Source organism: Oncorhynchus mykiss, chromosome 17 (assembly GCF_057628025.1).
Source record: "Oncorhynchus mykiss isolate SJ-2025 chromosome 17, ASM5762802v1, whole genome shotgun sequence".
Lineage (NCBI taxonomy): Eukaryota > Metazoa > Chordata > Actinopteri > Salmoniformes > Salmonidae > Oncorhynchus > Oncorhynchus mykiss.
In genome coordinates, this window is record NC_143038.1 from 50,461,631 (window position 1) to 50,749,988 (window position 288,358).

Genomic DNA, 288,358 nt, shown 5'->3' on the forward strand with positions numbered 1-288,358 from the left:
GCTTACTCTAACCCTAGCCTTGCCCCAAACTGCCGCTCTTATGGGTCAGAATATAATTATGTAATTACGTGGGGAAGGCTGGACCATTCAGTCTGCTCAATGACGCACTTCTCCGGCGCACCTCTCTGGTCGTCCTCATGATGTCAGTGTCCTTTTGGCTTAGGAGTCTGTTCCCTCGCCCTTGTTCTGGAAGGGCTCTTCTGAGGACAGACAGCTATGTAGCTCAGAGCTCACAGTGTAGGAATGAAACAGTGTAGATACCACGATTCGATGGGAAGTAGAAGCTAGGTGGTTCGACTTGAATTCACCCGCTTAGCCACAGCTACTCATCCGTAGCTTGGGTAGAAAAATATTTATTTGTCTTCAAACTTGTGTTGCGTTTTGGGTTCGTTGACTTTTTAGACCTCGGCTGCAGCTTGGATCACGTAGTCTTATTTGTAAATTCTTTACTCACAGGTTTTATACCCTTTTGTCAGAAGTGGGCGTAGCCGCCTTTAGGGCAATTCTCTGGGCGTACCTAGTTAAGAGGCAAGGTCTAGATTTTACTCAAATCCAATTTTAGACAACTAACTTCACATTTCATCTTTACCAAAACATTCTCTTTGATTTGGACATTTTCCATACAACGTACAATGTATAAACATCAAACATATACTAGGTAAACTGTTGACGTTACAATGTTTTCTTAAAAACATAATCTATTAACCTTTCATAACAAACAAAAATGACATACATTTTCATATTCCGTCTATCGTCATGACCACCATTGTGGCTGACGGAAACCATTGTTCCAAAGTCCCTTTATTTCATGTTTAATGTTCTGAGGCTGGTTCTCTATAGTAACAGGACAAAAGGAATTTGTCTGTGGCCTAAGATTTACCAGGGGCGTGAGGGGTCATGAAACCCCCACATCTTCAGACCCCTAGATCTCTCCTCCTCTGTTGGGGTTGAGAGATAATCTGTAGGGTTGTGGTCTCCTGTAACCTGACCTGATCAGGACAGTCATGAGACCTTCCTCCTGGAACAGAATATGAACTTTCTGCTCTTCCCATTTTCTCAATCAGTAGCTTCCATACACCAAGTCCCTTTTTACCATTCATTGACCCCAACATATAGAGATTCCTTATACGTGTAAAGTAATCAATAAATTCTAGTCTGGTAACATGAATAAGTATATTTCAAGCTAGAATCTAACAATATTAAACACCAATGTTATTCACTAAGTTGATTGTTTATATTTAGGATCATTTGTTACAGCTTTGTCATTTTATTTTGTATTTATCTTATTTAATTATTTCATATATTTTACTTGTGATAAGGCCACACAAGAGGGCCAGAGATAATTACAGGTACCTGTAATAATCTGAAGTACCCAAAAGTGCCATGACACCTGTTTAAGACCTTCAAACAGGTCAACATTCAAATCCTCAAAAAGTTCTACAGCTGCACCATCGAGAGCATTCTGACTGGTTCCATCACTGCCTGGTATGGCAACTGCTTGGCATCTGACCGCAAGACGCTACAGAGGGTAGACCGGTCGGCCCAGTATATCACTGGGGCCAAGCTTCCTGCCATCCAGAACCTCTATACCAGGTGGTGTCAGAGGAAGGCCGTAAAAATGGTCAATGACTCCAGCCACCCTAATCATAGACTGTTCTTTCTGCTACCGCACAGCAAGCGGTACTGGCGCGTCAAGTCGAGTTCCAAAAGGCTCTTTAACAGCTTCTACCCTCAAGCCATAAGACTGCTGAACAGTTAATCAAATGGCTACCCGGACTATTTGTTTATTATCTATGCATAGTCACTTTACCCCTACCTACATGTACATATTACCTCAATTACTGTCACGCCCTGACCTGATTATTCTTTGTTTTCTCTATATATTTTGGTTAGGTCAGCGTGTGACGAGGGTGGTATGTATGTTTTTGTCTCATCTAGGGTTTTTTGTATGTCTAGGTGTGTGTGTCTAAGCTAGACATATTGTAGGTCTATCGTGGCCTGGATTGGTTCCCAATCAGAGGCAGCTGTTTACCGTTGTCTCTGATTGGGGATCCTATTGTCTATGTGATGTTGCATGTTAGCACTCAGTTTCGATAGCGGTCACGGTCGTTTTGTTATTTTGTTTGTTTAGTGTACTTCGTGTTTTTTCATTTCATTAAAAGTATGTTTTCGCACCACGCTGCGCTTTGGTCTCCTCACTACGACGATCGTGACAATTACCTGGACTAACCTGTACCCCTGCACATTGAGTTGGTACCGGTACACTCTGTATATAGCCTCGTTATTGTTATTTTGTTGTTTTACTTTCTTTCTTACTTTTGTTTATTTAGTAAATATTTTCTTATCTCTTATTTTTCTTAAAATTGCATTGTTGGTTAAAGGGCTTGTAAGTAAGCATTTCGCGGTAAGGTTGTTGTATTTGGCGCAAGTGACAAATAAAATATGATTTGAATTGATTTGAGATGTGCTAGATTGTGATAGATTACATAAAATCCTTGAACAATGCCAAAATTCTGGTAGTTTTCTGATAAACTTTGAAAGTAATATACCCTCCCTTTGCAACCCTAGTTGTGAGTGCCTTTCTTCTTCTTCCTCCTTCCTCCTTTTCTCTTCCTTTCTTTCTTTTCTCTCTCCCCTCTGTGAGAGCATCTGGGAGAGGTCTTAATTAACGAGTAACCGATCTGTTAATGATTCATTCCTGCTGAGCTCCTAACGAGAACGGAGGCTGATGTCTGGGAGGAGGAGGAGGAGGAGAATGGGGAAGAGAAGGAGGAGGAGAGCAGGGGGCTGGCAGCCCCAACGAGCTGTTGATTAATACAGGGGCTGCTGGGCTGTGTCTCCTGAGTCCTGCATGGCGCCCTGCTGGGTTGACACATCCTCAGGCACACACACCTGTGATTCCTCCCAGTCAAGGACACGGTGACTGCCTTTGTTGTTCTGAGCATTAAAAAGAGCTCTCATTGCATTAGAAATAATCCTCCAGAGAGGCTTTCTGTGAGTGAATTCCAAAGCCATAAAACTATGGATTTTCAGCATTGTAGAAAATGCCTCATCAGTATTGGATCAAACATACTGTATGTATGCTACTGTGTAAAAGAAGAAGGAATGACAATGAGGCTGTTCCCTAAAGAAGATAACTAAACATGCACACCGTGTCAGCCTCACATACAGGGCATACAGTATTTATCACTACACGTGGTTATTGTTAGGAGGGGTCAATAGGTCCCTCTTTTCTCCTCCTACTTCCTTCCATACTGTGATACTCAGAGGCAGATAGAAGGGAATCAAGAGAAGGCCAAGGTTCCAGTGTATTATCTTGAGCTGTAACACACTATATTATGATGTATTTATCTGTTCTCCACAAGAGTGTGACAATACAGACAGCTGGAGAAAGGCCTTCCATCACTCCTCTGTGTGTGAGTGACCCAAACGGTGTGTGTGTTCCTGCCCTGGTATCTAGATCCACTGTGTGGGCTGGGCACTGTGTTCTTGTCACTCTGTTCCATCAGAATCTCAGCTCCTAGTCGGAGCCCTGGCGACAGAGGACAGTATGACCTTCACAGAGACAGGGGTCAGATTAGAAACCCTATGCCGAAAGACAACCTTCAATTATGCAGCTAAGAGACAGGGACTAGTAAAGGAAATTGACTTGCATTAACATGCATTGACATTGTCAGTGAGTTTGTGTGCGTGCACCTGTCTGTGCGTGTATGTTCATGTTGAGTGGCGATGTGTGTCTGTGAGTGTGTACGTGAAGAGGTTGGTTGGGTGCTAGTGAGATATGTTTTTTTCCTTAAAGATCAACACTCCCATGGGACTACTCTCTCTCCCTCTGACCTTTTGACATGGCTGTCCCTGCACCTGTCACCGTGGTGATCAGGGCATCAACATGGATTCCAATTACTGTCCAACACTGGCCATCAGGCTGGGATCAGTCACAGCTCATCAAAATCATCCTCTATAGTGGACAGGGGATGAAATAAGGTTTGGTTTAGTGGCCTATATCCCAGAAAAATATATGGGTTCTGAGGATCATTTTGGTCCTTTAACCTCTGTCGACTTTTCCAATGGATTTGTGCAATATTATAGGATCATTCTGTCATGCATGTACACAACTGTAAAGCTTAAAGCTTAAACTGTGTTTAAGGCTGTTGCAAGAATGATCTGAAGCACAATAACCAAGGCTCTTCTCCCCTGATTGAACCCGATGGTCACTCTGACACAATAACCACACTACCAAGTGTGTAGAGAGAGGAAGAGGAGCCAGTGGTTCAATGAGGGGAGATGATATACGACCACGGGGAGGCAGTGGAGGCCCAGAGCAGGGGCACAGTCATTTTTTACTCTGCTGTCACAAATGTATGTTTAATGAGTGTGCACCCCTGACTCATCTGCACAGGAAAGGCTCTGTTCTTTTCTGTAGGGCCAGCCTGATCCTAATATTTTCTGAGAAGCAGCAGGGATGAACAGACCCAGACCCACATACTGTAATGGAAATAACCTTCAGCCTCCGCTCTATAGAAACATCCATCTGCCTGTGTCCTGGTTTTACTGCATAATTATTATACTTTTTGTTGTTGTTGTGAAGGGGAAAAAAAACTGTATTTTAGAATTCTTTCCAGAAATACCTTATTTACATAAAGTACCAATCAAAGGTTTGCACACACCTACTCATTCAAGTTTTTTTTGTTATGTTTACTATTTTCTACATTGTAGAATAAAAAAAATATATATTTTCTATTTGATATTCTTCAAAGTAGCCACCCTTTTCCTTGATGACAGCTTTGTAGAGCTCTGAGACAGTATTGTGTCGAGGCACAGATCTGGGGAAAGGTACCAAAAAATGTCTGCAGCATTGAAGGTCCCCAAGAACACAGTGGCCTCCATCATTCTTTAATGGAAGAAGTTTGGAAACACCAAGACTCTTCCTAGAGCTGGCCGCCTGACCAAACTGAGCAATCAGGGGAGAAGAGCCTTGATCAGGTTGGTGACCAAGAACCCGATGGTCACTCTGACAGAGCTCCAGTTTTCCTCTGTGGAGATGGCAGAAACTTCCAGAAGGACAACCATCTCTGCAGCACTATACCAATCAGGCCTCTATGGTAGAGTGGCCAGATGGAAGCCACTCCTTAGTAAAAGGCACATGACAGCCCACTTGGAGTTTGACAAAAGGCACCTAAAAGACTAAAACCATGAGAAACAAGATTCTGTGGTTTGATGAAACCAAGATTTAATTATTTGGCCTGAATGCCAAGTGTCACGTCATGAGGAAACCTGGGAACATCTCTACGGTGAAGCATGGTGGTGGCAACATCATGCTGTGGAGATGTTTTTCAGTGACAGGGACTGGAAGACTAGTCAGGATTGAGGGAAAGATGAATGGAGCAAAGTACAGAGAGATCTTTGATGAAAACCTCATCCATAGCGCTCAGAACCTCAGACTGGGGCAAAGGTTCACCTTCCAACATGACAACAACCCTAAGCACACAGCCAATACAACAAAGGAATAGCTTTGGGACAAGTCTCTGAATTCTGCAGGATCCGCAGAGAAGAATGGGAGAAAGTCCCCAAATAGAGGTGTGCCAAGCTTATAGTGTCATACTCAAACAGACTCGAGGCTGTAATCGCTGCCAAAGGTGCTCCAACAAAGTACTGACTAAAGGGCCTGAATACTTATGCCCTATCTTTGGCTATGCCAGATTAAGTGATATGACATGTTATTCTATAAAATCCTTTCTCTGTAATTAATATCACCTGATGGAGCTAATCATGTAAATGTAATTAACTAGAAGGTCGGGGCACTACGAAATAATATTTATAGAGCAGTTATCTTCTAAATAAACTCTTAAAGACCTAGTAATATTTTACATCAATAGCAGTCAATATTAATCGTCACCTTATTTCAGTCTCATCTGAAAGTTGTAAATTCTTGCTTATCTTCACGAACCCTGGCTAACAAGTTGAATCAGCAATACAAAATTGGGATTAATTATATATTTACTAAATACCTAAATAATCACACAGAATTACATAAACACAGAATGAATCATACCTTGGTTACAAATTATGTCATAAAGGAAAATGTCCCTAGCGGACGGAACAGATATGACAGCTGGTTACACAAAAGAAAAGGGGCTGGGTTTGAGTGAAAGAGCGAGAAGACTGAAGAACAAAGGGAGAAGCGATGTCTCTATCGGGCCGCAGGCAGCTACTCTATCGTAAATACAGAATCTTATGCATTCTAAATTACCACTCATTTGGAAAAGGAAAATGCAATAAATATTTACTCTGAGCTGCGCTTCGGTAGGTTGGTCGTAGATGCTGGTCGTGTTGGCCAACAGAGATCTTTCTGTCCTCAGAAGAATGTCTCTGGTGGTAAATTGGATATGTTGTAGTAACGTCGTTGTGTAAATGGGATACTCTGTCTGTACTTTCCTAGCCCACGTTTGCAGCTGCTGTTGCTAACTCAATGGCTAGGAGGTATCACTTCTGTAGTGAATAAGAGTTCAAAGTTCATACCATTCGCAACCAAAGCTCACGCTGAGGTTGGATTCGTTCCATAGTTATTATCTGAACCCTTCTGACATAGGATCGTGGAAGTTTTTATTTATTTATTTTTTAAATTTTTTTTTACCCCTTTTTCTCCCCAATTTCGTGGTATCCAATTGTTGTAGTAGCTACTATCTTGTCTCATCGCTACAACTCCCGTACGGGCTCGGGAGAGACGAAGGTTGAATGTCATGCGTCCTCCGATACACAACCCAATCAGCCGCACTGCTTCTTAACACAGCGCGCGTCCAACCCGGAAGCCAGCCGCACCAATGTGTCGGAGGCTACACCGTGCACCCGGCAACCTTGGTTAGCGCGCACTGCGCCCGGCCCGCCACAGGAGTCGCTGGTGCGCGATGAGATAAGGACATCCCTACCGACCAAGCCCTCCCTAACCCGGACGACGCTAGGCCAATTGTGCGACGCCCCACGGACCTCCCGGTCGCGGCCAGTTACGACAGAGCCTGGGCGCGAACCCAGGGACTCTGATAGTACAGCGCCCTTAACCACTGCGCCACCCGGGAGGCCCGGGACAGGAAGTTATATTGTCGTCAAGGCTTTATATAGGAAGGGAGAGTAGGGCGTGTTTCATAGTTTATAACCAATCTTCACGTGGGCCACTGAGTCGGGCCTAATTCACTCATGAAAACACAATTCTCACATTTTAGAAGCTAAAATCACATTTCATACCCTCACAAATAATTTAATATTCAAACAATTCCATGTGAATCTGTCGTTCTGCCCCTGAACAGGCACTTAACCCAATGTTTCTAGGCCGTCATTGAAAATAAGAATTTATTCTTAACTGACTTGCCTAGTAAAATAAAGGTAAAATTAAAATCTGATAACTATAATGTGTAGACTTTCCACTGTACTGTTTATGTCATCCTATCATTGATGAGAATGTCTCAGATGACAACCAAACTGACATCATATTCATTAAGTACCAACGCATATATTCAAGTGGTTGGATTACCAAAATATGGTTCATTTCCCCCCCAGCTTCTGATGTTCTCAGAATCTCTATATTAACCAAGAGATTTTCAATAGTCTATTGTTTTTCGTTTCTTTGCACACAGTGCATTCGGAAAGTATTCAGACACCTTTAATTCCTCACAGTCATAAATCCCCCCCCCCCTTTTTTTCCTCTCTACCCTACTGATGTGAGGGTAGAGAGGGAAAAAAGGGGGGGGTGGAATTTATGACTGTCATAAACCCCCAGGCCAACGTCATGACACTTATGTACATTTGATATTTCCATGTATTTATTTTTATACGTTTGCAAAAATGTCTAAAAACATTATGGGGTATTGTGTGTAGATTGAATAGGGAACAAAATGATTGAATCAATGTGGTTTAAATTAAAGGTGTCTGAATACTTTCCGAATGCACTGTGTGTAAAGAAACAAAAAACAATAGAGAAAAAATATTATAAGCATTATTTGTCCTGTCTGTCCCATTTTCCCTCTCCCTCCCCCTTCTTAGTAAGTGTGACCAATCGCTATTCCCCCCTCGCTCCTTTCCGCCCTCAGGTCATTCCTGTTTCTATCCACAATATAAGAGATATTATACTGAACAGAAATATTAACACAACATGCAACAATTTAAAATATTTTACTGAGTTACAGTTCATATAACGATATCAGTCAATTGAAATACAGTAATTAGGCCCTGATATATGGATTTCACATGACTTGGAATACATGCATCTGTTGGTCACAAATACCTTAAACAAAAAAACGTAGGGGCGTGGATCAGAAAACCATTTAGTATCTGGTGTGACCACCATGTGCCTCATGCAGCACAACACATCTCCTTCGCATAGAGTTGATCAGGCTGTTAATTATGGCCTGTGGGATGTGGTCCGACTCCTATTCAATGAAGACACACACACAGGTACAGCCACACATACACACACACACACACACTCTAAACACACGTACGTTGTAATATTGTTGTATGGTGGTATTATACATTATACATTTTGTAATGTGGATATTTAGTGGTGTAATATTGTTATATTATGTACTGTTTTATGTGTGATGGAAGTGCCTTAATGTGTTTGGACCCCAGGACCAACTTGGCAGCAGCTAATGTGGACCCTAATAAATACAAATACAAATAAATACAAATGGCTGTGCGAAGTTGCTGGATATTGGCGGGAACTGGAACACGCTGTTGTACACATTGATCCAGAGCTTTCCTAAACATGCTCAATGGGTGACAAGGCTGGTGAGTATGCAGGCCCTAAAAGAAATGGGACATTTTCAGCTTCCAGGAATTGTGCACAGATCCTTGCGACACGGGGCCGTGCATTATCATGCTGATGAATGGCACGACAAGGGGCCTCTGGATCTCGTCATGATATCTCTGTGCATTCAAATTGCCAACGATCAAATGTAATTGTGTTTGTTGTCTGTTGCTTATGCCTGCCCATACCATAACCCCACTGCCACCTTGGGGCACTCTGTTCACAACCTAGACATCAGCAAACCGCTCGTCCACACAACATCATACACATGGTCTGCGGCTGTGAGGCCGGTTGGATGTACTGCCAAATTTTCTGAAACAATTTTGGAGGCGGCTTATTGTAGAGAAATTAACACAAAATTCTCTGGCAACAGCTCTGGTGGACATGTTGCATTTATATTTTAGTTCAGTGTACTTACTGGTGAAGCAATTACTTTCAAAGGAATATTTTGCACCTAGTAGCCTATGTTGTGGACCTTATTATACAAATAAATATTCAAAAGACAAGTAACAAAAAACAAAATACACCAGATAGAAATGTACAGTTATATCTTTATTGAATTAAAAATGTAATTGTGTGCAATCTATGTTTAGCTGGTACAAAAAGGGACAAAGAGGATTCAGGGGGAATGGAGAATAAGAAAGAAGGATGGAAAGAGGGTGGTACAGAGAGAGAGAGAGAAAGATGCAGAGAGTAGCCTGCTGATTTCCTGGTGGTGGAAAACCCTGGAGCATGCTGCTGACACTTTACTAATGTGCTGGAGGAGAGGACAGGGAGGAAAGGAAGGAATACATTTACTAGGCTGTGCCTGTGCCTCGGAGGGATGGAGAGAGAAGGAGAGAGGTGGGGCCGGGGGAGAGAAGAGGTGGCAGGAGAAAGGGGGAAGGGATGCCTGCCTGTGCCTTACATACATTTCACCAATTTGCCACTTATTCTTGGGTAAATTAAGGAAACCATACTGTCAATCCTCACCTCATTTCACCATGATTAATGCACAGGTTACATGCACATTAATGCATTATACAGATGACTGCACTTTACATTTGGACTGTTCTATTTGTTGGTGTCAACCAGAACTATCTATGACCTCCTGAGGATGAAGACCAGCATCACCAGATAGGTGCATTCCCTTATGTGATGTATATGACAACTAGTGATCATATGATACAAATACAACAATTGGTTTTAGAACCATACAATCAGGCAGACTTGCCCATTCAGGATAACTCACAGCATAACAGCATATTACAATTTCAGTCATGTAGACTGAGGAAGCACTCTTCCTCTGTATGCCATTGTATGTCTGAACCATGCATTGATGATTGAGAAATGGTAGTCAGTCACTTCCTCAGCATAAAACTCCAGATCCTTCATCCATTCAGTCCATAATGAGAGGTGAGTCCTTCAGATTGATCTTTTCATGTTGAGGAGTGAGATCGGAGGGGATTCACCCCCTTCTCAGTTTGTCCATTTACTCTAGTTAGTGAGTCATTGAGTACAGTTAGTGACTGAGTCCAGTGCGTGTCAGTGTTACTGCAGTCCTCTGAGACCTGTTTGTCTAAGGGATGACAACTCCTCTATGCCAGGAAATGTCACCATTAGATGTCAGGAGCGGCTATATGAACAGAAGAAGAGGTCACATGCTGTCTCTGCCCTGTTGTGTGTGGGGGCCAGGGGCCTATTTAGGCACAGAGCTGGGGACCACACAGGAGGGGGGGCAGTCTAATATGCTGGCATCTCGTTGTGACTGGTTGTCTGCCTTCCTGGCCAATGGTAGTCGATGGTCTTGATGGATGCTGTTGTAGAAAACTAAATCCAAAGATTACGCAGAGACTAATTTATGATTATAATAGCGAATATTTAATACATATGGGCAGCTGTAAGGCAGATCTGTCTCTGATCGCAGTCAGGGAGCTCGAAGAGTAAGTGGTTACATGTCCCTTATATCTATCATATTTTTATATATACAATCGTATTGTTTACACAACAGTTATTTTATACAAGCAACAGTTCCAGAACACAATGGCCTTCTGTTAGGGTGCAGTGATAACATGAGTCTATGAAATGCATAACATCACAGTCTAACACAGAACAGAGAACAAAGACAGAACAAAGACATAACCCCAGCTCACTCCACTTCTGCCACAGCAATTACCCCTTTGATGCCATGGATATGTGATATATCTGAGCTGTTGTCAAACAGAACTTAAAACCTTCTGGTTTCTGGGAAATTGCCATTTTACACAGAAAGGGGTGGTCTGAATGGAACTTCTGAAAGGTAACTTTATAATAACAATCTGGCGAAAAGGAAGGTTCATAGGGATCTGTTTTGTAGGGCCGGCTACAATGGTCCTCCTACACAAGTGGGAGAAATTGTGATTTGTGGGTACTGGGGTAGCACGCACAGCAGGAACAACATAGGCAGCATAGCATGATCCTGACCAGTTTGTAGGCAGATAAGAGTAGGCTTTCTCCCACACACATACATAGTTCCACTTACTGAGGAAGTAGGTTTAGCATACACACTGACATTCTGGAGTCTATAATGTATTCTCAATGACATGTTAGGGTGGAATGTTCCATTTCTCAACAGTAAGGGTAGGGTAAGGTTATTGTATACAGAAAGGTTATACTTACAATTACTTTCCCCCAACTGGGGACCAGTTCCATTTTCTATATAACCCAAATAACCTGGGGGAGAGTATGCCAGGGTGATGGGTTGCTTGGGCAGAGAGGTGTGATTATTAAAATCAAATCTTCTCATATAAAAACACCTCATCCTCCACCCAATCAAGCTCTCAATCTGAAAGGTTACCTGCTTTGGTCCACATCAATATTACATAAGCATTAAGGGATATAGCTAGCAATGGCATAGTCTCAGCACTGTCTGTCAACAGTCCACAAACCCAACAATCTGATACATTCTGTAGCACAGAAACATTATTAGTTACTTGTAAGAAAGTGTTTGACCCGGGGAAACCCCATAATGTTTATGTCCTCTTTTTCTTCTCTTCAGCTCAGCGGGGTCACCAGGGTCCAGGTTCAGGTCAGCAGGGTCATCTACTTCTCGGCTTCCACAGTCTCGTTGGACTGAAGAGGTCGGGGAGAGGTTACTAGCACGTTCTCCCGCCTCTGGCTCGAAGTCTGCTACCACCCAGAGGATGCCCACAGCCACAATATCTGCGAGTCCCAGGGTAAGCAGAGTGCTCCTACTGGATTGTAGGAGTAACAGGAGTAGCATCTTCTTCTGGCTCTGCTACTTGCTTACAGTGGGATACGTGGATCCAGGTGTCTTTGCCTAAGCACTTTGCTGTCGTTGGGGTGGTGAGCGTGGTCCCTTCAACCTGGGTTTTAAAGCTTATTTTTTTTAACATTTGATTGATCTGTCTGTCGATATGCAGGTGAGCAGTCCAGTATCTCCCCCATGGTGTCTGTGTTGATGAGGGAGTGGCGCTTGGTCAGGTCCCTGTGTAGCTCCTGTACCTGGTCCTTCATGTTCTAGATCTCAGTCTGGAGGATCTGGGACAATAATAAACACTCACGAGCGTGCACACACACACACACCACAACACTGTCACCCTATGGCCGAGCCCCGGGGCATGTCACTGAGGGACGGGGAGTGGCAGGACATGGAGAGGGGAGGCCCAACCACAGGGCATTAGGGTACCTTCACTCTGTCTCATATTTATTACGGTATTTCCTTGCTGCAATAGTTAAGGTGTTGAAGGGTCAAGTGCCACCCTCAAGGGTTATACACAAATACTTCAGATGAGGATGAGGTAAAGATACTATGTTTCATTTTAAGGCTCTAATTATGTACTTGTGTATCTTTCCCAGCCTATCTATCCTTTTTTTTATATCCCTTATGTTCAATATTTAATTTTGTTCACAACCTCTCCTCACTGCTAATGTTCCAGAGAGAGTGATTCCTAATTGAAGAGTGTACATTAAAACCTTAACTCAACACTCTGAAGAATGCCATGTTTACAACTAACAATGCAAAACATTTGCTTGTCGAGTTCCAGTTCAGAAAATAATTGCTATAAAAATGGAGGACAGTAAAACCACAGTACTTTGCTTAATATATTTGCAACAAATGGAAACGATCAACTACTGTAGACTGTACTTGAGTCCCTTAAGTGCACTGTTGAGGCTGAACTGTTGAACTGAAGACTGCTAATTCTCGCTGTCTCCAGTGAGCTTTAAGCCCGAGACACCAGGACATGCAGACAGAGGGCCCTGACCTGGCTTTCCTCACTCCTTACCACCACCACCACTACTACTACTACTACTGCCACCACCACCACTACTACTACTACTACTGCCACCACCACCACCACCACCATCACTACTACTACTACTACCACTGCCACCACCACCACCACCACTACTACTGCCACTAACACCACCACCACTACTACTACTACTACTACTGCCACCACCACCACCACCACTACTACTGCCACTAACACCACCACCACTACTACTACTACTACTACTGCCACCACCACCACCACCACTACTACTACTATTACTGCCACCAACACCACCACCACTACCACTACTACTACTGCCACCAATACCACCACCACTACTACTGCCACTAACCCCACCACCACTACTACTACTACTGCCACCAACCCCACCACCACCACTACTACTACTGCCACCAACACCACCACCACTACTACTACTACTACTGCCACCATCACCACCACTACTACTGCCACCAACACCACCACCACTACTACTGCCACCAACCCCACCACCACTACTACAACTACTGCCACCAACACCACCACCACTATTACTGCCACCATCAACACCACTACTACTGCCACCAACACCACCACCACTACTACTGCCACCAACCCCACCACCACTACTACAACTACTGCCACCAACACCACCACCACTACTACTGCCACCAACACCACCACCACTACTACTGCCACCAACACCACCACCACTACTACTGCCACCAACACCACCACCACTACTACTGCCACCAACAACACCACCACTACTACTGCCACCAACCCCACCATTACTACCACTACTACTGCCACCAACCCCACCACTACTACCACTACTACTGCCACCAACCCCACCACTACTACTGGAGTAATAGTTACAGTGCCTTCAGAAAGTATGCATACCCATTCATTTATTCCACATTTTGTTATGTTACAGCCTGAATTAAAAAATAATTTAATATTATTTTTCTTCTGAATCATCTACTCAAAATACCCAATATTGACAAAATTAAAACATGAAAATGAAAAGAAAATAATAATAATTTACATAAGTACCAACACCACCACCACTACTACTGCCACCAACCCCACCACCACTACTACTACTACTACTGCCACCAACACCACCACCACTACTAATATTACTACTGCCACAATCACCACCACTACTACTGCCACCAACACCACCATCACTACTACTGCCACCAACCCCACCACCACTACTACTACTACTACTGCCACCAACACCACCACCACTACTAATATTCCTACTGCCACCATCACCACCACTACTACTGCCACCAACACCACCACCACTACTACTGCCACCAAACCCACCACCACTACTACAACTACTGCCACCAACACCACCACTACTACTGCCACCAACACCACCACCACTACTACTGCCACCAACACCACCACCACTACTACTGCCACCAACACCACCACCACTACTACTGCCACCAACCCCACCACTACTACCACTACTACTGCCACCAACACCACCACCACTACTACTGCCACCAACACCACCACCACTACTACTGCCACCAACACAACCACCACTACTACTGCCACCAACACCACCACCACTACTACTGCCACCAACAACACCACCACTACTACTGCCACCAACCCCACCATTACTACCACTACTACTGCCACCAACCCCACCATTACTACCACTACTACTGCCACCAACCCCACCATTACTACCACTACTACTGCCACCAACCCCACCATTACTACCACTACTACTGCCACCAACCCCACCACCACCACCACTACTACTGCCACCAACAACACCACCACTACTACTGCCACCAACCCCACCATTACTACCACTACTACTGCCACCAACCCCACCATTACTACCACTACTACTGCCACCAACCCCACCACTACTACCACTACTACTGCCACCAACCCCACCATTACTACCACTACTACTGCCACCAACCCCACCACTACTACCACTACTACTGCCACCAACCCCACCACTACTACCACTACTACTGCCACCAACCCCACCACTACTACTGGAGTAATAGTTACAGTGCCTTCAGAAAGTATGCATACCCATTCATTTATTCCACATTTTGTTATGTTACAGCCTGAATTAAAAAATAATTTAATATTATTTTTCTTCTGAATCATCTACTCAAAATACCCAATATTGACAAAATTAAAACATGAAAATGAGAAGGAAAAAAAACAAATTTACATAAGTACACCCCTGAGTCAATGCATGTTAGAATCACCTTTGGCAGCGATTACAGCTGTGTCCTTCTGGGTATGTCTCTAAGAGCTTTGCACACCTGGATTGTACAATATTTGCACATTATCCTTTTAAAAATTCTTCAAGCTCTATCAAGTTGGTTGTTGATCATTGCTAGACAGCCATTTTCGAGTCTTTCCATAGATATTCAAGCCAATTTAAGTCAAAACTGCTACTAGGCCACTCAGGAACATTCAATGTCGTCTTCATAAGCAACTCCAGTGTATATTTGGCCTTGTTTAGGTTATTGTCCTGCTGAAAGGTGAATTTGTCTCCCAGTGTCTGTTAGAAAGCAGACTGAACCAGGTTTTCCTCAGGGATTTTGTTTGTGCTTAGCTCTATTCCATTTACTTTTATCCCCAAAAAACTTCATAGTCCTTGCCGATGAGAAGCATACCCGTAACATGATGCAGCCACCACCACACTTGAAAATATGAAGTGTGGTACTCACTTGTTGTGTTGTGTTGAATTTGCCCCAACTTAACGCTTTGTATTCAGGACACAAAGTACATTTCCTGACTGGTTTCCTTCCTTTCCGGCAACTGAGTCAGGAGGGACGCCTGTATCTTTGTAGTGACTGGGTGTATTGTAATTAATAATTTCACCATGCTCAAAGTGATATTCAGTGTCCGCGTTTTTGTATTTTTACCCATCTACCAATAGATGTCCTTCTTTGCGAGGCATTGGAAAACCTCCCTGGTCTTTGTGGCTGAATCTGGGTTTGAAATTCACTGCTCGACTGAGGGACCTTACAGATAATTATATGTGTGGGGTACAGAGACGAGGTAGTCATTCAAAAATCATGTTAAACACTATTATTTCACATAGAGTGAGTCAATGCAACTTATATGATTTGTTAAGAGAATTGTTAGTCCTGAAATTATTTAGGCTTGCCATAAAAAATGGTTTGAATATTTATTGACTCAAGGCATTTCAGCTTTGAATTTTTTATGAATTAGCCAACCATTTCTACAACACAATTCCACTTTGACATTATGGGGTATTGTGTGTAGGCCAGAGACACAACATTTCAATTTAATCCATTTTAAATTCAGGCTGTAACACAACAAAATGTGTAAAAAGTCAAGGGGTGTGAATACTTTCTGAAGGCACTTTAGCTATTCCATTATATTGTACACCACTTTAACAGCCCTTCCTAACAGCTAATATCACAATTGTTACCAAATGTTTTCCATAGTTTACCATTGTACTGTAAAACATGAATGAGAGAGGGCTACTTTATGTATGTTGCAAATAAAACATAGAATGAACTGAAATATATGAAAGTTGGAAATACTGTATCATTAGCCAATAGGTAAAGACAGATATTCTATAATTACGGAAAAAGTTTATCGGCACACAACTAGAGAAGCCATGCAGCTTACCTGGGCTCTGGGATGCTTTTAGTCCAGATTTTCTTGCCTGGCACATGCCCTGATACAGCAGTAGAACTATCCCTAGAGTAAGTCTGTGATTGTTTGCTGTGAGCATCGCTCTCTCACCCTGCCATACACATTTAGTCCTGTGAGCATCGCTCTCTCACCCTGCCATACACATTTAGTCCTGTGAGCATCGCTCTCTCACCCTGCCATACACATTTAGTCCTGTGAGCATCGCTCTCTCACCCTGCCATACACATTTAGTCCTGTGAGCATCCACCTGCTGCCCCCACCACTGATACCAATTTAAGACATTGGCAAAGTCAGTGATAACAGTGGCATAGAACAAAATGGCCCCACCACTTCTGTGTGTGCCTAGCTATCAGATGAATCCTGGAGATTTCTGTGAAATTCTGGTAAAAAATAGTGCCATTCTGCTCAGTGCCATCCCCGCCCACTCCGCATCTTACATGGAGTGGCACTGGTTGGGAGGGAGGACAGTCAGTATGGTGGGGGTTTGGGAAGCTGTGAACGGTTGGGAGTAATTGATGTGGAAAATTGGTCAGGGAGCATGTGTCACTTGTGTCCACATGGCCAGAGACAGAGTTTGCATCTGAATGAGTTTGTGATAACAAATGGCTCCATTCTGACAACCAATGACCCTCTCTGTCTGTGTCAAAAACCTACAACTATAGCTTACGCCAACTAAGAATCAAGGCTCTTGAGGGAGACATTTAGTTTCTGTTAAAACTCTGGTAACAGCTAAGCCCAATGCTTGAATTTGGGTCCAGGCGTCCTCACTGGATCTTCTACTTCAGCCAAATACATTCATACCCAGTTTGTGTGTGTATAGAGAGGCACACTGTCATATGTGTGTCAAGGTTGGCTAGGGATCCAAAGTGTGCTGTGATATCCAGATGGACAAGACTGTAAAACAGAGCACTGCAGGAAAAAATTAATTTCCTGGAACCCTGGCTTTGCGCTGGTTGAGCTATTATCAGCAGTCTCTCTGGCACAGACAGAACGGGACTAGTGCCTGCTATAACAACAAGACCGCCACCAAAAAGGTCAGTTACGTAGCCTTTTATTTAACCTTTAGTTACATAGCCTAAGCATGTCTGTGGCCTGCGCTTACAGACAGACAGAATAACTGACCTAGGTGGGGTTCATGGCATCTCCTTCCCTCTCTCTGTGGTTATCGCCGTCTGCTAGTTGTGCTTCCAAGCATTTTTCATATTATATCTCATCTTTTAATCTTAAGTTTGGTTCCAGAGTTTCATAAAAATGCCCCACCATATCATCATGATATTGAAATGTTACATTCAACCTTGTACACTGAAAGATAGAGATTAAGGGAGATTTCAAAGCCTTTCAAGCCAACGATTATATTTTAAGCCCAAAAAGACTCACAGGGCTGCGATACTAGTTTCCCCGGTGACGGAGGCTGGGTGGCGCTGTCCCAGCAGCAGTAAGGGCTCCAGACAGTGAGCAAATTCACCCCTGTAGTATGTGCTAGTCTGAGGGGAGAGCGAGATCATCTAGGTCAGAGCTTGGCTAGCACCTTTCTTTGAGGGAAGGGACAAGACATTTACTGTAGTTCTAGTAAACTGTATACAAATCTAATTCTAAATGACAATGTTGAGTAAAATCACATTGTTTTGTAAGATCAGAGTAGACGGGTCACACTCACTTTGCTGCTTTGCACTGGTCACATTCAATGAGGGAGCTTCACAATCCTCATCAGCCTCAGTTTCTGTGGAAGAGAGAGAAACCATGTGTGATGCAAACCTCTGGGGAATTTACCCATTCTATCTTTGATTCTCCCCAGAATATGAAGTGCCAGTACTCACATATCCCATGTCCAGACACTCAAACTTGTTGGCTGAGCTGAGGAAGGCTGAATGAACCTTGGAGAGGGCATCAGTGAGGGTCAGCGGTCAACCACACTGGAGGGCTGGTGAATAATTAACTGTTCAGGTAATAACTAACAATCTATCCCCACTGTCAATTTTATTTATGGGTATAATTTAGTTCCATGTGAGTTCAGCAATTAGTTGGAGATATGGAGATATGAGTTAGGGGTGTCTGATGACCTAACCTGCAGGGTTGGCAGGAGGACAGCAAGGTGTGACATCTGCGCTCCTTTAGTGCCTTTTCCTTTTCTTCATGTTGGCTGCAAACACACACACAACATTACCACTACACAACTATCCCCTCGATGCAGAGGGTTAAGAAATACCCACACAACAACACAGAAACTCATGCTCTATATATCCAGGTCCTTATCTATAGTCTGCTTCCCATTACAAACACATACACACAGACAGACACACAGACACAGAGACGGAAACACACAGCCTGCCATAAATAGCCTTTAACTTCATACAGTCACTGGTCTGCTTCCAGGCAGCGGGGCAAGAAAGATGGAGGACTAAGGGCACAAAAATCTAATTAAAAATCTCTACACAATGCAATCTGATACACTTTCTCCCTCACACACTCCAGAGACAGTAATGCTGCCGTCCAGTGGCCCCCAGGCTGTAGCTTCCTGCTCCACTAGCTGTGATGGACTGCTCCCAGCTCTCAGAGGTTATCTACACACATTTTTCATGTAGCCACGAACTGCAGCCGTGGAACGATGAGTATTGTTTGAAGCAGTCTTCACTCTGTTTGCCTTGCCATTCTTGTTTTAACTGTGTACTGTAAAGTCTCTCTCATGGGGCCAAATGGAAACTAGCCTACACCAGGGTTCTGGCATAAAATGGCTGCAATACTTTCTTAGTGGTAAATTAGGTTTGTTAACCCTGTACAATGTAAGGCACCTTGAGACCTTGGGGAAATTGCTAACTTCAATCCTTGCCTAACAGATTGCCTATCCATTGTCTTTGTGGCATCAAAGCAACCGTTTCAAAGCAAAGTAATGCAGTACCTGTGAGCCGCTCGCAACAGAGAAACAGTTAACCACAAGAAAAATGTGGCTCAGTTGGTAGAGCAGGCATTTGCAACGCCAGGGTGTGGGCTTGATTCCCACAGGGGACCAGTGCGAACAAATATGAAAATGTATACACTCCCTACTGTAAGTCGTCGGGATAACAGTGTCTGCAAAATGACTCAAGTGTAAAATGGCTGTGGGCTATGACGTTGTCTGCTAGTAGTAGGCCTACCGTGAAAAAGACTGTGGTCCTTGTGCAACCCTCCATTTGAGCAAATAACTGTCTGGGAATTTAACTTGTAGTGATTTTTCTCTAAAATGTAGTTTTGTGGTAAACATTGTCTTGTAATTGTACCAGTAAGTGTTTGGTTTAACTCCATTGATAAAGTGTTTGTTGAGTGCAGAAGACCTTTAAATCTTTTCACAAAGAGAGCAAGAGAGACACTCAGTGGTCAGGCACCATCATCACATATTCAAATATGGAATTATATTTATTGTCTTGCACTTAGATAGTTACATTTCACAATGTTTATTTAATACATTCCTATCTCAATAACAACATTATCAATAGCATCTGTTTTTCTTTCAGGTGACCTGAAAAGAGTTCTTTAGTGAAGTTTTACCTGTATACTGTTGCAGAGGTCACAGATTGCGTTCTCCTCTTCCTCGATATTGGAGCATACCTCCCCTATCATGGCCCTCAGCATGAGAATAGCTTCATGGGCCAATGTCTGCAGCTCTTTCACTGCCTACAGAGGAAGCAAGGCTCACGCATGGACATGGTAGATATGCTCATTCACCTGGAACTAACCTGTAGCTAAACCAAACACACATGATCATATGCTTTATCTCAAACCCAAGACCCAGCCTGTAGCTTTTCAAAAACAACATAAGGATCCTATACTATGGCATGTAAAATACAGCATGGAAACAATTCAGAGTTACTACATAGGCCATGGAGTTGAGGACTAAACACATAAAACATGGATTTTCAGAGGGGGTGACTGCGAACCATCGATGTTATAACACACAATGTATGAAGAGAATAAAAGTAAATCCACTCACCAGCACTGCCTGCTCTAGTATCTCACATCCTTCCCAGCTAGAACATTTGGTTCCTTGGAAGTTGTGGGAACATACATTTTTGGTTTCCCATTGTTTCTGGGAACAAAGTCATAAGTTTCCTGACCGGTAAAATTGAATGTTTTTTAAACATTCTGAGAACGGAAGTGAACATTTCGACTGTTCTATTTTTAGGTTGCATAGAAGTTCTGAGAACGTTTTACTCAGGTTCCTTCTGGGATTTTTAATTTACTCTGGTTCCTTCTGGGAGGTTTAATTAATGCTCTGAGAATGGAAATGATAGGTTATTGAGTTTTTTTTATAACGTCCTTAAAACTTTCACTGAATGTTTCAATAAGACTTATTTTGGGTCAACTTTTTTTTTTTACTCCAAGCACAGATAGGACACATGGAAATTAATTTCCTTAGGCATTAATCATGCAAACACATTTATTTTTTATTGTGACACGTTAATGAGATTCAAACCTGGTTTTTCTTCTATTCTCTATACATGGAATTAGTCTATACCAAGATGGAGCCATGTTTGTTTGGAGCCATGTTTGTTTTTACACATAGAGAACATAATGTAGTGCTCCTTATGAAGAGCTGTGGAGACAAACACTAAGTTAAACCATCACTATCACATCACTATTCCTTTAATATATATTTCAACGCAATGAATAGTGTTTTTTAAGTATTCAATAAATAAATCATTGTTCTTATGTAAGGGATTTCCCCTGGGAAATAATGCACAACGTGGAAGGTGTGTTCTGTCGATATACACTTCTGATGACGTCTGACGAGTATACACGTGCAGGTCAAGGGGCGAGGGGGGAAGGAATGATTTTAAAATGGACCTCCCTTGCCCAGAAATTCATCACTCGTTCATCCCGTGATGATTGTGTTTTCAGCCACCTGTAGCTTCTGGGCAGTGTTGCCAACTTAGCGACTTTGTATATTTAGCGAGTATTCAGACCCCTCTAGGGACACATTTTCAAAATATCGACTAGCGACAAATCTAGTGACTTTTTCTGGTGTTATTGGAGACTTTTGGGGACTCTGGCGTGAAAGCATGTATTGTTCTTACTCTTCTCAATGAGTAGCGGGTGCTGCCGTGGGCCCCACCCCATGCCAAAGCACTCACAGGCGGTCCAGTCATCGCGCAGCTGTCCTTCCCAGCTGCAGTCAGAGCAGGAGATGTTCACCCCTCCGGTCCAGACTGTAAATTAATCGCGCATGCGGGAAGCCACCTCTTACTGATCCTGCCGTGGCTTACATTCAGGGAGGGATGTAAATTTAAAATGTTCTTTGTCTAAAATAAATCACTGCATTTGACTCACACATCTTCAGTCACTTACTCACCTTGTCCACTGTGTGTGTGCCTCTCTGTGACATGAGCTAAACATCTAGCTGGCTAGCTCATCATGTCTCAGTCTAAACTGTACACTCAAAAATACAGAAAGGAGTGGGAATCAAACCCTGAATTCAAAGGCTGGTTGAAGCCGTTTATTGGAGATGATACACGAGCATACTGCCTGTATTGTAAGGCTGATTTCTACGCCAAACTGAGTGATGTAAAAAAAACACATGACAACTCAAAAACATACTCAAAAGGAAAAGCCAGTTCCACCCAAAACAAGCTGCCATTTCTGGTTAAAAAAGGCTGAGGCCACCATGCATGGCATTAGCTATCGCTGAACACTGTTCCATGCTGGCATGTGATCACATTGGAGAAGCATGTAGAGCTGCTTTCTCAGACTCCACTGCTTGTACCCACTTCAAAATGCACAGGACAAAGTGCACAGAAATTATTAATGGTGTCCTAGCACCATACTTTCTGAAAACTTTGGTCGCAGATGTGGGTGACCAGCGTTTCAGCCTCCTTACTCCTCGATGAGTCCATGGATGTAAGTGTTTCTAAGTATCTGGGAGTTGTGATAAGGTACTTTAGTTACACCAAGCAGACAAGTGTATCAACATTTCTGGGGCTTGTTGAGTTGGAGGGAGGAGACGCCAAATCTATAGCCCATGTTGTTGTGGCTTTCCTCGAGAAGTGTTGTCTTAAAAAAGAGAAACTCCTCGGGGTAGGGACTGACAATGCCTCTGTTATGGCGGTGATTAACAATTGGGTCCATAAAGTGTTGGAGGAGTATGGCCTCAAATATCTGGTTCTTATTTGTTGTGTGTGCCACTCTCTGCAGCTTGCTGTAAGTCATGCCTCCAATGACACCATCCCCCATAAGGTGGAGTACTTGGTACGAGAGACTCAAAACTGGTTTTCAGTGTCTCCAAAGCACAGGGAGGCCTACAAGATCATATATGAGACCATCAACTGTGGGGAGAAACCTTTACAGATAACCAAGGTGTGTGCCACATGTTGGCGCTCCATTGAACCCGTGGTTTCACACATTTTGGACCAGTGGGAGGATCTTAGGCTGCTTTTCGCAGTCACCGAGTCCAGTGAACACTGCTACATGGCTGAGGTTTTATACTCCATGTACAGTGATCCTCAAAACATATTGTATATTACTTTTTTGAAGTCAGTGCTGGGTGAGGTACAGTTGGCCATCAAGGCTTTTGAGCGAGAGCAAGTAGATCCTCTTAAACTTCTTGACAGCTTGGTTAGCCTGATCAAGTCTGTCACGCCCTGACCTTAGTTATTTTAGTTTTCTTTATTATTTGGTTTGGTCAGGGTGTGACAAGGGTGGTGTGTTTGGTTTTTTGAATTGTCTAGGGGTTTTTGTATATCTAGCGTGAAAGGAAGGAACAGCGCTTGTTGGAAAAATGGACCCGGGAGAAGGATGAGTGGGTGACAACCTGGGAAGAGATAGAGAGGTGGTCGATCGATCCAGGGAGAGTGCCAGAGCCTGCCTGGGATTCAATGGAACAGTGCGAGGAGGGATACAGGAGAATGGAGGAACGGCGACGATATAAGGGTACATGGCTAGCACGGAAGTCTGAGAGGTAGCCCCAAGATTATTTTGGGGTGGCACACGAGGAGATTGGCTGAGTCAGGTAGGAGACCTGAGCCAACTCCTTGTGCTTACCGTGGGGAGTGTGTAACTGCTCAGGCACCGTGTTATGCAGAGATGCGCATGCTGTCTCCAGTGCGCTATTCTAGCCCGGTGCGCTCTATTCCAGCTCTTCGCATTGGCCGGGCTAGAATGGGCATCCAGCCAGGAAGGAGGGTGCCGGCTCAGCGCTCCTGGTCTCCAGTATACCTCCTTGGACCAGGATATCCTGCGCCGGCTCGGCGTACTCTGTCTCCGGTGAGTGTGCACAGTCCAGTGCGTCCTGTGCCAGTGCCCTGCCAGTCCAGAACCTCCGGCAACGGGCCATAGACCGGAACCTCCTACGACGGGCCACAGTCCAGAACCTCCCACAACGGGCCACAGACCCGAACCTCCCACGGCGGGCCACAGACCAGAAACTCCCACGACGGGCCACAGTCCGGAACCTCCAGCGACGGTCACCAGCCCTCAGTGTAAAGAAGGGGGGCGGAGTCCAGAACCAAAGCCCCCACCAAGGTTAGATGCCCACCCAGGCCCTCCCATATAGGTTTAGGTTTGCGGCCGGGAGTCCGCACCTTTGGGGGGGGGGTACTGTCACGCCCTGACCTTAGTTATCTTTGTTTTCTTTATTATTTGGTTTGGTCAGGGTGTGACAAGGGTGGTGTGTTTTTTTGTTGTTGTATTGTCTAGGGGGTTTTGTATGTCTAGGGGTTTATATGTCTATGGTTGCCTAGATTGGTTTTCAGTCAGCTGTTTATCGTTAGCGCGATAGCGCGCTGGACTAGAAGGTCGAGGGTTCGAGACCTGCTCCCTACCTCTTTCATAACACTATATAATTATTAATATTCGCCTACTGTAGCCTGCCTAGCTACTTCTGAAGAAGGAAAATGTTTTATTTCTACAATTTCCAAAAGCTAACCAAACAAAAATATCATTACTTTTATGAGATGTTTGTGCATTTGTAGCACAATTTCTAACTTATTTACATTCGTTCTTACTTACACTTGTATGTTGACTCTAATATTGATGTTGAGGTTAATATTTGTTTTCTTTTTTAAAGTAAGTATTATTTTTATTTTTTGTATATATAAGTATATATATATATATATATAATATATATATATATATATATATAAATAATATACAAAGGACAATTAGGCTAGGGGGTACAATATCACATTACACAAGGACCTTACATACACTTATAATTCTAACAGCTTTTATGTTAGTAGAGTATTTAATTGTCTTTAAAATATAGTTAAATTTATTTTTGTAAGGCAAGAAAATGTGGTGTTTTGTTTGTAAATGTACATTTGTGAATATGAAATTTGTCCGAAGTTGTTTCAATTGTTTTCATAGGTAAAGTATCAAAGCAGAATATTTCTCCACAATAATGTAAAATCTTCATTAATGTGTTCAATTATACATCTACTGATGTCTTGCTACAGTTTCCTTACATGAATACAATGCCAAAAAAGATGCAACACCATTTCTGGGTGGTCACTTGTCACGTCCGTTGTAAGAAAGAGACCAAGGTGCAGCGTTGTAAGCGTACATTCTTAATTTATTAAACGAATGAACACTGAAACAAAATAACAAACAACCAAACGAACCGTGAAGCTATACATATGAGTGCTAACAGGCAACTACACATAGACAAGAACCCACAAATACCCAAGGGAAAATGGCTACCTAAATATGGTCCCCAATCAGAGACAACGATAAACAACTGCCTCTGATTGGGAACCAATTCAGGCCACCACAGACATACATATACCTACTTACTAAACCCCTAGACTTACAAAAACTTTTCTATGGTTCCCTGGGAGGTTTTATTAATGAATGAGAACGTAAATTGTCGTTTTTTGGATAATTAATTTTTTCACTGAATGTTTTAACAGCATTGGTTTGTTTTGTTTCAAACACATATAGGACACATGGAAATTAATTTGCTTAGGCATTAAATCATACAAACACATTCCATTTTTATTATGGCACGGCATCAGTCAGATTCAAAGCCATGATCTTGCGCCATGGAGGATGCCATGCTTTTTTCACTCATTCAATTTTTTGTCTATTCAAACAGACCCAATTTCAAGGAAACAAACACTCATTAAGATCAGGTGTGGTCAATTAGTGGGCGCGGCCAAATCTGGCCCGCCAACAATATTATTTGGCCCCCAAAAGACTGCCAAATTAATTATAAATATTTTTTTCAGAAAAAATCTAAGAAAAATAAGAAAAATCTCAGACCTGAGATGCAGAAACTCCCAAATGCAGTGTCCCAAGAAGGAAGTTACCCTACCTAAATAATTCAAAAGTTACAATTTAACTTCATTAATGAGGAGAGAGAATGCAGGAGACAGTCAACTAATAAAGCAGGCAGCGGACCATTTTTTGGTGCTGAAACGTAAAGCTGCAACCACAGCGCAAACAACAGGAGGTGAACAGCGCCTGGTGCTGAAAATATAGCTAACTTGTTACACAAGTGTTGCACAGCGACAGATTTAGAAAACCTACACCAGTCGAGAAATGTATTTTAACAATAATCTTAATTTTAATTTGTTTTTACGAACCACAAGAGGGCTTAATTGGAGTCTTATTTATTCCAAGCCTAGGCCTATATTAAATAACAACTGGCTGAGGTAGGCTATAAAACGTAACAGTATCTTTCACAATAAAAAAATATATGGCCTAATAGAAGTGGGATTTTTTTTATTAGGCCAATTAACAATTGCAACTGGACAAAAATGTAGCATCCTGCATAAAACAATAATTGAAAGAAAAAAAGTCGATGTCTGTGTCTGAATGTCTATCGGGATAGCCTGCTCCTCTAACGACAGAACAAACAGAAAACAATGTCAGCTTGAGACCTAAATATTCCTGGAATTAGCACTCACAATAATGTATTTATTTACTAAATGAGGGAATACTTTAGCTCCCAAAACTTAACATGTAGGCTGCTCTACTGCACATACCCCCGACTCCTTTTAGAAGTAAGAGTTATTTTGTACCTCCAGCCAATCACAATCACTCTATTACAGTTGTGGAAAAGGTACTCAATTGTCATACTTGAGTAAAAGTTAAGACACCTTAATAGAAAATGACTCAAGTAAAAGTGAGTCACCCAGTAAAATACTACTTGAGTAAAAGTCTAAAAGTATTTGGTTTTAAATATACTTAAGTATCAAAAGTAAATGTAATTGCTAAAATATACTTACGTATCAAAAGTAAAAGTATGAATAATAAAAAAAATCCTTATATTAAGCAAACCAGACGGCACAATGTTCTTGTTTTTTATTTATTTACGCATAGCAATGGGCACACTTCAACACTCAGACATCATCTAGAAACAAAGCATTTGTGTTTAGTGAGTCCGCCAGATCAGAGGCAGTAGGGATGACCAGGGATGTTCTCTTGATAAGTGTGTGAATTGGACAATTTTCTGTCCTGCTTAGCATTTAAAATGTAACAAGTACCTTTTGATGTAAGGGAAAATGTATGGAGGAAAAAGTACATTATTTTCTTTAGGAATGTAGTGAAGTAAAAGTAAAAGTTGTCAAAAATATAAATAGTAAAGTACATATACCGAAAAAAACGACTTAAGTAGTAGTTTAAAGTATTTATATCCAAGTACTTTACACTACTGCTCTATTGAGACAATTTTCAACGAGTGCAGACTCGTTGAAAAACATGTTGGTAATCTTTTTAAGAACAAACATGAGTACATATCTTTCCATAATTCATCTAAGGATGAAAAACAAGCTTTGCTTGATTTACAATCCGTTATGTCAATCCTTACCCCCCTGCTGATAAGGGTGGGTCGGTTGTACTCATGGATAGGACAGTTTATGTAAATTAGTGTCATAGACAACTGCTTAACACCTTTTACAAGAATCTCAGAAGTGACCCTACTTCCCAATTTCAGAACACTATCTTAACTGTCCTAGATAGGTATTTAAGTTCTGGTCAAATCACCAACAAAAGAACACAACTTTTTGGCTTTTCAACACTGTAAGTGGTGCGTACTGGCGGCAGAGAAGTCAGACGCAGGAGAGCAAAAACAGTGTTTACAACGGAGCAGTTTAATAATAAAACCACGAGAATCAGAACAAACAATCAATGGGTACAAAACCCGTCGCACACCAGATAAACGTGCACATGCACTTACAATAAACAATTCCGAACAAGGACATGGGGGGGAACAGAGGGTTAAATACACAACACGTAATGATGGAACTGAAACCAGGTGTGTGGGAAGACAAGACATACAAATGGAAAATGAAAAGTGGATCGATGATGGCTAGAAGACCAGCGACGCCGACCGCCGCCCGAACAAGGAGAGGAACCAACTTCAGTGGAAGTCGTTGATAAAATAATGTATATGTTGAAAGATAATGATAAAATAATTCCACTCTGAAACCTTAACTGTATGAAAATGATTACAATCATAAAATTATAAATCTGATGATGTGTGTAGTTTTAGTCATAATTCTAATCTTTCCACTGTATAGTGGAAAACACAGACTGTCTGAGCAAGGCGTAGCTTATGATTTGAACTTGTATGTGTGTGCTGAAGAAAAAAAACGAGAACAGTTAAACTGTGTTTGGACCGACCTGGCTAGGCCTCTGAGGAACCTATGATAGCATAGGTAGTGCTTCTCAAGGTTTCCCTAATCTCGGGGAATGGAACTGTTGGCTGGGCAGTGATACACAGTGGTGAGAACTATAGAGAAGGATAAAACTCACCTACTGTTTGTGTGGAAGTATGTGCGTAGGATACCTACTGTTTGTGTGGAAGTATGTGCGTAGGATACCTACTGTTTGTGTGGAAGTATATGCGTAGGATACCTACTGTTTGTGTGGAAGTATGTGCGTAGGATACCTACTGTTTGTGTGGAAGTATATGCGTAGGATACCTACTGTTTGTGTGGAAGTATGTGCGTAGGATACCTACTGTTTGTGTGGAAGTATGTGCGTAGGATACCTACTGTTTGTGTGGAAGTATGTGCGTAGGATACCTACTGTTTGTGTGGAAGTATGTGCGTAGGATACCTACTGTTTGTATGGAAGTATGTGCGTAGGATACCTACTGTTTGTGTGGAAGTATATGCGTAGGATACCTACTGTTTGTGTGGAAGTATATGCGTAGGATACCTACTGTTTGTGTGGAAGTATGTGTGTAGGATACCTACTGTTTGTGTGGAAGTATGTGCTTAGAATACCTACTGTTTGTGCGGAAGTATGTGTGTAGGATACCTACTGTTTGTGTGGATGTATGTGTGTAGGATACCTACTGTTTGTGTGGAAGTATGTGCGTAGCTATAAAATGGATGTCTTTGTATAATGGACTTTAGAACGTTCTCTGAATAAACTTTATATTTTTGCATAAGCTGAGTCTGACTAATTATTATTAAACCCATGGTCTTACAGATCTCGGGGATTGGTCAGAGCTATTGATTGTCAGTTATTATCATTGGGATTGAAAATTCTCGTGACAAACACCCTAAAATTGCCACTTTCTATACTTTGCCAAAATTACACAAGAATGTTACAAAACCTCCAAGACACCCTATTATTCAAATCAAATCAAAGTTTATTTGTCACGTGTGCCGAATACAACAGGTGTAGACCTTACAGTGAAATGCTTACTTACAGGCTCTAACCAATAGTGCAAAAAAGGTATTAGGTGAGCAATAGGTAAGTAAAGAAATAAAACAACAGTAAAAAGACAGTGAAAGATAACAGTAGCGAGGCTATATACAGACACCGGTTAGTCAGGCTGATTGAGGTAGTATGAATATATGATGAACAGAGAGTAGCAGTAGCATAAAAGAGGGGTTGGCGGGTGGGGGGTGGGACACAATGCAGATAGCCCGGTTAGCCAATGTGCGGGAGCACTGGTTGGTCGGCCCAATTGAGGTAGTGTGTACATGAATGTATAGTTAAAGTGACTATGCATATATGATAAACAGAGAGTAGCAGCAGTGTAAAAAGAGGGGTTGGGGGAGGCACACAATGCTAATAGTCCGGGTAGCCATTTGATTACATGTTCAGGAGTATTATGTATTGGGGGTAAAAACTGTTGAGAAGCCTTTTTGTCCTAGACTTGGCAATCCGGTACCGAATTATCAGGTCCTTACTCTGACACGGCCTGGTGTAGAGGTCTTAGATGGTAGGCAGCTTAGCCCCAGTGATGTACTGGGCCGTACGCACTACCCTCTGTAGTGCCTTGCGGTCGGAGGCTGAGCAATTGCCGTACCAGGCAGGGATGCAACCAATGCTCTCGATGTTGCAGCTGTAGAATCTTTTGAGGATCTCAGGACTCATGCCAAATCTTTTTAGTTTCCTGAGGAGGAATAGGCTTTGTCGTGCCCTCTTTACGATTGTCTTGGTGTGTTTGGACCATTCGAGTTTGTTGTTGATGTGGACACCAAGGAACTTGAAGCTCTCAACCTGCTCCACTACAGCCCCGTCAATGAGAATGGGGGAGTGCTCGGTCCTCCTTTTCCTGTAGTCCACAATCATCTCCTTTGTCTTGGTTACGTTGAGGGATAGGTTGTTATTCTGGCACCACCCAGCCAGATCGCTGACATCCTTCCTATAGGCTGTCTCGTCGTTGACGGTGATCAGGCCTACCACTGTTGTGTCGTCTGCAAACTTAATGATGGTGTTGGAGTCGTGCCTGGCCATGCAGTCGTGGGTGAACAGGGAGTACAGGAGGGGGCTGAGCACGCACCCCTGGGGAGCTCCAGTGTTGAGGATCAGCAAGGCAGATGTGTTGCTACCTACCCTCACCACCTGGGGGCGGCCCGTCAGGAAGGCTAGGATCCAGTTGCAGAGGGAGGTGTTTAGTCCCAGGATCCTTAGCTTATTGATGAGATTTGAAGGTACTATGGTGTTGAACACTGAGCTGTAGTCAATGAATAGCATTCTCACATAAGTGTTCCTTTTGTCCAGGTGGGAAAGGGCAGTGTGGAGCGCAATAGAGATTGCTTCATCTGTGGATTTGTTTCGTCGGTATGCATATTAGAGTGGGTCTAGGGTTTCTGGGATAATGGTGTTGATGTGAGCCATTACCAACCTTTCAAAGCACTTTATGGCTACGGGCGTGAGTGCTACGGGTCTGTAGTCATTTAGGCAAGTTGCCTTTGTGTTCTTGGGCACAGGGACTATGGTGGTCTGCTTGAAACATGTTGGTATTACAGACTCAATCAGGGACAATCATGTTGAAAATGTCAGTAAAGACACCTGCCAGTTGGTCAGCACATGCTGTAGTGGACATTTCCTGTATTACCAAATCACAAGAGAGCAAACCACACACAAGACAGAGTTATCATAAAGTCCATCTTTAATTATATGAGCTCCATCACAACCCTGTGACTCTCAGATCAATTCAGTGTCTATAAATGAATTATCTGAGAGTGCTTACACATTGCAACTGAGATCCTTTATAGCAAAGACACACATAGCCAGACAGCATTGGCTATAAATTATCGTTCAGCTTTGGTCTCCTAAACTATGTTCTTATCTCGCTCTTGGTACCACTCAGAACCAAAAACACTACCTCTTCCAATGGCATATATCAAATACACCCCCTCCTGGACAAGATCACAGAGAGACAGTGACTGGCACACAGACATTGTGGAGCCAAGAGATAATTGGTTCCCCCAATCATCCCTTCACATGGTTTAAAAGATACGTTTACACATGACACATTCACAGATAAGACTAATCAGACCTCTCCCCTCTCTGGGCCCAAGTAACTTTCCCACATAAGCATGCTATAAAATGAATAAAACATCTTATTTATAAATGTTACCTAAAGAATTCTGATTCTGCCACGACAATGCCCGGAGCACACATCCTGGTAATCTGTCTGGCCCTGCAGCCTTGTGTATGTTGAACTGTTTAAAGTTCTTACTCACGTCGGTTACGGTGAGCATGATCACATAGTCGTCCAGAACAGCTGGACTCCAAAGAAGATCCTGTGTAGATCTGTTGGTGAACCGGATGATGGTTGTCCTCGGTCTCTTGTCTCGATCCTTAAGTCTTCCCAAATGATGGACGATGTCTACATGTTCCTGAAGTTTGGCTTTTGATTCGGAAATGACAGCTCCACAGATGTCAACAACTCTGCATTTGATGTCCTCATCCGTCTGCTCTGGAATTCCATGGAGCCTCAGGTTCCACCTGCGATGGTATGTCTCCGCCTCCTTCACCCTTTGCTCAGTTCAGCCACCTTCTTTTAATTTTCCTGGCAGATAACTTCCACTTTCTTCATGTCACTTTTGAGGGTTTTCACTTCTCCAAAGATAAAGTCAACAGATGGCCTCAATTTTAATCGTTATCTCCCTAAACATGACCTTTCATCTATGTTTGCTGTCAAAAGCATTACAATATTGTTTTGCATGTCAAGAAGTGACACACCCTCTTGGCCTCTCATGTTTTCACCCTGGGGCTTGACTGGAGTGCCGGGGTTGTAAGGTAAAGGCCTGAGCTGGGGACTGGAGGGGCGCAAGTTGTGAGCATTGTTGTCCTGCTCACCACATTTTCATCACCCATTGCAGTATTTCCCCCCCAGTTACATTCTGAAGAGGAGTACCCAAAATCATACTATCTTTTGTGGTTAGTTGTCCATCTGACGATCTCTCCATTTCTTTCCTTTTGGTTCTGGTCATGGCAGTTTCCATGTACGTTCGACAAGCTCGTTTTTGAGCTAGCTAAACTTATCAGGCTATCTAGTATCGTCGCAAACTTAGTTTTAATGGTGAATAACTTGCAGAAAGTAATCAATTACTTTGCTAAATAAACTAACCCATATTCATACGGGGTTTAATGACAGTAGAAAGAATCCAATGGTCATAATTGGGTAAGGAAATCCAATAATTCATTCAGCTACCAAAACAAATGATCTGCACTGACCGCCATCTTTTGCGCGCCCTCGGCTGAAATAGTTCTAAATTAGTTGTTTATTCAGGCGAAGGGTACTGCCATGGGATCCCCTATGGCTCAAAACTATGCTAATGTGTATGTGGGTTACATCGAGAAACAGTCAATTCTCAATCCTCTCGAAAATGTTTCTTGCCTACCATTATTATTTGGAAACGTTACATTGATGATATGTATTTTCTATGGAGGGGTGATGCAAAACAGCTCAAGGCATTCCATGCTTTTCTTAACTCTTGTTCTGAGCACCTGAGATTTACTATGCAAGCACGAATTAAAAGTACGAATCTCAGCGTATCGTAGCATTAGGTGCAAAAACTTGACGTACCCAGATGCGGCCCACTTTTTGGGAGCGAACCACTCGATTTCGTCCCTAAGTTATATCGGCATCGAACACTTCACCCTCCCTAGGAAAGGGGGTGACCTCGACAATTTATGGTTAAAATGAGAGGCTGTCTGGATCTTTCATTTAAAGACCCTTTCTGCCTTCGGTCTCAACGTAGACCTTGGTCTGAAGTCATTTTTGTGATTTTGCTATTCATTGAACATGTTTGTAGGACTATGTAGCCAAATTATATCTATGATCATGTGCTATCCATTTATGTTTCTTATATGTTCTATTTACATCTGTAAATTAACAAATGATATCAAGCCACACACAGACATGATTACAGACACCCGTGTGTGTCCTTTGACACTAAATAAACTAGTGACCCGCAGTGTTAGTCTTTATACCCTGATGAAGACAGCTTGTCTGTCGAAACGTTGGTAATTAATTCAATTATTGCATCTGAGCGCGGCTCTCCTTTTCACGGATTTACTAAATACCGTCATATAGGCCACTAAACTACTCACTCAATGGATTGCATTTCCCCTCGTACACGATCTTGTGGCTGTCTCGTGAGATGGATGTGATTTTGATGTGCATGCAGTCCTCCGATTGACTTATATGAAAGCCGGTCCTGTCTTGAGTCTATATTGCGTTCATAGAGGAAAATGAGGACTCGCAAGTGTAAGTCTTTACGAACATTGTTAGCACATAAAATGCAAGTGTCTTTATTGGCTGTATTCCTCAATATTTACAGGCTAAAATCGCCACTATTGTAGGCTACAGTAGACCTGTTTTCCACCACCAATCAATGCACAGAGAAATATACATAAATAATAATATAATTGATACATGGTGATTTTTATGAGTGTAATCAGATATTAAACATTTTGGTCAATTTGTAGTGTAGGCCAATTAATTGTGCTAATTATGTTCTGGCTGATTGACTATTAGCTCAGAAGAAATTTGGCCCAAGGCGAAACCTAATTAATGAACCCTAAAGTATAGTCTGAGCCATTGTAGTACAGTGGCTTGCGAAAGTATTCACCCCCTTGGCATTTTTCCTATTTTGTTGCCTTACAACCTTGAATTAAAGTAGATTTTTTTTAAAACAACATTTTATATAATTTGATTTACACAACATGCCTACCACTTTAAAGATACAAAATATGTTTTATTGGGAAACAAACAAGAAATAAGACAAAAACAGAACTTGAGTGTGCATAACTATTCACTAAGTCAATACTTTGTAGAGCCACATTTTACAGTAATTACAGCTGCAAGTCTCTTGGGGTAGTTTATTTTATTAATTAGACCATTTAAAAAAAAAAAAAAGCACACATAAAACTTGAAAAAGCCACACATGCACATGAATAAAATCATTGATGATAACACACAAAGTCTGGGACTTATTTCCATTGTGGTCCTCTTGAGACAAGATGGCTAGACAAGATCGAACACAGTATGGCAGTGAAATAATAAAACAAAAACAGAAGAACATCGATCGTCATTCCCGTTACATTATAGGGGTTCTTCATTTGGGCACAGAAGACATCAAACATATTTTAACTTTATTTTTTAAAGCTGCCCAGAGAGGACGTTGTTTTTATGGGCAGAGGCAACTCATTCCATTCTGAGGAACCAGTATACAAGAAAGTACCTTTCCCAGCGTTACTCCTATACCTGTATAAGCACACATCAGCAACACCTGATCTGGTGCTGTGATTACTTTCCTCGTGTTAGGGATGCACACAATCACTTAGATATCTGGGCGCAGGTCCATAAATACTCCTGTAATCCAAACCTAGTCTAATCTGGGACATCCTAGCCTCAACAGGCAGCCAGTTTAGTTCCTGAAAGGAGCTCCTGCCTATGTGAGTACGTGGACTCACCTTCAATACTAGCCCAGAATAAGCTGATCAGGGTATCTGGAGCTTCCCCTTCATAAGTTTAGATAAGCCCCCAAACCAGAAAGTACTAGCATAGTCAAAATGGCATTGAATGAGGGCTGTACTTTCATGGAGTCCTTATCAAGCAGCTTGGACTTTCTAGCCAAAAATGTAGTCCTGGCATTAACCTTCCCTAGCACCTTATTGGCCATGCTCACATCTCCCATGCTTCCATCAAGGATACGTTCCAAGTAGCGAACAGAGATTTTAGTAGTCAGCACCTCACCCCCTAACTCCACTCTGATTTCAGATGACCTACACAATTTAGGTCTGGGTCTAAAAATAATTGCTTAAGTTTTCCCTAAGTGCAGAGAGTTTATTATCTCTAAGCCATTTGCTAATGTTAGTAAGCTCTGTGCTAAGTATGCTCTCCAACATAGTTTTACTTTTATGAGACACCAAAAGTGTAGTCATCCACATAAAGAAAAAGACGGCAAGAACAAGCATCTTTCATATCATTAATATACTATAAAAACAGCAGAGGCCCAAGCACGCTCCCCTGCGGAACGCCACAACTCATTGGTTTTGCCTGAGACAGTGAACCATTAATCTCTACTACTTGCTCCCTTCCTGATAAATAGGACTTTACCCAGCCTAGAGGGATACTGCTTAACCCCCAGTGCTAGTTTGGAGATTAGGAGACAGTGGTTAACTGTATCAAAAGCCTTCTGTAGGTCAAGCAGTACCATTCCACACAGATTTCCCTCATCAATCTCTTTCCTGATGAAGTCAGTCAAGTAAAACAGGCATGAATCAATGTAGTGTGTTTTTCTAAAACCCAACTAAAAATCATACATTAGACCCTGTTTGATAACATATTCATACATTTGCTCATGTACAATTCTCTCCAGGATCTTTGATGTTACACCGAGGATAGATACAGGTCTATAATTCCCAGGGTCAGACTTTATCCCCTTCTTATACAGGGGTATAACTTTAGCTTGTTTCATGTCCCTGGGAAAGGTGCCTTGTTCAAGAGAGATTAACGATATGCGTAAACCAAGGGCCAATTTGCTAAGCAGAATCTATAAGAAACCTTGCAGGAATATTATCCAGGCCTGTGGCTTTGAAGCATTTAAGCTCTGCCAACATACTTACTATTTTGGCTGTTGCTACCTTTGCAAAAGAAAGAGTTTGGCTGAACCCTTAACTTTACAATAGTTCTTGACTTGGTTGCTTCCATACAAACCAGAACTGGTGGGCAGCTTGCTAACCAGCTTTCTGGCAACAGAAGTAAACAAAGAGTTGAATTCATTGGCAACCTCTGTTTTTTCATATACCATCTCCCCCTTGATGTTCAGTCCAATACTGTTTAGTTTAGTTTTTGGTAGTAGTACTACAGCCTAGTTCCTTAAATGATTTCCAAAGCTTTTTAGGGTCATTTTTGTTCTCAATTATTTTCTCAGCAAAGTAACCCCTCTTAGCTTCATCCATCCTACTCTGTGCTTCATTTATGTGATGTTTATATAGGACAAAATCATGCTGATCTTGAGAGTTCTTAATTTTTTTTAAAGGCCTTATTCCTTGCTTGGACAGATTCTAGAATCTCATGCAAGTATGTCTCTATAAGCTTGGCACATCTAGACACAGGGATTTTTGCCTTTGCCCATTCTTCAAGGCATTCTTCAAATTTGTGGGCAGAAAAATCATGTGTGAGTAAGGAGGCCTACAAACCTGACTCAGTTACACCAGCTCTGTCATGAGGAATGGGCGAAAATTCACCCAACTTATTGTGGGAAGCTTGTGGAAGGCTACCTGAAACGTTTGACGTTTGAGTGTAAGTAAACTTCTGCCAGGAGAACGCTACCTGCTACCGCTACGGCATATGACATTCTAGAATATTCTGTGCTTTCAAGTACACTAACGCTTATAAGAAATCCCGCTACGCCCTCCAACGAACCATCAAACAGGCAAAGTGTCAATACAGGACTAAGATCAAATCCTACTACACCGGCTCTGATGCACGTCAGATGTGGCAGGGTTTGCAAACTATCACGGATTACAACGGGAAACCCAGCCACTAGCCGCCTAGTGACGTAAGCCTACCACACCAGCTAAATGCATTCTACGCTCGCTTTGAGGCAAGCAACGCTGAACCATGCGTGAGAGCACCAGCTTTTCCAGGCGACTGTGTGATCACTCTCCATAGCCAACGTAAGACCTTTAAACAGGTTATCATTTACAGACAGATTATCAGGACACATGCGCTGGCCAGCTGACAAGTGTATTCACAGATGTTCAACCTCTGCCTGACCCAGTCTGTAATACCTACCTGTTTCAAGGAGACCACTACAGTCCCTATGCCCAAGAATGCCAAGGTAACCTGTCTAAATGACTATCGCCCCGTAACACTCACATCTAGAGCCACGAAATGCTTTGAAAGGCTGGTCATGGCTCACAACATCATCTCAGACACCTTAGAGCCACTCCAATTTGCTTACTGCCCAACAGATGCACAGATGCAATCTCTATTGCACTCCATACTTCCCTTTCCCACCTGGACAAAAGGAACACCGATGTGAGAATGCTGTTCATTGACTACAGCTCAGCGTTCAACACCATAGTGCCCTTGAAGCTCATCACTAAGCAAAGGTTCCTGGGACTGAACACCTCCCTTTGAAACTGGACCCTGGACTTCCAGACGGGCCGCACACTGGTGGTGAGGATAGACAACGACAAATCCGCCATGCTGGCCCCCGAGTTGAGGGTCAGCATGGCGGATTTGTCGTTGTCTAGTTTGCATGTGTGCATGCTTAGTCCTCTTCTGTACTCCCTGTTCACCCACGACTGCATGGCCGCGCACAACTCCAACGCCATCCATTAAGTTATCAGATGACACAACAGTGATAGGCCTGATACAATAAAATCTAAATGTATTGTTCACATACACGTTTAGCAGATGTTATTGCAGGTGTAGCGAAATGATTGTAACTACGATGACTACTGACTATGATGAGAGAGCCTATAGGGAGGTGGTCAGAGACCTGGCAGTGTGGTGCCAGGACAACAACCTCTTCCCTCAATGTCAGTAAGACAAAGGAGCTGATCTTGGACTACAGGAAACGGAGGGCTGAGCACAGGGCTGCTGCAACTTCAACAGGGCTGTAGCGGAGAGTAGAGAGCTTCAAGTTCCTCGGTGTCCACATCACTAAGGATCTATCATTGTCGAAACACACCAACACTGTCATGAATAAGGCACAACAACACCTTTTCCCCTACAGGAGGCTGAAAAGCTTTGGCATGGGTCTTCAGATCCTCAATATTCTACAGTTGCACCATTTTAGAGCAATCTTTTTTGGGCCTTCCTTTGAGACACCTGGTATAAAGGTCCTGGTTGGCAGGAAGCTTGGCCCCAGTGATATAATGGGCCGCACGCACTACCCTCTGTAGTGGCTTGCGGCCGGAGTCAGAGCAGTTGCCATACCAGGCAGTGATGCAACCAATCAGGATGCTCTTGATGGTGCAGCAGTAGAACCTTTTGAGGACCCTAAATCAAAACAATTTAGTGAATACCTGTAGCCCGGAGCCATGTATTTAGAACTCTATAAACATATGGCTCTGCTGTAGCCCACATATGCCTGTTGACTCTATAATAATTGTGGAGTAGTCCTACTCTCAAAATTGGGTTCCAAGATGATTTCAGCTGATCCATAGTTGAAGTGTAGAAAGACAATACAACTGTTTTGCCCAAATCATACTTTCAGCAGAAAAATAAATAACATGATAAGAAAACTAAGTCAGAAACATCTCATTCAAACTGGGGCAAAGAATATCTCCTGGCCGAATCTATCCCCGATTCATGGATTTAATCTATTTATCTAGACCGGATATAGGGTTGTAATAAGCCCCGCCTCTTCCTTTCTGGACAAGAATCGTTGGCCAACATGGCTCCGATTGTGAGTACTCACGGTGAAATATGTTGTATAGCTAACTATAATATGTTTTTATTGTATGTCGTTTATTGTACTTGATGTGCACGTAATAAATCCATATTGGACTGTGTTTCCGTGAGGCCAAATAAGTAAAGGAGTACCAATAAATGGCTTTGTTTACCAGTTGGGCCTGCACCCAATGAACCACGTTGTAGCAATTTAGTTTATGCGTTACCTAGCTATTCGGCAACTGTATCTTAAACGTGAACCATCGGCACACCAGCTGGCAATGCACTAGATAGAAGTTGTCGTGCTAAATAAAATCCGATTAATGGCACTTTTAAAATGAATACAAATAACCTTGGGCCCGGTTTCCCAAAAGCGTCAGTCAGCATGTGTCGGTTCGAATTTAGTTAGGCGAACCAGACGAGTGTGCTCGCATACTTAATTTAAGATCTGAGACTTTCGCTTGAAAAACGAGAAAGAACCGGCAATAGTACCATGTCCATATTGGGCACCGTAGTCAGTAATACACGTCCTCGAAATAGTCTGAATTAATCTAAGGGTGCGTTCGTATAGTCACTGGCGATCTACTCCGATTTCAGAGCGCACTCGTCTGAGTGCCTGAGCGCAAAATAACTGATTAATTTACGAACGTGCAACACCCGTTGAATATGACCGGTGTCAGTAAATGTAGAATTAAAACGTGATTAAATTGTTGCCAGCGGTACAATTGGTCACCAAAGCTGTAGATAACGTAAACAGCCAAACCAGCTCTGCTAGGGCTGGTAAAATAGTCGGTGAGGTGTTCTCTCATTTGTGACTGAAAATAACTAGCCAACTTTATCCAGCTAACTTGGGTACTTGACTGGCCAAATTTTGGCTGTGCACGACCACATGAAAAACGTTTTATTTAATTAGGCAAGTCAGTTAAGAACGAGTTCTTATTTACAATGGCGGCCAAACCGGACGAGGCTGAGCCAATTGTGCACCGCTCTATGGGACTCCAGATTATGTCCTTTTGTGATACAGCCCGGGATCGAACCAGGGTCTGTAATGACACCTCTAGCACCGAGATGCAGTGCTAGAGTGCTACCGCTGCGCCACTTGGGAGTAGAACTTGCGGGAACACCAAAATGAACAGAAACGTTACAAAATATCATAATATATGCACAAACTGATGGGAATAATGCGTGGGCGCCTTTAAGTACATCGCTAGAACCATTGAGCTCAACGGTTCCAACGATATACTTAAGCATTTGGGAAACCGGGCCCTGGCCAGTTTGATAACACACACCAAGTTAGCTAGTTTTAAAAACAGATTATCCATTATATTATTGTCAAATGGCTGATATAACAATGGAAATAAATGTTTTCAAAAATAGAACGCAGTAAGGAGGCAAGATCAAGAGGGACCATTCTAGCACATGAGAGGGCAGGTAGATGTGTACAGGCATGTAAAAGTGTTTTTTTACCTAAAAGTTTCCAGAATGTCACCTGGCCTAATTATATCAGTACATTCATAAAAACCTATGCATCACAAAACTTCTATTAGATCAAATAAGACCCATGTGGCTCAGTTTGTAGAGCATGGCGCTTGCAACACCAGGGGGTGGTTTCGATTTCCACAGGGCACCAGCACAACAAAAATTATCCACTCACTACTGTTAATTAAGTCTGCTAAATTACAAATTGTAAGATTTATTTTTATAGTTGACCAAATTCAACACTGTCTCATTGACTTCCATACAAAAACTCCTAGCTTGGTGAGCGGGAAAAACTGACACCTGCTGGAGAATGATTTTGAGCCCAGTTATCCCTCTCGCTTCGCCTCTTCCTGTTTTTAACAACCAAGCACCAAAGACGGTACAATATGCAGATTGGCAGAAATTGCTTCTGTAAATAAGAATTTGTTCTTAACTGACTTGCCTAGTTAAATAAAGATAAAATAAATGTTAAACACTGCTAGCACGTTAGATACTTAAACAAAACCGCCAGTGGTGTATTCATCATGCCAACTCTGTTAATTGTTTTGCACCAGAAAATATTTACTCCAAACGGAAATCGTTATGCAACAAAAACAAGTTTCTATTGGACAAATTCGGGTAGGTCCCTCCCTGTTCCGTTTGGTTCTTAAATGGTAATCGACTTCCTTTGCATGACGAAATGTATTTATCAAGTCATTTGGAATAACGTTAGCCCCTCTGCAATGTCTTGACAGAAGAAGCAGGTCATCAAAAAGACCAAAACAGGTGGCAAGAAGAAGAAGCAGATCCTGAAGTTCACCCTGGACTGCACTCACCCAGTGGAGGATGGCATCATGGATGCTGCCAACTTTGTAAGTAGCCAATGTTAGAGAAAATAACATGCAATATCCTAGGGCTGGGAATTGCCACGAAGTTCACAATATGATATTATTGCGTTTCTCACTATTCTATATGTCTTGCGATTCGATACTATTAGTGCGAGTGACGTTCCAAACATATTGCTCACTGTTGCAAAAAGATGAAATTGATTTTTAATCAGTCATGGAAATAAGTTCTGTAAACATGTTGGCTCCCTATTTTAAAAAGATGAAGAACAAGCCTTGAGATGAAAAATACCAGTGTTTTGTCACAGGCACAGCCGACTAGCACTAGCTAATGCTACCTACCCATGTGTTGGTCCCATGTTTCATGAGCATTATTCAACAGCAGTCAAGGTTGTTCTGGCTCTGAGGCCTATAATGCGCTAATGTATTAAGTGGACAATACGGAATGTTTTTTAATTTAAAGACTAATCAACACTGATTTTACGGGGGTGTGAGTTCACTGATGCTCTCTGTTGGCCTATATGTCCATTCAGAAAGTTTCCTAAATTAGCCTATCTCTTTAATATGAATCAAACACTCCTGTCATGATGTAATCTTGTGAAAGGCCTATTTTCAGTAGCTTAGACTACATTATTTCTCTCATTATGGCCTCTTCTCTTTGAAGAACCACCCCCGAATGGTTATGTCGGTGACAGTATTCATTGGCCTGGCCAATTACTGTGACCTCAAATTCCAAGACTGGCACAGCCCTAATTGTAATGTTATTTTTGGTGTTGATGAGTTACTCCGGTGATGGGAGGATAAACTGCATTAAGTAATTAGCCTAGGCACAGAGGCCTGCTAGCCAGCTGCACAGATGGGACACATTTGCAATGTGGTATTTAGCTATGGGACACAGATGGGACACAATTCACTGGTATGTAGCTATGTTTTTATCTATTTGTAGTGCTTTAGCCACTGAATTCTAGTAGTTTTTACTTGAAAGAATAAAACGTCAATCACAAAATGTGCCACTTGCACAATACAGCTAATTCCGCACAGCACCCCATCTCGCCTGGGTTGTAGCCTCAGCGAACGGCGTGGGGCACTAGCATTCGTCATGGATGTGGGGGTTGTAAAACATGAATTTGGACCAATCCCCGACAACCCATATATCAAACTTTAGCTACTAAGCTCTACTTTGTAACTTTCTGTTTGTTTTTGTCTCTGATAACATTTGAATGACAGAAGTGATGAAAACCTTTACTTTATATTTCTGTCAAAATATGTCCGATGACTGAAACACCCTCAGGACTTCCCACACTTCTTGGAAATACAATGTTGCATCGGTCTTACTGTGGTATGTTTGGGAATACTCATCGCAAATATGAAAACAGATTTGGCAAGTTTCACAAATTGGGCAGTCCCACAGATCTGAATGTTCTTAGCAAGGCACCTGCTTTACATTTGGGCTCATATCGTGTCAATATCATAAAGCACAGTATTGGGATTGTTAGACATGGGTAACAACTGCCACATTAATGTTTTCAAATTAGTTATCTATTTTGACAAGCATATTATTGACATTTAGTGGGGAGAAAAATATATTTTGGGGGGTAGAATCCATTGTTGCGTCAACCTAACGCCATAATAATATCGCCGAAATGTAACTATTGATTGTATTTATTTTTTCACTACAATATCCTATTAAATGTCTTTATTACTAGAGAAGGGCCCTATTATTTCGATGTAAACATTGCATGGCACAAATGATTCATAATCCAGATACTCCTGGTTTATCCACGTTATGCTGACACTGGCCTGTCTTCAATGTAGTAACGCGACAACTGTATTGGGTAGTGGGGTATGATATTTTGCAGTTGGTGTGTTACAAGGCAGACAATTATGATTCAGATTAGGGGTTTTTGAGGTTGGTTTCGGTTGGATTATAAACAAATAATCACGTTTTTTTGGTTTCAATTATTTTTGTGGGTTGACTGCTGTAATAACACTGAATAAATGTCCGATGGTGGTGACTGCCCATTACTGGTTCACTTACTAACCATCATTTATTTACTTGACTTTAATAAAATATTTGTTTTATGTTATGACGTATCAGTACTTTGGACTAACAGATTGTTTGTTGGTCAGCTCGGGCCCAGGTTATTACAGTTGTGAAACGTGAATGCCATTTGTGGCTAGCATTAATGCAAGGTGACTCGGTACATCTGGGCTTTATTTAATGGGGGTCAGGGTTCAAATTATACATTGACTATTGGCTAGCCCCAAAGTGTTCTGGGGGTGCCTGACGTATCCTGATAGTTGCAATGACACTTGTACTTGTCTTCTCTTACTTGCACTGATTTTGCTGTTAGCTGCTTTGAGGAACTTTTAGTTAGGTACAACAACCACATATAGTCATACTAACTAAAGTTAAATGTGTTAACTAAATTCCTCTGAATTAGAGCATCTACTAAATGTTTAACATGTAAATTATATTGACAGAATATTTGCAGCAGTATGTAGCAGTCATTACAGCTAGTATCCATATTTGGGAGAAAGACTGTCCTAAAATACACCTTTGGTCTTGTTGGTTAGGAGCAATTCCTGCAGGAGCGCATCAAGGTCAACGGTAAAGCTGGGAACCTGGGTGGTGGTGTGGTGTCCATTGAGAGGAGCAAGAGCAAAATCGCTGTGAATTCTGAAGTGCCCTTCTCCAAAAGGTATGTTTAAATATAGATTTGATTCATCTTTTGAAATGCCCTGCTTGCAATGTGATGTGCCGAGCAACATCACTTGCCATTTTATGTTGTTGTCTGATGTAGGGACTTGGTTTGTCTCCACAGTTATGCATGTATGGGTTATTGCATTTTCACTTGTTCAATTAGGAAGTTGGAGCTGTCTTTTGCTTTGTGATATTTTCCATGTTGCTTCCTGTTATGGGGTCATGGCACTGTTTTGTAATCGATGTTAGGCCTTTATTGGTTTTATTGTTTTGCCTGATGGACAGTCTGGAGCAAATCCATGTATAATGAATTATTTGAAGTGCTTTTAAAGTGATTAGCGTTTGAAATAAGGTCTGCGGCTCATAAAATACTAACATTAGGCGGACTGAGATGTACATGAATAGAAGAAGTTAAGAGACATGGATAGAACGCATGTTATTTTTGGACTTCTGTCAGTTTTATTTCCACAAGTGGAGATGCTGTGATCTGATCAATGTATCCAGCTGTGAACATGATTTTTGTCAGTTCTATTAAAAAAAAATGTCCATGTCACCATGTATCCTCAGACATTCATTGATTCTTAAGCACCGTCTGAAGCTATATTTAACCCTATATGGCATGAAATTATAGAACACTAGCAACTCCCCCACCCCACCTGGTAAATAATTGGAAGGTATAATTTATAATCATGGATTTATTTTATATTGTGCTTTTCATAACAAGAACAATCTCAAAGTTGCTTTAAAAACAAAATTGGGGATCTGGCAGTTCTATCGCATCCCCCGATGACAGGCAGTTTGGAAAGGTACAGTTGAGGGGGGGGGGGGGGGGGTCTCACATTGATGTTTCAATTGTGACGAGGGAGTCCTGATTTGTTATGGGGGTGCAAATTGTTTAGAAAATTGCAGATAGAAAAGTTAAACATTGAATCAACTCCATGTTCTGCATGTCATTTTGTCCTAATTGCACTTTCTGATAAGTTCTCAAAATATAAATCTAACAAATGTACAGTACACCTTTGTCACAATGTAATTTTCAATGGGTTTTACATTGCTGACACTGCTGGTCTTTCCTCTCCTTTCTGACAGGTATTTGAAATATCTGACCAAGAAGTACCTGAAGAAGAACAACCTGAGGGACTGGCTGCGTGTGGTGGCCAACACCAAGGAGAGTTACGAACTGCGCTACTTCCAGATCAACCAGGATGAGGAGGAGGAGGAGGACGAAGATTAAATCCATGCCACTGTCTTTTGTCAATAAAATTTCAAAGGAACAAAAGCTTCTCACATGGTTTTATTTGCTGATTTGAGACTAAACCTGCACGTTTGAAAAAGTGTACCTACTCTGGTTAGACTTGAAAACCCATATTCTTTATCATGCAAAAATATTTGTGCTCTGTGTTTACATGGAGTTGTCTGGGGAAATATTGCAAGCAATAAATGTATTTGTAATCAACAGCTTTCTACTTTGACAACACTCAACCTTGAAACTGACAGTTGATTGCATTCAGATTTAGTTGTGTGTTAAGTTTGTACATAAAAATAATGATTCCATTTATCAATTAATGCTTCAAATAGTAGTGTGTGTGGGCTGAAATTACTTCTTGAATCTGCTTTTAGATAAATGGCGGGCTCTAAAAATGACGCTTCCTTCATTTTATGTGGTCCAACCATAGTGTATGGGCAAAGATGGTTTAAATTGAGTTATCTAGAAACTCCAAAAACTCGGTTTCTTTCGCTGATCACGCCTGGTGACGTTGGCTGGCTAGGCACATGCGCAGAAACACGTCATTTGGTCTAATGGTCGTTTCGCAACGAATTGCGCATGTGCAGCCCGTCAGTCACTCCGAAGAAAATGAAAACGTATCAGTCTATTTTACCAGGCAAGTTAGTTAAGAACCAATTCTTATTTGCAATGACGGCCTAGCAAAAGGCTTCATGTGGGGAAGGGGGATTAAATAAAAATATAGGACAAAACACATCACGGCGAGAGACACCAAAACACTACATAAAACACGGTACAAACATTGGGCAAAGACCACAGCACAAAGGGCAAGAAGGTAGAGACAATACATCACGTGAATCAGCCACAATTTTCAATGAGTGTCCATGATTAAGTCTTTGAATGAAGAGATGGAGAGAACTCCAGTTTGATTGGGGTTTTTTTGCAGCTCGTTCCAGTCGCTAGCTGCAGCGAACTGGAAAGAGAAGCGACCCAGGTATGTGTGTGCTTTGGGACCAGAATGTGACTGGCAGAAAGGGTGAAGGATGAGGGCTGCAGTAGGTATCTCAGGAAGGGGAGAGAGGCCTAAGAGGGTTTTATAAATAAGCATCAACCAGTGGGTCTTGTGACGTGTATACAGAGAAGACCACTTTACAGAGGAGTATAGAGTGCAGTGATGTGTCCTATAAGGAGCATTGGTGGCAAATCTGATGGGCGAATGGTAAAGAACATCTAGCTGCACCCTTACCTGCCTATCTATACATGACGTATCCATAATCTATTAAGGGTATGATGGTCATCTGAATAAGGGTTAGTTTGGCAGCTGGGGTGAAAGAGGAGCGATTACGATAGAGGAAACCAAGTCTAGATTTAACCTTAGCCTGCAGCTTTAATATGTGCTGAGAGAAGGACAGTGTACCGTCTAGCCATACTCCCAAGTACTTGTATGAAGTGACTACCTCAAGCTCTTAAAAACCCTCAGAGGTGGTAATCACACCGGAGAAGAGGGGCATTCTTCTCACCAAACCGCATGACCTTTGTTTTGGAGGTGTTCAGAACAAGGTTAAAGGCAGAGAAAGCTTGTTAGACTAAGAAAGCTTTGTTGTAGAGAGTTTAACACAAAATCCTGGGAGGGGCTAACTGAGTATAATACTATCTGCATATAAGAGAGCGCTTCCTACTTTCACGAGGTAATATCATGTTCAGGCACTTAAAACATTGTCTTGAATCAATGTGACTTTTAGATTTCAAGAACATGAACTAAGGAAGAATGTGTCGCTTCTCTCATTGACTTCTCAAACCCGGGTCTGTTCTGCCGACCGCTTCACAAGCTTTCCCGGAAGTATCGCGATGTTGGACCTATGGGTTTAGAAACTCTGGTCTGATCACACGAGCGTCTTGTTCCCGCGGTGGTAACCTTGACAACTATTCAAGCAAGCGACTGCACAGGCTGCACACTTGCCAATAAACTGGATTTCTTGTCAGTGAAAGGAAGTTTGTTGAATGCATGCCTTTGCTAAATACTTTCTAAAACCTAAAGGAAATGGACTACTATAGTTGAAATTGCAATTCAACCAAATCTACTGTAGACTACAATGTCACGAACGAATGCCCTCTCTCTAATGTAGGCTAGCTGATTATTTACTTTGTAATATTCGCATTTCGGCACGCGTAGCCTACATCAATCAAGATACAATATAGCCAAAATTACCGCTACCTAAAATCGATATAATTATCGTTAAACGACGTAATTTTGGCGGTTATTCAAACCCATTTTGACTTAGATCGATTGTCTTACTGGATACATGATTACGTTGCATTGAATCAATTTGAAACGACATGCAAAGTGGGGACTCGCGAGGGGATTGAATCCCCCCACTCCCCATACCCTGGTGTAACCTCAATTTCTTTGGACTTGCTTGGGAAAATGGGCAAAGCGACAGGCTGGTGGTGCACACAGTGGCATTGCTACTTGCAGCACTGCTCACGACTAGTAAAAGTAGTAACTAGGAGAGCATGCCTAACTAGTTGTGGTGAAAATTATGGGATGGATTGTCATGGCAACAGACCAGACGTCACAATTTGGGCATGTGTTCCATTTTTGTCTTTCTTATTTTCAGACTGGAGGACTTAGATAGTGAAGAGTGGAAAAGGAAACAGATTTTTCCCAACAAAAAGAAGGAAGCCATCTTTCTTGAAAATAAATTGTATTTACACAAGTATCATACAATTATTTTCCGGGAGGCACGAAGAGGTGAACAGTGGCAATTTCAGGGTTAACTTTCAGAGAGGTTTTTTTTGTATGCGATAAAGATGCCTGGGTCGTTAAGCAATGAAGACGAGGGACAAGACGACATGGATTTTGAAGACGAGATACCAGGTGAGGGAATGAAGTAAGGGGAGGGGGAGTTTCTGCCCTGCATATATTTTGCGCTGCTATACGCCTAGTTGAATGTGGGGGAAAGGGCTTGCCCTACGTTCTAGGAGAAAAGAGGAGGGGTGGGGTGCAGTAAGCGTTCCAATTTATTATTTTAGTACTACCCGTTTTCCTCCGGCACAGGTTTGCAGGGGTCGCCAATGTGTCATCTTCAAATGATGATATGATATGGCCGAATGAAAATCCGCCATCTGTGGTAGCCTACTGAAATGACCCGGTCCGAGAAAAGAACAGCCGCAGGCATCAGTGCGTTCGTGTGAGAAAAAAAAAATGAAAACCTCCGATGTTAGGCCACCGAACTCCATTTTACTTTGACTGCGATCAGCATAGATAGCCTACTTGATTTTTGTTATTAGATTTAGGCACATGCACAATTTTGTTGGTGCACGGTTTTATGCTCTTACCATATCAGAAGTTGCACCGATCGATCACATGCTGTGACAGCTGAATAAAATGTATTCGTTATCTATAAATTAATGTCAATAAACGTCCCATCTCACCCAGGTGCTACTGCCCCGTTATCCCAAATTGTGCAGCTGTGTCCCAATTGTTTTGAGGCTCTTGTCCAAAGTCAGCAGTGGCCGCAGAGGTGCTGGGCTGTGACTATGAAAACACGTGTAACCGGAAAACAATAGTTTAGAGCAGGGGTCCCCAATTACATTCAGCCATGGGCAGATTTTTCCTTGAGTGGATGGTCAGGGGACCAGAATATAGTTGTAAATAATTTGTACACTGCTAATTGACCGCAATAATCCCAAACAGTGCAGAAATAAAGTATTCATACCCCATGATTTATTCCACATTTTGTTTTTAAGGCCTGGATTCAAATGTGGATTAAATATATATACATTTTTTCTAACCCATCTACACACAATGACAAAGTGAAAACATGTTTTTATAAATGCTTGCTAATTTATTGAAAATTAAATACAGAAATATCTAATTTACATAAGTATTCACACCACTGAGTTAACACTTAGAAGCTTCTTTTGCAGCGATTACAGTTGTGAGTCTTTCTGGGTAAGTCTCTGAGCTTTCCATACCTGGATTGTTTGCCCATTATTCTTTTCAGAATTCTTCAAGCGCTGTCAAATTGTTGATCATTGCTAGACAACCATTTTCAGGTCTTGCCATAGATTTTCAAGTAGATTTATGTCAAAACTGGAACTCGGCCACTCAAGATTATTCATGTCTTCTTGGTGTGCAACTCCAGTGTAGATTTGGCCTTCTGTTTTAGGTTATTGTCCTGCTGAAAGGTGAAATCATCTTCCAGTGTCCGGGGGAAAGCAGACTGAACCAGGTTTTCCTCTAGAATTTTGCCTGTGCTTAGCTCAATTCAGTACACTTTTTTCAATTCTGAAAAACTCCACGGACCTTAACGATTACAAGCATACCCATAACATGATGCAGCCACCACTATGCTTCAACATATGGAGAGTGTTACTTGGGAATGTGTTATATTGGATTTGCCCCAAACTTAACAGTTCGTATTCAGGACAAAAAGTTAAATGCTTTGCCACATTGTTTTGCAGTATTACCTTAGTGCCTTGTTGTGAACAGGATGCATGTTTTGGAATATTTTTTATTCTGTACAGGCTTGCTTCTTTTCACTCTTGTCAAATAGGTTAGTATTGTAGAGTAACTATAATGTTGTTGATCCATCCTCAGTTTTCTCCTTTCTCCAGCCATTATATTCTAACTGTTTTAACTTCACTATTGGCCTCATGGTGAAATCCCTGAGTGGTTTCCTTCCTCTCTGGCAACTGAGTTAAGAAGAGAGCCTGTATCTTTCTAATGACTTTGATGTGTAACCTTTATTTAACTAGGCAAGTCAGTTAAGAACAAATTCTTATTTACAATGACGGCCTATACCCGCCAAAGCCGGATGACGCTTAGCCAATTGTGCACCGCCCTAATGGGATTCCCAATCATGGCCGGTTGTGATACAGCCTGGAATCGAACCAGGGTGTCTGTAGTGACACCTCAAGCACTGAGATACAATGCCTTATACCCACTGAGCCACTCGGGAGCCCAATACACCATCCAAAGTGTAATTAATAACTTCACCATGCTCAAATGGATATTCAATGTCTGCTTTTTTATTTTTACCCATATACCAATAGGTGCCCTTCTTTGGAAAACCTCTTTGGTCTTTGTGGTTGAGTCTGTCTTTGAAATTCACTGCTGAGGGACTTCACAGATAATTGTATGTGTGGGCTACAGAAATTAGGTAGGCATTTAAAAAACAGTTAATGGAACTTATTATTTGACTTGTTAAGCAAATGTTTACTTGAGAACTTATTTAGGCTTGTCATAACGGGGTTGAATACGTATTGACTCAAGACAATTCAGTTTATAATTTTTTATTAATTTGTAAACATTTCGAAAAAAAAACATAATTCCACTTTGGCATGATGGGATATTGTGTGGAGGCCAGTGACAAACTCCATTTAATCCATTTTAAAATCAGCTGTAATACAACAAAAATGTGGGAAAAAGTAAAGGGGTGGGAATAGTTTTTGAAGGCACTGTAGTATTTGAAAAAAACTAACTTCAAACCTTGATTACATTAGGATGCTTCTCTTTAATGTGTAGGAATACTTGAACAGATTTCCTAAATTAAAATGACTATGAGCTAATTTCCTGGTGATTTTACAGTCTTATGTCCAAGAATGAAAATTATATAAAATAATAACTATACAGTTCATTTGTAAAGTATTCAGACTTCGTGACTTTTTCCACATTTTGTTATGTTACAGCCTTATTCTAAAATGGATTAAAAAAAAAATATATATTCTCATCGATCTTCACACAATACCCCACAATGACAATTTTGCTAAGTTATTCAAAATAAAAAGCTGAAATATCACATTTACTTAATAAGCATTCAGACCATTTACTCAGAACATTGTTGAAGCACCTTTGGCAATGATTACAGCCTCGAGTCCTCTTAGGTATGACGCTACAAGCTTGGCACACCTGTATTTGGGTAGTTTCTCCCATTCTTCTCTGCAGATCCTCTCAAGCTCTGTCAGGTTGGATGGTCTGTAAAACTACACTTTTGAATGCACTCAAGACCATGGCCATGTTCAGTTGCCAATCGTTTTAGAATGATGGAGATAGAAATACCATGAATAAAGCCGATGTGATTCCTTATTCTTCATGTAAGAGAGGCATGCTTGTTCTACATAGCCAATTTCTATTTGAACGGTCAAAACGTTGCGTCCTACTGAACGCGCCCCATGTGAACCTTCCAAACCTTAAAATGGTGAGAGCATGGTAGATGACATCTTTAAACCCATCAACTCATCTCTTATTTACACTGCTAGTTAAATAGGGTGCCCCCTGAGCCTAGTTTATCAATCTCTCCATCCATGGCAGTCAACCAGGTCCTAAATATCTGGGGAGCCAGTGGCTGAGCCAGTGTCAGGCCAGTGGTGATGTGATGAAGTACCTTACAGGAATGGTCCAGGCCAGGAGCCTGCCTTTTTATTCCACCATGTCAGTTCACTCAATACAATCATTGCATTCATAGTTTTTCTCCTCCAGCTAGCTCCAGGCCCCAGATGATTTACTACTGGATTAGCAGCCAGGGCCAGGGTTGCACATTTTGGGGAATATTCAGAGGTGGAAACTCTGTGGGAATTAACGGGAATATATTGGAATTAATGGAAATATATGCAAATGAATATTAATACCATTTAAATGTAGATGTTTTTTTACATTGGATATATTTACCATATCATATGGAGACAGAAACATAATCATTTTACCTTATCATAAGTAGACATAATTGAAAATTATGAAATCCTTCCAACAGAAAAAAAACAAAACTATTTTAGTTATGAATTGTACTTTAATTAAATGAGTTGACTCTTCACATGGGATGACTTCACTGAACAACAAAAGAAAGGGAATGATCCCCAATGATCCATTGCATCTTTTCAACATACATCTGTAAAATGATAGTCTAGAAACTAAAGCTTTGGTTTTCTTCCTCTCAGGCTTCCATGTCTTCTCCCTGAACCTCCTCAATGTCCACCCCTTGAACATCAGACTCTGTGGCCTCATCTTCACTGTCACTTTCCAACCTAGTTGAGGATGGCTCTTTGTCAGGCTCAAAAAGTCTCAAATTTGTCCGGATGGCCACCAGTTTTTCAACCCTTGTATTGGTCAGCCTGTTGCGTGCTTTGGTGTGTGTGTTCCCAAACAAGGACCAGTTGCGCTCTGAGGTGGCTGATGTTGGTGGGATTTGGAGGATGATGGAGGCAACAGGGGAAAGATCCACAAAGTCCCTTCCACCAGGTGGCTGATGAGATATGTTGGCACGACTGCCATATTGCATCTCCATCGAAAGCCCTTGCTTGGAAGTGTACTTTGCCCGACTGCCAAGAACCTTGCCCTCATCCAGGCCAAGGTGGCAAGACACAGTAGTGATGACACCATAGGCCTTGTTGATCTCTGCATCAGACAGAATGCTCTTGCCAGCATACTTGGGGTCCAACATTGCTTGGAGCAACAGTGAAGTGGGCAGGGCAGTACGGATTATTTCTCTTACATCAGCAAGCGGAGTCTGAACATCAGACAGGATGGCATTCTTTCCCTCAATATGTGCAATGGCTACTGCTATAGGTTTCAGGCTGCTTACCACTCTCTCCCAAAATACACCATCCAGGAGGATCCTCTTGATGGGGCTGTCCATATTGGCAGACTGTGATATGGCCATTTATTGGAGAGACTCCTTCCCCTCCAGGAGACTGTCAAACATGATGATAACACCACCCCAATGGAAGTTGCTGGGCAGCTTCAATGTGGTGCTCTTATTCTTCTCACTTTGCTTGGTGAGGTAGATTGCTGCTATAACTTGATGACCCTTTACATACCTAACCATTTCCTTGGCTCTCTTGTAGAGTGTATCCATTGTTTTCAGTGCCATGATGTCCTTGAGGAGCAGATTCAATGCATGAGCAGCACAGCCAATGGGTGTGATGTGAGGGTAGGACTCCTACTTTAGACCAAGCAGCCATCATGTTCGCAGCATTGTCTGTCACCAGTGCAAATACCTTCTGTGGTCCAAGGTCATTGATGGCTGCCTTCAGCTCATCTGCAATGTAGAGACCAGTGTGTCTGTTGTCTCTTGTGTCTGTGCTCTTATAGAAAACTGGTTGAGGGTTGGAGATGATGTAGTTAATTATTCCTTGCCCACGAACATTCGACCACCCATCAGAGATGATTGCAATACAGTCTGCTTTCTCTGTGATTTGCTAGACCTTCACTTGAACTCTGTTGAACTCTGCATCCAGCTAATGAGTAGAAAAAGCATGTCTGGTTGGAGGGGTGTATGCTGGGCGAAGAACATTCAGAAATCTCTTCCAATACACATTGCCTGTGAGCATCAGAGGTGAACCAGTTGTATACACAGCTCGAGCAAGACATTCATCAGCATTTCTCTGACTACGTTCCTCCATTGAGTCAACAAAACCTCTGATTCCAGGAGAACCATGAGCTTGTTGCTTGTTGTGAGCGCTGAGGGAACTTTATGCACTTGGCCAGATGATTCTGCATCTTTGTTGCATTCTTCACATATGATTTGGCACATTATTTGCAAATGTACACAGCTTTTCCTTCTACATTAGCTGCAGTGAAATGTCTCCACACATCAGATAGTGCCTGTGGCATTTTCCTGTAAAGATGAGAAAAAAATGAGTAAAATAACCCAAATATACAATTTAAATAGTTAAGCAGTTAGATTAAACAACTCCTTTGTAAGATACATGTTTTAAAATGAAACATGCATGAAAACATGTGAATTAACACTCCTCAGTTAGCAGGCTCAAGCAAGCTAAAACCAACATGGTAGCAAAAACTAACTAGCAGAAATTGTTAAGTTAGAAATGATTTAAACACACTTTGCTGTAGTCTACTATTTACTAGTTAACAAAAAATCATGTATGTCCTATAAAATATATTCACCCCACCAAGTATTGTAATCAAACCTTACCAAAAAGCATGTAGTGCTTGGCTCAAACAGTGTAGTAGTGTCGGCTCAATATTTTTTTATTTAAATTTTTATTTCACCTTTATTTAACCAGGTAGGCTAGTTGAGAACAAGTTCTCATTTGCAACTGCGACCTGGCCATGATAAAGCGTAGCAATTCGACACATACAACAACACAGAGTTACACATGGAATAAACAAAACATACAGTCAATAATACAGTAGAACAAAAGAAAACAAAAAGTCTACATACAGTGAGTGCATATGAGGTAAGTTAAGGAAATAAATAGGCCATGGTGGCGAAGTAATTGCAATATAGCAATTAAACACTGGAATGGTAGATCGGCAGAAGATGAATGTGCAGGTAGAGATACTAGGGTGCAAAGGAGCAAAATAAATAAATACCAGTATGGAGATGAGGTAGGTAGATAGATGGGCTGTTTATAGATAGGCTAAGTACAGGTGCAGTGATCTGTAAAATGCTCTGACAGCTGGTGCTTAAAGCTAGTGAGGGAGATGTGAGTCTCCAGCTTCAGAGATTTTTGCATTTCGTTCCAGTCATGGGCAGCAGAGAACTGGAAGGAAAGATGACCAAAGGAGGAATTGGCTTTGGGGGTGAACAGTGAGATATACCTGCTGGAGCGCGTGCTACGAGTTGATGCTGCTATGGTGACCAGTGAGCTGAGATAAGACGGGGCTTTACCTAGTAGAGACTTGTAGATAACCTGTAGCCAGTGGGTTTGGCGACGAGTATGAAGCGAGGGCCAACCAACGAGAGCGTACAGGTCGCAATGGTGGGTAGTGTATGGGGCTTTGGTGACAAAACGGATGGCACTGTGATAGACTGCATCCAGTTTGTTGAGTAGAGTGTTGGAGGCTATTTTATAGATGACATCACCGAAGTCGAGGATCGGTAGGATGGTCAGTTTTACGAGGGTATGTTTGGCAGCATGAGTGAAGGATGCTTTGTTGCGATATAGGAAGCCGATTCTAGATTTAATTTTGGATTGGAGATGCTTAATGCTTAATAGCATCTCATTAGTATGCAAGATCTTGAGAATCAAGTGTACATGTGATGGAAGAGTGCACTGCACATGATGGAAGAATGCACTGTGCATGCAGAGTGTTGCAATTCCATTGAATGATAGTTTAAACAAAATATGCCACAAGACCTAGAATTGTCTTATTTGTATCACACAAAAAAGGTTCACTGTTATAAGCTAACCTTTTTGATGAATTTAAGCAAAATTCACAAAATTCGCGGGCTTAACTTCCTTGGTAAAGTTTACCGACCCTTTGCAACCTTAGCCAGGGTAGACTAAAGTGCCCTCCTGCATTTTGCATTAGCCTATCAGTGTGTAATGGTTGGCTGGTTATGGCACCAGTTTGTCATGGTGCAATAAAGAATAACCTCGCATTAGGCCTAGCTGTGCAGTGTATGGTTTTGTATGTTGTGGTTTTTTGTTAAAAAATAGATTTCTTTGTTTATGTATATGCTCTGGATAGTTTGACGTTTGCACTAGCCTTACACGGAACCCAAACCAGCAGCGCGCGTGCACCATTGTGCATAAATCTATTTTGTCCCCTTACACCAAACGCTATCACGACACGCAGGTTAAAGTATCAAAACCAACTCTGAACCAATTATATTAATTTGGGGACAGGTCGAAAAGCATTAAACATTTATGGAAATTTAGCTAGTTAGCTTGCACTTGCTAGCTAATTTGTCCTATTTAGCTAGCTTGCTGTTGCTAGTTAATTTGTCCTAGGATATAAACATTAGGTTGTTATTTTACCTGAAATGCACAAGGTCCTCTACTCCGACAGTTAATCCACACATAAAACGGTCAACCGAATCGTTTCTAGTCATCTCTCCTCCTTCCAGGCTTTTTCATCTTTGAATTTATATGGTGATTGGTATCTAAACTTTCATAGTATTACTACACTGACCGGCAATGCAGTTCGTCTTTCAATCACCCACGTGGGTATAACCAAAGAGGAGATGACACGTGGGTACATGCTTCTATAATCCAGTGAGGAGATGGGAGAGGCAGGACTTGCAGCGCGATCTACGTCAGAAGTAGAAAGGAGTTATATTTTAGCCCTTGGCAATGCAGACGCTCCCGAGCAGTGTGGGTGCAATAATTAAATAACATAGATTTCTAAATTTATTTTGCAACGCTCGCACACGAGATGCGAGCGGTGTGGTCAGCTTATTAGCGTAAATAACATAATGCCTATGTCTGAGCTCCTGTCTGATATTAGCCTTAGCCTGTTACATAAAAACATGTACATTATTATAATTTACAACAACATTTTACATTGGAGCATACATAAAAGGTTATTTTATGTGTAGTGCATTCGGAAAGTATTCAGACCCTCTGACTTTTTCCATATTTTGTACTTTACTTATTTTAAAATTGCTGAAATAAAAATACATCTTCATCATTCTACACACAATACCCCATAATGACAAAGCGAAAACAGGTTTTTAGAAATTTGTGGTAATTTATAAAAAAAAATACAAATACTTTATTTACATAAGTATTCAGACCCTCTGCTATGAGACTCGAAATTGGGCTCAGGTACATCCTGTTTCCATTGATCATCCTTGAGATGTTTCTACAACTTGATTGAGGTCCACTTGCGGTAAATTCAATTAATTAGACGTACACTTGTCTACATAACACCTGTCCCACAGTTGACAGTGCAGGTCTGAGCAAACACCAAGGCATGAGGTCAAAGGAAGGCGTAGATCTGGGGTACTAAAGGGTACTAAAACGTTTCTGCAGCATTGAAGGTCCCCAAGTACACAGTGGCCTCCAGTGACCTCCATCATTCTAATGCATCACAAAAAAACAAAAATGTATTACATTTTAGAATAAGGCTGTAACATAACAAAATGTGGAAAAAGTCAAGGGGTCTGAATACTTTCCGAATGCACTGTAGTCATGGGTGTTATGGAGCAAACCGACTCCCAAAATACTGTACCATAAAATGATTTCTATTGGTACAATTTAATTAAGACCAGCTTAGCTTCAGAAAGAGGAGAGTTCTTTGCAATTTTAGCACATAGTCTGCCAGCCACATCCTGAGGGATAACGCAATCACTGATGCACGACCCCAATAACCAAAGACTTGTGGTTAAAAACGAAGTGTAAATGCATGCAAATAGCTATGAAAATGTGTGATTTAAATGAATCCTTCTTGTTATGTTTAAGTTGATTCTTTATATGTTTTATATATTTTCTCCCAGTGTGTTCTACACTGAGTGAAAAAAACATTAGGAACACCGTTCTAATATTGACTTGCACCCCCTTTTGCCATCAGAACAGCCTCAATTCATCTGGCATGGACTCTACAAGGTGTCGGAAGCGTTTCACAGGGATGCTGGCCCATCTTGAATCCAATGCTTTTCACAGTTGTTTCAAGTTGGCTGGATATCCTTTGGGTGTTGGACCATTCTTGATACACATAAGAAACTGTTGAGTGTGAAAAACCCAGCAGCGTTCCAGTTATTGACACTCTGAAACCAGTGCACCTGGCACCTACTACCATACCATGTTCAAAGGCACTTAAAGCTTTTGTCTTGCCCATTCACCCTCTGGATGCACACACACAACACACACAATCCATGTCTCAAGGATTGAAAATCCTTATTTAACCTGTCTCCTCCCCTACATCGACACTGATTGAAGTGGATCAATAAGAGACATCAAAAAGGGATCATCGATTTCACCTGGTCAGTCTGTCATGGAATGAGAAGGTGTATAATTGTGCATGCAGCATGTTAACCGTGCATGATGCTTTGATGTGAGTGTTTTTCATATAGACCCAGCCAGGCTTGACAGCAGTCTTAAGGAATTTCAGGATTGGCAGGGGCCCTCCACAAGCCATGGAGGGAGAGCCAAGGACCCACAGCACAGTAGCTTCCACTGTTAGCTGTCACAGCCATACAATCACCACTCACTGTCAAATCATTCAGTTGTCCTTCCCATTGTCACATTTGATTTGTCATGTCACTAGCACTGCCCCTGTGTCTCAGTTTTACATGTTGCTACTGCATCTCTTTTTTTCATGGTTTCATCCTTCTCTGAAATGTAAAGATTATCATGGGCTTTTGTGTGCCTACTAAAGTCATCCCTGATTGGTGGGGCTATTTTTGGAGGCTCCACTGTGAAAGCCGACACCTTTTTTTGTCCAACTGTGTGTGCGTGTGTGTGATGCTTGCCCGAGTAAATGTGTATTATACTTGGGCAAGCATCACCTTTTACACTAGTTACCACTACATTTGTGTTCAACTGCACATATATGTTCTAATTACACTCATAATATACTACTACCATATAATATTTATGAATGGGTGAGCAAGAATAGCAAAATATATAAGGAGCTGTAATGCTCTGTTACATCTGCCACCACCAGGCTCCTGCTGACCAGGCTCCTGCTGCCCTGAATTGACCCACAGTACACAACTAGCTCACTCACACACCATCACTCTGTACCCTTAGATATACACTGCCCTGCCACTATTTATTATCACTAACTTCCAAGACCCAGGAGTAGGAAAGTGAGCTCACAGTCAATGACTACTGCTCAAAACAGATTTTCTTGCACAGATTTGTAAGAAGATTGTTTACAGAGTATCATGAAGTCATACAGTCTACAATTCAGAATGCTACGCTATGACGGCATATCCGCTGCTAGATTGACCAAACTTTGGAGTAAATGTGTGTGAGTTCGCTTTTGTGTTTCCCAAGACATGACTAGAGTGGGCTAGAAACACCTCAATGAGGGGAGAACCCTGAAGTCACTCTCTCCACAGGGCACCATTAACTGGGTATTTCTATAAGGAGCCTGTCAAAGAGAGAGACCCAATGCGTTTTCTGTAAATGCTGAACATTCAACAAGGGAGAAGGTCATGAATCTCCCCTCTAATGGAGCGGTCCAGTGGCCAAGCCCTTGCAGGAAGTTCAGAGCGGTGCTGCCTGCCCACCGTCCGCGCTTTAAAGTGGACACAGTGTGCGAAGTAGGGCTGCAGCCTGGTTCAAACAAGAAGTTTGTGGTTCAAACAGGGCCTTGTGCCAGCTGCCCTGTGACACGTGCCACAGTGATCCCCCTCAACACCTGGCACAGTCAGATACGCACAGCCAGCCACCAGGCTGGTTACTAGGCTGCCACCTCTGGAAGACATCACAGAGCATTTTGAGTAATAGCTGCGAGCTATTTTATTAGTCAATATGCGCCAAATCAAATTGTATTAGTCACATGTGCCGAATACAACAGGTGTAGTAGACCTTACAGTGAAATGCTTACTTACAAGCCACTAACTAACAATGCAGTTAAAAAATCTGGATAAGAAATAAAGTAACAACTAATTCAAGAGCAGCAGTAAAATAACAATAGCAAGACTATATACAGGGGGGTACCGTAACATAGTCAATGTGCGGGGGCACCGGTTAGTTGTGGTAATATGTACTCGTAGGTAGAGTTATTATCGTGACTATGCATAGATGATAACAACAGAGAGTAGCAATGGTGTAAAAGTGGGGGGTGCAATGCAAGTAGCTTGGGTAGCCTGTGATTAGATGTTAATGAGTCTTATGGCTTGGGGGTAGAAGCCTATTGGACCTAGACTTGGTGCTCCAGTACTGCTTGCCGTGTGATTGCAGAGAGAACAGTCTATGACTAGGGTGGCTGGAGTCTTTGACAATTTATAGGGCCTTCCTCTGACACCGCCTGGTATAGAGGTCCTGGATGGCAGGAAGCTTGGCCCCAGTGATGTACTTGGCCATTTGCACTGTAGTGCCTTGCAGTCGGAGGCCGAGCAGTTGCCATACCAGGCAGTGATGCAACCATGCTCTCGATGGTACAGCTGTAGAACCTTTTGAGGATCTGAGGTCCCATGCAAAATCTTTTCAGTCTCCTGAGGGGGAATAGGTTTCGTCGTGCCCTCTTCACGATTGTCTTGGTGTGCTTGGACCATCTTAGTTTGTTGGTGATGTGGACACTAAGGAACTAGAAGCTCTCAATCTGCTCCACTACAGCTCTGTCGATGAGAATGGGGGCGTGCTCGGTCCTCTTTTTCCTGTAGTCCACAATCATCTCTTTTGTCTTGACCACATTGAGGGAGAGTGTCACGACTTTCGCCGAAGTCGGTCCCTCTCCTTGTTCGGGATTGCGTTCGGCGGTCGACATCACCAGCCTTCTAGCCATCGCCGATCCACTTTTCATTTTCCATTTGTTTTGTTTTTGTTTTACACACCTGGTTTCAATTCCACAATTACATGTTCATTATCATCTGTTTTCCCCATGGTTTTTGTGCGTGATTGTTTTATGTATGTTCGGTCCGTTATTGTGGGCTCGGTATTACGTCATGTTATTGGAATATTTGAGTAAAGTTACTTGTGTTACTCATCTCTGCTGTCCTGCGCCTGACTCCTCTGCACCAGCTACACCCAGACCATTACAGAGAGGTTGTTGTCCTGGTACCACACGGCCAGGTCTCTGACCTCTTCCCTATAGGTTGTCTCGTCGTTGTCGGTGATTAGGCCTACCACTGTTGTGTCATCGGCAAACTTAATGAGGGCGGCAGGTAGCCTACTGGTTAGGGCGTTGGACTAGTAACCGAAAGGTTGCAAGATCGAGTACCCGAGCTGACAAGGTAAAAATCTGTCATTCAGCTCCTGAACAAGGCAGTTAACCCACTGTTCCTAGGCTGTCATTGAAAATAAGAATTTGTTCTTAATTGACTTGCTTAGTTAAATAAAGGTAAAATAAATAACATTATGGTGTTGAGCCTGGCCGTGCAATCATGAGTGAACAGGGGAGTACAGGAGGGGACTGAGCACGCACCCCTGAGGGGTACTTGTGTTGAGGATCAGCATGGCGAATGTATTGTTACCTACCCTTACCACCTGGGGGCGGCCCGTCAGGAAGTCCAGGATCCAGTTGCAGAGGGAGGTGTTTAGTCCCAGGGTCATTAGCTTATTGATGAGATTTGAGGGCACTATGGTTTTGAACGCTGAGCTGTAGTCAATGAATAGCGTTCTCACATAGGTGTTCCTTTTTGTCCAGATGGGAAAGGGCAGTGTGGAGTGCAATAGAGATTGGATCGTTTGTGGATCTGTTGGAGCGGTATACAAATTGGAGTGGGTCTAGTGTTTCTGGGATAATGGTGTTGATGTGAGCCATGACCAGCCTTTCAAAGCACTTAATGGCTACAGACTTGAGTTCTACGGGTCGGTAGTCATTTAGGCAGGTTACCTTCGTGTTCTTGGGCACAGGTACTATGGTGGTCTGCTTTAAACATGCTGGTATTACAGACTCGGACAGGGAGAGGTTGAAAAATGTCAGTGAAGACACTTGTTGGTCAGCACATGCTCGCAGTCAACGTCCTGGTAATCCGTCTGTTACGCGGAGTGGAACAGGGGAACCCAAGAGCAGACTAGGATAAGGAGACTGGGATGAAGTAACCAAGGTATTTATTGAAACACAAGGGGGAGATGGAATGCAGGTCAGGGGATGCTCGGGCGGGTTGCTGGAAACCAGGTGCGGAGGCTGAGGCTGGATCGAGAGGGCTTGAAACAGGGTAAGCAGGTCGGGAGGGAAATCCAAGGGAGTAGTAGAGTGGGGAATCAAGGACAGAGTAGCAGGATGACGAGACGTTGGACTGGGGACAGGGACCAGAGTCAGAGCGGGAAGAACTGTAGCAGAGAGGAAAACAGCGTCAGCCAAGGAAAACAGGCTTAACAGGAATAGTAACAAATGGCTAGAAACGTAGACTGACTGAGCAGAGATTACGATCTGGCAGGGCAGAGTATTTGTAGAGGTCTTTGTTATGGAACATGTTGCAGCTGGTGGGGATCTGCTCTGAATCCAGCACACCTGTCTCTGCCCACACAATCACACACATAGAGAGGGAGAGGGAGCGAGTACTGGGGGAGCGGCGGCAGGTCAAGGAGACACAGGATGAGCAGTAGAGGGCGTTGCAGGAGCTGATGTGACAGTCTGGCCCTGCGGCCTTGTGAATGTTGACTTGTTTAAAGGTCAAACTCACATCGGCTGCGGAGAGCATGATAACACAGTCTTCCGGAACAGCTGGTGCTCTCACGCATGTTTCAGTGTTTTTTTGCCTCGAAGCGAGCATAGAAGTAGTTTAGCTCGTCTGGTAGGATCGTGTCACTGGGCAGCTCTCGGCTGTGCTTCCCTTTGTAGTCTGTAGTGGTTTGCAAGCCCTGCCACATCCGACGAGCATCAGAGCCGGTGTAGTACGATTCGATCTTAGTCCTGTATTGATGCTTTTCCTGTTTGATGATTTGTCGGAGGGCATAGCAGGATTTCTTATAAGCGTCCGGGTTAGAGTCCCGCTCCTAGATAGCGGCAGCTCTAGCCTTTAGCTCAGTGCAGATGTTGCCTGTAGTCCATGGCTTATGGTTGGGGTATGTACTAGAGGTCGACCGATTATGATTTAACGCCGATACCGATTAATCGGACGATTTTTATATATATTTCTAATAATGACATTTACAACAATACTGAATGAACACTTTTATTTTAACTTAATATAATATATAAATAAAATCAATTTAGTCTAAAATAAATAATGAAACATGTTCAATTTGGTTTAAATAAGGCAAAAAACACAGTGTTGGAGATGAATGTAAAAGTGCAATATGTGCCATGCAAAAAGCTACCGTTTATGTTTCTTGCTCAGAACATGAGAACATATGAAAGCTGGCGGTTCCTTTTAACACTAGTCTTCAATATTCCCAGTTAAGAAGTTTTAGGTTGTAGTTATTATGGGACTATTTCTCTATACCATTTGTATTTCATATACCTTTGACTATTGGATGTTCTTATAGGCACTATAGTATTGCCAGCCTAATCTCGGGAGTTGATAGGCTTGAAGTCATAAACAGCGCTGTGCTTCAAGCATTGCGAAGAGCTGCTGCAAATGCAGAAAAGTGCTGTTTTAATGAATGCTTATGAGCCTGCTGCTGCCTACCACCGCTCAGTCAGACTGCTCTGTCAAGTATTAAATCATAGACTTAATTATAACATAATAACACACAGAAATACGAGCCTTAGGTCATTAATATGGTAAAATCTGGAAACTATAATTTCAAAAACAAAACGTTTATTCTTTCAGTGAAATATGGAACTGTTCCGTATTTTATAGAACGGGTGGCAACCCGAAATCTAAATATTGCTGTTACATTGCACAACCTTCAATGTTATGTCATAATTATGTAAAATTCTGGCAAATTTAATTACGGTCATTGTTAGGAAGAAATGGTCTTCACACAGTTCACAATGAGCCAGACGGCCCAAACTGCTGCATATACCCTGACTCTGCTTGCACTGAACGCAAGAGAAGTGACACAATTTCCCTAGTTAATATTGCCTGCTAACATGAATTTTTTAAAACTAAATATGCAGGTTTTAAAAAATATACTTGTGTATTGATTTTAAGAAAGGCATTGATGTTTATGGTTAGGTACATTGGTGCAACGATTGTGTTTTTGTTAAATCATCACCCGTTTGTCGAAGTTGAAGTCGGCTGTGATTCGATGATAAATTAACCACATTGATTATATGCAACGCAGGACAAGCAGGTTAACCTAGTAATATCATCAACCATGTGTAGTTAACTAGTGATTATGTGAAGATAGATTTTTTTATAAGATAAGTTTAATGCTAGCTAGCTACTTACCTTGGCTCCTTGCTGCACTCGCGTAACAGGTGGTCAGCCTGCCACGCCGTTTCCTCGTGGATTATAACGCAATCGGCCATAAACGGCGTCCAACAATGCAGATTACCGATTGTTATGAAAACTTGAAATCGGACCCAATTAATCGGTCGACCTCTAGTATGTATGTACGGTCACTGTGGGGACGTCGTCATCGATGCACTTATTGATGAAGCCAATGACTGATGGTTGTGTACTCCTCAATGCCATTGGGAGGAATCCCAGAACATATTCCAGTTTGTGCTAGCAAAACATTCCTGTAGTTTAGCATCTGCTTCATTTGACCACTTTTTTTATTGATCTAGTCACTGGTGCTTCCTGCTTTAATTTTTGCATGTAAGCCGGAATCAGGAGGATAGAATTATGGTCAGATTTTCCAAATGGAGGGCGAGGGAGAGCTTTGTATGCAACTCTGTGGGTGGAGTAAAGCTGGTCACTGGTTGCACATTTAACATGGTGATAGAAATTTGGTAAAAACGGATTTAAGTTTCCTGCCATTAAAGTCCCTGGCTACTAGGAGCGCCGCATCTGGGTGACCATTTTCTTGTTGGCTTATGGTGGAACACAATTCATTCAATGCTGTCTTTGTGCCAGCCTCAGTCTGTGGTGGTATGTAAACAGCTACGAAAATACAGATGAAAACTCTCTAGGTAGATAGTGTGATCTACAGCTTGTCATAAGATACTCTACCTCAGGCGAGCAATAGCTCAAGGCTTCCTTAGATATTGTGCACCAGCTGTTATTTACAAAAATACATAGTCCTCCGCCCCTTGTCTTACCAGGCGCTGCTGTTCTATCCTGCCGGTACAGCGTATAACCAGCCAGCTGTATGTTGACAGTGTCGTCGTTCAGCCATGACTCCGTTAAGCATAAAATATTACAGTTTGGATGTCCCGTTGGTAGTTTAATTTTAATCTTCCGCGTAGGTCATCGATTTTATTCTCCAAAGATTGCACGTTTGCTAGCAGAATGGAAGGAAGTGGGGGGTGGGGGTTTATTCGATCACCTACGAATTCTCAGAAAGCATCCCGCCCTCTGGCCCCTTTTTCTCCGCCTCCTCTTCACGCAAATCACGGGGATCTGGGCCTGTTCCCGAGACAACAGTATATCATTCGCGTCGGGCTTGTCAGACTCGTTAAAGGAAAAAAGGATTCTGCCAGTCCATGGTGAGTACATTTAGATGTGATGCCTTACATACATTCCAACATGTGCGGACATCATGTGTTTATCATGTGTTTATCTCAATTACATTTATTAAATTTGTGGTCAACTTGGTGGTAGATAATGGGGGGTGTCACATATCAGCAAGGAGGAGTGTTCTTTAACCAGAAACAGACAATTATTTTCTTTCTCAACCTGCCTGTATTTCAACTGCATTTCTCCTCATCTCAGTCAATTGCATCATCAGTGCATTTGAATGAACTACAACATTAGCTGTGTTGTTGTGATGATGTCATGCCTGGCAGGCAGCAAACATGGACAGTAGCTCAGACATGAAAGAGCTCCTATGAGATACTGCAGACATGTTGGCTTATTAACTATAGAGCTTGAGGCACTAGCTGCCTTTACATGTTTATGAGAGAGCCTCAATCTACACAAGTGGGATGATGCATCCAGTTTAGCCAGTGGTGAATGGGAATGTATAAATAGACAATTCTATGAGTCTCTCATTGATAATGAACCTTGGAAGCCCCTAGTGTCTGTGTAGCCCCTCCTGACTGGCCTGGCTAAATGGAGTATAAGTACATTGCAAGTCAAGGTTTGTGCTTAGGAGACAGGGAACCCCTACTCAGTGTTCCTCTGGGAGTGGTAGGCTGCAAGGCTAGCCTAGTGTTGACTGACTGAATGACTCTGATGCACGTGCTGCATATTTCATGCCCTCCAGTCTGTGTGTTTGTGAATGAGGAGTGTGTCTCTTTATAGTGATGTACTGTCTACTGTCTCTTATTCCTCTGTGACCCACTATGGCCACACTGAAGTCTGGAGCGCCGTAGTACACCCTATTCAGCATGCTTCTTTGTATACAACAACATTGAGGCAATACAGTTGATGGATGACTAGCACCTCACTAGGAGTTTTACCTGGCTGATAGGATATAAGGTAAAAGGGGAGGATGGATAGGTGATGATGACTACCAGAACCCCTATGAAATTTGTATGAGTATTACGGTAAGAGTAAAGGTTGTATAGAGTACCAGTCAAACGTTTGGACACAGCTTCTCATTCCACGGTTTCTCTTTATTTTTTACTATTTTCTACATTGTAGAATAATAGTGAAGACATCAAAACTAAGAAATAACACGTATGGAATCATGTAGTAACCAAAAAAGTGTTAAACAAATCAAAATCTATTTTATATTTGAGATTCTTTAAAGTAGCCACCCTTTGCCTTGATGACAGCTTTGCACACTCTTGGCATTCTCTCAACCAGCTTCATGAGGTACTGGAATGCCTTTCAATGAACAGGTGTGCCTTGTTAATGAACTTCTTAGGGCTGCAATCCCGTTAACGGGATTGATATGACAACAGCCAGTGAAAGTGCAGAGCGCCAAATTCAAACAACAGAAATCTCATAATTAAAATTCCTCAAACATACATGTATGTATTTATACCATTTTAAAGGTCATCTTGTTGTTAATCCCACCAAAGTGTCCGAAATCAAATAGGCTTTACAGCAATTTACAGCGATTAGCACCACAAACTATTATGTTAGATCACCACCAACTCACAGAAAAACACAGAGAGGACTCACAAAAAGCAGAAATAGAGATACAATTAATCACTAACCTTTGATGATCTTCATCCGATGACACTCATAGGACTTCATGTTACACAATACATATATGTTTTGTTCGATAAAGTGCATATTGATGTAAAAAAAAATCTCAGTATACGTTGGCGCGTTACGTTCACTAGTTCCAAAAACATCTGGTGATATTGCAGAGAGCCACATCATTTTACAGAAATTCTCATTATAAATGTTGATGAAAATACAATTGTTAGACATGGAAATATAGATACACTTCTCCTTAATGCAACCACTGTGTCAGATTTCAAACAAACTTTATGGAAAAAGCAAACCATGCAATAATCTGAGTACAACTTTCAGACAACAAAGCAGCCAAAAAGATATCTGCCATATTGGTTAATCAACATTATTCATAAATAGCATTATAAATATTCCCTTACCTTTGATGATCTTCATCAGAATGCACTCCCAGGAATCCCAGTTCCACATGAAATGTTTGATTTAGTTCGATAATGTCCATCATTTATGTCCAAAGAGCTACTTTTGTTAGCTCTAACAAATCCAACAAATCCAAGTCATGAAGCGCGTTCCCTAAAAGCAGACGAAATATCAAAAAGTTCCGTTCCTGTCCGTAGAAACATGTCAAACGATGTATGGAATCAATCTTTAGGATGTTTTTAACATAAAACGTCAATAATGTTCCAACCGGAGAATTCCAAGTGCGATGGAACAGAGCTCCCTCTCGTGTGAACGCGCATGGTCAGAGCATGGTCAGCTCATCTCAGACCTTACTCATTCCCTTCGTATTCGGTCCCCCTCACAATAGAATCCTCAAACAAGTTTCTAAAGACTGTTGACATCTAGTGGAAGCCTTAGGAAGTGCAACATAACCAATATCCCACTGTGTATTCAATAGGGGCTGGGTGGAAAATTGACCAACCTCAGATTTCCCACTTCCTGTTTGGATTTCTTTTCAGGTTTTTGCCTGCCATATGAGTTCTGTTCTACTCACATACATCATTCAAACAGTTTTAAAAACTTCAGAGTGTTTTCTATCCAATACTAATAATAATATGCATATATTAGTAACTGGGACTGAGGAGCAGTCCGTTTACTCTGGGCACCTCTGGGCACTTTTCATCCAGGCTACTCAATACTGCCCCTGCAGCCATAAGAAGTTCATTTGTGGAATTTCTTTCCTTTTTAATACGTTGAGCCAATCAGTTGAGTTGTGACAAGGTAGGGGTGATATACAGAAGTTACCAGCCTCCAGAAATTGCATTCCAAATAAATGCTTCACAGAGTTCAAGTAACATACACATCTCAACATCATCTGCTCAGAGGAGACTGCATGAATCAGGCCTTCATAGTCGAATTGCTGCAAAGAAACTACTACTAGAGGACACCAATAAGAAGAAGAGACTTGCTTGCGCCACGAAACACGAGCAATGGACATTAGGCCGGTGGAAATCTGTCCTGTGGTCTGATGAGTCCAAATTTGAGATTTTTGGTTTAAACCGCCTTGTCTTTGTGAGACGCAGTGGAGGTGAACGGATGATCTCTGCATGTGTGGTTCCCACCGTGAAGCATGGAGGAGGAGGTGTGGGGGTGCTTTGCTGGTGACACTGTCTGATTTATTTTGAATTCAAGGCGCACTTAACCAGCATTGTTACCACAGCATTCTGCAGCGCTACGCTATCCCATCTGTTTTGCGATTAGTTGGACTATAATTTGTTTTTCAACAGGACAATGATCCAACACACCTCCAGGATTTGTAAGGGCTATTTGACCAAGAAGGAGAGTGAAATAGTGCTGCATCAGACGACCTGGCCTCCACAATCACCCAACCTCCACCCAATTGAGATAGTTTGGGATGAGTTGGACCTCAGAGTGAAGGAAAAGTAGCCTACAAGTGCTCAGCGTATGTAGGAACTCCTTCAAGACTATTGGAAAAATCATTCCAGGTGAAGCTGGTTGAGAGAATGCCAAGAGTGTGCAAAGCTGTCATCAAGGCGAAGGGTAGCTACTTTGAAGAATCTAAAATAGAAAATATATTTTGATTTGTTTAACACTTTTTTTTGGTTACTGCATGATTGTTATTTCATAGTTTTGATGTCTTCACAATAGTAAAAATAAAGAGAAACCCTTGAATGAGTAGATGTGTCAAAACTTTTGACTGGCACTGTACCTGTATCATGTGTTTCTGAATGCCATGTTTGTGTTTGTGTGTCAAGATGAGGATGAGGAGGGTGAACACAACACTGTCCCGCTCACATCTCTGGACAGCTTCTTCTCTGACGACGACTCCCTCAAACAACAGAAGAAGAAGAAACCTAAAAAGATGAAGGAGGGCAAGATGCCCAAAGTCAAGAAGAGGAAAAAGGAGGTGAGCTCTATCAGACTGCAAACATTTTTGTGCACAATAACACACAACCTGTAAGAAGCTACAGTAGATGTTGTGCAATAAACTGTAGTAGTCTCTTTGTGCCATTTAGACTGTGGATCAGGAGGAGTTCCTGTGGTAGTCAACATGGACGGTAGGTTAGGAGTGCTAGAGCGTGTACCAGTGGGTGCCAGTAACAGCGTTGTAACAGAGCTGTTCTGACAGCTGAACTCTCCCAGGCATTAGTTCCTGACATTCAGGCAACAGGCTTTAAACAGCAGCACTGAGCTGGGACTCTCCATAGACCACACCACAACCATTATATCAAAACAGACATCAAACAACTCCTTGACTTTATTAGTTTCATGGCTGCTTTTTAGATTATTGGCTAATTGAGGTTAACCACTGTGTGCCTTGAAAGAGATCATAGAGGAGTCAGGGGAAAGTGTTCGGTGTAACACAGTGATCCAGGAGAAAGTGTTTGGGGTAACACACCCACATGAAAAAATACTTTAGTTTACTATAGAATACTACAGTACTTACTATAGAAATATGGAGTATACTATAGAATACTATACTGCACACTTAGTATCCCTCAAGCATGTAGTTTTGTAGTATACTGTAGAATACTATAGTAAATACTATAGTATTATCCCCCAAAACACTGCAGTAAATACTACAGTAATGTCTGCAAAAACACGGCAGGTAGCCTATTGGTTAGTACGTTGGGCCTCTAACCGAAAGGTTGCTAGATCGAATCCCTGAGCTAACAAGGTACAAATCTGTTGTTCTGCCCCTGAACAAGGCAGTTAACCCACTGTTCCTTGGCCGTCATTGTAAATAAGAATTTGTTCTTAACTGACTTGCCTAGTTAAATAAAGGTAAAATAAAATAAAACAAATAAAACAATACAACAGTCCACAAAAACACTACAGTAAATCCTACAGTATACTACAGTCCGCAAAAACACTACAGTAAATCCTACAGTATACTACAGTCCGCAAAAACACTACAGTAATTACTATAGTATATACAACAGTAAATACTACAGTATTCACTCTGACTTAAGTCCGCAAAAACTCTACAATGAATACTGCAGTAAAGTCAGCAAAAACACTCCAGTGACTACTATAGAATTTATACCATAGTATACTATGATCTTTTTTCATGTGGTTATCTGTCTGCCATTTGAGGGCCTTGCCCGTTATACAGTTTGTGTTGGCTTTGTGGTGCCTGTTTATCATCTGTGTGTCCTCTGCCTGGGTTTGGGATTGACCAGTGTTCTGAAGAGTGGTGGTGACAGAACAGGGAGGTCCCTGTCAACGGCTGCCAGCGGTACTAGAAGGAGCTTTGGTGGCCCTTTGGCTGGCCGCGAAAAACACAGAGCACTGGACCCTGTCATGCTAATGAGGGGTCGCCCCATCTCTTTCCCCTCTGTCACACTCTCTTTCTTTCCATCCCTCTCTCTTACCATGCTCAGTTCACAAGCTCTGCTCAACAGTACACTGTACGTGTTCATCGGGCAGCACTGACTGCTAAGGGAAACCACATCTAGCTGTTATTCACTTACAATCTCTCCCCGAAGTCTAGTGTCAGTAATGGGCCACGGATCAATGGAGGTCACAGCCCCACCAGTGGGTCTCTCCCCCCAGTTTGTCTCAGAGCTGAAGGAAGGAACCAGCTGTGCTCAGACTCCCTCCAGCAGGGCCCGAGCACGCCACAGGAGAGCTGTTAGTACTGATGACTGGCTAGATCTGTTTTAAGGAGAAAAATCCCTTTAGGGGACTGTGCGTGTTGATAGTAAGCAGTGTTTTTTTCACACTGTACAATTGTAAGGCTTGGGGTGTTTAAGGTATCGTGAGGATATAACGTTTGTATATTCAACCTGACATTTATTTCTTACATAATGGCTGGACAGTATGTACTAATTTAATTTAGTTCTGAAAGTCCTTAATTAATCTGAAATGAAGTTGATACAAAGGAATTTTCTTTAAGACTTTCTTTTTTTTTCCTGATCTCCCAGCAGAGACCTCCTCTTTGTTTCCACCCTGATCTTGTGCCCTGTGATGCGTTTGTGTAACATTGAACCCTCTGCATTGTGCGGTCAGGGGTTGGGTTAAGACTCTTCTCTGTAGTTACTCTCTCTGGATTAACAGTGGTTCTGCTTTCCTGCCTCCATCACCCTCCACTCCGTTTTCATTTGGACCCCCCCTCCACACTAATTTTCTCCCCTTCTCCGTATGCATAAATGAGATTTGTCTAGACGGGCGCTGGAACACAGGCTCTGCAACCACAGGCCTCTGCATAACAAGCTCGTTATGCAAACGTGTCTGATTGGATGGCGCTGTTCCATTGGCTGCTGCTGCTATAGAGTGAGGGGGAGGGGGGAGAGAGAGAGAGAGAGCTCCAGACTGCACAGTTTGGTCACCATAGCAACACAGACGGACTGGCGGTGGGGTTGGCAGGCGCTGCGGCAACATGATCCTTTCCTCTGCGCCGCAGAGCAAGACGCCTGTGAGTCTCTCCATGGATCCACACCATACTGTGCAACGTTCATGCACGCACACACAAACACACGCACGAGGGTGCATGCACCCACGCATACAACCCAATGCCAGTGCTCACTCACACACTCCATCTATAAACGTTCAACTGCGTAGCCTTACAGATGTTGCCATAGCAAGGCCATGGAGACAATACATAGAGACAATATATGCCTTAGTCTTATTGACTGGCTAGGAGGGGGAGATGTGATTGGCTGGACTTCTGAAGGTGTATGTTGCTTTGTTATTGCTGTTCTCTATGTAAGCAGAAGGTTTAGATGTGAATGTGCCTCTGATCATGCCATCTATGGAGCTCTCAACAAGCTGGGAGCTAGATATTAACTCAGTTGATTAAATGTTAATTGTTATCCAGATGGTATGGGGGTGGAGGAGTAGGAGGTCAAGTCAAGAAATGATTCATGTTTTTTGGATGTATGCTCTTTCTCCCTATTTCCTCTTCAAATATGAAGACTGTGTTAGTGATATTTGCTGACTCATTGTCTGTGTATAAAATGTCTCCTGATTGATTGACAGACAGAGGGGGTGGGATTGTATACTGTAAACAGTGTGTGTGTGTGTGTGTGTGTCAGGGAGGAGGAGGTGGCGGAATAGGAGTTGGTGGCAATGACCCAGAGGAGCAGGCCTCAGAGCGGGAGGATGACCATCCACTGCAACGTCCAGAGATTGGCTCAGAGAGCGAGAGCAGCACCTACGCCCCCGCCCCCACCACAAAGAAGAAGAAGAAGAAACCAAAGGAGAAGAAAGAGAAGAAACCCAAACGGAAGAAGAGAGAAGAGGAGGAGGAGGAGGATGACGATGATGATGACGACGATGATGATGATGATGAAAATAATAAGGTACATTAAGCGTGTCTCTGTTAAACCATCTGTCTAGTTTGACCTGTATTTGTTGTTATCATAGACTGGACTCGCACTTGTGTTGTTCTGCCCCAGGAGCCCAAGTCATCCAGCCAGCTGATGCAGGAGTGGGGTCTGGAAGATGTGCAGTATGGCTTCACAGAGGAGGACTATACAACCCTCACCAACTACAAGGCTTTCAGCCAGTTCCTCAGGTACTCACCATGTAGGGTCATCATTTATTGCTTGTCTTGGATCTATGGATGGTCTATGGATGGCTGTCATGTCTGTGTTGTTAGTTGTTGCTTGAAGCTATCCTAATTAAAACTGCACAGAGAAACTGGAGCAGTGTGTTGAACATTTGACCTTTTTGGGGGGGGGGGGGGGGGGGGGGGGGCTTGTATGACAGCCTGGAGGTTCAGAGACTGAATGTATTGACCCGATATCTTAGAGGCCACTGTGCCAAACCACAAGACATTGGCTGACAAATCACAAGCATGCCATGCACACAACACAGAGGCGACGTTACACAGAGAGGACGTCACACAGATGGGTCACCACTAGTACTGAGGAATAAAGATACATGTCACTCTAGTGCAGGTTGTTATATAATTAACTGAGAAAATAACAAGGTAAGACAACAGTGTTCTTTCCCTATTCTCAGGCCACTTATTGCCAAGAAGAACCCTAAGATCCCCATGTCAAAGATGATGACAGTGTTAGGGTCCAAGTGGCGTGAGTTCAGCGCCAACAACCCCTTCAAAGGCACCTCCGCAACTGCTGTGGCTGCCGCGGTGGCTGCTGCTGTGGAAATGGTCACTGTGGCCTCGCCCATCTCTGTCAAAGAGGTGACTACCCTACCAAGCTCTCAGCCTGGGCCAATCAGAAAAGCCAAAACCAAAGATGGAAAGGGTAAGGGCTGTCAATCAAGCATGCGGTATATCAGAATGTATAGAGATATAGTAATAAAGTACCCTCTATACCTCTCTGGTCTGTGCCTGATCTTGTTGTCCTATAGGGCCTGGGGTAAGACGGAAGACAAAGACTGTAAAGGAGGTGAAGAAGAAAAGTAAAGGGAAGAAGACCAAATCAAAGAAGAAAGCATCCTCGGTAGGGTTTGGAGCGGCACACGTCTCCTTTCTTACCTTCAGTCACATTACTGTGACTTAGAATAGATACAGTAGGTTGTTGTTCCCAAACTCTAGTATGGATGAGGTATGTGCTTATTGTGTTAGTTATGAAGTTGCTGATTGACTGTGAGGTTGTGAATGACTCCGTGTCTGTTGGCAGAGTGAAGAGGACTTTGGGCTGGAGGAGTCGGACTTTGATGATGTCAGCATCCACAGTGCCTCAGTGCGCTCTGATACCTCGGGGAATGCCAAGAAGAAAGCCCGGAAGGGTCGGAAAAAAAGGAAAAGTATGCTGTGTCTTATCTACACTAACTAGTTCTACTAGCTTATATCCTCCCTTCTTTCCATAACCCTCATAACCCAATGACTGTTACTGCTGTGTGTGTAGACACAGACTACATTGACTTGTATCTGAGTTTCCTGTCTTGTGTGCAGGAGAGGATGGGGACGGCTATGAGACAGACCACCAGGACTACTGTGAGGTGTGCCAGCAGGGAGGGGAGATCATCCTGTGTGACACCTGTCCCAAAGCTTACCACCTGGTGTGTCTGGACCCCGAGCTGGAGAAGGCCCCCGAGGGCAAGTGGAGCTGCCCCCACTGTGTGAGTAGTACACCTTAACCTTGACTGTCACTAAACACAACAGCAGTACATCATCCCTATCACATTATGACAGAAGTGCATTGTTACAACAAAGTACATTATCACTATCCCTCATCTGTGCATTCAGGAGAAGGAGGGCATCCAGTGGGAGGCCAAAGATGATGATGATGATGATGAGGAGGAGGAGGTTGCGGTTGAGGAAGAGGATGACCACCTGGAGTTCTGCAGAGTGTGTAAAGATGGAGGGGAGTTGCTGTGCTGTGACACCTGCCCCTCCTCCTATCATATCCACTGCCTCAACCCTCCCCTGCCTGAGATACCCAATGGGGAGTGGCTGTGCCCAAGGTGCATGGTGAGTGACAAGTTATCCCACCAATCAGTGTTCAGTCAGTGTCACATGCTCCACAATGGTCCAGTTAATGAACCATGTTATTTGTGAGAATGCACTTTGCTCTCCATTAATAAAATATACTGCTGGAAACAAAATGGAAAGTGTCACTCTGTGCAGGCTCCCAAGAGAGAACAGAGATAGACTAATGAGGATAATACCATTCTGTCTCACATAACTCTCTTTCCCCCTCTAGTGCCCACCTCTGAAGGGGAAGGTACAGAGGATTCTCCACTGGACTTGGGGGGATCCCCCTTTACCCACTGAGGTGCTCCCTGGCCCTGATGGAGAGATGGTGGACCCGCTGGTCAAGCCCCCCCTGAAGGGCCATCCGGAGAGGGAACTGTTTGTCAAGTGGGCTGGTCTCTCCTACTGGCACTGCTCCTGGGTCAGCGAACTACAGGTGAGACTATAATCTGTCTGTTTGTCTGACTGCTGCTGACTGCTGGGGGTTTGTCAGAGTTATCACAGTGTTTGAAAGTCAGCCATGTTCAAATATAGTGGCTTACAAGCAGGGCCGTGCACAGGGGGCAGGTGCTCCAATTCTTTTTTTAAAGGACACCCCCCTTGAAAAATAAATCATCGACTTTCATAATTCATATCTAGAAATTCATAACAGGCCTACTAACTGCCTCTGTAACGAATGTTTTCATTTTTTATCGTATGGTTATTTATTTCTCAAACAACACACTCACTCATCACAATTTTTAAGCAAGCTAGTTAGAGTGAAGAGGAAATTATAGTCCTGAAAAAGCTTTCCAGTTTCACTGACCTACCCAATGATGTACAGCTCACTCACTGGCGATGGCCGATGCTCTCGTGCCAAAAGCCTACCTCCCTCTTGTTTTACTTTTTAAAACAATGTTCGCTCAAAATACCTATTTGGAAGTTGATAAAATATGTTGTTAGCCTACAGCAGAAAGATTAGAGTCTTCTCTTTTCAGCAGGAGCCATTTGCTTTCCAACCTGTTATTCTGCAATTTTATTTGAAATATTGCAAAAGGACTGTTTTGTCTGCATGCTGTTAGCTGACAGATGTGCCGCACGTTCCCCACTGTACGCTACACATTGTTCTTGGGCTACACACGATCCAAAGCTTTAAAAAAACTAAGCTATTGTTCCCTCTGCTACCTCACTGCAAGCAGTATTAATGCACCAGGTCTGGAACCAATAGGACCCTGAACAGCTTCTACCCCCAAGCCATATGACTTCTAAACAAGACTGCTAAATAGCTAATCAAATGGCTAGCCATGTTATTGTCTGCTCCCTGTATTCTCTATAGCCATGTTATTGTCTGCTCCCTGTATTCTCTATAGCCATGTTATTGTCTGCTCCCTGTATTCTCTATAGCCATGTTATTGTCTGCTCCCTGTATTCTCTATAGCCATGTTATTGTCTGCTCCCTGTATTCTCTATAGCCATGTTATTGTCTGCTCCCTGTATTCTCTATAGCCATGTTATTGTTTTCTCCCTGTATTCTCTATAGCCATGTTATTGTCTGCTCCCTGTATTCTCTATAGCCATGTTATTGTCTGCTCCCTGTATTCTCTATAGCCATGTTATTGTCTGCTCCCTGTATTCTCTATAGCCATGTTATTGTCTGCTCCCTGTATTCTCTATAGCCATGTTATTGTCTGCTCCCTGTATTCTCTATAGCCATGTTATTGTCTGCTCCCTGTATTCTCTATAGCCATGTTATTGTCTGCTCCCTGTATTCTCTATAGCCATGTTATTGTCTGCTCCCTGTATTCTCTATAGCCATGTTATTGTCTGCTCCCTGTATTCTCTATAGCCATGTTATTGTCTGCTCCCTGTATTCTCTATAGCCATGTTATTGTCTGCTCCCTGTATTCTCTATAGCCATGTTATTGTCTGCTCCCTGTATTCTCTATAGCCATGTTATTGTCTGCTCCCTGTATTCTCTATAGCCATGTTATTGTCTGCTCCCTGTATTCTCTATAGCCATGTTATTGTCTGCTCCCTGTATTCTCTATAGCCATGTTATTGTCTGCTCCCTGTATTCTCTATAGCCATGTTATTGTCTGCTCCCTGTATTCTCTATAGCCATGTTATTGTCTGCTCCCTGTATTCTCTATAGCCATGTTATTGTCTGCTCCCTGTATTCTCTATAGCCATGTTATTGTCTGCTCCCTGTATTCTCTATAGCCATGTTATTGTCTGCTCCCTGTATTCTCTATAGCCATGTTATTGTCTGCTCCCTGTATTCTCTATAGCCATGTTATTGTCTGCTCCCTGTATTCTCTATAGCCATGTTATTGTCTGCTCCCTGTATTCTCTATAGCCATGTTATTGTCTGCTCCCTGTATTCTCTATAGCCATGTTATTGTCTGCTCCCTGTATTCTCTATAGCCATGTTATTGTCTGCTCCCTGTATTCTCTATAGCCATGTTATTGTCTGCTCCCTGTATTCTCTATAGCCATGTTATTGTCTGCTCCCTGTATTCTCTATAGCCATGTTATTGTCTGCTCCCTGTATTCTCTATAGCCATGTTATTGTCTGCTCCCTGTATTCTCTATAGCCATGTTATTGTCTGCTCCCTGTATACTGTATAGCCATGTTATTTTCTACTCCCTGTATTCTCTATAGCCATGTTATTGTCTGCTCCCTGTATTCTCTATACTATAGCCATGTTATTTTCTACTCCCTGTATACTGTATAGACATGTTATTTTCTACTCCCTGTATTCTCTATAGCCATGTTATTGTCTGCTCCCTGTATTCTCTATACTATAGCCATGTTATTTTCTACTCCCTGTATACTGTATAGACATGTTATTTTCTACTCCCTGTATACTGTATAGACATGTTATTTTCTACTCCCTGTATTCTCTATAGCCATGTTATTTTCTACTCCCTGTATACTGTATAGACATGTTATTTTCTACTCATTATTTTCCATTATTATAATATCTTATCTTTAACTGTGCATTGTTGGAAAAGGACTCATAAGTAAGCATTTCACTGTTAGTCTACACCTGTTGTCTACAAAGCATGTGACAAATAATATTTGATTTGAAATTTTAGGCCTACTCATGATGTAGTAGACTATTCTGAATTATTTATTCTCTTTCTGATCAGGAAATAAATGAAGTGCTGCACGTAGGCTATCAGACAATCAAACCGAATATTGATGATGTAAATCAGGTGTTATCAAGTGTTATGCTGCTGTGGCGGTACTGTTGATATTTACACTAAGTAGCTTGCTACTCACACTCGACCTGTGACTGCATTTCAAGCCATGCATGTTTGGATACCGGGCGTGCGCAATCTCCGTACAGGCAAGGGTGGGGGGTGGTGAACTTGGGGGCAGTGGGTTCAGAACAACAACAACAAAAACAGTATACAAATGTTTTTATAATTATACCACCACCCAAAAGGGCACTTGGCCAGTGAGAGGTCAAAGGGGAAGGTACACCACTGTTTGTGGACTTGCCTGCTTACAAGACAACACGTCACAGCACATTGTCACAAATATGACAAGAATATGGAAGGCAACTTCATGTCATACTTTTTCCACAGCATTGTTGGTTAAGCCATGCCCTTGTCTCTGGTGTGTGCAGTTAGAGCTGTACCATGCGGTGATGTACCGTAACTACCAGCGGAAGAACGACATGGACGAGCCCCCTCCGTACGACTACGGCTCTGGGGAGGAGGAGCTGAACAACGAGAAGAGGAAGAGTAAAGACCTGCAGTATGCGGCCATGGAGGAGAGATTCTACCGCTACGGCATCAAGCCAGAGTGGATGGTCATCCACAGGATCATCAACCACAGGTGCTCACTTCATACACACACTGTCCTCTCCCTATAGGGACTTTCTCTCACCCAGACTCACACTCACCACTTTATATACAATGGAGTAAAGACAGTCATATCTACAGCATCATAAAACATTTTTTGTCCCAGGTTTGAAATGTGTACAAGTAATTGTCTTTGTATTCTGAGGTTCAATCCAAAAGCTCACAGAGTTTTGACTGTCCTTGATCCTTGCGTTCCCTGCAGTTATGATAAGGATGGAGATGTGCACTACATGATCAAGTGGAGAGACCTGCCCTATGACCAGTGCACCTGGGAGGTGGATGACTTTGACGTCCCTGAGTATCACCACAGCAAACACTCCTACTGGGACCACAGGTCAGCTCAGATCTCACACTTTGTTTTATCTCTCTCTCTTTGTCTCTCTCTCTGTCTCTCTCTTTCTTTCCCTCTCTGTCTCTCTCTTTCCCTCTGTGTCTCTGTCTCGCTCTCCCTCTCTGTGTCTCTCTCGCTCTCTCTAGTACACACACAAGCATATTTGTTTCACATGATTTCACATTCTGAGTTGACTATTTATTAATGTCTACTGTGATTTGACAGGGAGCAGATGATTGGTGATGACCAGCGCCCCTTAGTGGTGAGAAAGGGAAAGAAGGGTAAAGATGAGGAGAAGAGGAGGGAGAGAGAAATCCCCCCTGATGCCCCAATTATAGATGTGAGTGGCCATCATTACTAGGGACTAAAACATACAGTCCTATTAGCTTAAAAATCAACTGATATACCTCTGGTTGTTCTCTCTCTGTCACTAGCCTACCATCAAGTTTGAACATCAACCCTGGTACATCAATGCCACTGGGGGCACCCTGCATCCGTACCAGCTGGAGGGTCTGAACTGGTTACGGTTCTCCTGGGCACAGAGCACAGACACTATCCTGGCAGACGAGATGGGCCTGGGCAAGACTGTCCAGACCATCGTCTTCCTCTACTCACTCTACAAGGAGGTGGGTGAGGAGGACAGGCTCATACAGAACAGGGGCCTGTTTGTTTGGTATTCATGTTCTATGACGTTATTAAAGGACAAGTTTTCTTTTTAACAAACCAAATGTCTATTTTTGATGTAAATATCATTTTATAGAAGGGTCCAGACACCTTTTTCTATAACATACCATTTTCATCAAAAATAGACATTTGGTTGTATAAATGAAAACTTCTCCTTTGGGTAAATACAACACAATAGAATCAGTACTGATTAAAGTACTACAATGTATGTTGCATATATTGTCAAATAGTATCTTTAGTCATGACTGAAACATGCCCCCCCCCTCCCCTTCAGGGTCACTCCAAAGGGCCATACCTGGTCAGTGCCCCCCTGTCCACCATCATCAACTGGGAGAGGGAGTTTGAGATGTGGGCCCCAGACTTCTACGTGGTCACTTACACTGGGGACAAAGATAGCCGAGCGGTCATCAGGGAGAACGAGTTCACTTTTGAGGACAGTACAGTCAAGACAGGCCGCAAGGTCTTCCGTATGAAGGTATCACCATGAACTACAGTTACAATGTATTAAATCTCAGTGAACATCGACAAGCGTGTAATTTACATTGAAAGGAGAGTGGTTGTCATATCTAGAATCTCTGTTTTGGTCTTGACAGAAAGATAGTGCCATCAAGTTCCATGTGTTGTTGACATCATATGAGCTGATTACCATTGATCAGACCATTCTGGGCTCCATTAACTGGGCCTGTCTGGTGGTGGACGAGGCCCACAGACTGAAGAACAACCAGTCAAAGGTAACCCACCTCAAATTAAACCAATGCATTCAACAAATTGATGGAATTGGTCATTATTGTATTTTTCACTGCTAAATTGTCTAATAGTCCGTTTCTTAAGATCTAAATTCTGATTTCTTTACAATCTATTATCAATATATTATCCATCTCCTCCCTTTCAACTTCATCAACCTCGTATATAATTATTACTCAACTCTATTTGTGGCTTGGTTGAGCCTCTAATGTCTCTGTCACTGTACCTTAGTTTTTCAGAATCCTCAACGGTTATAAGATCTACTATAAGCTGCTACTGACTGGCACTCCTCTGCAGAACAACCTGGAGGAGCTGTTTCACCTGCTCAACTTCCTCACCCCAGAGAGATTTAAGTAAGAGCTGTACTGTACCCCCCACTGGGGCCCCTCCATTAGCCTGGCAGTCTGCCTATGGGGCCTGCTAGCTGCTGCTGTAGCAGAGCGTAAAGAGCTACTGCTTAGGGAGATGCAATGGTGACCACAGGGTCCTCCTTACAGTACTGCCTGAAGCCAAGGCTTCCATTGCTCATTTTAACATTGACTGTACCATCTTTAAAAGGTATCTATAAACTGTTTTGCTGTGTCTGTGCTTTCTCTTTCTGCAGTAACCTGGAGGGCTTTCTGGAAGAGTTTGCAGACATCTCCAAGGAGGACCAGATCAAGAAGCTGCATGACCTGCTGGGCCCACACATGCTCAGGAGACTGAAGGCTGATGTCTTCAAGAACATGCCTTCCAAGACAGAGCTCATTGTACGAGTGGAGCTCAGCCCCATGCAGAAGTTAGTTAGTCCTCTTCTAGTACTTTTCTATTGGACTTCCCATTGTTGTATAAAACCTCTTCTGAGTTGTACCCCCAGGCTTAATCTGCCTCTCACCTTTGACCTCTGACTAACAGGAAGTACTACAAGTTCATCCTGACGCGGAACTTTGAGGCGCTCAACTCCAAGGGCGGGGGTAACCAGGTGTCCCTTCTCAACATCATGATGGACCTGAAGAAGTGTTGCAACCACCCCTACCTGTTCCCAGTGGCAGCCATGGTGAGGGAGGGTGGAGAGATGGGGGAGGGGAGAGGGAGTGATGAGGAGGAGAGAAGTGAAGGGAGAAGGGAAGTTATGTATTGTAGAAGTTTATAGGTTGCCAACATGCAGGTATTTGTGTTTATCAGTGAGAGTTGACTGTCTGTGTGTGAGGTGCTGTGCTTTCTCATTGGGTTATTTGCTCTTTGTGTAAATGCAGGAGGCGCCAGTGTTACCCAATGGCTCTTATGATGGGAATCAGCTGGTCAAGTCCTCAGGCAAACTCACCCTGCTCCAGAAGATGCTGAAGAAACTCAAAGATGAAGGACACAGAGTTCTCATCTTCTCGCAGATGACTAAGATGCTGGATCTGCTTGAGGACTTTCTGGAATACGAGGGCTACAAATATGAACGCATCGATGGAGGCATCACAGGGGGGCTACGACAGGAGGCTATCGACCGCTTCAATGGTGAGTTATGCTGCTGTTCTGTCTTTGTCCAGCAGGGAGCAGCACAGACAGCACTTATACTCACACACTTGCGTAAACACTCCATGACTGTGTGACTTAATTTCTACTGCAGCACCGGGCGCACAGCAGTTCTGCTTCCTGCTCTCCACCCGAGCTGGAGGCCTGGGCATCAACCTAGCCACGGCAGACACCGTCATCATCTACGACTCAGATTGGAACCCTCACAACGATATCCAGGTACTGTGGGACATGGTACACACTAAGACAGGCTACATAATAAACTGTCGTCTGTATGCATTAGAACCCTCACAGAGTTGTGAATAGTCTCTTTCCATTTCTCTTCCTCCTTGACACCCTGTTCTGTATCTGTCTCTGTCTCTGCTCCTCTCACTCTCTCCCTCCCTCCATCTCTCTGCTGCAGGCATTCAGCAGGGCCCACCGTATAGGTCAGAACAAGAAGGTGATGATCTATCGCTTCGTGACAAGGGCCAGCGTGGAGGAGCGTATCACCCAGGTGGCCAAGAGGAAGATGATGTTGACCCACCTTGTGGTGAGGCCCGGCCTGGGCTCCAAAACCGGCTCCATGTCCAAACAGGAGCTGGACGACATCCTCAAGTTTGGCACTGAGGAGCTCTTCAAGGATGAGATGGAGGCGGCCGCTCGGGCCATGGGTTCCCACCAGAAACTGTGTAAGACTAATGATGCGCGTACTGACTACACTGACTACAATGTGTCACAATTATAATTCATTTCTGTATGAAAAAGTCAAACCTGTTTTGCCAGGAACATATTGTAGTTTTTAACTGATTTGAACAAGATGTAAGTCTGTGTTCCTCTGACACAGTATATTGTGAATCGTGTGTTTACTCCAGGGGACATAAAGGATGGAGATGAGGGCAGTGTCATTCACTATGATGACAATGCCATCTCCAAGCTGCTGGACCGTAGCCAGAATGCCACGGAGGACACTGAGATCCAGAACATGAACGAATACCTCAGCTCCTTCAAGGTGGCCCAGTATGTGGTCAAAGACGAGGACGCGGAGGTAAGGACACACACACTCAGTCAGCATTGGAGGTGTCTATGTCTAGGAGTGGCTCTGTTATGTATTCTCACAGTGTGTGTATGTGTATTCAGACGTCTCTCTTCATTGTATTCTCACTTTAATCAGTAGTAGCTAAGGTAACCACTTTGTTTACCCAGTAGTATCCTTGTTTCCTTGTTCACTATTCTCACTGTGTGTGTGTTCCTGTGTGCGTCTGTGGGTGTGCGTGTGTTCAGGAGGAGCCCCAGCGGGAGATCATTAAGCAGGAGGAGAATGTGGATCCAGACTACTGGGAGAAGCTGCTGAGGCACCACTATGAGCAGCAGCAGGAGGACCTGGCCCGTAACCTGGGCAAAGGCAAACGCATCCGCAAGCAGGTCAACTACAACGACACGTCTCAGGAGGACCAAGGTTTGCCCCATACTGTACTGTACACTCTGGCCTGCATTTCTCTTCTGCTTTAACAGGAAATATATGCTTATTCCCCCTCCTAGGGAAAAGTTTAGTGAACTAAGCATCCCTCTAGATATACCTCTGGTAACACGAGTGGCACACTATACCTCTTTTTGGTTATGTGTGTATAACTATAGCAGCTTGCTTGAAAATAGTGACACATTTAGAAGCTGTATTGCTTTATATTGCTTTAGCTTTACAGTATGTGAGTTGTGTTGAGGTGCTCTTTAACACGATCCCCCATAGTTCAACAATAGGTATTTGAGACTGAAGGGGAACTGTTTTAAAACCCATCTAAAGCAAAAGCACACTCAGAGACGAAGTGTTGATGAAGAGCACAGTCCACCAGTGTAGTGGCTGGGAGGACCGAGCAGACAGAGGCTCTGCTGCTAGTCGGTAGTAGTCAGTAGAGGATGCCTGCCCCCTAGTGGAGTAGTGTGCATGCCCACTGTAGTGGTCTGCAGTGCCAGCCCCCCCCCCCCCCCCCTCCCTAGTGGGCCCCTGCAGAAGTGAATGCACTGTGCTGTTTCTCTCTGATCTGATCTGTGGCTCAGAGTGGCAGGATGATCTTTCAGACAATCATTCCGAGTACTCCGTGGGGTCCGAGGACGAGGACGAAGATTTCGAGGAGAGGCCGGAAGGTGGGTGTCAATGAGACCTGCGTAATCACTACGTTATAGATTACTCGCTCAGTGCCAGCTCTGCTCTGTGTAGATGGGCCTGGAACCTATCATTGGTAAGATGTTACTGAGGCACCTGTCTGATGGTGGGGGTGTTTCTCTGTAGGTGGGCGCAGGCACTCTCGCAGACAGCTGAAGAGTGACAGGGACAAACCTCTGCCACCCCTGCTGGCACGCGTAGGGGGCAACATCGAGGTAAGGAAGCACTCTGGTTTTATTTTAGTAGACAACGTGTGTGCGTGTTGATTTGACTAGTGGGTATAATGCTCTGTGCCAGGTGCTGGGGTTCAACACCCGTCAGCGGAAGGCCTTCCTCAATGCTATCATGCGCTGGGGCATGCCTCCTCAGGACGCCTTCAACTCTCACTGGCTGGTCAGAGACCTGAGAGGGAAGAGTGAGAAAGAGTTCAGGTATTTAAAGCTCATCTTGTATTCAGGAGTATTTTAACTGGGATTCAACGGCATCTCAACAGTCTCTACTGTTCACCATTACGTCCCATTCAAATGCATACCTGTCTGTGTATGATGTTTCCCTGTCTCTCTAGGGCCTATGTGTCCCTGTTCATGAGACATCTTTGTGAGCCGGGGGCAGATGGAGCGGAGACCTTTGCAGACGGTGTCCCACGAGAGGGCCTGTCCCGCCAACATGTCCTCACCAGGATCGGAGTTATGTCTCTGGTCAGGAAAAAGGTACACATCAACCAATCATTAAAATTTACCAACCAATCACATAAATCAAACCCAGCAGAAAACAACTAGTTCCCCTCCTAACTGGGATGAGCAATGTTTAGATTTAGTAAGGCTGGTTCCCTGCCTTTAGCATCTGGTTTTAGATAGCATGCCTTCAATACAAAGTCTAGAATGGTGGAGAAACCCAGTGTCCTCTCATAGATTGTTAACTCACTGTTGTGTCTGTATCCAGGTCCAGGAGTTTGAGCATGTCAATGGAAAGTACAGCACTCCAGACCTGATCCCACTTGGACTAGAGTTGAAGAAACTGACTGAGAGTCTGTCCTCTGACCCCAACACCCCTGTCCCTGCCAGCCCTGCAGCCACACCCCAGCCTCCTGGCACTCCTGTCCCACCAGGTCAGAGTCACATTTGTTTTTTAGTTTTTTGCCAGGTTAGTCTCATTGAGATAAAAATGTAAAAAACTATTTTCCTAGAGAGACCTGGCCAAAATAGCAGCACACAGTTTCAGACATAATTAAAACACAAAGCACCACAGTTTAAAAACATACATTTACACATTGAGCAGGCAAGAAATATGTGGGAAGGTGTGGTGCATCTAAGGGTCAAAACATTCAGCCGCTCACTTTATTGTCCACCAGAGATTTGAGCCTAACTTTGAACTCATTCAAGAAGACCAGCTCCTGCAGTTTCATGTCCATTTGTAGCTTCTTCCAGTGTGTAGTGTGTGTGTTTGTTTGTGTGTGTGTGTGTGTGTTTCACTTATGTTAGTTCATTAGATTTATTAAACAGGAAATGAGAGACAATGTTGGTGATTGATTTGCTGTTTTTACAGAGAAGATGGACTCAACCTCAGGGCCTACTGAAGACAAGGAGACCACAGAATTAGAGTACAAGAAGCTACCAGAACTGGTCAGAGTTCACTCCTCTTCTTCTGAAATGTTCCTTAATTGCCCTGTCTCTTATCCTTCTTATCCCTCTATCTTTTACTGTCTTCATACTGTTCTTTTCCCCTACATCTAATTGAATCGTTCTTATAATTCAAAACATATGCCACCTTCTAACTATCACCTTTTAATGTAAACTGACTCTGTCTCTCTCAATTCAATTCAAGGGCTTTATTGGCATGGGAAACGTGTTAACATTGCCAAAGCAAGTGAGGTAGACAACATACAAAGTGAATATATAAAGTGAAAAACAACAAAAATTAACAGTAAACATTACACATACAGAGGTTTCAAAACAGTAAAGACATTACAAATGTCATATTATATATATAAATATATATATACAGTGTTTTAACAATGTACAAATGGTTAAAGGACACAAGATAAAATAAATAAGCATAAATATGGGTTGTATTTACAATGGTGTTTGTTCTTCACTGGTTGCCCTTTTCTCGTGGCAACTCTCTCTCCCCCATCTGTCTCTTCCTCTCCGTCTGTGATGGTTGTCTCTCCAGACTAATCTAAGTACAGAGTCATCTTCCCAGGTAGAGAAGACGGACAAGGCTGCTGACAGGGATGAGACAGTGAAGTGCAGCACAGAGGACAAACCAGTCTCCTCAGAGGAGAGTAGTGAAAGGACAGGCACACCCTCCACACTTCCAGAGCCATTCACCAATCCTAAAGAGCCTCCATCCAAACAGACAGAGCTGTCCTCCAATCAAAGCTCACCAAAAGGTGAGTGGTGCATTACATGGTTATTATGATCCAATGAGATGTAAATGGTTAATGTATTGGCTTTGGTTTGTCCCACCTCATAAAAGTCAGTTGTGACATTTCTCTGTTTTGATTTGGCCGTGTGTCTGTCTATGACCCCCTAGCGGAGCCTTGTAGAGAGACAGAGAAGTCTTTAGATAAAGGAGACAGTGATAATGCCCCAGCCAAACCTGAGGAAAAGGAACTGAAGCCAGGTAAATGCACAACAAGAAAAACCTGAAAACCTTCTCACTCTTTGAGTAGCAAGAGTGAAAGACACATTACTGTATATTAGTGAGGTAACACTTTTTCCTGAGGGTGGAACTCAAACATTGAATCTTGTCAATCCATTTACTTAGTTTTTTCAGACGAGCCCAAGAGCGAGGACATGCCAGTGCCCGAGGGCAGGCTTAATGGTGAGAAAGAAGCACAGGAGGAGACGGAGGACATCAGGAGGGAGGTGGAGAAGAACGGCTTCAAAATGAGGTTCATGTTCAACATCGCCGACGGAGGCTTCACAGGTGAGGGATGAGCAGGAGATACAGGTAGTATAATATTTTAATATATGCCATTTAGCAGATACTTGTATCCAAAGCACTTATTCGTGCATGTATTTTTTGTATGGGTGGCCCCAGCAGGAATCAAACCTACAATCCTGGTGTTACAAGCGCCATGCTCTACCAATTGAGCCATACAGGACAGCTAAGGTATAGGAAGGAACACTACATGTTTGGTCAGGTCTAATGTTTGTTAATCTCTGTCAGAGCTACACACCCTGTGGCAGAACGAGGAGCGGGCCGCTGTGTCATCTGGGAAGATGTATGACATCTGGCACCGTCGCCACGACTACTGGTTGCTGGCTGGCATCGTAACGTATCCTTCCTCTGCATCTTACAGAGCTGGTCAGAATTCACAGTGCACAGTAATTCACTTGTCTGGTCTCAGAGGAGCTGAAGTCTTAAAGCTATTTGTGATGTGAAGTTCTTTTATAATGTTTGTTTTCACTGATGGGGGAACCTCAGACATGGCTATGCCCGCTGGCAGGACATTCAGAACGACCCACGTTATGCCATCCTCAATGAGCCCTTCAAGACTGAGATGCACAAGGGGAACTACCTGGAGATGAAGAACAAGTTCCTGGCTCGTCGCTTTAAGGTGAGATGCTTCTTGCTGTCATAAAAACACATTCGTGAACATCCTGAATCTGAATAGTGGGCAAAACAACATTTCAATATCTCTCTCTTTCTCTCTCTCTCTCTGTCTTTCTGTCTCTCTGTCTCTGTGTGTGCATGCTGGGAGCATTTTGTAGTTGAGAGGCCGTGTGGAGGGCTCTGTCCATACTTATTTTCTTGATTCTTTCCTTGGTCTTTTCTTTCATTTTTTTTCCTATGGTGGAGGATTAAAGCACTGTTAGTTTAGTGGTATCCACTGTTAGTTTAGTGGTATCCACTGTTAGTTTAGTGGTATCCACTGTTAGTTTAGTGGTATCCACTGTTAGTTTAGTGGTATCCACTGTTAGTTTAGTGGTATCCACTGTTAGTTTAGTGGTATCCACTGTTAGTTTAGTGGTATCCACTGTTAGTTTAGTGGTATCCACTGTTAGTTTAGTGGTATCCACTGTTAGTTTAGTGGTATCCACTGTTAGTTTAGTGGTATCCACTGTTAGTTTAGTGGTATCCACTGTTAGTTTAGTGGTATCCACTGGGTTTTTTTTAAGTTAGGGAGGAAGAGAACAGCGTTTTAGGGGGCCATGGAATCGCAGGCCGCTGTGGCTGGGTCTAGTCATGCTATAGATGGTGGTGTAGATGAGGCTGGGCCTAGTCATGCTATAGATATTGGTGTAGATGAGGCTGGGCCTAGTCATGCTATAGATGGTGGTGTAGATGAGACTGGGTCTAGTCATGACATGGATGGTGGTGTAGATGAGGCTGGGTCTAGTCATGACATGGATGGTGGTGTAGATGAGGCTGGGTCTAGTCAGGTTATGCTAGTGGATGAGGAGAGTATAGTGGGGAAGGGGACGGTGTCAGGACGGTGTCAAGCGGAAAAGGAAAAAGGGGGCAGAAGACAGGAGGTGGGAGGGGAGGCTGGTGTGGTCAAAAGTGCAAATGAACCTTTGCCTGGTGCTGGGGGGGGGGGGGGAGAAAGAGAAGAAAGGGCAGGTGGTCAGGATGGGAGATGGAGATGAGGATGGCGAGTCTGAGGAGGAGGACGATGAGGATGCTTTTTTTTCAGACTCAGTGGGTCCAGAGCTGAGAGGCAAAGGGTCAAAGTGCACGGTGAGGGAACTGTCAAGGTTCCTGAATGAGACTAAAGGGAAAAAGGTTCATCTTGAAGCTTTTTTCTTGCTGTCTGTGAAGGTTTGTAAGATCAGAACAACACGCTGTGGAAAATGAGGGGCATGGTGTCCTCTCACCCAGGAAACGGTTGAGGAAGTAGGTCACAACCGTGCGTAAAGGTCTACCTTCAGACACTGTTTAGATTCATAATTTTTTTCTGATACTGGGGCTTTTTGAGCTTTGCTATTGGTCTCGTTCTCTGCTGGTTTTTCTCCCACTTCTTATGGAGACTCTTTGGGTAGGCTCGCTCAATATAAATGGCGCCAGAGATGCGGGAAAGAGGAGTGTGTTGGGTGAATATGTAAAACAAAAAGAAGTACAGGTGTTGTTTCTGCAGGAGATGCATAGTGATGTGCTGAATGAAGTCGATTGGGGGCTCTGGTGGAAAGGGGGTGGCAGTCGTTGCACCGTGCCTGTCCGTAAAAATGTGCTCCTCAAAGGAGGTGTGTAGGAGTAGACTGCTTGTAGTAAAATAAATAAAAATTGTCCTTATAAATGTGTATGCGCCTAACACAGGGAGAGAGAGATGGTGTCAAGCGGTCTGTTTGAGTGTCTTAGACAGGAACTCTCACAGGTAGTGCCTGAGGAGACACTGGTGGTTGGCGGGGACTGGAACTGTACGATGGATTATACAAAAGACTGAAATGGGGAGGAGCCTCATTCAGGCTCAGTGGGGGTGTTAATGGACATCATTAAGCAGTTTGACATAGTGGATGTTTGGAGAACTAGATATCCCAACACAAGATAGTATACATGGGGGAAGGTCTTTGGGGCTAGGGTGAGTGCAGCCCAACACAAGATGGTATACATGGGGGAAGGTCTTTGGGGCTAGGGTGAGTGCAGCCCGACTCGATCGATTTTACATGTCCAGGAATCAGAGTAATAGGCTGCTGGGCGCTACCATTCTCCCGGTAGGTTTTTCAGATCACATAGCCATGGCTCGGCTGTCTGTTTCACCAGGGCATCGGCAGGGATCCTATTAGAAGTTTAATGTAAAGTTCTAACACTTTTTGCTGAGGCTTCCAGACTTTTTGGGAAAGATGGGGGCATCGAAGAGAGGAGTATCAGTCTCTGAGTCAATGGTGGGATATTGAAAAAGTCCAAATTCGGCTTTTCTGTCAACAGTATACAGCTCTCTCATCCTCAGAGGCTAGGAGAGTACTGGGGGAACTTGAGCATAGTATCAGTGAAGTGGAGGTAGAGCTGGCGGGGCAAGGCAATGTAGGCCTTCAGGCTAATTTAGCTGAATTACGTAGGGACTTGGGCAGTTTACATAGGGACCTTAGTATAAAACCGTGGAGTTGCTTATGGCAGAACTGTGTGATCCTATGTGTGCTGAGGTTTTGTTTGCAGAACTCCCTAAGCTCTCTCTGGCACATAGGTATGAAATGGACATTCCCATGAACTGGCAGAGGCCATAACCCAAATGTCCCCCGGCCGTGCACTGGGGGTCGATGGACTCCCAGTACAGTTTTATAAAATATTCTGGGGAATAATTGGACTGGACTTCTTTTGCGTGTTGCATGAGTGCATCGAAGTAGGAGAGGTGCCAATGATCTGCCGTCGGGCTGTTCTGACTCTCTATCCCAAAAAAGGGGACTTGTGTGAACTTGGGTGGCAGTCTAGTGGTTAGAGCGTTGGGCCAGTAACCGAAGGGATGCTAGATCGAATCCCAGAGCTGACAAGGTAAAAATCGGTTGTTCTGCCCCTGAACAAGGCAGTTAACCCACTGTTCCTAGGCCGTCATTGTAAATAAGAATTTGTTCTTAACTGACTTGCCTAGTTAAATGAAATTTGAAAAATATATTTTTTTAAAGAACTTTAAAGATTTTAACACTCTGAGCCTGGTGGCGTTTGGGGGAGCGGGGGGGTAAAGCCTTCTTCAACCTCTGCATTAAGGTGAGGAACATTAGGAGCCTTACAGGAGTGAAGGCACATCAGTGGCAGGGGGTATATGGGGCGGAGAGAATGGTGGGTCTTAGATGGAGGGGTCTCTGAACTTCCAGTACCAAAAAGGTCAGGGGACCACCAGTGGAGGGTTCTACGAGGAGCCCTGGACACTAACAGCTGGTTGGCACGGGTCGACCCGGGAGTCAGACGGGTGTGTCCTTTCTGTGTCATGAGTGAAACTGTGATTCATGTGTTTTCTGTGTGCACCAGGTTAATGCCTTTAATGTCTCTGTTGGAATGTCTGTGTGAGAGGTTGGGAGTGGAGTTTACTGTTGGGATGTTTATAATGGGGTACAGGTATTCAAAAAAGGAAAATGCCAGATTTGTGTTTCTGTTTGCTCAGGCAAAGTTGGCTATTTAGCTAACAAGGAGGAACAGGGTCAAAGGTGGGGGGATAACAGACCCTTTACTATTATTTAATGGGATGGTCTCTGCATGTCTTAGGGTGGAATGTGAGTTCTATAAAATTATAAAAAGTGTGTAGATGTTTCAGGAGACACAGTGGGGCAAAAAAGTATTTAGTCAGCCACCAATTGTGCAAGTTCTCCCACTTAAAAATATGCGAGAGGCCTTTAATTTTCATCATAGGTACACTTCAACTATGACAGACAAAATGAGAAAAGAAAATCACATTGTAGAATTTTTTATGAATTTATTTGCAAATTATGGTGGAAAACAAGTATTTGGTCAATAACAAAAGTGTATCTCAATACTTTGTTATTTACCCTTTGTTGGCAATGACAGAGGTCAAACATTTTCTGTAAGTCTTCATAAGGTTTTCACACACTGCTGCTGGTATTTTGGCCCATTCCTCCATGCAGATCTCCTCTAGAGCAGTGATGTTCTCCCCCAAGATGACTGACTAAATACTTTTTTGCCCCACTGTATGTTGTGGGGGGGGTTTGTCTGTACAGCTGGAGAAGATGGGTTTGATATACGGTTGTAGAAGCAGTGAGATTTGGTTAGTCTAATGTGTTGTTTTGTATCGTGGGGTAGAGGGCAGTACAGGGGATATTCATTTTTTAAAGGGGGGGGGGGGTGAGGTTTTAAAAAAAGGAAAGAGGATGTATTATTAAAGAAAGACAATGTCAAAAGTCTCTCTCTCTTTTAGCTGTTGGAGCAGGCCCTGGTGATAGAGGAGCAGTTAAGAAGGGCAGCGTACCTGAATATGACCCAGGACCCCAACCACCCGGCTATGGCCCTGAATACCCGCTTTGCTGAGGTGGAGTGTCTGGCTGAGTCCCACCAGCACCTGTCCAAGGAGTCTCTGGCCGGGAACAAGCCAGCCAACGCTGTGCTGCACAAAGGTCTGTCATCTCCCAGTGTGTACACAGCAGCAGGACTAAAACACTGTCTACAAACTCAAGATCTGGGTGAATAAAAATTAAGTATTGCATCAACTGTAGATAAGATTGGATACATTAGTGCATTCTCGTCATTGACGGTGTCTGTGTGTTCCAGTACTGAACCAGCTGGAGGAGCTGCTGAGTGATATGAAGGCAGACGTGACGCGGCTTCCCAACATGTTGTCCCGGATCCCCCCGGTGTCTGCCCGTCTGCAGATGTCTGAGAGGAGCATCCTCAGCCGCCTCACCAGCCGCGGCAACGAACCTCCGCCCCAACAGGTACTGTACAGGCATGGGCTCGGATATGGTGAAAGGTGGGTTAGGATTGGTACAATTAGGTTTAGTTTGGTTGGAGCAAGGTTAGGCTCAGGGTACTGTAGGTTTGGCTTGGTTTAGTTGGGGTGCTTTGGTTTGGTAAGTCATTTTGGTTGATATCATCATTGACAAGATGTGTAAATTGTGTTCTGTACTCCAGCCGTTCGGCCAGAGCTCATTTGCCTGTTCCCAGATGTACAGCACTGGTTTTGGGGGCAGCTTCCGGGGGCCTGCGGGAGGAGCCATGGTCAACTACAGCCAGATGCCCCTGGGACCCTACGTCAGTGGTAAGAGGCCTGTCTCTGCACGACTGTAGGTCTAACTGTAAGATGAGATGTTCCTTATCTGAACAGCCGAGGACAGAAACTGCAAGATAACTGAAAAAGAAGGAGCACTGTAAGATGAAATGCTGCTCTGTGTCCCTTTCTAATAATATGTTAGGGAATGAAAAGCTTAAAATGTTTTATGTGGGTCATTTATTTTTCTGAGCACCCTTTCTTTGGTATCCCTGTTTGATATCCCTTCACCCCCCTCCCCCCAAATTATTCCCCCCCCGGGGCCCCCTTTTCTAGTGTCCAACGGCCCCCCACCCCCGTCCAGCCACCTGGACAAGAAGTCCTGCGACCCGCTGAGGGACGTCACCACCCCTGACCTCAAGTCAGGCAAGCCCAGTGATGTCATCTGTATTGAAGATTAGATCAGCTATCCCAAAATTGATCTGGAGTCAGCCAAGCCCAGGGATGTCAACTATTATATAAATGATTACAGAATCTTCGCCCCCCCCCTTCCTCATCCTCCCCTCCTGTAAGAAGCTCTCTGTCTATGAATCAGAGGATAAACCTAGGAATAATACACAAATGTATTTATCTATCGTATGAATTGCACTTCTATCTTTCGAGGATTCTACAACATACTTCATGCAGTAGCTATTTGCTTTTATGACTTAGGTTGGTGAGTCAAGCAGAGGAACTGTCTATTATGATGTGAGAGTCAAACGACCTCAGACGCCCGGCTTCTGCTAACTGACACGTGGAAGGGAAGTGATCTTATAGAATGACTGGAACCGCCCTGTCTGAAGGGGAAAGTATTGGCTACAGGAAGAGCTGCAAAAAGTGAAAGTACACATGGTGGATGAGCCGGTGGAGGTGCCAATGCTCCGGAGCTGCTGTAATGAGAATCATCTGTGTCTATTCGTTGACTTTAGGCCTGGCTCTGCTCCTTCATTCTGGGTCTTTTCCTTCTGCGTTCATCTTTTGCCTATTCTTTGTGCATCGGGACCGACCTCTGCTGGAGCAGTGTGCTTTAGCTACGTACACATAGAAGGAAAATAGAACTATGAAGGCATAAGGCTCCCATCCTAGGATAATAGAGATCATAAGTGGGTGCTGATACGGCAGCCAATTCTCTCATTATGTTTACTACGTGTTTGTTTTATGGCAGAGCCTTGAGTTGGAACTTGTAAGAATAAGCGTGACTTTAAGGAAGTACAGCTACACTATGCCTCAACCCCTAAAGACTGCCATCTCCTGCCTCTGGAGAAAGGGATCCTAGTTACAGAGCTGCATTAGCTATTAATATACTAAGGGGTTCTCCCTTGTAATGTACATAGTTCAAGAGACTGCTGTTTATTTTGCCTTGCATTGTCATTGTGAATTTGACGCATACATGCATAAAACTGTAACAGGCTGGATTAGTGCAAAAAGTGAAGATCACATAGAAGTTACTAGCCTATTTCTGCAAATGTACATGTATTTCTTTAATATTTGAATGTGATTATTGGCCAACCTCCGGGGCCATGACTAGTGTGTGTTATAAACAGAATTTCCTCCTGTCTGTCATATGGTTGGGATGTCAAGCTAACTGTGTACTGGACATGGTGCTGGATGGGAGTAATTATGTTGCCTTTAACACATACAAGTTATTGTGTTATAGTTCCCCAAAGCGCCTCCTTCCCTCCCTCTTCCATTGTGAGAAATTAAAAACTAAAAAGTGCTTATGACACTACGTCACCTTTTGGCCTAGGTTTCATGTTTTCCATGAAATGTGCGTTATTGTGTGTGCTTCTTTTTAAGGTAAAGTGTTATTTCAGAATGTACTGCTTTAGTGCCACTTAAAGAGGTCTGCTCACTCCATGGCCCTGATGGCTAATGTCCCAGATTGTATGCTTGATAATCTTATAAATGGGTGGAATTATTTCCATTGAGAACTGAGGGCAGTGGTTGAATAAGATAGCTAATTCAATCATCAATAGATTATAATCTTCATAGAGTTTTTGAGGACCAAGGTTGGATAGCCATACAGTAAAAGTATCAAAAGCTGTTTTTGTTTTCTTGTTTTTTAATGTTTTGTTTTATATGGGTTTCTTGGAAGGGAACTGTTTATTGCATTACATGTTGTGAGGACTAAACTGTATCAGAGCGACAGCATGGATTCACTTGACAATAATTTTTATTCCATCTGTCTGCTAATGTGATTGTCCAAAGTGAAACTACCTTTTTAAGTGTTCAATGAGACTTAATTTGTTGAGATTTTTCATGAATGTGTGTATTACATTTACTCATTGAAAACCTTAAAGGCCCCAGTGCAGTCAAAAACGTGAATAACTTGTGTTTTATATATATTTCCACACTATGAGGTTGGAATAATACTGTGAAAATGATGATAATGTCCTTTTAGTGTAAGAGCTGTTTGAAAAGACTGCCTGAAATTTCAACCTATTTTCATGGGACTGAGTTTTGGCCTGCCTGGTGACATCACCAGGCGGTAAATTAGTTAACAGACCAATTAGAAAGAGAGCTCCAAACCGCTCAATAACAGCTAGTTTTCAGTTTACCCTCCCCACTCAAGATCACTCCCAGACAGTCCTGGCAAAATTCTTGCTTGTGATATTGCTCTTTGCTAAAAAAAAAAAAAGAGCTATTTTTGTTTCATTTTTATCATTTTAATCGAAAACAATCACAGTAAGGCACTTAATTGTTAACCGGAAATTATTTTATATTGAGATAAGAACGTCTGCATTGGACCTTTAAATGCGATGTTTGCTCTTAGAGGCATTACACTACCGTTCAAAAGTTTGGGCTCACTTAGAAATGTCCTTGTTTTTGAAAGAAAAGCACATTTTTTGTCCATTTTTAAAATAACATCAAATTGATCAGAAATACAGTGTAGACATTGTTAATGTTGTAAATGACTATTGTAGCTGGAAATGGCAGATTTTTTATGGAATATCTACATAAGCATACAGAGACCAATTATCAGCAACCATCACTCCTGTGTCGCAATAGCAAGTTGTGTTAGCTAATCCAAGTTTTTTTATTTTAAAAGGCTAATAGATCATTAGAAACCCCTTTTGCAATTATGTTAGCATAGCTGAAAACTGTTGTCCTGTTTAAAGAAGTAATAAAACTGGCCTTCTTTAGACTAGTTGAGTATCTGGAGCATCAGTATTTGTGGGTTTGATTACAGGCTCAAAATGGCTAGAAACAAAGTACTTTCTTCTGAAACTCGTCAGTCTATTCTTGCTCTGAGAAATTAAGGCTATTCCATGCAAGAATTTGTCAAGAAACTGAAGATCTCGTATAACGCTGTACTACTCCCTTCACAGAACAGCAAAAAACTGTATCTAACCAGAAAAGAAATAGGAGTGGGAGGCTCCGGTGCACAACTGAACAAGAGGATAAGTACATTAGAGTGTAGCGGAACCCCTCCGCAATAGCCAGTGAAAAGTGCATGGCGCCAAATTCAAAACAACAAAAATCTCATAATTAAAATTCCTCAAGCATACAAGTATTTTACACCATTTTCAAGATAAAATTCTTGTTAATCCAGCCACAGTGTCTGATTTCCAAAAGGATTTACAGTGAAAGTACCACAAACGATTATGTTAGGTCACCACCAAGCCACAGAAAAACACAGCCAGAGAGAGGAGTCACAAAAAATCAGAAATAGAGATAAAATTCATCACTAACCTTTGATGATCTTCATCAGATGACACTCATAGGACTTCATGTTACACAATACATGTATGTTTTGTTTGATAAAGTTCATATTTATATTAAAAAAATTGGAGTTTACATTGGCGCGTTACGTTCAGTAGTTCTAAAACTTTTGTGATTGTGCAGAGAGCCACATCAAATTACAGAAATACTCATAATAAACATTGAAATATAAATTATACATGGAACTTTAGATAAACTTTTCCTTAATGCAACCGCTGTGTCAGATAAAAAAAATAAAAAACTTTACGGAGAAAGCAAACCATGCAATAATCTGAGTACAGCCTTTAGACAACAAAGCAGCCAAAAGATACCCACCATATTGGGTAGTCAACATTACTCAGAAAAAAGCATTTTAAATATTCACTTACCTTTGATGATCTTCATCAGAATGCACTCCCAGGAATCCGAGTTCCACCATAAATGTTTCATTTGTTCGATAATGTCCACCAGTTATGTCCAAATATCTTCTTTTGTTAGGGCGTTTGGTAAACAAATCCAAAAGCGCGTTCAGGTCGCGCCGAACGAAAAGTTCAAAAAGTTCCGTTACAGCCCATAAAAACATGTCAAACTAAGTATGGAATTAATCTTTAGGATGTTTTTAACATAAAATGTAATTAATGTTCCAACCGGGCAATTCCTTTGTCTGTAAAAATGAAGTGGAACATAGCTACCTTTCACGTGAGCGCGCCTGACTGAGGCTGTGGCAACTCTGCCAGACCACTCACTCAAAGAGCTCTTATGAGCCCCTCCTTTAGAGTATAATCTTCACAACAGGTTCTAAATACTGTTGACATCTAGTGGAAGCCGTGGGAAGTGAAACATAACTAATATCCCACTGTATCTTCAATGGGGGCTGAGTTGAAAAACTACAAACCTCAGATTTCCCACTTCCTGGTTGGATTTTTTCTCAGGTTTTTGCCTGCCATATGAGTTCTGTTATACTCACAGACATCATTCAAACAGTTTTAGAAACGTCAGAGTGTTTTCTATCCAAATGTATTAATTATATGCATATTTTAGCTTTTACGGCTGAGTAGCAGGCAGCTTAATTTGGGCACGTTTTTCATCCAAGCTACCCAATACTGCCCCCTAATCCAAATAGGTTTAATTTCTCAGAACAAGAATAGACTGACGAGTTTCAGAAGAAAGTTCTTTGTTTCTAGCCATTTTGAGCATGTAATCAAACCCACAAACGCTGATACTCAACTAGTCTAAAGGCCAGTTTTATTGCTTCAGTAATTCAGGACAACAGTTTTCAGCTATGCTAACATAATTGCAAAAGGGGTTTCTAATGATCTATTAGCCTTTTAAAATGATAAACTTGGATTAGCTAAGACATCGTGCCATTGGAACATAGGAGTGATGGTTGCTGATAATGGGTCTCTGTATGCTTATGTAGATATTTCATAAAAAATCTGCCGTTTCCAGCTACAATAGTCATTTACAACATTAACCATGTCTACACTGTATTTCTGATCAATTTGATGTTATTTTAATGGACAAAAAATTTGCTTTTCTTTCAAAAACAAGGACATTTCTAAGTGAAGTGAGCCCAAACTTTTGAACGGTAGTGTACCTATTTGTATTATTTTTAATGACACGGCTATAGCCCTCATGTGGAGGTCTTGAGAAAGGAATTGTAAATGGACTGTCCTGAACTGAAGAGATTACTGTATACAGTACTGTGTGATTGTAGCTCTGCTCTATAGGCTTTTTATATGAATGTTCTGAGGTGCTCTGTTGGCTGAAAAGTGTTACTGCACAGTGTCTGCCCGTGTCTGACTGTCTTCTCAGACAAAGCACTTTACCTGAAGTTTAACTGAGTGCAGTATCACACGGCCTTGACTGACCTCATTCAATTACAAACACAACAATAGATATTGGCCAGTTGAAATAGGGATAACAAATAGGGCACATGTCAGTTCTTAGGCTACTATTTTGCCCCCAATTTAGTGCGTGTTTATCAGTGCTGTTCTGTCCATGGAGTGTACAGTCCCAGTGTTTCTGTTCATCCTGTTACTCCATTTGTAAGTCATGTGAGGGTCACTGTGTGGACTAGCTATAGTGTAGTTTTGGACAAGACCCACACACCTTGTCATTGATTGAAATAGGGTTACTGGATAGCAGCATATAACAACGCTATGTAAATACTAAGATTTACAATGCTTTGTCTCTCTCATACTCTTATCGATCATGTACCTAACTACACAGTATGCATGAGAGAAACTGAATGTTGCAGGGTAGTTGCCATAGAACTGCAATGTGCGCACAGGATGTGTTCAATCAAATCCACATGTCTGTTTCCTTACGGAGTGCTGAAGTGACTATGAAATGCAATCAAACTGAAGTCAGTATGAATGTAATGTGTTTGTAAGAAGGCCTCAGTCTAATACTATAAATATATTTACAGTGTATGTACATGCTTATAAACAAGGCTTCAAAAGCTACCAAATGACCCTGGTAAAGGCACCTTTGTTGCAGTGAATGTACAGCATGTGAAATCTTTTGTATGAAGGTTCACTTTGGTAAAGTTCGTAAAGTTCAGAGATGGTTGCTCTGTGTAGCTAGCTTTGAGAGAGACATTGAATTCAAGCAGTGTTTATAATGGTACAGATGTTTGTGCTAAATTGCAAATGAATGAAAAAAGTGAATTGTCATCTTTTACTTTGTACTCTGTGTATTTGTTCAATGTGTTTTAATAAATCCCCTCAACAACAATAGACATACCTCATTGCTTAAATGCACATCTGAGAAAATAAGCTAATTCTCAGTTTGAGTATGTTTGAGCTGTGAAGTTATATATTTGAAGGTGACTTTCTTTTGCTGAGAGTGAAACCCACAGGGCAGAAGGAAGGTTGGCTGCCCAAAAAAGACATGGAACAGCACAAATGAGGAGAAGATGAAGGCAGGAACCACCTGGAATGAAATCAAGAAAACGTTCCAGAACAGAGTTTTCTGGAGTTGCAGCTCTGAGGCCCTTTGTTCCACTAGGAGCTGAAAGGAATAAGCCAAGTAAGTCAAGTTGCCTTGAAACATCAATAAAGAGAATTAAGAAATAGTTTGAGTTTAGAACTGCAGGCTTGTTAATGGGGCTTGACCCCTGATGTCTGCCAGTGGTCCAGGTCACTCACTGCCTCGCCGTAAAGTAAATTAACTTAGGAGCAGAAATTGAGCCATTGACATATAAGTCATATAAGTCAGAGTTCAAGACATTCAGCCAATCACAGCTTTTACGGTACATTATTCTCTTTCCTTGAATATATAAATTGACCAAAATGTTTGTACCTAAAAAGGAGATGTGTTTACTGACAATTGTTACACGGTAGTTATAAAACACATATTGCACTATTATTCTCAGGTACATCTCTTTCCTCTCTACTGATGTCCATCTTAGTTCAGTTGACATTAGTATTTTTTCATTTTAACATTCGTATTCCTCAAGTCCTTGGCTTGGTGATGTAATCACTAACATTGTTCCAAACTATTCCCCCTTTCACCCAAGTTTCCCATCCTAATACCTCTTGGCCCACCCTCTACATCTGCATATCTGCTCTGATTGGGCATGTGCCATACTTTAGCATTTCTATTGGCCGAAGCCAAGACTTTTGCTCTGCCATTGGCCAATTAATGCTGAGAAAGCCCTTTGGCCTGCTTTGTGTCTGTTAAGCAGCAGGGGGCAGGAGATTGGAGGAGGGAGGGAGGGACTAAACATAAGGGGAGAGAAAAAGAGGGAAGAAGGACAGAAAGACAGGGCAAGAAATTGTGAGAAAGAGAGCGAGAGGGAGGGACTGAACCATAGAATCGAGAGAGGAGGGAGTAGGGGGAGCCTCATTCAGAGCAGCTAGTGTGAGGAGTGGAGCTGACCTAATGTGGGAAAGTAAACAGTATTTCCAGTCTATTCTGCCGGAGCCCTAGGAGCTCTTAAAGCAGACATACAGAGGAATGAGTGAGGAACCTGCCAATATATACGCAGAATGTTCATGGGAGGTAACCAGGATTAAAGAGTCCACAGGGAGTAACTGAAGCTTGTTGGAGGAAATACTACCGAGGACAAGAAGGTGAGAGGTGTATTTTTATTGTATTCTACTATACACACTCTCCCTCTTTTTTTGTTTCACTTCTCTGCATGTTCACCAAGACAAGAGCTTTGTTGAAGGGGCCATGGAGGGAGTGGGGGTGGGTGGGTGTGTTGTTTTGTGCTCTCAGACCCTGGGTCCGATAGCTTGCAGCTTCGGGCAGCGGAGTTACAGAGGAGGAAAGGAGAGCAGAGGCAATACCCAAAGCCGGGTGGCCTCTTTGTTGAATACACTCTTTCACAGACGATTACACCAGGACTAACCTTCAGAGAGGGCTGTGTCTGGGGCTTGGCTACCCATATTATCAAGGGAAAGACCATGAGGCACTCTGGTCCAGAGACATACACCATCTATAGGGAGGATCTATACATTGCAGTAAATACACTCCAGTATATACATTACTGTACCCCCTCCATAGCCCCAGGCTGAAACAGGAGTCGTCTATCCAGCCCTAGTCTTGGGGCTCCTTCCTGGAGTACAATAGCCCCTCCCTGAATGAATTTCACGGTGCCTCAGGAATGGGGAGAGGGGGACCTCTGATCTGCATTTTGGAAAGATGTAGTGTTTCCCGCTTTAGTCGGATGTCCCAGCATTCCCTGAGTCAGACTGTTAAACTTTTGTTCGACAATCAAGTTCCATTAATTAATAGTCCATGCATGTCTGGCCTGGAGCTTAAACCACAAAGATTCTCCTATGAATGGGACCCCACTCGCCTTTTCCTCTCACGCCATAGAGAATACACAGCTGAGGCCTTCCCACTCCCGGAAGCCCTAGGGGAATTAGTACAGACAGTTATGGATGAAGACCGTCATGAAAATAAAATAACCGTCATAACCGCTTCAAAAAATAATTGGAAAGAATGGCTGACTGAAGATGGGACGGTCAGGCATCCGTGCCCGTTTCCGCTGTAACGTGAAACTTTATTGCTCCTCGCTAAAACAAGCAAGGTGTGGTAGCAAATCATTATTGTAGGCAATGGCCCCTCCCACACATAGAAATATAATGTATTTCAATGGCAGCATATGCAGTCAGGAGCAAAGGGGGGGAAAACGTTTTAACAGTGAGCGCGCCATGACCATCACAGCCCTACCAACTCTCTGTACTGTGTCACATCCTTCATGCTTGCTGTAACTGTGCCGTAAGTTGCATTCATACATTAATAGCAAAGTCAAATTCCTACGACTGCATCAAAGGGACAGCTCAACCCCCCTCTGTATTGTAACAGCTAACAATTCTGTATAATGATACTGAACAACAACCCTGGCTGGCCAAGACTGAACAATAGGGAAGAAGTAACAATGAACATGTACACAAAGCTTCAAACCGAGCTTTCATTGGCCCAAGAAAAGATCATTCAGATGCGCCATTGACAGAGATCACAATGGAGAGTGTGGGAACAGGACACCCAGGTCAGTGAACCTGCTGTCACACAGTGACGTTTTGGTCATTCTGACACCCAACCATAACCTTAGATGGGAATGTTTGATTATTAAGGACTTACCATACACCTAGAATATTTGATCTTGGTTAAACTACACGTGCTTTTAACATCAAATAACATTCTATTTGTCACATAGACAGTTTACAGCAGGTATAAAAGGTGCAGTGAAATGCTTACATGCTAGCTCCCTCAACATTGTAGTACGTTATCAATATCAATAAAAATAATAATAAAAAATAAGTCAATAGAGGAAGGTAGTATGCATAGTAATAAAACTGCTATGTACACAACAGGATGTACAATATACATTTATGAATGTGCAATGTCAACTATGACTGCATTACAAATATAAAGTGGATTTCTACTATAATTACATTGCTAAAAAGTGACTTACCTGCAGTGTTTGGACTTAGGTATGTACTGTGACAAGGTATGTACTGTGACAAGGTATGTACTGTGACAAGAAAAAGTATGTATGATTTCTGCATAAACTGGTTATAAAATTTGATCTGATCTTCATCTAAGTCACAACAACAGACAAACACAGTCTGCTTAAACTAATAACACAAATTATTGTATTTTTCTTGTTTATATTGAATACGTAATTTAAACATTCACAGTGTAGGTTGGAAAAATTATGTGAACCCCAAGGCTAATGACTTCTCCAAAAGCTAATTGGAGTCAGGAGTCTGTTAACCTGGAGTACAATCATTGAGACGAGATTGGAGATGTTGGTTAGAGCTGCCCTGCCATATTAAAAACATTCACAAAATTGGAGTTTGCTTTTCACATTGCCTGATGTGAACCATGCCTCGAACAAAAGAGATTTCAGAAGACCCAAGATTTAGAATTGTTGACTTGCAAAAAGCTGGAAAGGGTTACAGAAGTATGTCTAAAAGCCTTGATGTTCATCAGTCCACGGTAAGACAAATTGTCTATAAATGGAGAAAGTTCAGCACTGTTGCTACTCTTCTTTGGAGTGGCCATCCTGTAAAGATGACTGCGTGAGCACAGCGCAGCATGCTCAATGAGGTTAAGAAGAATCCTAGTGTGAGCTAAAGAACATGCTAACCTCTCTGTTGACGAGTCTATGATACGTATAACACTAAACAAGAATGGTGTTCATGGGAGGACACCATGGAAGAAGCCACTGCTGTCCACAAAAATACATTCCATGTCTGAATTTTGCAAAAAAACATCTGGATGTTCCACAGCAGTACTGGCAACATATTCTGTGGACAGATGGAACTATAGTTGAGTTGCTTGGAAGGAACACACAACACTACTGGCAACATATTCTGTGGACAGATGGAACTATAGTTGAGTTGCTTGGAAGGAACACACAACACTACTGGCAACATATTCTGTGGACAGATGGAACTATAGTTGAGTTGCTTGGAAGGAACACACAACACTACTGGCAACATATTCTGTGGACAGATGGAACTATAGTTGAGTTGCTTGGAAGGAACACACAACACTACTGGCAACATATTCTGTGGACAGATGGAACTATAGTTGAGTTGCTTGGAAGGAACACACAACACTACTGGCAACATATTCTGTGGACAGATGGAACTATAGTTGAGTTGCTTGGAAGGAACACACAACACTACTGGCAACATATTCTGTGGACAGATGGAACTATAGTTGAGTTGCTTGGAAGGAACACACAACACTACTGGCAACATATTCTGTGGACAGATGGAACTATAGTTGAGTTGCTTGGAAGGAACACACAACACTACTGGCAACATATTCTGTGGACAGATGGAACTATAGTTGAGTTGCTTGGAAGGAACACACAACACTACTGGCAACATATTCTGTGGACAGATGGAACTATAGTTGAGTTGCTTGGAAGGAACACACAACACTACTGGCAACATATTCTGTGGACAGATGGAACTATATTTGAGTTGTTTGGAAGGAACACACAACACTACTGGCAACATATTCTGTGGACAGATTAAACTATAGTTGAGTTGCTTGGAAGGAACACACAACACTACTGGCAACATATTCTGTGGACAGATGGAACTATAGTTGAGTTGCTTGGAAGGAACACACAACACTACTGGCAACATATTCTGTGGACAGATGAAACTATAGTTGAGTTGCTTGGAAGGAACACACAACACTACTGGCAACATATTCTGTGGACAGATGAAACTATAGTTGAGTTGCTTGGAAGGAACACACAACACTACTGGCAACATATTCTGTGGACAGATGGAACTATAGTTGAGTTGTTTGGAAGGAACACAGCACTACTGGCAACATATTCTGTGGACAGATGAAACTATAGTTGAGTTGTTTGGAAGGAACACACAGCACTGCTGGCAACATATTCTGTGGACAGATGGAACTATAGTTGAGTTGCTTGGAAGGAACACAGCACTACTGGCAACATCTTCTGTGGACAGATGGCACTATAGTTGAGTTGCTTGGAAGGAACACAGCACTACTGGCAACATATTCTGTGGACAGATGGAACTATAGTTGAGTTGCTTGGAAGGAACACACAACACTATGTGTGGAGGAAAAAAGGCACAACACACCAACATCAAAACTTCATCCCATCTGTAAAGTATGATGGAGGAAGCATCATGGTTTCGGGCTGCTTTGCTGCCTCGGGGCCTGGACGGTATGCTATCATCGACGGGAAAATTAATTCCCAAGTTTATCAAGACATTTTTCAGGAGAATGTAAGGCTATCTGTCCACCAATTGAAGCTCAACAGAAGTTGGGTGATGCAACAGTACAATGACCCAGAACACAGAAGTAAATCAACAGAATGGCTTCTACAGAAGAAAATACGCCTTCTGGAGTGGCCCAGTCAGAGTCCTGATCTCAACCTGATTGAAATGCTGTGGCATGACCTCAAGTGAGCGGTTTACACCAGACATCCCAAGAATATTGCTGAACTGAAACAGTTTTGTAAAGAGGAATGGACCAAAATTCCTCCTGACCGTTGTGCTGGTCTGATCTGCAACTACAGAAAACATTTGGTTGTTGCTTCCAGAGGGTCAACCAGTTATTAAATCCAAGGATTCACATACTTTTCCCACCCTGCACTGTGAATGTTTACACAGTGTGTTCAATAAAGACATGAAAACATATAATTGTTTGCGTGTTATTGGTTTAATTAGAGTGTTTGTCAGCTGTTGTGACCTAGATGAAAATCAGATCAAATTTTATGACCAATTTATGCAGAAATCCAGATTTTTCCAAAGGGTTCACATACTTTTTCTTGCCACTGTATAGTCAGTACAGTCAGTGGTCAGAGCCCAGATGGAGAAACAGTGGAGAACAGTAACACTCACTGTGACCTTGAGTAGTGTGACTACCATCACAGACTACCTTCGTGCACAGTGGGCACAGCAACAGCTTCTGTAGTGGAGGGCAACTGAAGGCCAATGTGGCTCTTGTATGAATAATGCATACCTGCATGTCTGAACAGTGCCGACCATGGCAGTGCGTATGAAAGCAGCGCATCATGAATGTTTCACTATGCTGTCCACACAGTCTATGATACTGACACATAATTGTTCTCAATGTTCAGTAATCAGTACACTATAACACAGCTTTCTGTACTGTAGCTTACAATGGAGCTTACATCAGGAGAAAAACAAACTGAGTTCTGGTTTATGATTAATTCTACTCTGAGTTAAATCTGACAGTCAGATAATCTAACAAGTCCCTATGCTCAATGTTTGGCAGGAGTTAGTTGGGGAATCAAGGAGGAGGCATACAATCCATTAGTATGTGTTACAAACACTCCCACTCACGGAGCTCTGTTTTTGACAGCTAAAGGATGACAGACTACTGCTTCTGACCAGATGAACTGTTTCTTGCATCTAAATGGGTTGTCTCACATCCCTATCTCTTGACAACAAGACTATTTCCTTTGGGATCTTGATATTCAGAAAAAGGGAGTTCTTTGGACTGATATGTTCCATTGCATCTCCTGTCTAGTAGAGAGTGGAAGTTTGGAAACCAGTCAAACCACCCTCCATAAAACCAAGGAAGAGCCTAGATAAAAGAAGGCTGTTTTAGCTGCCTTCTGTAAGAATTCCGTTGCTGTTTATTCAGTCTATACTCCACCAGCTGCGGCTCTGTTCTATTGTCCATTGATGCACCCTGACTCCCTCTCCTTGCCTAACCAATGACTGCCCCGGCCTGGGCCTTATGCGGGCAGCCAGCACTGGACTCAAGTCTTTGTGGGGGATATTGCACATTCAGTTCAGCAGATCTCTCCCATCTCATGTTCGAATTCAAACATCTCTATGAATCCAGCTTGCAGTTGCACATTCTATACTCCCAAACATTGAATCATTAGGAAATATGTGCCTTCCTCCTGTCTGTAATTGCACCATCTGCTTTTGCATCCAGCAGTGAACAGGGAGTGTTCTGGAAGTCAAGGTCCAACCTTACCCCAAAGACCTCCTTGTCGCCTCTGCATCTTCTCCAAACATTGCCACACCACGGCTGGGCTGAACTCTTTATTTGCGTTAGGGTGTGTGGTTGTGTTTGTTTCATTTTAATTCTGCAAGGTACTGTATCCAATTTCCTCAAGAATGCCTTTAGGACAGAACTAGTTCAAGCTTAGTTTCCTCTTATCCTAGTCTCTTTTGACAGGCAGTCTAAAATATTTTTCACTTCGAGTTTGGTTTTTAAATGTATGTTGTACACAAGTATTTCAACAAAAGGAGGGGGTTTCCTGAGTTTGAAGAGGCTATACATTCATGTACATACTACCTCAATTGGCCTGACCAACCAGTGCTCCCACACATTGGCTAACCGGGCTATCTGCATTGTGTCCCATCACCCATCCCCGGCCAACCCCGCTTTTATGCTACTGCTACTCTCTGTTCATCATATATGCATAGTCACTTTAACCATATCTACATGTACATACTACCTCAATCAGCCTGACTAACCGGTGTCTGTATGTAGCCTTGCTACTTTTATAGCCTCGCTACTGTATATAGCCTCACTACTGTTATCTTTCACTGTCTTTTTACTGTTGTTTTTATTTCTTCACTTACCTATTGTTCACCTAATACCTTTTTGCACTATTGGTTAGAGCCTGTAAGTAAGCATTTCACTATAAGGTCACCTGTTGTATTCGGCGCACATGACAAATAAACTTTGATTTGATTAGTCAGGCAGCAAACTATTTTCTGCTGGCAATGTCAAGTGCATTTTTTATGCAAAAAGTGACATCTCATTCATTTTCATTGTGCAATTGTATTGTGTTAGAGTATTTAATACATATTGCTCAATGTCAAAGAACTTAGGGGATGCTCTGCTCGAAAGATCATATCAATTACACCAACAGAACTTATTATGAAAGATTATTTTGCCAATCCTGCTTTTCCTTCTCTGGAAAAAACCCTGGTGATTTTTCCATTATACATGGCGGTAGACTACTAAAGTATTTAACTTGGAGGGAGGAGCAGTTCTCATTGATTTTATCCCACAGATCCTCCATTATACTGAGCAGAGCATGGCTCTGACATATTACAGACAGCACAGCATGGTCATCACCCTCTGACCTGTGATCTCACTCCCAGACAGTCCAGCAGTTCAGTGACCAATGCAGAAACAATGCTTTCTGAGAGTGAGCAGAGCTTTTCCCCTACAAAAGGCTCATTGTTTATTAGAGCAGTAAGTGGGCCGGCTGGAGAAACTGGGTTTGTGGTACAGCGAAGAGGATAGAGGCCGTGGTGGGTTGGGTCCACACATGACTAGAATTGCACCGACCGAGTGAGGATATTGTCTTAGTATTACCCCTGAAGAAAAGTGACTGCAATTTTCAAACCTGGCCTACTTTGCCACTCATGTTTATACGTCTCAAATTAAGATTAGAAAAGTATCCCTGTTTGGTAGTTTCAAGCCATCACCATGCCAACAACATCAATGCCAACAACAACAAAAAAATATAGAAACACGATGTATTGAAAAACAAAAAAACCAAAATAAAAATAATAATTTATACAGCCATGTTTACGAAGCATTACAACTTCCCATGTGTCCAATACCCCACTCCCTATAACTGACCTAATTTCCTGTTAGAACTGTCAGGAGAGGGTTGAGTCAGACTTTGTATTCAGTGGAGGATTTGGGATGAAAATGAATTGCGCAATGATCTCCAAATGGGCCAGCTCCAAACTCTTTTGCCGCCCATGGTCTGGTCCACCCCACTTTACCCTATGCTGTCATTCCCCAAGGGGGCGTGCAAACAGGCCAATCAGGGCCAGGAATGTTCCTGCAGAGGAAACAGTTCAGCACTAATCGAAATGTAAAGCAGATGCTGCACTATGAGACTTCACCAGAACTCCAGGACTCAGGAGTGGTGCTCTGCTAAGGATACAGAGCCGCCCTCTACATGTAGGGAAACCCCCCCAGCTATGAGGTTGAGGTATTTAGGCCAGACACGTTGTATGTAGTGAGAGGAATACCCTATTAAAATGACAAAAACAACGCGTATGGGCACATCACCGTCAGGGTATAGATGTCTCCTTTAATCTTCAGGTAAGCCCTGTCAGACTGTTTAATTATGCTAACAGCCTTTCTCAGCAATTTTGCCCTGCTTTTATACTGGAACTGTAATCCCCTCTCTGTTGCATGTCTCTTCCTTTGTGGTTCTGGAGGCAGCCATAATTCTGCCGTGCTTAAAGGATTGGAATTTTTCACAGTACTGAGAAAGCAAACTAGTCAAAACAACCTGGTGCTAGTGACCCACATTCAGTAATGTAGGTAATACAGCGTAGTATTCACAACAACTCAACTCTGACCAGACTTAACAATTGTTTTTTTTAATTTACATCAGATGATCCAGTGAAAGGATTTAGTGACTTGTGAATCCAGGAATAGACTGTTTCCTCACAAAATATCTTGCAGTTGTCTAAATGTTATTTTGTATTACAATACATGTCTATGTAAACAGTATGAGGCTAATGTTTCCAAACTGGCGTAACATAGTAAATGTTAATCTGGGACACTCAAATTAGTATGATATATTAAGTTTGGTATTGTATGTATTCATTTGTGGATGTCCATCATCCATTTCTTATGATATGTTACAAATTGCAATTTGTTGTGGCTAATGTTAGCTAGGTGGCTAAAGTTAGCTAGGCTAGGGGTTAGGGTTAAGGTTAGTGTTAAGGTTAGGGTTTGGAGTTAGGGTTAAGGTTAGTGTAAGGGTTAGCTATCATGCTAAGTGGTTGCAAAGAAGCTAAAAGTAATAAGTAGTTGCAAATTAGCTCAAATGCTAAAGTTGTCTGTGATGAAATTCAAACACACAACCTTCGGGTTGTTAGACATTTGTGTTGTACACCTACCCAACCACCCTACTTTCATGTTTGCCTTAAGTTACCTTCTGTCCTATGTAACCATACCAAATGTAACATATTATACTAATTTCAGTGTCCCAGATTAACGTTTGCTGTTACGTCTAGTCTATGAGACCAGGCTGATGTTTCACACCATTGTTTTTTCTGGAATTTAGATTGGAATGAAACTAAAACCAGTGGTGGAAATAGTACCCAATTGTCATACTTGAGTAAGGGGAAAGGGAAAGGGGGATACCTACAACTGAAGGCATTCAACTGAAATGTGTCTTCCACATTTAACCTGAAGATAATGACTTAAGTAAAAGTGAAAGTCACCCAGTAAAATACTACTTGACGAAAAGTATTTGGTTTTAAATATACGGTACTTAAGTATCAAAAGTAAGAATATAAATCATTTAAAATTCCTTATATTAAGCAAACCAGATGGCACCATTTTTCCCTTCTTTTTACGGATCGCCAGGGGCACACTCCAACACTCAGACATCATTTACAAATGAAGCATGTGTGTGTAGTGAGTCCGTTTTCCTGTCCTGCTAAGCATTCAAAATGTAACGGGTACTTTTGGTTGTCAGGGGAAATTAAAAAAGTACATTTTCTTTAGGAATGTAGTGAAGTAAAAGTTGTCAAAAAGATACATATAAGTACAGATAATCAAAAATTTTGTAATAGGGGGAACTGGAGCCCATTCCAACATAATTCCACCTTTTACGTTTTCACCCTGAGTTCTCAGCAGCCAGCACCCATACACAAACTACAGATTAGAGTCTTAGTACTGTGTAAAGTTTAAACAACGATTAGTCATTGGAAAAAGAGCACAAAGTAAATAAGCTTTACCAAAATAATTTGTCATGTATATGAAATGGACATTCCACTTGCAGTGTCTTAAAACCTTTGCATGTGGTGGTTACATAGATTCCTTAGTACACTTTATTAGTACTTACAACTGTTATACCTTTTTGTGGTTTGTGTATTTATACATTTAACTATTTATATGTGTTTGCTTTGTAAACAAAAACTCCAATCAGTTTCTAAATTGTAGCACATTTTGGGAAGTCAAGTGCATGTCAGTTTTTGTCAGACAAGGAACATTATTTCTGTTTTTTCTTCAACATTTGTACTATGCCTTTGTCTCTGTTCTCTGTTCCAGAGCTTATGTCCACTGTGAATTATCAGCAGCAACAGAGGGAGAAAGAGGAGGAGGAAGATGAAGAGCAAGGAGAGAAGTTTGAGTTTGATGACAGTGCTGATGAGAAAGACCCAGTGGAAGCCATGCAAACGGCAAACAAGTCATCTATGGAGGCCACAAGCCAACCACAGGACAATGCAGTAACAACACCCCTTGCACACTCACAACAGCACCTCAATGCACTGCCCCCTGCTGGTCAGGAGGACAATCCCTCACAGGGACAAGACTCCACGGCCTCTTCAGGTAAAGTGTTCTTTCTATTACAACACATTGTGAGTGACTCTTCTCCACTGGTCTCTCCAGGGTTCTAATTGAATAAAGAGCAGTGAAACTCTGGTTGATATCAGTATGCTGTTGACTACCTGAGTCATGTTGCCAAACAAGCTCTGTTAATTACACTCCTTGCTAAAGAAGGAGATTTAAATCTATGTGAACTTCTGTCGGACAAAAGGAAGCGATTAGTGCTTAATTAAAATACTTCTCACGAAGCCTACGCGTAGTAATCCGTTAAGTGGGTTGTGGTGCATTTCTCCACTGCACTGGGGAATTCTGGGGTTGATGATGCTGTACGGTGGAAGCCTGTTACCCAGCGGATGGTGGAGGATGAGATGAGAGGGCTCACATTGTCTCTGGATAAATTAAATAATAGTTTGAATAGGAATATCTTCCATAAAAGCTGATTTGCACACAGGACCTATATAGCGCTAATAATACAATTCCTGTGGTCTGTTCTCATCAGCGATTGTCTTCTTGGAGACACAGGACCTACCGCTCTTCATAAAACAAGGTCAATTAAGATGAAGTAAAGAGGAAATAAGATATACTTTTGTATAGTTTTCCTCACATTGAGACCAAACTTTTTAGCTGTCCTTCCCATATGGTACACGTTGTACAAGTTATAGTAACAAACACAAGCATGACGTTACATTAAAAAAAATGATGTCTAATGTCTCCCGCTTCATTTCTCCCCACAGATGTTCCAGTTAGCAACCCACCCAGGCGGTAAGAGACTCTCTGCTTTCTATCTGCATTCCATCTTCAGGGGTTGTGTGGTTTGGCCTCATTGGAGGAAACATCTGTCTTCATTAAGTTATCAATATACTGTATTAGCATGACCCAAAATCAGAAACAGCTCTTTTTTCATAGAGAAGGGGCGTGTCAAAGTAAAAAGGTATAGGACTGATATGTTTGGAAAAGGAAGTCAAAGGAGATGGCAAATCTGTGACAGAGGCTATGTTGGAAAAAAACTCTTCCATGTCTAACATATTGAATCAGTAGCCTAAACAGGTACTCTGTAGTCTGCAGGTTATAGCAGTTTGCAGTGTAAAAAGTTGTATATGAGTTAGGGGGTTCACTAGAATGTACATTTAGAAACATGTTATCAACCTTTTCATTTGGGGTCCCCTGTCTTGGTGGGGACCACTGGTCCTGGTTAGGTCCCAGCATGATGGTGTGCTAGGAAGTGTGCTGGGAAACCCGTGCTGATAGGAGAGTCAGGGCCTGTCGTTCCTGTGGGCTTTCCTGTGCTGAAAAGCGGGGTGTATGTGAGTGACTGTGATAGTGTGTATCTCTCAGTGTGTCTGTGTGTGTATCTCTCAGTGTGTCTGTGTGTGTATGTTTGAACAGGGTTGGATTATGAGAGAAGGGACTGTGGTTTCTGCGATTTCTCCTCTGGAAGATTTCAGCTGAGTAGACTGTTTCACTGCGGGTCAATATTCTCCCTTTCCTAGTGGAGCTATCAATAGCTTTTTCCTCCAACAAGGTGTAAGGTGTGTGTCAGCACGTTTGCTCTGTGTGTCTGTTTCATCTCAGATTCAGATATTTTTGCATCGCAAAGAATACTTTGTAGTAGAAACATTGTTGTAGAACATGCATAACATGTCTACAGGTCTATTCAAGTCAGGAAAGCAGTGGTATTGTGTGCGCGTGTCTAGGTGCATCTGTTGATTCTAGGACCTTTGACAGATAGCTTTCATTAAGTGAGACCCTTAAGATGAAAAGTCCTGGACAACGGTCACCATGACAACTTGACAACTTGACATTTATATGGCTCTGCTTTATGTTCAGTTGAGCTGTAGCCTTAGACTAGAGGGGCTCACATTTAACACTCCACCGAAGCAACCCCACTTTACAACACTCCTTTTCCTTTTTTCTTTATCTTCATTCCACCTTTCCTTGCTGTCTGCTCTGCACAGTATTCTGCTTAGTGGTAGATCTGCAAGCTGGGTTTGCAAGCTGTTCAAGTAAACAATGTTACTAAAGGCACCGATACCGTATACTGACCTGTGTACACTGTCAGGGCGCAGACGCAAGATGCAGTTGCTATAGCAGGTGGTGTGTTGTTTGATTAGACTCGTTATAGTAACTGTAGTTACAATGAAGGTCTAGCTAGCCCATCATCAGCATGGTCAGCACTATTTCCATAGAGACGGGAGGAAAGCCAAGTAAACATGGCTCCCTGGTTGACTGTGTTCTGTAGTTAGAGGGCGTTGAAACACATCTAAGGCCTTGCATTCAGGCTGCTCACACTGTGCCTCCGTCTGTTCTATTTGCATTGAAACACGTTTGCCAATTCTTCTGCTGTAGGCCTATGACTCACAGGGGCTTGTATGGACAAGTGAAGGGCGTAGGCCTACAAAGATGAACCATACAATATATCATTTTCCAGTCTTTTAAACATTGAAATAGTTTGTGTTCTCAAAAAACGTCTGGTTAAATACCCATTTGAAACCACAGTAATGAGACATGAGTTCTGTATGAATTTTACAGAACAGAACAGGTTTCTTGTGTTTCATGATGAGGCATTTCATATGCTGTGTTATTAATATGTCTGAGGCACATTCTACCCCAGCATAGCTTTTCTTATAATTTATTTTAGAAAGTTCTTATTCATAGAAAACTGCTTGAGTAGACATTATTCTGTAAAACCTCTCAGCTGTAATATGTTGGGTTATCTTTGCCAGCCCCGTGAGCTGCTTCCTGACTGAGTCTGGTGTCTTTGGGGAGGCAGTGCAATGTGAACAGTTGAAACGTTTATTAGCGGACATTACTAAGAACTGGGTTTGAAGTTTCAACATTGCTCAAACAAGCTTTAGCTAACGCCTTTTTGTTGTCTTGCCAAAGAAGGTAATGCAATAATATATACAGAAAGTCTGGCCAACAGGTTGCTTGCAAGCTATATTTGGCTTCAAAATATTTCCTACACAACTAAACCGTGTAATTCTGTAAACATTGAGGACTGTCAGGCATGCCTGGAACAGGAGAGAGGTACAGTATCTTGCTGACTGATTGACATGGTGGCTGTTGGCAAAGTCGAGAGGGATGGTGGGAGGGATGCATTTAATGAGATAGGTTTCTCCTCCATCCCAGATCTAGCTGTATAATCAAGCATGTGGGAGGATTGCTGTAACTCTCACTGGTAGCTTGAAAACATAAGAAAGTGGTAGCTCTTTACAGAATACCTACAAGATCAGTATTAGGAGATGTCTCAAAAGCAATATCCCAGGGCCAGTCATTATTATGGTCAGGCTTTAGGAATGGCAGGTGATCAATGGCTATCGTTTAGGGGGATCTTTCATAGCTCACAGTTAATATATCAAGCAGGAGGTAAGGTCACATTATCATATTCATGGTCTCACATGAGTTTACCTGGATCAGATGACTCTCTCCATCCCTCACAACAGCAGTCAGCAGAATCATCACACCACAGTGAATAGGACTGACCAACCTAGCAGAAATGAGCTGCACTAGGAACATATAGCTGTGGCAGGTTTAAGGAAGTGTTACACCTCGTTCACATCAACAGCGTCATTGCGTTTTGGTACACCAGAAGTTAATTAATTTCCAATGGAACTCTGTATTTAACTTGTAGCATTGCGTTGCAGAAGCAGTTGCAGTGTGTTGTGTGGTGCATACGTTGGATTTATCTAACATATGCATCAAATGCATAGACGGCTTGACAAAAATGCATAGACGGCTTGACAAAAATGGTAACTTTTGTTGCACACATTTCCAGAATATGCTGCTCACCATTTTGTGCAATGACACTGTCTGTGTGATCAAGGCGTTACCATGCTGGGACAGCAGTGCTTCAGACTCTTTGCCCCGCCTCCTTCACCTTTGCTCCTCGAACTCCTCCTCCTCCACATTGCAATTCACTTGTAATGAGCCACACAGCATCCAGCCTAGAGTGGTCATAACTGCTTTCAATACTCTGCCTGGTATGTTCCAGGGTCTCTGGCCCAGTCGAGCTGGTTGAGCCCATCGCTGCAGCACCTTCAGTGGGAGAGCAGCCCCGGGAGGAGTCCCAGGAAAGGTCTGGTCCTGGAGACATGTTACCAGTGGAGAACCAGACCGATTCGGAGGACCATAGCGTGGAGACTGAGAAGAAGAGCTCCAGCTTGAGAGAACACTCTGAAGGTACAGAACTACATAGATATAAATACATGAAACATGATATAGACAGAAGAGAACAAGCTTACACCAATTACAGTATAGGCCTTCATAACTTCCATTGTGTCCTTTTTCCCATCTTAATCTTTTATTTTTATTGGACAGTCTGAGATATGGCTTTTTCTTTGCAACTCTACCTAGAAGGCCAGTATCCTGGAGTCGCCTCTTCACTGTTGACGTTGAGACTGGTGTTTTGTGCGTACTATTTAATTTCTATTCTGTTTAGAGCCAGTTTGCGCTTTTCTGTGAAGGGAGTAGTACACAGTGATGTACAAGATCTTCAGTTTCTTGTCAATTTCTCGCATTGAATAGCCTTAATTTCTCAGAACAAGGATAGACCTTCGAATTTCAGAAGAAAGGTCTTTGATCTGGCCATTTTGAGCCTGTAATCAAACCCACAAATGCTGATGAGCCAGATACTCAACTAGTCTAAAGAAGGCCAGTTTTATTTATTCTTTAATCAGAACAACAGTGTTCAGCTGAGCTAACATAATTGCAAAATGGTTTTCTAATGATCAATTAGCCTTTTTGAAATGATAAACTTGGATTAGTGCCATTGGAACATAGGAGTGATGGTTGCTGATAATGCGTCTTTGTACGCCTATGTGGATATTTCATAAAACATCTGCCGTTTCCATCTACAATAGTCCTTTACAACATTAACAATGTCTACACTGTATGTCTGATCAATTTGATGTTATTTTAATGGACAAAAAATTTGCTATGTGACCTCAAATTTTTGAACGGTAGTGTATATGTAGGGTCGAAGTAACTATGCAACAGGATAGATAATAGACAGTAGCAGCAGCTTATTTGGTGAGTGTGAAAGTGTGTGTGTGAGTGTACAGTTGAAGTCGGAAGTTTACATACACCTTAGCCAAATACATTTAAACTCAGTTTTTCACAATTCCTGACATTTAATCCAAGTAAAAATTCCCCGTCTTAGGTCAGTTATGATCACCACTTTATTTTAAGAATGTGAAATGTCCGAATAATAGTTGGGAGAATGATTTATTTCAGCTTTTATTTCTATCATCACATTCCCAGTGGGTCAGAAGTTTACATCCACTCAATTAGTATTTGGTAGCATTGCCTTTAAATTGTTTAACTTGGGTCAAACTTTTCAGGTAGCCTTCCACAAGTTTCCCACAATGAGTTGGGTGAATTTTGGCCCATTCCTCCTGACAGAGCTGGTGTAACCGAGTCAGGTTTGTAGGCCTCCTTGCTCGCACACGCTTTTTCAGTTCTGCCCACAAATGTTTTATAGGATTGAGGTCAGGGCTTTGTGATGGCCACTCCAGTACCTTGACTTTGTTGTCCTTAAGACATTTTGCCTCAACTTTGGAAGTATGCTTGGGGTCATTGTCCATTTGGAAGACCCATTTGTGATGAAGCTTTAACTTTCTGACTGATGTCTTGAGATGTTGCTTCAATAAATTCACATAATTTTCCTGCCTCACGATGCCATCTATTTTGTGAAGTGCACCAGTCCCTCCTGCAGAAGAGCACCCCCACAACATGATGCTGCCACCCTCGTGCTTCACGGTTGGGAAGGTGTAATTCGGCATGCAAGCCTCCCCCTTTTTCCTCCAAACATAATGATGATCATTTTGGCCAAACAGTTTTGGAGTAGTGGCTTCTTCCTTGCTGAATGGCCTTTCAGGTTATGTCGATATACTCGTTTTACTGTGGATATAGATACTTTTGTACGTGTTTCCTCCAGCATCCTCGCAAGGTCCTTTGCTGTTGTTCTGGGATTGATTTGCACTTTTCGCAATAAAGTACATTAATCTCTAGGAGACAGACGCGTCTCCTTCCTGAGTGGTATGATGGCTGCGTGGTCCCATGGTGTTTATACTTGCATACTATTGTTTGTACAGATGAACGTAGTACCTTCAGGCATTTGGAAATTGTTCCCAAGGATGAACCAGACATGTGGAGGTCTGCAATTATTTTTCTGGGGTCTTGGCTGATTTCTTTTGATTTTCCCATGATGTCAAGCAACGAGGCACTGAGTTTGAATGTAGGCCTTGAAATACATCCACAGGTACACCTCCAATTGACTGAAATTATGTTAATTAGCCTATCAGGAGCTTCTAAAGCCATGACATAATCTTCTGGAATTTTCCAAGCTGTTTAAATGCACAGTCAACTTTGTGTATGTAAACTTCTGACCCACTGGAATTGTGATACAGTGAATTAATCTGTCTGTAACCAATTGTTGGAAAAATGACTTGCGTCATGCACAAAATCGATGTCCTAACCGACTTGCCAAAACTATAGTTTGTTAACAAGAAATTTGTGGAGTGGTTTAAAAACTATTTTAATGACTCCAACCTAAGTGTATGTAAACTTCCGACTTCAACTGTATGTGTGGCGTCAGAATCAAATCAAATTGTATTTGTCACATCTGCCGAATACAACAGGTTTAGGCCTTACAGTGAAATGCTTACTTTACAAGCAGTTTGCATGTGTGCTCGTGTTATGTGTGTGTGTTGTGGTATCAGTCAGTGTAAGTATGTGTGAGGGTGGGGATGCATCCAGTGTGTTTACACTGTTATTGCAAAAATGGGTCAATGAGATAGTCCGGGTAGTCATTTAATTAACTATTTAGCAGTCTTGTTAAACAGTCTTATGGTTTGGGGTTAGAAGCTGTTCAGGTTCCTGTTGGTTTCAGACTTGGTGCACTGGTACCACTTGCCATACGTTAGCTGAGAGAACAGTCTATGGCTTGGGTGGCTGGAGTCTGTGACAATTTTTTGGCCTCCCTCTGACACCGCCTGGTATAGAGGTCTTGGGTGGCAGGGAGCTCGGCCCCAGTGATGTACTGGGCTGCACTCACCGCCCTCTGTAGCACCTTGTTGTCTGGTGCCTTGCAGTTGCCGTACTAAGTGATGATGCAGCCAACAAAGATGCTCTCAATGGTGCAGCTGTAGAACCTTACTTTCAGCATTCCGAGGGGGAAAAGGTGATTTTTTTGTCCGCTCTATAACTGTATGGGTGTGTGTGGACTTACATTCCTGTAGATTGATACAAATCTATTTGACACATTTGATAACACTGTTGCCATTTAGTCATACTACAGTATGGATGCTCTGTGTTACTATCAGTACTGGATTACTGCAGTGTAATAGTAAGTTTGTAACCGATTCAAAGATTCTGGTACCGGTGCTCTGTCATTGAGTTCAATACCAGCCTTACATTTTCTTCTGGTCCTAACATTACGACCAGTCTGGGTCCTAATCCCAGGACTATCGTCAAGAAATGCCATACTGTGCTAAAAAAGGTTTTCACCAAACCAAGGTGAAACTTCCCTGAGTTCTGCTGTGTTGCCTTCTTGGATTGTTGGGGAAAATGAACTCAGCTTGAAGAAATACACTCAGGTTTACACCCAGGCTGTTTGAAATAATGAGCACTGTTCAGAAGACTGAGTCAGTTACTTTGCAGATCTGCAGATAGTCAGGCTGATAGCCAAGATTCAGTTATTCCCCTTTCATTCGGTACACATTCTTCACAGAGAGAGGATGTGTGCGTGTCTCTGTGTGTGCACGATTGCGTATATAATTCCTATTGTAGTAGAAGAACACTGTCTGTTTTGTCTCTCTCTTGGATTGTTTCCAAGGTTATTTAGAATCTTATATAGAGCTGTGGTGGCTAATCCGTGTCAGAATACACATCTCTCATCAGATTAATTGAATCCAGTGATTGTTGATGTTTGAGGTTTATAAGGAACCGTTCCAGACAAATCACAATTTAAAAACGAATCAATAAAGCCCCTAAGCTAAATTAGGCTGAAACGCTCTCAAAGCAATTAATTACAAATCCTGCAGACCGTGGAGATAGATAGGGTCGATACGTTACAGACAAGGTGGATATAATCATGTTGCCACAATTCCATAGCACAACCCCACACTTACCACAAATAACAACAACACACAGGGCCTCCCTGCTAAGTCCCTGCTAATATAATCAATGAACTGTTGATGTTTTCAAAACTATGATATACAGTGGCAAGAAAAGGTATGTGAACCCTTTGGAATTACCTGGATTTCTGCATAAATTGGTCATCAAATTTGATCTTATCTTCATCTAAGTCACAACAATACACACACATAGTGTGCTTAAGCTAATAACACACAAATTATCATATTTTTCTTGTCTTATATTGAATACTTAATTTAAACATTCACAGTGTTGGTTGGAAAAAGATTGTGAACCCCTAGGCTAATGACTTCTCCAAAAGCTAATTGGAGTCAGGAGTCAGCTAACCTGGAGTCCAAACAATGAGACGAGATTGGAGATGTTTGTTAGAGCTGCACTGCCCTATAAAAACACTCACAAAATGTGAGTTTGCTATTCACAAGAAGCATTGCCTGATGTGAACCATGCCTTGAACAAAAGAGATCTTAGAAGACCTAAGATTAAGAATTATTGTCTTGCATAAAGCTGGAAAGGGTTACAAAACTATCTCTAAAAGCCTTGATATTCATCAGTCCAGATTTTCTATAAATTGAGAAAGTTCAGCACTGTTGCTACTTTCCCTAGGAGTGGCCGTTCTGCAAAGATGACTGCATGAGCACAGCCCCTAATGCTCAATGAGGTTAAGAAGAATCCTAGAGTGTCAGCTAAAGACTTACAGAAATCTCTGGAACACGCTAACATCTCTGTTGATGAGTCTACGATACGTAAAACACTAAACAAGGATGGTGTTCATGGTAAGACGCCACTGCTGTCCAAAAAAAAACATTGCTGCACGTAAACACAACACTATGTGTGGAGGAAAAAAGGCACAGCACACCAACATCATCCCAACTGTAAAGTATGGTGGAGGGAGCATCATGGTTTCGGGCTGCTTTGCTGCCTCAGGGCCTGGACAGCTTGCTATTATCGATGGAAAAACATATTCCTAAGTTTATCAAGACATTTTTCAGGAGAATGTAAGGCTATCTGTCCACCAATTGAAGCTCAACAGAAGTTGGGTGATGCAACAGGACAACAACCCAAAACACAGAAGTAAATCAACAACAGAATGGCTTCAACAGAAGAAAATACGCCTTCTGGAGTGGCCCAGTCCGAGTCCTGACCTCAACCTGATTTGAAATGCTGTGGCATGACCTCAAGTGAGCGGTTCACACCAGACATCCCAAGAATATCGCTGAACTGAAACAGTTTTGTAAAGAGGAATGGACCAAAATTCCTCCTGACCGTTGTGCTGGTCTGATCCGCAACTACAGAAAACATTTGGTTGTTGCTTCCAGAGGGTCAACCAGTTATTAAAGGGTTTACATACTTTTCCCACCCTGCACTGTGAATGTTTACACGGTGTGTTCAATAAAGACATGAAAACATAGAATTGTTTGTGTGTTATTAGTTTAAGCATACTGTGTTTGTCTATTGTTGTGACCTAGATGAAGATCAGATCAACTTTTATGACAAATTCATGTAGAAATCCAGATTTTTCCAAAGGCTTCACATACTTTTTCTTGCCACTGTACATCTAACTGATGTAAATGGCACTGACAATTACAACGTAGAAGTTACAGAACCTTGGGGTATAATGCTTGTGGTTTTGCTCTTGAAGTTTGGTTGCCATGCAAAATAATCACTGACAAACACTCCTCCTGGCTCTGTGGCTTGGGGTTGTGACTGGTCCTTACTGTCTTCCCCAATAGGTGAGGGGGTGGATGATGATGAGGCCGATGCAGCACTCCAGACAGGGAGCCCGGAGGTGATCTATGATGACGTGCCCTGTGAGGGACCACTCTCCCCGGACGAAGGTGAGTTCTGGGGCAGGGGCTCGGGCCACTGACTGCTTTTATTGGATGTCTCCGCTGTCTGATACTGCACCATCAGTCTTTAGATCAATGCACATCAGACCTGGGTTCAAATGCCATTTGGTTCCTCTTAAATACTGAGCTGTGCTTGATTGAGCTTGAGGATCTGCTGTCTGACAATGCACTGTCAGTCCTTGGATCACTGTACAGTCTTTGTGCTTCGTTGATGTCAGTATATCTATGTGTGTGTGTGTGTATGTGTGTGTGTGTGTGTGTGTCTGTCAGGGGACATGATCTACGAGGATGTGCACAGAGAAGAAATGCCCCAGGGTGCAGGCAATGGTTGGAGCTCCAGTGAGTTTGAAAGTTACGACGAGCAGTCTGATACCGAGAGCAAGCTACCAACCCGCAGCAAGGTAGGAGAGATGGCGTTCTGTTGTGTCTGTCTGTCTGTCTGTCTGTCTGTCTGTCTGTCTGTCTGTCTGTCTGTCTGTCTGTCTGTCTGTCTGTGTGTGTGTCTGTGTCTGGATTTTTGTGTTTGTGTTCAATGCATAAGACATGACTCAAAGAGAATATTTCACTCAATGCTACTGCTCTCCCACCACACTTATTTTATTCATGTGAGAAACTGTTGGGGAAAATACAAAGAACATGAAACATGCATCAGCCCTGTCTGGGTGGGTTAATATTCTCGCTTTGTGGCCTGAGAATAAACAAGCTTCCTTCTCACTCGAAAGGCATCAAAGTCATGACACTGTCCAGAAGCTGTATGTTATAACCATACTGTAGGTGACTGTAGGCTCTCTCTCCGCCACATGGGGGCAGTATATACTCATTGAAGTTGTGCGCTATTCTGGTCAGACTTGGTCCAGTCTCATCCCTGTGTATATAACGTGTATGTCGAGTACACTATGGGGAAGTTTTGACAAAACATATTTGACTGAGCTGGTGCTATTGATACGTAGATTGAGAAAACATTCTATGAAATGATATCCATATACAGAGGGGAGCGATGACCTGCTTGTTATGAACACTTGCTCGTTACGTTTGGGCAGAAACGATGGTAGCTTTACTGAAATGAATATCACAGCAGGAGGTAGTCTATGAACATCCCCTCCTCCCGCTTCATGTCTGCCTCAACCTTCCCCCTGCACTCACTTCCTTCACCAAGATCATTGCTATTAGTCCAGGCTGACATTACCCTTTGACCAGCGCAGTGCTCTAAGCTTCCGCTCTCCATCCTTGTGATTAATCCAGGTGTTGCCTCGCTTGTTTTGTCTTGATCCCTTTTCCCTCAATATTCCACTGTCTCATCTCCCTTCCTTCATCCCTGTGTCCTGCTGTGTGGTTTAACACAACCTGCCCTGACCTGTTTCGCACCACACTGCCCAACACCTGTGGCGTTCCCGTACTGTAGCAGTACTCCCCTGACGTGCGTCGGCTGAGGGAGCGTTGTGCCAGGACCAAACGTGAAATAGCCATGAGGCTGGGTGGGAAAAACAACTATGACACCAAGGTATATAACTGGCAGTAAGAAAACACAACATGACATCAATTTAGAACTCAAACTTACAGCACCCAGAAGGCTATGCAATGATTACAATATTACCAAAGCCAAAATATGCCTGCTGTAGTATGAAGTGCATTATAATGATTCACTATCTTAACCATCTTGTCCTTGCTAATGTTTCTCTGCTTTCCTCCAAACAGTCGTTCTCATGAGAGATTTGTCTCTCTCCTTCTAGTTTAGTATGAGGACCAGTTTTAGGGATACATGAATGAGTAAAACACATTTGCATCCATAAACACATTGCCAGTTTCTCCAAGTTGATAACCTAGTTTCCTGAAGTGGCATCATTTAAAAATACCACCACCATGGGTATATTCTGGGTCTGTGTGCATCACGAGTCTGCCAGGCCTCAGTGATACTCAGGGTGGAGTTTGTGGTTAGCAGAATCTATGATCTCCTCATAGACTTCCTGATTAGTGACTAGATCAGACAGTTACAGACCAACTGAGAGGCGCATATGGCAGTATTCATGGCTTGATGCATCCAGTGTCCCATCTCTCTCTATCTCTCCTTGTGGATTACTCTGCAGTGTTCCCTGGCTCTGTCCTCTCTCTCCTCGTGGACTAACTGTTTTGGCCTCTTTGTCCTTTTGAACCAGGTTCACCAGCTAATGAAGGCCGCTAGAAGTGGGACCAAGGATGGATTGGACAAGACCAAAATAGCCTTCATGCGGAGAGTCTCCTTCCTGCACAAGAAGGACCACTCAGGTAATCTGGGAAAAAGTTCTTCAAAATGACTTTTTGCCAAATGACTGTCTCAGATGAAAGTATCCCTTTTATGGAGATATGTGTAAATTTGTTGTGAAATGAGAGTTTCTGTGGAAGACAGGAGTTCACATACATTTCATCTGCCGCTTTGAATTAAGCTGCTGTGGAGAACTTGTGTGACGCTAGCCGAGCCAAAAGTAATGTTAGAGGCAGATAGAGAAGAAAGCCTCCCATTTCCTTTCCAATCCCAGCTTTAAAAGAGAAAAGACTCGTGGAAAATGATCTAAACGATGTAAGATATTTCAAATGACACAGCTGGGATAAGTCGAGCGGCTCGCGCCGATTAAAGACAGACTCTGTGGCGAACGGAAGGGTTTGATGTATGGGAGAGGAACGGGCAGAAAATCTCACATGACAGAGGTTGTACCCCAGGAAGCCTCGATACACAATGGAACCAGATTACCATCAGTTAATGGAGTGTCGAGCAGCTCCAGAAACCACAGATAACAGAGCCACAAATCAAATCATTTTTCAAACAATCAAAAAGAGGTAAAGAGGCCAGTGGTTCTATTTGTAGCTGTTGATCAGGGGGAATCTGGGCAGCATTATATATTTCAGATACTGACACACGATTATTGTTCCAAAGTCATTAATTGAAGTGGTGTTGGCTGGCGAAAATCAGATTTTGGTATCTATGTCTATATGGTTGCAGGGAAGTTTGGATTTTGTTGAGTGCCTTCTGAACGCCTTTGTATTCATGCTGTTCATTTGCAATATCTTTTTCCCTCCTAAGTCTTTCATGCAGAGTGCAAATCTCTTTATATTTTAGAGATAATAAAGTTGGAGTGCATCTGGGATTGTGGCTCCAGTTGAGATGTGAAAGCTGTAAATGTGCCTCTGAGTGTGCGTGTGTGTGTTCCCCTGTGCAGAGGATGTGGAGGATGATGCAGGGTACCTGGATGTGGCTGTGTCGGAGGTGAAACAGCCTCCTGCACAGCTGAGCCCCATGCCTGAGGGGCTGAGCAGCCAGCAGGTGTGTATGTGTGTATACAGATGTTTGCATTTGTGTGTGTGTCAGAGTATTCTGTGAACATCTAAATTCATGTGATATGCAGGCAATGATGCAAACAATTTTATTTAGATTGGCAACACTGACTCTGTAGTACGATTGGGAGAAATATGTCTGCTACAGTTAAGTACAGGGCTACTCCTTTCAAGGGAAACCTCAGGGTAAATCCGGGCCTCATGAAAAGAAGGCTGCCCAACCCAAACTCTCTTACCCGATTACAATCACACGCCCAGGCATGACTACAGTAGCCTAGTACTATCAAACAACCTGTCACACACTCCCATCATGCCGTTTTCTTTGTGTGACCGTTGACCTCTCACCTGTATGTTTACCTGCCTGGACTCCTCTCTCAGGTGGTCAGACGCCACATCCTGGGTTCCATCATTCAGAGTGAGCGCAGTTATCTTGAGTCCCTCAGGAGAATCCTCCAGGTGAGTGCTTTACTCCCTACCATCCCTCCTCCGCCCTATGCTTACTCTGACAGATGTAATACTTTCATCTTTTCAGCATTTAAGAATGCGTCTGAAAAGGAAACTGGAGATGAGTATGAAATTACCAGGCTTGCTCCGCATAAATAATCGTGATGGAACAGATTCCTCTCACATCTTTGGTGCCCCGCTGATGCTAAGAGAGAGATTCTCTCTGTCAGGTTTTCACAGAATCACAGAATGGGATTCTCTCTTCTCTTTTTCTGTGGTGGAGAGAGAAGCATTCGTTATCTCCCCTCAGAGATGAAGAGACACCAGCTGAAATGGAAACAGGCGTGATCAGTGGGAGGGTTATGTTTTCTGTTAAGATACAACGCTGTACTACCTTTGTTTTGTCATGAGATGATTGTGTTTGATAATTGCGAATGTTAATCCTTTTTTGTGATTTTCATTCAACAAGGCCAGCTCACTGCTAGAGGAAACATAAGAAAAAAGCCATTACGTTAAGAACTGCGACTTCAGTCCTATAAAATCAGAAATTGCCTGTGTTATGCCCCCTGTCCATATTCCACTTGTCGATAATTAATTTGCTGTGGAGGATTTATGGTTGGGCAGGGGAAGCTTGTAAAACAACAATAGCAGCACTAGTCTATCATCTATTGTTGTTTCCAAACATTGACTTTCATTGCTGATTTTCTGCTTACTGCATCTGGCAGTTTCTGATTTCACAGATTACATTTGCCATATTTAAATGACTCACTTTAAAAGACATTGCAGTAATGTGCACATGTTTTACACAGTCGACTAGTTTTGATAATGTACAGCATCTTAACTAATTGCAGTTGCTTATAGGAGTGTTACTAACTGACGATTACATCAATGTGCCTTCCAGTAAGGGTCCAAGCTCTGTTGGATGCTGCTGTTGTATCTGTTGAGAGATGTTGCTATTGAGGCTTTTTTATGATCAGGGCCTACCTGTGTATTTTATATCGTTCTCTACCGTAAAGCACACCTAATCCAAGTTAACTTGGGTGTACTGTTTCCCCAGGAGTACCAGAGGCCCTTGCTAGAGGCGGACCCACGCATCCTGAGCCCACGGAAGATCCGGCCCATATTTCACCGTCTACGGGAGATCACTCAGTGTCACTCCATGTTCCAGATCGCACTGGCATCACGTGTGGCTGAGTGGGACAGCAGTGAGAAGATTGGGGACCTATTTGTGGCCTCGGTTAGTGAGAGTGTGAGAGTGAGAGAGTGTGAGAGTGAGAGAGAGAGATATTTTTTAAAAAGTAGTCAGTTTTCCCATCAGAAGACAATTTCCACACACACACAGTTATAATGAGCTGCACTTAAAATTGAGAAAACAACACTAACCTCAAACATGGAGATAATTACATTTTAGATGAATATCTCTTTTGCAGCAAATAATCTCAGAATATGTGTGCTTATTGCATTGGCACTGGTCCATTGGACTAATCTATGAGTGTGCTGCTGTGACCCTCTGCAATGTGCTCATCCATAAGGCTTGCTCATTATTTACCTATCAAAGACACCATTCCGACCCATCTGCCTTCCTACTGGCCCTGTTTATTGTGATGTTTCATTAATATCCTGACACCAGCCAAATGAGCCTGTTGTGGGAGAGTGAGAGGTGATTTCTCTTTTTCACCTGAGTGTGGATTTGTAACCCAGATGTTAATGATTTATGCTATAGGTCTCACACTTGTATCTGTGTGTTGTTTTTGCCTGGCTTGAAGAGCAGGTGAAGTAAAGGGTTAATTTCTATGTGAGACTGGGTAATTTTCCAGCTACTGCTCCTCCAGCTACTGCTGCTGTCAGCAGCCCGCTTAGTGTTTAATCAAAGGAGAACGAAGGACTGTGCTGTCACAGCCGCGTCTCAACATCCCCACCTCACCCCCTCTAAAGGATTGTGAAGGGTGTTAACAGATCGGGGTGTTAAATACCACATTTAAATGGCCATTTTCTACCCTCCGCAACATTGAAATGACCTGTGGATTTCCAGTATTAGGATTACTAGATGAGCTGTTGAACTTCTAGGAACTTCGAAGATCTGTCAGAAAAAAGATATTGTCAGACGTTTTCACAGATCAAATAACCAAACATGACTTGTCCCTGAAATCATTTGTTTCATGAAAAAGCCACCAGATTCCTGATCTGATATCCAAAGGTTTTGTGTTTCCCATAATCCCACCTTTCTGGGTTTCCACAGTTTTCCAAGTCCATGGTGCTAGATGTTTACAGTGACTATGTCAATAACTTCACCAATGCCATGGCCCTCATAAAAAAGGCATGCATGTCCAAACCAGCTTTCCTGGAATTCTTAAAGGTGAGTTACAAAGTAGACTTGTCCATGTGCTTTTTTTCTCTCTAATACACTCTATTTTCCTTTAAATACTCTCTAACCAACGGTCACAGCTACTATTTAATTAGGCTCTTATATTATACTATATTCTACTAGTGTCTTGATACTTGGTTAAAAATGTAGTTGCTTTATTGTTTCTCTTTCAACAACTCGAAATCCTTCGTTTTATATATATATATATATATATAACACAATATATATATACATATAAAAACAAAACGATATACAGTGGTGCAAAAAAGTATTTAGTCAGCCACCAATTGTGCAAGTTCTCCCACTTAAAAAGATGAGAGAGGCCTGTAATTTTCATCATAGGTACACTTTAACTATGACAGACAAAATGGTGTCATTTGACAGCTCTTTGGTCTTGGCCATAGTGGACTTTGGAGTGTGACTGTTTGAGGTTGTGGATAGGTGTCTTTTATACTGATAACAAGTTCAAACAGGTGCCATTAATACAGGTAACGAGTGGAGGACAGAGGAGCCTCATAAAGAAGAAGTTACAGGTCTGTGAGAGCCAGAAATCTTGCTTGTTTGTAGGTGACCAAATACTTATTTTCCACCATAATTTGCAAATAAATAAATTAAAAATCCTACAATGTGATTTTCTGGATTTTTTTTTCTCATTTTGTCTGTCATAGTTGAAGTGTACCTATGATGAAAATTACAGGCCTCTCTCATCTTTTTAAGTGGGAGAACATGCACAGTTGGTGGCTGACTAAATACTTTTTTGCCCCACTGTATATATATTTCCCTCATTAAAATGCAAATCAATTTATAACATTTTTGACATGTGTTTTTCAGGATTTTTTTGTTGTTATTCTGACTCTCACTGTTCAAATAAACCTACCATTAAAATTATACACTGATCATTTCTTTGTCAGTGGGCAAACGTACAAAGTCAGCAGGGGATCAAATACTTTTTTCCCTCACTGTATATATATATATATAAAAACAACACGATGTATATATAAAAACAACATTAGCAATTAGCAACTCTTACATACTGTACAGTGCACCTTCTCAAACCTGAAGTTTCACACAGTAAACTGTATTTAAATTGTATTTAATGATGAACCTGTTCGGATGATGTCAGTGTAGCACATTGTGGCTGTTATTATCAGCAGTTTTCTATTCATACACAGCTGTAGGACTTCACTCCCTGTGTTATGACCTACACCCACACCCATATACTGTACACTGACCACCTCCTTTTACTCATTCTCTACTGACCCGCACAGACACCAAAGTCTGTTTCTCCACACCTTACTAACCTAAACCCACTCCTACTCCCACACTCCTAAACTCTATATATCTTGTTCCTCTGAATAAGCACTAAAGGTGTCTTTCTTATAGTGTATGGATTATCTTCTGACTGTACTATGCTATGTTGTTTATGTAAACCTACTTGTCCTGTGTTGTGTAGAAGAAGCAGGCGTCCAGTATTGATCGGATCACCCTGTACGGCCTCATGGTGAAGCCCATCCAACGCTTTCCCCAGTTCATCCTATTACTGCAGGTATATGCCTTTACCAGAATCTTTATCACTGCTAACAGTGACTAGATAATGTCATATTAGAAAACATAAATATAAACAATCTGAGATTTACACCAGACAATGTTTTATTGACCTAATCAAGAGTTCTGCACATGGCATGATACTGTACATTGGGCAGATGAAATCTACTATAGCAACATTTTCTAAATCCAACACCAGGCATGGCTCTACTTAGCTAGGGCTGCCAAGTGCATAACCATATTAGCTTTTCATGCAGTCAACTCCTTTTTCTTCCTTTACTCATCCTCTCTCAAGATTGTGTGTGCAAAGATTTTGATTTGAACTTGCGTACTGGAACAGCAGTACCTCATTTCATCCCTCAGTAGGCATCGATTATCCATGAATTCAAAGATAAGTTATGAATATGAATTAGGCGTTTTCCTCTTGCCTAAAACTCAAGACTCCGGAGAGGGAGTGTCTGTGTTAAATCATACATTACACAGGGAACTCAATTTAAAGCAGTTAAACCCTTCTGGGACTCACACACAGAATACAAGGACATATTTCTGCAGGTCCACAAGAACACACAGTTTCAGGTAAGCCAGACACACACACACAGAGATCTGTGATGAAGCTCAATAAATCCTTGTTTTTTTTTGATAAATATGAAAACTTAAACGATGGGCTTTTACATTGCTCTGGGCCTTACACACACACACACACACACACACACACACACACACACACACACACACACACACACACACACACACACACACACACACACACCACACACCACACACACACACACACACATTCACTTTATTTAATGTTTGTTTCTGTGTTTGTCTCTTAGGACATGCTGAAGAACACACCTAAGGGTCACGTAGACCGCCTGCCTGTGCAGCTGGCTCTGACTGAACTGGAGATGCTGGCCGAGAAGCTGAATGAACAGAAACGTGTGGCCGACCAAATAGCTGAGACTCAGCAGCTAGCACGCAGTGTCAGCGACCGCTTGCTCTGCAAGGTGACCGAACCACTGCGATACACATGGACACACACTTGCACAAACACAGAAAGCACATGCACGGCATAGCATGCACATGCATGCACACACACTTGCACACACACACAACGACACACACAGTAATCAACCTGCTCACTATGTGGCTAAACCCCAGAGCCCTTCCTCTAACCCCATTGTGGTATAAGCATGAGCTAAACATCTATGAATTAGGCTATATAGCCATCACTTACATTACCATCCCAGACAGTCTAGGAAATCATTTTTATTTAGAAAAATCATTGCCCAGAAATGATGCCCATTATCGCCCCTGAACAGCATCCAAACACCACGGCAGGGGCGTTTCTTCTCCATTACCACACTGGAATTACAGTCTAGACACTGCAAATCTGAACAAATGCATTTCTGAATAAGAGGAATTAGGGGGTAAATGAGACATTTAATTGGAAACCGTGAGAGAGTTATCTCTCCCCAGTCTCTCGCCTTCTCCTTTCCCTCTCGTTTCCACCTCCCCCCTCCTTTCCTGTTGCTGTTCTTTTCTTCCCTCTCCATCTCTTTCTCGCTTTCTCATTCTTCATCTCTCTCTCTCTCTCTCTCTCTCTCTCTCTCTCTCTCTCTCTCTCTCTCTCTCTCTCTCTCTCTCTCTCTCTCTCTCTCTCTGTCCTTCCTTCGCTCTCTTTCTTTATACTGGTCCATGATGGTGAATTTTCCAGAGGTCTGAGATGAGCTGATTCGGCCAATCTCGTCTGCTCCACACATAATTCCATTTATTGCAGTGAGACTGCAGAATTGCAATAGGAAGCAGCTCTCTTCCATAACCATCCAGTGAAATATTAATTATTTGTCTCTAAGTATCTAAGTCAGTGGAATAGGGGAGATAACTCTGTGAGTGGGAACAGGTTGAGGTTTCCATTTTACTCTCTCTGACACAAAACAGTCACTCATGCATACACATGGTTGACACTTCTGAGGGGCCCTTCCATAACTTACATCTGTCTGCCTGTTGAGGGTGCTGTAGTTCTGTGATCATAGAAGACAGGCTACTGTTTGACTAATGACTCATTTCCCAAGCCATCTGAACAAACTCCAAGCACTGTTACTGATTCCCCACAGATATAACAATCAATTTTGTGAGATGTGACAGGATGTAGAGCAATGTGTATTGTAATATGGACAAAACACAAATGTATTATTCATAAAATTGTGAGGGTATGGAACAAACATAAACATTAAAGTGGGACACTGTATCGGAGTTATATATTTGTACTTTAGCGTTCGTTCAGTCTTTCGGCTTTACTGTTGTTGTAATGAATTTTTTTTCAGAAGATTGTTTTAGAATTCATAAAACTGACTATTGATTGATTGAAAATAAGAAGTTACTGGACCAAGTAATACAACTACTTCCTGTTATATTACCCTTTGCCATGCACTTTAGGAAAGTATGCCTTGTGTGTTTTCACATACTGTAGTATACAACAACATTTCTGTGAATGTGTGTGTGTGTGTGTGAGCGTGTGAATGTGTGTGTGTGTGTGTGTGTGTGTGTGTGTGTGTGTGTGTGTGTGTGTGTGTGTGTGTGTGTGTGTGAGCGTGTGTGAGCATGTGTGTGTGTGTGAATGTGTTCTGTTTGCCCTGACTGCACAACCCTACCTTGATCTGCTACTGATTCCCAATGAGACACTCACTTAACCAAACTTTAGCCTGCCTGCTGTGCTCCTTAGCAATTGAACTGAAACCCTGGGGAATTGGCACTTTGTGATGTGTCTTGAGACATTGTCCCGATTGCTCTGTCCCTTTAGCAACTGAACTCAGACCAGGGGTCACTGGTGCTTTGTGAGACGTTGATTGAGACGGTGTACGGGGAGCGTGGCCAGGTCCTGAAGTCTAAGGAGCGCAAAGTCTTCCTCTTCAACGACATACTCATCTGTGCCAACATCAACATCAAGTAAGTGGTGGGTGGTTATGGCGTTTAATGGCTGTGATAGGAGAAAACTGAGGATGGATCCACAACATTGTAGTTACTCCACAATACTAACCTAAATGACAGAGTAAAAAGAAGAAAGCCTGTACAGAATAAAAAATATTCAAAAACATCCATCCTGTTTGCAATAAGACACTAAAGTAAAACTGCACAAAATGTGGCAAAGAAATTAACTTTATGTCCTGAATACCAAGTGTTGTGTTTGGGGCAACCACAACACATCAATGAGTACCACACTTCACATTTTCAAGCATGGTGGTGGCAGCATCATGGTATGGGTATGCTTGTCATCGGCAAGGACTAAGGAGTTTTTTTTAGGATAAAAAGAAACGGAATAGAGCTAAGCACAGGCAAAATCCTAGAGGAAAACATGGTTCAGTCTGCTTTCTAACAGACACTGTGAGACAAATTCACCTCTCAGCAGGACAATAACCTCAACAAGGCCAAATATACACTGGAGTTGCTTATGAAGACGACATTGAATGTTCCTGAGTGGCCTAGTTACAGTTTTGACCTAAAAATGTCTGTCTAGCAATGATCAACAACCAACTTGACAGAACTTGAATAATTTTAAAAAGAATAATGTGTAAATATTGTACAATCCAGGTGTGCAAAACTCTGAGAGACTTACCCAGAAAGACTCAGAGTATGTAATCGCTGCCAAAGGTGATGCGAACATGTATTGACTCAGGGATGTGAGGAAATAGGAATACTCAGGAATACAATCTGTAAATGAGATATTTTTGTATTTCATTATGTGGTAATGTGTGTAGATGGGTGAGAAAAAAATCTATTTAATCCATTTTGAATTCATGCTCTGTAAAACAACAAAATGTGGAATAAGTCAAAGGGAATGGATACTTTCTGAAGGCACTATAAGATGAAGAAACAATACTCCAAGCTGTAGCTCCATACTACTTGTCAAACATAGTGAACTGATCTTGTGTAGTTGTTGTTGGGTTGGGATTGGCGTGGGGGGTCATTGGGTGGCTTCTGGCCATTTCTTTGGAATCTTCAGGTCTTACGCATTGTTAGAAAAAATGTGGTCCAAATCGGATGTTATGTTTCTATATTTATTAAATATTATATGAAGCCTAATAATTTAAAATGGCCAATTTCAGTGCAACAAATTAGCTACATTTCTCAGAGATTAAATTATATTTCCACAAAATAATGTTGCAGGATTGCTAATATTATCGGTTTCTAACTACAGAAATAATTTTCAGAACAATCTGAGATAGTGGGTGTCATGGCTTGCTGAAATGACATGGAACAAGTCTGGTGTCTCTGTAGAGTAGAATAAATTCTGCTAAACAGCTCTTCAGTGAAAATACACAAACACCTTCTCGGCGCCACAGCATTAGCACCACGAGGCTCAGCCTACAAGGCTTTGCAGGGATATATTTAGGCAAACTGCATAGCAAAGAGTAATATAGCGTTCTTTAGCACTATCTGGAGTTACCAGAGTTTTATCAGCTTTTAACAAATGGCAGGCAGCTTAACTAGAGCAACAGGAGTCTTAGATTACTGACACAACATATTTCTTGGTGCCTCTCCAATTTATCCTCTATGACAGCACCATTGATCACATCTTCTCAGAGCTGAAGGTAAACAGGAAAGATTTTCCTCTATTTGCAAAGCTCCTGTCTGAGACGTTCATACCTCAAAGCTCTCTTGTTCAGCCTTCAAAGTAATTATCACCCCATGTTTTGTTCAACTTGATTCCCCTGAAGTTGACTTTGCCTGCCCTCTAGAATCTTGACAAACTGATCACAATGTTGATTGTGTGCTTGATTACAGGAATATATGAATATAAAATGAACCCTGCTCACAGCCGGGGGTCCTGCTTCTGTCGTGAACACTGCTGATCAGACAGATTCTAATTCTGCTCTCCAGCTATTTTTGTGATAATTCAAAGAGTGACACCTCGGTTCTCCTCCTGTTGGTGGTTTGGGATTAGTGCTTCTGTTAGGAGGAGAGGAATGCTGGGAAGAGCTTTGATTTAACTTGTATTATTTTTTCCACCACCAGGGGGCCCCCTGATATCAGCAGCCTGGTCCCTGTTGGGCCAAAGTACACAATGAAGTGGAGTGCCCCCCTGCTGCAGGTCCAGGTGGTGGAGGTGGGTCAGGAGGCCTCCCAGGCCAAGGATACCTTGTTCCAGCATGGCGGTGCCAAGCACCCTGGCAGTGCCTGTCCCCCAGGTTGGTAAGCCTCCCGAGTCATCCTTCCATGACCTTTCTATCCCTGTTCATCATCTCCTACATGTAGTCCAGTTAATCTCATCACTTGGCCAGACTCCTAGTCTCAGCCCCATGGTCTGACTCAGCACAGCCCTCTAATCAGTTTCCTACTGTCAACTGTCCAAGTGAATTTTGGTGACACAGGGCTGTCACTCTGATTGAGGATGTGTTTGTGAAAAGAATAGCGATGATGGAAAACATTGCCGCACCCTCCACAGTCTCATTTCACTCTCTGATAGACCACAAACATATCTGGAGTGGTGTCATCAATCTGCAGAGATTATTCCCTTCCTCTCCAGCTCCAATTAGAGAAGCAGCAGCACTAGATAGGAATCGAATGTAGTCCTTTTACCCCCCCTCACAGCGCATACAGCTTGGTGGAGAGATCCCTGATAAATGTGCCATGTAAAGGAGAAGATACAATGCCTTATCAGGATGTAATGGAACAGCCTTTTAAAGTTGGAGCTCCATGACTTCAATATTAATGGCGACTTTTACAGTAGCGCCTGACCGTGTCACGCTCAGCGAAGACAAACAGTTTAACAAGGAGGCCAAGATTAGGCTTAGATTCTCTGCAGATTAAGCCTTACAACACTGTGAGATCATTTAACTGTAAATTTAAATATCTCTCTCTCTCTCTCTCTCTCTCTCTCTCTCTCTCTCTCGTGTTTGAAAAGCTATGGTTAAATAAAACATTTTGCACTGGCCCAATGCAAGTCATTCCCTTAATCATGCCTTTCCAGGAATTTTCCTCTGTGCATCTGTTGAATTACTTTCCAGCCTGCCAGTCACACAGGCTGGCCCCTCTATTTATAGTTCCCCGTCCCCTGTGATGTAATTCGGCGGGGCGTCCTGCCTAAATCCCACGCTCCCACGGCTTTGTGAGAAATTGACACATTTTTCATCTCTGGCCCTAGTCCCCTCCTTTATTTATGGAGAAGAGATCTCTCAATATTCTCTCTCTCTCTCTCTCTCTCTCTCTCTCTCTCTCTCTCGCGCGCGCTCTCTCGCTCTCTCGCTCTCTCGCTCTCTCGCTCTCTCGCTCTCTCTCGCTCTCTCTCGCTCTCTCTCGCTCTCTCTCGCTCTCTCTCGCTCTCTCTCGCTCTCTCTCGCTCTCTCTCTCTCTCTCTCTCTCTCTCTCTCTCTCTCTCTCCTATTCTATTCTATTCAATTGGCTATATTTGCATGGGAAACATGTGTTAACATTGCCAAAGCAAGTCTCTCTCTCTGTGTCCCAGTCTCTCTCTGTGTCCCAGTCTCTATCTCTCTATATTGGGGATTTGGAAGCAGTGGCTGCTGTGAATTCCCTCAGGTTAGTTCCCAGAGCTGGATGCAGCACCAGCTGCATGGATATTCCTGCTGGTTGTTGTTACATGAGGTGGCTGCCCTTGGAAGGATGGGCAGGGGACCCTGTGGGCTCAGCCCTGCCTTGCTGCTACGTGCCCGGCGGCCACTGTGAATAACCTTGTCTGAGTGTGAAAACCAATCCTGCCACACCAACGGGATTACGCTGGATTACAACTCAGCACATTCACCTCTGGGGCTGAGTCCAACTCCAGGCGTGCGGGGACACAGCGGACCTGTGTGCCAGCGAATCCCAAAGCCTCACAGGTTCAGGGAAGCCATTGTGTACAGAGGATCACGGCAGGCACACCTCTTTATATTCAGATGTCTGCTATTGATCGTGTCTCACAGATGACAGATGTCTGTGCCCGTCCGTGTCAGAGATCCCATTAAATCCCCAAAGGTTACAAAGGCTCTCTTTAAGATAACAATACTTGCCTCTCTCCACTCTCGCTGGCTCTCTCTCTGTCTATTTGTGGATACAACCACACACCTAGCTCTACAAGCCACGAGACTCCCACAAAGGACCATGCTTCAGTAACCTGCATTTTGACGAAGCTCCATAGCTACTTGATTATGTAGTTGTGGTGACAGCACAGGACAGGACAGCTCCACAGCTACATCTTGCTGCAAATGTAATAACGTCACTCTCCTGGAGCGGTGTGTAGAGATGTGGGCCAGGGCAGAAAGGAGGGAGAATGGGAGTGAGAGGCAGGACTATTGATCCCCTGAGGTTGGAGACGGAGAATGTGAAGACAGTATGCTCCCAAATTGATTGGTGAATCTCACGTTCAAATGGCCACATTTCTCTATCTGCTTTTTAGTTATACATCCAGATTACATTCAGATCATTCAACAAATAACGTCAGTGATCGATCCATCAAATATTGATCTCCTTTGGTACTTCTACTAGTGATTGTAGTTCAGGAAAGTAAAGAATTGCAGTTCCATTGGGGATTGCAATAGTTGTTTGAACTTGAGCTCTTACAAGGCCCTCACCCTCCCTTTGGCAAATCAGACCATACATTTATCCTCCTGCTTACAAGCACAAATTCAGCAAGTACCAGTGATGTACTCAATACAGAAGTGTTCCGATGAAGTAGATGCAAAGCTACAGGATTGTTTCCCTAGCATAGACTGGTATATATTCCATGGATTTATCCAATAACATCGAGGAGTTTGGAACAGGCCCTCAGATCCCCCAAAAGTAATACAGCTGCACCATTGAGAGCATCTTGACTGGCTGCATCACCGCTTGGTACGGCAACTACAAAGCAAGGCGCTACAGAGAGTGGTGAGTACGGCCCAGCGCATGACTGGGGCCAAGCAGGACCTCTATACCAGGCGGTGTCAGAGGAAGGCCCTAAACATTGTCAAAGACTCCAGCCACCCATGCCATAGACTGTTCTCTCTGCTACCGCACGGCAAGCGGTACCAGTGCACCAAGTCTGGAACCAAAAGGACCCACACTGGATTCTACCCATACACACACACACACACACACACACACACACACACACACACACACACACACACAAACACACACACACACAAACACACACACACACACACACACACACACACACACACACACACACACACACACACACACACACACACACACACACACCCCAACACACACACACACACACACCCCAACACACACACACACACACACCCCAACACACACACACACACACACCCCCCAACACACACACACACACACCCCAACACACACACACACACACACCCCAACACACACACACACACCACCCCAACACACACACACACACACCCCAACACACACACACACACACACACCCCAACACACACACACCAACACACACACACACACACTATTGTTATTCACTGTGGATTTATTCCTCGTGTCACTATTTCAAAAACATTTTTGGTTTAAATCTTTAACTCTGCATTGTTGGAAAAGGACCCGTAAGTATTTCACTGTTAGTCTACACCTGTTGTTTACGAAGCATGTGACAAATAACATTTGATTTGATGTTAATAATGTAACCTGTTGATGTGTGTACTATAGTGTGACATGCCATGTTGTGTTTTGTCCACAGGGAAGGTGATCCTGGGTCCTCCTCGGCTCTACCAGGAGCTCCAGGAGCTGCAGCACGACCTGTCTGTGGTAGAGGAGATCTCACTACTGGTGGGAACGCTACAGGGGACATACCAGGTACACCCCACCACACTACCCCACCCCACTTCACTACTTAGAACACAGCCCAAACCGCAACCTGTGGGTCTACTATAGTAATTTTTCGCATCACTACACAGCCCAGACTGCTTCAGAGTTACTCACAAAAGTCTATGTCCAAATTACCCACTTTAAAAACATGCAATCTGACCTCCAAAAGCACTGCTTTTTACTTGAAATATATTTCATTTGCAGCTTGACAAATTATTAATAAAGCTGATATTTCTAAATACTGCTTGCAAATGTAAGGTTGATCAAAGGCGATTTGTTTCTACTACAACCCAACTAACTACAGGTTTAAATCCCTGAGAACGCATAACACAAAGTATTTTGTAAAATGCTCAGTGCTGTACAACAACAACTATGTTAATTACACATAGATAGAGAAGAAGGGCATTTGGGGTCATCTCTTTCCGGAAACCTTCACAATGAGATTCAAAATGCAATTCAAATATGAGCAAAGAAAAGCTACAAATCTTTCTCGAATCATCAATTGATACCATCATGAATTCATTCAATATCCCCATGCAAACAGTGCCACAATAGTGATCATATGTGACCCTTCAAATCTGTCACATCTCTGAGCCTATCTCCTGAAGAACGGAGTGCCTCTCTCAGGACACCTCAGTAGTGTGTCTGTCTGCCATCATGACTTTAAAGTCACTGTACATAACATAGTCACAGTGTACTCCAGCAATCACCAAAGAGCCTCTCAGTGGAAAGGTGGCCTCTGTTTTTAATGACCACAATGTCCTTAGGTGGAGTACAATCAGCTTTTCTCCATATTACTGATTTTCACACCCCACCCAGTTATAATATAAATTTCCACCAAACAAATATAGGAAATACTTCTGCATGGTTGATTGATTATATTTAATGTGTAAATGATGTGTAAATGTTATATTTGATGGTATGAAAGTACTTTGGCCATGGGTTGATGAAAGGGTGTATAAATCAGAGCAGTTTTATGAGGAGGGTGTGGTCGGTTCTTTTAATAATAGAGAGTGTATGTATGTCATTATAGTCCATGCATGATGGTGTGACTATAAGCATGGCATACTTATATTATGGTTGTGAATGGAAGGTTGTGAATGGAAGCAGCATAGCATGCACATGGGAGTATGTACTGCTATATTTTCATGTCACAGCTGGATGTTCTTATGTGTTTGTGGATCATAGAACCTGAACACGACCGTGGCCCAGGACTGGTGTCTAGCTCTCCAGAGACTCATCCGGATCAAGGAGGATCAGATTCAGAGTGCCAACAAGTGCCGCTTACGCCTGCAGGTGCCTGGAAGACCAGACAAGTGAGTATTACCTCAATATTACAGGACCTTGTGTTAAAGTCAGCCATACTGTAGTACCATCCAATGTGTGGATTTCATCCACTATCTTCACTTGTGTGATTTTATGATTTAAAAGGGCCAAATTGAACTGCGAGGGCTTGTTTTACACTGCCGCCTTGACTCCAGAAAACAGGTTGCTGGAGAAATAGCCTAATCCATAACTCGGAAAACAGGCCGTCACATGAGCACATAAAGATAATAGCTGGTGACAAGTATTTTAATGTGCCTGAGCGCTAACGTTATGATGATGAAGGAGCCTGATGCTGCGTTCACTTACCCTCAAAGAGCACATTACCTGGCATTATGCTCAGCCAGTGTTAAAAGCCTGCCCCCACCCACCTCTGCCACAGCTGGCTGGCAAATGAGGTCTGGACTGCACACCACGATGGGACATTAACTGATCGTTACATACAGTATTCACTTCCTTGAGAACTCAAATGGAATAATTGACAGCATTAGCCATGTTATTTTCATAGATTAAATGTGTTTCTCACTTGTTCAGAATCCTTTAAAAAAAATGTTATTGTAGTTCACCTCAAGGACACACAGGAAGTGGTCTTTGACTGACAGCTCATTTTGTAATTTTTAGATGTACCAAATCTAAAGGTCTAATGGGAGCTTATGTAATTCTGTCTCACTGTGGTGAGTCTGAATGTGCTTATCGTATTGTGCTGAAGTGGCTACGGACTCAGCTGAGAGTAGAGGAGGTGGATCGAGAATGAAGACAGATTAAAGAGGGAGTCGTGCTGTGGCTGCTAGTGTGTGGAGGATGAGAGGAGGAGGAGGAGGAGGAGGAGGGGAGTATCAGGAACAGGGAGGGAAAGAGACCTTGATCCACCTCCACCACGGGAACATGGCTAGGTAGGGTGACAAAGGGGGACACCTAGCAGCAAAGACCTAAATGTCCCTATCAAACCTAAGGTGACAGCTTGAGCAGCAGAGCACTGCAGATTGGTACCCCCCGCCCCCCCCCCCCCCCTTTCTCAGTGGGGCCACAATGGGTCTGCCCGGTCAAGCTGCTTACTCAATGTTTGGTGTAGCTAGATGTCATGCAGGCAGGTTGGTCCCAGCTTCCATTTTGAGGACTACCCCACCCATGTCATTAGCAGCATCATGGACCAGGGCGAGATATCCCCTACCCATCTCTGTGAGCAGTATCACATAGTGTAACAGTATTTGTTTGTAGCAGCCTACAGACCTCATTCTGCCTCACAGATAAGCAGGTTTCTACAGCGTTGAGTGGGGGGTGCTTTGAGCAAGTGAAGTCCTATAGAGACCTGGACTCTAGTATAGAGTGTAGATTGTGAGAAGCATGAGATAAAACCCGAGGATGAAAAAGAGAGAGCTCCTTTAGGAGAGAGAGCTGGGCAGGGACTCTGATAGCAGACTAATTGAGGCCAGGCCTCTGTGGCGGGTGGCTGTCTGGTTGCTTGGCAGGCAGGGATGTGGGTTGGAGGTGGCAGGGCCAGCAGAGGGCCTTAGGGCTAGGGGTTGGTGGTGATTGGTGGTGGTGTGTGTGTGTGTGTGTGTGTGTGTGTGTGTGTGTGGGGGGGGTGGGGGGCGTGACAGGTGGCGCATCTCTCTCTCTACCCGTTGATATTCTACACAGTCTAGTTGTGTCTCTGTGAGAGTGGTGGTGTTAGAGTGGGTCCAGCCTGTACCAAGTTAGTCCTCTCCTGTCAGCCTGGGAGCGTTTCCATCGCCAGGAAGGCAGCACATCACAGCCTCCCCTTCCCTCCATCCCTTCTCACAGAGCAGGGACAGGCTGAGCTGAGGACATGGGGGGAATCTACTGCTGCCGCAAAGGCACCGCGGTATGTGTCAGCACATCGTTAGCACTCGCTTTATCTATGGCTGCTTTAGTATGGCTGTAGGCACCCACACACACACAGGCCAAATGTATAAAGAACAGCAATCATGGGTCAATGCCAAGGCTGTGCCAGATGACTCGTGGTTTATTTTCTCTAGTGTTCTCTATTCTTTGACTTGCTGCATGCCACCTGCATGTCTTTTACTCCTCTCTCAATGAGCAGCTAAGTTGTGACTTTCCCAGTCCAGCCAGGTCCTGGTCTAGGCACACTGTATCTCCCACAGGGGCCTCTGACTGACCTCTATCAATGTCTGGACAATAGGTGTGTGCCGCCTCTCGCTCAGCACTCACTCCAACTCCATCTGTCCCGTCGTTGTGCGTTAGTGTCCCTTGTGTGCCACAGCAGTGACCCACAGTCATGTATCAGTCCGGGTCTAGGCTGCAGGGCTGGGATCTTACTCCACACCGTTCGCTGTTCCGCCAGCGTGCCCATGCCTATTTCCCCCATGCCTACTTCCCCCATTTCTACTTCCCCATTCTGCCCATGTACCAGCACACCAGCACACTTGTCAATCAGCCGGTCCGAGGACTCAGAGTCCGCTCTGTTTAGCATGTTTGGAGCTGTGAGAGCATAGAGTATTACCCTTCCTGGCAATCCGATGAAGGGAGCAGTTTCATTCTTATCGTTCTCCCTCTCTTTCCCCTCTCGTCTCGTCTCTCTCGTTCTTCAACAAATTGCTTCTGCTGTATTTAAGCAGTGAAGGGTATGAATTACATCTCGGTGTGAAAGCTCCACTTTTGTCAAAGAAGTTGGAGATCTTACTTACATCTTCCTGTCCTTGTCTACTCTCTCGCTCTCACTCTCTCACTCTGTCTGAGTGAAAATGAATTGGGTGCGGGCCGGGCAGCAGGCAGGTATGACAGAAGCAGATTCTCAGGCTGCACACCGTTCTCCACTCAATTACCCTCTAATGATGTCTGAACGGCTGAATGTGAAATGCCTTCCCTTTGTGAGTGTGTGTGTGTGGGTGGGGTGTGTGCGTGCGTGTCAGGAATGTCTCTTTAACAAGCAGGGCATTGGGTACAGTGACAAATGCACCTTCACTGGCTAAGTGAAGAGAGAGGGAGAGAGATACAGAGAGACAGAGAGGAATGTATGAGAGCTTCACCTTTAAGATGGGGCCAACTTTCAGGGAAAACAGCTATCTGGAGGCCTGCTGCTGAATCGAGTCACTGGAGATGTGTACTGCTGTTGCATCTTTTAGCCTGGCACTCAACCTGAAGCAAGTAGTATCCGTGTCCCTGTTTATTCATGTAGAACAGAGGAAAAACAAACAGGTATTTTGCATATACAGATGTAGGATCTTAAGGTTACCTATATTGTCACAGCAAAATAATCCTGCAACAACAGGATTTGAACATTTAGTCCATAATGTTGCTTGATCAGTGGTTAGGCTATACATGGAAAGTGCAGTACTGTTACTATAACCTTGTGTTAGTGTGGATTTTCAGTGAATTGATGTGTGTGGCATTGTGAGAGGTAACCTGGTGGCTGGTTCACAGCTGCTGATCTCAGGGTACTGAGCCCCTACCGGATGCCTTTGGCCTTTATAGTTCTACACTGAGCTCCCCCCGTTCAAGGATCACGTTGTTCCCACATGCAGGACCAGAACGGTCGGCTTTTACACAGAGTGTAAAAGGCATGTCCAGGGGCAAGGAGCAGAGGGTCTTTTTCTTTGTGTGTTAGCAGCTCATGCTCCCCTCTCTGATCTGGGCATCTCAGTGCGGCGGTGACTGCACGACAACCTTCAGGGTCAAACGGAGCGCTGCATCATCTGACCTTCACATCACTTCCACTATCCTGATTAAAACGGGGAGAAATGTGCTGTTTGTCACAGCTCCGTGGTTATAGAACTCTGACACTTTCTTCTCCCTTTCCCTCTCCTCTCTCTCCTCCTCCTGCTCCCAGAAGGGCCACCAACGGGGAGGAGTAGGCAGTCTTATAGTACACTAGAATAAAACGACAGTATGTTTTTAGTTTTCCAGTGGGGGGTTTGTTTACAACATGTGTAAAATACAGCACAAACCGCTTCAAGAAATCACATAAAAATATGTTTACACAATCAGGAGCCCAGAATCATATAATCCAACCATATCACAATCTCATGAGATATCTAAAGAAACCCAACATATATCCATAGAACAGACCAGTCTGCAACACTGTCCTGGGTTTGGAAGCTGATGACTTCAGTCCCAGAGCCATTTCTTATATGACCCTGCATAGACCAAAAGAGTACTTGACTTTATTGGAATTCGGTTTGAAAGTCTGAATTGGCACCCGGAACTTGTTCTTTAGTCTGTGTGGTCATTGAAAAAGAACTGGCCTTTGCAGGACATTTGTCTGTGGTATTTGTCTTTGTGTATTGATTGGCTCTATGGAGTACTATGCCACTAGTCCTACAGCTTTAGGCTATTTTCCAGTGCAGTGCTGAGGTGATGGTGATGAGGTCCCCACAGAGCATGAGTCAGATGTTTTACGTTGTGTGTGTGTGGGTATTCCCCTCTAGGTCGGGACGTCCCGTCAGCTTCATGGTGGTTTTCAACACCCCCAGTCCCCTCAGCAAGATCTCCTGGGTCAACCGGCTGCACCTGGCCAAGGTCGCACAGCGTGAGTACTACATAACATTACCCTTCCTTACCCTTACTGAAATCAATGGGGTGTGGATACAAAACACCAGTTACGTACTTAATACATATTTACAGCTGCAAATTACACATGGTGAATTGATTTATGTGGTGTTGTTTAGGCTTTATAGAGTAGTGGTTAAAACATTTCATTTACAAATCCTTGCAAAATAGCAATAATATATCAGACACGGTGGTTAAGGCACATGCTCCAGCTAAGGCCCTGTGTGGTTTGTTTTATGGTCATTGGCTCAGTGAAAGTCTGGTGATATGTGTTATTGAATCAGATTAACCAAAGACCTCCCTCAGGGATAATGTGTGTGTTCTGTATAATGTGTGCTTGGCCTCAGAGGCTGGGCCATATTGAGCTGAGCATGAAAGCACACTCACAGTCTGAGGGGACTGCACCAGCGCTGGTCCCTTTCCAGCAGGGAGCAGCACTGTGCTTTCCTACTGCCTACCACTCCAGTCTCCCCCTCCCCACTACCGAAAGCCTGGCTGTATAGCCTGACTCCACCCATTGATTCTGGAGACCATCCATTGGGAGGTTCATCAAAGCATGTTCTGACCAACTGGCCCGTGCAGAGCCAGGCAGGGCTAATGCACATGATATTAATCTGATTATTTGGCCATGGTGACACTAGCTTCCCTGCAAAACCATGAGTGGGTTATGTGTGTGCGTGTATGTTTGGATGAGGGTATGCGTGTGTCAGGAGGGAGTGCCTGGGGTGATGGGGAAATAGGAATTATGATCATTCCATCACCCCAGGCACTCCCTCCTGACACACGCATACACTCATCCAAACATACACGCACACACATAACCCACTCATGGTTTTGCGTCTATGGTGTTGCTCTCTAAGCGCTCTGATATTGTGTTGCTTGGGCACTGCTCTGTGTTAGGCTGCTTAACTCCCAGAGGCTGTTGGTTACACAGTAAGCTCCCACACAGATCTGTAAAGGTTTCAAAGGAAGTTACTGGAACCAGATTAAATACCACAACATGAAATGCATTTTACAGATGAGCAGCCAGAGATGCAATTGAACAACATCCTGTTGTGCAGCCCCAAGGGACAACTCACACAGTGACCGATGGGGCCGGGATTAAGTTTGGCTATCCCCGGTGTTCGTTTCTCCATCAGACATCTGAATATCTCTATCTGTCCTCAGAAATACCAGTGAAAAGACCAATAAAGTGGATCTCTGCATGATGCTGCAGCTCTCACAGGGTGTGAGGTTGTGTGCTGGAGTACATCTGTAGGCTCTCCAGCAGAGCCTGTGATGTTGTCTGACTGTGTCAGAAAGGAATAAAAAAAAATCACCTTTCACCACTGCCCACACTTACATCAACAACACAGCAGGAGTGCTGATTAGGACATGGGATCTATAGAAACTGTAGCATATATATATAGCTTATATCAATCATAGCTACCTCCCTACCCATATGATAATTGTTTGGTGGTTGCTTATATTTGTCCAGTTTCACACAAGCGTGTATTATACAAATGGAAAATGGAAATATGTTTTTTTTGCATATACCAACTCCCCCGGAGACACTCTCGGAGAGTGTGCTCACGGCCAGGGTCAGCCATAATCAGCAGTGAGCCTGGATCAATGTGCCCGGGATCAAGGGCACATTGACAGATCTTTTCACTTTGTCAGCTCTGCGTTTCGAACTAACAACCTTTCTGCTACTGGCCCAATGCTCTAACCACTAGGCTACCTGCCGCTCATTGGACGAAATGCAAAGCCAAATTACTTTCAAGACACATTTTAGTACCATTCTGAAAGCTTTAGTCTGCGTAGTATATTCTCAATCCCATTACCGTAGAAACAAAATGTTTTTCTAAGACGAGCTAGGACAACAACAGTGTGGAGATGTGGTTTGTTTTGTGTTTGGTATTTTGGTTTGCGTTGTTCCCTCCGCTTCCCAAGCTTTTGCCAAGTGCTTGTATCATCCTTTTGGCAGAGCTTTTCAACCTCTGCCATATTGTGGATTCAGAGCTATCTATCTTGTAGAAAACAGAGGGTTGTCATTAATAGAAGTTTCTCTAATGTTAAACTTGTAAAGTGTGTTGTACTGCAGGGCAGCTCTCTTGGCCCTCTATTCTTTTCTATTTTTACCAATGACCTGCCACTGGCATGAAACAAAGCCTGTGTGTCCATGTATTCTGATGATTCATCAATATACGCATCATCAACCACTGCTAGTGAAATCACTACTCTCTAAACAAACCTAGTGGAGAAGGTGGAAAGTTTTAAGTTCCTCAGCGTACACATCACGGACAAACTGAAATGGTCCACCCACGCAGGCAGCGTGGTGAAGAAGGTGCAACAGTGCCTCTTTAACCACATGAGGCTGAAGAAATTTGGCTTATCACCAAAAACACTCACAAACTTTTACAGATGCACAATCGACAGCATCCTGTCGGGCTGTATCACCGCCTGGTACGGCAACTGCTCCGCCCACAACCATAAAAGGCTCTCCAGAGGGTAGTGAGGTCTGCACAACGCATCACCGGGGGCAAACTACCTGCCTTCCAGGACACCTACACCACCCGATGTCACAGGAAGGCCAAAAAAATCATCAAGGAAAGCAACCACCCGAGCCACGGCCTGTTCACCCCGCTATCATCCAGAAGGTGAGGTCAGTACAGGTGCATCAAAGCTGGGACCGAGAGACTGAAAAACAGCTTCTATCTCAAGGCCATCAGACTGTTAAACAGCCATCACTAACATTGAGTGGCTGCTGCCAACATACTGACTCAAATCTCTAGCCACTTTAATAATAAAAAATTGGATGTAATAAATGTATCACTAGTTACTTTAAACAATGCCACTTTATATAATGTTTACATACCCTACATCTCATATGTATATACTGTATTCTATACCATCTACTACATCTTGCCTATGCCGTTCGGCCATCGCTCATCCATATATTTATATGTATATATTCTATTCATTCCTTTACACTTGTGTGTAAAAGGTAGTTGTTGTGAAATTGTTAGATTACTTGTTAGATATTACTGCATGGTCGGAACTAGAAGCACAAGCATTTTGCTACACTCGCATTAACATCTGCTAACCATGTGTATGTGACCAATACGATTTGATTTGAAGAGTTGCAGTCAGTTTAAGAATGGGTGGCCAGTAATAAACTGGTCTTGAACATCTCTAAAACTAAGAGCATTGTATTTGGTAATCTGGAAATGAATGGTGTGGCTGTTGAGCAAGTTTGAAGAGACTACATTATTTGGTGTTACCCTAGATTGTAAAATGTCATGGTTGAAACTTAAACTTAAACAATTAATTAATTGTGTGTAAAGATAGTGAGAAGAGAAAGAGAAGACGCTTTTTTGACACCACAGTCCACAAAGCAAGTCCTGATTTTTTTGAAGCGGCAACTGGCCCAGAACAGTGTGCTACATTTTGCTCTTCATTGTAATCATAAGGAAAACATCAATACTATGCATGTCAGTCTCTATTGGCTAAGAGTTGAGGAAAGAAAGACTGACTGCGTCGCTTCTTGTTTTTATAAGAAACATTCATGTGTTGGAAATTCCAAATTGTTTGCATAGTCGTCACACACACTTACCCCACCAGACATGCCAACAGGGCTCTTTTCACAGTTCCCAGGTCCAGAACAAATTCAAGGAAACATACAGAGCCATGATTGCATGAGACTCCCTTCCATCTTATGTAGCACAAGGGAACAGCAAATCTGGTTTCAAAAACGAAATAAAGCGGCACAACGCCTCTCCCCCATGTGACTTGATTTTTGTGTGTATGTACTGACATGTACAGTGCCTTGCGAAAGTATTCGGCCCCGTTGAACTTTGCGACCTTTTGCCACATTTCAGGCTTGAAACATAAAGATATAAAACTGTATTTTTTTGTGAAGAATCAACAACAAGTGGGACACAATCATGAAGTGGAACGACATTTATTGGATATTTCTAACTTCTTTAACAAATCAAAAACTGAAAAATTCGGCGTGCAAAATTATTCAGCCCCTTTACTTTCAGTGCAGCAAACTCTCTCCAGAAGTTCAGAGAGGATATCTGAATGATCCAATGTTGACCTAAATGACTGATGATGATAAATACAATCCACCTGTGTGTAATCAAGTCTCCGTATAAATGCACCTGCACTGTGATAGTCTCAGAGGTCCGTTAAAAGCGCAGAGAGCATCATGAAGAACAAGGAACACACCAGGCAGGTCCGAGATACTGTTGTGAAGAAGTTTAAAGCCGGATTTGGATACAAAAAGATTTCCCAAGCTTTAAAAATCCCAAGGAGCACTGTGCTAGCGATAATATTGAAATGGAAGGAGTATCAGACCACTGCAAATCTACCAAGACCTGGCCGTCCCTCTAAACCTTCAGCTCATACAAGGAGAAGACTGATCAGAGATGCAGCCAAGAGGCCCATGATCACTCTGGATGAACTGCAGAGATCTACAGCTGAGGTGGGAGACTCTGTCCATAGGACAACAATCAGTCATATATTGCACAAATCTGGCCTTTATGGAAGAGTGGCAAGAAGAAAGCCATTTCTTAAAGATATCCATAAAAAGTGTTGTTTAAAGTTTGCCACAAGCCACCTGGGAGACACACCAAACATGTGGAAGAAGGTGCTCTGGTCAGATGAAACCAAAATGGAACTTTTTGGCAACAATGCAAAACGTTATGTTTGGCGTAAAAGCAACACAGCTGAACACACCATCCCCACTGTCAAACATGGTGGTGGCAGCATCATGGTTTGGGCCTGCTTTTCTTCAGCAGGGACAGGGAAGATGGTTAAAATTGATGGGAAGATGGATGGAGCCAAATACAGGACCATTCTGGAAGAAAACCTGATGGAGTCTGCAAAAGACCTGAGACTGGGACGGAGATTTGTCTTCCAACAAGACAATGATCCAAAACATAAAGCAAAATCTACAATGGAATGGTTCAAAAATAAACGTATCCAGGTGTTAGAATGGCCAAGTCAAAGTCCAGACCTGAATCCAATTGAGAATCTGTGGAAAGAACTGAAAACTGCTGATCACAAATGCTCTCCATCCAACCTCACTGAGCTCGAGCTGTTTTGCAAGGAGGAATGGGAAAAAATGTCAGTCTCTCGATGTGCAAAACTGATAGAGACATACCCCAAGCGACTTACAGCTGTAATCACAGCAAAAGGTGGCGCTACAAAGTATTAACTTAAGGGGGCTGAATAATTTTGCACGCCCAATCTTTCAGTTTTTGATTTGTTAAAAAAGTTTGAAATATCCAATAAATGTCGTTCCACTTCATGATTGTGTCCCACTTGTTGTTGATTCTTCACAAAAAAAATACAGTTTTATATATTTATGTTTGAAGCCTGAAATGTGGCAAAAGGTCGCAAAGTTCAAGGGGGCCGAATACCTTCGCAAGGCACTGTATGTGTAATTGATAGATGCGCGCACACTACATGTTCATGTTTTTAAATGTATGTAAATTGTAAAGTCTTTTGTCTGTAATGTCCTTTTCGTCTGTAATGTCTTTTTCATTTTTGGCCCCAGTAAGACTTGCTATCGCCATTGGAGTCAGCAAATGGGGATCCTAATAAAATCAAAAAGTCATCCATTTTCTAGGAGAGTGAATGTTTTTGCAGAATACACTGGCTGCACAACAACGGCAACCCTCCCCAATGCCAAGTTCACGATGCTTCACAAAATGTTTTTATGGTGATGAGCAAATAACAATCTGGGCTGACACTAATAAGTGGCTGTTGTGGTCTAAGTGTAAAGATCCCCGAAGCACAGATAGCTATTCAGTGAGAGGGACATGCATTTTCAACAGCCTATTTAAAGTTCAGTCTTTGGAATGTTTTAATACAAAACATCACGACCTGCCCTAAGACTTTCTTTCCATCACTTTACCTGTGCACTCCATATCCATTTATTTCTCTGGCTTCCTAATGTCACAGGTAATGCTCACTATGCATTATTGCGGTAGTTACATAGATTAGAACTATAGGTTTAGAGACTTATCAACACCGAGAAAATGTGTCTATGCAGGTTTCCATGCCATCTTTCCATATTTAGGGGAAAATCCATTGAGGCGTTGTTTGTTGAATCTCTGGTGTGAAAGAGAATGAATCGACACCAACCTGGCCAGAATGTCAATTACATGTTAATTGCATTAAACACACACTTTGCCTTCCCCATTTAACCAAATGTAATTACAATAAGGGAGTTGTTGATGCGATTTTACGCATGGCCTGCAGTCACTAGGCTCTCCTGTCATTTCATGGTAATGCAGGCCTGATGCACGCCCTGGGGAGTCCTCCAGTTCAATCAGCAGTTGCACTCCACTCAGCTGTATCCTGTATGGACAGAGGAGTGCCATGCTCCAAAATGTCTCCAAATGGCTGATGCCCCAAATAGCAAACGCTTTTATGCATGATTTAGTGAGCGATTAGACATCACAAAGCTAATTTTGGAGCCAAACTCTGTACCAGCGTTTATGACTGTTACCGCCATTTATTTAACACACTTATATCCCTCAGGTATGTTTTCATGTACACTCCTTACTGTACCGCACAGAATATGCGTTGTGTCAAATGCTATCCCCAAAGTGTACTTTCAAAACACACATCTCATCTCATTTCTTACACTTAAGCTACAGTACAGGAATATAATTGTATGCCTGAGGTACAATTTGAAGCACATTTATAGCATGAGTTGTCTTTTAGTGTAACTCTTTGTCTTGGGCATTGACATTATATATACAGTACGAAAATCTGCCAGATATGAAAAGTTTGCTGATGTAGAGATAGATTTTACTTAGGATGGGACCAGCACCGAGACCTAACATCACAGATAGAATATAGAACAGATGCCTCCAGTAAACAACATTTGTCACTTTTAGACCACATATGGTGCAGTTATGAGGCCTGGAAATGGAATGGGAGAATTGCCCCACATCGGTGCTGCAGCGCACTCAGAGCTCTGGGCGCCATTAATAATATGAATTGGGGAAAGCAATGTGTTCCACAGCATCTCCCATGCCGCTTCAAGTTAGCCTACTCTTTCTGAGGGGGTCCTATAATAACATAGCCAAGAGCATAGCTTAATGAATGGGTTGATTCTTTGTAGAGCAATTAATTGCTATTTCAATGTACGGACCTCCAGCCTTTCCAGGCAGGGTTAGGACTGCTGATTTGATGAGGCGCTGAGACAGAGAGACGGAGGAATGGAGGGAGGCATGAAGAGAGATATTGAAAGGAGGGAAGGGGGAGGGGGGAGTGTGGAAAGGATGATTGAGACAAGCAATCAGTCCCACCACAGGGAGCAGAGGGCAGGCAGGGGGCTGTTGCCTGCGGTTACCCTGCTATCTCTAAGTGTGTCAGACTCTCCTCCCCAGCAACCGATCGATAGACAACGCCTGAGAAGTGGAGTGTGGCTTGACCGTCCCGGCACACACTCTGACACGCCCTCTTAATCCACTGCTAGCCAGCACTATGGTGAAGCACCAGGGAGCAGAATACAGGAGACGGGCCATGTGCTTTCTGTACGATGCTGTAGGTTCAAGTACAAATAATTGTCCTTACATGCTGCAGTTTCAAGTACTGTAGCAATTACCACAATGGCATTGGTCAATCTCCTTCAATTTCAAAGCAGGAGGATTCATGTTATGCATTCTGGTTGTTATGCACTGGCATACCAAACAGCCCTGCAGCCAGTGCAAGGCAGGGGGGCCCACGAACTCTGGGGACCCATGCGCCTGTCATCTATGTCTATTTTCTTTAATTTAATAAATTGTTTTGACATTAACCATCCAAAAAGTAATCCGTATTAACCTTTATAATTTCCATATGTATGGACAGTTGAAGTCGGAAGTTTACATACACCTTAGCCAATACATCTAAACTTTTTCACAATTCCTGTCATTTAATCCTAGTAAAAATGCCCTGTCTTAGGTCAGTTAGGATCTCCAATTTATTTGAAGAATGTTAAATGTCAGAATAATAGTAGAGAGAATGATTAATTTCAGCTTTTATTTCGTTCATTACACTCCCAGTGGGTCAGAAGTTTACATACACTCAATTAGTATTTGGTAGCATTGCCTTTAAATTGTTTAACTTGGGTCAAATGTTTTGGTTAGCCTTCCACACGCTTCCAACAATAAGTTGGGTGAATTTTGGCCCATTCCTCCGGACAGAGCTGGTATAACTGAGTCAGGTTTGCAGGCCTCCTTGCTCGCACACACTTTTTGTCCTTTTTGGCGTTTTGCCACAACTCTGGAAGTATGGTTGGGGTCATTGTCCATTTGGAAGATCCATTTGCGACCAAGCTTTAACTTCCTGACTGATGTCTTGAGATGTTGTTTCAATATATTCACATAATTTTCCTGCCTCATGATGCCATCTATTTTGTGAAGTGCACCAGTCCCTCCTGCAGCAAAGCACACTCGCAACATGATGCTGCCACCCACGTGCTTCACGGTTGGGATGGTGCTCATTGGCTTGCAAGCCTCCCCCTTTTTCCTCCAAACATAATGATGGTCATTCTGGCCAAACAGTTCTATTTTTGTTTCATCAGACTAGAGGACATTTCTCCAAAAAGTACGATCTTTGTCCCCATGTGCTGTTGCAAACCATAGTCTGGCTTTTTTATGGCGGTTTTGGAGCAGTGGCTTCTTCCTTAATGAGCGGCCTTTCAGGTTATGTCGATATAGGACTCGTTTTACTGTGGATATAGATACTGTTGTACCTGTTTCCTCCAGCATCTTCACAAGATCCTTTGCTGTTGTTCTGGGATTGATTTGCACTTTTCGCACCAAAGTACGTTCATCTCTAGGAGACAGAACGTGTCTCCTTACTGAGCGGTTTGACGGCTGCGTGGTCCCATGGTGTGTATACTTTCTTACTGTTGTTTGTACAGATAAACGTGGTACCTTCAGGCATTTGGAAATTGCTCCCAAGGATGAACCAGAGTTGTGGAGGTCTACAATTTTTTTTATCTGAGGTCTTGGCTGATTTGTTAGGATTTTCAAGCATGTCAAGCAAAGAGGCACTGAGTTTGAAGGTAGGCCTTGAAATACATCCACAGGTACACCTCCAATTGACTGAAATTATGTTAATTAGCATATCAGAAGCTTCTAAAGCCATTACATAATCTTCTGGAATTTTCCAAGCTGTTTAAAGGCACAGTCAACTTAGTGTATGTAAACTTCTGACCCCCTGGAATTGTGATACAGTGAATCATAAGTGAAATAATCTGTCTGTAAACAATTGTTGAAAAAATTACTTGTGTCATGCACAAAGTAGATGTCCTAAACGACTTGCCAAAACTATAGTTTGTTAACAAGAAATTTGTGGAGTGGTTGAAAAACGAGTTTCAATGACTCCAACCTAAGTGTATGTAAACTTCCGACTGTACTAGTGCTTCAGTTTCTTGGGCTTCAGGAATGTGACTGAAAATGTGCCTCAGGCCTTGAAAAATATAGTTTTTACTGATTGAACGTATTTTTTGTGTATGTGGACACCTGCTCGTCAAACATCTCATTCAAAAATCAATGGCATTAATATGGCGTTGGTCCCCTCTTTGCTGCTATAACAGCCTCCACAGTGGGACATTTTCCACTAGATTTTGGAACATTGCTGCGGGGACTTGCTGTCATTCAGCCACAAGAGCATTAGTGAGGTCGGCACTGATCAATCAATCAAATGTATTTATAAAGCCTTTTTTCCATGATCTGATATCACAAAGTGCTGATGTTGGGGGATTAGACCTGGCTTACAATCGGCGTTCCAATTCATTCCAAAGCTGTTCGATGGGGGTGAGGTCAGGGCTTTGTGCAGGCCAGTCAAGTTCTTCCACACCAATCTCAACAAACCATTTCTGTATGGACCTTGCTTTGTGCATGGGGGCATTGTCATGCTGGAACAGGAAAGGGCCTTCCCCAAACTGCTTCCACAAATGGGCCTAGCCCAAACCATAAAAAACAGCCCCAGACCATTATTCCTCCTCCATACTTTACAGTTAGCACTATGCATTGGGGCAGGCAGCTTTCTCCTGCCATCCGCAAAACCCAGATTCGTCCGTCGGACTGCTAGATGGTGATCCATGATTCATCACTCCAGTTTCCACTGCTCCAGAGTCCAATGGCCACGATCTTTACACCACTCCAGCCGACGTTTGGCATTACACATGGTGATCTTAGGCTTGTGGGAGGCTGCTTTGCCATGGAAATTAATTTCATGAAACTCCCGACAAACAGTTCTTGAGCTGACGTATCTTCCAGAGGCAGTTTGTAACTCGTAGTGAGTATTACAACCAAGGACAGACGATGTTTACGCGCTACATGCTTCAGCACTCAGCGGTCCCCATTCTGTGAGCTTGTGTGGCCTACTGTACCAATTTGTGGCTGAGCCGTTGTTGCTCCAGATGTTTCCACTTCACAATAACATCACTTAGAGTTGAGCTCCAGCAGGGCAGAAATTTGATGAACTGACTTTTTGGAAAGGTGGCATCCTATGATGGTGCCATGTTGAAAGTCACTGAGCTCTTCAGTAAGGCAAATGTTTGTCTATGGAGATTGCATGGCTGTGTGCTCAATTTTATACACCTGTCAGCAACAAGAGTGTGGCTGAAATAGCCAAATCCACTAATTTGAAGGGATGTCCACATACTTTTGTATATATAGTGTATAAGGGGATATCGGTGAACAAATGCTGTGGTCAAGGATACGACGGTGCCAGTTCAACGAGAGGAGCTTACTCAGGCTTTCAAAAGCGCATATCAGACCTGGAGCTTTAGTGCAGTTTTAGTTTAGCAAACGATCTCTCTGTAGAAACGACAGTTACAGGATGGTAAAAACAGCTTGATTTGCTGTAGCAACTTCAGGGATACTGCAGTGAGTGGTCCTTCAAATACAGCTGTTCTGCAACATCTTTAATTGAGCCTCTCATTCTCCTTAATTGCCGGCCTCAACACGTTACGGAAAGAGATGAACTGTATAGGAAGATCTGGGGACAGGTCGTCTGGATACTGGACAGCCAATCAATTGGCAGATGTCACGTCCTGACCTTAGTTATGTCTGTGTTTACCATACAGAACTGTTTCGTGTCGTTCACTCTCTTTGTTGTTTTTGGTCATTTAGTGTTCTGTTTATTTTATTAAACATCATTAAACACTTACCACGCTGCACCTTGGTCCTCTTCACCTTCCACCTACGAATATCGTGACAGAACCACCCACCACAACCGGACCAAGCAGCGTGGTAACTAGGAGCAGTGGGTTCTGGACTCCTGGACATGGGAGGAGATTTTGGACGGTAAGGGACCCTGGGCACAGGCTGGGGAATATCGCCGCCCCCGTGAAGAGCTGGAGGCAGCTAAAGCTGAGCGGCGGCGTTATGAGGAGTTAGCACGGCAGCGCAACACGGATGAGAGGCAGGCACCGTGCTATGCCATGAGGCGCAGTGCGCAGGCATAGCCCGGTGGGCTACATCGCAGCTCCTTGTATCGCCCGGTCTAGAGTGGGCATCGAGCCAGGAGCAATGAAGCTGGCTCAGCGCATCTGGTCTCCAGTGCTTCTCCTCGGCCCGGGTTATATCGCACCAGCCCTACGCACAGTGTCCCCGGTTTGCCAGCACAGCCCAGTGCGGTCTGTTCCACTCCGCCGCACTTGCCGGGCTACGGGGATTATCCATCCAGGACAGGTTGTGCAGGCTCAGGGCTCGAGACCTACAGTGCGCTTCCATGGTCCAGTCCATCCGGTGCCTCCTCCACGCACCAGGCCTCCGGTGGCAGCCCCACGCACCAGGCTGTCTGTCCGTCTCCTCCCTCCAGGTGCTCCCTCCTGTCCAGCGCTTCCAGAGTCTCCGTCCTGTTCAGCGCTTCCAGAGTCTCCGTCCTGTCCAGCGCTTCCAGAGTCTCCCTCCTGTCCAGCGCTTCCAGAGTCTCCCTCCTTTCCAGCGCTGCCAGAGCCGCCCGTCAGTCAGGAGCTGCCAGAGCCGCCCGTCAGTCAGGAGCTGCCAGAGCCGCCCGCAAGTCAGGAGCTGCCAGAGCCGCCCGCAAGTCAGGAGCTGCCAGAGCCGCCCGCAAGTCAGGAGCTGCCAGAGCCGCCCGTCAGTCAGGAGCTGCCAGAGCCGCCCGTCAGTCAGGAGCTGCCAGAGCCGCCCGTCAGTCAGGAGCTGCCAGAGCCGCCCGTCAGTCAGGAGCTGCCAGAGCCGCCCGTCAGTCAGGAGCTGCCAGAGTCTCCCGTCTATTCGGGGCCTGCTGCAAAGGTCCCCAGTCCGAGGTCGGCGGCGAGGGTCGCCGCTCCAAGGGCGCCACTTAAGTGGGCCAAGACTATGGTGGAGTGGGGTCCACGTCCCGTGCCAGAGCCGCCACCGCGGACAGATGCCCATCCAGGCCCTCCCCTATGGATTTAGGTTTTGCGGCCGTAGTCCGCACCTTTTTTGAGGGGGGGGGGGGGTACTGTCATGTCCTGACCGTAGTTCCTTTTTTATGTCTGTGTTTACCATTCAGAACTGTTTCGTTTTGTTTTTGGTCAGTTAGTGTTCTGTTTATTTTATTAAACATCATGAACACTTACCACGCTGCACCTTGGTCCTCATTGCTAGAATATTTGATGTGTCATTTTTAAATATTTTTTTAATAAATAGCAGGTTCATGTAGCCTATACAGGACATGCAGCCACATAGACATCACGCAATTTCAGCACTATGGACAGCGATCGGTTTGTGAGTGGCTGTCTGACTGACACATTCAATTTTTGGGGGGCAAACTGCGACCTTGCTGGGGTCCAAAGAAACTATTATGGCAACTGCAATTCATTTGCTTTGCTCAAGCAACATCCATTTCAATATACACTGCTCAAAAAAATAAAGGGAACACTTAAACAACACAATGTAACTCCAAGTCAATCACACTTCTGTGAAATCAAACTGTCCACTTAGGAAGCAACACTGATTGACAATACATTTCACATGCTGTTGTGCAAATGGAATAGACAACAGGTGGAAATTATAGGCATTTAGCAAGACACCCCCAATAAAGGAGTGGTTCTGCAGGTGGTGACCACAGACCACTTCTCAGTTCCTATAAGTCCTGGCTGATGTTTTGGTCACTTTTGAATGCTGGCAGTGCTTTCACTCTAGTGGTGGCATGAGACGGAGTCTACAACCCACACAAGTGGCTCAGGTAGTGCAGCTCATCCAGGATGGCACATCAATGCGAGCTGTGGCAAGAAGGTTTGCTGTGTCTGTCAGCGTAGTGTCCAGAGCATGGAGGCGCTACCAGGAGACAGGCCAGTACATCAGGAGACGTGGAGGAGGCCATAGGAGGGCAACAACCCAGCAGCAGGACTGCTACCTCCGCCTTTGTGCAAGGAGGAGCAGGAGGAGCACTGCCAGAGCCCTGCAAAATGACCTCCAGCAGGCCACAAATGTGCATGTGTCTGCTCAAACGGTCAGAAACAGACTCCATGAGGGTGGTATGAGAGCCCGACGTCCACAGGTGGGGGTTGTGCTTACAGCCCAACACCGTGCAGGACGTTTGGCATTTGCCAGAGAACACCAAGATTGGCAAATTCGCCACTGGCGCCCTGTGCTCTTCACAGATGAAAGCAGGTTCACACTGAGCACATGTGACAGACGTGACAGTCTGGAGACGCCGTGGAGAACGTTCTGCTGCCTGCAACATCCTCCAGCATGACCGGTTTGGCGGTGGGTCAGTCACAGCCCTCCATTTGCTCGCCAGTGGTAGCCTGACTTCCATTAGGTTACCGAGATGAGATCCTCAGACCCCCTGTGAGACCATATGCTGGTGCGGTTGGCCCTGTGTTCCTCCTAATGCAAGACAATGCTAGACCTCATGTGGCTGGAGTGTGTCAGCAGTTCCTGCAAGAGGAAGGCATTGATGCTATGGACTGGCCCGCCCGTTCCCCAGACCTGAATCCAATTGAGCACATCTGGGACATCATGTCTCGCTCCATCCACCAAGACTGTCCAGGAGTTGGCGGATGCTTTAGTCCAGGTCTGGGAGGAGATCCCTCAGGAGACCATCCGCCACCTCATCAGGAGCATGCCCAGACGTTGTAGGGAGGTCATACAGGCACGTGGAGACCAGACACACTACTGAGCCTCATTTTGACTTGTTTTAAGGACATTACATCAAAGTTAGATCAGCCTGTAGTGTGGTTTTCCACTTTAATTTTGAGTGTGACTCCAAATCCAGACCTCCATAGGTTGATAAATTTGATTTCCATTGATAATTTTTGTATGATTTTGTTGTCAGCACATTCAACTATGTAAAGAAAAAAGTATTTAATAAGAATATTTCATTCATTCAGATCTAGGATGTGTTATTTTAGTGTTCCCTTTATTTTTTGGAGCAGTGTATTATTTGATGTAATTATAGAGCATTGCTAAACTTTAGAATTTCCACACCCCAAAATGTATCTGTCAGACTGCAAAGATTATCTCAACATCTCACTGTGCTCAAATGTGGGAAATATTTATGATGAGTAAACATTATCAGGGCAGCCAGGTGGAATAGTGAAGGAGCCCCATAGCTGCATTCAAGACTGGAGTGGATGACTGTTTAACCTCCACAGTATCCAACCTCAGTATCCATCCTTAGTGTATTGGTACTAAGGTTTCATTTTGAGTGGTTGACATCTGAAAGCTTCCCCACGCAGCTCCTGCCAGCAATTTTTTGTGATGGAGTGTAAGCCGTCACAACTGATCTATTCAAGGTTTTGGCAGTGGTGTACTGACCAGTGGTGTACTAAGTGGCTAGCCCAAGCTCTCTCTTTCCGCTCTCTTTCATTCAGACCTCCTGATGAGACTCATTGTTGTTGTTGTTTATCATTCTCCATGAGGCTTCAGTTTACATCCCTTCATCAAACAGAATAATGGCAGCTGCAGAGAGCGAGAAACAGAGAGAGCGAGAAACAGAGAGGGGGGGAGAGAGAGAGCGAGAGAGAGAGAGATAGAGACAGAAAGATAGGGATTTGGCTGTGGAGCTCTGGCTTTCTGCTCTGTCTGTGAAAGGTTTAGGGGGTCTTATGTGAATAGAATGCTTTATCTCTGATTCATTAGTGACTTTGCCCCTGTGTGTGTGATGTGACGGTCTGTCCTCATTAAGGCCTCTGATAGAACGGCTCTGTATTTACCATTTGTTCCGAAGGGCAGGCACCATTATTTGTCGTCATTAATACATAGTAAAGGCTGAAGGCCAGAGACAGGGTGTGTTCACACACACTGGCAGCATTTCACTTCTCCCGTCCTTCATGCACACAGTACTTATGGAAATTAGAATGGGTAAACACGGCCTTGGGCTTAGTCAGGTATTTAATCATATTTAATAACACCTTCCACGACAAATAACAACAGCAGGACCAATACCTTTGCTGACCCAATAATCACTTGGACGGCGGACATAGCGGAGTGTTATTCATACTAATTGAATGATTAGCTGAAGAAAGTTGCTGAGCGTTCAGGTGCAAAGGAAAGCAGTGAACCCTCTGACCCACACCAACCAGTCCTGGCAATATGCCTTCAATTACAGCCTTTTAATGAATGACCCTCAAAGCCCTGATCATCCCTGGGAAAGGCTATATCTGAGACAGACTCAGAGGTCATCTCAGAGGGGGGTCATTAAGAAATCCTCTGCAGGTACTGTATGAAGATTTTATACATGATTGCAACCCAACCACTAAATAGCCCAACTTCATCATTATTGATTATTCAATCTATGATCTGGCTGAGCCTGCTCCTCTAATTGTTCAGGTAGTCTTCTCTGGGAGCAGAGACTTCATCTTGTTGCTCCTGTCAAATACCATGTCTATTATCTATTGTTCTTACAAAGAGCATGTGCACTACTATTTTAACTATCAACACATTTTAAAAGCTACAATATATCCTAATTTGCAACCTACCTTTCAACATGGTCCTAAATACGACTCCTCGGTCATCTTAGCGATACAGTATCATAAGAAAATCTTAAAAATCTCTAAGCATTGTTGTCAAAATACCTCTGAAATCTATCATTCAAAAGACACACTCAAGGTTCCATCGATCCTATTCACAGTGGTTCTGGGAAATATGGAATAAGTTATCATATGAAAACATCTCAACAGAAGGGGCTTTTGTTTTTGAACAATGTTAACGTCGACCCTGTCCTCTCACTCTCTCTAAACATCACTGATTACCTTCAGAATATTCATCCATGCAATCTCAATGAGGTTATTGTACTGTATCTCAATTATTGTCATTGTACTGGAAATATATGTTTTAACTGTGGCTTGTTAACATAAAGTTATGCAGAATTCAGAGGTGTTGAATGTATGTGTCTCTAGTATACAGTACCAGTCAAAGGTTTGGACACACCTACTCATTCCAGGGTTTTTCTCTATTTTTCTTTATTTTCTACATTGTAATAATAAAAGACATCAAAACTATGAAATAACACATATGGAATCATGTAGTAAACAAAAAAGTGTTAAACAAATCAAAATATAATATTCTTCAAAGTAGCCACACTTTGCCTTGACAGCTTTGCACACTCTTGGCACTCTCTCAACCAGCTTCATCTGGTCTTGAAGGATTTCCCACATATGCTGAGCACTTGTTGGCTGCCTTTCCTTCACTCTGCGGTCCAACTCATGCCAAACTGTCTCAATTGGGTTGAGGTCGGGTGATTGTGGAGGCCAGATCATCTGATGCAGCACTCCATCACTCTCCTTCTTGGTCAAATAGCCCTTACACAGCTTGGAGGTGTGTTGGGTCATTGTCCTGTTGAAAAACAAATGATAGTCCCATTTAGCGCACATCGATGGGAGGGTGTATCACTGCAGAATGCTGTGGTAACCATGCTGGTTAAGTGTGACGAATTCAAAATAAATCGTGACAGCGTCACCAGCAAAGCACCCTCACACCTCCTCCTCCAGATCATCCGTTCACCTACTCTGTGTCTCACAAAGACACAGCGGTTGGAATCAAAAATCTCAAATTTGGACTCATCAGACCAAAGGACAGATTTCCACCGGTCTAATGTCCATTACTCGTGTTTCTTGGCCCAAGCAAGTCTCTTCTTCTTATTGGTGTCGTTTAGTAGTGGTTTCTTTGCAACAATTCAACCATGAAGGCCTATTTGACTCAGTGTTTGTAACTTGAACTCTGTGAAGCATTTATTTGGGCTGCAATTTCTGAGGCTGGTAACTCTAATGAACTTATCCTCTGCATCAGAGGTAACTCCGGGTCTTCCTTTCCTGTGTGGGTCCTCATGAGAGCCAGTTTCATCATAGCGCTTGACGGAGTTTGCGACTGCACTTGAAGAAACTTTCAAAGCTCTTTACATTTTACGGATTGACTTACCTTCATGTCTTAAAGTAATGATGGACTGTCGTTTCTCTTTGCTTATTTAAGCTGTTCTTTCCATAATATGGACTTGGTCTTTTATCAAATAGGGTTATCTTCTGTATACCTTGTCACAACACAATTTATGGCCTCAAATGTATTAAGAAGGAACGAAATTCCACAAATGTACAATTAACAAGGCACTTCTGTTAATTGAAATGCATTCCAGGTGACTACCTCATGAAGCTGGTTGAGAAAATGCCAAGAGTGTGCAAAGCTGTCATCAAGGCAACGGGTGGCTACTCAAATATAAAATATATTTTGATATGTTTAACACTTTTTTGGTTACTACATTATTCCAAATGTGTTATTTCACAGTTTTGATGTCTTCACTATTACTCTACAATGTAGAAAATAGTAAAAATAAAGAAAAACCCTGGAATGAGTAGGTGCGTCTAAACTTTTGACTGGTACTGTATATTTAGGCAATAAGGCACAAAGGGGTGTGGTATATGGCCAATATGCCATGGCTAAGGGCTGTTCTTATGCATGACGCAATGCGGCATGCCTGGATACAGGCCTTAGCCTTGGTATACTGGCCATATACCACAAACCCCCGAGGTGCCTTATTGCTATTATAAACTGGTTACCAACGTAATTAGAGCAGTAAAAGGTTTTTGTCATATCTGTGGTATATGGTCTGATATATCACGGCTATCAGCCAATCAGCATTCAGGGCTCGAACCCAGTTTATCTAATTATCTTTAGAAAAGCAGAATAAGGGTTTAAAAGCAGTGCAACATCCTGCGGTAGTATATCACCTGCAAATTGACTCCCTCTTTTTGTGTACCAGTCCTGTTAAGAGAAACCATCTGAAATGTTATGATTTGTGGAGACCAAACTCAACTAATTGGCCCTTAAGTCTGCTGTATTCCTACCTGCACTGCAACAGCCAAACAACAAGTAAACAACCGTGCCTGTCAAATGAACTGGTCGCACATCTCAAACCAAATGAGGAGTTTAGGCTACACTGGGATAACGCTTTGGAAACAGCAACTCTGTATTTCTGTGGCTTATTACATATTGATGTATGCAGTTATGCACAAGACACAGGGAGTAAATTAAAACAAGCTGTTTGATTGCACACAAAATTGTGTTTTAGTTAGTTGCAATTGACAGTTACTAAATGACTTAATGGAGGAATGTTGGCAGATCTGTGTTGTGCCTGGTGAGGGGGTGCATAGTGGCTTCAAGGTATTCAGACAGCATGCACAAGCCAAATTCTCTCCTTTATTAACTACAATCCGGCAGATGCCTTTCTCCCGCTGTGGTGGAATCTTACTGTTGTTTTGAATCTCATAAAGGCTCATTACCAGTACCTTAATCAGTGTTGAGGCCTAGCGTGGGGCTGCTACGCGTGGGCTGTACCTGGCCCCATCTCTCCCTGCCTCTGGCTGATTACACACACACACAATGCTAATTATCCTACATACTCATATTTCATACCTGAAGCCAATTCATTGTGTTACACTTTGTTTCTGAAACAAGAAAATAGACCTGTGCCCACTTTGTTCAGGTATTGCATATTTTTAAGAAGCATAGGAAGCTTTTTGGAGTGGGTCCTAAAGAAAAATATAGTTATTTAGGCCATTAACAATATAATATATAGTTATTTAGGCCATTAACAATATAATATATAGTTATTTAGGCCATTAACAACTTATAATTGAGTAGTAGTTAAACCTGTCATCCTTTTCTTCTAGGAGAGGAGAACACACCAGGATGGTTCTGTGCAGAAGATGAAGGGAAGACCATGGCACCATTTTGGCCTTTACTCACCTGCCGTGTGCTTGTCTTCGCCACCAAATCCTCGGACAGGAAGGTGAGTTCCAGCTTCAAAAGCCTCTTTGTTCGGCTCAAGTCGTCTAGTTAAACAGACTAGTGTGCGGTCTTCAATAGTTTTAAGGATTGTTTCTCAGACATGAACTGAGATACACTGTATGGCTTAACAGAATGGCCGCGGCCCATCGACATCACCACTCAATCAATAATCACAGCATCTACAAGCAGAGAATGAGGGGCATGTCTACTGTGCTACATTGCAGTGCAGTTAAACACAGTCTTTTCCCATTGACGGGTAATCAAAGAGTACTTGCTGCTGCACAACAGGAGCTAAAAATACACCATCTCAGGGAGGATCTCGCTCCAATGGTCCTAGAGTCTTGGAACAGTACATTCCCCAGCAACGCTGGCTAGAAAGTGGCGATCAATAGAGCCTGTTAAGAGTTGGGAGCCTCGCATAAATCAACTGGCAAACTGTAAGAGATGGACTAAAAGGTTTTCAGGACTCAGTCAAAAAGGTATCAAATCAATTTGCAGTGGCTGGAAGATGATATTTCTGACTACATTTTCAGCTATAATGTAGTTACAGGGCTTGCAGTGCAAGGTGGGTGGGGGATGCCAAATTACCATGGCCACCAGGGGAGGACGTTATAAAGTGATCATGCAATTACCTTAATGGCTATGAGACACCTAAGCATAAATCAATGTTCTGACATTAGATTAAGATTCCACACAACCCAATAGTCTGTCTGGAAGCCATATGGGCAACGGAGCAAGGGGGGTCCTCGGCAGCTGGAACAGTGGAGTCTGGAGGAGACAAACATCCCTCTGTATTATTGTGGGTTTTAGAACGTTCCCAAAGGATCGCATGGGGCTTCTGGATTCTTCTACTAATGTCTGGTACACCTGCTGAGAGAGTGAGCCAAGGCAATTAATGGATTTGGAGCCAGCAGGACCACACTGCCCCAGAGGATTTGCCCACATTCTCTTTTCCTAACACAAACAAATGAGACACCTGAGCATGCCAACCAAAGGGCATGGAAACCATGTCTGTCATATGAGCTGACCACAAAATTGCCTGATAGTGAATTATTTTCTCGGGATGAGAGACATTGTTGTTGTTGTGTTTACATGAACGTGCGGGTGAGTTTCTGAAATGTATGTGTTTATGCATGCGTGTGTGCCTGCACTGTGTGTCTGTGTTCACATTAGCTGTTGCTGGAGCGCATGTGGAAACAGGGGGCTGGAAGAAGGTGGCATTAAAGGGAGTGACTAAGTCTTCCATGCAGAACAGCCTTTGATTAGGGGCTTAACTCAACAACAGACCCCTCCCCCCTCTCTTTTTCTATCCCTCCCTCTCTCTCTGTCTTTCTCTCATTCTTTCTCCCTCTCTTTATCATCCTCTCTTTCTCACACTCCGTCCCTCCCTTTCTGTCTCTCTCTCTCTTCTCTCTCCAGCTCAGCCTTTGCACTTCCACTGGGAAGCACACATCTATACGTGCCAAAGCTCCCAACATCTCTTTCTCCAGTGTTGGCAGCCTCACTTGGCAGTCTGACTTACAGTGAGGGCGAGAAAATAAAAAAAAGAGATGTGGCTGAAGGAGCCAGAGAAAAAAGTTCTAAAGCAGCGTAGCATGAACATGCGAGCAGAGCGCGGGTCACCTGAGGGAGCTCTGCCAACTGATCACTGCTGTGCGCTCTGGACTCTGCTCACTGGGAGGTGGAGCGGGCTGCTGGGCAGATTCGTTAGGCACCGGAGATAACCCTTATCACAAGTCTCTGTTGAGTGAGATCAGTAGGGATTGACTGACACAAACTCACACACTTATGAGACCCAGTCTATCAGGCATGGTTTGCCCCACTTCTGAGGCACATAAGCAGAAGCTGTTATCGCTAATGTAGCCCTTTGTTGTGCTTGAAATTAATTATAATCTCTCAACCATGCAATTCCTCAAACTTTAAACTCTACTGTATGTTGAAATCAGGTCTTTGTAGAATATATTATATATATTATGTTATTAGGACACCATACCTCTACCCCATGTGAACTTGATGTTCATTTAACTAATACTGAGGGGTGAAAGAGATGGCTGTTTCAAAATGCCCAAGGAGCTGGCCGTAGGCTGTTGCCTGTGTCTAAGTGCTGGCTGGTAAAATAATTTTAGTTGGCTTACAGTCTGTGGTGCTCAGCTTGAATCCCCCAGACAGGGCCCAGCTCTCCTTCCACCACTTCACTCTCCTCCAATCTCCATTCTGAGTAGGCACCTGAATGTCACAGGGATGTGGTCTGCTGTGTTTCCAAGGCCACCCATTTCCATTCCATCTAGCATTTGTCATACTCAGACGCTCCAAGGCCGGACTAATGGAGCGGATGCAATGATGATGATCCCCACTATCCTAGAGCAGATGAGTGGTTTAGTGTATCATATAGCAGCTCCATTGAGAACTTTGTATGTGTGTGTGTGTGTGTATGTGAGCATGCGTGTGTGTGTGCGCGTGTCTGTGATGAACCTGTCTTTACACAGCAGAAACCCTCCACGTATCCTCCAGACTGAAAAGGCCACATCCTCAGCGCCTCATAGGACTCTCACAGATCCAAGACCACAAAGAAAATAAATGTTACCATATTCCGTTTATGAGGCATTAGGAGAAGGAAAGAAGCTGGTGATGGCTGGTATGCAGCAGTAGAGCTCTTATACTACTTTTGGGGATTTCATCATGTAGGCTTTGAAGTGGAGAATGACAAGCTGGAAAAAGGGTTTGGGCTGCATCAGGTTAGCCTCCTTTTTCTCTTTCTTTGAGAGGATTATCTCCTGTGTCTCGGAACAGAGACTGGCTGGCTTGCGTCTCGGCCTAATACACTCAATTAGTTCACAGAGATCACTAGCCTGGCTAAGCAAGGTCACTGTTATTTGTTTTTAAAATCCATTAAACAGACGTCATGGCGAGACCATCTCCTTTGTTCCCTTCATTGAGTGCAGTGGAGAAACATTAAACATGGTCACTGGGGTCTCTGTGCAGTGGAGAAACATTAAACATGGTCACTGGGGTCTCTGCGCTGGACTTGTTGTGCGTGTTTGTACTGCTTGCTGTGCATGTCCCTCCCGCTCTCCGTCTCATCCATCTTTCCTGCTTATGGTGGGGATAAGAGAGGAGGCAGTGGCGTGTTCTACGACTGGCCCTAAAGGAGTGATTCAGTGCTGGAGAGGAATTTGTAGAGGGGCCATCATCACTGGTCTCAGGCTGTAAGTGTTGGAGTCTATTTATAGCTTTGTTGGGTTTGAAAGAACTGCTGATTTACGACAATACTGACTTAAAGCTGTTATGGCGTTGTTATCGATTGGAAGGCTGTATGTGTGTTGCTCACCACACTGTAGACGACGTGCCCATGAAATATGGATCAAAAAAGAGGGAGAAAAATGGAAAGGGAGAAAGCCTTTTCCCTGATGATGCAACATCCGTCTGTTGATTTCTCTCTCTCTCTCCCCAACATGGTTTTGGGTAAAGTCATCAAGATGACACCTTATGCAATCGCTCTCTTCCTCGTTTCTTCATGAAGGTCGTTCTTTTCTTTTCTGAGCAGCAGATATCATCCTCCTCTCTGATTTGTGGGGAACAGATGCCACAGCATGGATTAAAAGCTCTTCCTTGACACAGATCCGCTGGGGCGTAGCAGGCTCCCTTTCTAGTCTACAGCGCTATCCCTCTGGCAAACACAAACACACAAACAGCAGGGTGCAAAAGTGCCTGAGCCTGTCTGTTTGGAAAGTACACACTGTCCCCACAGCCATGTTCCCCAGCTCTCATCAAGGCTTTGCTTTATTAATTGCTAAAGCCGTAACCTCCCCAGCTCCCCTGTCTCACAGGAGTGGTGTGATTCATTAGGAGGGCTATAGATTTTTGGTGAAGGAGGGTTCATTTCAAACAGCCCTAATCTGCTGCTTGTTTATTCATCTCATTCTCCTCTCTCCTGGCGTGTCACCCAGCATCAGAGGAGAACTGATCTCTCCACACAAACAGACTGCCGCTGCTCATCCCCACAGTTCAAACGGAGCAAGGCGACAGGCCCTCGGAGGGAGGATTATAGGGATGCAGGAGGAAGTGTCAATCTGATTTCTCTGTGCTAGCTGGATCACAGCCGACGTGTCGCTTGGACTGATACGGCCAGGCCTCCTGGTCAATGCTGCGGGGTTGCTGGGCTCAGCAAAAGAAAAACTGCTTCAGTCCACCTTGTCACCATCGCGGGGACACAGTGACAGCACACAATCTCATACTGCTCAATACTCCTCATCAAAGAACCACTCACTACAGGGTCAGGGCAAACTTCTGTCATTTAGAGAAAACAACTCACTGTGAGTTGTCTATTCCAACATCTTCACCAAGGTGTAGTGTAGACAGTGGCCAAGCTCTCATCTTTGTGGATCTCTTTATGTCAGCACTAAAGACTATCAGATGCCAAGCGTATTGAGCCAAGATAATGTTTTATATTGATGGTGATAGTCAGCACAAACTCAGCCCACCTCAGCCTTCTGCTGTGTAGATTGGTCTATCTCTCCTGTGAGTAGTCTTAGTGCTGTGCCGATCTGTAGGGACTTCAGAGGTAAACTCAAAAAGCACTGAGGAAGTATGAGTTGTATTTGAAAAATACCTACATTATGGTAATTAAATATGTATGAAGACAGGATTAATCACGTGCTTTACATTATCATCCTTTCAGGCCTCTGAATTATGTCGACATCATTATGAGTTGTTTGTGTGATTACCATGGTATTTAAATGGTTTTCACAACCCTCTGTTTTTCCATGCTTAAAGCTCTTTCAGTCTGGCTTCCATCCATGTCTTCTCTTCTCTTTTCTACTGCTCTCCATACCAACAGAGGGCAGTGTGGTGCTAGTGTTCAGATGCAGGGGCAGCCTGAGCCATTGCACTGCTTGACTGCGAGGTCATCTGCAAAGGGGCTGATCCGTCGTTGTGACAGTTAACATACTAATTACTGTAAATAATACGTTCTCTAGCAATGCCTTGGAGAGGGGAGTGCCGCTCCCGTCCTCCACCCCCCTCCACCAGTGTCTTACTTCACTCTGTTCCTGTCAAGATAGTGCACAGACAAATTGTACAACCAGGAGGGGAACACAGTAGATGGGCTAAATGTTAGCCTGCTGATGTAAACATTCCTCTTTTTGTATGATATAAAAGGATACTCTAATGTGTCAGAATATGAAATCCATGCATCACTGAAGAGAAAGCAAATGAGTTCTGCATCCCACCCTGTTCTACCCTGTTCTGAATGTTCCAGTGTTCCTGTGTGTTTATTCTGTTGGTTTGTTCTGTCTTTCTCACGGTTTGTTCTCTCCTTCTCTCTGTTCTTCTCTACTAATTACTCTGTCAGTCTCTCCTCTACCTGAACAATACATGGCCCACTGCCAGATCTTACAAGAACACTAGCTACCTACATCTAGAAAACTGTAAGACAAAACAAGAGGGCACCCTCTTTTGAGCACATAGTGGCTAATTGACCACCATGTTCATATTCCATAATGTAATAGTTCTTCCCTGTTGCCAGAAGTTGGCTTGATTTTCTTACTGTCCAGAAAAGTGGGTGAGCAAATGAATCAAGTCTTACCTTACAAAAGCAGAAAACTGATTCATATTTTTGAGAGACTTTTGCATTGAATTCCTGTTTTGTTGAGCCAATCTGGCCACAATAGAATGGGTTCCAAGGATGGCAGGGGAAATTTGAAACCCAAGATATTACTCCTTGATCCTATGTAGAGACGGCCTGGCAACTGTGTCCACGTCCCCCTGTTTTTGTCTCAGTGGGTACCAGAGGACTCTTTGTTCTGAGTTCCATGCCACCTGATCAGGAGGATTAAACTGCCTCTGCCACACACCCTGTGCCTCCCGTTTGGTGCCATCCAGGACCCCTGTCGAGACAGAGTTGTGGTTGTGGAATCTTATAGGTGGGCAGAGATCATCATAGCCTAGCACAACTGGGCCTCATGCAGATAGGTGCCTGGCAGGGATAGATGGAGGGAGGCGATTGACGCCACAGAGAACTCTTGGCCCGTGGTCCTCTTTTGAAACCCATTATTTGACGGACAGTCCATCGCTTTCATCCAGGGAAGTTGGAGCCGCCTGCCATTGCCGCTGGAGCCAGCGGGGACGGAGAGAGCGGCATGCAGAATGTGCATCACATTGGCCGGACGTGTTGCTATTGCTCAGCGAGCAGCTGAGAAGGACACGTGGAACAGACAAATCTGTGTTGAGTCACGAATATCAGTTTGTGATTTCCTGACAATGTCAGGCCACACTCAGAGCAGATATATGCAAAACTATTCTTCCACTTCATTCCACGTATTGCCTGATCTGATCTGTGGAACAGCCAAAGGAGATACCAAATCTTTACTTTACAGACAATACTTATTAAATTGAAGGAAACATCCCTGGCCAGGCTTAATAATAAGCTGATATCCGTATGTTTATCCCAGAGCTTTAACCACACTGTGAGCTTAGCTTCATGACAATAAAGAGTTAAAAACAGAAAGCAGCTGCACCCTATTCAATCCATTCCTACTGCTGCAGATGGTTTAATCTTAGTCTTTCAATAACTTTGAATATTCTGAGTAGTAGAGGGCTGCAAGCACAGAAGGTGGTTGACGCTCATTTAATTTAAGTCACTGGATGACATCCAGATCATGAAATGATAACATGAGCAGAGTGTCTTAACTTTGATCCAGCCATCCTTCTGGGTTAGATTCACTGGAGGATATTGAACAACAACTAACAAGCAAACACAGGGCTGTCCCGTTGGTGGCAGTGCCATGTGCTCCTTAGACTGGAAGCTGTCTAAGAGAGTGTCTCTGCACATACTGACACTGACTGTGTGTGGGCTTTAACTGACTGCTACTCTATTGATTAAATGCAATTGGGTGCGAGTGCTAGAGCCAGTCAATTATCAGTTAATAAACAGCAGAAGTTTTCTATTAGTGCCTGTTAGTGCGTGTGATAGATTGTTGCTATGTGGATTTGACCAGGAGAGGGGAAGGGAAGTGATGGGAGGAGCGTTGCCTTGGGTGTATTATACCTAACTCCATTGGGTTGCTTTGTCTTGGCCGGTTTTGTTATTGTAGTACTGAGCTTAAAATATAATACATATGCAAACAAACTCACAATTCTCTGCTGGGCCGGCCCAAACTGTAAGCTCAGGAATCACACTCCAGAATGAATCCCACAATTGGTATTACAGCACACTATCCAATAAAGAGAATCCATTACAAAAGAAAGAATGGAGCCAGACAATGCAATGCCTGCTTGCTGCAGTGTGACTACTCATTGATAACGTTACAAACCTCCAGTGGGTTCGGTGCATGTGCCTCGTAGAAGTGCGCACAGCGATCGTCACACATCTAATGTGTGGTAAATTTAGACACAGTGGAGCATAGATTTCACAGCAGATGCACAGGAACATAACACGTCCACCTGTGTTTCCCTCAGTAAGTCATCCCTCCCTTGTGGAACCAGAGACAAAAGCCTGACAACACATGCCAACTGTATAAATAGTATAAAACATGGTTCTGTTGTGGACTGTTACCAGTGACAATACCTTCAATCAAAGGCCAGATTTTTGGATTTGACTGCAGGATGCTTATGCATATTACTTTCTGGCTGCCATTGATGCAAGCTAAAACATGAATGGTGACTATCATAGGGGGGAGGCCAGTCCCTGATGATGTGTGTAGGAATATCTACGGCTATAGCTCCTTCCCCTGTCTTCTAGCATGCTGCAATGCAGGCTATGGCCTACACTAACCATAGTGGCGCCCCCTTGGGGTAATGGGTGGGACGAATCCAGTGTCGGGAGTTGGGTCATTGGGAACCTACAGCTGGGAGACCGCCCTCTCATTCCATCAACAAACCTCCAAACCTTAATTAGCTCACCTGCTGATCACCTGCTGATCACTAGGTAGCCTAGTGGTTAGAGCTAGATTGAATCCCAGAGCTGACAAGGTAAACATTTGTCGTTTTGCCCCTGAACAAGGCAGTTAACCCACTGTTCCTAGGCCGCCATTGTAAATAAGAATTTGTTCTTAACTGACTTGCCTAGTTAAATAAAGTTTAAAATAAAAAAATAACCCCCCCCTCCCTCTCTTTCCCGCATTCCCCAAAGTCCTCCATCAAATATCCCATTCGATTTGGCTTACCTGCCTCCCTCCAACTTGGATCTCCTCTTCTGATTGACAATTGCCTTAGCGGAATCTTGTATCACAATGATTTTTAAATGGTTCCTCACTGCTACCTTATCAGAATTGGCAACCTCAATGGCGTGTGCATCGCTCAAAACCCCACGTGGCCTCTGTACCTTTCAATGCTGATTTTAGGTTGAACTGGTGTTTATACAGCTTGATTTGTTTACACCTACTAGCATTATTTTTAAGGTATTTTGATGTGTGATTTATATTATGGAGTGTACACTTCAGCGGTGGGCAATCTATCTTGCTGGGAGCATTTAATTCCATTCGGTTGAGGTCCTAGCTACATGTGTATATATACAGTATACCTGGGACAGGAAGGGTATATATAGAGGGACAGTTCTGATAGAGTAGGGATCCCTTTAGTATTAGCTGACTTTCTCCAGAGAGTGCTAACAGACAAAGCAATTGCCGTCTGTGAAGATTGCCCGCGAAGGCTAGCTGTCTCCGGTGACTGATAAAACCCACCGTCTGCAGCCCACAAAACCACCAGCATCCCATCGCTACTGCTGCTGTCCCTCTGGTTCAGCTACCAGCCTCTTCCTCCTAACCTCAGGGCTTCCATATGGGGCCCTATTATGACTGCTGTTTAATTACCAATCAAAAAACAGCTCACTCCTCTTAAGGGATGGCTAGCCGAGAGGGAGAGAGAGGGAGAGACAGAATGAGAGAGAAATAGCTCACATGGGCTCTTTAAGCAGAGATAGAAGACAAAGGGTGAGGGAGAGCAAAACATTGATGGAGAGAGAGAGAGACAGTGCATCTGCATGATGAATGTGAATAGATGTAGAGAGACAGAGGGAGTGTGGAGGACAGATGGGCAGAAGCAGTCATCTGGCCGACATAATTTTTCTGGGGATGTGTTTGTGTTTACAAACAGACCCTGCCAGGGAGAGAGGGAGGGACTTAGCAAATTAATGTTATAAATTATCCATGATTTATGTTTGCTGCCTTGGGGACAACAGTAAAAGGCGTGCAGCATCCATAGCTGACCCGGCTGAGCCTTATCCCCACCCTAGCACCACACAATTAGATGTTCCGTCTGCCTCATGGCCCAGCATCACCACTTACACACATACATAATAATAAACATTCCCTCACGGGCATGGTGTTGGTCAGGGAGGCTGCGTGCCTGGACAGATGGTCATTTGCAAAGGAGACCTAGGTCTCATGTCTTCCCTGTTAAAATAAAGGTTAAATTAAAAATAAATAAATGCTCACAGTGCTGTGTCTCATGGGGACACTGAGGGATAGAAGCAGCAATTCATTGGCCAACACTGAAAGCCTCCAAGCCTAAGACAGCTGTTGTTGCTATTATTCTCTGGATGTCTATTTCTATACTTTTACAACTGACTCATGGATCTGAGAGCTGTGCTATTCTAAGCCAGTCATTGGCTTTTCATTGCAGCCATTCATACCGCTCCAACTCTGGACTGGTCTGTTATTGTCTACTCTAGACCCTCAGGAAATCTCAGGTAGGAGCCATTTCATTTCACACTCCTCCTTTTTCCCCCATGTATACTATAACTTTACAACCTTTTAGGTAATAGAAAATGTGTTGATGCTAAAGTGTCTCTTTCAACATCTATTCATACACCCCCCAAAAAAGCTTCACTCGGGAGTTACGGAAAACAGATTGTCTGTAAGTGCTCTGCTGGTCCCAGGTACTAGCTGTGGTCTTTCACTTGTGAGGGCGCAATTTGATGGGGTGTTGGGAAACAGAAGCTACAAAGGGCTGTGGGCAGTTGGTAGGATATATCTAGACAGCAGTGAAACGCAGGGTTTCCATTATAACCGTAAGAGCTATGGAGACCATTGTTCAAACTCTGGCCAGTTATTTTAGCCCAATCTAACTATTAGACAGTCATGAAAGGCCTTCGTAACAGAAGGTCACTATTACGATTGACAAATGAAAAGCCTACATCTGTGTATTTGTTTATTTCGACTTTCGAAACAGTGGGTCCCAATCAATTTCCGATGCCTGGTGCAATTTCCCAATGTGGTACTGTCAGTTTGTCAGTAGGAGAACTGTGCTGTGAGCACTGGTTGAAAGGATTTTACCAATAGGAAATGAGTGCCTTTTTTAGACAGCTGGTTATTTAAATCTAAAAACACCTCGGTTGACAACTTAGAGCTGCTGGACATGGTAACACTTGTTGATAATGGAACACGTGAACTGACCCCACACCACTGAGAAACGGGCCTACAGTATGTCATGGATGAGTCTAATCTTCCTACTAACCTTTATAAGCCGAGACAGATATAGATCAGTCTCCCACTATAAGAGCAACAGTAGCTCAACCATATGGGGATGATGCACATTGAATTATCTAAATGAACAAAACAACATGTGATATTTCTGGTTACTTAATATTTGTTTTGTATCCCTTACAGCTTGAAGCTGCCCTTCACAATCCGGTGCAGTGTGCTTTGCTGGGCTTCTCTGCAGCGAGCACCTCGCTACCTCAAGGCTATCTCTGGGTGAGTGACTTACACATACACAGTTTACAGGCACACATATACATACATGCATGCATGCACACAAACACACATGTGCACACAGAAGTATTTAAAAAAGCATTAACCATGACACCCGTTGATACAAATATATCCTCTGTAATATTACATTTGTAGTGGCCTCAGGGTTGATCACATCTATTAATCAAAAGTACAAAAAATGTGGCAATGAAAGGGATACAAATATTTTTTCTCTACAAAAACAAGTGTTGCCATGCAAACTGACCCTTCACTTTCATTTAGTATAGACCTTTTCAACTGTAAAAACCATAACAAGTTCTATATGTACCCACTAGAGGTTCTCCAGTAAACATCTGGCGCTAAAGAGCCCCATAATTGCTAGCTAGCTAGTTGGGGTGGCAGGTAGCCTAGTGGTTAGAGCGTTGGGCCAGTAACCGAAAGGTTGCTAGATTGAATGCCTGAGCTGACAAGGTAAAAATCTGTCGTTCTGCAGCTGAACAAGGCAGTTAACCCATTGTTCCTAGGCCGTCATTGTAAATAAGAAATTTGTTCTTAACTGAATTGCCAAGCTAAATAAAGGTTAAATAAAAAAATTTATGAAAGGTTGGCTAGCTAGCACAAAATGACAAGTTTGTATTTCTTGATCAAACCAAAAAACAGAACAAACTAAACTCACCCATTCTGTACAAATGTGCGCATCCCCAACATTCAAATGAGACTACAAAGAAAACTAATGTGACTATAGCGACTGTGTTGACTTCAAAACCGGGGGTGTGAACTAGATTTCTATTCAAGCGTTGATCGACATGGTAATGGCTCTATAGTATTGGAGAAAAGTTGAAAAAACTGACCCTCCGTTACATCGTGACGTGTCATGCCGTAAAGTACAGCACGCATAAAGCAACTATTTCTGTCTTACAATCTCTCTCAACCAGGTGTAGCACTTCTCTCATCCTTTAAAAACAAGAAATGGACAGTGAAGGGGGTAAATACCTAGTAAATACCTAGTAATTTTTTGCATCATCATTGCATGCAATCATCATTCTCAAAGCCTCTGTTTACTTCTAAGATCACTTTAGCACCGCCCTAAAAACCCAATTCAAGTTCGACACAAACCTTCAAATAGGTGTAATAATAACACATTATATAAACTCTTTATATAATTTTATTTACATTTTAGAGGCGATAAGGTGATAAGTTGGACAGATCGAGTGAATAAAAGCAATTTTTCCATCTCTCCTTCTCACTATCACGCATTAGTTTTGTGAGTGAGTTTACGTTAGTTATATACACACATTGACGTGGACCTCACGCTACGAGACCTAGCTAGTGGTTTGTTTACGTGTTGTAAAGCTAGACTACACAAATGCTAGCGCCTTGTGGTGATAATGTTAAACTGCATATTAATTGCACCAGGATGATACATAACATGAAGCAAACAAATTGCAACTTTGTCAACTTTATTATTTTGAAATTAAGTTAAATTAACCATAAAATATTCCTTTCTGCACACCCTCATGATCGTGATTATATAAGTGTTAATGCCCTCGAAGCCGGTGTTTGGAGGATATATTGGCACGGGTGTTATTAGGCCTGAGACGAACTTGAGAGCCGGCAAACAGTGCCAATATATCCTCCAAACACCGGCTTCGAGGGCATTATCAATTTTTTTTTTACAACGAGTTACAAACATATTAAAATCATTTAATTTAAAATTTTATTTTGATGAATTTCTTAATACTATTTCATCCTTCCACATCCTTGCTACCCAAGCCGACAGAATGCAACCCAGTTGTTCAGTCTTTTTGTTCTGTATCTATGGACGCGACCCAGCCGTTCGTTCTAAATGTTCCATTGTCATACTGGCTGGCAACATTCTGAACCCTTAATTGTTAGCTAGCCAACTATGGCTAACTAAGTCACGTCTAAAAGTGCAGCCAGAATAACAGCAAAGTAGCTGCATTTGCATTAATTTAAACTGTTTTCTAGAGACATTTATTTGGATACATCCATAACATTGAGCAAATGAGGTGCGATTTCGCCTGGCATAGAAAATGTGCTCACTCATCAGGACACTGTTGTTCAAAGGAGCTAGCCAACAACACCACTAACACAAACACTTCAAACTGAAGCTGGAAAGACTGCAAACTAGCTGAATTTACCTTTTTTCTATTGACATTTCTTTGTATACAGTTGAAGTCTGAAGTTTATATACACCTTAGCCAAATACATTTAAACTCAGTTTTTCACAATTCCTGACATTTAATCCTAGTAAAACGTCCCTGTTTTAGGTCAGTTAGGATCACCACTTTATTTTAAGAATGTGAAAATGGCTTATTTCAGCTTTTATTTCTTTAATCACATTCCCAGTGGGTCAGAAGTTTACACACACTCAATTAGTATTTGGTAGCATTGCCTTAAACAATTTAAACTTAGGTCAAATGTTTCAGATAGCCTTCCCCAAGCTTCCCACAATAAGTTGGGTGAATTTTGGTCCATTCCTCCTGACAGAGCTGGTGTAACTGAGTCAGATTTGTAGGCCTCCTTGCTCGCACATGCCTTTTTTCCTCCAAACATAACGATGGGCATTATGGTCAAACAGTTATATTTTTGTTTCCTCAAACCAGAGGACATTTCCCCAAAAAGTACGATCTTTGTCCCCATGTGCAGTTGCAAACCGTAGTCTGACTTTTTTTTATGGCGGTTTTGGAGCAGTGGCTTCTTCCTTTCTGAGCGGCCTTTCAGGTTATGTTGATATAGGACTCGTTTTACTGTGGATATAGATAATTTTGTACCTGTTTCCTCCAACATCTTCACAAGATCCTTTGCTGTTGTTCTGGGATTGATTTGCACTTTTCGCACCAAAGTACGTTCATCTCTAGGAGACGGAACGCGTCTCCTTCCTGAGTGGTATGATGGCTGCATGGTCCCATGGTGTTTATGCTTGTGTACTATTGTTTGTACAGATGAACGTGGTACCTTCAGACGTTTGGAAATTGCTCCCAAGAATGAACCAGACTTTTAATTGGAGGTTTCCAATTTTTTATCTGAGGTCTTGGCTGATTTGTTAGGATTTTCCCATGATGCCAAGCAAAGAGGCACTGAGTTTGAAGGTAGTCCTTGAAATACATCCACAGGTACACCTCCAATTGACTCAAATGATGTCAATTAGCCTACCAGAAGCTTCTAAAGCCATTACATTATTTTCTGGAATTGTCCAAGCTCTTTAAAGGCCCAGTCAAGTTAGTGTATGTAAACTTCTGACCCACTGGAATTGTGATACAGTGAATTATAAGTCTGTCTTTAAACAATTGTTGGAAAAATTACTTGTGTCATGCACAAGATAGATATCCTAACCGACTTGCCAAAACTATAGTTTGTTAACAAAAAATTTGTGGAGTGGTTGAAAAACGAGTTTTAATGACTCCAACCTAAGTGTATGTAAACTTCTGACTTCAACTGTATATCCATAAAAATAATGCCAGCTTTTTCATGATTTTGGCTGTTTGAGAAACGCTGCCTGCCTGTCTGTCTCGTCCCAACAATACGATGGGACAGCTGGAGATCGAATTTGAATATTGAAACAATGTTGCAAATGTCGGAGAGACAGACAGCAAGGTTTTTACAAATCTCCACAGTTGAAAATGGCAATGTTAGTCTAAAATAAAAGTGAGATAATGTCTACATGCTTTTTATAGTGGAGATCAAGTTTTTAAATTGCTTGGCTGATGAGACAGTGGATTGTGCAGTCAGATGGAACAGAGTAAATAGGCATTTTAACATCATAGATTTAGCCGGTGGTAACTTGTGGAATAGACTCCGGCTGGTATGCGGTTTTAACCAATCAGCATTCAGGATTAGGCCCACCCGTTGTATAACTGCTAATAATGTCTCTCTCCTGTGCATGTCAACCTTAAGGTCTACCTTCGTTACAAGGATAGGGCTTGCACTAATCCAATTCATGGGGGCATGTACAGTAGCTGTAGAAGTCAAACCTGGTATCCTTTAACATGGTTAGCCTCATTAATTGTCTAATAAAAAGAAAAACCCACAGACACTGATCTTGCCAGTATCAGCCTTTTATTTTCTTTCAAGTTGTTAACAAATGATTCCCACACACATAAGTTCTCAGATGTGTGAGTACTTTTCCTATTTCTAATAGTATCATTTCAAATGGAAGAAACAAATTAACAAAATGTAAACAATGTACAAGCCACATATACAAGTGCTTTGGACATGGCCACAAGGCTAATACTAATCCCATCACATGTCTGCATTGGACTTGCATGCCATAAATAATATCACTTCTACTGTGACCAAAAGGGTAGAGCACAGATAGTGGAGGCAAGAGAAAAAATACCCTGTAGAGTGACCACAGTAAATGGTCACTTTTACATGGGCTGCAGAGTAGCCATGTAATGTATGAGTTCCATCCCTGTATGGCTGACCGGGCCGGGATGCAAACCCTAATTAAATGACACTTGTAGCTAGCATGCCAACCACTGGAGAAGGATGATAGTGAGTGTAGCAGAATGAAGCAAATCAGGGCAACATTGCATGAGGAGATCCTCCCACAGCTGAGATGCTTAAAGTATTAAAATATAGATACATTTATGATAGACAGGAGGAGACACTACTTGAAGTCTCAGGGGGATGACATCACAGTGGCTACTAGAACTCACTTGCAGCTCACCTCTGCTACAGTCACACCCATTTCACCTCCTATGCCACCGACAGTATAACTGACCTGCCACAACTTACCCATTACTGTCCATGCAGGCAATACGGCACGCTGCGAAGCTTCTTTGGGAAATCGATGAACTTTTCTATTCTAAAATAGATTCGTCCCCAGACGTAAAGGACCATCTCACCTTAAAATACACTTAAGAAAACAACTATACTAAGTTAGCTAGCTAGCTGTTTACAGCTGCGACGGAACAATTGTTGTTTACAAATGCACCCAAAGTTCTTTGAGGTTCCAGAGTTCACTTCCGCTCCAAAAGCCATTAAAAAGGTATATACCAGAGTGTGGGAGAAATAAAAGACTACAGATGGGTTTTTTTATGAGTGGAGCAAATTGCACTGGCAGACAAAAGTGCCACAGTCCCTGGACTTGTTGGAATTTTGCTGGTTTTAAGAGGAACACTTTCTGTGAAAAACCTTGCCTCAGAAAATAAATTGTCTGTTAATCTTAAAGCAAAATGTTTTGGTGCCCCATCCTTTCTGGGAAGAGTGGGCATTTTGTTGGGTAATCCCCGTAAAGCACGTGGATAAACCAGCTGGATAAGGCCCTCTAGGCAGACTCAGCTCCCTCCCACTAGGTGTTGTTTCAACATACAGTCATTTTTCAACGTATTGTGACGTGGAATCTATGTGTAAAATACATTGGATTTACAAAGAGTCATCAACATAAACAGTTGTTTTGAGGGTGCAATTTCAACCACAAGATCATATCATAATCTAACCAATTTTCAACATAGACAAAGGTTGTTTAAAATATGTTGAATTTGTACCTCTGAAACAATAGACCTTCATTATTCTTTTTTATTTATTTAACCAGGCCAGTCAATTAAGAACAGTCTTATTTACAATGATGGCTTGGCACGAGGCAAAAGGCCTCCTGTGGGGACGGGGGATTAAAAATAAAACAATGTAAGACACGGGCATCAGCACAAATACAACAGAAAACAAACAGTAGATGTGTGTGTGTGCGAGCAGGCATGTGTGTGGTGTGTTTGAAGTAAAACAACATGCTTCCTTACATAAGGCAACACAAACTAGTGACACCGGGTCTCAAGAACCTGTTCATCTATTTGTCATTTGAACTGCTCTAGGGACACCAGGTCCTGGAATTTAAGGTTGGCTTGGAGGGAATTCCAAGACCAGAAGGCTGATTATTGAAAGGACCTTTTTCCATGCTCAGTTCATTTTTAGGACTGTTAGCATAAAACAAGATTGAGAGCTTAAATTAGTTTTAATTTCGAGCTAGAAGAGAGGTATAGATAAAATGGCAGTTTTCCTAAAATGAGAATGAACCAGTGTTTGAGCCTGCGTGTTGCTAGTGATGTTCACCCGACAGCACTGTAAAAATCACAATGGTGAGTTAGACGTCTCTGATTGGTGACAAAATCAAGGGCTGAATGACACACATAGTCAAGAGCCTTCAGTGTAGCGCTTGAAGCTTGCACATACAGTAAATAGTAACACCATAGTCCAACACTGACAGAAAAGTACAACGAAACAACTATTTTCTGGCGGCAAAGGAAAAAACAAGCTTTGTGACAGTAATAAAACCCAATATTTATATTTACATTTTTGTCATTTGTGACTCACAACCTGGATTCGGTCTTGTGTAGCAAAATTTGAAATTGTGTATTTTTTTTTACATTGGATAAAAGTAGAGAGCTACAAAATGGGAAAGTAATTCTGTTTTAAAAGTTAATCAACTTGTAAACTCATTTTTGAGAAAACGGCCTTTGAATTAGGGCTGGGCGAGAAATGTCGTTTTTATGACATATTCAAGTTTATGTTTTAGCTCTGTATCGCAAGAATCGAGGTTCTGTTATAACGTTGTAATGTTTTACAAATGCAGCATCTCACTGTCTCTTCTCTGCCAGCCCAATGCCGAATCATGTCCCAATTGTATGCAACACGTGCACAGAGGTTATCCACCAATTACAACCCTAGACAGCCTTTCACAAATTGTAACCACGCTGGAGAAGTGTAGCGGTGGTAAAACTTCCACCAAAATGGAAAGAGAAGAAGCCAGCTCAGCCTCTCGTGAATATGAAATCGTCCCCAAAAAGGGCAGCAATATTTTTTCAGTAATATGGAAGTGGTTTGTGTTGAAGAGATCTGATGTTCAGTAAACGAATGGCCTGTGCAAAATGTGTCGAAAGACAATTGCCAAGAAAAGCAGCAGTACAACTACAACTCTTCCATCACCTGCAACTGAAACGTGAGGTGGAATGGGAGGAATGCGTGAGACTACGCAATGCCGATTCCAGTCGCCCGATTCCCAAAACGTCTGCTAAAAGACAAACTACCATAGTCGCATCCTTTTCAAACGTAATCCCTTATGACAAGAAAAGTTTGAGGTGGAAGGAGATAACGGATGCAGTGACCATGGCGAAAGATATGATATAAGATATAGGTACAGTTGACCAGAAATATCAGCTGCCAAGCCGCAAGTATTTCACGGAAGAAGCCCTGTCGTGATTATACACTGCTACCCGCGAAAGAACCGCAGAGAAGCTGGCTAGTGTTTCTTATTTTTCCACCACAGCTGATCTATGGTCGAGCAGAACGACAGAGCCATACCTAAGTTTGACAGTCCACTACATAAATGAAGACTGTAAATTGCAAAATGTCTGCCTCCAGACGTCTTACTTCCCCGATGATCATACGGGTGAAGTAATATCCCAGGGTCTCAGAGACTCTCTGGCATCGTGGAATATGAGCGAAGACTGAAAGGTGTGCATGACAACTGACAGCAGGAGCAACATGATAAAAGCACTGCGCTTGAACAACTGGACCCGCCTGCAGTGCTTTGGGCACAGGCTTCACCTTGCCATCGGTAAGTGTGACATTGGATAATTAAAGTGCATTCAAAAAAGTTATGTTCTGTAGGCTAATGTATTAGTAGTTATCATTCTGCCAATCCAATAGCAAATAACCACAGGCTGTTTTAATTATAACAACACATTAACTAAATTAATACATTTTCAATCAAAATGATTATATAAATGACATATTCTAACAGCTAGTGGTCTAACATTCTAAACAATAGAATAGACGTGTGGGTGTGTGTTGTTAATTTGTTTTGCACAAATAGGCCTTGAGGCCTTGTATATATATATTTATTTTAATAAAGAAAATTCAGTTAAGAATTATGTCTTGGCCTTTTTTAATATGTTTAGAGAAAAACAAGAAATGTAGATATATATTGTGAATCGTCCAAACCTCTGAAAAAAAAATGGAGATATTACTTTTAGGCCTACTTTGAATGTTTTGGTATCTAGTGAAGAGCTCTTCTTTGTCTACACCCATTCAGCATCATTCACACCCTCTTAAGCTTTAGCCCCACCCACCTTGTTTTGATCTCGGAGCATTCAGAGCGCACATTTGATGCTTTGGCCAATGATTTGTTTACCTCTGGATAACATGAAAACAGCCTAACCGGCTCTGCTGGCAACAAATTAATTCAGATTTTTTCCGACGTTTAATGACACTGGCCATATTCAACGGGTGTTGTACACTTTATCTTAAGACATGTAGCTAGCTAACGTGAACTCACCCCATTCCGTACAAATGTGCGCAACTGCAACATTCAAACAAGGCTACAAAGAAAACGAATGGGACTGTAGCGACTGTGTTGACGTCAAAATCGGATGTGTGAACTAGGTTTCTATTCAAGCGTTGATCGACATGGTAATGGCTCTATAGTATTGGAGAAAAGTTGAAAAAACTGACCCTCTGTTACATCTTGACGTGTCATGTCGTAACGTACAGCACGCATAAAGCAACTATTTCTGTCTTACAATCTCTCTCCACCAGGTGTAAGCACTTCTCTCATCGTTTAAAAACAAGAAATGGACAGTGACGTGGGTAAGGGGGGGATACCTAGTCATTTTTTGCGTCATCATTGCATGCAATCATCATTCTCAAAGCCGCTATTTACTTCTAAGATCACTTTAGCACCGCCCTAAAAACCCGATTCAAATTCGACACAAACCTTCAAATAGGTATGTAATCACACATTATATAAACTCATTATAGTGTTTTATTTACATTTTAGAGGCGATAAGGTGATTAGTTGGACAGATCGAGTGAAAAAAAGCAGTTTTCCCACACGACATCTTTCCTTCTCACTATCACGCATTAGTTTCGCTTCCCCACCCGCCATTTTTAAAAACACCCGACGGGGCTCATTGCCTGCTTGAATTATGCAGAAACGGGCAGAGTTTCGGTCATGTCATTTATTTTGTTGGAAAGGGGATAAATTGTGCTTTACAATGGTAATGACATTACAGTTGATCTGGAAGTATTACATTTTTGGGGCGCTAAAATAAGGGCAATTGTACGGACCAAAGTGATGTACGAGTTTACGTGAGTTTACTATAGATGGGTAAACAATGAATCTTGGTAAACAACATGTAAGATCACACATGTCACGCAATGTTAGATAACGAGCTAGCCAGCTAACGCTAGCTAGTTAAACAACAATGAATCTGCTGGGAGCTAACCAACCAGATTCAATGTTAGCTCGCTAACATTAGGCTCAAACTAGCAAAGCACACAGCTCTGGGATATGAATAATAATGTCAGCTAGTGAGCCAGCAGCTAACTTTAGCTAGCTAGCTAACAGTACCCTTTAGTTTAAGACATGTAGCTAGCTAGCTAGGTAAACAATGAACCTAGCTAGGTAAACAACGTGTAACATCACACATGCCACATAACGTTAGCTAACGAGCCAGCCAGCTAACGTTAGCTAGTTAAACAACAATGAACATAGTCCCAAATCATGTCGTTACTACCCTGCATGAATCTGCTGGGAGATAACATTGAACCTGGTTGGTTAACTAGCTACTGTAGAAAAGCAAACGGTTCTGGGATACGAATAACAACGTTATACACGTAACGTTAGCTAGCTAGCTAACAGTACACTTTAGCTTGAAATGAAACCCCTTTCTGTAAAAATTTGAAACGTGTAATATTTGAAACTGTAGCTAGCTAACGCATGAAGGATGCATCTCCCTGTCACGGATGCCATGCCACAGTTGCCCTTAGTTTGAAGATGTAATCCGGAGACAGGTGTTTTCTCCATCTCTTTAGCCATCATACTCTAATTCCACTGATTTCGAAACTCGATCCTCCAGAAAGTGGAGAGCAACACTTATACAGCTCCACTACACAATATTTTTTTTTAAAGCAGTGTTCAACAGGATTACCAACACAGACTGACCAGCTCAAATAGACAGAAGCCTGCTATGTGGCAGACCAATCTGAACTCTTCTCTTGGCATGTCCAGGCCACTCATTATCCCAGACAATCATGGCCAGTCGGAAGGTTCGCTCACTTTTTCTGTGGCTTAACCAACAAGGCTTGTAATTTAACAATTGTATTCGTATTTACAGATGGCATACACGTTTGTTATTAAGCACATGAAAGTTCAAAAAAGTTAATCTTAGCAATAACATTTTATTTGATACTTAAGTATATTTAAAACCAAGTACTTTTAGACTTTTACTCAATTAATATTTTATTGGGTAGCTTTAACTTTTACTTGTGTCATTTTCTATTAAGGTATATTTTACTCAAGTAAGACAATTGGGTACTTTTTCCACCACTGTGTACTTCCTGTTTACAAAATTCATGCTAATGTTGGGTTTTTGAACTAGCGCCCAATTGACTCCCATTATTTCCTTGAAGGAGAGCTCTCCTTGTCCCAGAATTGCCAGAATGCACTGCATGGCCCATTGACGTAGCATGGGCAATGTGCACAATGGGCATTAAAACGATTCCTATGGAATTTCCCATCTCCTCAAAAGTTTCTCTGTTGTTGCGAATTCCAGACTCCACTCTGTGAGGCACATCAATCTGTAGGTTGAACATGGTGAGATTGTAGACTCCTAAATTGATAGTGCAGTTTGTTGATAGTGCCAGCCGATAGAAAAAGCATTACATTGTGGATTTTGTAGTCAACTTGAGCTGCAAAAGATTTCCACAATGATTTTCACATGTTGCAACCAACATTATTATAACGCCAAAATCAAACATTTGTTCACAAAAAAATATTGTTCTCACGTATTCATGTTATCTAACACTGTAAATTATAGGAATGAGTGGTTTTGGGTGGAATTTTCCTTTAACACACTGGGTTCTTTTTTATTTATTTTATTTAACCCTTATTTTACCAGGTAAGTTAACTGGGAATACATTCTCATTTACAGCAACAATCTGGGAAATAGTTACAAGGGAGAGGAAGGTTGATGAATGAGCCAATTGGAAGATGGGGATGATTAGGTGATCTGTCCATGATGGTATGAGGGCCAGATTGGGATTTTAGCCTGGACACTGGGGTTAGCACCCCTACTCTTACAATAGCACCCCTACTCTTAGTTACCACAGAGAGTCAGGACATCCGTTTAATGTCCCACCCAAAAGACACCACCCCTACACAGGGAAATGTCCCCAATCATTTTGCCCTGGTGCATTGGCATATTTGTTTTAGACCAGAGGAAAGAGTGCCTCCTACTGGCCCTCCAATACCACTTCCAGCAGCATATGGTCTCCCACCAGGACCAACCCTGCTTTAACTTAGGAGGCAAGCTAGCAGTGGGATACAGGGTTGTATGCTGCTGGTTATGCTGCTGGTTCAATTTGACAAGTAGTTCACAAACCACTCCGGAGCATGACAAGTAATCCCAATACACTTCAATCTCTGCACCAAGACAGTATGGTCCACAGTGTTAAATGCCTTTGACAAGTCTATGAATACAGATACACAATGTAGCTTCTTATCCAGGGCACAATGCATATCATTCAAAATCTTCAAAGCTGCAGTGACAGTGCTGTGGCTAGAACTGAAACCTGATTGCATACCACTCAAGGTATTGTTTTCCTGGAGGAAGGCTTTAAACTGCTTATTGACTAGGAACTCCAATACCTTTACCAGAACAGACAATTTAGATATGGGGCGATAGATATTCAGTAGAGTGGGATCACCTACTTTCAAAAGAGGTAGGACAAATGCTGATTTCTACATCTTGGGGTTTTCATTACATTCTATGGTGATGTTAAAGATGCATGTTAAATGGGGAGCAATGATGTCTGCAGCTAATTGTAGTAGGCGGGGGTCTAGATGATCAGGGTCAGGGTATTTTTTTTTTACATCAATTGTTTTAGGGCACTTCTGAAACAGAGAAAGGCAAGAAAGAAAACCAGGAGAATGAGTGCTCGGGAGTGTCAGGTAATTTCACATGGGGCTCATGTTGACCTCAGGTTGATCAAATAATCTGCCTGCATCAAGAAAATGTTGATTGAAAGAGTTCAGAATAGAGGTTATCACAGTTACCACCTGTGAGTCAACCAGCAGTTGTTTAGGGAGCTGTGCATCTTTAAATCTTTCTCTACCTGCCCACATTTTGAGATAGTGGTCTGCTTTCAGTTTTCGGTTCATAGCCTTATGAATTCAGACTAGTTCATCTGACAACCAAGGGTTGTCTCTGCCCTTAATTTTGTATTGTTTGAAAGGGGCGTGCTTGTTGCATACATCCTAGAATGCTTTATGGAGGTAAGAAAAGGCTAATTTAACATCAGAGATGTTCAACTCTATTCCTGGCAATGTTAAAAACATAATGAAAAAAAACCCTGTGTATCAAACTGCTTCCAGTTTCTTTTCATGATGATACTGTACATGGAGGTAGTTTAGGAATTGTACCATCCCTTACACAAGCAACAGCACAGTGATCACTTATCATTTGCAAATACACCAGAAGCATTAAAACGATGTGGAGTGTTTGTTAAAATAAGAACAAACAAAGATGATTTTATAGGACACCTTGCAAACAATTTTTAACAATCTGATTAAAATTATAGGTATTACAAATATTATTGAGTTGATCAGAGTTGGATGTCAACCAGTCTAGGTTCAGGTCAGGTCGCCCATAAGCACAAATTCAGATTTCACATTCTGCGATAATAATTCAAAAATGCAATCCAGAGGGCCAGCAATCGCAGACGGGGGTCTATAACAACAGGAGACAACAAGATTCAAGGATGCACAGAGATTTATATTCAAGGACAAATATTCAAATTGCTTGGGTTTGGTAACAAAGGTCAGAATGGTTGCCAAAAATGTGTATTTTATGTATATAGCAACACTACCACCCTTAAATTTGCGATCTGACCAAAAAAACATTCTAAACATCAATGCCAATGTCTTTGTCAATGATAGATTTTTTTTGCCAGGTTTCAGAAAGACCCAGATGTATTTATGCTCTCTACGGTTTTAATCCAAATATTCACAAAATCAAGTTTCGAAAGAAGCCTTCTTACATTTATATGCAGAAACTTCAGACCATTCTTACTTTTTAATTCAGATGAGGTAGAAATGGTTAGGTTGGATTCCACATTTCCTGACAGTAAAAGAAGTAAAATAATGGCAAGTCTAGATAGAATTTTACAACTTTTGGATTCAGAGACTAAAGTTGAGAGGAACAAGTCTTTAATACAAGGTATTTCAAAAGGTGCGTACAGTCCAGAGACATAGTTAAATACCGAAAGAACAATCCACACATGTAAACGCAAGCATGCGGTTTCTCCCATGTCGATTGGGAAAAACTGGCAAAGTTCTCCAGTACAATAGCCTGGCAAGCGTATGGTTTCTCCCAGGATGCAACATGGGAAAAACACCCACATTTCTCAGCATTTAACCTGTTTTGGAGACTGGTTTTTGTTCGAAATTTCGACGTGCCCAAAGAAAACTGCCTGTTACTCAGCCCCAGAAGCTAGGATATGCATATACTTGGTAGCATTGGATAGAAACCACTCTGAAGTTTCTAAAACTGTCAAAAAATGTCTGTGAGTATAACAGAACTGATATGGCAGACGAAAACCCGAGTAAAATCCAACCCGGATTCTTCTTTTTTTTTAGGTCACAGGCCATTTCAGTGCTTGCCTATGGGAAAGACAAATAGATGGGACCCAGATTGCAGTTTCTATGGCTCCCATTAGATGTCAACAGTCTTTAGAAAGGGTTTTAGGCTTGTTTTTTAAAAAATGAACAAGTAGTTGGAAGAACTATAAGGTGTCTCTCATTAGAAAAGTGGTCTTGTTGGCTTGTGAATGAGGTGTGCGCTCTTCGTTATTTATCTTCCCTATTCAACATACTATTCTCCATCTTAAATATTATAGTTTATTTCGATGTTCGAGTACCTGAGGATTAATTAGAAACATTGTTTGACTTGTTTGGACGAACTTTACTGGTAACTTTTTGGATTAGTTTGTATGCATGTTGAAAGAGTGGATTACTGAGATAATTGGCGCCAACTAAACAGACTTTTTTGGATATAAAGAAGGACTTTATCGAACAAAACTACCATTCATTGTGTAGCTGGGACCCTTGGGATTGCAAACAGAGGAAGATCTTCAAAGGTAAGTGATTTATTTAATCGCTATTTGTGATTTTGTGATGCCTGTGCTGGTTGAAAAAGTATTTTGGTGTGGGAAGCTGTCCTCAGATAATCGCATGGTATGCTTTTGCCGTAAAGTATTTTTGAAATCTGACAACCCGGTTGGATTAACAAGAAGTTACGCTTTTAAATTATGTATGACACTTGTATTTTCATGAATGTTTAATATTACGATTTTTGTATTTTGAATTTCGCACTCTGCAATTTCACCGGATGTTGTCGTAGGTGTCCCGCTAGCGGTTCATGCGCCTTAGAGGCATAACCATAGAAAACTTCAATAAGTAATCTATAATAAAATAACAATAAAGGCCAAGTAATACAATCTTAAGTGCATACAAGTTCCTGAGTCAAAGCTCACAGATGTCCATAGGCTTCAGGTACAATTCATTCAGATCAGAGACTGAAGTTTGTAAGTGTACATGTGTGCTGAAGCAGTGAGCGAAGCTTAGGGGTACCTGTACCAGACGGGGGGAGCAGGCCTGTGTAATCAGGAGCAGACCGAAAGGTGGTGGCCAAGCAGTGCAGCACACCATGGGAGTAGCCTAGGTATCACACTCATTTGGTAGAGGCTTGTGTCAGGAGGCTGGGTAGAAGAGGAGGCTTTCAACCAGGCAGGTGCATGGCCCAATGTGGTTAGGTAGACAGGCAAGGGCAGCAGGCAAGGGCAGCACCTTCTAGTGTAAAATGTATATAGCAAGTCATTTCTTGACTATATCAAAATATTACCGGAGTATTTGGAATTATTTAAAAAACCCACACGCAAACAAACAGAAGCGCACAAGACACACGGGTTCAGCTGCCGTGTTGGTGGGAATATGGACATATACTTTTTTAAATGTATTTTTTTACTTATTCCTAATCGGATTACTGAAGGAAATGGCCTTGGCTTTCACCTGGAATTGTTTATTTATGTTGGACAAAAAATTAAATAATTCAAACAATATTTAAATTCCATGCATCTTATAAAGGCTTCATAAACACTACATAAATGTGTCACACATCATCTATAACCGTATGTCATGCTCTATAAAGGGTTCATAGCCCACTATGTCAAATATGACAAAAAGCTGTGCTTTATAAATGGCGGCATAAGCAGCTTAATAAAGGCTTTATAAATCATATTAAATTGAGGCTTCACAGAGTATTTTTTAAAACTTGTCAGGCATTTTTGGTAGAGCATTGCAGCACCAGGATAGTGGGTTCGACTTCCGTGACCACCCATTCTTAAAAATGTATGCACACATGAGACTGTAAGTCACTTTGTATAAAAGTGTCTGCTAAATGGCATATATGATTTTGTATTATATTACTCAAAACCAAATATTTCACCTTCTTGATAGTCAAAATGGGGGAAAGGGCCATGAAAAACACAATTTTTCTTCATTCAGATGACTCTGGGTAAGTAGAGAAATGACCTACATCTCTCAGTATCCTTTTTAAACAGTGCTTTACATGCCCATGCCGTGTTTGTTATGTTATGTTAGCTCACAAAACAGAATATCCTTTAAACCTTAATAAATAAAGCATTACATTTAGAGGATTTGCTTGATATTATCAAGTACTGGAGTTATGTAGGCCTAATGTGTGACAAGTTGCAACACATGACACGATAACTAACTTGAAAGATCAAGTGTTTTAAGCACCTAAGTAAATGTTATTTCCAAGACATGTCACATGCCTGTATTTTATTCCGTAACATCCCCAAAGTTAGGAGAAAGGGGTTTAATAAAATACACAATATCATTATAAGAGCCGGTGGATCCATGAATAAACAACTGATCAAGTGGTCTGCTCTGCTCGGCTCACTCCCCCACTTGTCTCAGATCTACCTCCCTGGCAGGCTTGTCAAATGAGGGATGACACTAATCATGTTAAAGTGAGATGGGCTGGTGGGATTCTCCTGACTTTGATCAGAGTAATGACATTGTTTCTAATCAACCTGATTCACATGAATTTCCCTGTTTGCCTACATTACCGGTTCACTCCACCTTTCTGACTGGTGTTTTTCCCACGTATACCATAAATAAATTTTCCTCTCACCCACTCCATACTTCAGACAGTTTCAGATTAATCCTCATGGTGTGTAAAGGTGTTCAAAACAGCAGGTTTGAAACAGAACATGAGATAAAGTTTAGAATGAGTCATTGTCAACCTTACAAAGGTTAATTTTAACACATTGTGACTAATAACATGGACTTGAGCATTCATTCAGCGTCCCCACCATGGCATGTCCATGATCATCCTCTCCCACTGCCTCCCTCGGTCCAGACCGATCTCATTTCCGGGGCTCCCGAGTGGCGCAGGGGTCCAGCACACTGCATCTCAGTGTTAGAGGCATCACTACAGACTCTGGTTCGATTCCAGGCTGTATCACAACCCGGCCATGATTGGGAGTCAGTCCCATAGGGCGGCGCACAATTGGCCCAGCGTCGTCCGGGTTAGGGATTGGCCTGGGTAGGCTGTCATTGTAAATAAGAATTTAACTGACTTGCCTAATTAAATAAAGGTTAAATTAATTAACACTGGTAGAGTTAGTTACTTTCAGGAAGTTTCTTATGCACTCTGACAAAACAGATATCTATTCCCACAAACAAGTAGTGATGAGTTTGTCAGGGCACAGTCATTTCACTGGATCTGTGAAGGAATTGGATGAGTGAGTGCTTAAGTGTAGGAGAATGTTGAAGTTGGGGTTGCTTAGGGCTGTGGTTGCACAGAGCCATTTGCCTTTAAGCTTTGTTTTTGGGGAGCTCGTCTCTGTGCAACAGTCCATTATTTTCTCTGGCTCGCTCTCCAGAGCCCATGGGACTACTCCTGTCCAGCATGCTGACACAAATCTAACAAATGATTGCATGCAAAAAAGGCCGGGCAGGGGGGGTGAAAGGGGCTAAAGACTATATTTATCCTATGTCTTATTCCCATAATGTGACTCGGGGAAAATCCTTATTTCATCTTCAGTGTCAGTTTTTGTGAGGAACATTACACTTCAGTTGGACCGTTGCACCAGTCCCATATCTAGAGAAAAACAACTTTGGTGAAAGAATCCTGTGAAAACCCATGAAGATTTCACTTATGATTGGAGAGTGATTTGGAGCCTCCTAATTGAAATTGCTACAGATCCAGGTTTACCCCCTGCCTCTCTTCCCTTCCCCTGTATTGACATTGGCAGGCTTGACACAAGGCCAATATGAGTGTGACACTTGCAGAATCAAGCCTCTATTCATGCATGCAGCCACTCAGGCCTACAGCAGAGAGTGTGGAACCCCAAGAGGGAGTTGGTGATGATTGCCTGGCGGTTTTTTGATTATATGAGGTCCGCTCTCTTGTTTTGTCAGGGATTCTTATTGGATTTTGGACTTTTTTAGAAGTTGGACTGCTATTCATGACTCACTCAGCCTATTCACCAACACACTCTATGTCGAACTCAGCCCTAGCAGACACTATAGACTGTGAGTAAAGGAAGACCACCAACATACAACAACTGCTCAATGTGCCCCCTCCTAATGACCAATAACCTTGTACCATTCTGTCCATTCAGTGAAGATGAGTTTTAATGGGGTCACCTTGTCTCCTAATTCAACAGTCAACTGCTGTATTTCATCCCTTCATTGGGATTGAGTGTGTCATTGCTAAGTCCCCGACTCAAGCATTAGATCAATCATCATCTTATACAAACCCTCAATTGTCAAGCGATGCACAGTCTTTGAAAGTCTTTTTTTCATCTGTCTGTTCTCTGCTGATGAAAATATCTCTGTTTTAGAAATGGTTTGATGTTCTAGAGATGACATTGTGAACCCATTGCGGTTTGTGGTTTCTGAATCTGAGGGATATTTAAAAGTGAGGGAGGAATATAGACAGGATTTGAAAGGATATTTGATTTTAACTTTACACTTTGCTGAAACTGCCTGGATTTGCTAACAGGTGCGGATATCAGAGCTAAGACGTATTACAGGAGAGTGTTCTGTGTCTTCTAAAATTATTCAGAAATTCTACAAAGACTTAAGCATGAGCAAGTAACTCTCCTACGCTACAGTACATTTTCTAAACGACCATCCACCTTCTCCACCTGTGCTATGTTAGCCGTTAATTGCTGTGATCTACAGTCTTTACTGACCTTTAAATGGACACCTCTTTCTCTCTAGGTGGCTAGTGGAGAAGATGTCTTGACCCAGATATATCTTATTGACTATAGATGCCCACGTGTCTCTCTCTCTCTCTAGGTGGCTAGTAATTGAGTATCTTACTGACCTTATATACCTAACTTCCCTCTCTGTAGGTGGCCAATGGAGGAGTATTTAAATGTCTCTCTCTGCAGGTGACAAGTGGAGGAGTATTTTACTAATCTTATATACCCACTTTTCTCTCTAGAGGTGGCCAGAGGAGGAGAATATCTTACTGACCTTGGATACCTACCTTCTCTCTCTGCAGGTGGCCAGTGGAGGAGATGCTACCCAGGGGCAGGTGGAGATCTTCTCCCTGAACAGGCCCACACCACGCCCAGTGAAGAGCCTCCAGGTGGGGGCCCCAGTGAGGTGTCTGGAGTATGTGCCTGAACCCAGCACCCCAGAGGAGATGGAGGCTGTGGCCCTCAGGAGCCCTACTGGGGTGGGGAACACCATTTGTCTGGGACTGGATGATGGAAGGTGAGGTCAACACAGCTTTTAGAGAAATTGTCAAATACAATGGTGTAAGTTACATTTAAGTAATGTGGATGGATGCATGGATGGATGATGATGATACAGAAATATTATTGTATTTATTATTGTTGGTCACCACTATTATCCTACTTACAAAGTCTATTTGTTTTGACAGAGAGTCATATTCTGTATCACCATGCAGTATAGTATGTTAGGTTAATCTCAAGACTAACAAAATCTGTCAATAGTAGATGGGACGAAGAAATCCGAGTTGATTTCATACACCTGGAATCCTGGTGCTCAACCATATCTTATTTTCCCATCTACTGTTTATATTTTCAGATTTTACTGCATGTAATGGAGGAATAGTTGAATCTCAGACTGTTACAGTCCTGGTGATTACATTACTTTCTAAGAGAAAACAGTCCTCCTGCATCTCATATTGCCAGTTGACTGTAGTTATTTTCCTCTGCAATTTGTTTGTTAATCATTTGGGCACCAGAATAAAGTGAAAAGTGTGCAGTTTATTTGTTTATGTTGACTCATTCACTATATGTGTCCTGAGAGGAGGGAAAATACAAAGTGTAATAGAAGCACAATTTCAGCATTTATTTTTGTGGAACACAATTGACTGTCAACTAGTTAACGTTCTCTTTCGAGAAATAAACATATTTTTCCAAAGGTGTGCATTTGTTCATTGTAAATTTAGGAAAAATGTGCAGAACAGTCAGTGAAGTTCAGATGGAATCTTAAACACAAGAAAGAGCAAGGGGCTGCCTACACACATTATAAGGTCCAAAGTGCCCAGTTACATCAAGGTACCCAGTCTTCATAAATGATGTTCATTTATCATGTACAGTGTACATTGTTCCTGCTCCTTTTGCCACCAGCATCCTGGTGTATGGCAGTGTGGACACTGCAGCCCAGTGCCTGTTGACCCTGTGTAACCCTCAGCGCTGTCCTGTCCTGTGCCTCAAACACTCCATCAACTTCCTGTTCGCTGGGCTCAGAGATGGAACCATGATGGTGTATGGACGAAGTAATGGTGGTAAGGTCTTTCCAAGGTCTCCCCCTGTATGTCAGGAAGATAGTCATCAGATTTCAATCCAAAATGACAGAATTGTTGAATCATCACATTACTAACATAGCAATTTATTTAATGTTAGCTACATAGAAGTATATGTTTCAAGCCATCACCATTATAGCAAGGAAAGCAATCACTGCACAATTAAAGCAGGAGAATGGAATAATTTTATAATTACGTTACGCCACTAATGCTCTTAGCTAGTAATTTGTATTAATTCAGGTAATCATTTCATTCACTCATTAGCCTACTGTAGCAACAATGTTTAAGCATTGTATTGTATGAAATGTGACATTAAAATGGAATAGTTATTTTAATATTAGACATTATTAACATTATTAAAATGGCTTTTAATTAAGTAATCAATCATATTAGTAGTGCAAATGTTAATCTTATTGTTTCCTTGTTTCAATTTGTACATCTTTCAAATTCCCATGTATGTCTCTTTCTTTTGCAGTGAATGCCTCCGTGAGTGTGTGTGAAATATGATTCTGCATGAGGAGACGTGCTATGAGTGATAGGATTTTCAGGGAATCCATCAAGTGGATGTGTTTGCAAAAGGCCAATTCATTTCAGACAAGCAACCTTGGAGAATATTTGAAATACTTAAAATACCTCTTTTCATGCCCAATCTTGGTGATCTTCGCTACCACTTAGTGTAAGGAAATGACTCCTGAAGTCACCATACAGTGGTTGGTGTGCTCATGTTGTGGTCAGACAGGCATATCATAGGACTAGGAGCACCATCTCAACACTCAATCTCCCAGTAGGTCATCACAGCCTGCGGTAGCACAATGGCTGCCCGGTTGCGGTGTGGTGCGTCTTACCTGGCTGTGTCAGTGTGGCTGCCTGCATCCACCCAGCACTCTGCTGTCCTCTCACCTCCAGCCAAGCAGAAAGGATGATTAATTACGCCAGTGTGCTGCGTGCCGATTAAATATTACTATTCATGTTATGTAAAATAAATAAATAATAAAGAGGTAGAAGACAGGGAAAAAGCTCTGGAGTGGAGCGTGGATGGTGCCAGGCAATGTTTGTGCATTCTGCACAGCTGTTAAAGATTGATGCCCCTGGATGGCACACTGCTGCCTGGAAACCATGTCTGCAAGAGTAGGAAAATATCAAGTCTTCACATGGGATTTCTATCAAAATGCATATGAATAGCCTGCCCAGCACATTGTTGCTTAGCGGATAATCCCAATTTCTTTTCTCATATAAATATAATTCATACTGTTCATAGTGTTGAAGGTCTGGGCTTCAGAAACTTATTTAGAAAATCTTTTGATGGTCTGAAACCGTTTTTGACCATTTTCCAGTGTTTTGCGGTGGTGCGTGTGGTAGAGCTGTGACATGGCCAAGGCTTGTGCATGGGGCTAGGGGGACTTAAAAGAAAGTGAATTAAAACATGTGGAAGAATGACATTTAGAACCCGCCAAGCAATTAACCTGAGGAAGTCAGAAGGCATTGTGAAGCTATTCTAATTTGAAAGGCAAGAAATAAACAACTCAAAATGTTAATTAAATGGCTGGGCGCACTTCCTTCTCTAATTTTGCTTCATTAAAGCACAGCAAAGGAAAAGCTTATGTAAGGTGCTTCATAATGCACTGCCAGGGTAGCTGCAATGGGTGCCCTGTGTTTACAACTCAAAGGAAAAATGTCTGCTTCATTTTCACACCGACGGGCGGAAAAATGAAGTGGCGATAAGGAGGTTAGGAAGCTGATTAAATTGTATGGCATTTGTTAGCATTTGGATGTTAGGAATGCCTTATTGTTTAGTCTCAAAGTACAGTCCATAGGCACTTTGTTTTCATCAAATTGTGATTCACGCTGGTTTCTGTGTGTATGTCTGTGTGTGTGTGAGTGCATGTGTGCGCACTGCACATGTGCATGCTTAGTTGCACATGCACGTGTGTGAAACAGTAAGTGTAAGTATTTTCTTGTGTTTTCACTTTGGAATATTTGTCTAGAGAACACCAGGGCAAGTTGCTTGAGTGTAAGTAGAAGCAATGTAGTTTAATTGCCTTGCTCAAGGCAACAGCTGCTGAATCACCACACTGCGCAGTCAAACGGAAAGTTTTGCATGTATTTAAAACATAATCATAAACTGGCGATAACAAGTCATGATTTTGTTAGCTGTTTGAGCAAAACTTTGTTTTGTTCTTAGTATAGTAAGAGTTTAAAGGGTTCTGATTCTGAGCATTTGTTGTGTTGTCTTCTCAGGTGAGCTGTGGGAGCCAGACACCTGCAGGACTGTGAGTGTGGGCCCGGAGCCTGTGCGAACTCTTCTGGTACTGGAGGACTCTGTGTGGGCCAGCTGTGCCAACTCTGTGACGGTCATCAAGGGCTCCAGCCTTTCCACTCAGGTACAATAGGAGATGCACTAAGTACGTTATAGTTTGAACAACAGCACACAAATACAAGCCTCTCGAAATGCTCCAGGAAAGCATCTTCACCTCCATCTTGCATCCTTTTCACAACTGCTTAAGAGCAGAGGCTCATGCACAGAATTGTCTCAACAATACACTGTCCTTTCCTTCACCTAAACACACTTTATGTTGGAACTATAAACTATATTGGAACTCAAAACTCCTTGAGTTCTACATTGATACTTTGACCTAAAGTATTTGTGGGGATGTTGGCATCAGAATGTGTTTTCAGGCAGCAGTGGCTCTTTATGCTTGTACACTTTCCTCCCTGTTCAATTCTCTGGAGATCAGAGCTTAGCCAGCTGAGTGACCACGCAAAGGAGACAAGGTTATGTCTGGCTCGTCCCAGCGTATCCCCTCTGCATGGTGAACAGGCATGTGTGCTTGCGTCGGTGCTGGTTGCACCTCTCTTAGTGGGGGTGGGGGGGTGTGTGTGTCAGGATCGTGATCGCTCAGACTTACCCCTCTTCTACTTTAGGGGTCTAGCCCGCTTGCCTAAGTCAGATCAGCCTTATTGTCCTCCTCCCCCCACTCCTCCTGTGTGTGTGCTTGAAGGGACCCTTGTGTGTGCTCTGCATTATGACAGAGCTCAGAGAATGACCCATGTGCCCTAAAAAAAAAGAGGCCTGTCATCAGAGCCTAACCAGGCAGGACTGTGAGGATGCAGGGCATGGCATGACATGTCTCCCTCCCTCCCTCCCTCCCTCCCTCCCTCCCTCCCTCCCTCCCTCCCTCCCTCCCTCCCTCTACTTCTCTCTAGAAGAGAGGATGATGCTTACTCCCCCTCCCTCTCCTCCCTGTCCTACCCATGCCCACTCCCCTCCTTCCTTCACCTCCGTGGCTGTGGATTTGCTCCTCCTGAGAACAGACACCTTGTCACCCAGTGTAATGCAGGGCTAATGAGCTGTTCAGGCGTTGGGGCTTTAGCGCTGGGTCTTTAGCCTGCAGTGATTCTCCCCTCTGCTGATGAAGGACTTGGTGCTGCTGTTTGTGTGACAGAAGTGCTGGGTGGAAGGGGCATTTTACCTCTGTCACACTGCTACCACTCTCATGGCTGTAAGCAATGCAGAACTCATCTCGCTAATACCAGTGTGTCAATTGGGTGAACAGTTGTTGCCTTCAGTTATTTGACACCATCCATTTTTAGAAGAGACCTTTGTACCAAATATCTGCTCTGATAGGCTCTCCAGGCAGTATCCAAGGCTGGCAGTCATGCAGCCCTGTAAACAGATCTCACTTCCACTAACCTCTTCTATTCAATTACCCTACCAGTTAATTCATTATTTTTACTGTAGCTATGGCATTGTTTTACATTTGTCCTCACTGGGATACAGGGGACAGATCAAATTGAAAGCAGTCTGATAATGACATATCCACTGAAACATATGCTAGACAAGGTGTCATGATGACAGGGTGTCAACCAATAATTAGCCTGTTAATTAACAATTTGTCTGTTCATGCCAAAATCACTGATTTAAACCCGCCCCATGATTTTCTAATGGTTCACTGACATTTTCAATGCTCTTTTAATTTCTTCTTTGAAATAGGGCTCTTTGGACTTAAATATTTTATAGAATTGAATGGTTGCACTTGAAAATGGAAGGGATGCGATTTCCTCTCTTCCTAGGTGGAGCAGAGCAGGCACCTTCTGCCGCGGAGTCAATTAAAAGAGAAAACACATCAAAGGGTTCTCTACTCTCCCCACTCTCAAACAAAGGAGGTCCCTCTGGCAAGGGCACACAAACAGGTGGTAATCCCCGTCCTCCGGTGCACAGGGGGGAGCACCCCTCCTCAGCCGTCTCCCTGACTAATCTCTCATCCCCGGACTCATGAACCGAGAGTGATAGGAGCGGGGAGACGATGCCAGAGCCAGCCCCTGTTATGGTGCAGACCTCGGGGGGTAGCATGCCTAACTATGATAAGGCGCGCTGCTCTTCCTCAGCTACTCATTAAGAATGTGTGCCTGAAACGCCTCCTCTTTTGCTGTGGTCTTGAGAAATTGGAGGGTGGGAGGAAGATGTATACTGACACAGTAGAAAAGATGCCCCTGTCTGTGAAACATTGGTGCAGTTCATTACGATCTCAAGAGAGACACGCTATAGCCTTTTCTGGGTTGGTGCAGGGTTGTTAATCTCCAGTCATCCGGCCGACTTGGGTTTTGTGAAAGAGCTCTAAAGAGGGGTACTCAAACCTACGCTCAGGCATTCTATTAGTCTTTTGTTAACAAGTAATATCCGAATGTAATTTGTTAATGGTGTTCATGTGTAATTCACTTTGTATGATTATGTCTGAGCACATTAGCAGTGTTGTCCATGGATACAGTGAACTAGAACTCCTGGAGAGGGGTTCTTATGACATGGATGCACAATACTTTATGCATTTGTTTAATGAAGTCATACTGTAGATCTAGGATATTATAACTTCATTATGGATTGGATGTCTACGTACAGAGACATACGTTTAACAATGTGCAGAGCAATGGTAAAGAAGCAATTACAGACAGTAACATCACACTTTATATGGTAATCAGTTATCCATAGAAACATATTATAGATTTCCAGATTTCTGTAAGAACCCCCCCCCCCCCCCCACCCCAGACTGGACCCAAGTACCTCAGTAGTTTTTCCCATTATCATCATATCTGACAGCAGAGAAAGCCAACCCAGACAAAATCCTGTCTCAAATCTTTTCATATCAAATTCCTGACAAAGCATATCACATCTGTTTTGTTGTATTTAGACCAAGATGTCTGCATGTAACATTGATCGGATTCATAAAAAACTCAGATCTACAGTATATTTCATTTAAAATACCAATGTAAACTGGGTCTAAATGGGGCTATACTGTTTATTTTAACTACATGTTCTGTGTAAGCATTTGCTTTGCAGCTCTATGCCTATTCTCTATGCCTAAGTCCCATCTCTACTATAGTTTCCAATATAGTTATTCACTGCTTCTCTCCTTCTCTCTTCCAGAGGTTTGAGGTGCACCCAGAACCCATGGTGAGCGTGGCCCATATGGTGCGGGCTGGAGGAGGAGTCTGGATGGCCTTTAGTGAGGGCTCTTCTATTCGCCTGTTCCACACTGAGACACTGGAGCATCTGCAGGAAATCAATATCTCCACACGAGTATCTTTGCACAACCCAGGTACAGTTCAAAACGCCTACACTCAGGTTGCTATAGGGATTCGTCATGACCTCCTCATTCCGGGGGTCAATGTTTTCTTTCTGTTTATACAGTAGAGTCAACTCCACAAGTCTTTGCTAGCGTTCTGTCACAAAATCTATTTTGTCATGAGCCTGACCTGCTGTATTTGTGGGGTTAGGAGGAAAACATATAGCATACATTAGTTTGTTTTTGGGGGCCTTCATTGTACAAGGGCAATGAGATGGCACCAATTAAGCCACGTCGATACTGCACTTCTCGCTGGAATGATATTCTGGTCTTGTCTTGCTGGAGCTGCTCCTTTGGCCCTGCACTCCGGGACTGACCTGAATAAGTAGCCATCTAAAGACCCTGAGAAGCCCCGATGGAGCCATAGGGTGAGAAGCAGGAATTCACAAAAGTACAATCATTGACGAGCTGTTACAATGCTGCCAGACAAAGGTTTTCTTTGCACGAGTTGCCATGGAAGCACTCGTCTTTCCTTCAATATCCTGGCAACACTTGTATTGTGCCAGTTTTGTTTTCTTTTTACCTGCGTCTCTATTTTCTTTTCTTCTCTCTCTCTCACGCTTTCTCTCTTCTCATCTTATCTGTCTCTCTTTTATTTTATCTCTCACTGCAACCCCTTTAAGATGCTGTATACATTCTCCTCACTCTCCATCTTCCTCCATGATGAATGAAATATTTATCAACCAATCCAGGTATTTCCAGTGTTAGTATGGGGGAGTCAGGGTAAACACGTCGGACTGGCTGAAACAGAAATGAGCCTGTTTCAGGGTGGTCCTTCCACACATTTTATCAATTTGATTCAATATCAGCCCAGGGACCCATGGCCCAGGGAGCCATTACAGCCTAAAATCCTGGGGCCTCAACTCAGTCAAGCCTGTGCTCCCTTTCTCCTAATGCTGTCTGGATTCATTCAGTTTGATATTCTGCACGTAAAAAGGACTGAGGATCAGAGTCAGACAGAACTCAAAGGAGAGAAAGGCAGTGCACCAAATCAAGCTTCAGCAGCCGGACACAGGGAGTTTTTATTTAACCAGGTAGGCAAGTTGAGAACAAGTTCTCATTTACAATTGCGACCTGGCCAAGATAAAGCAAAGCAGTTCGACACATACAACAACACATGGAGTAAAACAAACATACAGTCAATAATACAGTAGAAAAATAAGTCTATATACAATGTGAGGAAATTAGGTGAGATAAGGGAGGTAAAGGCAAAAAAAAGGCCATGGTGGTGAAGTAAATACAATATAGCTGTAACGGTTTTCCTCCTCTTCATCTGAAGAGGAGAGGCGAGAAGGATCGGAGGACCAATATGCGGCGTGGTAAGTGTCCATGGTTCTTTTAATAAGAAATACTCAACCTGAACACAACTGATACAAAAACAATAAACATGAACTGAACGAAAACCAAAACAGTACCGTGTGGTGAAAAAACACAGACACGGAAACAAACACCCACAAACCAACAGTGAAACCCAGGCTACCTAAGTATGATTCTCAATCAGAGACAACTAATGACACCTGCCTCTGATTGAGAACCATACTAGGCCGAAACATAGAAATCCCCAAATCATAGAAAAACAAACATAGACTGCCCACCCCAACTCACACCCTGACCATACTAAATAATGACAAAACAAAAGAAATAAAGGTCAGAATGTGACAATAGCAAGTAAAACACTGGAGTGGTAGATTTGCAGTGGAAGAATGTGCAAGGTAGAGATAGAAATAATGGGGTGCAAAGGAGCAAAATAAATAAATAAATACAGTAGGGGGAGAGGTAGTTGTTTGGGCTAAATTATAGGTGGGCTATGTACAGGTGCAGTAATCTGTGAGCTGCTCTGACAGCTGCTGCTTAAAGCTAGTGAGGGAGATAAGTGTTTCCAGTTTCAGAGATTTTTGTCGTTCGTTCCAGTCATTGGCAGCAGAGAACTGGAAGGAGAGGCGGCCAGAGTTACTGTCAACAGGTCCATTTTTGTTGCCCTCTTTCAGAAGTTGCATGGAGAAGAAAAGAACAAAAAGAGACATGGTTCAGAAAGCCCAAACTTGTCTTTCTCCGGTCAAAGTTTATTTTTGTTAGAAATGTCTTCTTCGTCAAGTGCCTATCGGTCAAGATGTCTAGACTTTATATAGTTCGGTGAACCTTAGGTCATTTCCTCCCTACTCCAGCACTTCCTGATGAAATATGCAGGATGTTTGAGAATGAGAGAGGGAGGCAGGTTGGCCTCAGGGGAAGTTAGGAGACAGGGCACGAAGGGGGTTAGGGGGGCTAGGATGAGGGGTGGTTAGAGGGCTCCTGCTTACTTTCTCTTCTGCTGTGCTCATGGGTAAAGGAGCACCCGGTTCCTCTGGATACACATGAAACATGGAATACTGATACAGTTATTACAGATCAATGCACTTCCATTCCCATCTGTCTCTCCCTTAATTTTGATAGGACAAGAATTAATGATCTACTGCCCAAATCCTCGCCCTTTAATGTGCTGCTCCTCATCGAGGGGGGGTTTCTGTCTGATGTAGTAAACAGCTGAGAATTTTCTAAAGCCGAGAAGAAAAACCTGTGTCTTTTGCTAATGGATTTAATAGTCATTTTCTATACATGTAATTCAAAAGGTCCTCATTGAAATATCACAGCGACATAGTTATCTTTAGAGACTTAGATCCTTAGATCAGCCCACTGAAGACCTCTGCATTACTGTAAAAATTGGAGGTGGAGGATTGCTTAAATACCTCCCTAATCTCCTGTCTTTGTCATTATCCTCTTTAATTGCTGTTCCTAGATTATGCCTGGCTGGCACCTACATGCTCTAAACTTGACAGTTCATGTTAAAGAAACATTTCAAAAACAATATTTTTTGCATATGATGCAAAATGCAGCATCATATGATACAAAATGTATCATACCGGCTGTATTTCTGTATTTTGAAGACTTGATTGCTGACATGCAAAACATTTTGGGACTATATCAACAATGGACTAATAAAACAAATACCAAAATATCGTTTTTGGGTGGAGTTTTCTTTAACTCTGGAGTGGGTGGTCGCTGCCCCTCTGATGTAGCTCTTTGTGACATAGACTAGAAATAGACACAATCTCTATCTAAGCAGTCAACTGACATTTACAGTGCATTCGGAAAGTATTCAAACCCTTTGACTTTTTCCACATTGTTACGTTACAGCCTTATCATAAAATGGATTCAAATGTTTTCCCCCCCTCATCAATCTACACACAATACTCCATAATGACAAAACAAAAATAGGTTTATAGAAATGTTGGCTAATTTATAAAAAAATTAAAACGGAAATATCACAATTACATAACTACTCAGACCCTTTACTCAGTACTTTGTTGAAGTACCTTTGGCAGCGATTACAGCCTAGAGTCTTCTTGGGTATGATGTTACAAGCTTGGCATACCTGTATTTAGGGAGTTTCTCCAATTCCTCTCTACAGAGCCTCTCAAGCTCTGTCAGGTTGAGTGGGGAGCATCGCTACACAGCTATTTTCAGGTCTCTCCAGAGATGTTAGATCAGGTTCAAGTCCGGGATCTGGCTGGGCCACTCAAGAACATTCAGAGACTTGTCCCAAAGCCACTCCTGTGTTGTCTTGGCTGTTTTCTTAATGTCATTGTCCTGTTGGAAGATGAACCTTGGCCCCCATCTGAGGTCTTGAGCGCTCTGGAGCAGGTTTTCATCAAGGATCTCTCTGTACTTTTCTCCATTCATCTTTCCCTCAATTCTGACTATTCTCCTAGTGCCTGCTGCTGAAAAACATCCTCAGAGCATGATCCTGCCACCACCAGGCTTCACCGTAGGGATGGTGCAGGTTTCCTATAGACGTGACGCTTGGCATTCAGGCCAAAGAGAACAATCTTGATTTCACCAGAACAGAGAATCTTGTTTCTCATGGTTTGAAAGTCCTTTAGGTTACTTTTAGCAAACTCCAAGCGGGCTGTCATGTGCCTTTTACTGAGGAGTTGCTTACATCTGACCACTCTACCATAAAGGCCTAATTGGTGGAGTGCTGCAGAGATGGTTGTCCTTTTGGAAGGTTCTCCCATCTCAACAGATGAACTTTGGAGCTCTGTCAGAGTGACCACCAATTGCTCTGTTTGGCCGGGCGGCCAGCTCTAGGAGGGGTCTTGTTGGTTCCAAACTTCTTCCATTTAAGAATGATGGCGGCCACTGTGTTCTTTGCTGCAGAAATATTTTGGTACCCAATTCCTTCGGCCTCTTGGCTTGGTTTTTGCTCTGACATGCACTGTCAACTTTGGGACTTTAAATAGACCGTTGTGTGCCTTTTCAAATCATGTTCAGTCAAGTGAATTTACAACAGGTGGACTCCAATCAAGTTGTAGAAACATCTCAAGGATGATCAATGGAAACAGGATGCACCTGAGCTCAATTGAGTCTCATAGCAAATTGTTTGAATAGTTATGTAAATAAGGCATTTCTGTTTTTTTATTTGTAATAAATGTGCAAATATTTCTAAAAACCTGTTTTCACTTTGTCATTATGGCGTATTGTGTGTAGATTGATTAAATATTTTTTTCTTAAATGTAGTCAATTTTTGTACAAAATTGTATTATTCACTGTGCCTTTAACTCTGTCCTGATCCTCTGAGATCTTTTTCCTAAATACCTCACTCTCTGCAGAAGCTTAACATGCACCTCAGCGATGCTGCCTCAACTCCCTCCTTGCACAGCGCTGCTGCTGCTTCCAAACATGGTCTGTGTTCATGCGTGATGAAATGAATCAATTAAGGCGCTCTCTAAGCACTCATGCGAATCACACGTCATAATCTGAGCGTGACACAGAACAACCATGTAAATGCAGCTCTATATGTAAATTAGCATTCTCTCAGTAGCGATCACATGACTGATGTGTAATTCAATTAGGTGGTTGCCGTGGATATTAAGTGAAACTCTACATATCAGGACCACAAGAGCCAATAAGCCAATGACAGAGACCAGAAAACCATAAACATCAGGCTCTTATTTTGTGTGTAATTTCACAATTATACTGTTTGCATGTACAGTTGAAGTTGGACGCTTACATACACCTTAGCCAAATACATTTAAACTCAGTTTTTCACAATTCCTGCAATTTAATCCTAGTAAAAATGCCCTGTCTTAGGTCAGTTAGGATCACCACTTTATTTTAAGAATGTGAAATGTCAGAATAATAGTAGAGAGAATGATATATTTCAGCTTTTATTTCTTTCATCACATTCCCAGTGTCAGAAGTTTACATACGCTCAGTTACTATTTGGTAGCATTGCCTTTAAATTGTTTAACCTGGGTCAAACGTTTCGGGTAGCCTTCCACAAGCTTACCCACAATAAGTTGGGTGAATTTTGTCACATTCCTCCTGCCAGAGCTGGTGTATCTGAGTCAGGTTTGTAGGCCTCCTTGCCCGCACATGCTTTTTCAGTTCTGCCCTCACATTTTCTATAGTATTGAGGTCAGGGCTTTGTGATGGCCACTCCAATACCTTTACTCTGTTGTCCTTAAGCCATTTTGCTACAACTTTGGAAGTATGCTTGGGGTCATTGTCCATTTGGAAGACCCATTTGCGACTAAGCTTTAACTGATGTCTTGAGATGTTGCTTCAATATATCCACAATTTTCCTATCATCTATTTTGTGAAGTGCACCAGTCCCTCCTGCAGCAAATCACCCCCACAACATGATGCTGCCACCCCCTTGGGATGGTGTTCTTCTGCTTGCAAGCCTCCCCCTTTTTCCTCCAAACATAACGATGGTCATTATGGTCAAACAGTTCTATTTTTGTTTCATCAGACCAGAGGACATTTCTCCAAAAAGTACGATCTTTGTCCCCATGTGCAGTTGCAAACCGTAGTCTGGCTTTTTTATGGTGGTTTTGGAGCAGTGGCTTCTTCCTTGCTGAACGGCCTTTCAGGTTATGTTGATATAGGACTCGTTTGACTGTGCATAAGGATGCTTTAGTACCTGTTTCCTCCAGCATCTTCACAAAGTCCTTTGCTGTTGCTCTGGGATTGATTTGCACTTTTCGCACCAAAGTATGTTCATCTCTAGGAGACAGAACGCGTCTCTTTCCTGAGTGGTATGACGGCTGCGTGGTCCCATGGTGTTTATACTTGCTTACTATTGTTTGTACAGATGAACGTGGTACCTTCAGGCATTTTGAAATTGCTCCCAAGGATGAACCAGACTTGTGGAGGTCTACAATTCTTTTTCTGAGGCCTCTGCTGATTTCTTTTGATTTTCCCATGATGTCAAGCAAAGATGCACTGAGTTTGAAGGTAGGCCTTGAAATACATCCACAGGCACAATTGACCCAAATGATGTAAATTAGCCTAGCAGAAGCTTCTAAAGGTATGACATCATTTTCGGGAATTTTCCAAGTTGTTTAAAGGCACAGTCAACTTAGTATATATAAACTTCTGACCCACTGGAATTGTGATACAGTTAATTATAAGTGTAATAATCTGTAAACAATTGTTGGAAAAATGACTTGTGTCATGCACAAAGAAGATGTCCTAACCCACTTGCCAGAACTATAGTTTGTTAACAAGACATTTTTGGAGTGGTTGAAAAACGAGTTTTAATGACCTAAGTGTATGTAAACTTCCGACTTCAACTGTATAGTGATAACTAATGCCTATTGTACTGAAACAAAGAAAGTGCATGGAAACACAACAGCACAACACAACATGCATAACTGTGTACTGTTGAATGATACTAATAACTGACGTGATGTAAACATACTGTATGTGGTGCCAGAAATAATAATGCGGTTTTAACAACAATAACCGTAACATGAGTTATTGTTTCATTTCCATAATGCTATGAATACAGTACTTCTTATGGATAGGCAGGACAGTTGCGTCTCACTTGGGCAAAAAACAGGGAAAATGCAGCGCGGCAAATTCAAAAAAAATCTATAAACTCAAACTTTCATTAAATCACACATGTTAGATACTCAGTTAAAGCTACACTTGTTGTGAATCCAGCCAACATGTCAGATTTTAAAAAGGCTTTTCGGCAAAAGCATAAGAAGCTATTATCTGATGATAGCCAACCAGCAGTAAACAAAGAGGATAGCATATTTCAACCCTGCAGGCGCTACACAAAACATAGAAATAAAATATAAAACATGTATTACCTTTGACAAACTTCTTTTGTTGGCACTCCAATATGTCCCATAAACATCACAATTGGTCCTTTTGTTCGATTAATTCTGTCCATCTATATCTAAATGTCAATTTATAAATTGCGTTTGATCCAGAAAAAAACAGCTTGCAAAAAACGCAACGTCCCTACAAATTATTTCAAAGGTTGCCTATAAACTTTGCCAAAATATTTCAAACTACTTTTGTAATACAACTTTAGGTATTTTTAAACGTTAATAATCGATCAAATTGTAGACGGGTCTTTCTGTGTTCAATACAGGAATGAAAACAAACCAGCGAAAATTTTCACGTCTTGCGCGACTCTCAACAGTGTACCCAGTTCCTAGTTGGCCTACTTCTTCATTACACAAAGGAATAACCTCAACCAAATTCCAAAGACTAGTGAAATCCAGTGGAAGCGGTAGGAACTGAAAACCAGTTCCTAAGAAATATAGTTTTCCAACAAGAACACACTGAACAGACATAGACCTAAAAAAAAACTAAATCTGAACGGTTAGTCCTCAGGGTTTTGCCTGTTAGTTCTGTTATACTCACAGACATCATTCAAACAGTTTTAGAAACTTCAGAGTGTTTTCTATCCAAATCTATGAATAATATGCATATTTTATATTCTTAGCATGAGTAGCAGGAAGTTGAAATTGGGCACGCTATTTATCCAAAAGTGAAAATTCTGCCCCCTAGCCCCAAGAGGTTTTAACAAAACTCTCATGTTTCCCTTTTCCTATGTTGTAGGCCAGAAGAGCATGCGTGTCACCAGCCTGCTCCTCTGCCAGGGGCTTCTGTGGGTGGGGACTGCCCAGGGAGTCATCATCACCCTGCCCGTGCCCAAACTGGAGGGCATTCCCAAAATAACAGGTACAGATGAGGGGAGGAGGATATTAAGGTTTTCACCATGACAAATTATCCATTATCAAAATGGGAATACTAATTGCTTCTGGGGATATGTATGTCAACATTGTGCTTTTCTGGTTGTGTCTCTGTCCTCCAGGAAAAGGGATGACCTCTCTGAATGCCCACTGTGGTCCGGTGGACTTCCTGGTGGCCACCTCCAGCACCCTGTCCGCAGAGCTGCTGAAGAGGGACTCTGTGGGGGATGGACCCGACTCTGCCTGCGGAGGGGAGGACCGCAGTGACTCCTCCTCCCAGGAGTCTCTTCAGCAGTCAGGCTGCTCCCAGGGGGAGGGGCGGGGCAAGGGGCGGGGTGTGCTGCTACAGTACAGGCTACGCTCCACGTCGGGGTTGCCGGGGCCAGCACTGACGGCACGGGGCGACGAGGCGTCTGACTCCTCTCTGGAATCTCTGGAACAAAGACTGGAGGACGGCTCCATCTATGAGCTCAGTGACGACCCTGAGATGTGGGTGCGGGGGCGCCCCTGTGAGCGAGATAGGGGGCGTAGGGACAGGGTGACCTCGGCCGCGGTCATATCCGGGGGCAGGGGCTTCCAAAGACTGAGGGAAGGGACAGCAGAGCGCACGGGTGTGGAGTCTTCAGAAACAACCCTGATGGTATGGCAACTGCCACTAACTGTGTGACCTGGACATCAACATTCAGGCAGTGTAGAGTGGAGAAACAGCTCTTTATCCCAGCCCCGAATCCTCTCCATTCAATAATGACAGGAACTTGAACCATGTGAGAGAAGTGTATTAGTGCTGGCACAGAGCACAAGGCCAGGCAGATGGCTCCTTGTGTAGGTTCAGGAACTCCTGCATGCTCCATCTGAGGAGACCTGCTGGTGGCCTGTGAGGCATGGGGCACTGACATCCCATTGGTGGCTCTGTGTGTATCCTATTCCTCAGCCACAGGCCCAGGGCATTTCTTGTGACAGCTTAAACTAGTACTCTCCCCACCTTGCCAAAATGGATATCCCGAAATCTAGCGTCATTAGACTGACTGTGCTCACCTCACACACATTTATCTCTCACAGTTGACAGCATTCCCCTGTAACAATGGACCACATTCCTTTGAGAGCGACCGTTTGTTGAATTTACCATGCTGCAGTGCTGGAGATGGACATCTTTTATCTGATCCTTTGGGAGAGAACCCATCAGTTTAGAGCTGAGAAACTACTGTTGGTTTACGAAGGACTTATTTAGTTCTGTTAGTTCAGTAAGCCTCGTTCTCACTCCCTGGCAATGTGAAATATGTGAAACGTCTGTCATAGTGTGTCACAATTGAATCTGTGCCTCTAGGAAATTAAAGTGTGTTAGACACTGACTGTGAGTCCTTAATCGTCTGATGTTTTACAGTATACTGCATAAATAGGCGGGTTAGATGAGGTATCATTGACAAGGAGGATTCCTGAGAGGGAATAGAAGGCAGATGTGTAATGGTCTATCGCAGTTTAGAGGTTTTAACTTTAAATGTTCCTACTCTAATTACTGCAAAATGCAAAACAGATACCATACTGTAGATCTTTATTGTCGATGACGAAGACATTGTACATTGTTAATTTTAAGTTAGTTAAGCAAACACATAGGCTCACAATTATTTAACCTTTGTTACACATCAAAAAGCCTGCTGAATTAACTACAAAATGCAACAACAACTGCAGCCACCAAGACATCATTAGGTGCTGTGTATAGGCAATCGGAGGGGAGAATGCTTCATATGGGGTTCTGTGGCAATTTAACACACGCAAACCTTTGATAAATCTATCCCCTAGTAGCATTTCTGTCTCCTTTCCTTCACTTACTTTGTGAAGCCATTGCCATCGGTGGTCTGGTGTGCTAACAGAGACATGGTATTATCCTGCCCTGTTCCTGTTTCTATTCTTCCACAATGGAAAAGACCTTTGACAACATCTTTGAAAAGTGTTCATTTACAAATTAATTGAGATGTTTGGCTATGAATGCATGGCATTGAAGTGTTCTTTTAAATTGCCTCTGCTGCTGGATGGAAGTGATGGTTGATTACATATTTTGTCACGACTTCTGTAGAATCTGTTAATAATTCCAGTTACATCTCCACATCTGAGTACTCTATTTCATCCCAGTTGAAGGCCATGCTTTCTAAGGTTTTGAAACATTCTTTGTCATGTTACTTAATCTCCCCGGCATTGACAGACAGCAGCTTTTCAATAGAAAACACAACTCAATACAGACCGTTGAGGTTTTTCCATCCAAACGTACACATGAGAAAAGCTGTTTAAAGCATACTGTCAAAAACCACAGGACCTATTTAGTGTTTCTATGATAATACTATTCCACAACACTTTTCTGGAGGTCACCAACAAGTCAAGGTTATTTGGATGTAGCCAGAGTGTACATGAGGGTATGATTGAGTAACCTTTATGTGGTATAGATTATTCATCCACAAACACTACCTGTATGTACAACAATTGTTTCAGTGGTTTGCCTTTCCCACTGCTGGGGTGTTTGCTCAGACGTTATTGCACCCTATATCTTAGTGTGTTTCCACTCTCTCATCCTTTCTCATCCATTCACACTCATTATTATTTGATCTATTCAAACTCCTAAATGGAGATTGTCCATTATAACTTCACACTCATACCGACCATACTGTTCTTATAAAACCGATTTGTGCAGCTTCTCGAAGCTTCCCATAATTCAACTTTCATTCACATAACTGAAAAGAATGCGCACTTATAATACTAAAGACTTCGACACCCCTGTGGTAGAGGAAGAGGCTTGTGTTGAGTCGGCTGGGTTAACTTTTGATTATGATGAAATAATTATGTGACTCAGTTGTGTACGTTGATAGAGTGAGAAGTCTTTAACATTAGATTAATAATGTTAAGTTACATTGCACATATAAAACATTGCTTTTCTCCATTACATGTCAATTCCAATGTCCTATTGGTACGTTAATAAATACATGCTTACATACTGTACTGTAAAAGTGTTTCATCATTCATGTGTAATATGTCAATGTTAAATAAATACTTCATAGTGATAACATGATTCTAATCATCTTTTGTGGGACTCAAATTAAGGTTGGTGTGTTGATTTGAAGATTTACAAGTCTGAACCAGTTCAATGACCCACAAACCATAAAATAGGTCTACATTTTGACCCATTTGTGAAGCCTAATAAGAGTCTGTCTGTTAGAGGCCACTGTAACCAATCCCTTGGCTCATCCCCAGACTTCACATTTCTCTGGAACCAGACTTCACATTTCTCTGTTCGTACAGCCCATTGCAGTATGGTCCAGCCCAGTATGTTGGATAACTGGACCTGGTGTGGCCCTCTGTGCTCAGTCTGCCCATATGTCTCCACACCTAGGGTTGCAAAGGGAGTGTATATTACTGGAAACCTTCTAAATTGACCAGTAAACTACCAGAATTGTATGTAATCACAAGACATCTAGTGGCCCGTTTTGGGTACTTCAGATAATCACAGGCATCTGTAATTACCTCTGGCCCTCTTATCACATAAAATATATTACATCATTAAAAAAGGGGAGTGGCTCCTAATCTGTGACAGGATCTTTCATTTCTGAGGCCCGATAGCCAGTGCGAAAATTATCCCAGTATCTCACAGGAATTTGGGACTTCACTCATTTTCTCATGCTGAAACTGGTTTAGATACATACCGGTAGTTAAATCCAAGTTGAATGACAAAAATTAATTAGCTAATGTTAGCATAGCATCTGCTACATGATAATTAGCTCGCATTAACTAGCTAGCATTATCTGCCTAGATCAGCCTAGCTAGCACTAGCCCAATGGAAATTGATGCAACCCTGCTGGGTAAGTGGCTAGCTTGATGACCAGTGGTGACAGTCAAATCAAATCAAATGTATGTATATAGCCCTTCGTACATCAGCTGATATCTCAAAGTGCTGTACAGAAACCCAGCCTAAAACCCCAAACAGCAAGCAATGCAGGTGTTGAAGCACGTTGGCTAGGAAAAACTCCCTAGAAAGGCCAAAACCTAGGAAGAAACCTAGAGAGGAACCAGGCTATGAGGGGTGGCCAGTTCTCTTCTGGCTGTGCCGGGTGGAGATTATAACAGAACATGGCCAAGATGTTCAAATGTTCATAAATGACCAGCATGGTCAAATAATAGGTCTGGGACAGGTAGCACGTCCGGTGAACAGGTCAGGATTCCATAGCCGCAGGCAGAACAGTTGAAACTGGAGCAGCAGCACGGCCAGGAGGACTGGGGACAGCAAGGAGTCATCATGCCAGGTAGTCCTGAGGCATGGTCCTAGGGCTCAGGTCCTCCGAGAGAGAGGAAGAAAGAGAGAAAGAAAGAGAGAGAGAATTAGAGAGAGCATACTTAAATTCACACAGGACACCGGATAAGACAGGAGAAGTACTCCAGATATAACAAACTGACCCTAGCCCCCCGACACATAAACTACTGCAGCATAAATACTGGAGGCTGAGACAGGAGGGGTCAGGAGACGCTGTGGCCCCATCCGATGATACCCCCGGACAAGGCCAAACAGGTAGGATATAACCCCACCCACTTTGCCAAAGCACAGCCCCCACACCACTAGAGGGATATCTTCAACCACCAACTTACCATCCTGAGACAAGGCCGAGTATAGCCCACAAAGATCTCCGCCACGGCACAACCCAAGGGGGGATGCCAACCCAGACAGGAAGATCACATCAGTGACTCAACCCACTCAAGTGACGCACCCTTCCTAGGGAGTTGCATGAAAGAGCACCAGTAATCCAGTGACTCAGCCCCTGTAATAGGGTTAGAGGCAGAGACTCCCAGTGGAAAGAGGGGAACCGGCCAGGCAGAGACAGCAAGGGCGGTTCGTTGCTCCAGAGCCTTTCCATTAACCTTCACACTCCTGGGCCAGACTACACTCAATCATATGACCCTCTGAAGAGATGAGTCTTCAGTAAAGACTTAAAGGTTGAGACCGAGTTTGCGTCTCTCACATGGGTAGGCAGACCATTCCACAAAAATGGAGCTCTTTAGGAGAAAGCCCTGCCTCCAGCTGTTTGCTTAGAAATTCTAGGGACAATTAGGAGGCCTGCGTCTTGTGACCGTAGCGTACGTGTAGGTATGTACGGCAGGACCAAATCAGAGAGATAGGTAGGAGCAAGCCCATGTAATGCTTTGTAGGTTAGCAGTAAAACCTTAATCAGCCCTTGCCTTGACAGGAAGCCAGTGTAGGGAGTCTAGCACTGGAGTAATATGATCACATTTTTGGGTTCTAGTCAGGATTCTAGCAGCCGTATTTAGCACAGTGAGGTCCTTATGAGATTCAATGCTTTAATAAGTGTCATCATGCAGAAATTGCAAAATAAAATACTGGTTGATGAGCTAAGTTAGCTAGCAAGACAGCTATGACGGTTACCAGTGGGCATGCAGAAATGCATGATGACACATTGTATCGAAGTCAAGAAGTCATGCAGAACGGACTGCCTCTGGGACTGGACTTCCCCATCTAGCTAGCTAGCTAGTAGAGAGGTACAAGAACACCGGTACACAGATGCATAGCTCATACAATTATATTTTGTTCAAGTCAATGACAATACATGTTGCAAAGTAAATATCTGCATCAAATATATCTCATTGCACACAGTTGTGTTTTTTTTGTTTTATAGGAAAGGGGACTCACCCAACCTGCTTGAGGTTGTGAAGGGGGATACACGTTTATGATGGAATTGGCCGAGAATGAAAAACCCAGTGACCACTAGATGTCCTCGTATACCCATATTTACTGTAGATCAAATGGACTTGATTTTTCATCAGTACTGTTTGAATGACAAGCCCATTCAATCTATTTTGGGTATCTATAATCATATGTATTTTTTATACTCAGCAGGAAGGGGGCCTACGTACTTCCGAACATTTGTGTTCATGAAAGGCATTTGATATCACAAAGTATGCTGTATTTCCATTTCTCCTGGATTGCCATTTGTCATTTAGTTAGCCCAACCTCACCCTAGAAATACAAATCAGTTGTCAAATTAATTTAAAGAGAAAATACATAGTATGTACTGTGTGTCAAACATATCTATAAGGATTCTCCAAAATATGTTAATATACAAATAATATGCAATAGTGACATTTGACACCAGCGCAGAAAGTGGACTCTATCTATCAGTACTTAATTTGTAAAATCGGGAGGTCCCGGAACAAATTGTGAGCTCGAGAGCGGAGAGTGATCTAGGAGGCTCTGAGGTACCTGAAGGCATGAGAAAAAGAGTGACAAACACAACTTAGCAGTGCAGAAGACGGAGTAAACAGCCATGTAACCTGCCAGATGCATAGCCTATAGTATACCCACATACCTGAGTATTGCTGTGGGGCTTCCACAAGTCTGAATTTCATATAGCCTTATTTTCAAGACATCAATATACAGAAACATTTGTAGACATCAAAACACCTGCCATATGCATATGCACACATACACATCTGTGGGGCTTACAAGACTCAAATTTGATATACATTTCAAAACATCATATTAGCAGTAAAACAAACGTCACAATTTCTGAATATACACTACCGGTCCGAAGTTTTAGAACACCTACTCATTCATGGGTTTTTCTTTATTTTGACTATTTTCTACGTAGTAGAATAATAGTGAAGAAGACATCAAAACTATGAAATAACACATATGGAATCATGTAGTAACCAAAAAAGTGTTAAACAAATCAAAATCTATTTTTGAGATTTTTCAAACAGCCACCCTTTGCCTTGATGTCAGCTTTGCACACTCTTGGCATTCTCTCAACCCGCTTCATGAGGTAGTCACCTGGAATGCTTTTCAATTAACAGGTGTGCTTTCTTAAAAGTTAACATGTGTAATTTCTTTCTTTACTTCTTGGCGCACCCATCCCGTTAGCGGGATCATTTTCGTCAACATCCACTGAATTGCAGAGCGCCAAATTCAAATTAAATTACTAAAAATATTACATTTTCATGAAATCACAAGTGCAATATAGCAAAACACAGCTTAGCTTGTTATTAATCCACCTGGCATGTCAGATATATAAAAAAACTTTACAGCAAAAGCTATCCAAGCGTTTATGTTAGGACATCTCTTTCAGCAGACAAAACATTACAAACAGCCAGCAGCAAAGTAGATGGGTCACGAAAGTCAGAAAAGCAATAAAATGAATCGCTTACCTTTGATGATCTTCGGATGTTTGTCACAAGACTCCCAGTTACACAATAAATGTTTATTTTGTTCCATAAAGATTATTTTGATATCCAAAATACCTCCATTTGGTTGGCGCGTTTTGTTCAGAAATCCACAGGCTCGAGCTGCCACGACAGTGAAATTCCAAATAGTATCCGTAAAGTTTGTAGAAACATGTCAAAGGTTTTTTTATAATCAATCCTCAGGTTGTTTTTACAATAAATAATCAATAATATTTCCCCGTAGCTTTTTCAATAGGAGAGAGAGAGAAAATGTCTGCTCCAAGCTGTTGCTCATGCAAAACTCTGCTGGCACCCAGCCATCCACTGAAGTGCTTCTCGCTAATTTTTCAGATGTGTGCATTTCCAAATGATGTCCAATCAATTGAATTTACCACAGGTGGACTCCAATCAAGTTGTAGAAACATCTCAATGATGATCAATGGAAACAGGATGCACCTGAGCTCAATTTCAAGTCTCATAGCAAAGGGTCTTAATACTTTTTTAAATACGGTATTTCTGTTTTTACATTTTAATACATGTGCAAACATTTCTAGGAACCTGATTTCCCTTTGTCGTTATGGGGTATTGTGTGAATAAGGGGTATTATAGAATAAGACTGTAACTTAACAAAATGTGGAAAAAGTCAAGTGGTCTGAATACTTACCGAATGCACTGTATAGTGTAGGCCTTAAATTTTCGCAAAGATCCTATACGATTGGTTATGGGAAACGATATCTGATGAGCCAATTTATATTTTCTGCAAAAAACTACCACCTGTCTCTAAAAATGCGCTCTCTGTGAATAAAGTGTTCCAAATCTTCCAACAGATCATTAATCTCTCATTCCATTTCCCATTATATCAGTAAATTTGTTACGATAATAATCTATATAAAGTACAGTATTTCAACAATGGTTTCATTTTCACACGTGCCTCTAATTTAACAAATTACTGTACTTTACATAGATAATTATCCTAACAAATGCACTGATGTGGTGAATTTATACTTTATGTATATAGCCTGTCAATAATTGTTGCATGAATTCACAATGGAAATACAATTCAATGGAAAAATTATTTAACTATTACTCTCACGATTATGCAAATATATTTCCCCAATTTCTTGCTTGACAAGCAGTTCTCTTATTCCACCACTTGGCACTGTGTGTACGCATGGTCATGTCTGTGGGTAAATGTACACACACTCAAGCAAACATTCATATTGATAAATCTCACACTTTGCGTGGATATGATCCCACACATTAGTTTACTCACAGATTTGTACCTACACATGATTGATTAATGAGGCCCCAGGAATGTTTCACAATGTCGCCTCTCATATGGTTTTCATGTCAGTCCAGGATGGGGGAATATGATCACTACAGGTGTTACTAAACATTTTTAAATACTTACACTGGATCATGGGTAGAATATCCTTTCAAATACTAGTGTCCTGCACTCAAAAGCACTTGTGGTTTAATTATTGTGTCCATTATCCACATTGGCATAAGACATCAATGTACTTACTGTCTAATATGTATTCTCTTCCAGAACGCTCTCTGGTTTTTAACACTCCCATCAAGCCACTGTGACTGACAGTAATGAAAGGACACATCAATTATATATGCTCTGTTAAAGTCTCCTGATATACATGCAATAGTGTTTAATATGAGTGCCACTTGTTTTCACTGTGTGAATGCCACCAGTTTTAGCATCACCATCTTTGGTGAATGGATTATCATGAAACATTCAACTGATATGGGCCATTATGCCAAACTGCCAACATAAAAAAACGTTTTCTGACTAGAGTACACTGGCCTTGTTTCAATAAAGCAGATAGATGCACAAAAGGTATCTCGGCTAACGAATCAATGAATTAGTGATCCTCACATCTGCCCTTTGAGTGTTATTCTTTTCAAGGGAACATACACTTCTCATTCAGAACAGCCATACACAACACAGCCTTACGGCAAGGCACTAGGGATCTTGCAGTAGATGTTGATCAACTATCAGCTGATCAAATGTTTCCCTCATTGCAGCCTACTCTCTGCAACACAATGCATTGAGTTAGAATTCTACAAACACAAACCTAGGCAGAAGAGAATGTATCCTAAAATAGGAACATAATGCTGGGAACAGAATGCTGATCTGATAAAGCTCTGCTGAATTGCACCTTTTACGTGGGTCAGCAATAGAACGCATCCTTCCCTGGAAGCAAAATGACACGTTGAGAAAAAGCCCAAAATGCTGTGTAAGCTTTTTGCTGTCAAATAGAACTCAAACAGTACTGCTTTATGTGTGTCCTTATTTTCCAGGGGAACTTCAGATTCCCCTTTGTAAAGTATTCTAAAGATATTTCTGCCAATTAACCCCTGCCCCAGGGGAGATTTGCCTATCTTGAGCCCCAGCTTTGCGCCTGTGCAGCTGGCAGCGTCACTCTCCCTGTGTCTCAGGTATAATTTGCATGGCCCGGGCAAGGCTAAACTGGAACTGATGAAGCGATGCAGTTTGGAGGTCTTCTTGCTTTATCTGTTGGCTCCTAAAAGCTGAGCGTATTTGCATTGCATTTAACTTCCGCTAGCTCGGCAGCACACATGATAAAGGAAGAACAGCACACTTTACTAGGTTAACTAGGTTTCTTCCTAGGTTTTGGCCTTTCTAGGGAGTTTTTCCTAGCCACCGTGCTTCTACACCTGCATTGCTTGATGTTTGGGGTTTTAGGCTGGGTTTCTGTACAGCATTTTGAGATATCAGCTGATGTAAGAAGGGCTATATGAATAAAATTGATTTGATTTGATTTGATTGACTAACCGTCCTCGAGAAAGGAAGCTGGAGCTGATGTTTTCCATTGAGAGAATACAAGGATAGGGCCCACATACAGTACACAGTCATATTGGGTGTTATTATGGGCCTCCAATGCTCTTAGTAGATGTAATTGGAATAGGCACAGCTCAGGTTAATGTGATGGCAAATGTTGGTAATACTGACCATTTCAAGCTCATATGAATAATCATAGGCCTATTCTGAGAGGTTTCCAGAAGCCATTGTGTTAAGTTTCCCAGACAGATCTGCCATGCAGTAGGGGTAACCAATTCCCAACATGTTGCTCTAATTGTCAGGCCCATCACTATCTCATTGCTCTGGGAAGACCTTTGTGGAGGCTTTGTGAAGGCTCATGGAGTGACTCAACCATATATTTTATTTATCACCTTTTAATCATGCAGAGGATTTATGAAATGTTGATTGCTGTACATTATTCAGCCTGTCTCCTAGGAGACGGTCTGCTCCATGGCTTGACACCATGGTGCTACTTATCTTCAGCGATTGTACAATATATCTCCATGTCCAGAGACTGGGAGAAGGGCTATTGAAAAATAGATGTTCTGCCTTCTTTTCACACATCGTAACAATGACAGCTTTATTTTCTTGTGAAGTACATTCACTGCTCCCTAGTCCCAGTCCTTGATGTTACGATTTATGTGCAACAGTCTGTAAAATCACAATAGGAATAAAGCAACATAGGATTTTACAGGCAATGTCCTCAAACCTCTCATGCTACAGGTGCAAGATTGTAGCCCCTTCTCCTTATTTACCTTAGGAAGTATAAAACATTTGACACACTCTACTTTTTTCCTGACCTGCAGCATTTATTTCATGAGAATTTGGGGTGACCTTCAATTCATATATTTATTGCTGTACGTCTCCTCTACTATCTCATTGGGACCTCCGTGAAGGAGATACATTTTTGTTTTATGTCTTGCAGTGAATCAAATCGCTTTTATGTCAACATTTCTCCCACTATTCAAACAAAATAAGAGCATAAGCATTCAGGTCTCTCCTCTTCCCATCTCTGTTGAATTTGGATGATGTCCAGAACAATTCAGAGGTAAATAATATGCATTGAATATGACAACAGCCCGGTCGTGTTTTACAAGGTGAGCAAAATATGACTTGCTGCATCCCCAATATAAAAAAGAACAACAACTAATCTATACTTTTCCCCCTGGGTATCCATATTGAGAGGCTATTATTTCACTGTGTGTCTGTTTGGTGCCCAGAATCAGCACTTGCTGCTCCTATCTTCTCCATCTGACAAACGGCCAGTAATCCCACACAATTTCCTTTCGGTATCCTTTGTATGACAGCTGTACCACCAGCCAAGACCCTGGTGGGCGAACATTGAGCAGTATAAACCATATCGGTCCCATGTCAGTCTCTCACTCAGTCTCTTACTTTGTCTCTCTCTATCTGTGTCTCTATTAATCTGTCTCTGTCTCTCTCTTTCTCTGTCTGTTGCTCTCGCTGTCTCCCTCTGTCTTCAACTGTCTCTCTGTCTGTCTGTCTGTCTGTCTGTCTGTCTGTCTGTGTCTCTCTCTCTATGTTCCAGTCTCTCTCTCTCTCTCTCTCTCTCTCTGTGTGTGTCCCAGTCTCTCTCTCTCTCTCTCTCTGTGTCCCAGTCTCTCTCTCTCTCTCTCTGTGTCCCAGTCTCTCTCTCTCTCTCTCTCTCTCTGTGTCCCAGTCTCTCTCTCTCTCTCTCTGTGTCCCAGTCTCTCTCTCTCTCTCTCTCTCTGTGTCCCAGTCTCTCTCTCTCTCTCTCTGTGTCCCAGTCTCTCTCTCTCTCTCTCTCTCTCTCTGTGTCCCAGTCTCTCTCTCTCTCTCTCTCTCTCTCTGTGTCCCAGTCTCTCTCTCTCTCTCTCTCTCTCTCTCTCTCTCTCTCTCTCTCTCTCTCTCTCTCTCTCTCTCTCTCTCTCTCTCTCTCTCTCTCTCTCTCTCTCTGTCCCAGTTACTCTCTCTCAATTCAATTCAAGGGGCTTTATTGGCATGGGAAACATGTGTTAACATTGCCAAAGCAAGTGAGGTAGATATATATATATATATATATATATATATATATACAGTGCCTTGCGAAAGTATTCGGCCCCCTTGAACTTTGCAACCTTTTGCCACATTTCAGGCTTCAAACATAAATATATAAAACTGTATTTTTTTGTGAAGAATCAACAACAAGTGGGACACAATCATGAAGTGGAACGACATTTATTGGATATTTCAAACTTTTTTAACAAATCAAAAACTGAAAGATTTGGCGTGCAAAATTATTCAGCCCCTTTACTTTCAGTGCAGCAAACTCTCTCCAGAAGTTCAGTGAGGATCTCTGAATGATCCAATGTTGACCTAAATGACTAATGATGATAAATACAATCAAGTCAAATGTAATCAAGTCTCCGTATGAATGCACCTGCACTGTGATAGTCTCAGAGGTCCGTTAAAAGCGCGGAGAGCATCATGAAGAACAAGGAACACACCAGGCAGGTCCGAGATACTGTTGTGAAGAAGTTTAAAGCTGGATTTGGATACAAAAAGATTTCCCAAGCTTTAAACATCCCAAGGAGCACTGTGCAAGCGATAATATTGAAATGGAAGGAGTATCAGACCACTGCAAATCTACCAAGACCTGGCCGTCCCTCTAAACTTTCAGCTCATACAAGGAGAAGACTGATCAGAGATGCAGCCAAGAGGCCCATGATCACTCTGGATGAACTGCAGAGATCTACAGCTGAGGTGGGAGACTCTGTCCATAGGACAACAATCAGTTGTGTATTGCACAAATCTGGCCTTTATGGAAGAGTGGCAGGAAGAAAGCCATTTCTTAAAGATATCCATAAAAAGTGTTGTTTAAAGTTTGCCACAAGCCACCTGGGAGACACACCAAACATGTGGAAGAAGGTGCTCTGGTCAGATGAAACCAAAATTGAACTTTTTGGCAACAATGCAAAACGTTATGTTTGGCGTAAAAGCAACACAGCTCACACCATCCCCACTGTCAAACATGGTGGTGGCAGCATCATGGTTTGGGCCTGCTTTTCTTCAGCAGGGACAGGGAAGATGGTTCAAATTGATGGGAAGATGGATGAAGCCAAATACAGGACCATTCTGGAAGAAAACCTGATGGAGTCTGCAAAAGACCTGAGACTGGGACGGAGATTTGTCTTCCAACAAGACAATGATCCAAAACATAAAGCAAAATCTACAACGGAATGGTTCAAAAATAAACATATCCAGGTGTTAGAATGGCCAAGTCGAAGTCCAGACCTGAATCCAATCGAGAATGTGTGGAAAGAACTAAAAACTGCTGTTCACAAATGCTCTCCATCCAACCTCACGGAGCTCGAGCTGTTTTGCAAGGAGGAATGGGAAAACATTTCAGTCTCTCGATGTGCAAAACTGATAGAGACATACCCCAAGCGACTTACAGCTGTAATCGCAGCAAAAGGTGGCGCTACAAAGTATTAACTTAAGGGGGCTGAATAATTTTGCACGCCCAATTTTTCAGTTTTTGATTTGATAAAAAAGTTTGAAATATCCAATAAATGTCGTTCCACTTCATGATTGTGTCCCACTTGTTGTTGATTCTTCACAAAAAAATACAGTTTTATATCTTTATGTTTGAAGCCTGAAATGTGGCAAAAGGTTGCAAAGTTCAAGGGGGCCGAATACTTTCGCAAGGCACTGTATATATATATATGAAATAAACAATAAAAATGAAAACTGTAAACATTACACATACAGAAGTTTCAAAACAATAAAGACATTACAATTGTCATATTATATATATATATATATATAGTGTTGTAACAATGTACAAATGGTTAAAGTACACAAGGGAAAGTACACAAGTACACAAGGCCCTTTTCTTGTGCAACAGGTCACAAATATTACTGCTGTGATGGCACACCGTGGAATTTCCCCCAGTAGATATGGGAGTTTATCAAAATTGGATTTGTTTTCAAATTCTTTGTGGATCTGTGTAATCTGAGGGAAATATGTTTCTCTAATATGGTCATATATTGGGCAGGAGGTTAGGAAGTGCAGCTCAGTTTCCACCTAATTTTGTGGGCAGTGAGCACATATTCTGTCTTCTCTTGAGAGCCATGTCTGCCTACGGCGGCCTTTCTCAATAGCAAGGCTATGCTCACTGAGTCTGTACATAGTCAAAGCTTTCCTTAAGTTTGGGTCAGTCACAGTGGTCAGGTATTCTGCCACTGTGTACTCTCTGTTTAGGACCAAAATAGCATTCTAGTTCGCTCTGTTTTTTTGTTAATAGTTTCCAATGTGTCAAGTAATTATCTTTTTGTTTTCTCATGATTTGGTTGTGTCTAATTGTGCTGCTGTCCTGGGGCTCTGTGGGGTGTGTTTGTGTTTGTGAACAGAGCCCCTGGACCAGCTTGCTTAGGAGACTCTTCTCCAGGTGCATCTCTCTGTAGGTGATGGCTTTGTTATGGAAGGTTTGGGAATCGCTTCCTTTTAGGTGGTTGTAGAATTTAACGGCTATTTTCTGGATTTTGATAATTAGTGGGTAACGGCCTAATTCTGCTCTGCATGCATTATTTGGTGTTCTACGTTGTACACGGAGGATATTTTTGCAGAATTCTGCATGCAGAGTCTCAATTTGGTGTTTGTCCCATTTTGTGAAGTCTTGGTTGGTGAGTGGACCCCAGACCTCACAACCATAAAGGGCAATGGGCTCTATGACTGATTCAAGTATTTTTAACCAGATCCTAATTGGTATGTTGAAATGTATGTTCCTTTTGATGGCATAGAATGCCCTTCTTGCCTTTTCTCTCAGATCGTTCACAGCTTTGTGGAAGTTACCTGTGGCGCTGATGTTTAGGCCAAGGTATGTATCGTTTTTTGTGTGCTCTAGGGCAACAGTGTCTAGATGGAATTTGTATTTGTGGTCCTGGCAACTGGACCGTTTTTGGAACACCATTATTTTGGTCTTACTGAGATTTACTGTCAGGGCCCAGGTCTGACAGAACCTGTGCAGAAGATCTAGGTGCTGCTGTAGGCCCTCCTTGGCTGGTTTTTATTTTGTCCTGCAACTCATTCAAGGTTCTCTCTCTCTCTCTCTCTCTCTCTCTCTCTCTCTCTCTCTCTCTGTCAGTCTCGGTCTCTCTCTCTGTCAGTCTCGGTCTCTCTCTCAGTTTCTCTCTGTGTCTCTCTCTGTGTCTCTCTCTCCCTCTGTGTGTTTCTGTCTCTCTCTGTGTCTGTCTCTCTCTCTGTGTCTCTGTCTCTGTGTCAGTGTCTCTCTCTCTGTCAGTGTGTCTCAGTGTCTCGCTCTGCATCTCAGTCTCTCTCGCTGTCTCAGTCTCTCTCAGTGTCTCAGTCTATCTCTCACTCTCAGTCTCTCTCTGTCTCAGTCTCTCAGTCTCTCTCTCTCTCAGTCTGTCTCTCTCTCAGTCTCAGTCTCTCTCTCTCTTTCTCAGTCTCAGTCTCTCTCTGTCTGAATATCTGTCTCACTGTGTCTATGCCTCTCTCTCTCTCTCTCTCTGTCTCTCTTTCTTTCATGAAAATGACCATATCTAAGCTAAAAGGCTGTCAGTTCCACTTTAAGGTTCGGTTGAAGACCTTTTTTTTGGTTGGTGATAGAATAACCAAATAATCAGCATATAGCAGGTAGCTCTGTATCAAATAGTGTGAGTGGTCCAACACTGCTAATTCAGTGATATAAATGTTGAACAGGGTTGGACTCAAACAGCAGCCTTGTCTCACATCTTGATTTTGCGAATATAATTACGTTCTTTGGTTTTGGATTTTTATTGCACACTGGTTTACTGTGTAGTGTACATAGATTTCATTAAGTCATACAGCTTACTTTCAAGCCCTATTTGTATAATTTTGAAGAATAGACCTTCGTGTCAAATAGGCCGCAGGCCGCGACTGGTGCTGTATTATCCTCAAAGCGGGCAAAGAAGATGTTTAGGTTGTCTGGAAGCAATACGTCGGTGTCCGTGACGTGGCTGGTCTTCTTTTTGTAGTCCGTAATTGCCTACACACCCTGCCACATACGTCTCGTGTCTGGGCTGTTGAATTGCGACTCCATTTTGTCCCTATACTGACATTTCGCTTGTTGAATTGTCTTGCGGAGGGAATAACTACACTGTTTATATTCGGCCATATTCCTCAACCTCTTTCCATGGTTGAATACTGTGGTTCGCGCTTTCAGTTTTGTTTGAATACCGCCATCTATCCCCGGTTTCTGGTTGGGGTAGGTGTAAATAGCCACAGTGGGTACAATATCTCCACTGTACTTCCATACATGAAGGGCACTTTTCAGCATTGCTGTACGATCGATGAGAATGTCCATATTGCAAATGTACGGTCCCTCACTAGACTTCCGCGAATGTTTGTAAAATTTGTTGACGGCGGCAGGCCGTGCACCGGGGCCAGATCTTCCAGGAAGTCATCGAACAAAGTCTCTCGGACATTCGGTATCCGTTTTATAAAATTTTCTAATTTTGGTCATTTTTCGGAAAAGATTTCGAAGACGAAACTTGGTGAGCATAGGTTTGGACTAATGGGCTGTTAGTCCAGAAACAAGATGACATCGAGGCCTCAACGCTTTTTTAAGTTAACTTCTTGGTGACAGGGGGGCACTATTGAGTAGCTTGGATGAATAAGGTGCCCAGAGTAAACTGCCTGCTAATATATGCATATTATTAGTAGTATTGGATAGAAAACACAGAGGTTTCTAAAACTGTTTGAATGATGTCTGTGAGTATAACAGAATGAATGAGTCAAGTGTCTGGCAGAATGCCACAGGCTCTGAGGCGTGGTCACGAGAGAGGTAGCTCTCGTTCCATTGCTTATCTACAGACATAGGAATTCTCCGGTTGGAACATTATTGAAGATTTATGATAATAACATTCTAAAGATTGTTTCTATACTTCGTTTGACATTTTTCTTCGAACTGTAATATGACTTTTTGTCTGAACTTTCGCCTGGACTTGCCCGCGCCTAGTGAGTTTGGATTGTGTACTAAACGCGCAAACAAAAAGGACATAAATCATGGACTTTATCGAACAAAACAATTTTTTTTTGTGGAACTGGGATTCCTGGGAGTGCATTCTCATGAAGATCATCAAAGGTAACTGAATATTAATAATGCTATTTCTGACTTCTGTTGACTCCACAACATGGCGGGTATCTGTATGGCTAGTTTTGTTGTCTGAACGCTGTACTGAGATTATTGCATGGTATGCTTTTTCCGTAAATTAAAAAAAAAATCTGACACAGCGGTTGCATTAAGCAGAAGTGGATCTAAAATTCCATGCATAACACTTGTATCTTTTAGCAATGTTTTTTATTAGTATTTCTGTAAATTGATGTGGCTCTCTGCAAAATCACCGGATGTTTTGGAACTAGTGAACATAACTCGCCAATGTAAACTGAGATTTTTGGAAAAATATGAACTTTATCACACAACATACATGTACGGTGAAACATGAAGTCTTATGAGTGTCATCTGATGAAGATCATCAAAGGTTAGTGATTAATTTTATCTCAATTTCTGTTTTTTGTGACTCTTCTCTTTGGCTGGAAAAATGGCTGTGTTTTTCTGTGACTAGGTGCTGACCTAACATAGTTGTTTGGTGTGCTATCGTTATAAAGCCTTTTTGAAATTGGACACTGTGGCTAGAGTTACAACAACTTTATCTTTAAAATGGTGTAAAAAACATGTTTGTTTGAGGAATTTTAATTATGGGATTTCTGTTGTTTTGAATTTGGTGCCCTGCAATTTCACTGGCTGGGGTTTTAGGTGGGACGCTTGTGTCCTGAATATCCCAGAGAGGTTAATGCCACACAGTCAAGGTTAGGCTTGCACAGATTGGGACGACCTTAGGAAAATTCCTGTGGTTGAATTGTCCTTCTAACCCTAACGGTTCCACCGCTGTCCCCACAAAAGCACCTGACATTTAGGGACAGGCTTAATTTTGTGCCTACTTTTTTTCACAGTCGCAAGACTAGGTGCATTGAAACCGCCTCGGCCCATAGAGACGGACTCTGACGTTTCTGTCCGATAGCTCATTCAAGGACCCCTTAGCAACGCCTGGAAAATTTGGATTTTCATCACCAATTAAGGTCGCTGCTCGGACTCCAAATGACCTATCGAGCCAAAACTTGGGATTCGGGATCGCCTCAGCTAGCCCCTGGACCCGCTGCTACAACGTAACTAGGTGTTTTATGTTTTTATTATGGTTTAAACAGAAGGCGCTGTGAATTCTGGGCTTGCTCTGAAATATGTGATAGTTGGCTTCTAAACGAGTTGGTAAAAGTGGGTGTGGTGTCAGTTTGTATCAGTTTGGTGTCAGAATGATATCTAATTGACTGATGGATAGTGACTTCCTGGCTGACTTGTGTCCATTTGCAATATGTTTAAACAGTGATAGACCATAACCAAATTGATATTCTGAAATCAACACCAACGAGTAATGGAGAGGAACCAGAATCACTGCCCGGCCATCCCGAGTTCATCGGGCCAGTCAATTTCACATTCCTGCAGTAACCCTACAAATGGACAGCCGTGCACCTGGTGATTGGAATGGGTTACCAGGAGCACATAAAAAAATATATTTGTAATGCCTTTAGGGGGTGCAAGGGGTCCACGGTTTGGTAGGGAGCACCCCCCCACCCGTGCCCATCCAATAGGGGGCGCCCCTGGTAATTTTTGACATTTTTCAAAGAATCATTTAAAGTCCCACTTCTCCCTCATCAAATAGACCATCTACGTTGATTCTTGGCTTAACATTGTGATATATATCATTTGGGCAGTATAAATGCCATTTGGACATGGTTGACTTTTGACTTCGACTTTTGACTTCCTATGATATGATATTGCAAATGGACAAAACATCCTGATTTGGCACTTTCGATACTTTCATATTGCATTTGCACATATGAATATGGCATTTGGCAATGGTTCACCAACTTTTGACTTCGACTTTTGACTTCCTATGAAATCATATTGCAAAACATATGCCTTATGGACAAGTAAAAAAAATATGACAATAAAATATGACAAAAGTATGTTCATACAGTTGCAATACATGTATAATTGACAAAAAAAATCGCAAAGAATTTCGAAAAACGATCCAGAAAGCACTTTTTTAAGGGGGTGATAAGTTTTTGAAAAATATTTAAAATTTTCAAAATTTGACCCTTCGGTCTTGACTTGATGTGCATTTGCAATATGAAAATTTACTGTGGGGCGCGCTCGCCATCTATTGGATTGTTGCTGTGTGACACTTGGCATTTGTCATACGACATTTGCAATGCGTTTTGAATTAAATGGCGTCCATTTGAATGGTTTTGTACATCATGTATATGTTTCGTATGGTGCCAATAAGTTCCCATTCATTTTTGTGCATTTCAGGGGGATATTCCCTTACTAATAAACTCACTAACCGAGTCAGCGTATAAATCAATGTCAATGACTGAGGCTTCCCAGAACATTTTCCAGTCCACGTGACCAAAACAATCTTGAAGTGTGGATTTTGATTGGTCAGACCAACTTTGAACGGTACTAGTCAAGGGTACATCCTGTTTGAGTTTTTGCCTATGGGACGGTGGAGGGTGGGGGAGGGCATTGTATGCATCGCAGAAGATAGAGTAGCAGTGGTCCAGTGTTTTGCTCGAGCAGGTACTATAGTCAACGTGCTGGTAGAATTTAGGTAGCCTTGCTCTCAAATGAGCTTTGTTAAAGTCCACAGCTACAATAAATGCAGCCTCAGGATATGTGGTTTCCAGTTTACATAGAGTCCAGTGAAGTTCTTTCAGGGCGGGGCGGGGACACGGCTGTGACTATAATCGAAGAGAATTCTCTTGGGAGATAATGCGGTCAACATTTGATTGTAAGGAATTCTAGGTCAGGTGAACAAAAGGACTTTCCTGTATGTTTTTATTGTTACACCATGAGTCGTTAATCATGAGGCATATACCCCGCCCTTCTTCTTACCAGAGAGATGTTTTTTTCTGTCGGCACGACGCATGAAGAAACCCGGGGGCTGTATTGACTCTGAAAACGTATCCTGAGTGAGCCATGTTTCCGTGAAACAGAGAATGTTACAATCTCTGATGTCTCTCTGGACGGCAACTCGTGCCCTAATTTCATCCACCTTGCTGTCTAGAGACTGGACATTGGTGACTAATATGCTCGGAAGCAGTGGGTGGTGTGCTCGCCTTCTAAGTCTGACCAGGAGGCTGCTCTGTCTGCCTCTCCTGCGGCTACACCATTGTTTTGGGTCGGCCTTTGGGATTAGATCCAATGTCCAGGGTGGAGGTCCAAACAAGTCATCGACTTCGGGAAAGTCGTATATTCCTGGTCGTAATGTTGATAAGTTGACGTCGCTCTTATACCCAAAAGCTTTTCCCAGCTGTATATAATTACACTTTAGATTTTCAGGGCTAACATAAGAAATATTACATAAAAAAAAACAATTACTGCATGGTTCCCTAAGGACTTAAAGCAAAGCAACCATTTCTGTCAGCGCCATCTTGCAGGCTTATTGGGTAATGCAATGGATTTTGTTGTTTTTATCGACTGAAGGATGTTACATTTTTATTGAATTTCTAATTGGTTATGTTCTAAGTCTTTTCTTTGGTTTACACAGATTTGATTTTGATGCTGATTTTTGGAATATGCAATTCATGTTTCGAATAGCCGAATTTACACTTTATTTCTTTGTATCAAATACAATTTATTTATATAGCCCTTCGTACATCAGCTGATATCTCAAAGTGCTGTACAGAAACCCAGCCTAAAACCCCAAACAGCAAGCAATGCAGGTGTTGAAGCACGTTGGCTAGGAAAAACTCCCTAGAAAGGCCAAAACCTAGGAAGAAACGCAGAGAGGAACCAGGCTATGAGGGGTGACCAGTCCTCTTCTGGCTGTGCCGGGTGGAGATTAAAACAGAACATGGCCAAGATGTTCAAATGTTCATAAATGACCAGCATGGTCAAATAATAGGTCTGGGACAGGTAGCACGTCCGGTGAACAGGTCAGGATTCCATAGCCGCAGGCAGAACAGTTGAAACTGGAGCAGCAGCAAGGCCTGGTGGACTGGGGAAAGCAAGGAGTCATCATACCATGTAGTCCTGAGGCATGGTCCTAGGGCTCAGGTCCTCCGAGAGAGAGAAAGAAAGAGAGAGAGAAAATTAGAGAGAGCATACTTAAATTCACACAGGACACCGGATAAGTCAGGAGAAGTATTCCAGATATAACAAATTGACCCTAGTCCCAGCATAAGTACTGGAGGCTGAGACAGGAGGGGTCAGGAGACACTGTGGCCCCATCCGATGATACCCCCGGACAGGGCCAAGCAGGAAGCATATAAGTCTCTCAGTCCCAGCTTTGATGCACCTGTACTGACCTCGCCTTCTGGATGATAGCGGGGTGAACAGGCAGTGGCTCGGGTGGTTGTTGTCCTTGATGATCTTTATGGCCTTCCTGTGGCATCGGGTGGTGTAGGTGTCCTGGAGGGCAGTTAGTTTGCCCCCGGTGATGGGATGTACAGACCTCACTACCCTCTGGAGAGCCTTACGGTTGTGGGCGGAGCAGTTGCCTTACCAGGCGGTGATACAGCCCGACAGCCTCCGAATTTCTTTAGCCTCCTGAGGTTGAAGAGGCGCTGTTGCGCCTTATTCAAATCAAATCAAATTTTATTTGTCACATACACATGGTTAGCAGATGTTAATGCGAGTGTAGCGAAATGCTTGTGCTTCTAGTTCCGACAATGCAGTAATAACAAGTAATCTAACTAACAATTCCAAAACTACTGTCTTGTACACAGTGTAAGGCGATAAAGAATATGTACATAAGGAAATATGAATGAGTGATGGTACAGAGCAGCATAGGCAAGATACAGTAGATGGTATTGAGTACAGTATGTACAAATGAGATGAGTATGTAAACAAAGTGGCATAGTTTAAAGTGGCTAGTGATACATGTATTACATAAGGATACAGTCGATGATATAGAGTACAGTATATACGTATGCATATGAGATTAATAATGTAGGGTAAGTAACATTATATAAGGTAGCATTGTTTAAAGTGGCTAGTGATATATTTACATCATTTCCCATCAATTCCCATTATTAAAGTGGCTGGAGTGGAGTCAGTGTCAGTGTGTTGGCAGCAGCCACTCAGTGTTAGTGGTGGCTGTTTAACAGTCTGATGGCCTTGAGATAGAAGCTGTTTTTCAGTCTCTCGGTCCCAGCTTTGATGCACCTGTACTGACCTCGCCTTCTGGATGATAGCGGGTGAACAGGCAGTGGCTCGGGTGGTTGATGTCCTTGATGATCTTTATGGCCTTCCTGTGACATCGGGTGGTGTAGGTGTCCTGGAGGGCAGGTAGTTTGCCCCCGGTGATGCGTTGTGCAGACCTCACTACCCTCTGGAGAGCCTTACGGTTGAGGGCGGTGCAGTTGCCATACCAGGCGGTGATACAGCCCGCCAGGATGCTCTCGATTGTGCATCTGTAGAAGTTTGTGAGTGCTTTTGGTGACAAGCCGAATTTCTTCAGCCTCCTGAGGTTGAAGAGGCGCTGCTGCGCCTTCTTCACGATGCTGTCTGTGTGAGTGGACCAATTCAGTTTGTCTGTGATGTGTATGCCGAGGAACTTAAAACTTGCTACCCTCTCCACTACTGTTCCATCGATGTGGATAGGGGGGTGTTCCCTCTGCTGTTTCCTGAAGTCCACAATCATCTCCTTAGTTTTGTTGACGTTGAGTGTGAGGTTATTTTCCTGACACCACACTCCGAGGGCCCTCACCTCCTCCCTGTAGGCCGTCTCGTCGTTGTTGGTAATCAAGCCTACCACTGTTGTGTCGTCCGCAAACTTGATGATTGAGTTGGAGGCGTGCGTGGCCACGCAGTCGTGGGTGAACAGGGAGTACAGGAGAGGGCTCAGAACGCACCCTTGTGGGGCCCCAGTGTTGAGGATCAGCGGGGTGGAGATGTTGTTACCTACTCTCACCACCTGGGGGCGGCCCGTCAGGAAGTCCAGTACCCAGTTGCACAGGGCGGTGTCGATACCCAGAGTCTCGAGCTTGATGGTAGGAGCAAGCCCATGTAATGCTTTGTAGGTTAGCAGTAAAACCTTGAAATCAGCCCTTGCCTTGACAGGAAGCCAGTGTAGGGAGGCTAGCACTGGAGTAATATGATCAAATTTGTTGGTTCTAGTCAGGATTCTAGCAGCCGTATTTAGCACTAACTGAAGTTTATTTAGTGCTTTATCCTGGTAGCCGGAAAGTAGATGTAACGGGATTCTTCCTGGGAAGGAGAGGCGGACCAAAATGCAGCGTGGTTATAATTCATGGTTCTTTAATAATGAAACTATACATGAATAAACTACAAAACAAGAAACGTGAAAACCCGAAACAGTCCCGTGTGGTACAAACACTGACACAGGAGACAACCACCTAAAAAACGCAACACAAAACAGGCTACCTAAATATGGCTCCCAATCAGAGACAATGACCAACACCTGCCTCTGATTGAGAACCATATCAGGCCCAAACACAGAAACAGACAAACAAGACATCCAACATAGAATGCCCACTCAGATCACACCCTGACCAAACAAAACATAGAAACATACAAAGCAAACTATGGTCAGGGTGTGACAGTAGAGCATTGCAGTAGTCTAACCTAGAAGTAACAAAAGGATGGATTCATTTTTCTGCATAATTTTTGGACAGAAAGTTTCTGATTTTTGCAATGTTACGTAGATGGAAAAAAGCTGTCCTTGAAACAGTCTTGATATGTTCGTCAAAAGAGAGATCAAGGTCCAGAGTAATGCCGAGGTCCTGCACAGTTTTTTTGAGACGACTGTTCAACCATTAAGATTAATCGTCAGATTCAACAGAAGATCTTTTTGTTTCTTGGGAGCTAGAACAAGTATTGGTATTCATCATTTCATTTAATTTCAATGTTTCAAATCATTTATCTGCACTGTTTGGAGTACAATTGGTACAATTGTTTCAGGTTGTACAGTTTATTTTTTGATTGAGTATTGCTGGTTAATTTCTTCAGTAACATGTTGATTGAATATGATCTGACAAAGGTGTCTCTGGTCTGAAAGTGAATGCACTAATGGAAGAGGGGTCCATGTCAGTGATAACATAATCGACTACACTTGAACCAAGGGCTGACCAGCAAGTAAACTGACCTAAAGAGTCCACTCTGATTCTACCATTAAGCATGTAAAATGCCTAAGGCACGACAGAGACGTAACTACTGTACAAGGAGAGGTGTCCAAATATGTGGTGGTCACCTCCCAAATCAGTGTAGTCAGGCTCAGAACTTGTTCTCACATTGAAATCTCCACAAATAAGTACTTTACCCTCTGCCGAATATTGAATGATTTCTGTTTGGAGATTGTAAAACAACGGATCATAATATGATGAATCTGAAAGAGAATAAGCTGCACATCCAGTACCAGTCAAAAGTTTGGATATTCAAGAGTTTTTCTTAATTTTTACTATTTTCTACGTTGTAGAATAATAGTGAAGACATCGAAACTATGAAATAACACATGTAGTAAGCAAAAAGTGTTAAACAAATCCAAATATATTTTATATTTGAGATTCTTCAAAGTAGCCACCCTTTGCCTTGATGACAGCTTTGCACACTCTTGGCATTCTCTCAATCAGCTTCACCTAGACTGATTTTCCAACATTCTTGAAGGAGTTCCCACATATGCTGAGCCCTTGTTGGCTGCTTTCCCTTCACTCTGCGGCCTAACTCATCCCAAACCATCTTAATTGGGTTGAGGTCGGGTGATTGTGTAGGCCAGGTCATCTGATGCAGCACTCCATTATGCAGCACACCTTCTTGGTAGAATAACCCTTACACAGGCTGGAAATGTGTTTTGGGTCATTGTCCTGTTGAAAAACAACTGATAGTCCCACTAAGTGCAAACCAGATGGGATGACGCTGACGCAGCCATGCTGGTTAAGTGTGCCTTGAATTCTAAATAAATCCCAGACAGTGTCACCAGCAAAGCACCCCCACACCATCAGACCTCGTCCTCCATGCTTCACGGTGGGAACCACACATGCGGAGATCATCCGTTCACCTATTCTGCATCTCACAAAGGCACGGCGGTTGGAACCAAAAATCTTCAATTTGGACTCATTAGACCAAAGGGCAGATATCTACCGATCTAATGTCCATTGCGCGTTTCTTTTGCTTATTTGATCTGTTCTTGCCATAATATGGACTTGATCTTTTGCCAAATAGGGCTATCTTCTGTATACCACCCCTACCTTGTCACAACACAACTGATTGGTTCAAACGCATTAAGAAGGAAAGAAATTCCACAAATGATCTTTTAACAAAGCACACCTGTTAATTGAAATGCATTTCAGGTGACTACCTCATGAAGCTGGATGAGAGAATGCCAAGAGTGTGCAAAGCTGTCATCAAGCCAAAGGGTGGATACTTTGAAGAATCTCAAATATAAAATATATTCGTTTAACACTTTTTTTGTTACTACATGATTCCATATGTGTTATTTCATCGTTTTTTTATGTCTTCACTGTTATTCTATAATGTAGAAAATAATGAAAAACCCATGAATGAGTAGGTGTCCAAACTTACTGTATGTATATATCATTGTCACAATTCATTGCACCTATGTTAAGTTTTTGACAAATGTGGTACTGTATACTCAACAAAATTATAAATGCAACATGCAAGAATTTCAAAGATTTAACTGAGTGATAAATTCCTTTGGCACTAATCTATGGATTTCACATGACTGGGATTACAGATATACAACTGTTGGCCACAGATACCTTTGAAAAAGTTTGGGCTTGGATCAGAAAACCAGTCAGACCTTTTGCCTCATGCAGCGCAACACATCTCCTTCGCACAGAGTTGATCAGGCCATTGATTCTTGACTGTGGAATGTTTTCCTTCTCCTCCTCAATGGCTGTGCGAAGTTGCTGGATATTGTCAGGAACTGGAACATGCTGTCGTTCACGTCGATCCAGAGCATTCCAAACATGCTCAATGGGTGACATGTGTGGTGAATATGCAGGCCATGGAAAAATTGGGACATTTTCATCTTCATCAATTGTGTACAGATCCTTGCGACATGGGGCAGTGCATTATCATGCTGAAACTGAGATGACGGTGTGCGGATGAATGGCACAACAATAGGCCTCAGGATCTCGTCACGGTATTGCTGTGCATTCAAATTGCCGTATATAAAATGCAATTGTATTCGTTGTCCATAGCTTATGCCTGCCAATACCATAACCTCACAGCCACCATGGGGCACTTTGTTCACAAAGTTGGAATCAGCAAACTGCTTGCCCACACAACGCTATACACGTAGTCTGCGGTTGTGAGGCTGGTTGAATGTATTGCCAAATTCTCTAAAACATTGTTGGAGGCAGTTTATGGTAGAGAAATGAACATTTAATTCTCTGGCAACAGCTCTGATGGACATTCCTGCAGTCAGCATGCCATTTGCACGCTCCCTCAAAACTTGAGACATCTGTGGCATTGTGTTGTGTAACAAAACTGCACATTTTAGAGTGAACCTTTGTAATGATCATGCTATTTAATCAGCCTCTTGATATGCCACACCTGTCAGGTGGATGTATTATCTTGGCAAAGGAGAAATGCTCACTAACAGGGACATAAACAAAATTGCGCATACAATTTAAGAAAAATAAGCTTTTTGTGCTCATGAAACTTGGGACCAACACTTTACATGTTGCGTTTATATATTTTTCCAGTGTACATGACACGGTTATGGAGTCATAGTTTTCAAATGGAGTGAAAATCAATATCAATGGTGGCAGACATTATATATATTCAAAATGAAATTCTGCTTATGATATCATGAGGAGAGGAGGTTGGAGCCTGCACAGGAAGCATACCAGCCTGAGAGCTGTCAGGTCTTAGCAGGTGGACATTCATTGTAACCAACATTGACAGGGACTATTTTTAAACCTCTCTCATCCATATGACTCCTGTTATGCAATATACCATATAGTCATATCCTGTTTTCTTGTCACAAACGAATGTAGAAAAAACCTGAATAACCAATTGTTATCAAAGCAGCAGGCAACTCATAGAACTGCAGTCAGATTTTCCCTTTGTGATGATTTTACTGTCATATACATAGCCATATAAAGATATGGCTATTATACTGCAAATATGGCTTTGGTCGTACTCCTTTAGATTTTGAATTAATGATGACTTGCTGAAGAAGCAGAACTATCAGGAAAAATAAAAATATCAATCCATTCCTTTTTCCTGCGGGTCATTTGTTTTGCAATACTATTCCACAAACGCACCACAACCGATGTGAAACAATTAAGCAATAATGCCAGAGGAAGTGTGGTATATGGCCAATATGCCACGGCTAAGGGCTGTTCTTTTGTATGACGCAACGCGGAGTGCCTGGAAACAGCCCTTAGCCGTGGTATATTGGCCATACATCAGAAACCCCTGAGTTGCCTTATTGCTATTATAAACTGGTTACCAACGTAATTAGAGTAGTAAAAATACATGTTTTGTCATACCCATAGTATACAGTCTGATATACCACGGCTGTCAGCCAATCAGCACTCAGGGCTTGATCTATCCAGTTTATAATATTAAACAAAATATGACAGAATGGATCACAAATATTAGTTTCAGTACTCCTGAAGATATTAACAAAACAATCACATATTCAATGCCTTGGATTTCTTTCACAGGATTATCACATGATCTCACATAATGTAATTTTAATGGGTCCTTCTAATGGAGTAACTGCAACCTCTAACACATCAGTAGGGGTAAAATAGCGAAGTAAGAAATGGTGCACATTTCTGGTTGTATTGTTACTTTCCCCAGCAAGAAAAGCAAAAATTGTCACGCAAACAGAAAGGAGAACTAACAATGTCACTGACAACAACCAAAACAAAACAGGTAAGGTTTTAGGAGGGGTTCTGAAAGACACTCATTGGGGTGTCCACTGAAAGTTGACTAGTAGCAACAACTGGGACCTAAGACCGGCATCATGAACGCCCACTACATTTACCCAAGTAGAGGCAAACAAAAGAAAAATCCACAATAAATGTAGACACAGGAAGCGAACCAAAAAGTGTCTCAAAACGAAAACAGGGAAGATCAGATAAAGGATTGTTTTTCTAGAAATCAAATAGGGAGAGCAAACTAAAGGTGTTAACCCTCCACATCTCTCATGCCAACTGGAAGGTGAAACACCTTCCAACAAATGAGATGGAGAAGCCACCACAGGTGTAACACAATCAGTGCCCCACATGCTAACGTCCAACCTCCAAATATAAATGGAAAAACCAAAGCCTGTAACAGTATCTACACATCTGCCTAACACAATTGACATCACACTTGTGCAGAGCCAGTATTTCACAAACAATTCATGGTGTTAAATGTATGATTCGTTGTCCATAGGCCAGGGAAGAAATTAGACTTAATTTCGAGACAGAATGAAGAACTTGCATCAAAACATACATGAACTGCTGGTTCATTTTCCTTCTTGAGGTAAATGTGACTCACATTCATCTACAAATAGAAGATGCAGACAAATCAACCTGGTTACCATAGTTATTATGAGTTTTGTGTCTCATTACAAATGGCTGAGGCTATGTTTTGGTTCAGTTCACAGGACAAGATTAGCTAAATCACAAAACAAGATTACCCTTTTGGCGTTGGTGAAGCCTGGATGTGATGCATCACGCTGTGCACTTTCATCAGTTGAGCAGTGTCCTTTTTACTAAACAGTATGGGGCCATCATCAGACAACAGCACACCATGTTTGCTTGGTAGGGAGCTTTGACCTCCCCTTTCAAAAGGCAGCTTTGTGATGTTGTACAAGCCATGCAAATGGGAGCCAGGATTTCTTTATCTGCTTCCAGCAGTGGTAGAACAAAAGGGTGATGGAATTATCACAGCCAAAGCTGTTTGATGACTGTAAAGTGCAGACACTGGTTGCTATTTAGAAAATTGGTGACTCAAATCGATTTGGACACCCATTACTCATTAAAACAATGTTTGTCTGTGATACCAGATGAAATCACTGTGTTCTGTCATGGCTTTGACTATTCAATTGACCACTTTCTTGAGGCAGAGAATGAATCCTTGTCAAGCATAATGGTATGCCAGCTAGAACATGCTGTTAACATGTCTGTTCATTTACTGATAGAATAATATTGATCCAAGACGTTAAAGAGTTCCTTTAAACATGGTTGAGACACCATATAGCACAGTCTAAGTGTACAACTTTTTACAGCAAGAGACTCCCTTGACTTGGACACAGTGGTGGAGAAATCCATACCCCATTTATCTGGCTCCCTCAGGGCACATAGGTTTAATTCTAGACCGAGAGGACAAACACAACTTGAACAACAACATAACAATGGTGGGTAATTGACCAAGTCAAAAGGCAATCCCCCACACAATCAATCCCTCTTTGACCACCTCTCTAACTGCATCAATGAATGACTGGAGGTTGAGGATGGTCATGCTCGCACGAGGTTGTCTGTTGAGTTACCTGTTGCACAAGACCAAAGCCCTGAAGAGTGTAAGCTCTTTACATCTCCCCGACTATCATGTATTGTAGAATGGTGCTTTCAGTTTCATCATTCAACCACTGTGCTCAACCACAGCTTGTTTACAGTTAACCTACCAAGTGTTTTATATCCCCTACCTTTTTCAAATAGAATTTAAGAGTATGATTAACAATAACAAGATTGAACATTACCAGTGTTATAACAGTCCCAAAATTGTTTACACAATTGGAAGCTATGTCTTTGCATGAGTACATTTACATGTAGATGTACTTTTAAACTGATGAAGTGAAATTGAGGGGGAGGATGTTTTTCTCTCAGTTTGTCTTCCTTTTAAGGTTCAGCTACTGAACAGAGCTGGAACATTATGCACTGACCTTGTTTTACCCTGCATTTGTTTATCTGATAATTTTAATCTCAAATAATTACAATTTGACACAGAACTGTAATTTCTTGTTGGTATACGCTGAGAAGATTCATAAAAGGGTTCTGTATCCACAGGTTATTTTTGCCTTGCTTCCCTCCATGTTATTATTACACTGTTCCTCTTTTCCAACTGAACCAATACCTCATATTATTCCACTAAAAATCTCTGCCTCTCTTGCTTACACACCTACCCTCTGTAACACATAACCTTTAACTTTGATAGTTGTTCATAACATAAAATTGATTTTTTTAAGACCCTACTAACCTGATTTACAATAATATGTTAAATTAATAATGTCTGTTATGAGGAAATCATCCCATTTCTGACACAATAAAGGGAATATGAGATAGCTCTTCAAATCTAGGGTTTAGTCACGTATTGTTGAGAATGTTACAGAAATGAATTGGAGGGCCGGTTCCTGGGAGGAATGAAATCTGTAACAACTATGAAAAAATATAGTTAATGCTCAAAATACACTCAACGTGCCCATGTGAAACAGCTAAATGAATCAACCATCCACTCAACAAATTGGTCAACCAGGGACGTAAATGCACCACACCACCATGTGTGCTGTCACATGAATGCCTATCCATACTCGTTGATACCTTTAGTTTCCTCTCCACCTATTATCTTTCTAGGAACCATAGCAGAACAGTGCCTTCTATAGATTCAGTCTGCTGGGTTATTCACAAGCATTCCTGTAGGGTGAGGGGTGAGGAGGCTGAAGGTAATTGCTAAACACACTTCCCCTTGAGGGGGACAAATATTGTGAAAAGTGAGAGATAATAAGCATGATAATCACATAAGCTTACATGTAAAAGGCTTGAGGCAATGCAATAGACTAGACACTTGCTCTCAACATTAAATCAGACACTGGGACCTCTACTATGTAAGTACATTTGCACATGGTTTCATTCGTTTTAGGCATTAATTGTTTTATTATGTATTTTCATGTAAATATGAATGCAATGCGGTGGGTGAAATGGCATGCATTAAAGTAATGATGTGCTTTACAAGAGGAACAACTATGTGCTTTCATAGGAATGCATGATCAGAATACAGTATAGCACTAGCATACTCACACACACACACACACACATGCATGCATGGCATGTACACACAGACATATGTGTCAAACATAGATTACTTTGACACTGTGCATGGCAATAACATATCTTAATTAATGCTGTCTCACAAATACAAAAAAAAGTGGTACAAAGGGTAGCTTTTGTGTCTCCTTTTTAATGTGCGTGCAGGAATAATTTATTTTTACTGCTTTTCTCGCCCTCAGACAAACAGCTCAATACCCTTGCCAACGGATTCCTTTCAATATAGAACGGATACACTCTACAGTTCACTCTACGCCATGTTTCCACCTATTGACTATACATAAAATACATGAATAATTGATTTGCAGCTCTACAATGTAGAAATCAATATGGTTTAAAGCTTGAACATGAGACACAGCACTCAGTTTTCATGATTGGAGTAAACATATTACCAGTAACCCAAAGTCTACAGCAGCCAAGGAGACACCATAGCGTAGAGTAGACTGGAGCTCCAATTTGACACCAGCGCTTCAAAGGTTTTATGGATGCTGTTTCTCAAATTATAGAGGAAACTACAAATCTAAACACTGCTTTGATCGGGGAGATTGGTTTTTGTACTTTAGAGTTAGAGGGACGTAAATCACCTCTGATTTTAATTAAATAAACGGGTGGATAATTATGAACTCTCTGGTGGCAGTGCCAGTTAATTGCTGATTAAGCGAGTTGGCCATTGTTTTTCCTCATTGCTCTGAGGATTAATGAGATGGCCACCAGTGTGCTGTAGCTGACTCACCTTTCAATTTGAAAAGATGGCAGTAATTGAAAATCGGTTGGTTCCAGACTAGTTCGGACGGAGACAATTACACCGATTAGTCGTAAGCTCTGGGTAAGTGCTGCTCATGTCTGTATAAAAGTGTCATACCTGGTCAGAGAGGGGAATTATGGGACTTGGACTGTGGTAAGGGCGTCCAACAGGGAGATCGCTCTAGTTTGAAGTCAAAGTTCAACGTCCATCCAGGTCCCAAGAACATCTAGAATTGCCTTCAAAACCGGCCACCAGTGGGCAACAGTGAGATCTATTACCTTCAAGTAGCCTGGAGGCTTTCTAGGGAGTTGTGGACGGGGATGGTGGATGCCTTTCCCAAACTTGAACCCCCCAGCCCGACTTGACTGTTCGATTTGGTAACAGTGTCTCAAACTTACATTTCGAGGTCAAACTGTGACTAAGCACAAAGACCACGTTCCACAGGGTCCAAATAGTGGTCTTATACCCTCTCAGAGAAAATTGATGAACATGAACACCAATGATGCCAACATATTGATATGCAGGGTAACCACCAACACAACAACACAAACAGAGACTTAGGTGATTTTAATAATGAGTCACCTTTTCTTTTTTAATTGATTTGTTTAATTTATTCCAATTTGAGATTTTAATGTGTACACAGCTGTCACATTGCTCTTTAAGACCATTAAATAGTAATTGATTTTTTTTGCATTCAAAGTAGCGAAGGCACTATGCTAATGCAGTAGGCAGATCATTTGTTTGCTGCTTTTAATGAACACAAGGGGTTCATCAAGAGGAGAATAGTATTTCAATTATCTCTTGTCCGTTCCTTATTCATCATGTGTGACAGAAAAGCAACACTTTGAAAAGAGTAAAACATCTACAGTACAGCTTAACACTCAACTCCTTCGTATTACATCATTTTGGTCAAGTACTGTATCTGAAATTAGCATCTTTGTCTCTATTGCTGTATTTACACAGCCACCCTAAGAATCGATATTTGATTTTCTTTCTATATCCAATATTTTTTTCTGACTGTCAACACTCAGTTTTACATATCAAATGTGTGCATTCATGTAGCCTCTGAAGTAGCACACAGATGCAATGCTCATTTTCTGTCACTGTTCCTTTACATTTTGGGGTAATTGTCATGGTAACTGCAGGGCATGTGCAAAAAAATCTGATCCGAGCATCCAGACACAGGTCGCATATGGAGGATCGGGTTTGTATCTGGATTCAGATCCACATATGGAGGTGGTATCCACTGAGTATACAAAAAATTAAGAACACCTGCTCTTTCCATGACACAGCTATGATCCCTTATTGATGTCACTTGTTAAATCCACTTTTATCAGTGTAGATGAAGGGGAGGAGACAGGTTAAAGGATTTTTAAGCCTTGAGACAATTGAGACATGGATTGTGTATGTGTGCCATTCAGACGATGAATGGGAAAGACAAAAAATGTAAGTGCCTTTGAAGGTGTGCCAGGCGCACCGGTTTGTGTCCAATACTGCAACCCTGACAGGTTTTTCACGCTCAACAGTTTCCCATGTGTATCAAGAATGGTCCACCACCCAAAGGACATCTAGCCAACTTGACACAACTGTGTGAAAAATTGGAGTCAACATGGGCCAGCATCCCTGTGCAACGCTTTCAACACCTTGTCGAGTCCATGCCCCGATGAATTGAGGCTGTTTTGAGGGTCTTTAGTTGTCTTTTAAAAAGTGTATAAGTCTGGAATGTCTACAAGTAATTGTAAAGTATTTTTGTCTGTAATGTCTTTTTCGTTATGTGTCGGACCCCAGTAAGACTCGCTGTCGCCATTGGCATCGGCTTATGGGGATCCTAAATAAAAGTACATGTTTTTTTCTGTTGCTGTTTACACATTAGGGAGAAGATCAGAGAATGATATGCAAATAATTGACAAAAGATCTGAATTGGGCTGCCTGTGTAAACACAGCTTAAGTACAGCACAGCATAATCATCCATCAAGTAATCATTCAATTAATGAAAAATAACAATCAACAGTTCATATTTTCAAATACAGGCCTGCCTACACATTGGCCTGTATTTACATAGGCCTACACATTGGCCTGTATTTACATAGGCCTACACATTGCACCACAGCTTCGCCCATTCCTGTTTCGTGAGACTTGTTTTCCAGTTGTTTGATTGTCAGTGGTTATTGTGAAGACATCATCCTGAGTAACTGGGTGTCTCTGCTTTAGGTAATCTAAGTACCACAGTCATAAAGCAATTTTCCAGAATAATTGTCATTTCAGAGTCACTCGTATTTCCAATGTATGACATTTCATTAGTCATTTAATTGGGTGGCTTGATAGGGCCCACACAAATTTAACAAAGAAAAGATGTCTGATCACCCCCTACCTAATACAACCTTTTCAGCTAAGCTGTTTAAACTGAAGTTATTGGAGGATCAAGCTCTCTGCAGAGGATGGATACGAACTCACTCCATTTGACTAAGGTGCTGTCAAAATACAATTCACTTAACCGATTTGCTTCGTAGATTTATATTCTGAAATGTATCACCTGACTGACTAGGTATCTCTGCATTATTCATGGAGCAGGAAGCCCCCTGAATGCAGACACCGTTGTACTCACACAGAGGGTGATATGACAGCATTGTCTCTACAACGCCCTTGTTAGAATTCAGCTGTGGGTAATGGGAGACACATACAGACACACTCAGCCTCATTAGAGGCCAGCCCCATGTGTCCAACATTATTGATGGGGAACGCCTAAACTGTCAATTGCAAACAGTCAATGTCATTTTCTATTTCCTGCATCCATAGGTCACTTAACGGTTTAACTATTGCAAAAAGTGGAAGCATAAAGACTTCTTTCAAATAACCTATTAACGGTTCATTAATGGTGAAGGTTTTCTCTTTGAGCCATCAGATAACATTGCATCTCAAAACATTTGAATTTACTGTGACCAAAGTACACTATAATAATGTTCAAAGGGAAAAAACACGTTCATAAAGAGTTGTGTAGCTTTCTTTGCTGTTGAAGTATTCCCTCCTGCACATCCTTGGCAACCAACAATGGATGCTTCATGGTTCTGCCCTGAATGGAACTTCAGAGCTTTTCTTCTAGTGATATGTGTGGAAAAGATCACGTAAATGTGTTTTGACATAAACATCAAAAGACCTGTGTTACCGTGACATTTGTTGGAAGGAGATTGTGGGTGGAATTTTTTAGTAGCCTACTAATTTTCTTATTAAGTAATCCCGGCTGATTGAATCCTTTGAACATGCATATGTCGATTTACCATTAGCAGTATGCAGTGACCGAATTAAAGAATAATATTCTTATGAAGAAGGTAGAGACTATTCAAACATTCTCTTTCCTGTAAGTGATTAATGCAATTCTAGTGGAAACCTCCCTCCCAGAATGTCTAACATACTGTAGTAGTAACCTTTCCATGGTCTTCTTCAAATGGCAAAAGATCAAGAAACAGCAAGACAGAGTCCTGCAGCTTGATTTTATCCTCTTTTTATGAGAGCGGGTCTAGCCCTGTACATGGACTCTAGCCCTACAGTAGGTGGACTCTAGCCCTGAAGTCAATGGACTCTAGCCCTGCAGTCTATTGACCCATTGTGGTATAGTTAAACAGATACATACAGTGCATTTCTAGGGTACGTGGGACTGTAGCGTCCCCCATCTGGCCAACATCCAGTGAAATTGCAAAGCGCTAAATTCAAAAATACTCAATTCAAATATTTAACATTCTTGAAAATATATGTGTTATACATCAAAATAAAGCTTAACTTCTTGTTAAAACCTCTTAGAACTACCCATCCCGGATCCGGTATATTTGTCATCAGCAACGCTGAATAGCATAGCACAACAGTCAAAAAATATTACTAGAAAATATTCACAAAATCACAAGTGAAATATAGTGAAACACAGCTTAGCCTTTTGTTAATCACCCTGTCGTCTCAGATTTTAAAATTATGCTTTACAGCGAAAGCAATACAAGTGTTTGTGTAAGTTTATCGATAGCCTAGCATAGCATTATGTACACTTAGCATCAGGAAGCTTGGTCACGAAAATCAGAAAAACAATCAAATTAATTGCTTTTCACTAGGACCGGGAGGAAAAATGGCTACCTCTCCGTGTTGCGCAAAAATCACACTGAGACCACTTACCACTTACGCAATGTGGATGTTTACGCTCATTCTTCAAAATAAAGGCCTGAAACTACGTCTAAAGGCTGTAGACACCTTAGGGAAGCCACAGAAAAATGAATCTGGTTGACATCACTTTCAATGGGCAATTGGGATGCATAGAAAGACAGGGGTTTCAAAATAAGAGTCACTTCCTGATTGGATTTTTCTCAGGATTTCACCTGCAATATCAGTTCTGTTATACTCACAGACAATATTTGTACAGTTTTGGAAACTTTAGAGTGTTTTCTATCCAAACCTGTCAATTATATGCATATTCTAGCCTCTGGTCCTGAGAAATAGGCAGTTTACTTTGGGAACGTTATTTTTCCCCCCCAAAAAATAGTGCCCCCTAGCTTCAAGAGCTTCCTAGCTTCCTAGCTTCAAGAGCCCCCTTGTCAGATTTCAAAAAGGCTTTACAGCGAAAGAAATCCATGCGATTACCTGAGGACAGCGCCCCGCTTACAAAAGCATGAAAATCATATTTCAACCAGGCAGGTGCAACACAAAAGTCAGATATAGCGATATAAAAATGCCTTACCTTGATGATCATCTTCTGCTGGCACTCCAAAAGGTTCCAGTTACATCACAAATGGTCCTTTTGTTCGATAATGTCCATATCCATTAAAACTCAGTTTAGCTGGCCCGCTTCGGTCAATAATCCACTCAGTTTCCCTCCATCAAAATGCATACAAAATTAATCGCAAACGTTACTAATAAACTTTTCCAAACAAGTCAAACAACATTTATAATCAAACCTTAAGTATCCTAATACGCAAATAAACTATACAATTTAAGATGGAGAATAGTATGTTCATTACCGGAGATAAATAAGAAAGAATGTGCTTTCCTCTACGCGCTTGGAAACACAACAGCCAAAATGGGAGCCACCTAGAAAAACTTCAATTTCTGGCTCATTTAAAAAAAAAAACAGCCTGAAACTCTTTCTAAAGACTTTTGACATCTAATGGAAACCCTAGGAACTGCAATCTGGGAGGACTTCGCCTTATTATTAAAATACAAGCCATTGAAAATAGTGGTAAGCTGAATTTTCTTTTTTTGGGGATGGTTTGTCCTCTGGGTTTGCCATATCAGTTCTGTTATACTCACATACATTATTTTAACAGTTTATGAAACTTTCGAGTGTTTTCTATCCAAATATACCAATTATATGCATTTCCTAGCTTCTGGGCCTGATTAACAGGGAATTTACTTTGGGCACGCCTTTCATCCGGATGTCAAAATACTGCCCCCTACCCCTGAGAGGTTTTAAGACCCTTTGACTTTTTCCACATTTTGTTGTTACAGCCTTGTTTTAAAATCGATTAAAAAAACATTTTCCTCATCAATTTGCACACAATACCCAATAATGACAAAAATCCCAAACAGGTTTTAAATAAAGAAATACAGAAATACCTTATTTATTTATCAGACCCTTTGCTATGAGACTCAAAATTGAGCTGAAGTGCATCCTGTTTCCATTGATCATCCTTAACATGTTTCTACAACTTGATTGGAGTCGACATGTGGTAAATTCAATTGATTGGACATGATTTGGAAAGGTGCACACCTGTCCATATAAGGTCCCAAAACCAAGCCAGAAGGTCGAAGGAATTGTCAGTAGAGCTCCAAGACAGGATTATGTCGAGTCACAGATCTGGGGAAGGGTACCAAAAAATATATGCAGCATTGAAGGTCCCCAAGAACACAGTGGCCTCCACCATTCTTTAATGGAAGAAGTTTGGAAACACCAATAATTACTAGACCTGGCCGCCTGGCCAAACTGAGCAATTAGGGGAGAAGGACCTTGGTCAGGAAGGTGACCAAGAACCCGATGGTCGCTCTGACAGAGCTCCAGAGTTTCTCGATGGAGATGGGAGAACCTTCCAGAAGGAAAACTATCTCTGATGCACTCCACCAACTTTATGGTTGAGTGGCCAGACGGAAGCCACTCCTCAGTAAAAGGAACATTACAGCTCACTTGGACTTTGCCAAAAGTCACCTAAAGGACTCTCAGACCATGCGAAACAAGATTCTCTTGTCTAATGGAACAAAGATTGAACTCTTTGGCCTGAATGCCAAGCGTCACGTCTGGAGGAAACCTGGCAACATCTTTCCGATTAATTATGGTGTTGGCAGCATCATGCTTTGCTGATGTTTTTTAGAGGCAGGGACTGGGAAACTAGTCAGGATCGAGGGAAAGAGGAACAGAGCAAAGTACAGAGAGGTCCTTGATGAAAACCTGCTCCAGAGCACTCAAGACGTCACGCTGGGGCGAAGGTTCAATTTCCAACATGACAATGACCCTAAGCACACAGCCAAGACAATGCAGGAGTGGCTTCGGGACAAGTCTCTGAATGTCCTTGAGTGGCCATGCCAGAGACTGGACTTGAACCCGATTGAACACGTCTGGAGAGACCTGAAAATAGCTGTGCAGCGACGCTCCCCATCCAACCTGACAGAGATTGAGAGGATCTGCAGAGAAGAATGCAAGAAACTTCCCAAATACATGTGTACCAAGTTTGTTGTGTTGTACCCAAGAAGACTTAAGACTATAATCGCTGCCAACGGTGCTTCAACAAAGTACTGAGTAAAGGGTCTGAAAACTTATGTCAATGTGATATTTCAGTTTATTTATACATTTGCCAACATTTCTAAACCTGTTTTTGCTTTGTCATTATGTGGTTTTGTGTGTGTAAAAAACATTCAAATCAATTTTAGAATAAGGGGTCTGAGTACTTTCCGAATGCACTGTATGTGTGATTTCAGAGGGGTTGGGTTAAAAGGTTGGATCTTTTGTGCATTGTAGTACATTGTCTTAATAATAGCATCTGAAGGGTGTGGATCACTATTAATTAAAGAGGTTATGAATACCGCTCTTCATAGATTAGATTTTTTATTTAAATTTTCAATTTGCAGTTTGAATTATGTACTGTAACAGCCCACTGTAGGATTTAATAGGATTCCAGGCAATTATAGAAGGGTCTAGAAGCAACCAGCTTGTCATGGGAACAATATTTGACTCTGAGATCTCAGGAAGGTGATGTGATATTCCTGGACAACTAGCAGTCACTAATTTCTTCATTTTAACAGTGATACTTGGTACTCACAGTAATGAAAATTGCTTATCAGTTAAAAGCCCACAATTTAAACAGATACATGCAGTATAGCTGACAGCCACTCGTCTTAGAACTGTTGTAGACAAGAGGTGATGAAGCATTGAGATATCATTGTGTGCCTTGGTCTATCAAAACACTAGCAAATATTTGCAATGCACCTGAGAAGATTTTCAAACCTACTTGTGTTCAATGGACAACCTAAGGACAAAATGATGATGTAGTTAGATTAAATATTGTTTTCCTTCTTTGTGAATGTAACTGCACATACAAAGCAAACGGCGATGATCTCAGGCATGATGCTACCCCTTGCTCAAGCAGAACATATGATTAAAGTGAGGGTCAATCTTATTGCACTAGGATCACAATTGTGACTCATTTCATGAAACTAGGTATATGTTGCCCGTCACTACTTCACTGGAGCACCATTTTAACTTATTTTTTTATTTATTTGATCAAAACGTGTTTTTGGGCAGAAATGCCTTTTGGAATATGTGCCTTAAAACAAACTGCCATCTGTAAATACATATAAAATTGTTAAATTAGGACCCTAGTTGGTTTAGCCATGGAAAAAGCCAGCAATCTTCCCATTAGCCATGATTGACTGAGACAATGAGTGAGCTGGACATGCTGAGAAATTGAGTTCAGATTGGTCTGCCATGTTGCACGCTTCTGTCTATAACATGAGCTGGTCAGTATGTGTAGGTAATCCTTCCTAACACAGCTTTTATTTTTAAAGATATCACGTAGTAGAACAGCTAGAGTTTTTTTTCTACTTTCTGGAGGAACTACAGTGGGGCAAAAAAGTATTTAGTCAGCCACCAATTGTGCAAGTTCTCCCACTTAAAAAGATGAGAGAGGCCTGTAATTTTCATCATAGGTACACTATACCTATGACAGACAAAATCAGAAAAAAAATCAGAAAATCACATTGTAGGATTTTTTATGAATTTATTTGCAAATTATGGTGGAAAATAAGTATTTGGTCAATAACAAAAGTCTATCTCAATACTTTGTTATATACCCTTTGTTGGCAATGACAGAGGTCAAGCGTTTTCTGTAAGTCTTCACAAAGTTTTCACACACTGTTGCTGGTATTTTGGCCCATTCCTCCATGCAGATCTCCTCTAGAGCAGTGATGTTTTGGGGCTGTTGCTGGGCAACACAGACTTTCAACTCCCTCCAAAGATTTTCTATGGGGTTGAGATCTGGAGACTGGCTAGGCCACTCCAGGACCTTGAAATGCTTCTTACGAAGCCACTCCTTTTTGCCCGGGCGGTGTGTTTGGGATCATTGTCATGCTGAAAGACCCAGCCACGTTTCATCTTCAATGCCCTTGCTGATGGAAGGAGGTTTTCACTCAAAATCTCACGATACATGGCCCCATTCATTCTTTCCTTTATACGGATCAGTCGTCCTAGTCCCTTTGCAGAAAAACAGCCCCAAAGCATGATGTTTCCACCCCCATGCTTCACAGTAGGTATGGTGTTCTTTGGATGCATTCTTTGTCCTCCAAACACAACGAGTTCAGTTTTTACCAAAAAGTTATATTTTGGTTTCATCTGACCATATGACATTCTCCCAATCTTCTTCTGGATCATCCAAATGCTCTCTAGCAAACTTCATATGGGCCTGGACATGTACTGGCTTAAGCAGGGGGACACGTCTGGCACTGCAGGATTTGAGTCCCTGGCAGCGTAGTGTGTTACTGATGATAGGCTTTGTTATTTTGGTCCCAGCTCTATGCAGGTCATTCACTAGGTCCCCCCGTGTGGTTCTGGGATTTTTAATCACCGTTCTTGTGATCATTTTGACCCCACGGGGTGAGATCTTGCATGGAGCCCCAGATCGAGGGAGATTATCAGTGGTCTTGTATGTCTTCCATTTCATAATAATTGCTCCCACAGTTGATTTCTTCAAACCAAGCTGCTTACCTATTGCAGATTCAGTCTTCCCAGCCTGGTGCAGGTCTACAATTTTTTTTCTGGTGTCCTTTGACAGCTCTTTGGTCTTGACCATAGTGGAGTTTGGAGTGTGACTGTTTGAGGTTGTGGACAGGTGTCTTTTATACGGATAACAAGTTCAAACAGGTGCCATTAATACAGGCAACGAGTGGAGGACAGAGGAGCCTCTTAAAGAAGACTTTACAGGTCTGTGAGAGCTAGACATCTTGCTTGTTTGTAGGTGACCAAATACTTATTTTCCACCATAATTTGCCAATAAATTCATAAAAAATCCTACAATGTGATTTTCTGGATTTTTTTTCTAATTTTGTCTGTCATAGTTGAAGTGTACCGATTATGAAAATTACAGGCCTCTCTCATCTTTTTAAGTTGGAAAACTTGCACAATTGGTGGCTGACTAAATACTTTTTTGCCCCACTGTAGTTCTGAAATCAGTGGAATTAGAGTCTGATAGCTAAGGAGATGGAGAAAATTCTGGCATTTGATTGAAATATGCAGACAGAGTTGAAAAGAAAACACACAGAAGGCTGTTGTATAAAACAGCTGTCTCCGGATTACATCTTCAAACTAAGGGCAACCATGGCATCCGTGACAGAGAGGGAGAAGGGTCCATCCATGTATACGGTTAAAATAGTCTAGCTAGCTACGTTTTCAGATATTACACGTTTTATAATTTGGTCAGAAAGTTGTTTACATTTCAAGTTAAAGTGTACTGTTAGCTAGCTAGCTAACATTACATGTATGATCTGTGTAGTAATATTATTTGTATCTCAGAGCTATTTGCATTGCTAGTTATAGCCTAATGTTAGCTAGCTAACATTGAACCTGGTTGGTTAGCTACCTGCAGATTCATGCAGGGTAGTAACGTTATGAGTTAGGATTATGGTTCATTGTTTAGCTAGCTATCTAGTTAGCTAGATGTTTAAAATTAAGACTCTACTATGCAAGTAATTAGTTCAATAGAATGTTTATAATGTAACTGTGAAAACTGTCGATAGACATAGCTGGTAAATTCGCTCTGGCTATCTGTTCTGATTTCAGAACACACTTGTCTGAGTGTATCAGAGTGCAGGATAGCTGACACATTTGCGAACGCTCAACATCTGTTGAATAAGGCCGGTGTCAGAAAAAAAATGTAATTAAATTGTTGCCAGCAGCACAATTGCAGTCACCAACGCCCTGGATAACATAAAAACAGCCTAACCAGCTCTGCTAGGGCGAGTAAAATGGTCAGTGAGCTGTTCTCTTATTTGTGTCTGGAAGTAGCTAGCAAGCTAGCCATCGTTAGCCAGTTAGCTTGGGTGCTTGACTGCTGTTGTTAAGTCAGAACACTTGGATCAACCCTACGAACGGAAAATCTGACAGCGTTCTGAGGTTACAAATGCCCAGAGCACACTCTGGCACTCCAGATTAAATTTACGAGCACATCTGTAGTATAAACCAGGCTTTAGTCTTGAAATCTTTGGTTGTTTAGTACATAGCTGTAATATAAGGACAGGACATGAGACGGGAGTAGAAAGTAACGTGGGCATTGTTTAATGCATTTCACAGGAAGAACATTCCAAGCATTTCAATGTTTTTTATTTTATTTTGTTTTTATTTCACCTTTATTTAACCAGGTAGGTCAGTTGAGAAGAAGTTCTCATTTGCAACTGCGACCTGGCCAAGATAAAGCAAAGCAGTTTGACACATACAACAACACAGAGTTACACATGGAATAAACAAACAAACAATCAATAATACAGTAGAAAAATCTACATACAACATGGGCGGAAAGGTGCGGGCGGCGATCGACTGAAGAGCATGCATTTAGTTTTACTTGCATTTAAGAGCAGTTGGAGGCCACGGAAGGAGTGTTGCATGGCATGATGAAGCTGAATCTCATCTGTAGGTTAGTTAACACAGTGTCCAAAGAAGGGCCAGATGTATACAGAATGGTATCGTCTGCGTAGAGGTAGATCAGAGAATCACCAGCAGCGAGAGCAACATCATTGTTGTATACAGAGAAGAGAGTCGGCCCGAGAATTGAACCCTGTGGCACCCCCATAGAGACTGCTAGAGGTCCGGACAACAGGCCCTCCGATTTGACATACTGAACTCTATCGGAGAAGTAGTTGGTGAACCAGGCGAGGCAATCATTTGAGAAACCAAGGATGTTGAGTCTGCCAATAAGAATGTTGTGATTGACAGAGTCGAAAGCCTTAGCCAGGTCAATGAATACGGCTGCACAGTAATGTATTTTATTGATGGTGGTTATGATATCGTTTAGGACCTTGAGCGTAGCTGAGGTGCACCCATGACCAGCTCTGAAACCAGATTGCATAGCGGAGAAGGTACGGTGAGATTCTAAATGGTTGGTAATCTGTTTGTTAACTTGGCTTTCAAAGACCTTAGAAAGGCAGGGTAAAATAGATATACAGTGGGACTAAAAAGTATTGCAAATTTTGGTGGAAAATAAGTATGGCCAAGATAAAGCATAGCAGTGTGAACAGACAACAACACAGAGTTACACATGGAGTAAACAATATGTGTGCAAAAGGCATGAGGAGCAAGGCGAATAATTACAATAATTACAATTTAGCAGATTAACACTGGAATGATAAATGATCAGATGGTCATGTGCAGGTAGAGATACTGGTGTGCAAAAGAGCAGAAAAGTAAATAAATAAAAACAGTATTGGGATGAGGTAGGTAAATTGGGTGGGCTATTTACCGATGGACTATGTACAGCTGCAGCGATCGGTTAGCTGCTCAGATAGCAGATGTTTAAAGTTGCCTGTTCCAGTCACAGGCAACAGAGAACTGGAAGGAAAGGCGGCCAAATCAGGTGTTGGCTTTAGGGATGATCAGTGAGATACACCTGCTGGAGCGTGTGCTATGGGTGGGTGTTGCCATCGTGACCAGTGAACTGAGATAAGGCGGAGCTTTACCTAGCATGGACTTGTAGATGACCTGGAGCCAGTGGGTCTGGCGACGAATATGTAGCGAGGGCCAGCCGACTAGAGCATACAGGTCGCAGTGGTGGGTGGTATAAGGTGCTATATTAACAAAACGGATGGCACTGTGATTTATCGGTGGTAACAGAGTTTCCTAGCCTGGGAGGAGATGCTCTTATTCTCCATGGACTTTACAGTGTCCCAGAACTTTTTTGAGTTTGTGCTACAGAATGCAAATTTCTGCTTGAAAAAGCTAGCCTTAGCATTCCTAACTGCCTGTGTAGTTGTGTTCCTAACTTCCCTGAAAAGTTGCATATCACGCGGGCTGTTAGATGCTAATGCAGAACTCCACAGGATGTTTTTGTGCTCGTCAAGGGCAGTCAGGTCTTGGGAGATTCAAGGGCTATATCTGTTCCTGGTTCTACATTTTTTGAATGGGGCATGCTTGTTTAAGATGGTGAGGAAGGCACTTTTAAAGAATAACCAGGCATCCTCTACAGACGGGATGAGATCAATTTCCTTCCAGGATACCCGGGCCAGGTCGATTAGAAAGGCAACATAGGTAAGCAAGGGGTTACAGGTGCCCTAATGGGACAAAACTAGAATATCAATAAACAACATATTCCTCCCCTTTACTTTTGATGACTCATAAGGAAAAAGTAAATATTCATATGTTTTGCCTATTGTTTTCTTTTTAACATAAGTTATCTTAATGTAAATAAATGAACTTTTCAGAATAACCTTTTCTAAACTAGGGAAAGAGGGAAGACTGCCTCAGTTCCCAGACTTAACCCTGGGGTGTATTCTGCCCCAATGTCGGAGGTTAGTCTGAACTAAATAGTCAACCTGGCAAGGGGTTGTCTTTCTCTTGCAGGGTAATGACGACGTACAGGTGAGTCTACAGTCACATGGTCTCTGAGTCTGAGTGGTGATGGTGTATTCCCAGACTGGGGTGCAACAGTACCCTGAGTAGGTAGGCACTCTGGCTGGTTCAGGTGAGTCTGGAGCACTTTCCACATTTGAAAGGTTGCTGCAGTGGATGTTCAGGTGATGGCCCGTAGTCATGGTAGGTCTCCAGTAGCAGATCTTGGTTTGTCACTTGACAGGGGTCATCTCTGAGGTAGGTTCCTGTCAACAGTTGATCCACATGTCTCCTCCAGATGATGTTTTCCGGTTTGTGAACTGTGTAGGACACAAGCCCTGTTTGTGCAACCACTGTGGCTGGTATCCACTTTGGACCTTTGCAGTAGTACCGAGCAAGAACTCTCTCTCCAGCTATGAAGCTTCTGTATTTTGCTTTGCTCTGTCTCTCCACCTGTGCTTTCTGTTGTGTCTGTAGAACCTGTTTAGTCTTTGGAGGTCTCAGGAGGTCGAGTCAGACACCAGTTGGGGGCCATTATCGCTAATGAGTTGCGTTGGCAATCCGAAGCGACTGAAGATTGACCGTAGCTCTTCAATGGTTCTCTCTGCGGAGGTGTGTCCAGGCTAAATTTCAGACGAAAAGTCATATTACAGTTCGTAGAAACATGTCAAACGAAGTATAGAATCAATCTTTCAATACTGCCCTCCAGTCCCAAAGAAGTTAATGGTGACTTTGAAATCCCCACAGAGTCTGAGTGATCCATCTTTTTTCTTGACTGGAACAATGCATGTAGCCCATTCACTAATCATTCACTGGATCCAATACTCCACTCTCGACAAGTCTGTTTAGCTCAATTTCAACATTTGGTTTTATGGCGTATGGGACAGGTCTAGCTTTGAAGCATTTTGGCTTCCTCAACATCCCTCAACATCCCTTGCAGGTTTGTGTCCTCTTTTACAAACATGTGAATTTCCTGCCAGTTTAGTTTGATCTTTTCCAGCCATGTGCGTCCTAGCAATGCTGGATGGTTGTCTTTCACAATGTAGAGTGGTAGCTTTACCTTCTGTTTGTTGAGCTCCACTGTAACAATCGCGCTTCCTCTCACTGGAACAAGCTCACCGGTGTATGTTTTCAGCGTCATCTTTGTGGGCTGTAGTATGAGGTGATGCAGTTTCTCCTTGTATATAGCCTCAGACAGCAAATATATGGCTGCTCCAGTGTCCAATTGCATCCGTACTGCGTTTCCATCCAGTAGCGGTGTCACCCAGTATCCGTGTCCATTGTCTGAAATGGACAAAACATGCAAAGATTCTTCCCCTTCAGACAGGGTATCACTTTGTTCATCCTCTGTGTGCTCCATTTTATGCATTTTCTTTTTGTACTTCCTGAAGTAGCTTTTCCTTTGTTCAGTACTTTTGTTTGATTGTCTCTTTTTGTTTTTACATGCATTTGACCCTTTTTCCCACAACTTCGGCAGTCTAAGTCTTTGCACCAACACTGGTATGGTATGGTATGGCCTGGTATGGTTCCCAATCAGAGGCAGCTGTCTATCGTTGTTTCCTGTTTTGTGTTTTCACCTTTCAGGACTGTTTTGATTTTCATTTCTTACATTCACTTTGTTATTTTGTATTTTTGTGTTCTGTTATAATAAATAATCATGGACACTTACCACGCTGCGTTTTGGTCCGATCCTTCCTACTCCTCATCCGATGAAGACGAAGATCGTTACACATAGAGAACAAAGGAATTTTGCACCTCACAGAACTTGAGGTCCGAAGAACATGTATGTTTCGGAGAAGGTATAAAAGATCGGTGAAGAATCCAGCTACGAACTGGTCCGTTTGTTACATTTTGGTGATTTTGGACTGTTGAGTTTTGAGTTTACTCAATTCCCTTTTGAGTTGAACTAAATCAGAGGACCACCCATGAGCCCAGTTAGGGTCAGGCATCCTGGGACAGCCCTTTTTCTGAAATTCCGAATATAACCCCAACTTTGAGAAATTATCAGGAGACCATGTTTTTCTCCATTAGGAAGGGACAAAGGTTGCAGACCATTGCTGAATCTCAACCATACCACGTGGTTAAACTCTTAGACTATTGATACGACAGAATAAGAACAAGTCTTTGATATTAATTACTAGTCTGCAGATAGGAATTCGGTATCATTGAACGCGAAGAACGACAACCGCCGAAACAACCGTTCTATAACGAAATGAATGAATGTCACTCTGAACCATCCATCCTAACCAGGACACAGAGACACACACAGAGAGAGAGAGAGAGAGAGAGAGAGGGGAAACTCTCCAACAGAAACTAACTTTTCAACAGCGATCAAGACGACACACTGAGCGTAAATATATATATTGATTGCAATTGTTCCCGAATGAGTGAGCGTTCATGTGCAAAGGATTAGCATTTCAATTGTTATAATTATCAACTCTGTAGTGACTTCTCAGCTGACCCCCACTCCCCGTTTTGTCCACCAAGCTGCGATGCCGGTCTAGGGCACATTCTCCTATCATTTCTTGTAACCATATTTACTTTGTTTGTTTGTGTCTGCACTTCTGTGATTGTTTAGTTAGTTAATAAATAAATAAATTATTTAAGACAATTGATGTATGGATGACTCATAGTGAAGACTGGGTTTGTGCAGATAACCAACTATTTACGACGTTTGGAATGAGACTAGTGTGAGGTAAAGTAAATAATTAATTAATCAGAAGACTATTGATCTGATATGAAAATATCTGAAAGGTTATATTAGGAAATTCTAACTTTGTAATCTGAATATTTTCCTTGGTGCCCCGACTTCCTAGTTAATTACAGTTACATGATTAATCAGTTTGATCGCGTAATACTAATTACAGAGAATCTTTGAGAAAAACTATACGTTTTCAGTTTAATGATAGTAAAGACACGACAACACCTTATGCACAGCTGTTGTGCGTCTTTATTTGCAATTTACATTGACGTACTCACTTCTATTGATCTCTGCAATGTTAAGTTACTCTCAGTCAAAAGGTGTTTCTGAATTGCTTTGCTGCGCATGCCACACACTAACTTGTCACGTATTGGGTCACTCATTGATTGCCCAAATTCACAGTGTTCAGATAACTGTTTCAATACAGCCACAAACTGTGAGATTGATTCCCCCCTCCTCTTGATTTCTCTTATGAAACCTGAATCTCTCTGCAATTATCAGTGGTTTGGGAGAATAATGTTCTTTTAAGGTAAGCACAATTTCATCGTATGATTTATCATCAGGTTTTTCAAGGGCGTTACTAGGCTGCGCAGTAGATTGAATGTTTTTCCTCCCATAACAGTCAAACATGTTGGCACAATGACTTTTCTTTAATTCCACTTGCCAACACAAAGTACTCAAAACGTTCTGTGTAAGAACTCCACAGATTCACCAAATGTTTCTATATTTCCAACCAATGCAGACATTTTCGGTTTATTTTTCTTTCTCACACCTTTCAGACAGTCCCTTACTCCCAGACCATTTTTTTTCTTCTTTTAAACTCATGATTTCACTTTCTCCCGAAGCTAGACTCTTCCAATTCCTCGAGGCTCTCTGTCACGCCCTGACCTTAGTTATCTTTGTTTCCTTTATTATTTTGGTTATTTTATTATTTTGGTTATGTCAGAGTGTGACGACGGTGGTTTGTTTAGTTTTTGTATTGTCTAGGGGTTTTTGTATGTCTAAGGTTTTTTGTAAGTCTAGGTGTTTTTGAAAGTCTAGATGTTTATATGTCTATGGTTGCCTAGATTGGATCTCAATCAGAGGCAGCTGTTTATTGTTGTCTCTGATTGGGGACCATATTTAGGTAGTCATATTCCTTGGGTAGTTTGTGGGTTCTTATTCTATGTTTAGTTGCCTGGCTGCACTAGCCATATTAGCGTCACGGTTTGTTGTTTTGTATAGTTTGTTCAGTGTTACTTCTTTAATTAAAAAAGTATGCACGCTTACCACGCTGTGCCTTGGTCTCCTCCATATGACGACCGTGTCACACTCGTTGCTGTGCCTTGGTCTCCTCCATATGACGACCGTGTCACACTCGTTGCTGTGACATCAAAAGCTAGCTAGCATCACTCGACTGGCTAGCTCCACGTTTTGTTTGCGTCTTTCTACAGCAAAAAATAACGAATTTAATTCAGACTTTCTGCCAAAAATAATGAGCACAAACGTGAAAACGTTTCTTCCTCGTCGCCAGTTTTGTTTTATAGCACACTGTATTACTTATACAACTAATATAAGGAAGGGACATGAGACTGTATTACTTATACAACTAATATAAGGAAAGGACATGAGACGAGTAGAAATTAACGTGGGCATTGCTTCATGCGTTTCACAGGAAGAACATTCCAAGCATTTTCAACATTCCAAGCATTTAGGTAAGCAAGGGGGGTTACAGGTGCCCTAAAGGGACACAACTAGAATATAAATACACAACAATAGTCTCACATGTGAATCCTTAAAGAGATGAGTGGGGCTAAAGCTTACAAAGGTGTGAACAATACTGAATGGGAGTAGACAAAAAAGAGCTCTCCAGTAGGTAACAAAATATTCAAGGGCCATTTTATGAAAAGTGAGGTTACAAGTTAATCAACTTTCAAAGCAGAATTACTTTCCCATTGTTCCCTAACTGTAGTGTATGATATAACATTGTCTAGCTCTGAGTCTCTACTTTTATCCAAAGTAAAAATAAAAACATTTCAAATTTTGCTACATATGACCGAATTAAGCTGGTCAATCACAATTAAGGTACAATGCCCACCTGCACACAGGAAAATGGTTAAGTAAATGTGAATACATAATACAACATATATCTAATTATCAGATGATATTGAAATAATGTGAGTGATTTCATGAATTTTTGAATTTCACATCCTTTCAAAAACATCAGTTTACATCAGTTTGCCAAGCAGACAAGAGGATGAGAGGACCTGCAGTTTGTTCCTGTCTCGTTGTGTCCCAGTGATGGCTGTGTCCCAGGTAGAGATCTTCACGAATCCACCTGTACCCGAATACCCTGGACCCAATCTGGACCCGAGCGGGAACAAATCCAGAATTCTAAATCACGTTACTAGTCTGGGTAGGATCTGATATGATTGTCACAGGTAAATGTCCTGAAGGACCCATATAGATCCAAACATGACTGTTGCAGTAGAGATTGTATAATTTATGCTGCTGCTCTTTGCTTTTCACGAAAGTGCCACGTGTAGCTTTTTGTTGGCCCATCCTAAATCATCAAAGCGGCAATAGGCTACAGTCATAGAACCTCGGTGCAAAAATTAGAAGATACCGTATCTAATCAATGGAAGATGGAATTAAAAGTTAAAGGAGAAGGATAGGCTACAACAACAAACAACTTTATATTCTGAATGGAGTTGTTGTTTAACTATGTAGAACGAGAAAGTGCATGCAGCCTCAGCCTAGCTAGCTAGCTTAACAAATTATCTTCTCCCGGTTTGAAGCAGTCAAGACAGATACTACTAATCATATTGGATGATAAATAACCTAGCTATGGCAGCTATTAGTCTACTATAGTGCAAGTCTCTCGTCTCTCCTTCCTTCCTGCCTGAGTCTCATTTCTCCCTCCCTCCCTCCCTCCCTCCTCCCTGTTCCCCATTATGTGTCACTCGCTCACCTTCACAGTAGCCGATACACACAGCACGGTCCCTGCTACAGCGTCGCCTTTCTTTACCTTCTCTCCCCCATGCTTTATCAGCTCCGGTTGATAAAGTAGCTTAAACATGTCGGACCGGGTCTGGATTTGACTAGGTCTATACGGAACAGGTCGAGTTGTCTTCGGGACCGTTAGGAACGGGTCTCTATATATATTTTTTTATTTATATCGATTCTGGATGGGAAAGCCCCAGGTCCATTTCGGAATGGGTCAAACTTTTTGGACCCATGAATGCCTCTTGTCCCAAGCTGCACGCAGACACGGACACTGGTGAGTGACAGCCAGGAAGCTGGGGGGATGACAGGCTCAGCATGGACAGTGGCAGATTCAGATGTCACATGCAGCACAGGCCCAGCTTTCACTTTGTAATGGTGAACAGAACACATATCACATTACAGGAGGCACAAGGAATCACAGGACGGGGACGGGAGGGCAGGGAGGGTGCGTCAAAGTGAATGAATTACCATCTTCTGAATTTAGGAAGAATACTTTCCCTTCATTATTTGTTGTAGCTCTCACTGATTGTTTCTGTGTAGCCCGAGAAAAATGTATAAAGCTTATTGGAAGTGCTCCTGGTGGCTTTGAGAAGTTAACATTATCACATGCTGTGGTCTAATTCAGCATGAATGACAAACACCAACCTCCCTTCAGGTTGAGAAGCTGCTCCATCTCAAACACACTCACAATCCACTGGAGGAATACCCGCTCAGTGATCTCAGAGTGCTGGAGCCCAGAAACTCCCGTCACACTCTTCATGACTCCGCTGTCAGGTAACATCATCCGACTGGCCATGTTGAAAATATGTAGAGGCAGTTATGCAATTCAAAAGAACAGACAGGCTAGATTAACATGCATATAATAGGTAGGTTTCAGAGGCTGGCTCAATGCAGCTGACTCCAGCTGCCTAATTAGATATGACAAAGTTCACAGTCTCTCGGGGTAAGGATTAAGAACACAGTGTGTGACGCAGGCCCCTCGAAAGAAATCGATTATGACAGAAATCCTTGATGAATAATGAATGTGGTCATTTAGCAGGGGAATACTGCTGTTGGAAGGCTGATGTGTGATGATAAAGACAGATTGGCCAGTAGGAATGAGTTTAACTGAGCCATTCCCAAAAGTATGATGCTGTGAGAGATCCCTCAGCCATCAATATCATTACAAACAGGGTCAAGGTTGTGGATACAACTGTCAAGACAGAGTTTAAATGAGTGATCTACACACTTATAAAAAAGGTGTTATCTAGAATTTAAAAGGGTTCTTCGGTTGTCCTCATAGCGGAACCTTTTGGAAAAACCCTTTTTGGTTCAAGGTAGAACCATTTCCACAGAGGGTTCCACAAGGAACTCAAAGGTTTCTACCTGGATTCAAAAATAGTTATCCTATAGGGACAGCCTTGGAACCCTTTTTCTAAGAGTGTAACCAGTGTTGGGGAAGTTACTTTGAAATCATATTTTACCAAACTACCAATTACTTTACACTGGAAGACGCTGGTGAATTGACATTAGCTGACTTAGTATTAATCAACTGCAGCTTTGTGATAAAAGCACATCCCCACCATATAACAAAGGCTGAACCCACCCATTTTCTCATCAGGGAGAGTGCTTCAACACCTGATTACATTTTTCAACTCATCTCCTCAGTAATGTTAAGTCAGTCTGGGTTGAACATCTTACTGTAGGGTAAAAATGAATGAAAATGCTTGATGTGTTATAAGCAATGAATCTGAGTTGCCAACTCCTTTGGGAGGATATTAACTCCCACCTCCCAAGCAGTATAAGACTTTGAATAATTTAACACATAAAGACTATGTGAAGGATGTGTTGGCTGAAAATCAATTGAGTGTCCAGTCTCATCTGTCTCCTTCCCTGCATTGATACCTTCAGACTCAAGGCATTTTCTGAGAGATATAACAGACGTCCTCGAGATCCAAACCGCAGATAGAGTTCCTCTTTTGTAAAAAGAACATTGGATCTGGGAGAAAGTACAATTTAAGCCACTTAAACTTTTTCAGCATGGAGACTGTGAGTAGGAAGACCACGGTTTGTCACATCATGATCCAGCAGTATTTCCTATTCCTGTTTAATTATGTTCCAATGGTAAATGAATGGAGATCTGTGAGTCTTGACAAACAGGGCCTCCATAGTAGTTTGTGTTTTTTCTCAGTCTCTCCCCCCCCCCCCCCCAGCCCAGCCCAGCCCAGGAGATTCATGAGTGGAGCTGGTCTTGCTACTGTAGATCACTCCTTTTATAACAGCACCGGAGCTGGACTTCTGATTTATGAACTATCAAGGGCCTATTCAAGAATCCATTAACTATCGAGACATGAGGAGTGAGAAATGCATTTTCATTTAATTTATACAAGATTTCATCCCTCTCTCCAAGTTAGTTTTTTTTCATGGAAGTGTGTTAAAAAAAAAAGGTAAAAAAAAAAAACTTTACAACTTGCACTCCCCTGACTCCACCCCACTCACCCACCGCTGACGTGTCAGGAAGCAATTTACTGCAAGTGTAAGTGTCTATATGTGCGTGCGTGCATGCATCCGTGAACACTACTGTCATCAGTGGGTTAATGTTGTGGTTTGTTAGTTTTGAGTCTACTGTGTATGAGGACAGAGACATGCCACCAGCATACTATGGTTTTGGGACACACAAATACAGTTGAGTTCTTTCTCGGTCTTTAAAATTCCGGAGCGTTGCTGCGCTGATCCAAGCACTTCTACCCCAACGGAAATATGTGTAGTAATTTAAATGATTTGACAGGTACATCCACTCTGTGACAGAGGCAGGCTATTACAATGAGTCTGTGATTCATCCTATGGGCTGAGAAGAGACAGCTTTGCAACTTACAGAAGCAGACAATCCCTTTCAGTCAAGCTCATTCCCCTGAAAAAGCCAGTGAAACTACTATGTAAATGGTTTTGGAAGGAAATTCAGCTCAATACAACAGCTGCCCCAAAAAGTCAACAACTGAATCTAGATTCCCCTCATTACATTACCACGAAATAAACCATTTTAGATAGGAGAGGTGTGAAATGTACAGTATCATCACTGTTCATATACAGTACGGGGGTTGTCTTATGGGACATCATTACAGAAACAACTGACAGAATGCAATTATATTACAGGTTAAAGATGTCACTATGGGCAACCCCTTTACACACCTGTGTTCTCCACTCAATGGATACTTGTGGGTACATGATAAAGTGTTTATATCTTTCCTTCTATTGTACATAATTGTTTCAAATGTTTTATTGTATACCCCTTTTTCATCAACACACGTCTGAGTCAGAGCCCATTGTCAGGTTAACTGTAGAATACACAAATTAGACAACATGTTTGTAATACCACTGTACTTTTCATGGGGCAATTATCATTGTGACCTAAATGTATGTATTCATCACCAATGTCAAAGGTACTATATATCCCCTGGATGATGCACCAAAGGGATGGTGTCCTGGGGAAGGCTATTGTTCCTCTTTACCAAGGAAGGTCTTTTAACAGTGTTTCTTTTTTTAAACCAGTACAACAAATACATGCTTGACATAATTGCAAAACATGAGAAGGCTTAATGGAATTAATTCATGAACACGAAAGATCGAGGCCCCAAAAATAAATATAGAGAGGGGGAATAACAAAGTGTCTTGTGATAAATATAGTTGTCTTTATTGTTGTTGTCAGGAGTAATTATCAAATTTGACATGAGGTTGATAAACTGTAAATATACAGTACGTTATCACCCTGGATTCAAACTCATTATTTTCAGTTCTGTAAAACAGAGATTGATGCTCCCTTTGCTCTGGTCTTTTTAAACACTCAGATGAAATGTATCAGACTGTGGATAACGTAATTTTTTCAGATGCCAGAGTCTGTGCCAGTCAGGAGTTTAATCAAGCTCCGGAACTGTACACCACCACCACTGCATATTCCTCTGCATATACTCTGAGCTGTTTAAAAGTGTTGATGTCAAAGGTCCTGCTGATAGTATCTGGACTGTGACCTCGCCAGTGACTTTCCTTTCTCCCACGCTGTGCCCTTGTAACCCGTTGCCCTCTCAGAGCTGTAAACTGATCTATAAATGTGCCAGATTAAATAACCTATGAATATTAAAAATATTCTAACACACTGAGAGGCGGAAGAATGAGGCATATGGTTAAATTATGCATTCTAGAGTATTGAGCTCATTAGGCCCCAGGAGGTCTCTACAAGGGATAGGTGGTCTAGATTAGAGGCCTTCACGGGTTCAAAAAGTTTCCCATCCAGACCCGATATGCATAAATATTTTTTCAAATATAGAGACTAGACCCGTTCTGTTTAGACCCGGTCTGCTCTGATCCAAGTGAGGGAAGCAGCAGAAAAGTCCATTTTTAAGCTACTTTATTCACCGGAGCTGATAAAGTGCAAGTGAGCTGAGGTAGAAAGAGGTGAGTCTCTAGCAGGGGCCGTGCTGTGTGTGTAGGCTACTATGAGTGTGAGCGAGTGACATGGGAGGAGGGAGGGGGAGATGAGAGATTGCAACCAACCAAGCAGACTGCGCTGTAGTAGACAAATATCTGCCATAACTATAGGTTATTTATCATCCAATATGATTATGTAGTACCTGTCTTGACTGCATCAAACCGGGAGAAGCTAGTTAAGCTAACTAGCTAGGCTAATTGAGGCTGCATGTGCTTTCCCGTCCTACACAGTTAAAAACAACAACTCCATTCAGAATATTAAGTAGCAGCCTACCTGTTGGCTCTTGGTTGTTGTAGCCTATCTTTCTCCTTTAACTTTTAATTCCATCTTCCATTGATTAGATATCTCCTAACCTCTGGCCAGAGGCTCTAGGACTGTAGCCTGTTGCCGTTTTGATTACTTATGATTGGCCAACAACAACAGCAACATCAAAAAGAAAATCAAAAAGCAGCAGAATAAATTCCACTGTACAATTTTCTTGGTCTCTACTGCAGCAGTCACATTCGGATCTATAGGGTTCTTCAGGAAAAGTCAGTTAAAATTACACATACTTGAGAGAGATCTACCCATATCAGATCCGACCCAGACCTGTGACATTATTTAGAATTCTGGATCTGGTCCAGCTCTGGTCCCGGATTGAGTCTGGGGTATTCTGATACAGGTCGATCCTGACCTCTAGTCTAGATACCAATGCAGCACTCCATTTACAACCTATAGACACATAAAATCACTGATAATGGCACAATAGTCACATAATGAAATCAAATTAGATCCTTCCGTCTCATATTGTACTATCCATTACTAACTACAGGTTAACCATCCATCTGCAAGTGATTCATAACAGCTCTTTATGACTCATTTCCCTGAAGATTGTGTGTAATAAAGACCGCAGAAGAAAATAAGTGTTTGATCACACATCAGTCTGGTGGTATGGCAGGCTAATCCAATAAGGAGTCCTTCAAGAGGGTCATGCTGAAAACCTTAGGCTTCTCTCACAGAACACAAGGGCATTGCAGGGACATTATGTAAGGTTATGATCACCCAGTGCAATTATGATAATTGTCATGCCTAGGAGGGTGTGCCATTTTAGAACAGCACTCTCAGTACTAAGTCATATCTTTATTTGTCACACAGCATGACCTGTCTGTGTGGACACTGACATGATGAATCACAAGCAATGTACTGTATTAATCAACTCACCTCAACTAACCTCACCAACATGATCAGACATACAGGTATACCTATTGTACAGTAGCCTACTCCTTGGCTGAAACGTTGGTTTAAAGACGTCCCACTGGTCTAGAAAGTCTATTTTCTAGACCAATTCATCTAATTACCACCCAGTAGAGCGGGACCTGCACACAGTGGAGGTGGATGGTCTCTCTGGGAGCACCACTGCTCCCTAACAAACCCACAATCTTTACCGCTCGCTGCTTGGAGAGCGAGTTCCTGGCGTGATATACACCTCCACATTAGTCCTTGACAGGAAAGGGTTGTTTTTGATGAAGTGCTGTGCTTTGGTGACAGCCTCTTCTCTCATGAAGAATATTTACACGTGCTCAACTGGAGGGCTGTAAATAAATGTATTTGTGGTGAACCGCAAAGCCAACAAAGCCATTCCTACAGAAAGGTGGAGAAATCTGGTGAGGCTACTATCTCTCTATTTTCCATCCTCTTAAAAAATGCAGTCATGGTGCAATTATATACAACATTGGGACAACAAGATTAATAGAGTCTGTCTGCCTGTGGCTTGGTGGGGGTGAGCGGACAAGCAGAGGAAGAGTGTTCTCCCTTTGTATTAAAGACCAGAGAGGTTCTGTGTTTGATACAATACTACCGTATGCATTTGCTACAGTTTGACATAAGAGCATCTGCAGTTTCACCCTCAAGCTTAAAGCACATTTATGTGGCAGGTGGTACTTGGTGATATCCCGGGTAAAACATTTAGCCTCTGCAGTAAGAGTACTGTAGGAGCAGCAAGGTATTGAATTAAACTGTCTTCAGTTTTTAAATGGAGGGGAATAATTACAGGCACCTGACAGTAATGGTTAATCAGTTGGCTCCCTCTGGAGCAGATATTTCTCTCTTCTGTCACTGTGCGCTCAGTGAGATGTTCCTCCTGGCTGTCAGGTTGGCGGTTGACAGGGTTGCTCTGTGTGGTCACCCTGAAAGCAACACCATTAAATGAAACAGTGTGTGTCTGAAGGCTGTCCATGAGCCGCGCTATTGGCTGGGCTGGCCTGGCACACAGAGAGGCTGTCTGGAGCAGATGGAGCTACTGTACCAAACACAAGTGCCACAGTTTAATTAAATAAAAAGTAACTTCTGGGAGAGATTAAAGAAATGTACTGACAATCACACTGTTTGCCTCAATCAGGTGAGTTGACTTGTGTTACGCACAGTGTAATTAAAATCTGTCAAGACTGGAGTTACACTATCAAAACATCTGGTGTTTTTGGCACTCATTGCCTATTGCATTCATGCCTGAGTTATGTGCTGTTACTTTTATCTGTCTGTTGTCTTACACGGAAACCAAACCGGCTGTGCGCCATCGTGCGCTATCGTGCATACATTTATTTTGTCCCCCCACAACTTAAGCAATCACGACACGCAGGTTAAAATATCAAAACGAACTCTGAACCAATTACATTAATTTGGGGACAGGTCGAAAAGCATTAAACATGTATGGCAATTTAGCTAGCTAGCTTGCACTTGCTAGCTAATTTGTCCAATTAAGACAGCTTGCTGTTGCTAGCTTCTTATGGCTGGGGGCAGTATTGAGTAGCTTGGATGAATAAGGTGCCCAGAGTAAACTGCCTGCTACTCAGTCCCAGAAGCTAATATATTATTAGTATATTTGGATAGAAAACACTCTGACGTTTCTATAACTGTTTGAACGATGTCTGTGAGTTTAACAGAACTCATATGGCAGGCAAAAACCTGAGAAAAAAGCCAACCAGGAAGTGAGAAATCTGAGGTTTGTAGGTTTTCAACTCATTGCCTATCGAAGATAGTGGGATATTGGTCATATTGCACTTCCTAAGGCTTCCACTAGATGTCAACAGTCTTTAGAACCTTGTTTGATGTCTCAACTGTGAAGTGGGGGTGAATGAGAGGAGAATGAGTCAGAGGTCTGCCAGAGAGCCACGAGCTCAGTCTCGCATGCTCACGTGAGAGCGAGCTCTGTTCCATTGCATTTCTACAGACAAAGGAATTCTCTGGTTGGAACATTATTGAAGATTTATGTTAGAAACATCCTACAGATTAATTCTATACTTCGTTTGACATGTTTCTACGACCTGTAATATAACTTTTTGGACTTTTCGTCCGTACTTTCCGCTGGACTTGCACACCCGTCGGGAGTTTGGATTTGTTTACCAAATGCGCTAACAGGTATTTGGACATAAATTATGAACTTTATCGAACAAATCAAACATTTATTGTGAAACTGGGATTCCTGGGAGTGCATTCTGATGAAGATCATCAAAGGTAAGTGAATATTTATAATCCTATTTCTGACATCTGTTGACTACACAACATGGATAACAGCGGATATCTGTTTAGCTTGTTTTGGTCTCTAAGCGCTGTACTCAGATCATTGCATGGTTTACTTTTTCGGTAAAGTTTTTTTGAAATCTGACACAGCGGTTGCATTATTAAGGATAAGTTTATCTAAAGTTCCATGTATAACACTTGTATTTTCATCAACATTTATGATGAGAATTTCTGTAAATTGATGTGGCTCTCTGCAGAATCACTGGATGTTTTTGGAACTACTGAACATAACACGCCAATGTGAGATTTTTTTTATAGAAATATGAACTTTACCGAACAAAACATACATGTATTGTGTAACATGAAGTCCTATGAGTGTCATCTGATGAAGATCATCAAAGGTTAGTGATTCATTTATCTCTATTTCTGCTTTTTGTGACTCCTCTCTTTGGCTGGAAAAATGGCTGTGTTTTTCTGTGAATAGGCACTCACCTAACATAATCGTTTGTGGTGCTTTCGCCGTAAAGCCTACTAGAAATCGGACACTTTGGTAGGATTAACAAGACATGTATCTTTAAAATACTTGTATGTTTGAGGAATTTTAATTATGAGATTTCTGTTGTTTGAATTTGGCGCCCTGCACTTTCACTGGCTGTTGTCATATCGATCCCGTTAGCGGGATCTCAGCCATAAGAAGCTAGCTAATTTGTCTTGGGATATAAACATTGAGTTGTTATTTTACCTGAAATGCACAAGGTCCTCTACTCTGACAATTAATCCACACATAAAACGGTCAACCGAATTGTTTCTAGTCATCTCTCCTCCTCCTTCCAGGCTTTTTCTCCAGGCTTTTTCTCCTCATAAATTAGGTGCATTACCGCCACCGACCTCGTTCGTCTTTCAGTCACCTATGTGGGTATAACCAATGAGTAAATGCACGTGGGTACCTGCTTCTATAAACCAATGAGGAGATGGGAGAGGCAGGACTTGCAGCCCAATCTGCGTCAAAAATAGAACTGACTTATTTTTTAGCCCTTGGCAACACAGACGGTCATTGACGCGTGCGAGCACTGTTGGTGCAATAATTGAATAAAATAGATTTCTACATTTATTTTGCAACACTCGTGGACGCAACACGAATGGTGTAGTCAGCCTGTTACGGACAGCTATGGTGTAGTGACAGAAGTAGTAATAGGCTTCGCTATGTGATATTAGATTACTAAGCCTGATAGATTGGTTTAAAAAGAAAACATTGTTTGTCCTTGTGAATGTAACAAAGTGTAATAGATATTTTATTGAGCAGTGCATTCTTTGACCATTATAATGGACATCATAACATACAAAAATCTAAGTGCCTACACACCACTGGTGAACAACCTTAAACTTCATGTGAGATTGTCACATACAGATTTCTATTCATTGAATATTAATATTGTAAATTAAACCAGTGTATTCAGAATGTTTATCACATACTGTATATAATTATGAAACATTAGTATAATCATTCAGAATATTTTTCAGAGAATAAAAAATACATTATGCGTGACCAAGTACTACAGAGCTATAGGCACCATACTGTATATAACTAATTTATTGATGTTCATAGTGTTTATGTAACAGTTACAAGTGTACAAGTCCAAACCCATCTTCAGCCACATCTTCTAATCTGACAGATGGTGCCTAAGACTGACATTTTCAGAACAAATGTATGATTTTAAATCAACAATCTTTCCTTGAGCCACTGTAATTTAGCAAAAACCAGAAAGCACAGTTATCTTTCTCATTTTCATGGTAAATTATTCCTGTGCATTATTTCACAAGGACAGCTGTTGTACGCAGTCTCTTTTCTCTTGGTGAGGTATGGCTTTGAATATGCATGGATCGGTGTGAAGCCAATCATCTTGCCATACATTCTGCATATCTCTATTTCTAATCTATCTGGCTTATTATCTCTCCTTTCATATCTCTTTGTAATTCTATCTTCAATTGAATCTATTATTTCCTCCTCACACATCTTTTACCCTTTTATCTTGACACTGATAGCATCAGCTAAAGGAAATAACAGGGTACTGAAATTATTAGTTGCAGAACACATTCACACACGACATTACACACACACACACACACACACACACACACACACACACACACACACACACACACACACACACACACACACACACACACACACACACACACACACACACAAATGGATAGTTCTAATGATATAGCTGATAATAACATTATCAGCATACATTCAACTGCATAATAATTAGTATTCCATCCAAGGTTCACTGGTGGTTCTTTTTCCATGATTTTATCCATTAAAGTGTTATTTTCTTCATACTATTCGGGTGGTTTTACATTCCAATTTTTGCCAGCATGTATCACAGTAATCTCTAGTACTAATGTGCTACACAAAAAAACAACTAGTGCTGTATCTGTTATGTATGCACATAAGGCACACAGAAATGAGCAGTAGGCTAATATGCAGACACTCTCAAATGCTCATTATAAAGCAGGCAGACAAATGCATACAGTGGTAATGCAGTGTACTGTAGGGCTGTGTGGGCTGTGGTGCGCCAGGCTAACAAGGACACATGGTGAGCCTGTCTTCATGTGGCTCAGCAGGGGTTATGCTGGGCTGTCCTCCACATTCTCTGTGCCCCTCAGAGCACCACTTATCTGCTCCCCCAGAAAAATGGTCTGCCTTGTGTTTTGACTCATCCCAATGGCCCCTCCTGGGACTCCACAGCATTCCTTTGTGAAGAGGAAGGCAGGTTAATACCTGGCCTGTTTTGCAATGCTCAGGAGCACCTTATCGCAAGCTGGCAAAAACCCTGGTCGGTGGATCGGAGACAGCGGGCCAGTCTCATTGGGTTGGGGGCTGGAGCTGCAGAACCATAGGCAGGTGAAACCTTATCTCAGTGTGAGCAGCCATGGCTTCCCTACCTACCCCTATGAACTCCATACAAGCCTCTCAGATTAGCACCCCCTCTCCCAATTCCCCTGTTGTCCACCTCCCTACCTCCCCTGTTCCCCTGTACAGACATCATTACCCTGATTATTACTGTTTATCAGCCTGATGAATGGGGGACAAAGCATGGCCCTTTTGTTTTGAGTGGCTTTGTTCTGGTCCTATGTGGGTTCATGGCTGTATCAGAAGTGTTGGATAAATGTGCACACAGGCCCAATGGGGAGGAAGATTCCATTGGACAGTCAGCTGGGAGTCTGATAAAAATGTCCTCCACACCACGTAGAACACATCAACAATACCCTACCATATTCTCAGTTAGGAAAACACTATCTGATTGGTCCAATGTTTCCCAGTACACCAAGAGCAAGAAAATCCTATGTTTTTTCATTGCTTTGCTGAATTACAGTGACACTCTTCCTAAAGTGATTTGACATCAGACATATACTAATCAAAAATACAAATGCATCATGTAAAGTGCTGGTCTCATGTTTCATGAGCTGAAATAAAAGACACCCATACATTTTCAATACGCACAAAAAGCTTATTTCTCTCCGATTTTGTGGACAAATCTGATAATCCATCCACCTGACAGGTGTGGCATATAAATAAGCTGATTAAGCAACATGATCATTGCGTAGGTGCACCTTCTGCTGGGAACAATAAAAGGTAATTCTAAAATGTGCTGTTTTGTCACACAACACAATACCATATATGTCTCAAGTTTTGAGGGAGCATGCAATTGGCATGTTGACTGCATGAATGTCCCCCAGAGCTTTTGCCAGAGAATTGATTGTTCATTTCTCTACCATTATCCGCCTCCAACGTCGTTTTAGAGAATTTGGCAGTATGTCCAACCGACCTCACAACTGCAGACCACGGGTAACCACACCAGCCTAGGACCTCCACATCCGGCTTCTTCACCTGCGCCATCGTCTGTTGTCAGCCACCAGGAAAACTGATGTAACTGTGGGTTTGCACAACCAAAAAATGTCTGCATAAACTGTCAGAAAACATCTCAGGGAAGCGTACCTGCGTGCTGGTCGTTCTCACAAGGGTCTTGATCTGACTGCAGTTCGGCATTGTAGCTGACTTCACTGGGAAAATGCTCCCCTTCGATGGCCACTGGCACGCTGGAGAAGTGTGCTCTTCACGGATTAATCCCAGTTTCAACTGTACCAGGAAAATGACAGACAGCTTGTATGGCTGATGTCAACTTTGTGAACAGTACCCCATGGTGGCGATGGGGTTATGGTGTGGGGTTATGGTATGGGCAGGCATAAGTTACGGACAATGATCTCTATGGCAGTTTGACTGCACAGGGATACCATGACGAGATCCTGATGGCCATCGACGTGCCATTCCACACACAATTCCTGGAAGCTGAAAATGTCCTAGTTCTTCGATGGCCTGCATACTCACCAGACATGTCAACCAATAAGCATGTTTGGGAATCTCTTTACGACAGCATGTTCCAGTTCCCACAAATATCCAGCAACTTCACACAGCCATTAAAGACGAGTGTGACAATATTGCACAGGCCACAATCAACAGCCTGGTCAACTCAATGCGAAGGAGTTGTGTTGCACTGCATAAGGCAAATGGTGGTCACACCAGATACTAACTGGTCTTCTGATCCACGCCCCTACCCTTTAAAAAAAAGTATCTGTGACCAACATAGGCATATCTGTATTCCCAGTTATGTGAAATCCATAGATTAGGGCCTACTGAATATATTTAAATTGACTGATTTCCTTCTACAAACTGTAACTCAGTAAAATCTTTGAAATTGTTGCATGTTGGGTTTATATTCACTCAAATGCCAATGTTATTTACACTTGACACTATGTCAGACCCTCACAGGTGTTCCCAAAATTCTATTGAGCAATGACAAACAGCACTATTTATTGTGTTAAGTGAAAGGGTACTGATTTCTATTTCTATGTAACCTTTGGATCTAAATGGTGGCCTCTGGTATAAAGGGATATAGTGTTAAATAGCATGAATTAATTTGATAAACAAAAGCATATTATTTAAACTGCATTATATGAAGTATTATGAGTAAAGTTTTGACTTGTGGTGGGGAGACATCAGCTAGGCTGTGGGCATCTGTTGACACGACAACCAACAGGCATCTTAATTAAATCGAAAGTGGTTTATGTGAGGGCGTTATTCAAATTAGACCATGTTTGTCTGGGAAATTACGTAGGAATGTATTTGAAACGTGAAGTCAAAGATACTCAAAAGAGAGCAAAATCGTTTAATTAAATCCCCATAGTTGTCATTAGCTCGCAAGCTTACGGAGCCCTGGTCACAGATTACATGTGAAGTGCTAAAAAGCTGACGAGCACTTTCATTCAAAAGTTATTAACTTTTTAAGCACCCAATTACGTCTGCTGGATCGAAAGCACACAATTTATAATCTTCTAAAGGGAACTTTGGCTGAAAATCATTGTATTTCTGAAGTGTGGCCAATTAAGCTGTGTTAAGGCTGACAGTGAAGACTAAGGGTCCAATTCAAATGTATGCCTTTCCTACTCACATATTTCCTACGCACTTTTCAGTAGTTGGTATTCAGACTTACCTTATGCAGGTGCTTAACAGGATTTGCAGGTGTGGTTCCCTTGCACACGCTGAATGAATGTTATTCAACCACTGAAAACCCTTTTACTTGCTGGCCAACAGATTTTGTTGTGGCGTTTGCATTCAAAAGGTTTTTCAGTATATTTATCTTAAGCCATCCCTTTAAATACGGTGTACGGTGTACCATTCACTTGAGTTTTGACAACAGACTCACTAGAATACATTGAGAGCGTGAGTTCAGATGATAGGGATCAATGAAAGAAAGCCATCTAAATATATACATATTCAACTCTGTTTCAGCACTAACTGGTGGATAAAGAAATATTCTGATCTTGTAAATGATTTAGGCAAAATGTTGGGTTGGGAATGTATGAATCATAAACAACTGGGTTGGAGAGCCTTTTTTACACAAAATATATTGATGAATCAAAAATACAGTGGTTTGCTTCATCCTGAAAGTTGCCATATTCAAGTTGAATGCATGAAACATTGGAAGGTGGAGAAAAGGGTAAAATAGAGGTTGAGCAATAGTCCTATAAATCTACACTAATCCCCACTAATCATGGAACTTTATGAGAATGGTCAAGTCATCGTGAACATGGCTCCAGGTTTAAACTGCTATGTGTGGTCTGAGTTCCATAGTGATTCAAATAGGCTACATTTCCCAAATTATTGCACAAAGTTAACCTAATATGATCTACTATTGTGACTAACCCTCAGGAACAACTACATGGACATGACACAGGAAAGACAGGAATGGAATGATGCAAAATGTAGGCTACAAATTGAAGGAAACTAACACTAAAGTGACAGTTAGAAATGTGTGTGGGTATTAATGACAGTGGCTCCTGATAGCCCTAATATTTAACATGATACAAATTGTAAAATAAAACGGAGAAAAGCCCGGGTCTCCAAATTTCATCAAAGCGAATTAGGAAGGCATACAATAAAAATTCTGAATAACGACACAGCTATTTATAGCCTACTTCACTGTGGAAAAGGGTTCGCAATACATGTCATGTTGATATGATTTTCAGTTTGCTTCCATATGTTTGATTTCACATTCATCTCCAGGGATCAGAAGGAAAAATCATCTAAAGCAATTGCTATGTGTATTTACAATCCCCTTCTCCAAATGGATTACTCATTTATCTAGCTCTTATCAATTTTTGAATTACAGTGCATGGAGATTATTTTGGAGAAAAGAAAGTAGATGGTTTTTGTACTGGAAACCGGCAGGTACGCTCAACCTGATTCCTGGTGGAATAAAGGTGGTGGAGTTATTAGGGAATTAAATCAAGGTCAGAATACGGTATATCTGTAGATACACCTCCGCTTATTTGATCTCTACCCCAAATGAATAGCTGGTGAACAGCATGCTATTGTTGTGCTTAAATTCAAGCTCAGAATACGTGTAGAGAGAAAAGTGCATACAAATATTATTTTGTTCCTTTTACGAACTCAGGTAGGAATTCCCCACATAGAGACCAGTTGTGTCCCTACTTTTTGGGGTACAAAGATCTGGAGCCACTTTATATTTTATTTTTTCTTTAACTAGGCAAGTCAGTTTAAGAACAAATTCTTATTCATAATGACGGCCTAGGACCAGTGGGTTAACTGCCTTGTTCAAGGGCAGAACGACATATTTTTACCTTGTCAGCTCAGGGATTTGATCTAGCAAACTTTTTGGTTACTGGCCCAATGCTCTAACCACTAGGCTACCTGCCACCCCTATATATTGAGGAGGATGATGACAAACCCATAGTAGATTAAATTGCATCCATAGTTATTTAAGTTAAAAGGGCAGTTGAAACAATGAAGCATTATCCCCACCACTGTTTCAGTAAAAAGCTGAGGGATGGGGCTGGAGAAATGTAACCACTCTCAAAGTCATAAACAGAGCTATGCATGCAAGGACTGACCATCCACGATATCAAAATTATGGTTTTAACCATGTTTTGAGGCTATAAAGTGTTTGTTTACATTTACTTTGTTTCCAAACATTGGATTAAAACAAGCTTATATTTTGGGTTCTGATGGGGTATGAGTTGAACTAAGCTCATGAGGCATTACTAAGTTATATTCTTCAAGAATCTATGTCTACATATCACTAATTTATAAATCCAAAAATGGATGTAGCAAATGCAGGTATATACTTGTTGAAATCTTCTAAACAGAGACAAATCTCAAACCACTCTCAAATCATACATTCAGTTCTACCAAAATGTCAGATTTACTTCAAACTTGATTTACGATACTTTGGCACTTGCCTTCTAATGACCCTATGCAGAAGCAGTCCTTTGTCTCATCTAGTACTCCATGTACTTATCCCTTCTGTCATGGAAACAACCTCTGTGTTATCTTCACCAGCACCCCACTTTAAAGAAAACAGGAACTTGTCATTCTCTTCCTATTCTGTTTGCCAACAGTAAATAATGTGCTGAAGTGTGATAACCACAGGGTGGCAAGCAAAGTATCTGGCTACGACAATGTCTGTAGTACCTTCATATAGCAACGCCTACGTAGACAGATGAGGTACCGTTATGCTGTTGGAAAGACAGTAAATAATGTACTGAAGTGCGATAACCACAGGGTGGCAAGCAAAGTATCTGGCTACGACAATGTCTATAGTACCTTCATATAGCAACACCTACTTAGATGGATGAGGTACCGTTATGCTGTTGGAAAGACAGTAAATAACCAAATGTTTTCCAACCACTTTGAGTTTTAGAAATGTACATCTGCAATATATATAGCAACATGGTACATGATAAAGTATGCATCTCATGACAAGTAGTGTCTATTTGAGAAAATGTTGACACATTTTGAGCATTTTATATGTAAATGATGTGCATTGTATGTGTCCATTTACAATAAAGGGTGGGCACCTTTCCAGAGGACAGAAGGCTTGGTATTTGTCAACCCTTTGCCATGCTGGAATTCAGGTAGGGAGAGAGGAAACCCATGTTGTGAAATTGTCATTGCAGTGACTGCATGGGACTTAAGGGACGTGGGTCAGTTGTCAAAAAGCAGAGCGAAATGACAGGGAATTCTGAACCCTGAATGTTTCCTGGGGTGCATGGCATTGTATCACACACTCCTCTACCAGGGACGACACAGCGTGGACCCCCTGCATTTCTGCTGCTTTGGATCCATTCAGTCACCTGTCACTACCTCTCTCTCTCTAACCCCTGACCTGGTCTCATTCTCTCACGCAAGCTTAGGGACACAGTCATGCCTTTGCCATACGATTCATCACAGAGCAGAAGAGGAAGATATCCATTCATTTCACATGTATTAGTGTAATTCTATGCCTTGATAATGATCTTATCAAGTTATTCATAATATAAATACTACATTCAATGTGAAAGTGAGATAACTTTGTCACCCAATGTCATGGAGAAATATGAACCACTCTATGCATGTTGCCTTTCTAAAATGGTTAGATGCTTGTGCAGTCGGTCATAGGCAACATAGGACATTATAAAAGGTTTTGTGTCTGAATGTGTTTGCTGTTTGGGAGAGGAATGTTATATACTGTAATAACTGGTGAAAAACTCTTGGTTAGGGTACTTTCCTCATTCCACATCTCACATTGTATAAGATGTTGCAAAAAAGTACTTAAATCCCCCACTAAGCTAGCAACCAGGCCCGACACCAAGCCCTAGACTTAAAGCTGACAAGCAAGTGAATAGCACTCACCCAAGCCCCTAGTTTGACAAAACTATATTTGCTTTTAATCTTCTTATTGAGTCCAACACTAGCCTTTTAAGGACCACTGGAAGGAATTTAAATCACATAAAAATGTGGAATAATTCTGATTTCTCAGTCCGCTTGTCCCTCAGTGGCCACATCCAATTTTCAGACTAAGTTTATCAGCCTTGGCAAAGCGGTCAGTGGACTAAAGGAGCTAATATCTGCCAGGCCAGTCACTCAGCCAGGACAGGGAACGGGAAGGGAGGGTAAATTCACTGTTACTGTGATCAAATGAGCATACTGGAGCTAATCTAAATTCCATGGTCAAGAAAAAAGTCTAATTGCAGACATGTTTAAATGGGGAGTGCATATTTCTACACTATGAGGTCAAAATAACACTCTGAAATTGTGAAAATAAGATAATGGACTTATTAAGAAGTTAAGAATTAAAATGGGCTTCCGTTATAGGAATAGATCATGCCTTTCATTAAATAGCAGAAAACCAATCATTCAGTCGACATTCACACCGGTTATAGACTATGGTGATATCATTTATATGAATGCAGCTGCCACTCTATTGAAGCCATTCGACACATTTTATAATGCACTACGCTTTATTATGGGTGACAGGATCAAATCAAATCAAACCAAATCACAATTTTATTTCTTACACGCACCGAATAACACCGGTGTAGACATTATGGTGAAATTCTTACATACAAGCCCTTAAACAACAATGTAGAATGTTTTAAAAAGTAAGTTACAAAATATTTGCTACAAATAAATAACGGTTGCTAATCGAAGCACATGTTGAGTCAGGAGAACAAGTTGGCTTTGAACTAAATTAGCTAGCATGGATTAACGTTACACAATCTGTTGTTTGCATGTTATCTTGTTGCCATACAGAAGCTTGGTTTGGTTGGAAGCAGGTTGAGTACAGAGCAGACAACATTTTGTAGCTTGTTTCTTTTAGCTGATGTGTTTTAGTACAGCTGTAACAGTCAACAAGCTATAGGAGATGAATGAATAAATGTTTTAAAACTCTAACCTATTTGTATTTGAGCATGAAAAGAACCTGCCTCTCCTCCTCAAGTACAAGTGAATGAATGAGGGTGAACAAGGTATTTTGCCTTTGTACTTCCTAACCCTTATGATTATAGATTATCTAACCATGAAAGCTCACACTTTGTGGTCATAATGGTAACTAAATCATCCTGGTCGAGCTGGTTTGTGACTATGCTACTTACAGGCATGCATGATCATATTATTTAAGTTATGGACTATAAGATATTCAATTATATTGAATGTTTTCTCAAATGAAAACCAGGTCTGGTTATGTTGTTTTGCCAACTCCCACTGTATGATTCTTGGCTACATACATGTAGCACAAAAATATTGAAGATCAATTTAACATTTGGCTGATTGTCAGAGCAGAAAGAATGAAACTTAAATGTACTTGAGGACTAGTCTAGAATTGTTGGCATTGTTACAGGAAAAAGGAGAATATGACTTTGTTTTCTTGTGTGGCACCTGGATGTGAGGGCAAGCGATTGTGTATGATGTTATGGTTATGATAGCAATGTATCTTGCACTTTGTTGTTAGGTTTGAATGAGTTGATATATTCCCTAATAAAGTTATTGTTGCATTAATATTTGTGCTGAGCGATTAGGGCTTTCTTTTGGTCGGTTCGACTTTGGTTCGATTATTAAAAAATTATCCCGGTTTTCGATTTTGGTTTAAACATAAAATACACTATGCAGTATGTGGGTTGAATGCTGTAACAACACAGAATAATACAAGTCCCATGATGGTTGTGACTGCACATCACTGCTTATCACTTATTAACTGTAATTTATTCACATTACTTTAATAAAATATTTAAGTTGTTGTATATATTACATTTGTTTTATTTGATGACTTTATTATTTCATTCTATGTCATCATCTCTATAGAGCTGCTGCCTATGCCGTCTGACAAAATCACTATTTTAGTAGTTTTTCAAAGTAAACAAGGTATATTTTTATGACTGCAGAATACCAACTGTCAATCACTTGGATCATGTATCTTCAGGTAGAGATACCTTGTGAAGCAACAGCTGCTCTCTACTGTATGTCACTTCACAATCTTGAATTCTTCTGGCTCTTCAGTAGCAGGCGTAAAAGAAACACACACCGGACAAGTAGATGCACAATGGATTATGGTCATTGTAGTTAATATGTTATATGTTAAACTATGTAGAATATTGGCCTGTTGGAAATTGCAACTCCCTACTACATCGCACAGTTCAGGTTGGATCTGATTTATCTCTAGAAGAACTGCATTGAGCTCACAGAAAAAAAACAGAAGGAAATGGAACTCAAATAATGGAACCAAATTCGGTTAATTAGTTGTTCAAAAAAGTTTTGGTTAATTGCTCATGGCCCAAATCTGGGGAGGCTCTATATTTATATATTTACAAACAACTACCTCTGTTCCAAATATGGTGCTTTTATCTCAAACTTTTGTTTTGTTTTACTATTGATTCCACATGTTCAGTTTATCCGCGCACCACAAGTGTATAAAAGAGAGATTATTTTTTAATTAACACAGAAAGCATTGAAAACTAATCTTTTACGCTGGTAAGTAGTTGCTTGACAATGTTCAAAAAAAGGACAATTAAAAAAAGGGTTTCAAAATTGAGATTTTTTTTAACCCTGTTGGTGCTTTTAGGGTGAAATATAAAATTATTAATAACCCTCAAGCTACCAACTGGGGTCATTTTGACCCCAGAGGCATATTTTTGATCATAGCCAAAGGTGGTTTATTCATTTCTTGACTTTGTTAACCCTCCTGATGTGTTCCGGTCGAATTTCAGAGTTTTCTCTCTGAAAAATGTAGTTAATTTAATCTGATTGTCATAAGGTTCCATGACTTTGTCCACACAGGGCATCTGAACACACAAAAAACATTTGGATGAAATTCATAATTTCATAAAAATAAAAGTTCCCTCACGGGAACCACACCTGTTGGCATTCACACAAACAATCACAACATTGTTTCAATAATATATAGAACTTTTCTCGCAGCTCTGGTATAAAAACTTTTTTGAGGCCTTGCTCACAATTCATTCCGTGGCAGCACAATGACCAAACAATATACTGTATGTGAGGCTCTTGATCATATCTTTGATCATGACACTGGTGAGGACACTTGTTAAACTTTGACACAAAGTAGTCTGTGATAAATAGTACAATATGTTTCATCTGAGTATTTGTTACAGTCAAAATAATAATAATCCAGACATTATACTTTTTTTCTTTTTTTTTAACTCAAAAATTAGTTGTATGAGCTCAGGTCAATTAGGCCTACAGGCCATAAATAGCAAATAGAAGTTCAAAACTTGTAATGTTCACTTGATAAAAAGATCTAACACAACATTTGCTGATAATATATGTATTATTATCAATTTTAAACATAATTAATTAACATGAAACTAACACAACAGGAGGGTTAATCAACTTGTCCTTAACAAATGTAAATGAGTGTTTCTGTAGCACTATGGAGCATCTTGTCTTGTTGCATCACCACCTGGTATGGCAACTGCACCGCCCTCAACAGCAAGGGTCTACAGAAGGTGGTGCAGAAGGTCCAATAAATCACAAGGGGCGAGCTCCCTGCCATCCAGGACATTTACACCAGGTAGAGGGAGGCCCAGAATATCGTCAAGGACTCCGTCACTGGAGTCACTGACTGTTCACTCCGTTACCATCTGGCAAACGGTATCGGAGCATCTGTCTCGGACCAACAGGCTCCTAGACAGCTTCTACCACCAGGCCATTAGACTTTTGAACAGCTAGACCCCAGCTGTCTACCCGCTTGCACCTTAGAGACTATTTGGACCGACTCTGCACACACACACACACACACACACACACACACACACACACACACACACACACACACACACACACACACACACACACACACACACTGCTATGAAACCAATAACACACACACCTACAGGTTACTACTGGATTTCTTAACACGCTACACATAGTTAACACATTTAATTGCAGACAATTACTGTCTACATCGAGGCTACTCTTCTGCGAAAACTAACTTCTTGAAGACCAAACTTTTAATAAATAATTATCACATTGTAAATAAAAGTGACATGGATTGCAGAAACATGTGATAGGCAATTTGAATATCATTATAACAAAGGACTTTGCATCTGTTTCTTTGGTTAAAATAATGATAAATTCCTCTCTCTACCACATTTCTTTAGAATTCAATACATTGTTTCTTCAATAAAGTACAATATGCCACAGTAGGCCTACTGGCCTCATTACTGTAACCCTGTATGAAAACAAAGGTACGACATGAATTGCATTCATGTTGTTCTACAGGTAAATAAATAATCTCCACTAGCCACACAACATTGCAAATCACTACTAGCGTAACCACGAACAGCTCATCACACACAGACAATCACGCCAAGCTGTATGCTGTTATTATGTTGTTTTGTTTTTGAAAGTGATATAAAATTTTGCAGAAAATACTTATTTCTCTCAAATTGGGTGCATTTGTTTACATCCCTGCTAGTGAGCATTTCTCCTTTGCCAAGAAAATCTATCCACCTGACAGGTGTGGCGTATCAAGAAGATGATTAAACAGCATGATCATTACACAGGTGCACCTTGTGCTGGGGACAATAAAAGGCCACTTTAAAAGGAGCAGTTTTGTCATACAACACAATGCCACAGAGTGTGCAATTGGCATATTGACTGCAGGAATGTCCACCAGAGCTTTTGACAGAAAATATAATGTTTAATTCTCTACTCTAAGCTGCCTCCAACGTCATTTTAGATATCTTGGCAGTACATTAACCGTCCTCACAACCACAGACTATGTTAAACCATGGTCTGTGGGCCTGGCTCCCCAGTCATGTTAAATCCATAGATTAGGGCATAATTAATTTATATAAATTGACAGATTTCCTTACATAAACTGTAACTTCCATCTATGTAATTTTGTTCAGTATATAATAACTATTAGAATACAATAGAATTTGATTTAAAAAATACAAATGTGTAGCCTACAATTCAGGAAAATTTCAATTTCACCTGTTAGTAAGTAAGTCAAATAAAAAATAAAAACATTTTACACCATGATTTTTCCATTCATAAAATGTGTAGGGTAGGCTACATTGCCATATATGTGCTTTGACCTTCTACCCCTTGAAAATTGCCTCACAAATCGAAATGTAACGTGTTATCCACCTTAACGTTGTGTATCATCCCATCGTTGTTTCATCTAGCATGGATGACAGCCTGTGAAAAGCAAAAAGCTAGCACTTTTTCCAGGTTGGCTTGTCTACTAATGGTAGATTTGCAGTGGGTAATGATAAATTGTACAGCTTTATTTCAGTTGTATAGAATGATTTCTAAAAGGGATAAATTGCCCTTGCCCTAAAAAAGATGAATTAAATTGCTATGATGATAATACCCACCAGAGGACAAAATATTATTGAACAATGTTGGCAGTAACCAGGACTAAGAGTAAACTCCAACATCCGCTTTAAGGAGAGGTAATTCGGTGGCCTATATGTTTGCAATTGAGATCAGCTGTGCGGGCGATTTGAGTGCATATTGATGGCGATAATCTACTGTAATCTGTAATCGGATTACAAAAAAACAAATCAGTTACTTTATCAGCAAAAATATTGTAATCAGATTACAGACATTCTTGAAAATCTAGATGATTATTTCTTGGATGACTTTTAAATTCATAAAGGATGTTTGCAACAACAACCAAAACATTAGGACACGTTTCTCAATGTTCTCAAATCAATTCAGCATTGAAAAATGGCCTAAATTTAAAGTCTGACCACAAGTCAGAGACCACTATGATGACACACCAAATGCGTTTGATGTCTTCCTCTAATGCCTCTTAAGGGGAAAGTAATCCAAAAGTAACTGAAAGTAATCAGATTGTTACTGAGTTTGCTAATTCAAAAATTGCTTTACTGATACACATTTTGGAAAGGTAACTAGTAGCTGTAAAGGATTACATTTGGAAAGTAACCTACCCAACCCTGGTCTTAGGTCTAGCTACCTGGGCCTTGTTTCCCAGAGCCTTCGGCATTAGAACATTCTTAAGATATATCTTAAGTAGCCAAAGTATTTCCCAGAGCCTTCATTACTAACATCGTTAGAGGCTTTTTCCATGTCACTTTATTCACAGAAGATCTCTGCGAATCATCAGAGAGAATGGTGAGAATAATAGAGAACGGCGCTGGAGGGAATAGCAGTTGTTTTACGGGCTCCTGATCAATTGTGCTGTTTTGTGTACTGTTTTGCTCTGATCTTAACCCCCCCTTTGTTTCCTATGACCGAAAAGAGCTTCTGGACATCAGAACAGCTATCACTAAACTCATTCTGGACGAGGACTTCTACTTCAATGAGTCGGAGGCAAAATACATTAAATATCCCTGATCAGGCCCAAATTCCCCTACACTCGAAGAAGGAGGAGCGGCGCAATAGAGACCGGAGTACGGGATACCTGAGGAGATTAAAATGCCCCTACCCTTGCGTTCTATTGATGAACGTGCAATCACTGGAAAATAAAGGGGATGAACTCCATTTGAGACAATCCTATCAACGTGATGAACTGTAACATCCTATGTTGCTCTAAGTCGTGGCTGAACAAGGACATGGTAAATATAAATCTAGATGTTTTTTATTTTCATCGGCAGGCCAGATCGCTGGTGTCGGTGAAGCTCAGGGGAGGTGGTGTGTCTCTTTGTTAACAACAGCTGGTGCGTGATCTCTAATATTAAGGAAGTCTGAAAGTTCTGCTCGAGTTAGAATACCTCCTGAAAAAATCTAGACCATACTAATTATCATGAGAGTTTATCTATATTTTTTGTAGCTGTCCACAAACCGATGCTGGCACTAAGATCGTACTCAACAAGTACTCCTCTTGAGGAGGAGCTCCTAGTAGCCGGTGACTTTAATGCAGGAAAACTTAAATCCGATTTACCCCATTTCTACCAGCATGTCACCTGTGCAACTAGAGGTGAAAAACTCTAAATCAGCTTTACTCCACAAAAACAGATACAAAGCTCTCCCTCGCCCATGAATTTGACAAATTTGACCATAACTCTATCCTCCTGATTCCTGCTTACTAGCAAAAACTGAAACAGAAACCTTCATGAAAAAGATTGCAGTATAACTGCAGTATGCAGCAAATACTCCATCCAAAATAACAGTTTTTTTTTACTGCAGTAATTTTGTAGTGTTACTGCAGTTAGAGTGCAGTATAACTGAAGTTATTCTGCATTTACTACGTCCAAAATACCACAGTCGGCTGCAGTTACTGCACCTTTTTTTTGGTGAAGTACGAGTGACACGCTCAATACAGAAGTGGATGCTAAGCTACAGGACTGTTTCACTTGCACAGACTGGAATATGTTCCGGGATTCATCCAATGGCTTTGAGGAGTTTACCACCTCATTCACAGGCTTCATCAATAAGTGCATTGACGACAGCATGCCGACAGTAACCGTACGTACAGAGCCAAAGGCTAGAGCTCTTGCTTTCAAGGAGTGGGACACTTATCCGCACAGTTTTTAGGACGACAGTGTGATCATGCTCTCCGTAGTTGATGTGAGCAGGTCAGCATTCACAAGGCCGCAGGGCCAGACGGATTACCAGGACTTGTACTCAGACCCTGGTCTTAGGTCTAGGTTCATGTCAGTAGCCATGAAGTGCTTGAAAGGCTGGTCATGGCTCACACCATCCCCCTGGACCCACTCCAATTCGCATACCGCACCAATAGATCCACAGATGAAGCAATCGCAATCGCACTCTGCACTGCCCTTTCACACCTGGACAAAAGGAACACCGATATGAGAATGCTTTTCATTGACTACAGCTCAGTGTTCAATACCATAGTGCCCTCAAAGCTCATCACTAAGCTAAGGACCCCGGGACTAAACACCTCCCTCTGCAACTGGATCCTGGACTTCCTAACCGGCTGTCCCTAGGTGGTAAGGGTAGACAGCAACACATCTGCCACGCTGATTCTCAACATGGGGTGCGAGCTCAGTCCCTTCCTGTACTCCCTGTTCACCCATGGCTGTGTGGCCAAGCACGACTCCAACACTATCATTAAGTTTGCTGACAACACAACAGTGGTAGGCCTGATCACCGACAGCGATGAAACAGCCTATAGGGAGGAGGTCAGAGACCTGCAGTGTGGTGCCAGGCCAACAACCTCTCCATGAACATGAATAAGACAAAGGAGATGATTGTGGACTAATGGAAAAGGAAGGCCGCACATGCTCCCATTCAAATTTTCGGGGCTGTAGTGGAGCGGGTCGAGAGTTTCACGTTCCTTGGTGTCCACATCATCAACAAACTAACATGGTCCAGTCAACCCAAGACAGTTGTGAAGAGTGCATGACAATACCTTTTCCCCCTCAGGAAACTGAAAAGATTTGGCATGGGTCCCCAGATCCTCAAAAGGTGCTACAGCTGCAACATCAAGAGCACCCTGACCAGTTGCATAACCGCCTGGTATGGCCACTGCTCGGCATCTGACAGTAAGGCTCAACAGAGGGTAGTGCGTAAGGCACATTACATCACTGGGGCCTAGCTTCTCGCCATCCAGGACCTACAGTTGAACTCTCGAACCAGGGGTGGAAAGACCTTGGATCATTGTTACTCTAACTTCCGCGACGCATATAAGGCCCTGCCCCGCCCCCCTTTCGGAAAAGCTGACCACAACTCCATTTTGTTGATCCCTGCCTACAGACAGAAACTAAAACAAGAGGCTCCCACGCTGAGGTCTGTCCAACGCTGGTCCGACCAAGCTGACTCCACACTCCAAGACTGCTTCCATCACGTGGACTGGGACATGTTTCGTATTGCATCAGACAACAACATTGACGAATACGCTGATTCGGTGTGCGAGTTCATTAGAACGTGCGTTGAAGATTTTGTTCCCATAGCAATGATTAAAACATTCCCTAACCAGAAACCGCGGATTGATGGCAGCATTCGCGTGAAACTGAAAGCGCGAACCACTGCTTTTAATCAGGGCAAGGTGTCTGGTAACATGACCGAATACAAACAGTGCAGCTATTCCCTCCGCAAGGCTATCAAACAAGCTAAGCGTCAGTACAGAGACAAAGTAGAATCTCAATTCAACGGCTCAGACACAAGAGGCATGTGGCAGGGTCTACAGTCAATCACGGACTACAGGAAGAAATCCAGCCCAGTCACGGACCAGGATGTCCTGCTCCCAGGCAGACTAAATAACTTTTTTGCCCGCTTTGAGGACAATACAGTGCCACTGACACGGCCTGCAACGAAAACATGCGGTCTCTCCTTCACTGCAGCTGAGGTGAGTAAGACATTTAAACGTGTTAACCCTCGCAAGGCTGCAGGCCCAGACGGCATCCCCAGCCGCGCCCTCAGAGCATGCGCAGACCAGCTGGCCGGTGTGTTTACGGACATATTCAATCAATCCCTATACCAGTCTGCTGTTCCCACATGCTTCAAGAGGGCCACCATTGTTCCTGTTCCCAAGAAAGCTAAGGTAACTGAGCTAAACGACTACCGCCCCGTAGCACTCACTTCCGTCATCATGAAGTGCTTTGAGAGACTAGTCAAAGACCATATCACCTCCACCCTACCTGACACCCTAGACCCACTCCAATTTGCTTACCGCCCAAATAGGTCCACAGACGATGCAATCTCAACCACACTGCACACTGCCCTAACCCATCTGGACAAGAGGAATACCTAAGTGAGAATGCTGTTCATTGACTACAGTTCGGCATTCAACACCATAGTACCCTCCAAGCTCGTCATCTGGGTCTCGACCCCGCCCTGTACAACTGGGTACTGGACTTCCTGACGGGCCGCCCCCAGGTGGTGAGGGTAGGCAACAACATCTCCTCCCCGCTGATCCTCAACACTGGGGCCCCACAAGGGTGCGTTCTGAGCCCTCTCCTGTACTCCCTGTTCACCCACGACTGCGTGGCCACGCACGCCTCCGACTCAATCATCAAGTTTGCGGACGACACAACAGTGGTAGGCTTGATTACCAACAACGACGAGATGGCCTACAGGGAGGAGGTGAGGGCCCACTCCGAGTGTGGTGTCAGGAAAATAACCTCACACTCAACGTCAACAAAACTAACGAGATGATTGTGGACTTCAGGAAACAGCAGAAGGAACACCCCCCTATACACATCGATGGAACAGTAGTGGAGAGGGTTGCAAGTTTTAAGTTCCTCGGCATACACATCACAGACAAACTGAATTGGTCCACTCACACAGACAGCATTGTGAAGAAGGCGCAGCAGCGCCTCTTCAACCTCAGAAGGCTGAAGAAATTCGGCTTGTCACCAAAAGCACTCACAAACTTCTACAGATGCACAATCGAGAGCATCCTGGCGGGCTGTATCACCGCCTGGTACGGCAACTGCTCCGCCCTCAACCGTAAGGCTCTCCAGAGGGTAGTGAGGTCTGCACAATGCATCACCGGGGGCAAACTACCTGCCCTCCAGGACACCTACACCACCCGATGTCACAGGAAGGCCATAAAGGTCATCAAGGACATCAACCACCCGAGCCACTGCCTGTTCACCCCGCTATCATCCAGAAGGCGAGGTCAGTACAGGTGCATCAAAGCTGGGACCGAGAGACTGAAAAACAGCTTCTATCTCAAGGCCATCAGACTGTTAAACAGCCACCACTAACATTGAGTGGCTGCTGCCAACACACTGACACTGACTCAACTCCAGCCACTTTAATAATGGGAATTGATGGGAAATGATGTAAATATATCACTAGCCACTTTAAACAATGCTACCTTATATAATGTTACTTACCCTACATTATTCATCTCATATGCATACGTATATACTGTACTCTATACCATCGACTGTATCCTTATGTAATACATGTATCACTAGCCACTAACTATGCCACTTTGTTTACATACTCATCTCATATGTATATACTGTACTTGATACCATCTACTGTATCTTGCCTATGCTGCTCTGTACCATCACTCATTCATATATCCTTATGTACATATTCTTTATCCCCTTACACTGTGTACAAGACAGTAGTTTTGGAATTGTTAGTTAGATTACTTGTTGGTTATTACTGCATTGTCGGAACTAGAAGCACAAGCATTTCGCTACACTCGCATTAACATCTGCTAACCATGTGTATGTGACAAATAAAACTTGATTTGATTTGATTTGGTATGTTTACATACACATTAGCCAAATACAGTTAAACTCAGTTTTTCACAATTCCTGAAATGTAATCCTAGTAAAAATTCCCTGTCTTAGGTCAGTTAGGATCACCACTTTATTTTAAGAATGTGAAATGTCAGAATAATAGTAGAGGAAATTATTTCTTTCAGTTTTTATTTCTTTCATCACATTCCCATTGAGTCATAAGTTTACATTCACTCAATTAGTATTTGGTTGCATTGCCTTTAAATTGTTTAACTTGGGTTAAACGTTTCGGGTAGCCTTCCACAAGCTTCCCACAATAAGTTGGGTGAATTTTGGCCCATTCCCCCTGACAGAGCTGGTGTGACTGAGTCAGGTGGTTAGGCCTCCTTGCTTGCACACGCTTTTTCAGTTCTGCCCACAAATTCTCTATAGGTTTGGGGTCAGGGCTTTGTGATGGCCACTCCAATACTTTGACTTTGTTGTCCTTAAGCTGCGTTGTCCCATGGTGTTTATACTTACGTACTATTGTTTGTACAGATGAACGTGGTACCTTCAGGCATTTGGAAATTGCTTCCAAGGATGAACCAGACTTGTGGAGGTATACAATTTATTTCTGAGGTCTTGGTTGATTTCTTTTGATTTTCCCATTATTTCAAGCAAAGAGGCACTGAGTTTGATGGTAAGCCTTGAAAGACATCCACGGCTACACCTCCAATTGACTCAAATTATGTCAATTAGCCTATCAGAAGCTCCTAAAGCCATGTTGTAATTTTCTGGAATTTTACAAGCTGTTTAAAGGCACAGTCAACTTAGTGTATGTAAACTTCTGACCCATTGGAATTGTGATACAGTGAATTATAAGTGAAATAATCTTTCTGTAAACAATTGTTGGAAAAATTTCTTTTTTCATGCACAAAGTAGATGTTCTTACTGACTTGCCAAAACTATAGTTTGTTACCAAGAAATTTGTGGAGTGGTTAAAAAACGAGTTTTAATGACTCTAACCTAAGTGTATGTAAACTTCTGACTTCAACTGTATATACTAGGCGGTTCCCAATATTTTCAAAGACTCCAGCCACCCAAGTCATAGACTGTTCTCTCTGCTAACGCACGGCACGTGGTACCGGAACGCAACATCTAGGTCCAACAGGCTCCTTAACAGCTTCTATCCCAAGCCGCAAGACTGCTGAACAATAAATCAAATGGCCACCCAGACTATTTACATTAACACCCCCTTCTGTTTTTACACTGCTGCTACTCGCTGTTTATAATCTATGCATAGTCACTTTACCCCTACCTACATGTACAAAATACTTCGACGAACCTATACCACTGCACATTGACCTGTATATAGCCTCATTATTGTTATTTTATTGTGTTACTTTGTATTTAATTTTTTATTTTATTTTGTAAATACTTTCTGAACTCTAATTCTTGAACTGCTTGTTGGTTAAGAGCCGACTTAGGGCTAGTCCTATTTTTCTCAATTTCCAACTGAATGATGTGCCCAAAGTACACTGCGTGTTGCTCAGGCGCTGAAGCCAGGATATGCATATAATTGGTACCATTGGAAATAAAACACTTAAAAGTTTGTATAAATGTTAAAATAATGTAGGAGAATATAACACAATAGATATGGTAGGAGAAAATCCAAAGAAAAACAAACCTGACATTATTCTTTTGAGACCATCCTCTTGAAAATGAACTCCCTGCATGCAATTCCTATGGCTTCCACAGGGTGTCAGATGTCTATGTTCAAGGTTTCAGGCTTGTTACTTCAAAAAAAATAAGTAATATCAGTTTTAGGACAGGGACACAGTCTTGGAAATTCGTGTTTGCGCTCGCCATGAAGACAGGATGCCCCTGTTAAAATCGGTTTCCTATTGGACATACTTCTTTCCGCAATAAATGTTATAGTTTGATTACATTTTAGGGTATCTGAGGAGTACATAGAAACGTATTTTGACTTGTTGAAACAAAGTTTAGGGGTAAATTTTTGGATTCCTTTCTCTGCATTTTGAACAAGTGGATTACTCAAATCGATGGTGCCAACTAAACATACTTTTTGGGATATAAATAAGGATTTTATCTAACAAAACACCACTGCATATTATAGCTGGGACCCTTTGGATGACAAATCAGAGGGAGATTTTCAAAAAGTAAGTGAATATTTAATTGCTATTTGTGAATTTTTGAAACCTGTGCGGTGGAAAAATATTTTGATATGGGGTACCGTCCTCAAACAATTGCATGGCTTGTTTTCACTGTAATAGCTACTGTAAATCGGACAGTGAAGTTAGATTAACAAGAATTTAAGCTTTCAACCGATATGTACATAATTGTTTAATATCCATCATTTGTATGATTATTTGACATTATGTTTCATTGGTGACATTGTGGAGCTTACTTTTACATGTGTCCTATATATAAACTGTATGTCGTGAACACGATCCAATCGTTAGCTGCAGCATACCAAACAAGTTTGAAATTAAAGGATAATTCCACCACTTTTCAACGTAATTTGTATTATCTCCAGCAAAATACCAGCATCTACATATATGAAAAAGGCGCATTTCTACACTTTGTAGAAATGTTTTTATTTCTACCCAATGACATCATCAAAAGTTAAAACATTGACAACAATGATTTTCAAACATTGAGAATCATGGTGAAGTGGAGAGCAAGAAAATACCCTCCATCTGGCTAGAAACTCGTTGCCGGTTTTGATTAACGCTACCCTGTGCCGACACAAAGAAGCATTATTTTAGGACCTTTCTTCTTGTCTTTTTAACCAAATCAAATCAAATCAAATCAAAATCAAATCAAATTTTATTTGTCACATACACATGGTTAGCAGATGTTAATGCGAGTGTAGCGAAATGCTTGTGCTTCCAGTTCCGACAATGCAGTAATAAGCAACAAGTAATCTAACTAATAATTCCAAAACTACTACCTCATATACACAAGTGTAAAGGGATAAAGAATATGTACATAAAGATATATGAATGAGTGATGGTACAGAGCGGCATAGGCAAGATACAGTGGATGGTATCGAGTACAGTATATACATATGAGATGAGTAATGTAGGGTATGTAAACAAAGTGGCATAATTTAAAGTGGCTAGTGATACATGTATTACATAAGGATGCAGTCGATGATATAGAGTACAGTATATACGTATGCATATGAGATGAATAATGTAGGGTAAGTAACATTATATAAGGTAGCATTGTTTAAAGTGTCTAGTGAT

The 288,358-nt window shown here is 42.2% G+C and overlaps 3 protein-coding genes across 14 annotated transcripts; all 3 read left to right on the plus strand.

Annotated features, from left to right (window-relative positions):
• The first annotated feature begins 38,737 nt into the window (after positions 1 to 38,737).
• Positions 38,738 to 45,113, plus strand: LOC110494437 (large ribosomal subunit protein eL22). The gene is made up of 4 exons (XM_021569467.3): positions 38,738 to 38,843; positions 41,041 to 41,157; positions 43,708 to 43,832; positions 44,924 to 45,113. Exons 1-4 carry the CDS (start codon positions 38,832 to 38,834, stop codon positions 45,066 to 45,068), a joined length of 399 nt encoding a protein of 132 aa, XP_021425142.1. The 5' UTR covers positions 38,738 to 38,831; the 3' UTR covers positions 45,069 to 45,113.
• A 1,841-nt stretch (positions 45,114 to 46,954) lies between these two features.
• Positions 46,955 to 98,690, plus strand: LOC110494438 (ATP-dependent chromatin remodeler CHD5). 5 transcript variants are annotated; one of them, XM_090205858.1, is made up of 39 exons: positions 46,955 to 47,937; positions 68,725 to 68,876; positions 72,007 to 72,273; positions 72,370 to 72,488; positions 72,938 to 73,185; positions 73,292 to 73,383; positions 73,564 to 73,690; positions 73,839 to 74,005; positions 74,133 to 74,357; positions 74,590 to 74,796; positions 77,975 to 78,186; positions 78,415 to 78,546; positions 78,769 to 78,883; positions 78,978 to 79,169; positions 79,502 to 79,702; positions 79,821 to 79,958; positions 80,203 to 80,324; positions 80,576 to 80,749; positions 80,866 to 81,007; positions 81,207 to 81,456; positions 81,569 to 81,693; positions 81,878 to 82,145; positions 82,329 to 82,501; positions 82,738 to 82,912; positions 83,509 to 83,595; positions 83,741 to 83,829; positions 83,912 to 84,045; positions 84,180 to 84,324; positions 84,557 to 84,722; positions 85,160 to 85,237; positions 85,815 to 86,006; positions 86,150 to 86,239; positions 86,384 to 86,545; positions 86,789 to 86,897; positions 87,047 to 87,179; positions 91,425 to 91,686; positions 91,775 to 91,938; positions 92,135 to 92,261; positions 92,547 to 98,690. In XM_090205858.1, exons 1-39 carry the CDS (start codon positions 47,871 to 47,873, stop codon positions 92,669 to 92,671), a joined length of 6,153 nt encoding a protein of 2,050 aa, XP_090061984.1. In that variant the 5' UTR covers positions 46,955 to 47,870; the 3' UTR covers positions 92,672 to 98,690. The 5 variants fall into 5 exon arrangements, with proteins under 5 accessions (XP_090061984.1, XP_090061986.1, XP_090061985.1 ...); XM_090205860.1 differs by having other exon boundaries at positions 91,425 to 91,620; XM_090205859.1 differs by having other exon boundaries at positions 83,530 to 83,595.
• A 966-nt stretch (positions 98,691 to 99,656) lies between these two features.
• On the plus strand, positions 99,657 to 209,081 carry arhgef10la (Rho guanine nucleotide exchange factor 10 like a). 8 transcript variants are annotated; one of them, XR_016488007.1, is made up of 28 exons: positions 99,694 to 100,030; positions 109,998 to 110,279; positions 111,011 to 111,038; positions 114,268 to 114,455; positions 114,630 to 114,683; positions 120,161 to 120,265; positions 120,548 to 120,678; positions 121,680 to 121,778; positions 122,431 to 122,539; positions 123,469 to 123,572; positions 123,962 to 124,039; positions 125,085 to 125,264; positions 126,267 to 126,383; positions 127,846 to 127,938; positions 128,774 to 128,944; positions 130,741 to 130,886; positions 132,954 to 133,126; positions 136,594 to 136,709; positions 137,910 to 138,037; positions 142,454 to 142,554; positions 161,677 to 161,795; positions 172,399 to 172,485; positions 191,103 to 191,317; positions 192,202 to 192,359; positions 192,853 to 194,758; positions 197,797 to 197,968; positions 205,898 to 206,020; positions 206,154 to 209,081. XR_016488007.1 is itself a non-coding variant. In XM_036950490.2 (28 exons), exons 2-28 carry the CDS (start codon positions 110,003 to 110,005, stop codon positions 206,696 to 206,698), a joined length of 3,960 nt encoding a protein of 1,319 aa, XP_036806385.2. In that variant the 5' UTR covers positions 99,694 to 100,030; positions 109,998 to 110,002; the 3' UTR covers positions 206,699 to 209,081. The 8 variants fall into 8 exon arrangements, 7 of the variants coding, with proteins under 7 accessions (XP_036806388.2, XP_021425151.3, XP_036806385.2 ...); XM_036950490.2 differs by having other exon boundaries at positions 194,616 to 194,758; XM_036950491.2 differs by lacking the exon at positions 99,694 to 100,030 and adding an exon at positions 107,826 to 108,029 and having other exon boundaries at positions 194,616 to 194,758.
• The last annotated feature ends 79,277 nt before the right edge of the window (positions 209,082 to 288,358 follow it).

What these genes read in the sequence shown, in the direction of transcription:
- LOC110494437 (XM_021569467.3), top strand. An exon ending in TCATGGATGCTGCCAACTTT is followed by an intron (nt 41,158 to 43,707) that starts GTAAGTAGCCAA and finishes CTTGTTGGTTAG; the next exon opens with GAGCAATTCCTGCAGGAGCG. An exon ending in GAAGTGCCCTTCTCCAAAAG is followed by an intron (nt 43,833 to 44,923) that starts GTATGTTTAAAT and finishes CCTTTCTGACAG; the next exon opens with GTATTTGAAATATCTGACCA.
- LOC110494438 (XM_090205858.1), top strand. Translation starts at nt 47,871, where the DNA reads ATGCCTGGGTCGTTAAGCAATGAAGACGAGGGACAAGACGACATGGAT. An exon ending in CACAGGATCATCAACCACAG is followed by an intron (nt 78,187 to 78,414) that starts GTGCTCACTTCA and finishes CGTTCCCTGCAG; the next exon opens with TTATGATAAGGATGGAGATG. An exon ending in CTGATGCCCCAATTATAGAT is followed by an intron (nt 78,884 to 78,977) that starts GTGAGTGGCCAT and finishes CTCTGTCACTAG; the next exon opens with CCTACCATCAAGTTTGAACA.
- arhgef10la (XM_036950490.2), top strand. Translation starts at nt 110,003, where the DNA reads ATGTCCACTGTGAATTATCAGCAGCAACAGAGGGAGAAAGAGGAGGAG. An exon ending in CTGGGACTGGATGATGGAAG is followed by an intron (nt 191,318 to 192,201) that starts GTGAGGTCAACA and finishes TTTTGCCACCAG; the next exon opens with CATCCTGGTGTATGGCAGTG. An exon ending in GGGCATTCCCAAAATAACAG is followed by an intron (nt 206,021 to 206,153) that starts GTACAGATGAGG and finishes TCTGTCCTCCAG; the next exon opens with GAAAAGGGATGACCTCTCTG.